Source organism: Antechinus flavipes, chromosome 1 (genome assembly GCF_016432865.1).
Source record: "Antechinus flavipes isolate AdamAnt ecotype Samford, QLD, Australia chromosome 1, AdamAnt_v2, whole genome shotgun sequence".
NCBI lineage: Eukaryota > Metazoa > Chordata > Mammalia > Dasyuromorphia > Dasyuridae > Antechinus > Antechinus flavipes.
This window is the reverse complement of record NC_067398.1, coordinates 354,339,050-354,582,842: the sequence shown is the minus strand read 5'-3', so window position 1 is coordinate 354,582,842 and position 243,793 is coordinate 354,339,050. Positions and strand designations below refer to the sequence as shown.

Genomic DNA, 243,793 nt, shown 5'->3' with positions numbered 1-243,793 from the left:
TAATGAAATTAAACTAATTCTTAACAGTAGTTGGAACAAAGCAGTCTCTGCTTAAATAGTTGAAATTTGTTTCAAAGGACTAGAGGCTGGATATTTTCAATAGATACCTTTTTACTTTTTTCTTCCTTTTTTTTTGCTTTTTTTTTTCCTGAGGCTATGGGAGTTAAATGACTTCCCAGGGTCACATAACTAGAAAGTATTAACTGTCTGAGACTACATTTGAACTCAGATCCTCCTGACTTCAGGGCTCGTGCTCTATCCACTGCACTACCTAGCTATCCCACTATTCTTTTCTCTCCCAAAAATAATCAGCTAATTAACATTTATTAGATAATTAGGCTATTTAAAAATTCCTTTGATTTATAGATAGGGTCTTTCTGAGTTAGAAAAAAAAATTGATCCTTGAATTTGTTACTGTGTTGATTGTTTTTTTCATGGTTAATATTTCATGCCTTGAATAAATTGAGAAATATTTCATTAAATATCTTGTTTTGGAAGTGGAAAACAACAAAATGTAATGAGTAAAAAAAGGCTGCTGTTATGACCTTATTATTCTTTGTAAACAAACAAACAAAAGAAATAGATTTAAGCTAATGCTTTTTACTGCTTAATTAATGTTATTATTGCTTTGACAACTCTATTGGAAAGACTCTTATTTAATGCTCCTTTTTCTTTGGATCTCATGATTTTCACAGGACTGGAAAAAGGAAGTCAATACAGTTTTCAAGTAGCAGCCATGACAGTCAATGGTACTGGTCCTTCTTCAGACTGGTATACAGCCGAGACACCAGAGAACGATCTTGATGGTAATTATATTTTCCTCTTGAAAACATCACCCTCTTCAACATCTTGCCTTAGCTTTCAACCAGTGGAAAAAAAGGAGAAAAAATCCCAAATTAAAGACAAGGACTTATTCCTACATTTTCTAGAGCACAAAGTTATACTGCTTATATTTGCCTATCAAATATCTCCTATGAAAAAGAAAACAGTATATGCATGTTGTTAAAGAGAATTCTAAGATAGACCTGTTTTCTCAGAGAAGAAAATTGGCAATGTCAATGTCTTTAAAACGATCTCTCTCCTTCTAGTCTTTTCCTTATAATAATTGCCAAGATTTGAGATAATAATGAAAAATTTAATTGTTTTGGAATTTAAGTGGTATTATAAGAAGGCGTGCATTTTCTGGACCATTCTTAAGATACTGATACATAATCACTGGCATGTACATTATATAGTCATTAATAATATGTGCTACCATTCCTTTCCTTTGCCTTGGATGAAACAATTTATCAATAGAACCAGCTTATGTTAGCATATTAATGATATTGTCTTGAAGTACTCATGTGTAGAAATGAAGCATTCAGGTTTGTTAAAGGAATCTATATTATAAGAGTAACAGAAGATGGAAATTTCCAAATGACAGCATGAAATACAGCTCTCAAAGTTAATAAAATTACCAAAAATGAAATCAATCTTTTTGAGTAAGATTTGTGAGATAGATGGTTTTGGAGTGTGGTGGCTGAATGGGCCCCTCATAAGTAGATATAGTTGAGTTATTCAGGTTAATGAAGAAACAATATGACTTCATATTTTTTTTCCCCTTTTTGTATGGAAAAAACAAGTTTCTTAATTACAAAGTGAGATGGCCATTAAAGCATTATGTGTAATGTCTTTCATGATACTGATCCATTTTCAGTTATGATTTGGCTAAAATAATAGTAGGAATTAAAATAATGGTGACAAACCTGAGGCAGGTTAGAAAAATTATGTAAGATGATAATGTTATACCTCCCATTAATGAAGCCTAAGATCACATTAGCTACTTTGAGATTCACATTCAATTTATTCCAATCCTGTAATTTACTAAAATCCCCAGATTTTTTATATCAGATATTTTGAAGCCCCTCTTTTTCATCATGCATTTTTGCAGTTTATTTTTAACACAAAATTATGATTTTAATTACTCAACTAATATTTTTCTGACCAGCTTTGATTCATTGTTCTTGCCTTCATTTTTCTCTTTTTAATGTATGTATTTATTTAAAATAGAAAAAGAAAGATAGGAAAAGAAAAAAAATATCATATTCCCAGCAGAACAACCTGGAGGATTTGAGATATGTAATAATGAATTTCCATTTCAAAAAAATCATATGTAATAATAGAAGATGTGGTATTCATAACTGCACATCTTTTCTTTGATTCACTGTAGGTTTTCTTCTGTTCTCTGCTGTGTAGTTTTTACTTTATTCTTTTTTCCCCTTTTCTCCCTGCCCCTACTACCCTCAAGAAGGCTGAACTTAAGCACAGGTATATTTATGTATTCTCACACATATGTTATATAATATAATAAATGCATATACATATACACACTTACACATATATAGAAACACACACATACACATGTGCCTACACACATACATAATATAAACATATATATACATGCATATAAACACATATATGTAGAACAGTATTAATATGATGACATAAATATAGATTTCTCCTTTGATGAATCATTTTTTGAGTTTAGATTTGTCTAAGATCAATTGTTACTACCTCTCCTTTTTTCCTAATAAATTCTACTCATGAACATTATTATTGTGTTTGTGTATATATCTTATTTCTTATTCCTTCTAACTCTTCTACTTTACTTCTACTTTTTTTTACTTTTTATTTTTTACTTTACTTTTTAACTTGCCTTGCTATTACTTAACCTTCCTACTGAGTCTGTCATGAATTTCTCCCTTATATGCTCCTTCAACTTTTTCTTTCCTCTTTATCCCCATTAATCTAAACACCCTTCTTTCTTCCCACTTGATCCTATTTTCTCTTTTCCTTACTTCATCCTTTTTCTTATTATCCATACACCTTACCACACTTGTTGATTTATATAACCTTCTATGCCACACATTAATCTATTCTCTCCCTCCTTATTGTTTATAGATTTTGGAGGGTATTATACCCTTCTTGGTATACATGTGTATATTGTTCCTTCTTCTATTGTGTTCAGATTTATTAGACAAAATCCTGAAAATCTGACAATTTATTAAATGTTCATTTTTTCATTCGATATTATTGTTAATTTTGCTGGATATAATGTTTTTGGCTGCAATCTTAAGTTTGTTTGATTTTCAATATATTGTATTTCAGGACCTGTGGTTTTTTATTGTAATTACTGATAAATCCTGTACAATTCTTATTGTAGCTCCAACATATTTAAATTATGTTTTTATTGCTGCTACTGCTGCTATTATTGTTGCTTATAAAATTTTCTCTTTGATCTGAGTGTTTGGAAATTAAGCAATGACATTTCTATATTTTCTCTGTAGAATCTCTTTCAGGTGATGATTTGTAGATTTTTTTATTTGTACTTTCTTCTCTTTTTCTATCACTTAAGGACAATTTTCTTGAATTATTTCTTGTATTATCGAGTCAAGGTTCTTTTTTGGGTTACAGCTTTAAGTTAGTCCAATTATTCTTATTTCCTCTCCTTGATCTGTTTTCTAGATCTGTTGTTTTTCTTATAAGATATTTGACATTCTCTTATATTTTTCATTTTTTTATATTTTGTTTTATTATTTCTTGGTTTCTTATAACTTCACTGGATTCCTCTTGCCCGATTTTAATTTTCAAAGAGCTATTTTCTTCTTTAAGACCCTGGATCTCTGTTTCTAGTGGTTTGATTTTCTTTTCACAATCTTCTTAATTTTCTTGGATCAGTGTTTTCCTCTCCATTTCTCTTGTTTGGTTTTTAAAGTCTTTTTTGAGTTCTTCTATAAATTATTTTTTCGACAGGAAGTCATTTAACATTGCTCTTTGGGATAGAGGCCTTTTATATTTCAGTATCCATCTCTGAAGATGAACCCCAGTATTCCCTACTTCCATAGTAACCTTTTATGGTTGGATTCTTTCTCCTTTGCATGCTCATTTAAAAAAAAATAATAATGTAATCACCTTTAGTATTGGTATGGGAGGGATGGAGTCTCTGGCTACTTTAGTTATCCCCTCTGTTCTGGAACTCAAAAAAAAAAAATTACCTTCTTGTAAGTACCTACAACAAGCAGCTTCCCTGCCCACTGCTTCTATATTCTCTAGGTATGTTGGTTCCTTCTTTTCCAGAGTGGCATCTCAGCAGTATAGCTGAACCGCATTTCTTGTTAGCAGAAGTTTCCTCAATCTTTCCCAACTTAAAAGCTGAAGTGCCAAGTATTTGGAGAGATGAAAACTCCTGTGTTTGCTGCTGAGACTATATCAAAAACCAGCTACCTCAAACATTTGGTATTTGCTATTTCATTGGAATTAACCTGGAGGTGTTTACACTTCACACTAGTTAATCCTCCATCCTGGGATCTATTTTAATGTTTCTCAGTTATCCCAGGAGGATCCCTGTTCTGTCCCAAATCTTATTTGTTTATCTCTAGTCTTTGTTTGTCCAGAAGCACAATTTTGTTTTGTTGGTTTGTGGGAGAAATTTGTTTGGAGTTTTCTGACCTACTCTGCTGTCTTCTCATAATCCTCCCCTTATTTTTTCCCTTTTTTAATGCCATTTCTAAACTTCAATGTGTTAGCTATCATTCCCAGTTATGTATCACCTGGAATTTTATGCCTCCATTTTCATCATTCATTAGAACAAACAAAAACCAAAAACTTTGAAATTAGGTCTGAGAAGAAATCCCTAGAATATCCCATTATAATCCTTTCTTCAGATTGATAACAAGCCATTAATCACTTCAATAATGTTTCATTATGAGCTGGTTTTTTAAATTATTATTTTTTTGCCTGAGGCATTGGGGTTGAATCACTTGCCTAGGGTCACACAGCTAGGAAGTGTAAGTGTTAAGTAGTCGCATTTGAACTCAGGTCCTCCTAAATTCAGGGCTAGTACTTTATCCACTGCACTAACTAGCTATGCCCACTATGAGCTGTTTTAATTAAATAAAGACTTTGAAGGGTGAATAAAATTTTGACAGAGAGAGTGAGGGTTTGGGAAGGAGTAGGGTTAGGGTTAGGGTTAGGAATATAGGGAAGAATTTAGGTTCTATCACCTATAGAACATCTTTAACAATTGTTTTTTTAACACCTTTAATTCTATCTTCTTCCTTATATGCATTTTCCTCCTTTGCAATTCAACTCTTTTTACGACTTAAGCATTCTTCTGCATCTCAAGTGCTTGTCATTTACACACTTTTTCTTTCACTTTCTTAGTTAAAGTAGTGAATAGATTCACATCCATGGCCAAAATGAGTACTAAAAGCACAGAATGGTACCTACTAACATTATACAACGTTAAAATTATCTTTTTCACTTGGGCAAGCTAGTGAAATTACAAGTAAAGTTGATAGCATAAATAATGATTTGTAACATCAAATTACATAGGCAAAGAAGGTAAGAAAATTTTAAAAGTAAAAGGGAAAACATGACTGCTTACTGTGTCTATCATGTATGGTAATGGCTTGTTTGCCAGACTAAACAGACATGCTCTTTGAGAAATGTGAATAATATTTGAATTTCATTGATGATGTTTATTGCACTGACTACTTAAGTTACTTTTCCCTACTTCCACTAATAACTTTCTGAACTGACTGCATTTCCCCCTTTCTTTTGGCTCCTTATTCTTGAAAGCTTAAAAAATAGTTGCCACCACTGATGCCAAGATTTTGCTATTTGGATATGATTGTTATATGATCATAGTAGTTGGACTAAGACAAATTTAGTAGGCAGATGAGATTTTCCAATAGATGCCAGCCCTTCCCTCAACTTATATTAACATCCTCCAATGAATATCCACCAATGAATATTGTTCCTATTCAACTCCCTCAGGGAATTACAAGTAACATGATGTGGTGAAAAATAATCACAAGACCTCAATTTTAATCCAGGTACCACCATTTGATTTCCTTATTTAGAAAATACTAACAAGCTCTACATCTTTCATTAATGCAAAATATTCCTTCAAGCTAAGCATATTTCCTATTGTTGTTTTTTAATTAATTCTTTAGTTGATCCATTTTCAATCTTTAAGTGTCAAGATGAGAAGTATTTCTTTTTATCCATATTTTTAGAAAAGTAAAAATGACTCTTGTTGGGAGTTCTCCACATAAAATCTTCTAAATCCTTGTGAATTATAAATAAAAGATCTGACCTTGGCAACCAAATGAACTATGTGAACAATGTGAGTTATTCTGCAATGAAAGTGATTTGAAGTATTATAACAGTGGGCATGCACTTTTCTGCTACTAAGTCTCTTTGCAAACCCCAAGGGAGTCATCTACATATTATTCTGGCCACCCAGACTCTTATAACAGCTAAATAAAAGTTTTGCTCTCAAAACTTACACACTTATTAGGTCCATTTTCTCTTCTTTTCCTATGATTTCTCTTATGAACTAGTTCTTTAGCAAAAGCCATGAAAAGATAACCTGCATCATTCTAGAATCCCCACTAATCCCTCTGTTGGAGAGGGTAAGATCTTCTGGGGTTGTTTAACAAAACTGAAACAATTCCTATTAATATTAATTCTAGGACAATCAGGGCCCAAAGACCAAAAGAGCTTGGCTTGGGATCTTTTGTTAGCCAAACAATGAGAGCAAGAGTGTTTTGAGTTTCACAAATGGTCTTTAAGAAAGAATTCTAGCCCAGGAACCCAAATTATCTTGTAATCTTTCAGCAATTAAAATTAAGAACAAAAATAACAACAACCTAATCCCTATATATTGGCCTTTTAATTATAATGTTTTGTTAAAGCAATTATAAACCCAAATATCACATTATATTCTTTGTCCCCTGGAAAATGTGCATGTTCTTACTGACAATTGTGAAGTTTAAAAATATTTATTTTTTGCTCTAAAATTTTCAGCTCTTAAAAAAGTTGAAAGCTTAGTTTCCCCTGAAGAATCTTATTTAAATAGCTTCAAGGAGAATGTTAAATTGTCTGATTGAATTTGGAAGATGTGCTCCAGGAAAATGGGCTTGAAATCACCTACTATTTCTGTCTTTAAGTGAACAAATGGGAACAGTTGTACACACAATCAGTTGTGATGTAGCTTAACTGAAGTTATACATTAGTCTGGAAGAAGATAAGTTAAATTTGACTGGTTAGTGGGTTATGAAATGTAGCAGTGATGGCAAAACTTTGGGAATGAATGGATTTGTCCCTAATCCAGTGCCATTTCACCACCCAGATTAGTAGAAATGGTAATGAGTCTGATGTGAAGTCTCTATATAAATGCATTTCTTCTGAGAACTGAAATGGGTGTGCATCCCTGAGATTAGTATATTCTAATATACAACCTAGTTACTTTCTATGAACATGGATTTGAATAGAAGTCCATTACAGATGAGTTACTGAATGTTAATTAAATATATAATATTAATGAAATACAAGAGGATATGTCTACCCACTATACCCACTGCATAGTGAAACAGGCATACATATTCTCATGTTTTGGACATCAGCAAAATGCTGAGAAAAGAGCATGAGAAAATATAAAATGCCAAGTAAATATGCCATTGGGAAGAATTGAAGAACATATGAAGTAAAGTTTTATAATCAGGTGGAACAGTAAACTCTTTATATTCCTGGAATTACCTAGAGAAAAGTTTCAAATGAATAATTTGCTGGCAAAACTGAAAATGATTTTGAAGTTCTGATTCATTAGAGATATTGATAAAGATGAGAAGATTGAGAATCACTCACTGAAGTTTTCCTTTGCTTTTGTTTTGGTTTGGTTTTGATAGGCTAAAAGACAAGCAGTCAATTTACATGTTCTTCCTAATAGTTTTGTACTATATCCAAAGCCAAATAGATGGTGTAAGACTGGAAACTGAGGGTGAAACATGACTCTAGAGGAAAAAAACTATCAAAGAAATTATAGAATAGGTCTATCCTCTCCCCAGAGATAATTAAAAAAATGGATTTCCACAGAGACCAAACTTGAGACTAAATTTCAATTAAGACTTCACTAGATTGATTAGAATGAGGGGGAGACAAAGGAAAGAGGGAGAAAAAGAGGAGGGGGAAGGAAGGAGGAAGGGAAGGAGAGAGAAAGAGAAAGAAGCAAAGAGAATAAGAGAGAAAGGAAGAGAGAAAGACAAGGAAGAGAGAAGGGAGGAAATAGGAATAGAAGAGAGACACAGAGACAGAGAGACAGAGACAAGCTTAAAGTACTGGCTTTGGTGCCAGGAAACTTTGGATTCAAATTTAACAGACACATTTACTGACTATGGGATCTTTCTGTGGCATAATTTCTTAATCTATTAAATCAGTAGCCTATGAAATCCTTTTCAGTTTTAAAACTGTGTTCTCATGTATTAAATTCAAACGCATGTTGATATTATTATTTTAATAACTGTCTCTCTCATAGAATCTCAGAGTAGAAAGGTATATCAACCTGTACTTGACTAAGAATGGTCTCTACAATATCATCCCAAGTGATTATCCAATATTTTGTTAAATATTTGAGTGATAGGAAATCCTCTACTCTTGAAGATAGTATACTTTACTTTTCAATATCTGATTATCAGAAAGATTATTTTTACATTGCATGAAAATCTATTTTTTTTTTTTGCTATATCCATATGTTCATCCATATTCTTCTACTTAGGCACTGTATTCAATGAATCTCACATGATAGTCCTTTAAATATTTGAAGGCATCTGTAATGTCCCTACTGAGTCTTCTCTGATCTAGGGGAAATATCCCCAGATTCATGAACTAATCACCTTGTAGTATTTCCTTAAGACATTTGGTCATTCTAGTCATCTTGTCTTCTTCCTTTTAATGCCATCCAGTTTATTAATGTGTTTCTTAAAAGTCATGCTCAATACTGAAATAGTATTCCATATGAGATCTTACCTTGACAGCATACTATAGAACTAGTGTCATCATTTTCCTGAACAATATGCCCCTTCTAATGGATCTAATGACCCTTCTTAGATAACATTGAACTCAGGATTTATATTGAAATCCCAGTATATTACAACACTAAAATAGTTTTAATAATGCTGTCTACTTACTTCTCTGATATTTTGTGAAATTGATTTTTGAAGACAAGTTATATATAATTTCAATTATTTTCCTTTTAAATTCTTAATTTTCTTAATCCTTGGCCCAATTATTTGTTTCTAGAGATCTTTTTGAAATTTGACTCTTTGATGCCTTCAAACTTGACATAATTTTCAATTGTAATAAAAATTATTGATGTCTTTGTCCAACTAATTAATAAAGATGTTATTAAATTAATCATACTTTAGTTTAGACTAATGAGTAATGAATGCTTTCTACTCAAATTTTTTTCATAGATTAAAGAAGAAATTATCCATAGGAATAATGGCTGTATGTCAGATTTCACAAGAATAGAGATTTGAAAATAGAAAAGTTCTTTTAAAAGATAGTTATTATTAATCTTAAATTAATTCCGATCAAAAATCTATTGAACTTTTTTCTACATTGTAACAAATTGTTGTTTTTTGGGGCTATGTATATGAGATTTATAAGTAAAATAGAATCTAAAGATAGAGAAATAAACATTAGCTAAAAATAAATATTAAAATGTTAAAATATAATCTAGGACTTTCATGTGGTACTTAGAAAAATTAATATATGTTTTGAGTAAAAAAATGAATTAATCTAAAAATTATCAAGAGCAAATTTGGGGATGAATAATAGTAAGAAAGAAGGTAACATTTAATGTTAATAAAAAGTTAATATGTAAAAATTATCAAGAGTAGATTTAGTGGAGAATATGATGAAATATGGTATAGGCAACTATGAATATAAGAAGCTAAGTGGACTACAGAAATGGTTAAAGGGGTTTTAAAGGTTAGTAATCCAAGAGAAATAATGGCCATTGGTAAGAGAATGGAAAAGAGTAATGATGCAGGTCTTTCTAAAAAAAAAAAATGAAGATATTAGTACATTTCTGAATTGACTGTATAGATAGAGTGTAGGTGGATCAACTGCCTTATACAATTCACAGTAGAGAAATATAGGCTATTAAGACCTGGAACAAAACTCTCACAAAATGGTCCATAAAATGCAGCACACTAAATGGAAAATGGGTGTGTGAGTATCATTTAAAACTGACAGCTCTGCATTTCAGCACTACAGAGAGCAGAAAGTGTTCTAGGAGTGATCATGTGAGTTACAGAGAACTAAGAGAAAATATTCTTTCTGGCTACGTCACTCATACAAATTAAACAAGAAGTAAACTTTGCTTAATGTATTTTTATTCCTTCCAATTTCTATGTAAAAGCCCTTACCAGAAAACAACATGGGGTGAGTTGAATAAAATAAGCCAGCTAATCTAAGTATACAATGCCTGCAGTAGATAATACAGTATATTATCCTTGTAGAAAATTGTACTTCATTAAATATCTGTTCTCTATGTTTTATATATGCTTTCCTTCTGCTAAAGGATCTGATATCATTATTGTTTTTTATTTAGATCTGTAAGGTATATGGTAGAGTTATTTTCATGAGCAGTTTAGAAGGCCAAGGAAATTTGAGTCAATCGATTATCTAGTGTATTTTATATGAACATTTTTTGGAAAGAAAAAAAAGGCTATGGTTATCACATGAACAATAACAAAAAAGCTGTCAACAAGGAAAGTGTTATAACTAAAGCAGGTCAAAACAGAGACGTCAAAAGGCCCACAGAAGTACTATAAAGAAAGATAACAAATATAATCACTTGAATTCTGTCTCTCAGGAGACTTTTTTTTTTTTTTTTTTTAGGAAAAGAAATGCTTTGTTAAGAAACTTTGAACAAAAGTATTCTTTAGTTCCGAATTCCATAATTCAATGGTCCTAATTTTCATGTAGCCTTTATTTTTTTTAAATTACCTTAGAAATAAGAAATGTGCTTAGGACTGTGTTGTTTAACTTTTAAACAGCTGCTTTCAAAGTTTTTCCAAACTTATGAAGCATTTAGATGTGATTTTCTTTTCTCCTAGCCACTTTCTAAATTGCTTCTTTATAGTTCATTTCAGTACCAATTATTTGAATTATCTAATCTTTTTTCAAGAAAACTTAGTAAAGGAAAATTGTTTTTTGTTTTGTTTATCTAAAGATTGAGATGTATGACTGGAAGTAGGCCACCCAAAAGATATCTTGGATTCATCCATTCTTAAAAGAGATCTTTAAAAACAGGTTATATATTCCAGAAGCCTTAGCTTCTATCATTTCTGGAAGCTCAGCATTTCTTCTAGCTTTAGGCTAAGGTTACTCATTGCATTCTGCACCATTGCCAATTTTGACTTTTGTTTTCCCTCTGTGCTCCAATGACTAGAAAAAAGAATGAGACTGATGATTTCATACAACTCTGCGTCACTTAATTCAATATACTTTCAAATCAAGACATTACCCTTGTGATTTCATTGTTCCTTTTTGAGAACTGTGGACCACCAACAATAATTTGGGCTAAAAGGGAAAATGAAAATTAAGGTGAAATAATCCACATTTTGAAGTTAGAATGTAATAAGTACTAAGAAGTGTTTGAAAAGAATGTGTATGCCTTGATATGCAGCAGGTAAGAGAGAGTTCTCTAATACTGGGAATGTTCACACAATGGTTTTATCACTACCTTACAGAAATGCCATCTGGGGGATTTACTTGATTCTATAATATTCTGGTAGTCTGTGATTCCAGGACTATTCACCCAATCAGTCAAAAAACCTTTTATTATTCTACTGTATGTTAGGGACTGTGCTAAGTGTGAGGGATAAATGACAAAACTGAAGTATTATTTGCCTTCCAGAAGCTTTTACTCTATTTGAATAAAATATCCAGAGATAACATTGTGAAATGCAATAAACCTAATGTAATGCGATTACTTTAGGACTTATATAATGTGATTTTGAATATCAGCTCTGTTACTAATTAGCTATATGAACATAAAAATGTAATTATCCTTTCTGTACTTCAATTTCCTCAACCTGAAAATCAAGCTGGTGATATTTTCCATGTTTACTTCACTGGTGTTTGGTTATGAAAATCAAATGAGGATATTTGATATATTGAAATCCTTACTATGTTTTAGCTATACAAAGATATAGTGCATAAACTGACTACTTTTGCTAATTAATACTATTCAAATGTGTTCATTTAAATTGCCAGAGCACTGCTAGGATGATATGGTTGTTCAGGAGGGTAGCAAGGTAGGTTATTGTTTTTTTCTGGAAACAAAGGCTTTTAAACACTTTTCCTCCTGTTCAGAAAGACATTGAATATTGTCATTTAAATGATCGTGCTTTTATATTGTTTAAAAGAAAATTGTGAATGCAAAACATTTAGTTTATTTCCTAAGTATAACACAAGGAAAAATCTGTTGCAGTTTCAATTATTCCTACAAAAGCTAAAAATGTGCTCAACAGAATTCACTGCAGAGCCAATTAAGTACCAAGGATACTGGGGTTCCTTCTGTGATAGTGGGATTGAAAAGTATTAATCCTTCCTTTTCATCTCTTTTATTACTTTTCCCCAAGGTTTATAGTGGGAATACTTCACAAAGAATATGTGTCTTCTGCTGGCATTTACAGCAGTGTTTTGAGTCACTTTTTTTTTTCCTATGATGCCTTTGCATATTACATCAAAAGCTTCTTTAAGACAAGAAGAAAATAACTTAGTTTTTCTATTGTCCAAAAGACATGATACTATTAAGTTTCTTGAGAGAAACAATTGGTATATTGCCTTCATTAACAACTCCGTTGAAAAATATTTCCATCTATCAGTAAAACTATGTCTTTTTTATTAAATATAAATCATGTTGAAGGGGTGAGCATAAAGGAAGGGCAGAAAAGATTAGGGCTAAGTGTGTCTCATCATTTGACATCACATAAATGATCTAAAATCATCTTTGCCCACACATTTCATTTTGCTGTCTGACAGAATACAAGTGTATAATTTTTGCTTTGGTCAGAGTTCATGGAAGAAAGTAAAGTTGGGTAGCTTTAACAATGAAAACATCATTTTCAGACAATTCAGGCTGTTAATCAATTGTGTCACTAATAAAGACTACATACTCATTAAATGAAATGTTTCTGCCAACAAATCCTTTAAAAATAGTCTGTATTTATTCTTCTTTGAAGTTAAACTAAAATAAATGACATGTGGGGTAGGGAAATTTTCAGCCTTTCATTCCCCATTCCAGTATCTGCACTGTGTCCCTTGACATCAACCCAGATACTCCCATTGCTAATGATATCTGGAAAGAAAAAAATGAGCAAAATCAAACAACATTTCATGTTAGGATGGTGGTATATGTTACAATGATTGTGGACATAATTCAGTATTCTTGATGCTAAAAAAATCAAACCATGGCAAAGTCAAACTTGTTAAACAAATTGTAAGAATCTTACCTCATCGAAGTGTGATTCATACAATGACTAGGATAGCCATCTGAATGCCTAGGGTATGAAATACATGGAAAAAAGATAAAAATCAAATACATAGAAGATGAAAAGGCATAGAAATTATACTAATATTTATTTTATTTGAATTATAGAGTCCCAGGTTCCTGATCAACCAAGCTCTCTTCATGTCAGACCCCTGACCACCAGCATTGTAATGAGTTGGACCCCTCCCCTCAACCCAAACATTGTTGTCCGAGGGTATATCATTGGATATGGTGTTGGAAGCCCTTATGCAGAGACAGTACGTGTGGACAGCAAGCAACGGTACTATTCTATTGAAAAGCTAGGTAAGAGTCTATGAACTTTAGTCTTTGTTGAGAAAAATGCTTTGAACTGATTTTACTTCAATAATGGCCTTTTGAAATCAAGATTCATGACATGAATTTGCTGATAATAATGTTTTATAATCATTAGAACCTTTCCCTTCCTGGACATAATATTATTCATATGCTCTTTTTATTTATCATACAGTCTATTTGATATGAGTAGTTATTACTTATTCATTTTTTTCCCAGTATTTAAATAGGTATGTCATCTTCTCAATAGCAGTGTGTTATCTGATTGTATAGATCCCCACTCATCCTGCCTTCTCATCCCATGTGTTTGTAATCTGTATTTTGTAAATCATTCACAACTGGTCTACCCAACCTACTGGTCATTTTCTCAGAGATTCTTGATCTATGGATACCACTATAATGTAAAAGATGTCAATCTCTTTATTCTTTATTCTGCCTAAATCATTAGCTCACCTCCTTTTTCAATCATAACTTTTTGGTGACATTTTAGGCCATTTTTGGCCTGTACTTCATCACTGATGATTCATGGATTTATATAAGTTTAAAGTTGAGAGAGACTTCCTAGCTTTTCTTTTCTAGCTCATAAATAAATCTTGAATGTCACCTGAAGGAAATCTTTGTTGAGTGGTCATCCAGAATTTACTTGACACTCCATTTAAGGATTTCCAACAACAGGAAAGTTACTACTCTCAGGAGAGCCCATTCAGGTTTTTTAACATATCCAAGAGAGGTTTCTTTTTTGTTTCCTTCTGAGCCAAAATCTATCTCTATGGACCCTTATGATCTTATTTTTTACACTAAAGAGCAAAGCCAAATAAATCTAAGGCTTTTTAAATGTAAAGACTATTATATATTTGAAGCTCTCCATCATGTTTCCCCTAAGTCAACTCTTTAGGTTGAATCTTCTAATTTCTTCATCTGATCCTAGAATGTCTTAGTAAATGTGAAATGATCCAGGGCATAAGACCCATTCTGTTTCTGAGATTTATGTTTTTATTACTGGATTATCTCTTTTTGATACCATTAATGCACTTTTTGTTTGTAGTCAGTATGTGACAATCAACAGGCAAAAATTTCCATCAGACTAGTTTCTTGGTATTAGGAATTTTTCTTTCCTAAAATACCTCAAAAAGCATTTTCCTGAACTCAGTTTGACTGCAGAAAAAGTGGATCAAGTAAATTTAAGTTTTTCTCCTGTATTAATTTGCAATCCACTGTGCATAGACTAAGAAAGTATGTATGTGTGTAAATGTGTATATGTGTAGAAATGAATGTCAATCTTTATCTGTTTTTTTTACAATAATGAAATACTGTCATTAAAAGAGTTGAATGAAAGAAATATAAATAATATAACATTGACTTAACAAGGACAATAATCTAATCAGTTTTGGTCCATTTTCTTTTTTTTAATTTCTTTTTTATTATAGTTTTTTTATTGACAAAACATATTCATGGGTAATTTTTCAACATCGACCCTTGCAAAAACTTCCGTTCCAACTTTTCCCCTCCTTTCCTTCACCCCCTCCCCTAGATGGCAAGTAGTCCCATACATATTTAATATGTTAAAGTTTATGTTAAATACAATATATGTATACATATTTATGTAGTTATCTTGCTATACAAGAAAAATTGGATTTAGAAAGAAAGTTAAAATAACCCTCCACCCCTTCCCCCAGATGGCAAGCAGTCCTTTACATGTTGAATGGGTTGCAGTATATCCTAGATACAATATATGTGTGCAGAACCAAACAGTTTTCTTGTTGCACAGGGAGAATTGAATTCAGAAGGTATAAATAACCCGGGAAGAAAAACAAAAATGCAAGCAGTTTATATTCATTTCCCAGTGTTCTTTCTCTGGGTGTAGCTGCTTCTGTCCATCTTTGATCAATTAAGGCTCTCTTTATCTAAAATGTCACCAAAAAGTTATGATTGAAAAAGGAGGTGAGCTAATGATTCAGGCAGAATAAAGAATAAAGAGATTGACATCTTTTACATTATAGTGGTATCCATAGATCAAGAATCTTTGAGAAAATGACCAGTAGGTTGGGTAGACCAGTTGTGAATGATTTACAAAATACAGATTACAACTTCCATCAGAATACATCCTCAAACAGTATCGTTGTTGAGGTATATAATGATCTCCTGGTTCTGCTCATTTCACTCAGCATCAGTTCATATAAGTCTCACCAGTCCTCTCTGTATTCATCCTGCTGGTCATTCCTTACAGAACAATAATATTCCATAACATTCATATACCACAATATACCCAACCATTCTCCAATTGATGAGCATCCATTCATTTTCCAGCTTCTAGCCACTACAAACAGGGCTGCCACAAACATTTTGGCACATACAGGTCCCTTTCCTTTCTTTAGTATCTCTTTGGGGTATAAGCCCAGTAGAAACACTGCTGGATCAAAAGGTATGCACAGTTTGATAATGACAGCTGCTTTATAATATAGTTTTAGATCAGGTACAGCTAGGCCACCTTCATTTGATTTTTTTTTTCATTAGTTCCCTTGAAATTCTTGACTTTTTGTTCTTCCAGATCAATTTTGTTGTTATTTTTCTAGGTCATTAAAATAATTTCTTGGGAGTCTAATTATTATTGCACTAAATAAACAAATTACTTTAAGGAGTATTGTCATCTTTATTATATTTACTTGACCTATCCAAGAGCATTTAATATTTTTCCAATTGTTTAGATCTAACTTTAAAGACAAAAAAAACTACTTTTTTGTAGTTTTGCTCATATAGTTCCTGACTTTCCCTTGGCAGATAGATTCCCAAATATTTTATCCTATTGACAATTATTTTAGATGGAATTTCTCTTTGTATCTCTTGCTGTTGAATTTTGTTAGTGTTGTATAAAAATTTTGATGATTTATGTGGATTTATTTTACATCCTACAACTTTGCTAAACTTGTGGATTATTTCTAATAGCTTCTTAGTAGAATCTCTGGGGTTCTCTAAGTATACTATCATATCATTTGCAAAGAGTGATAATTTGATTTCCTCATTACCTATTCTAATTCCTTTAATCTCTTTTTCATCTTATATTACTGAAGCTAACATTTCTAATACAATATTGAATAGTAGTGATAGTGGCCAACCTTGTTTCACTCCTGATTTTATTGGAAATGCTTCCGATTTAGTACCATTACATATAATGCTTACTGATGGCTTTTAATAGATGCTACTGACTGTTTTAAAGAAAAGTCCATTCATTCCTATACTGTCTAGTGTTTTTAATAGGAATGGATATTGGATTTTATCAAATGCTTTTTTCTGCATCTATTGAGATGATCATATTTTTTTTGTAAATTTGGTTATTGACATAGGCAATTATGCTAATAGTTTTCCTAAAATTGAACCAGCCCTGCATTCCTGGTGTAATCCTACTTGGTTATGGTATATTATCCTGGGGATGATTTTTTTGTAATCTCTTTGCTAATTTTTTATTTAAGATTTTTGCATCAGTATACAAGATTGGCCCATTATCCTACTTGGTTTAGGTATCAGTGCTATGTATATGTCATAAAAAGAATTTGGTAGGACTCCTTCTTTCCCTATTTTTCAAATAGTTTATATAGTATTGGAGTTAATTGTTCTTTAAGTGTTCAGTAGAATTCATATGTAAATCCATTTGTTTCTGGGGATTTTTTCTTAGGGAGTTGATTAATATCTTGTTCTATTTCTTTTTTGTAAAATGAGACTGATTAACTACTTAATCTGGGCAACCTATATTTTTGAAGGTATTCATCCATTTCATTTAAGTTATCAAATGTATTGTCATAAAGTTGGGCAAAGTAACTCCTAATTATTGCTCTGATTTTCTCTTCATTAGTGGAAAATTCTCCCTTTTAATTTTTAAGAGTAAGAATTTGATTTTCCTTCCCTTTTTCTAATCAAATTTATAAAGAGTTTATCTATTTTGTTAGTTTTTTCATAGAGCCAACTCTTAGTTTTATTTATTAATTCAGTAGAGTTTTTTTATTTTCAGTTTTGTTAATCTCTCCTTTTATTTGTAGAATTTCAAGGTTAGTTTTTGATTGGGGGGGGTTAATTTGCTCTTTTTCTAGTGTTTTTAGTTGCAAGCCTAATTCATTGATTTTCTCTTTCTCTATTTTATGCAAATAGTCTCTAGAAATATAAAATTTCCCCTTCTTACTACTTTGGCTGCATCCCACACATTTTGATATGTCATCTCATTATTGTCATTCTCTTAGGTGAAATTATTAATTGTGTCTATAATTTGCTGTTTCATACATTCATTCTTTAGGATGAGATTATTTAGTTTCCAATTACTTTTTAGTCTATTTTCCCCTGGCTTTTTATTGAATGTAATTTTTATTGCACCATGATCTGAAAAGAATGCATTTACTATTTCTGCCTTTTTGCATTTGAATTTGATGTCTTTATGTCCTAATATATGATTAATTTTTGTAGAGATTCTATATACTGCCGAGAAGAAAGTGTGCTTCTTTCAGTCTCCATTTAGTTTTGTCCAAACATCTATCATATCTAACTTTTCTAGTATTCTATTTACCTCTTTAACTTCTTTCTTATTTATTTTGTGGTTTGATTTATCTAGTTCTGAGAGTGCAAGATTAAGATCTCCCACTATTATAGTTTTGATGTCTATTTCTTATTGCAATTCTCTTAACTTCTCCTTTAGGAAGTTAGATGCTATAACACTTGGTGTATATATGTTTAGTATTGATATTGCTTCATTAGCTATACTACCCTTTAGAAGATATAGTGCCCTTCCTTCTCTTAATTAGATCAATTTTTGCTTTTGCTTGATCTGAGATCAGGATGGCTACCCCTGCTTTTTTGACTTCACCTGAAGCATAGTATATTCTGCTCTAACCTTTTATCTTTACTCTGTATGTTTCAAGGGTATTTCCTGTAAACAACATATTGTAGGATTCTGGGTTTTAATCCAGTCTGCAATCTGCCTTTGCTTTATGGGGTAGTTTACCTCATTCACATTTATGGTTAAGTGTAATGAGCTGAGGCTTGAGTTGATGCACTGAGAGGCCCCAAGCATGTGAGGCTAAATAGTAATTGGACCATACTCTATTAATATATATATATATATATTAATATATATATATATATATATGCTTGGAGAAAGAATGGCCCCCACCCACTCTTTGTGTAAGTCCTGATGTGTTGTATAGGAAATGACGATTTTGGGGGTGGAGGCCAGGGAATGGAAGAGGAAGGGGAAAGAGAGAGTGCTGGCTGGCATCTTGACACAGCTGCTCACATTGCTATCACGACCGCCCTTCACCTCTGATCCCCTTTTCACCTGCAATTCCCCTTCACCTCTACTAGCTGGTTTCCTGTCACAGCTGCCCATATTGTTATTGCAATCCTTCTTCACCTCTACTGAGAATAAAGATTGAAGATTTTTCCCTTAACCTGAATTCCTGACTCCAGCTGATTTTAAATACGTGGTCATCACAGTTAAGGTTACTAATTCTGTATTTCCTGCCATCTTGTTAACCCCAGATTATGCTTTTCTCTTTCCTTTTCCCCTTACCTCCTTCCCCAGTATTAAACTTATGAGCACCATTTGCCTCAAGTGGCCCTTCCTCTATAGGATCCCTCCCTCTCCTCTAGAGTCCCTCCCCTTTTCTTAAACTTTTCTCTTTCAATTTCTGTATTTCCTTCTATTTATCATACCCCTTCCTTTTTTGCTTTTTCCCTCCCACTTTTCAATGAGGTGGGAGAAGTTTCTTTGTAAACCCAATATGTCTAATATTTTCTCTTTGAGCCAGTTCTGATGAGAGTAAGATTCACATTATGATCATCCCCCTCTCTTCTTTCCCTCAGATATAATAGGTTTCCTTCGCCTCTTCATGAGATGTAGTTTCTCTCTTTTTACCTCCACTTCTCCCTTTTTCTGGTACAATTTCCTTTCCACTTCTAGATCGTTTTTTTATATTATAACAGTAAATCAAATTATACATGTACTCTTTATGTATACTCATAACAGAAATACAGTTCTCAAGAGTTCTTTTTACCTTTTTATAAAGCTTCTCTTGAATCCTATATCTGGAGGTCAAACTTTTTGTTTAGCTCTGGTTTTTTTGTCAGAAATATATGGATTTCACCCATTTTATTGAATATCCATCTTCTTGACTGGAAGAAAATGCTCAGTTTAGTAGGGTAGTTTATTCTTGGCTGCATACCAAGTTCATTTGCTTTTCGGAATATCAGATTCCAGGCCCTTTGATCCTTTAATGTGGAAGCTGCTGGATCCTGAGTAATCCTTATTGTGGCTCCTTGGTATTTGAAAATTTTTTTGTTTGTTTTCTGGCTGCTTGTAGTATTTTTTCCTTTGTCTGATAGTTCTGGAATTTAGCCACAATATTTTTTTTTGAGTTTTAATTTTGCTATCTCTTTCTGTAGGTGATCAAAGAATTCTTTCAATGTCTATTTTACCTTATGTTTCTATGACATCTGGGCAATTCTTTTTGAAGATTTACTGAAAAATATTGTCTAGGCTGTTTTTTTCATCATGTATTTCAGGGACTCCAATAATCCTTAGATTGTCTCTCCTAGATCTATTTTCCAAGTCAGTTGTTTTCCCCATTAGGTATTTTACATTTTTTTTCTATTTTTTTCATTTTTTTTTGGTTTTCCTTGACTGATTTTTGTTGCCTTTTTGAGTCATTTTTTTCCATTTATTCAATTCTGAATTTTAGTGTTATTTTCTCTCTTTTACTTTTTTTTTTTTTTTTTTTACTTCTTTTTGTATTTGTCAAATTGAATTTTTGAATGAGTTGTTTTGTTCTATGGAACTTTTTCCATTTCATAAATTCTGTTTCTTAGGGATTTATTTTTTTTTCCTTTCACAAATTTTGTTTTTCAAGAAGTTATTTTCTTTTTCTGTTTCACAAATTCTGTTTTTTCTGGGAGTTGCTTTCTTTTTCCAATTTATGAAATCTATCTTTTAATGAATTATATGCTTTTTCCATTTCACTGTCTATTTTGTGTTGCCTTTTCCAAACTCTCTTGCAAGGGTTTCATTTTCTTTCCCTATTTTTCCTCTAGCTCTCTTTTAAGATCCTTTCTAAGTTCTTCTAAGAGAGCTTATGTGATGGGGACCAGGTTATTTCACCCCTTGGAGCTTCATCTAGAGACAATCTGTCTTTAGTCTCCTCAGGATTTGAAATCTGTTCTTCTCTTTTAATAAAAGTTGTCAATTCTTAAAGTCCTCTTTACATTTTTACTCACTTTTTTAAAGGTAAGCTTTGCCTTTAAGGCAGCAGCTGTAGCTGAGTCAGTGTTGATTCACTCTTGGTGCTTGCTCTGCCATGTGGAGTCCTTAGTGATGCCCCGGGGCTGTGAGCTGTCTGCCTTGGTGTTTGTGGTAGGATTCTGCTCAGGCTCCCTGAGACTGCACTATTCCTGGACTCTGAGCAGTCTGCACTGGCATTTGTGGTCAGCTGCCAGCCTTACTATCTCTATCCCACTTCTAATTGAAGCAGACCTTCCTGGTCTGCTTCCTCCCACAAACTCTCTGCCCCGTGGAAGTTGAATGGCCACACTGAGATTGTTTTGTCCTGGGGTCCTGCTCCGTCTGTGCTGGTGTCTGTGGTCAGTTGTTTGTGTTTTGCTGCCTCTCTTTTGCTTCCAATTGAAACAGACCTTCTCTGATCTGTTTACTCACATAAATTCTCTGCCCTGGACTATGAGATATCTGCACTGGCATTTATACTGGTTGCCCTGGCTTCCTCCCTCCTGTTTCCAATTGAAACAGACCTTTTATGGAGATCTTTGAAATCATCTGCTGATAATTTGTTGCACTCTCAATATTTGTGGATTCTGCTGGTCCAGAGCTAATTCAGAGACTGGATTTCCATAGTTATTGTGAGGGTTGTAAAGAAGGTCAGTCAGAGAGAAATATATATTGTCTCCACCATCTTGGCTCTGCTCTACAGTTTTAATCCATTTTCAATAAAGTTGTGGGCTTAATATGATTTTGTTACCTATGACTATATTCCTCCTAAAGGATAGAAGGTTGGGTGAGAGCAGTATCTTTTAGCCAAAGTAGATTGTACTTGGGATCTTAAGAACCCAGGCAAGCAATTGGTATTACTGTTGGTTCACATTTTAGTGGATAAATTATAGGGACATTAAAAACTTGACTTTCAAAGACTAGTGGAAATTTACATGAATATATTCCCTTCATACCTATCATATACATTAACTAATAAGCAAAGTAAAAGACTAACTAGAAATTTCCTACTTAGCAGAATTCTCAGTTCAGAAGTGATATTCTTTCAGCCAGTCCCAGCATTTGAATTTAATGGCAATCACAAAACTCATATTTTGTGCCTGTCAAAACTGTGTCAGGAGACTTTAGTTTATCCATTATTCAGTATACACTGTCTCTGACAGTTCATCTTGATGCTATGCACGATAGAAAGGGAGATAGATTGCTTTGGCAATGACTGACTGGCTTACTAGCAGTGAGAGACACGCTCGAAATCAGAATGAAGTCATGAAGGAAAATTAGTTGTATTGTTTCACTGTATTCTTTGATAATGGTGCTCTTTATCACAAGGAAACTGCCTGGGAATCCAGTCTGAAGTCTATAAATGAGAGAAGTTTATAAGTCTTGAAGATTAACTCTGGCAAGCATATACAAATATTGAGTCTGAAGTATTTTTTTCTGGTCATGCAAGAATTTATCTCAAAAGAACTAGGAAAGGTGTAAAAGATAAAGAAGGTTAGGAGCCTGATTTGATGACTAATCTTGATGCATTTTGAAACCCAAACTTCTAAAATGTAGGGGCAAAAGGGTTGGAGTGTGGAAAGAATCTATGAACTCATAGTATTTAAATCTAAAGGATGTTAGCAAAAGGTAACTTTGATTCTGTAATTAAATATAATATGTGAGATTAAATCAGTGAGGTACTTTTGTGTAACTATCATTGAACTGAAAGTGTTAGAAACTGTTTTGCAAATACCCTCTTTCCAAAGATGACTAAATTCACTCAATTGCCATTTAGGCCCTCACAATTTTTTTTTAGAGGCAATGTCAAGTAGAAGAATGTGCACTGAACGGGAAGATAGCAGGCTGTAGTGAGGCCTTAATCTGCCCTTATTGGAACAGGTCATTTTACCTTTGGCAATCTTGGTTGCCACAAGAATAAAGCAGAGATAAAAGTAGTATTACCATCTACAACTTATTTTTTGGGAGGACCAAATGTTATTGTATATCATGTTTGTAAATTTAAAGTACAATATAAACATCCATTGTTATCACAAAATCACAGAACTATGGACTTGATTCAAGTCAACAGCCTATCTTATATCTGAAGTATGAATTTCTTTCCACTTATGAACAATGAGATATCTTCTGTTCCTCATACCCCGGTAGAGATACTATTATTTTTCAAATTCCTATTTGTGTTTCTTAATTTGGTGTTTCTGTCTTTCTATTTTAATGTTATTGCTCACTTGTCAACCATATCTACTAGACACTGCTTATTATTAGTAGTAGAAACTAATATTACTACTTAATCTATTTGGCTTTAAAACAGAACATCTTGACTTCTAGAATGTTTTCTTTTTAAATATAGTTGTTTACAAATATGAAAGGAGATTTATGTGTATATATATATATACACATAAATGTTTATGAATATATCTATATATGTTTGTACATGTTTGTGTATGTGTTTGTGTCTATATGTTTTCAACTATTTTCAGTCATGTCAAACACTTTGTGACCCCCATTTGCAGTTTTCTTGGCAAAAATACTGGAGTGGATTTCCATCCCCTTTTCCAGCTCATTTTATAGGTGAAGTGGAGGAAATAGGGCAAAGTGATTTGCTCATAGTCATATATAGCTAATAAGTGTTTGAGGCTGAATTTCAACTCAGGAAGATGAGTTTTCCTAATTCCAAGTTCAGTGTACTATACCACCTAGCTGCCTTTATATGTTGGCATGTGGCTATTTAAAAATCAGCACTTCTTGCAACTGACTGCAACTTAGAGCCTAAGGTGCATATCCTTTTTTAAAATTGTATTAAGTTTATTTATTTTTACTACACATTGCTTTGTGAATCATGTTGGGAGAGAAAAACCAGGGCAAAAGAGAAATATCATTGGAGAGATTAAAAAAAACACACAGAAAAAAGAAGTGAACATACCATGTGTGATTTATATTCAGTTTCCTTGGTTCTTTTTCTGGATGCAGATGGCAAAGTCTATTGGGATTGCTATGCACCACTCAAAAAAACCAAGCCTTTCATACTTGAGCATTGCACATTCTTTCTGTTATTGTGTACAATATATTCCTCTGCTTATTTTGCTTATCATCAATTCATGTAAGTCTATGCAGAAGATATCAGGTAGACTAAATTTAGTTCCTGTCCAATGGATTTACCATCTGAATTAGAATGCCACCACCCAAATTATCTGTAATAATATGAAATGGACAGAAAATTACTGTAGACTATAAAATTTAATAGAGGAAAAAGTAGGTAATTTCACTTAGGTTTCTGACCAAAGGTTACCTGACAAACATCTCATGGAAAAATAAAAGCCCTAGTGCAAAATGATGGAAAATTTATCATCAAACATCTTTAGAAAGTAATTAGAGTAGTAGGATAATGGTGATTATGCATGAGTGTCTAGACATAGCCACTGCTGATCCAAGTGAGATCAAATAAATATGATGAGCACTCTTATAAGGGTTTATGTTCTTCCAACTCTAATCAGTCCATTTAAGACTATCACACATCTTAATGAGAATGAATTGGAATCTTTGACTATTACTGATGTGGATTAACATTGATGTGGAGAGAACTAATGTCCTTTGAATTTTGGCAAGAAAGTAATAAACTTACAGTTGAAGTTTTAAGAGTTATAATGAGTATTTATTGCTGCTTTGAAGTATTTTTACCTGGGAAAGAAATCATTACTTTTCTTCATGAATACTCAATTCTTGCTTCCCCCCCCCCTTTCATTACCCTCATCAAATGATTATTGGAGGGTAAAGTTATATAATGGGTAACCAGGTGCATAGTAAAGTGCCAGCTCTGAAATCCAAAGACTCATCTTCCTGAATTAAATCTGGCCTCAGACATTTACTAATTATGTTACCATGGGCAAGTCTCTTAATCCTGTTTGCCTCAGTTTCCTCATCTGTAAAATGAGCTGGAGAAGGAAATTATAAACTATTCCAGGATCTTTGCCAAAAAACAAAACCCCAAATGGGGTCATGAACAGTCAGATTGGAATGAAACAACTAGACAACAACAGGGCCATATAAAAGAAAACATAAGAAGGCTAAACTACAGGATTCAGGAGAAGTAGATTCTAGTCCTACTACTAACTAAGCAAGACTTACCAAGTCATTTAATCTTTCAGGACTGTAGGCAGCTCTCTAAGACTTAAAGTTGCAAAGATGGAAACCTGCACTTAAGTAGGGAATTTACTCATCTGGAAATTGCCTATCTCAATGATAATACTGCTAGTTCATATCACAAATCTTATATATATCCTGCCTTCTAGTCTGCCATTTGGTCAACTGATTTGGTCAGTAAGTTTTGGTCAACAAACTTTAGATAATCAATAGAACAGTAAAACCAATAATTATAAAAGCTCTATAGCTACTTTGCCAATTTTAAGGGAATATTGTATGGGGGAGTACAAGTAATATACTTTAAGATTGTCTGAAAATATTCCATAATTGTTATATATAATACTGTCATGATTTTAAAATTATAATCATCTCAAATTTTTGAAATCATCATTTAATGGAATAGTCTGATAAATTCAGTGCTCTCTTTTTCATCATTTAAAAGGAAAACAATTGTTTCAATTAATTACAATCTTTTTTAAAAAATTGTTCATTTCCTTGCCTTAGGGAGGAAGGAGTAGCCAATATAGTTAAATCTTTCTTTAATGGTTAAGATATGAGAAAAAAAAACCCTCAAGGTCAGAAGACCAAGCTCATAATTCTATCTCTTTCCTTCTCGCATTATGTGATTTGGGGTAGAGTTTTCTTACTTCATCTCAGGGTTCTTATTTACAAAATGGGAGAATAATATCTGTCATATATTTCAGTAATATACTTAACATGTAGCATAATAAAAATATATTTATGAATAGAGAACTGATCTTATAGACAGGAAGAAGAGATGGTTTCAGTCCTGCTGCTGACATCAAAAATAAGGCACTGAAATATTAAATGTCTTGCCTGAAAAAAACATAATAATTATATTTCGAAGGTATTCTGGAATCATAAAATGTAATTAGTGATTTTGTTAGTGTATTTGTGTATGTATATATATATATATATATACACACACACACATATATATATTTGAATACATATGCATCCTGCATACATATACATTTTTATGTATATATATGTATATGTATATACATTTATTTGTGTGACTATGTATGAATGTGTGCAGGTATATGTGTTTACACACCTATTGTATGAAATCTGTGAATAAGAGATATAAAGAGTTGGGATGAAGTCTCACATCAATCATGTAGTATATCTGTGAGTCTAGACAAGTCATTTAAATTCTCAGTTATGTGAACAACTTTCAAATCTCTCTCTCTCTCTCTCTCTCTCTCTCTCTCTCTCTCTCTCTCTCTTCTCTTTCTCTTTCTCTTTCTCTTTATATCATCTATCAATCTATTCATCTGTCTATCTGTCCCAAAGAAGGTGCTGACCTCAGTTGGTAGAAGGATATTTCTCACTTGAGAGTTCCTTAAACCAATTTAATCCCAAATCTAGTCTGTGCCCCCATCTCCATATACTATAGGTGATTACTGTGCCGATCACCTGAGATGATAGATATAAAAATGCATTCTATCATTAAATGTATATAAAATATATCTCTATTATCATGTAAATATCAGTGTTCATTATATACTACTTTATGATAATATATTATTTTATACTACACATAAAATTGTAGTTTACTGAGTTTCAGTTTTAATGACATTAGGAAGTTCAAATTCTCAGTAATATCTTGATTTAAAAATATCATATTCAGATCTAGAAGGGATTTTAAAGTTGATGTGATCTTCCCCTTCTCCTCCATTTTTTACATTAAAAGGAAAGTGATTCCCTAAATTCACATACCTCCATTGTCAGTAATGACAGTCAGGAAGTGTCTGTCCCAAATACCATGTTCTTTCTAAACTTCATGTTTTCCTATTCTTCAAATGAAGAAGAAGAAATGCCAAGGGAGAGAAATAATAGCAGATAAAAATCTGCTTCTAGTTAGGCAGATATTTTTAAATTATTACCTGAACATCATTAGCTATAGTTTTGAAAATTTACATAGATACAAGGATAGGATCTACCATTCCATTGCTATAAGTAACTTTTATATTACTTATTTATTATTACATTATATTATTGTTATTATTTTTACTATGTTACCAATGCAGGTGTTAATTTTATCTCAATTTTTAGATTTAGAGTTACTTGGAGAATTGAGAGATTAAGGGATTTAGCTACACTCAAGTAGATAATTTGTATTAGAGGCAGTTTTCCTGTATTCAAAACCAATTCTCTAACCATCCTACCAAAATTCCAAATGAAATAGGAAAATTCAGTTCACTCCTAAAGATTATTAATTCCTTTTTAAAATTGTAGTAAATTTACTTATTTTTAATACACATTGCTTTATGAATCATGTTGGGAGAGAAAAATCAGATCAAAAGGGAAAAACCATGGAAGAGATTAAAATAAAAATAAAAAAAACAGAAAAAAAGAAGTAAACATAGCATCTGTTGATTTACATCCAATCTCCTTAGTTCTTTTTCTGGATACAGATGGCATTTTCTAGCCAAAGTTTATTGGAGATTGCTTCAGATCACTGAACTGCTGAGATCCTAGTTTATCATTGCACGTTCTTGCTGTTATTGGGTACAGTATATTCCTGGTTGTGCTTGTTGTGCTGAACATCAATTCATGTAAATCTTTCCAGGCCTTTCTATAATCAGCTTGTTCATAATTTTTTATAGAAGAATAATATTCCATTACCTTCATGTAATACAGCTTGTTTAGTCCTTCCCTAACTGATGGGCATCCACTCCTTTTCCACTTTTTTGCTACCACAAAAAGAGCTGCTATAAACATTTTTGTACATGTGAATCCTTCTTCTCCTTTATGATTTCCTTGGGATAAAGACCCAATAATGGCACTGCTGGATCAAAGTATATGCACAGTTTGATAGCCCTTTGGGCATTGTTCCAGTTTGTACTCCAGAAGAGTTGGATCAATTCACAATTCCACCAACAATATATTGGTGTCTCAGTTTTCACCACATACCCTCCAATATTTATCATCATATTTTCCTGTCATATTAGACAATCTGAAAAGTATGAGATGGTACCTCAGAGTTGTTTTAATTTGCATTTCTCTAATCAATGACTTAAAGAATTTTTCATATAACTATAAATAGCTTTAAGTTATCACCTTAAAAATTATCTGTCCATATCCTTTGACCATTTATCAATTGAGGAATATCTGTATTTTTATAGTTTTTACAAAATTATTTATATATCCCTTGAAAACCACATGAAACCAAGCTTCTGAACAGAATCTGATGGAATGAGACCATTCTTCTGCTCAATCTACACTGAAAAGAAAAATTTCAAGAGAGGTGAAAAGGGTGCTCAGCCCAGGTCAGATATACTCACTGGCAAGTCAGTTAGAGAGTCTTAATCACAACAAATCAACAATTAAGCCCCTCAGTCCTGGCTCAGTAGATGAACATATCAGTGGGAAAGATTCCAGTCCCAGCTCAGAAGGCAAACTCTGAGAAACCAGGCTGTTTCCTGAACAGAGCAGGCAAAGATACCCCTACAAACACAAGGGGTCTTGTGCTCAAAACCAAGGCTCAGAGCTACACAGGAAGTGCCCCCTTTACCCCAGAAGCAAAGCTCACACAAAGTAAAAAGAGATAAAACACCAAAAGAAAAGAAAAGAAAATGAGTAAGAATCAGGAAAGAACCTTGGCCATGGAAAGCTATTTTCCATGCAGTCCAGAACACAAACTCAGAGGAGGACAGAATATCCACAGAAGAAATCTCAAAGAGATGAATTGGTCTCAAGGCCAAAGAGCCTCCCATGAAAATGCTCAAAATACTTCAAAAGGCAAATAAGAGAGGTAGAAGAAAAAAATGAGAAAAAGGAGAGGTATGGATGAGAGAGTCAACAGTTTAGAAAAGGAAGGGGAAAAAAATTATCTGGAGAAAACTACTTAGAATAAACCAAATGGAAAAAAAATACAAAAGACAACTGAAGAAAATCACATATAAAAAACTAGAACAGGGCAAATGGAAGCTAATGACTTAGTGAGATAGCAAGAATCAGTCAAACAAACTCAAAAGACTGAAAAAATGGGGAAAAAATGTGAAATACCTCATTGACAAAACAACTGACCTGGAAAATAGATCCAGAAGAAACAATTTTGGACTACTTGAAGGCAATGACCAATAAAAAGAGCCTAGAGCGCATTCTACAAGAGGTCATTAAGGAAAACTGCCCCAATATTCTACAAACAGAGGGGGAAATACAAGTTTTAATGGCATAAATAGCACCTTTTTATCTTCAATAGGCAGAATTTGGTCATAAGAGATAACTAAGTTCACTTAAAAGCTGTGTAGTCAAATCATATCATTTAAATCAGCTTTGATTTTTTTGTTTATAAAATTAGAATCAAAATACAAATAGTACCTGGATCACAGAGTTTTGTGACAATCAAATAAGATAATGGATTTAAACCACTTCATAAACATTATGGCTTATATTAATCTTGTATTAGAAATGACATTGCATAATAGAAAGGGTGCTGTATTTCAATTTTTTATTGTTTTATTCATGTATATTGTTTTATATTCCAGATATTTATAGAATACTGCCATTCTATGAGAGTTATCCCGTATTAAAGTAAAACAATCAAGTGAATCTAATAATGCAGTAACCTCATCTGAAAGAGCATGCAACACTCCACATCTATATCACTCCACCAATTTTTTTTCAATTAATAGAAATCTGACCCATTGGAAACAAACACAAACATTGGGGAAAAAAATTCAGTTACTATATACAAAAATATTAATATCTCATTCAACATCCTAAATATATTACCTCTTTTATGGAGAGCAGATTTTAGCATCAGCCTTACAGAATACTCTTAATCTCAGTAAACATGATTCTTATAGCATTTAAATCTCTGTTTTACTATGTCATTATTATTGCATTTTGGTTCAAACCCTATCTTTAATGCTTCTAGGCTAACTTAGAACACTCAATAGATAAAGTGATTGGACTCAGGATGTCTCATCTTCCTCAGTTCAAATCTGGTTTCAGATACTTACTAGCTGGGAGATACCAAGCAAGTCATTTAACTGTTTGCTTCCATTTCCTCAAGTGTAAACTAATTTGGAGAAGGAAATGATAAACCACTTCAGAGTCTACATTAAGCAAACTCTAAATGAGATCACAAAAAGTCAGACATGACTGAAAAATGATTCAACAACAAAAAGTCATGTAATTTCTCTCTGACTCAATTATCTTATCTATCAAATGAGGATAATAAATGTTATAGAACCTGCCTCATATGGTTGTAAAAGTCAAATGATATTCCTTTTCAGTAAAATGAGAAGTTTTAACTAAATTATTTCTTAGATTTATCACAACTGTAAATCTTTGTGTGTGGTGGTGGTGGGGTGAACATAAATATTTTACAAATGAGCTTAAATATTTTGATCACTTTTTTCTTGAAATCCAATAATATTCCAATTTTCTATCATTTGGTTCAAGCCAACAAAACGTAGTCAAGCATATCAATGGATGTGTATTGTCAACAATGTGGATTTTCCCTTTACTGATGAAAATAACCAATTTTTTTGCATTTTTTTCATGTAAGTGTTGACTTTGTCTTTCCAATTCGATTTTGGGCATTTTGTACATGAAGAAGCATATCTTCTATTTGTTGCATATCTTCCTCAATACATAGCAGAGATCTAACACATAGAAGGTATTCAATAATAATGTTATTGATTTATTGATGTAATGTTACTCATATTATTTCAAATAATTACAAAATACCTAATTAATATTTTTAAGCATTTTCATACATGTATTTGAATTATCATTGTTTAACAATGTGTCCAGAAATTTGTTTTTATCTGTTTTAAATGAGCATCTAGAAACAATTCTCCACAAAAAGAAAAAAAGTTTAGGGTTTAGATTTTTCTTAGAATAAACTTTATTCTTTTCCACGAAATCAATTAATCATTTCACTACATTTTGGTACACTGAGACGCTCATGGTTTCAATAACAGAGAAGGTGTCATGCCAAACTCTATTACATCTGCTTCCTGATTTCTGTCATGAATCTCATTCAGTATGAATCCTAACAATTGTGCAGTCTTCTTGAAGAATAAATCTAACTTGAGATCACTCAGAAATAGGTCTCTTCTCCTATGGAGAGATGAACCTTTATAAGTCCCCTAGTGCATTGTAAACTCAGTACATTAAATATAAATTATACTATTAAGCTAACCACCCTTATTCTAAAATTCTCCATGCATAGAAAAGACATCTTAAATTTATGACACACAAACAGTTTAAATCAGAAAAGTCAATACATGCAAGGAGAATCAAGAGCAATTGACATAAATGAATAAAAAATGCTTGACCACTAGGTAGGCAAAACCATTGCTTTGATAAAAGTTAACAATGACATGCCAAGATCATTTTTAAATCTAAGTCATTTAGTGAAAATATGACTCAACATAACTTTTTTTTACCTGCAAAGTGAACCAAATCATATAAGCCTTTGGAAGAAAAGCCTTAGCAGTTTGGGAAATTTTTTTTTTTTTTAGAATCATGGAATTTTACTGTTAGGATGGGAGTTAGAGATTATCTAGTTCATTCACTTCATTTCACAAATTAGAAAATTTAGGGTCAAAGAGGATAAAGGGATCCCCCCAAAAGCAGCATCTTTAATAAACAATGGGATAAGAGCTAGAATCCAGATCTGCTGACCTATTTATATGTTTATATCAGTGAGAGTTTATTCTCTCTGATCCCTTGGGCAACTACTTCCTGAGCTCTCTCAAATTATCAAAATGGTAATTTTTACTACTGTGATTTATCATTCAACAACTCGTTTTGAACAACTACTATAAAAGCTAGCAAGAAATATAATTTTCCAGAAAGGTGATAGAGACACAGGTAGTCATGAATAAGTATTGCTCATTTTAAGTTAATATAATTAACTAGCTTAATAGATTGTATATAACTCAGCACATTATATTTATGTTAGTTGGTTAGTCAAAATCAATTTGACTTTACTCATGATGAAACAGCGATGAGACTAGCAAAATCTAATCCAGTAAATGAAGAAAGACATCGACTAAATTACAAATTATTATTTTTATACATACCCGTGTGTGTGTGTGTATGTGTGTGTGTGTGTATAAAATACAGGCATATATATATATATATATATATATATATATATATATATATATATATATATATACTCACATACACAGAGATATATGTATATATGCAAATTTATATACATATATACACATCTACATAAATATACAGAAACATACACACTTATACAAAATCTTGTATGTATAGAATAGTTTTCATGTTGTTTTCCCATTAGAATATGAGCCCTTTAAGGATAGGAAATATTTTTATTTTTATCCTCAGCAGTGAATGAATAGTATCTGGAACTTGATAAGCACTGATAAATATTTATTAGTAAAGAATTATATTTTGGTGCCAAAATAATCATAAAGTCATTAACTTTCAACCTTGAAGGGGCATGAGAGATTCAGAAAATTCAATATCCATTCTTGTTAATTTATTAATTTTTTTAATGCATGAGAAAAATCAGGTTCAGTCACAGTGGAATTAGGTGACTTGACCAACATCACAAAATTAGTAATATTTCCAAACTGGGATCAGAAGCCAATTTTGGATTTTTGTACAGTATACATTGTTCTAAGGATATATTTCAGAAGTATATTGCCATGATGTTTGAAAACTCACATATCCACAAATGCACACATACATGAAGCATTAAACCAATTTTAATTTTATTCCTACTTCCTCAATCAAAATTAATCAGACATGAGGTGGAAAGCAAAACTGCAAGAAAAATTTTAACATATTTTTCTTTGTAGTTTCCATGCCTTTCATCAATGCATATTAAACACTCACTTTGGCTGTTTGTCAACAATTGAAGGTTTGCTTTCTTTAATAAGCCAGCATAATTAGTTATTCCTGGGGATACAAGGAACAAATCTGATCTAAATTAAATTAACACAATTATAAATTTCATAATGCAAATGGAAACAACAGCAGCCACAAAATAATTGAAAAATAATGTTGAAAAATTATAAGAAAAAAGCTTGCCCTCAAAGAAAAGATGTGAAAAGATGTATCTCTTCCATTTTGTTGATGTGGGGATACATAATTATAGAACATTAGATTTATGAGGGGATGAATTGCTTAGTTCTCTGATTTTTTATTCCTTCTTCTTTCTCCTCTTTCCAAACATATTGGTTTGTTTATTTGTTTTTTGTTTATTTAATTTTTTTTCAATAAGATGGGCTAACTCTCAAGAATAAAAGTAGATAAAGGAGTACAGGCAAAATTTAAATGATATTAAAAACAAATTGTTATTTATTTAAAATGAATGTTTAAAAGTATGTAAATTTCATCATTTATGATATTATTTTTGATGAGTTCTTTAAAAACTTACTTTGGATCATTATTGTGTCCTGCTTTTACAGCTCTTGCTCATAAGTCTTAGTCATTTTTCTTTGGTCCTTTTATAGTAGTTGTTCAAAAAGAGTTGTTGAATGATAAATCACAGTAGTAAAAATTACCATTTTGATAATTTGAGAGAGCTCAGGAAGTAGTTGCCCAAGGGGTCAGAATTTTTTTAAAAAGATGCAACAGATGGAAAGAGGAAGTGTTGCAATGGAAAGGAATGTGTGAAATTGGTACCCTGGTAATGAAGTTATGTGAGAGACTGATTAAAATTTTTATTGACAATAGAGATATTGCAGAGATCTTTAGAGGAGAAAAAAAAAAGAAATGATACCCTAATATTCAAAATTAATGCTTATTCTTCTGCCCAAGGAATCATAATTTTCTTCATGCAACTGGCCAGAGGGAAAGACAGACCTGAGGCAAAAAGGATATCAGGCACAACTCTTCAAATGTTAAGTGTTTTACCTCCTCCATCTACCTTGACTGTAAAATAGTGAGGCCCTCACTGCTCACTGCAAAGCAGAAAATAGATTTGGACTGATTTCAGTGAATAATGTGTATAGGCACTTTTTGTTGACTGAGAGCTAAGCACATTTACTGCAAAGGAATCAAATTGTGGTCTTTTTTTTTTTTTTAAATGCAGAGCCAGAAATTGTACCCATAGGAGAGAAACTAAATTATTTATCTGTACAGCAATCTAATCCACAAGTCTTATGTTCCAATCAGTCTCTGTTCTACATAATCCAGTGAATGGTGCAAAGTAACTCTTCCAAAATTCTGTGATTAGTGAAACAGGCTGGTAAGAGAGAAAAACTTTTTTTTTCCTCCTTTCATACTTCACCATACTAAGGTCAATAATTGGCTCAGTGGAGACTCAGATGTTTCGTTTCACAAAAGAGCAGATCAGAACTGTAGTTCTCCATTATCAGAAAAGCATCTACTGTTCCTAGTGTTGGCAGTTCATGTCAGTGTTGAAAATAATCCATGGACAAAAAGAAAAGACTACTGTTCCTTCTGTCATAATTAGAAAAATTCTTAATTTTGTGCCTTAAATAGTTCTGAAGCATATAAGCTACTAATTACAACTTTTTAAAAATTCTAATAAGAAATAAAAGATTGCACCATATAGAAGTAACAATTGGGGCAAAAATCAGTGCTTTTCAAGTTGACTCTTTAATCAAATGGGAAGAGAATAGAAGGCAATATAAATACAAATGAGGTTTAGGGAGTTCATTCTTTTAGCCCATTTATTATACCTATAATTTTGTCCTATGTCCTTACTTTGAATGTTCTCTTTTTTTTCATTATAATCTTCATAATCATCAACTATCACAAACATTTCAGTATACAAAAGGTACAAAAATGATTTGTACAAGAAACAATGAACTTCTGTAATATAGTTTGTGAAGATATAAATATAGATACAGAGAGAGAGTATGAGAGGGAGAATGAATATTTATATTTGTCTATTTCTATCTAGCTTTTAATCAGCATATCTGTGATCTATTGATCTATCCATTCTTCTTTCTGTCTATCTGCACATGGCCAGAAGCACCCAGGATGAGCATCATGATTTCATTGGTATGAGAAATTCTAGGTGGGAAATTAAACAATGCCAGTGTGTACCTTTCCTGCAATTGATTGTCTTAAAATCTGCCTAAAGGATAGCTTCTAAAACTTTTCCCACTTGCAACCCCTTTTCACCTGAGCAAATTTTACCTAAATGCATCTCGAATCTGAGCCAAGATATCCCTCATATTATTTGTACATATACAGTGCAACGTGAGCATGCTGTGTGTTTTGTTCTAAGACTGCAGTGAAATCATACAATCCAATGTGGGCAAGCACTACAAGAAACATCTTGAATCCATCATACATTTGATTTTGAATCAATTGTTGGTTGTTGCATTCAGAAACCTTACACTGTAGCAAACATTGTCAAGACTCCTACAATTCAGTTATGTGATCCCCTATGGCATTGTGATCTACAGTTTAAGAAGCTTTGTCCTAGAACACCAAGAGGTTAAATGGCTTGACCATGATTGCACATCTAGTATGGATCAGAGATGAGATTTGTACCAAGATGTGTGTTTCTCATTTGCACACCTCCATATGTAATTTTAAAAGGTTAAAAATTATTCTTGATGCATTTTCTATTTCCAAATTGTTTATGCATCTCAATGATTTAGTGTTCTTTAGCAAAGAATTTTTAATATTGCTCGCCCTTAGATTCTTTAAGTATTTAAATAAGGATGACAACACATGTTCCTGGGCTTCACAAAACAGTTGGGAGGATCAATGAACTAGAGTTTATAAGGTAGAAATAAACTAGTTTCACTTCTTTGGAAAAAAGGTATCATTTACTGTATCTGGAAGAAACAAAATTGCTGCTTCAGAGTTTTAGGGTTTTCTTTTCCTTCTTGTCTGTACCCATGCTGCCATGGCAAACATTTGAAATATCTGTTATGAGCTAGAATATCATTCTAATAAAGTGTGTCATCAGGCCCCTGGCAAAAAGTCAAGTCCCCTGGGGAAAACTACCTTCAATAAAACTGACATTTTAGACAGGGATCAGTACTGACATTGCTAGATATGGCTCTAAATTAATAAACCTTAAGTAGTCAATGACAGGATGAAGTTCAGTTGTTACTGAGAAACCCATCAGATATGACCCTTCTTCTTGTTAATAAAAAGGACATCCTGAAATAAGGGTTCCCAGGAAGTGGCAAGTCTCACCTAGCTTTGCCTAGATTCACTATCGGTTTTTCTCCTGCAATGGAAAAAAATCTGATAAAAAATTAATATAGTTGTTTGTATGTTTTTTGGTTTGGCTGTGTCAGCTATAACAGTTGAGCTGATGTCACATAGATATTCAGTCAAATCTGTCTTAAGATACAAGATATATAAATAGCTTTTTTCCCTTGCTCACTGAATCTGCTTTGACAGGCAAAGTATTTAGTTTTCTTTCTTCAGAGTATTTTTGTTCAGTCATTGTTCAGTTATGCCCAACTCTTCATGATGACATTTGGGAAAGATTACTGGAGTGGTTTGCCCATTTCCTTCTCCAGCTAATTTTATGGTCAAGGAAAATTAGGCAATTGGGGTAAGTGACTTGCCTAGGATTATCCAGCTAGTGAGTATCTGAGGTCATGTTTGAACTCAGGAAGATGAGTCTTCGTGATTCAGGCTTGATATTCTATCCACTGCATCATCTAGCTCAAGAAAACACCAAAGCATTTCCTTTATTGGCACTGTTTTCCCTTCTACTTCCATAGCTGTGCATCTAAAGCATATGGTCAGATTTACTTGATTCTGAAGATTAGAAAAAATAAAAGGGTTGTTTACATGATAGCTAATAAAAAAAATTATTTAACTATGTCCCAGGCACTGTGCCAAGCCCTGGTGATACAAAGAAAAGCAAAACACAGTCCCTGATCTCCAGAAGCTAAAGGAAGAGGGAACCTGCAACCAAGCATATAGAAATATGTGTGCTTAATACTTAGATATCTTTATCATTAGAATTGTATGGGGTAAAGGTATTGTTCAAATCTGTGCTCATATTTCTTATTTCCAGCAAAGACACCTCATTCAAGAACTTAAATTGAGCATATATGTAGACACCTTTTATCACTTTCAAATACTAAAATAAATTGACTGCATGAGACAAAAGGTAATGCTATTTTTAGTATAATAAAGGAATATTAGTTTCTTTGTGTTGGAAGTTATATTGTGGTGTTCTTCTGGATCATGCTAAATATTTTCTTTCTTCTACAACTATATGTCAAGTCATTTGGAAGGAAGAATTATTTCAACAGCAATCTTTGTTCTCTTAGGGAGATTATCATGAAATTGTAAGGAATATATGGCACATTAGAAATATGGGAAGCAAATAACATATGAGGGAATAAGGAGAGATCCATACAAGAAAAGGATAGATTTCTTTTATTTGGGGCAGGAGGAGGAAAGGAAGGAAGGAAGAGTTTATTTTAAACATCTGACTCAAGATCTGAAGGTAGAGAATAATTCTAGAAGGTTCAAATAAGAAGGCATCAGGAATAGTAATAAATATTTAGAAACGGGTGAATGTAAAATAAGATTGAAGACAAGATATTAAATAGTCCAGTTAATTCAGATAAATTTATATATGAGAGAGTTAAATATAGTTACATTTATATAGTTATCTATAATGTTATATATAACAACCTAGTCACACATATACATGTATACTTGTCTGTCTGCATCTGTGTTTATTTAAGCATAAGCTAAGCCTGTACTGTAAGCATATTTTTGGCAGCATTCTATAGGAAGGATAAAATAAAAAGGGTGAAGATAGTTGGTAAGGAAACCAGCTAATAGAACAGTATCATAGACCAAAAGAAAGGTGAGAGTTCTATAATAGGGTGAGAAGAGTCTTTTCACTGATTTTGAAAGATACTCTAGTTTCAGCTGGAAGTTCCATCTTTTAGTAATTGGAAAATGACTAATAGAAAAAGGACATAGTACCTATTCCTTGGTTCCTTTTACAAGCAAAGTGTTATCCCTTTGATATAAATGTAGATATATGTAGATATAAATCTATAAGAAAGGTGATATTATATACATAGAGAGTATGGGCACAGTTCATCAGGGAATGTCTCATGAATGTTGCCATTGCAAGATTATTTGTATTTATAGTGGTACTCGGCATGCTGTAAGGGGTTGTTATAAACAAACAGGTTAAGAGCAAGACCAAAATAATTAATGTGCATATTGACCACATTAAGCACTCCAAGAGCAGAAATCAATTCCTGAAATTTGTGAAGGAACATGATCAGAAGAAGAAAATCCAAAAGTAAGACACTTGAATTCATTTGAAATGTCATTCTGATCCACCTAGAGAAACACACTTTGTAACAACAACGACATTGAATCTGAGCAATTAAAAACAATTTCCTATGAATTCATTCTATAAAAGACTGTAAAATAATATATTTAGGGGTATGAAAAAAGAATGTCAATATGGAATTGAAATGAGCAGTTATTAGATGTGGAAAGTAAAAGAAAGATAAAAGGCAATAATGAATGTCAGGTTTTGAGCCTGGCTGACAGCAGGTATTATTGTAACAACAACAAAAACAGGGAAATTAATATGGGATATTATTTTATACATGGAGGTGATAATAGGACTATGAAATTGAAATTTATCCATGGGTCATCTCTGTGAAAGAGTTAAGCAGGCAATTGGAGGAGTGATGCTGGGTAGAGAACAGAAATTGAGATTCTGGAGATAAATTTGGGCTGAATATATAAACATTTCCCAATTGTTTGGGATGGAATTATTGGATGAAATGTAATTTGAGGAGTCATTTTCATAAAATGATAACTGAAAACATGAGAGTGAAATAGATTGCCAAGTAAAAATGTTTAGAAAAGAAAGTGACTCTGAGGGCAAAGCATAGCATTGATGAACTCCCAAATTTATAGAACTAGAAAAGAATAGAGATCCAATGAAATAGATTGAAAAGATCAGTAAGACAAGAGAAAACTGGAGGAATTCCAATATTTTCTTTTGTTTTGATCAATTATAATTATTTTTACAGGGCTGGATATCTACTAAGAGTAGGGTAGATTAGTAGGTAGGGGGAGATTGTAACAACAACAACAATAATTGACAACAAGTCAATTTTTTTTTTAGAAAAAAACATGGAAGAAAAAAAGAACAGGAGTCATAAATAAAGCAATTTTGTTATTACCTTGTTAAATTATATGCAAATATATTTATTTAAATGCAAACTGTAACAAAACATCATTTTCATAATTTTGCAAGTGATAAATGTTGGAAGGCATGTGAGAAAACTGGGATACTATTGCATTATTGGTGGTGTTGTGAACTTATCTAACCATTCTGGAGAGCAATTTGGAAATATGCTCAAAGAGCTATCAAACTGTGCATACCCTTTGATCCAACAGTATCTCTGCTGGGCCTGTATACCAAAGAAATCATAAAAAGGGAAAAGGACATACATGTGTAAAAATATTTGTAACAGCCCTTTTTTGTAGTGACTAGGAATTAGAAACTGAGTAGATGCCTATCAATAGGAGAAAGGCTAAATAAGTTATGGTATATGAATATAATGAAATATGATTGTTCTCTAAGAAATGAACAGCAGGAGGATTTCAGAAAGGCCTGGAGAGACTGCATGAACAGATGCTGAGTGAAGTGACTAGAACCAAGAGCACATTGTATATGGCAACAACAACATTATGTGATGATCAATTCTGATAGACGTGGCTCTTTTCAAAAATGAGGTGATTCAGACCAATTCCAATAGACTTGTGATGGAGTGAACCATCTGTATTTAGAAAGGGGACTGTGGGGAGTGAATGTGGATCATAACTAGTATTTTCACCTTTTTGTTGTTGTTTGCTTTTTGTTTTCTTTCTCATTTTTTTTCTTTTTAATGTGATTTTTTCTTGTGCAGCATGATAATTGTGGAAATATGGATAGAATAATTACACATGAGTAATATATATTATATTACTTGCTGTTTAGGAGAGGGAGTAGGAGAGAGAAAAAATGTAGCACAAGATTTTGTAAGGGTGAATGTTGAAGATTATCTTTGCATATATTTTGAAAAGAAAAAGCTATTATTTTTAAAAATAAAATAAAATGAAGACAAAAAAGAAAAATAATTTTGCAATCATTTTCATTGTACTTTGTAATCAAAACATTTGTGTTCATTGGCAATTGTTAAATTTACAAGAAAAAATGAAGTTTAATTTAGGAAAAAAGAATATTAAGTCTCAATCTGATCGAGACTTGATCAGGGCTGCAAAATCCTGGTCTCTTCAGATTCCAAATCTAATACTTTTACCTGGCCAAAACAAAACAAAACAAAACAAAAAAAAACTTGAGGATCTTTAAGAGAGTTGTATAGAATCAGCAGATTAATGTGGCCCTTCACAACTACCATGAAATTATATTTCTCTGACCCAGGTTTGCTCTCTATAGGACAATTTTCCACAGTGAGTTTCCAAGGCCTTGTGCTCAAAGTGAAAACCTCTGGAAAATTTGAAAACACTTTTAAAAACTGTGAAAGATCAGTTTATTGATGAAGGAAAATATCTACAAAAGGAAACTTTTTGTTGTTTCTGAAGAATCTTTACTATGAATGAGGTAGATGCCTCCAAAAAAACAGACTCAATTTGCCTGAAGAAGCCTTGGAATAATGAAATCAATTCTGTTATCAAAATGTAACATTCAGGCCTCTGAATTACATCATGGAGTGCAGATAAGGCAGTTAGATAATATTTGAGAAATAAATGATAAACTGATTAATATCTCTACAGTAGTAAAAGTCCCAAATCTAAGCCATTCTATCATACAAGATATTAAAAAAAAAAACAATCCTCATTTCATATTGGTAAGAGCATAAGGCCATTGAGTCTAATGTTGATTCAAAATTTCATTCTAGGTTATATAAATTCAATAACCAAAATATCCCCTAATGCTATTTTTAAAGGGGTAGGGAAGATGAGACAAAGGAAAGAAAAAACTTATTTCATGAATAAGTACCAATACAGAATTTCATGGACAGAAACCCAGTTAGTTCATTATCATTTCTCATGCCTTTTAAGGTGAATCAGACCAGGAATCATCATGTCTTATATGTAAAAGATGATAATGGGAATGTGTGAGTGTCCTTGTATTGAACGTTTATTTAAAATATCTATTAATCATGTTACAATCTCACTATTATCATAAGCAAAAAAGTTGCACATTGAAAATGATCTTCTTTTTAGCATTATTCACTTAAAAATTAATTAACTACTGACTTATTCAAAAAGGCTGATTGAAAACAGAAGACAATTGCTCATGAACTTTATGAGACTGGCATAAGTATTTTCTGTATACACTAAATACAGGGATTTGTTTTGGGGATTTTTTGCTGACAAAGCTGAAGTCATCACAGATTTTATATTCTAATTTACAGAAGAGCTTCTTCAAGGAAAGTAGTTTGCTTTTTTATAGGACCTATTCATATAATATATATCTATGTCCTCAACATAGGTAACATCACTTCAAGATAACATTACCAGTACTCCCAAAGGGGGAGTGGTACTGTAATATTCTCACTGTGGTAGAAGAGTTTGGTTCAGTGGAAAAAGTACTAGGCTAGGGTTTTTAATGACTTGGGAATCTCAGACAACAATTGTAATAGTTATGTGACTTTGAGCAAGTCATTTTTCCTTTAGGGAATCTCAGATTTTTCATCCATACATTAAGGTAATCCATAGAATTTTATGTCAGTGAAAGTTTTTATTTTAAAAAGTACTATTTCTATTATTTTGGGTTATTCTAGTAAAATGAATTATATAATATTAAGAATGCAATGCTATGGGGTAGAAGGAAGGAAGGGAGAAAAGCAGGAAGGGAGGGAGGAAGGGAAGGGAAAGGAAGAGAAAGGAAGGGATGGAGGGAGACTCTTTAAACTGGTCCTTTCTAGGGGAGAATTGTTTTCCATGACTTTAATTTCAAGTGTTCTAAGAAACAGAATTAATGACATTGGATTATGGTAACTAGTAGATTTCACAAAACTGGCTTTTATCTTACTTGCTATTTGTGTCCAAATGTTCACTTCTGTTTCAATATCTCGTTTGCCCTTCCTTATTTATCTCTATTGTTACTTTACTTCAAATCTCAAACCTCACTACAATAATTGCTGACGACAAAATTTCCTTGCAGTAGAAAGATTGCTCATTTCCCAGCTGGTAACCCATTTATTTTGAGCAATAATCAATACAACAGAATTCTAGCAAAACCAAAGAATTGGGACAGTGTTTGGGGGATTCAACCATAGATTACATTTTTGAATTCATTCTCCTTAAATTTTTGTAACTTCTAAGCAATTTTCATATTGAACAAATCCAGAGTTGATAATTATTCCAACTACACATATGCCATTATCTTCCCACTTCCCCCACATACACATTTTTTAAAAAGTATTCTTTCATCCTCAGGGACAATTTCAGAATTCCTTGTTTCTTTAAAATCTTTTAATAATTCAACTCATTGCCATTTAAATTTTGTCAACAAGCATTTTTAAGTTTGTACTATGGGCTAGGAGGCCCATACTGAGGATAACAAAAACAGGAAAAAAAACAGTCCCTGCTTTCAAGAAACTTATAATTGGAATAAAATAATGTAAAAATATAACATTAATGATAAATATGACTGAACCAACAGATGGACCATAATAATAAAAACAGCTGACATGTAGAACTTTAGGTATATAAGATACTTTATATCTCATATTATTACATTTTCAGATATTTAAATCAGTGCTATTATCCCCATTTCACATATGAAGTGGCTTAGCTTTGAGATCCCAGAGTTAGTAAATGTTTCAGGTAGGAATCAAATTCAGTTTTCTTGAAGCTAAGTCTAGTGTTTTTCCTACTAGGTCTTGCTTCTTCTATGGACAGACAGATAAAAACCAGGAATCCATAGCTTGTAAAAGGCCCATTTTTCTCCAATGATTTTTTTTTCATGAATTCCTGGTGTCTTTGGACTATACTCCATGCTTCTGGTGATCCTCAGCATTTGAAGTGTGATTAACTCTAATTATGAGATATGTGGCACTTAAATAAGAAACTTTCAAATAAATTTTATTTTCAATCTTGTGAATAGATTAAGGCTTTGGAGTAAAAACTAACAACCCTATATTAGGCAACAATATATATGGCTGACATAAAGCTCATGCCATATTAGGCTTCATTACAAGTGTCCCTAAGGAGGGAGGTGGCAACTATTCTGTTCAACTCTCTTGAGAGTTCATAAAAGTTCCAAAAGACTTCTATGTAGAATTAGTTTTGTTCTGCTTGGTCTTCAAAGGCAGAACTGGGATCAAAAGAAAAAAAAAGACTACATACAGATTGGCATATTTGGGTTCAATATTCAGAAAGAAATTCCAAATAATGAGAGCTTTCAAAAAATATAATAAGCTGACTCAACAGGCAGTATGTTCTTTTGACATTGGAGCTTTTAAAGCAGATGGTAGATAATGACTTCTTGTGAATAATATAGTAAGTACTTAATAAATACTTGACTGATTTTGAAATTGTACTATATAACCTTGGAAGATCCTTTTGCACCTACATGTTTATGACTAAACTGCTAAGATAAAGAGTGGTAAAAGCTCATTCAAAGAGGTCTTTGAGTAAAAGCTGGGATGATCACTGGATGAGCTTAAAGAGTTTGAGAGTTGGGAAGATGGATTTTTTTGAGATTATGAAGGCTTCATCCTTTCAAGAGAAATTTCAATTGAGAAATAGTCAGAAATCATTCAAAGCAAATTAAGCCATCCAGTTTTTTTTTTTTTTTTAATGATTTCTGGCTCAAATACTAGGACTGTTGTTTTATTTTTAATTAGCATGCCTGAATCACATCATAGGTCTTCAATGCGAATTCAACAATGGGATATGGAAAAGTACCAAAGACAAGAGTCACCTACTTTATAATTTTACAACTTTCTCATAAGATCATTGAGAGGAATCACTATTGCTATAATTATTCATTAATAATAATTTTTGCCAAGGCCCAATTCTCTTGAATGTAACTTCAGTCCACAATTCCTAACAAAGGAAATAAATAATGTTCTTGTCTTGGAGTCAGTAAGACTGGGTTTAAATATTATATTTATGCTTACTAATTATGTGATCATGAGCAAGTCATTTAACCATCATGAGCCTCAGTTTTCACTTATGTAAAATAGGAAACAATGTTCATAGTACCAATCCTGGGTTAGTTGCAAGGATCAAATGAAATATAAAATGTAAAAGTATCAAAGTTTTATGTAACTTTCAGTTATTATTGTTAAGGACAGTAATAATTAATATTGCATTTTTATGTGTGAAAGTATTTGAATGACTATGCAGTTGACAAAGTATTAGCATGTTCAATTATTTATTTAGTATTTTATTCCACCCAATTACATATAAAAACCAATTTTCAACATTTGTTTTTAAAATGATATCTAAATTCTTGTTTTCTCTCCCAAGTTCCCTCATTGATAAAGGCAAAGAAATCGGTATAGATTATACATGTATAATGATACAGAACATTTCCATATTAGTCATATTGTAAAAGAAAACATAAACCAAAACCAAAAAAGTAAGAACAAAAAATATGCTTTAAATTGTCTTCAGATTCTAACAGTTCTTTCTCTGGAGATAGATAATATCTTTTATAAGTCCTTCATAGGTATCTTAGATCATTGTATTGACTGAGAATAGATAAGTCATGCACTATTGATCATCTTACAATATTGCCATTACTATGTACAACTTTCTCCTAGTTCTAGACTCTTTTCTACTTTGTACCAGTTCATCTAAGTCTTTCCATAGAACATGCTGCTCATCATTTCTTATAGCATAGTATTATTCCATCACAATCATATACCAATTGTTTACCCATTTTGGGATACAATCTTAAAGACTCAAAAAGGAGTTATTCCCTCTGGAAAGGCAAAGCAACAAGAATTTATGAAGTGTTTTCTATGTGTAAAGGACGATGTTAAATGCTGAAAGTAGCCCCTGTCCTCAAGGAGCTTACATTCCAATGAGGGTAGGTACACATGCAGGGACTTGAGAGGTAGAAGCAGATCCAAGGAAGAAAATGAAACAGACTAATCTAAACCTATCCTCAAAGTGAGGGCACTAGGAGGAATTCACAAATGACCAGAAGTGGGCAAAGCAGTTTCAGGGAAAGAAGGCTCCAGATAATGAGAGAAGTTCCAGGGTAAGAGAGCAGATGAAACATGGCAGCAAAATCTCAAGATTCAAAAGCAAAGCTGAGAGGAAAAAGCTAGTGGATAGCATTAAGGAAAAGGACAGAGATTTTTTTCCAAAGCAAATTGGGCACAATCAGTATTTCTACTTTAAAAGATGATATGAGAGAAATATCTTTTTCTTGGGGGAATATTAAATTGTGGAATGATTTAGATGTAGTGGTTTTCTTTATAAAGAAGAAAGACAAATGGTCAAAGGATATGAACAGACAATTCTCAGACGAAGAAATTGAAACTATTTATAGACATATGAAAATATGCTCCAAATCATTATTAATCAGAGAAATGCAAATTAAGACAACTCTGAGATACCACTACACACCTGTCAGATTGGCTAGAATGAGAGGTAAAGGTAATGGGGAATGTTGGAGGGGATGTGGGAAAACAGGGACACTGATACATTGTTGGTGGAATTGTGAACACATCCAGCCATTCTGGAGAGCAATTTGGAACTATGCTCAAAAAGTTATCAAGCTGTGCATACCCTTTGATCCAGCAGTGTTTCTACTGGGCTTATACCCCAAAGAGATACTAAAGAAAGGAAAGGGACCTGTATGTGCCAAAATGTTTGTGGCAACCCTGCCTTGTAGTGGCTAGAAGCTGGAAAATGAAAGGATGTCCATCAATTGGAGAATGGTTGAGTAAATTGTGGTATATGAACGTTATGGAATATTATTGTTCTGTAAGGAACGACCAGCAGGATGAATACAGAGAGGACTGGCGAGACTTACATGAACTGATGCTAAGTGAAATGAGCAGAACCAGGCGATCATTATATACCTCAACAACGATACTGTTTGAGGATGTATTCTGATGGAAGTGGACCTCTTTGATAAAGAGAGCCTTAATTGATCAAAGATGGACAGAAGCAGCTACACCCAGAGAAAGAACACTGGAAATGAATATAAACTGCTTGCATTTATGTTTTTCCTCCAGGGTTATTTATACCTTCTGAATCCAATTCTTCCTGTGCAACAAGAAAACTGTTTGGTTCTGCACACATATATTGTATCTAGGATATACTGCAACCCATTCAACACATAAAGGACTCTTGCCATCTCGGGGAAGGGGTGGAGGGAGGGAGGGGTAAAATCGGAACAGAAATTAATGCAAGGGATAATGCTGTAAAAATTACCCTGGCATGCGTTCTATCAATAAAAAATTATTAAAAATAAAAATTAAAAAATTAAAAAATTAAAAAATATATAAAGAAGAAAGACATAATTATGTATAGAGCATGAATCAGATATGCCAGAGGGACATGCCCAGGGATAAATCAAAAGTAATTGATTCTTTCATTTAGTAGTATGCAGCACCTGTAATGGCAAAAAGATTTTCTACTGTCTTTTTATCAACTATAAGTGTACGATGTGCTTTATTAATCTAAAAAATAAATAAATATTTAATGTTATATAAATAAAGAAATAGAAAAATTCTATTACCAATTTTGTATTTATTCTGCATATAAATTTTGGAATTTACTTATAAATATATGCGTCTCCCTCATAGGATATAAGCTTCTTGAGAATGGCAACTATTTAACTTCTATTTCTCTATTCCTAGTTCTTAGTACAGTGTCTGGTAAACATAGTTTTTGTTATTTCTGAATCAAGGCCAACTCATGCACCATGCTATCTATGAACATGATTTTTTTTTTTCATCTTAAAAGTGGATCCTTTTCTATAAAAACTAAACTAAGATTAGGCTGATTGATGTACCTCTAATTCCTACCTGCAGAGTTCACTTCTATTCTTTGTCTATTTTCTTACCTAGATAGCTACTAAATAACACATGGCTCATTCCTGTTTCTCTTTCTTCAATCGATATTTCCATTTACCATTATCCTTTGTTTACATGTTTTGAATGAGTTTTCCAAAGGTGGTTGTATTGCAGTTCAAGGCAATTTAATGCAATCATTTATAAAATATTCTGTAAAAATCCAGATATTTAACATCCCAGACTCTCACATTATCCAGTGATGTTTTAATTTGATATGTTTTTCTATAAACCAAAATTCTTTATTGCTTATATTTTTATTGTCCTCCAGATGTTTACAGATTTTTATACCTACCTATTTTTTCCAAAGGCCTACTAAATGTTGGTATCAATCTTGCCAGATGGATAATTCTTGGGATAGTTGGTTTTTAAGTCCATTCAGTATGGGACCCATTTCCTTTCCCTCCTCATATAAATACAGATTGGCAAAAGCAATAACAACAAAATATCCACTTCCCTTGATAACTTACACTGTAAGCTAGGATGATTAGTTTATTTGTTTATGATCAAGTGGCCCACAATGTAATATCCCTCTTGGCTTTTGTCACTGGTGGTAATTTTTGCATGGCTTTTATTCCTATTTAATTATCTTGATATCATTTCTTCATGTTTTATTAACATTTGGTATTAAAAATGAGTTCAATATTATAGCCACCTTAGAATTACCATTAATTCATTTTCTTTTTTTTCTTTATTAGCAAAATGTTTTCCATATAACAAAATGATTTCCTGAGTTATTTAGATGCATTATTAAAATAAGCAAAAAATTCAAGAAATCTTCAATAAAAAAGTTGGAGACGAGTCAGATCTTTAAAGCTTCATATTTTGAAAATCATGACCAATTCTCCTTTTGAGATTAAGTGAAACTAGAAAAGATTCTGTATAATTTGATTAAAAAATATCTGAATTAGAAGGTCTACTTAAGTGTTATTATATGACATATATATGTTCTGTAATGGAAAAAAAAATAGCTAGTGGTTATCATGAAAGAGAATGTCCTGTAGAAAGAAGGAAAATACCAAGACAAAATTCTTCAAGTAGTATCTGACTCATTTATGACTGATATATTCTACAAAGTTTTATAAACATATATATAACATTCAAAAGAACAATATCTGTAGATTAAGCAATACTCATTGGATCAGATTATAATAGGATTTTGTTTAAGAGTAATGAAGACGAATTTTTTAATCTTCTTAAGGAAATTTTATTGTGGCTTAGGAGATTTTCCTAGGGAGGTCACTATACATGTTTGAGGCAGGATTCTCATCTTAATTATTTCGTATTGAAGCAGTGAGAAAGAGATGGGAAAGAAGGAAGGGAAGGAGGAAAATGGAAGAGGAGGAGAAAAAGAACTATTTTTATGATGACAACACAACTAGATTAAAAGTGAAATTAAATGGCACCTGAACTTGGGAGTAATCCAGTTCTTCTTGTGTTGGCATGAATACCATTCCCTAACTTTGAAGAAATTAGAAGAGACCCTCTAGAATAGTTCTTTCATTCTTCCTGATATTCTATTCATGTCCTTTAGTAATTCTTTCCTCTTCTGATTATCTTCTATATTATCTTCTGATATTATCCTTTAGTCCACTCTTCTTTTTTCTATTCTCTTCTAGTTTGCTCAAATCTCTCCCCTCTCCCTAGAGTCCAAAGTTGAGATAAAACATATAAGAAAAGGAAAGAAATATATGAGTGTATGAACATGTGTAGAAGATAATATGTAAAATGGTCACAATATTTTTAGACAGTTGTCTTTTTTTCCACCTTCCTCAGTCCCATTTTTCTTAGGTAAAAGACGGCAAAAGATAGTAGTTTAACTGAATTGTGAAACTAACTGACAAACTGTTTGCTCTAATGGACTAAATTGGCCAGCTGTTTGCTCTCCTATTGTTAAAATATCAATGATTTTTATGAATAGAGAACTGAAGTGATCTTTCAGTGTTTCTGTCTCTTTTAAATGTACTTAGATAATTTTTAGAGAAGAAAAACAAGGATGATATGTTTGGTTATATATAATAGTATATGTATATATATATACTTGATCTTTAACTTCTTTATCTAATAGCATTGTCCTAAATAAGCTCTAAGAAAATGATCAACTCTAATGTTTCATATTAGAATAAGTTGATACAAGGTCTAACATCCTAAGACTCCTCATTTTCTTTTTAACTCTTCTAACTCCCTTATCTCTCCACATCCAGTTACCAAATCTTTTGGAATCAACCTCTGCAATAATATATCAACTTTTATTTTTAAAAACTGGTCCTCTTTGAGAATGAAAGACAAAAAAAAAGTTTTCTCACAAAGAAAGTGTACCCTCCTTCATCTAAAATCCAAGACTCTCAACAATAAGATACCTCTCTTTCTGTTTTTTTTTTTCATATTATCTCATTCTCTTTATCTCATGCTTTTTGTCAAACTAAATTATTCACTACATCTTGTATATGCTGAATATTTGCTACCCCTTTCATGTCCTTGATCATATTTAAATTTTCTCCTTTTCCCAAAAAATCCAAGTTTTTATATCCTTGAAATCACAACTTAAACACTTTCTGCACCAAGCAGCCTTCACTGGTTGGTCCAAATTAGTCTCTCTCCCTCTGCCCTTTTCCTGCCCCTTATAGAAATTAACAGTCCTTTTATGTTCTTCTTGTATTATATTCCAGAGCTATTGCATAGTATTGCATATTCATTTTTAGGTACTATTTTAATAGATCAGAAGCAGAATTAAATAATCATAGTGGCATAACTATATCTTTATATAGTGGTTTGAAGCTATAAACCAGGAAAGGGAATGAACATGTAATTTCACTGTTATAGTGAATTCTAATGTGCAGAAACTGGCTTTACCAAATAAAGCTGGCATTTTCTTTGCAACTTATAGTCATGAACAATTGTCTAGAGAACTAAGATGTTAAGTAGTTTACCCAGATTTGAACTTAAGTATTCCTGGCTCTGAAACCAGATAACTTCTCTACAATGCTGTAGCTCCCTTCTCACCCTGGAAAATCCTTCCATTTATGTAGACCCCTTCTTCTAACAATGAGTTTCACCTGAAACTTCCATTTTAAGGAAGATAGCAGAACAACCCTCTCTATTTCTTCTCCTGAGTCTGCTTTTAACTCTCCAGACTTTACCAGAATGATCCCATAGGAATACCCAGGTCTTTGTGTTTTTTATCTCCTTTTTATTATGTTGTCTTCTTTCTTAGAATGTAAGCTACTTGAAGGCAAATATTATCTTGCATTTGTCTCCTCAGCACTTATCTGAATGCCTAGTCCATAGAAAATGTTCAATAAAGACATATTAACCTGACTTTCTATATGCCAGTCTGAATAGGTATTTAATAAATGATTAGGGAATCTTTAGGTTGATTTTTTTCATGTGCCCCAAGTATCAATCTAAAATACTTTGGAGATCACTAACACATTCTAAAGATTTTCCCACAACACTGGAGTCTTGCTGGATTTCAACAACAAAGCAAATAATCTATTAGATGAAATAATGAGGCTAGAAGATTATTTTTTAAAAGAAAGTCTAAAATAGATTCTTAATATTATTATTGCCTTTTTCTTCTCCCATTAAATTAATTTATTCAAAACTGAAATCATCACCATCTCTTCCAAATCAGAAATTTCAACTACTTTTGTCTGTGACTCTCTTTCTCTGCTTGTTCTATCAGTAATCATCCCAATTAGAATTAATAATTACTTAAGTCTTTAACTACTCCTACTCCTATGGTCCCCACATTTGTTATCAACAATATTTTTCTTTCCATCATATGTTCACATCTATTCTCTCCTGTCCATTCTTACTGGATCTACCCAGATTTTTATTACTTTTCACCAATAACATAAAAATATTCTCTGGAATAATTTTGTATTCTCAAATTGATCACATTTTTCTTCTTAACACAGAGCTCTGGTTGTATCATTTCTTATGTCCAATGATCACTTAAGTGATGTAGTTTGCAATCCCTTGAGGCTTCCCATATTCCAAGTTAACATCAAACTATTAATGATTACTACTTACATTCATCCTTATAGAAAATTCTGACTAATCTATGGTACTCTACATCTAGTATTTCTTCATTTTTTGCACAAGAAAAGTTCAAGAGTCAGATGCTTTATTAAAATCCAGGTAAATTTCCTTTTCTATGTGGCCAATGACCTGAATTTTGAGAATATCCTCTAAAATTCTGCCAGGAATGGAAGTCACATAAATTGTCTTGTTTATTGTTCTATTATTTTTCTTTTTAAAAAAAATCTAGATTATGTTTTATCTTTTCCAATACTATGATCCCTTTCTCACTTTCCTGAACATCTCAAAGATCTCTCACAGTGGCTCTGCCATTAATTCTGAAAGTGTATTGTCTCACCTAGAGTGTAGTCTAGCTAAGGTTGAGAACTTCAATACATCAAAGGCAGCTAAGTAGCCAAGCTTTTATGTCATAATAAATCAGGGATAATGAAGTTAGGTTTCAGCAGGAAGAATGTTGTATTTACTGTTAGAAGACCTGGATTTCAACCCCAGGTCTGTCACTTACAATTAGTAAGTTACTAATTGTATGATCCTCTTAAAGTAGCCTTTCCTTTCTGGAACTTTATTCATAAAATGAGGGAATCAGACTAGATCATTGATGAAGATCCTTCCAATGCTAAATTTAGGATCCTTCCAGGCTTTTTCACCTTGAAAGAGAAATAGAAAAAAATGAAGATATTAGAAGTCCTGATGTTTTGTTACCAATTATTATTGCTCCATCTTCCTAAAGCAACAGTTTTATCCCTGTTTTCATTCTTCTCTTTCCCTTAATATATCTAACAAAACAAAGAAAAATCCAACCATCCCTAGAAGATGAACTTCATCCTATAATAAAAACACACTTAATTTTTTTTTCTGTACACTTTGAACTTTGATCTGCCTGAATCCAGAGTTTATATCATATTATTCCTAGTTGGTCTCTCCTCCTCTATCCCAACTGTTTCAAGTTTTTTAGGATCAAATGAGATAAGGTGTATAAAGTACTCTATAAACCACAAAATATTACATTAATGTCAGTAATTATTATTGATGTCATTCTTGTCCCATCCCAGTGAGAGCAAACTCAACTTTTAAGTTTTTAAAAAAAAATTTGGCTAAAGTTACTTCCCAGAAATAGGGAGATATTAATAAAATGAATTAAATAATTATATTTTCCTACATTCTTGAACTGAATTTCTTGACATATAGTATTCATCCTGAGTCAACAGACTAAAGATAATCAATCAAGTTGAACATATTCCTTATGCCTGCTGTGATTTGGCATACAGTAAGCACTTAATAATGTCTAGGTGACTATTACAAGCTTTCCATTGTGCTCAGAATTGTGATAGATACTGTAGCTACAAAGGTGAAAACAGTCAAACCCTGACCTCAAGAATTTTTTTTAATATAATAGTGCTAACAAAAAGATAGCTATGTCCCTCCCATCCTGAAGAAAAAAACAAACATCCAAAATCAAAACAAAACAAAAATCTCACTTAATCAAAGCAAATCAAAACAAAAATTTCATTCAATCCTTCCATTCCCACTATCTATTGTCCTGCTTGATTTCTGTTCTTTTAGCAAACATTCAGGAAAAGATTATTTTACAATCTGGTTTCTGACTTTCTCATTGTACTGAAACTGCTCTCTCCAAGTTTAAAAATGATCTCTTTATTGCCACATCCAAAAACATTTTTTTTCAATTTTCCTTCTCCTTGACCTCTGTTGAGTCCTTGACATTGTTGAACATTCTCTCGCCCTTGGTATTTTTTTTCTCTCTAGGTATTTGCCATAGTACTTTCGGTTTTCATCCTATCTTACCACTTCTCTATCTCTTTTGAGGAATCCTCCTCTAGGTCACACCTTCTGCCCAGAGATGTCACTCAGTATTCTGTCTTGGAACCTCTTCTCTTCTCCTTCTATACTGTTTCACTACGATCTCATTAACTCCCAGAGATTTAAGTGCCACCTCTGATTGTCTGTAGAGCTACCTAGCCTGCCCCAACTTCTCTTCTCACCTCCAATCTTGCATCTCCTACTGCCTTTCACACATCTTATGCTGAATGTCCAGCGTGCTGCAAATAGAACTCACTTATCCTTCCCTTCCCTGTTGCTTGAGAAGGCAACATCATCCTCCAGGTCCTCAGGCTCACAACCAAGTAATCATCCTTAACTCCTCCTTATCTCTTGCTCCTGACCCGCATATTCAATCTTTTGCCATGTCTGTTGATTTTGTCTTTAAAACCTTTCAATTTTCATTTCACTTTCAGTACTATTCTTCACAGGCTATATTTCAGCCAAACTGACTACTTGTTATGGAAAAGACCTGAGGAGCTTTAAAATTAAAATTACGGGCCCATTCATTGTACTCTAGTATACATAGAATCTCTCTTAATCCCAAGATGTGGGAAGGATCATGGAAGACCAGAAAATCTGCCCTCTGGGTCTATTTTTCTCCATAATATAAGTAAAAAGAGCACTGACTCTGAAGGCAAAGATCAGGATTTCACAGAAACTAACTACCTATAATGCAAGGCAATTCACTTGATCTCACTGATCCTCAGTTTTCTTATATGTAAAATCACAAGATTGGGCCAGATGGCTTCTGAGATCCTTTCCTGTTCTAAATCTATGATCCTATGATTCCCCCTCTTCAATTCTGAAACTTTCTTTAAAACAAAGCCCAAGTGTAATCTCCTATTGATCTACATCAGTAGTTCTCAAACTTTAGTTCTCAGTATCTTTATGGAATTAAAAATTATTGAGGATCTGTTGAAAGAGTTTTTGTTTATGTGGGTTGTAATTATAGATATTTACCCTATTAGAAATAAAAACTAATCTTGAATTTGTAAACCCTCTGAAAGATTTTCAAAGACCTCCAAGGATTCTCTGGACTACACTTTGAGAACCACTGATCTACATTTTCCCTAACCACCTGCTTGTTATTTTTCTCTTTTCAGATGAACTTATATTTACTTATTTGAGTATATGTCATCCCGTGGAAAATCTTTGCCTCAATGTCTTAAATGTCCTTGTCTCCTCATCACCAAGCACAGTGCCTTATAGGAAGTTAAAAATATTTTTTGTTAAATTTAGTTGATTTTATTTTTTTCAGTTAAAAATAATTTATTCTCACTGGAGAGACAAGGAAAAATACACTTTATAACAAATCTATATAATGAAGTAAAATAAATTCCCATATGAACCATGACCAAAAATATGCATTCTACTATTTTGTATATATAGTTTTATTTTTATCAATTACATGTAAAACATTTTTACCATTCATTTTTTTTAAACTTTGAGTTCTAAATCATTTCTTTTCCTCCCATCCCTTAAGAAGAAAAGGAATACCTGGCATGGGTTCTGTCAATAAAAAGTTATTTAAAAGAAAAAAAAAAGAAGAAGAAAAGGAATTTCATATAGGTCATACCCATAAAGTTACATACATTTCATTCTGCATTACCTCTCTATCAATAAGCATTCTACTTTAGTGGTCTTCTGGAATCATTGTTGGTTATTGCACTGATCAAAATTCCTACATATTTCAAAGTTTTTAAAATCAGCAATAGTGAATAATGACATATTAGATTGAATTTTAAAGATTCAGGTAAATTGGAGGCCAGGAATAACCAGTAGAATAAAACACTTGACTGAATAAAGAATGGCCTAAAGTTGGTATTCTGTCACCTTGTTTTGCTAAAATGAGTAGATATCCATCTCACTTTATTTCTCTCTAATTGACATTTTGTCAGTGTTCATGGAACAAAGCAACATGATCATGGAAAGTGAACCCTGACAAGGTCTTGGCATGGAAAATCCCTGACTTTGTATGAAGTATATAATCTGTAATGAGTAAATGAGTGTACACTTTGTCAATCTGGTGCCTGTTACTGACACTTAATTCACCTTCAGTATTAATTAAAATAATCATGTTTCTTTCAAATATTTTCTCTCATGAATGCTTAGTGTGGAGTAAACATAGAAGAGCACCACCCCCCTTCCCTCACTCCCAAGACTAAATTCATTCATTTATCTCCTGTAGGCAGGTTTGTACAAAATGCTTTTGGAAAAATTGGTGTCTGATCTATAATATCTACAGTGAGGGAGTTTCCTTGGCTTCTGTTATTTGTCTGTTTCAATTTACCACAGCTCCAAAAATCAAAAAGTTTATGTTGATTTTGATTTGTTTTGTTCTGGCAACAGGAAATGAAAAATAGTTGATGGGCTTCTTTATTTGCCAATTACCCAGTCTTCTGAATTCCAAGTCAAATTGAGCAGCCATGGGATTATACTAAGTTTCCACTTAAGCACTATTCTCATGTGCACTCTATTGGATAAATGGACCAATCATCATTATAGCCATTTTGCAGATGAGAAGATTGAGGTTGAAGGAAGTTTTACAATTAGTAAATGATGAAGCTTGAGTCTCAAACCAATATCTTCTCACCCTTTAGACCAGTGTTTATTCCTCATTACTACGCTACCTATCACATCAACAACTTCAAACTACCAAACAATTTGAAATGTGTCTATGTTCTAAATTTCCAAAATTGTTTCAATTCCTTTACAAATATTAATGAGTTACAAATATCTTCAACTCAATGCAATTAGAGAAAATTAACTTAAGATTGCTACAAATTCTTTTTTGAAGTAATGGGTTGTTTTTATATCACTATCTTCTCCTACCCCCAAAAAACGGTTATTTGGGAAGGAGGGAGCTATAATTGATGTTAAATGCATTCAGTAATATGAGGTCTGACTATAATTATTGTGGTTAATGATTTATTCATTTTTGGCATCCATTTATGATAAAATTAAAGGTGCTTAAGTTGTTTAATGCTTCCTTCAAAGGATGAATTCTTGAAGTCCTTTGTGGATTAGTGATCTATAAACTTTAAGGGTTCTGAGCATGTGCAAGAAAATAGGATCATATTGCCCTCTTGTGTTGTTCTCCTGAATTACAGCTTCTTATTGAATAGTGGAAAACAAATTCAATAAACATTTACTAAGCACTAATTATGGACTGACCACTGTACTAAGTGCTCAAGGGGTTATAAAATTCAGATAAAATGTGTCCCCTGCCTTCAAAGAGCTTATAGTCAAGTATGGGGAAGTGACCTATACTTAAATGATTTGAATACAAAATAATATATGGCACATGCTAAAAGAAATATTTATAAAGTACTATGAGAGATTCAAAAAATAAAAATGATTATTGACTGTTGGATGCTGGGATATGAATAGGCCTTCTGGAGAAATCATTATTCTCAATTTAAAAAAAAGTAAGAATGCCCCATGCAGAGAAGGAGACAGAGCTTTCCAAGGATAAAGAGCGACAAGAACAAGTATATAAATGGGAAAATTGCCAGGTGTGTATAGGAGTTAACAAAGAATACAATTTGTGGCATGAGTTCAGTAGTATAAAATTGTGTTGGAAGGTTGTATGGCTTAATATTCTGGACAGCCTTGAATAGCAGAGCAAGTAATATAGGCTTTTTGGTGGGTAATAGAGAAGAATCATTGAACAATTTTAAGGAAAGGAATGATAAGGCTGAATCATTGCTTAACTAACTGTTATTAGAATTTGGGTTTCCTTATCTTATGTTAGTATGTATGAAACCACTGTAGCCTCTTGCCAAGCACATGTAATCAAACTATTTTTAGCTCAAAGAGAATTGAGAATAGAACTCAGGAGAGGTTCAAAATGAAAAGGGAAAGGAGCTTTGCTCCTTTACCAATCTACATTCATCTCAACAGTTGACAATAAAAGCAAGGGTAAGTCACAAAGAGAGAAATGCTCTAGTATTGAGAAAATGTTATTTTTCAGCCATTTCAATTATGTCTGACTCTTCTTGACCCTAATTGGGATTTTCTTGGCAAGGATCCTAGAGTGGTTTGCCATTTTCTTCTCCAGATCATTTTATAGATGAGGAAACTGAGGTTAACAGAATTAAGTGATTTACCCGGGGTCATATTGCTAGTAAATCCCTGAGACCAGATTTGAACTCAGAAACATGACTCAGTCTGAGTCTAGGCCCAGCACTCTATCCACTGTGCCACCTAACTGCTATTTGTGGGACTGAGAAACAGGCACAAATAATAAATCTACAAGTGAGTTAAGAGAGGTAAGAGGGATGATATGGACTTGGACCTCTATTTCTAATATACTTCTGTCACAGACATTTACTTCTATGGTACTGAAATAGAATTGTTTCATAGCTTAATGTTTTGCTCTTAGTCTCACATTTTTAGAATAATCACAATGACACTGGATTTGTAGCTCTTGATGAGTAGTATAATTCATTAGCTCGATAATAAATTACAAATCCTCCATCTCTGTGATAGGGTAATATACACCAGGGCCAGGCCTGAAGTTAAAAAAGCCAGCATTAGTCAGATAATTCAGGATTTGATAGGTGCTCAATACTAGCAAGATTCAAAGGGTTGAAATGACAATTACCTGTATATAGGCTGTCTGGAGAGATTAGGAAAATGATGTATGCTCCTTGGAGCTAGATAACAGCTAAGAAGGAGTTGCATAACTTGTGTTAATTTGTCCTGAGACAGAAACTCAAACATTGTGAAATAAGAATGAACCAGTAAAAGCCTTTAAAAACAAGTAAATAACACTGACTCTACAAGGCTGAAAAGCCAATAATGCATGCTTACAGAGTTGTTTCAGTAATGGTTTTACCAGAAAGATGTAAATTGAGGGGTTGGCCATTGCAATGACCCACTTGATAGCCTGTAGAATATCATCTGTTAGCATTCATGTTCCATTGAAGTGAGAAAGTAGAAGAGCTAAATGTACGAATCAAAAAACCTAGCACTCTGGTGCCGTGGAAAGAAACTTAAATTTGGAGAGTCTGGTGTTCCCATTCCAAATGGGCTTCTTACTCTTCCTATGATCTTCTATGAGAAGCACTTCGTGTCTCTTAACCTCAAAATCTCTGTTAGTAAATTGAGATTCTTGAGCTGAGTAATTATAATCCCTTCCTGCTCAATATCTCTGATAGTCTGGTAGTTCTGGGGTGCATTAAGAGTAAATCACTTTATTTCAGTTACTTTGTATATGTGTATATGTATATATGTGTGATATTTATGTAAATATATATAATGGCTAATTATATTACATATATTAATATTATATTATTATATAATAATAAGGTTAATAATAAATACTTCACTGGCTTAATGTAAGGAAAGCCTATAGAATGGTGGATAATTATGGAAAGAAAATTAGTCAATTTCTAAAAGCAGTTGGGTGTTGCAGTGGACAAAGCCCTAGGTCTGAAGTCAGGAAGATCTGAGTTTAAATCCTGCCTCAAATGCTAGTGGTATAACTCTGAGCAAATCACTTTTCCTCTTCTAGCCTAAGTTTCTTAAAATATACATTAATACTGTCTCTTCTTGGTGGATAATTATAATGAGTTGTGACAGTGTCAAAATGCCTCAGAAAGGGGGGTTGGAAATTTTTGAGACATACATAGTTCCCAGGTCATCTAAAAACATCAGTTTAACTGATGTTATTTGAAATGTGAAACACTTGTCTAGCGAACAATGAGGTGAACTAAAACAGTGAAAAAACTGATTTATAGCTAACATTTTTGCAATAAATGAAGCCACAAGTCACAAAAAAGTTGCAGCTAAATGGGAAAAAGTTCATAAGTTCTTGAAAGGCAAATAAAGGAATTGGCTAAGTTGGCTTCATTATGATCCCAAGGAGAAAGAAACATATTTCATGGAATATTTTGTCATGTTGCATTAAAATGCTCATGAGGAACAAAAGTAGAAGGGGTGCTAGGAGGATTATTGCAGCTTATGCATCAATCATCTGTTTCAGGAGATTAAAAAGTTAAGAAATCCAATGAAGAGCCTAAAAAGATCATTCAGTGCAAATTAATGTATAACCTGTTACTATGTGACTCAACATAAAAATAGTCATCAGATTGGGCAGGACAAAAATCATTGTTAAATATATCATTGTTAAATATGTATATATATACATACATATATATATATATATTAAATTAAAACATTTTAAGTGCCCAGTGAAATGTGGAATACTCACAAGTCTCACATATTTAATCCTGAATACCATCTATATTTTTAATTAATTAACTAATTTTAATACACTTTACTTTATGAATCATGTTAGAAGAGAAAAATAAAAACAAAAGGTAAAAAGCATAGAAGAGAAAAAAACAACAGAGAAAAGAAGTGAACATAGCATGTGTTGATTTACTTTTCAATCTCCATAGTTCTTTTTCTGGACGTATATGGCATTTTCTACCCAAAGTTTTTTGGGATTGCTTTGGATCACTAAACTACTGAGAAGAACTAAGTCTTTCATAGTTGATCACTGCACATTCTTGCTGTTATTGTGTATAATGTATTCCTGGCTCTACTTCTTTTGCTCAGCATCAGTTTATGTAAATCTTTCCAGGTCTTTCTAAAATCAGCTTGTTAATCATTTTTTTGTAATGTACTTGGTTTGGTTTTCTGGAGGACTTGGGAGCAGCCTTCGTTTCAATAGAATAATCATCACAAGATTACTCTTGTTAAAGTCCAAATCCTTTATTATCTTCTTCACAGTCTAGTTTCCTTGGCTGGAGCCTGGGCTAGCTTTCTCAGAAGCCTTCCAGAGTCTTGGTTTCAGTGGGGGGAGCAGGAGGACAGGTCAGCCACCATGAGGCTGATGAAGATGGAATGAATATTTCTGAGTCCAAGGGTTTGTGCTTCAGCCTCCATCCCACGAAGGTGGAAGATGGAATGAATGTGTCTCTGAGTCACTTTGGAGTCTGTGTCTGGCCCTGCTGAGTCTGTCTTTGGCTCTAATCCTGCCTGAGTTTGTGGCAGCTTATATGCTCTACGCTGAGCATAAACCAATAATTATATTACTAGGAAACCATTATTTGTTGTAAGATTAAATCAATCATACTGAACTAGAGAACTATTAATCACCATGCTAAGCTAGATAACTATTGTTTCATCAATTCTGCTGACTTAACACCTTGTAAGAATCCTTGTTTCAGAGTTCTGGCCCATAACAATTTTTTTTATAAAACAATAATATTCCATCACCTTCATATATCACAACTTATTCAGCCATTCCCCAATTGATGGGTACCTACTCATTTTCTAATTCTTTGCTGCTACAAACATTTTTGTACATGTGGGTCCTTTGTGATTTCCTTGGGATACCAATTCAGTAGTGCCACTAATGAGTTGAAGGGTATGTAGAATTTTATAGTTCTTTGGGCATAATTCCCAATTGCTCTCCAGAATGGTTGTATCATTTTACAATTCCACCAACAATGTATTAGTATCCCAGTTTTCCCACAATCACTCTGACATTTATCATTCTCTCTTCTAGTCATCTTAGCCAATATGAGAGATGTGAGATGGTGCATTAGAATTGTTTTAATTTGCATTTCTCTAATCAATAGTGAATTAGAGCATTTTTTCATATGACTATAGATTGCTTTAATTTTGTCTTCTGAAAATAGTTTATATCCTTTGGCCATTTATCAATTGAGGAATGACTAGTATTCTTACAAATTTGTCACATTACTTTATACTCTTTAGAAATGAGACCTTTATGAGAAAAAAATTTCCCCAGCTTTCTACTTTCCTTTTAATCTTGTTTCTGTTGGTTTGTTTGTGCAAAACAAATGCAAAAAAATATATAATGTAATTTATTTTTTAATTTAATGTAATCAAAGTTGTTCATTTTATCTTTCATAATATTCTTTAATTCTTCTAGTTCCTAGAAGTTCCTCCAAATATCTGATAGGTAAATTATTCCTTGCTCTCCTAATTTGCTTATGGTATCACCCTTTATTCCCAAATCATGTACCTATTTTGACCTTATTTTGTATGGAGTGGGAAATGTTGGTCTATGCCAAATTTCTGACATTATTTTCCAGTTTTCCCAGCAGTTTTTTTTTCAAATAGTGAGTTCTTATCCCAGAAGTAGGAATTTAGAGGTTTATCAAATATTAGATTACTATAGGCCTTAATTATTTTGTCATGTATTTCTAATGTATTCCACTATTACACTACTCTATTTCTAAACCAGTGCCAAATAGTTTTGATGACTGCTTGTTTGTAATATGGTTTTAGATCTGGTAGTTTTATGCCACCATCCTATGTAATTTTTTTTCATTAATTCCTTGATATTCTTGACCTTTTATTCTTCCAGATGAATTTTGTTATTATTTTTTCTTTTTCTATAAAATATTTTTTTGCAGTTTTATTGGCATGGCACTGAACAAATAGACCAATTTAGGCAGAATTGTAATTTTTATTATATTAGCTCAATTTAGTCATGAGCAATTTGACATTTTTGCAATTGTTTAGACTGAATACCGTCTTTGAAATATGGTGGGCATACACCATAATAAAAAATAAAGTTTGCTACCACCTAATAGAGAGAAAATTATAATCTATATGGCAGAAATGTCAGAACTATATGTCAACATGTTAGAGCAAAGATCAAAAGTAACACAAGACTGTAAATATGAATAAAAGATTAGAAGAAAACTGCATGGAATTATAAAGGTCTAACCTGACCTATTTGATCATCTTATTGTTACTGAAAAAATGGGAAGTGGAGAAAGAAAAAGATACCAGAGACTATCACTAGTCCCTGCAGCTTTCTAACCCAACTGAAAGAGTCCAAAAACCATCCTAGAAAGCAATCTTTTGATCACTTTTTCAAAAGAAAAACATACTTATGTTCAAGATCTTAAGACATAGGATGATAAAAGATTTCAAACAGACATATAAAAGAAAGAACAGAAGAAGGGAAAAAGAGTCAATGGAAAAGTTGGGGTGAAACTAGTCTAAAGCAGATTAATCCAAGAACATTCCTAGATAATAATATAGGACAACAGCTACAAAAAATGAAAAGGATGCGACATTTTTATAGCAAATTGTCTATAATATTGATCACAATAGAACCATGATATTTGGATACTACTACAACTAAATATTTCATCAAGTAAAATATGAATATGAAAAGCAGCCACAACTTATTAGACACAGGTACCACATAAACCAATGGTAATTGTGATACAATTTAAAAAGCATTGAGGAATCAATTATCAAAATATTTGAAAGGTCAGGACACTGTATAGTTGGGAAAAAAATCTTGAGCCTTTATTACCCTGAGAATTAGGTGACCAAGAGGAGAAAAAAGAATCACTAATTATTAACTCTTATACCTACTTTTTAATGTATATAAATTATTTATTTTAGTGCACTTCTCATGTATCTATAATGTGCTTGGTTACATATAAAATATATTAGGGGCAACAATCTCTTCCTACAGATGATCTTCAATAAAAGAACACATTATAATAATTATTCAATTGACTAAAAATGAGAATTTAAGATCTTTTAGTGACTATCATTTGCTATTTTTTTAAACCACTTTTCACTTAATGATATAAAATGATTCTTTGAAGTTTCTTCATCAGTAAAGTATTTTACTTATTTGTTTGGATAATATGAGTCTTTTTTATATAACCACAGAAGTATCTTGAAATGATCTCTTAATAAGAAATACCCAGCTAGCTATAAAATAAATGCATGATCACCAAAAATGCCCACTACTTTTCTGGAGATCATGATATTGAAGTCCAAAAATAATGGATGGCAAAATCCTCCAGATGTTCCTTTGGAGGATGACATTTTTCTAATTGCAATAAGCCCACAGTTTCATCACTGAGGTCCAAAACTGTTCAAAAGAAATCAGTTAGACAGCACATGTGGAAAAACCTAAATGGATTTTTAATTTTTTTTCTATTTTCTGTGCATACCCTTTGATTCAGCAGTGTTACTACTGGGCTTATATCCCAAAGAGATATTAAAGAAGGGAGGGGACCTGTATGTACAAAACTGTTTGTGGCAGCACTCTTTGTAGTGGCTAGAAACTGGAAATTGAACAGATGCCCATTAATCGGAGAATGGCTGAATAAATTGTGGTATATGAATGTTAGGGAATATTATTGTTTTGTAAGAAATGACCAGCAGGATGAATACAGAGAGATTTGGAGAGACTTACTTGAACTGGTGCTAAGTGAAATGAGCAGAACCAGGAGATCGTTATACACTTCAACAACAATACTATATGAGGATCAATTCTGATGGAAGTGATTATCTTCAACAATGAGAGGATCCAGATCAATTCCAACTGATCAGTAATGAACAGAACCAGCTATACCCAAGGAAAGAATACTGGGAAATGAGTATGGACCACAACCTAGCATTTATACTCTTTCTGTTATTGTTTGCTTGCATTTTTGTTTTTCTTCCCAGGTTATTTTTTACCTTCTTTATAAATCCACTTTTTCTTGTGTAGCAAGACAACTGTATAAATAGGTATACATATATTATATTTAATATATACTTTAACATATTTAACATGTATGGGACTACCTGCCATTTAGGGGAAGAGATGGAGGGAAGGAGGGGAAAAGTTAGAACAGAAGTTTTTGCAAGAGTCAATGTTGAAAAATTACCCATGCATATGTTTTGTCAATAAAAAGCTATAATTTTTTTTCCAGATTATGGCCTATTGAGTTAAACTATAAAGGTCTAACCATCTTAGAATAGGCACTAATGAATGTTTAATGAAAAAAAAAACATAATTAATAGGGAAAGCAGACTGGAATGAATTTAGAAAATTGTAGGCATAGCAAGTTAATCCCTGACATACACACATACATGTACTCACATATAAACACACACACACACAAACATACTGTATATAGTTAGATTATTATTTCCTAAAGGTAACTGACAAGGTAGACATGAACCCAGGTCTTCTAAATCCCATTCTAGTTCTCTTTCCAATATGTTTCATCTGCACTCATATAGTAAAGGAAGAGAAAATCAAAAAGCCTAAAGAAGCAGTGAATGTGAACAAAGACCTCACAGCTTTGACAAAAAAAAAAAAAATTACTTATTCCTTGAAGACATCATTTATTGATTACCTTATTCTGTATTTGTATGGAGAAAATGTTCACCCTGAGTATTTTGGTACCTGACTAATGTGATGGCTATGTTTTGTTGTTATTTCATCTGCAGAGCCAAGTTCCCATTATGTAATCTCCCTAAAAGCCTTTAATAATGCGGGAGAGGGAGTTCCTCTCTATGAAAGTGCCACCACCAGATCTATGACAGGTAAGTTACAAATGCTGATCTCTGTCTGCAGCTTAGTCACTATGTAAATAAAAGGGAGTCACCAAATCTTATAATTTAGTACACAGGTATATATGCAAAATGTTGTCCTAATCCTTTTGATTGTATTTGACTTTACATTCATCTAATTTAAAATTCTTTGTTGTGTACCCTATTTCATTTTAGTTGAAAGTGATTAGTAGAAGAACTGTTTTACTTTAAAAAAATTAGATTGAAAAAGTTTGCTTAAATGAGAAGAAGCATTATTTCATATAGACTATTCTTAAATATTAAAAAACTGTGAGGGCTTCACTATTTGGTTGCTGGTTTGGGGACTTTATTTTGACTCATTTGCCTCTTAGTCAAGCAGTATTCTAGAGCCAATGTTCCTCCACTCACCCTTGAAGGCTGGTTCCTAGAATCTGCCAGGGAAACCATTCAAATGGCCATACCATGGAGTACTAGGTTGCCTCAGAGTTGTTTGAGCAAGAACGGTCCATAGATGTATTGACTCTACAAGAATTCTTCAGTCTTATCTATCCTGATCTAGATTGGACTTTAGTCTTCATAAATGCTATTTCTATTATATGCCTATAGGTAAAACAGAAAAAAGAAGAAGGGTAGTCTTGAGAAGGGAAAAAGGAAGGATAAGGAGGAAGTCACTTTTAATCATATTACTGTGACCCACTAGTTAACAATGCTTTATCTAAACCTTATTCTGGAATATCTACCTTTACAATATAGTTTCAGGATCCTGAATAAAATCCCTTCTCTAGCACCAAATTTCTGATTCTTTGAAATCCTATACTCTCAGCTATCTTTTCTAAAAGGCTTTTGGTTCCTCTTGAAATGCAGATCCCATTGGAATAAGTAACACTTTTTAAAAATCACCACTCATAGATCCTAATGTTAACCAAAGGTGTTAGAGCTATTTCTATACAAAGAGGATCTCTAGAATTTTGAACATCTAAAGGGAAAAGAATTAGGGAAGAAAAGAGCGAAAAATACTCAGAAAATAGGTCTATATCAGGTACTTTCTAGTGTTTTCTTTGTCTTACAGATTAGGTAAGGGCCAATGCTAATTATTACCTAAAATATAAATGTGACACAAATACTTTTGAAAATACCTGGTAGTTAAATACAGTTAAACTGGTAGTTTTGGATCAGTTGTGAGACTGTTGAATCAGATTTTGGATAAATGGCTTGTGTATATTGCAATGCCTCAAATAATGTTCATCTCCAAATAAAATGATGGCAATAAAATTTTTAATAACTTATTTTAATGAGCTGGTTGAAACTCAAGGTTCTCTTTGACTTCCCAGGATTTTCATTTCCCCAGTTTTCTTGCTCTCTTATTAACAGAAATTACTGAAAAACAGATCTATATATTTTTCTTTGTCAAATATTGTCTTTCTAAGTAATAGGCTATATAAATAAATTTGTGAGAAGACATACTGATATTAACATGTTTGGCTTATGTCAAGCTTAATTTTTTTCTCAATAGGTCTATGCACAAGATTAGTTTACCAACATCTGTCGTGGCCCAAATGCAGGACTTAATATCTGTAGCTACTAGCAAGTTAGGAATGTTAAGCAATAAAAATTCATATGATAAGGAAAGACCAGACTCCAATGCCAGGGTTAGTAGTTAATAATACAAAGCTTCCATTAAGCTGAAAGTAGTTTAGTACGAGCCATTCAACCCTTTTTTTTAACATCCTATGCTTTCCTTATCTGTCGCAGGCTTTCTCATTGATTCATTGGTAAGCATATCCCCTTCTCCACATATAGTACCTAAGGTGGCTATGGCTCATAAAATGTATTTTTTTCTTTTGTATTTCTAATCTTAAATGACTTAGGAGGCAAAACCATTTCAGTTTTAAAATGGAATGGATTCAGAAAGCCAATGAAAGAAAAATCAAAAGAAAGCATTAATGGGTTGAAATGAAAATGGATAAAAATAATATTTATTCAGTATTTTTCCCTGGAGGATTATAGTATTACTTGATTCTTTCCTTAAAATTCATGTTAATTGTCAGAAACTATTTAACAGAAGGATATTTGAGTCACTGAGAACAAAAGGACAAATAAAGAAACAGAGGGGGTGAATTTTAGAGAGTAACTTTATCAAATGAATGACCAATGGCTATATATGAAGAAAAGAAAAAAAATGGCTTTTTCCTCATCAGAAGTATTCTTCTGAGGAATCTTGGAATATGACTAACTCAAAAACAAATAAAACAAAAGAAAACAAAAATAAAAACATGTACACATACACAAAGACAAGAAAATACATCTAGGTAAAGTTAAGCACAAGCCTTCTTTCCTAAATTTTTATTTCCCCTAGTGAACAGATGGGTACATGGTGGAAGGGAATTATAACTTCTTACTAAGCACATTACAAAAGAACCATATATCCTTTAAAATATCTACTGGATCAATTGAGCTTTTGAATTTTATCTTTTCCATCAAGTCTCCAATGAAATATAGCCAGGATGTGAGAGAGATTTTGTTTGTTTTGATGTTATTTGAAATGAGGATAATTACTATTATTTTCTTCAAACCTAGTTTATATATTAGAGAGCATGGGAACCTATTGACATTAGCAGTCTGACACTGGATTTATTTCAAATTTTTAGCCAAAAGGATCCTGCCTTAGTACTCTCTAATTTATCTTCTCTGACATTAGCTCGTTCCTGGCTGAGGCCACTAGACAATCAGAAGCATGGAGCACTTGCAGGATAAGCTTTTGGAAAACTGTTCAGCATCCACAGAAGGCCCTTTAATTGTGCTTTCTAGGCAGTCTCTGACCTGACAAGCCTGAGTGGAAAAACAAATTAGCAAGATCTGTATGCAAGTATCTCTCCAGAGGAAGTGTCAAATGAATGACAAGTTCATGTCTGAGGAAAATAAGTACTAGTAAGTCCAGATATATTTTATTCAAGGGAAGAAATTCCAAAATCACATCTGGCTATACAGAAACATCACCAAAGGTAGATATTTTAAAACATAAAGGAATCAATCAGGTATCAATTATCAGAAATTAAAAATTATTGAAACAAAAGATCATTGTAAATAGAGAATTTTGAAATCCGGAAATAATTTATTTCAATATTTTTGCTACTAAAGGATGTCTAATCCTTTATTTTTGGTAGTTCCTAGCATCTTCAATATTTCCTAAACTGGTATATTTCCTAGCACACATAAATTTGAAAAATTGAGTTACTTGTCAACCTAAGAACGGGAGAAAGAAAGAAATTCTGATCCTAAGCCAGGTTTGCTTTATTTGTGCTGCCTTTGGAAAACCAATCTGAAAAAATGAACTGAGAATTAAAAACCATAGAGTGGGACAGTATTTGCTATAGCTTAGAACATATCCTCCCAAAATGACCAAAAAAGCAACAACAGTAAGAAAATAAAAACTTTCATGTACTACACTATCTTGATAGATATCCACCTGATGTCTAAGACCTTACTGAGACAGAACTGTCTTCAGTTTCTCCCAATCATTTCATAAATCCATTTGGGTTTAAAGGATGCCTTAATGAAAGAGGCATCAAAGGAAATTTGAAGAGCCTGGACTCTCTCATTAAATTTTAAACACACATTTTTCTTTCCCTTTCTTTTCTTTTTCATTTTTTTTTCCCTTTTCCAAAGACTGGCGCTCAGTCAACTACTAAATAATTCACTGGAAAACAGTATGATGAAGTAGAGATAGATATATGAAATAGTCTGGACAAACTGAAGCAATCATCAGAAATCAGCAAGACTTTGCTTTAAGCCATATTGTTGTTGTTTTTTTTTTTTAACGTTATGGGAATATATCAATTCATGTGCTAAATTTCAACCAATCTCTTCAAATAACCTGCCCATGGCTAAGACTTATAATGTCATATCTCCCTGATAAATAATAAGAATTAAGATACTATTTAAAGACCTTTTCTTCCTTTCCATTCTCCATCTGATATATGTAGAAATGTAATTATTAATCTCGTCACAAATGAGCAGTTATAAATCTAATTTGCTCACACTAAAATGTAATGAAAGGATTTCAGAATAATTTTAGTGACATTCCATCATTAGGCAAATTCAGTTATCCTACCCATGAGTAAAATGATGCATTTCCCAAATGCCAGTTGTCTATAAGATAATAGATATTAGTTCTGTGCTTGCTTCAGAATTACAGAGTTCTCAAAATTAGATAATAAGGAAAATAGCCTCTTGGGTTTTCTTACATGCCTTAGCCTGTTGCACAAGAATATTGGAAAAATTGTAGTTGAGTTCTCCATACCTATTTTTGTGGGCCTTTGGCTAAGCACAGCTACTGTGGTCACTACCAAAAGACAAGATCATTGATAATTTTATATAACTGAATTATGATGATGTCCCAAGAGAAAATAATTCACTTGGGAGAAACCAAATCATAAATCAGCTTGGAATGTAAATTCCTATATGGAATGTTAATGTATGAAATGGAAGTCACTGTAGTAAAGTCTGGAGTCAACAATCATAGATTACTCATTGTGAAATTCATATCTCTTCATTCTTTATTCTTTTTGCTTTGTGACTTTCAAATATGAATACTGACAGGATGAATAATAATAAAAGCATAATAAGGTTACAATAGGAAAGAGAGAAGTGGAATGGGTGAAAGTAAAAGAAGAAAAAAATGAACTACTAAGATGAAAACTTTCCTCCACATGAGGAAATAGATTACAGATTTCAAATTTTCTTTTGTCCTTTTAATTTTTAGCTTGTAGATATTATCAGAAATCAGTTTTTTAACAAGTCTTTTAAATACCAATTATGCTTTAAAGGATATTGGCTTTTGAATAAAAATTGGAGGTATAAATACAAAATGTACGAAGAAAAGATTGCAGCTGGTTTGGAGAAATAATCACTTATTATGAAGTAGCAGTATTACTTCTAATGTGTTTTCTGATTAAATTAATGACATGTTTTCTGTTCTTCTCATGTTTTCCTTCATCATTATTGCCATGCATTTAACTCATTGTGATGTGTTATCACCAATATTTATTTTTAAACTATTTTGTTTATTTATTTGTTTGTTTCATTTGGTGGGTTTTTAACCCAGATCCCATTGACCCATTGGAAGCTGATTTTTATCCTTTACCTGATGATTTCCCTACCTCAGTCCCAGATATCTCCACCCCCATGCTCCCACCAGTAGGTGTTCAGGCTGTTGCACTTACCCATGATGCCGTGAGGGTCAGCTGGGCAGACAACTCTGTCCCTAAGAATCAAAAAACAACTGAAGTTCGGTTTTACACTGTCCGATGGAGAACCAGCTTTTCTGCAAGTGCAAAATATAAGGTGAATTTCTAACTAATGTTACGTATTATCAACCAAATGTTTTTCTTTCTGCCATTGTTGCATTGTTTTTAATGGTTGTTGGAGAATAAAAGAGAAGTCATATTTATGTTTTCAGAAATATGTGCATTACTTGAATTCTACATCCTACAGTTGGCAGTGGAGATAGCAATACTATTTGCCAGTTTTTCAAAATGACTTAAATATTTTGTTTGTTTGTTTTAAAGGAAAGTATTGATAATATTAAGGTAGTCTTGTTAAAGAATACAATGCTGCATTTGAAGAGAATGTGTTCAAATATGGAAGTCACATAAGACCTCTTGCCTGAAAAACTGTTTATATAATAATATACATATTTTTTTATAATACCGTCTATTCAGACTTACAGTACACCTTTTGAAGTTGAGAAGAGGACCCTATATAGTACTTATTTTGCTTTTTATGATAAATGTGGTGGATTTCCAAAATTTCTTCCTTACTTTACTTCAATAATACTTGATGAAAATATGGCTAGAATGACCAAATGCTCAATCCCCACACAAAGCAGTCCCAGTCTATAGGTCATGCACAAGAAAACTTCAGCACCCTTTAAATATTTTCAATTAGCATAGACTGGAGAAATGACAGCTACCATTTACAGAGAGGGGAAAATCATTATCAACAAATAGTAAATGAGAACCCCACGCTGAATGATACTGGGTATGTTATTTAGAAAGGAAGCACAGTTTAGTGGTTATTGCCTAATTTCTTCTCTGGATATTAAGATGATATTTGCTTCAAACATTAAGGCAAAAATGAGAGATTGCATGAGCTAATGTAGCCTTGCTAATAAGTTTATAAGCTTCAGCAACCCACTAAGAAAAATTAGCAGCTTGACTCAGCCATGGCTTCATTTTCCTTTCCCTTCTGCTCTGATTCCCATTGAACAAAGACAACTTCAAATGCATATTCTGACTATTTTCAAGACTAAAGTATCTTTTGAAAATTTCTCCCTACAGATAAGCTTAGATATTGCAGGGGAGAAATGATAATATATTTATTTTTTCTCAATCTCCTGTCTTTAAACTTGTAGAGAATCTGCATTTCATGATGATTTTAGTCTAAACCATTTAAAAGCAATTTTCTTTCTGTTCTGTTAACTTGCTAGGTCAGGATTAGGGAAAAATTACCAGTTAAGTTCATATGGTGATGCTGATATAAGGATATGGAATAAGTGCCCTATGTCCTCACAGTATTAACCTAAAAAGTTAAGGAAACTATAAATAAAGGGAATATTATTAAACAAGATATCCACAAGAACATTTTGTAACGTTAAAAAAAAACACACAGTCCACAAGCTGCCATCAACTGAGTTTAAATTTATTTTAGAACAAGCTCTTTCTCCCTCCCTTTTTTTTAAATACAACCACTCAATGTCCATCACTTATACCCATTGAGGAGGGCAATGAATTAATAAACCTAGAAGATGACAACTCAATGAATGCTTTCAAATATAACTATAGTACATCATTTATAAAAATTCCTGACAGAGAATGGACATGTCTACCTTGTCAAGTAAAGCACAAGGAAACTGCAGCAGAATAATGATAGTTTGCATCAGGCTAATCCCAGCTCCTAAATTTTCTGAGGACATTTTGATTATCCTTTTGCATAATTAAGCCATTATACAATTTCCTCAGAAAATAAGTCTTTCATTAATTTAAGTAATAGTCCTCAAGTGGCCTACCTAAAAAGTAATGAGTTTCACATCACTGGAAGTATTCAAATTGAGTCTAGATGACTATTTGTCATGACTATTTGTTGAATGTTTGGCTAAAGGTTAAACTAAAGGTCTTTTAAAGTCCATTTCCATCCAGATATTTTAATGTGACAAAACAAAACATTTAGCATCCTATAGCCAACAGTATGCTATGTATTTAATTTGTTCTCAAAAAATATATGTATAATATACTTTTTAGTTTGCATTATTGACATTTCCTCCCATCATTTTCTTAAGTTTAGCCAATCAATAAATGATTAATCAAACCTTGATTTACAATATTTTCCTGTTTCTAAAGAATTAGTTATCACATAAAAAATTTAAAAAATTTATCTTGGGAATCAGAATGAGCTAGATTCAGCATTCCCGCACTAGTCCCCATTTATTGTTTTAATTACTAATGGAGAATCAAGAAGTCTTCTCTTCCTTTCTCTCTTCTTATGGATCGTAGTATATGAGTGCAAAATGTAACAAGATTGGTTCCATTCCTGAGCCCAAATACCAGCCCTTACTACTCTTGGCCCTCTCCTCCATATCACAGAGAGGGAAATAAAAAATAAATTAAGAAAAAGACGGGTGAGTGATGTTAGAAGGTAGCTTACACAGTATATCCCATAGTATTTTATATCCATTTAGAGATATAATTAATGTAAAGTTTTCTCAAGATAAACTATTTCAATACTTTGCCAAGTATCTTCATAATGATCATCTCCTTTCATCTTTCCTTTAAGCCTAAGAAGGACATCAAACATTTGTTATGACTTTTTTTATAAGTAGGGGAAAAGAGTCCTAGGGGAGCCAAATAACCTGTCTAGTTATACGAGTCAAGAGTTCTTGTTTACTTTAAGCTGTATTTTGAATACTCAACTTGTGATTATTAAAAAAAAAAAAACCCAACAATACAACAACAATAAAAAATGCACAGATTCACACAAAAATCAAATAATCACTTTTGAGAGCTAAAAATCCAGGTCAATATGAGCATAAATCTTTTATTTGTCTCTATAAAAATGTTCTAGAGCAAGCCAAATAAATCATTAAGTAATCCAACAATTATTTTTGAGACTTTATGAGAGTTTGTAGTACCTGATATATAAGAACTATCACTTCATGCAAAACAATTATAATCAATTCAAGGAAAAAAGGTACCTAAATATGAGGTAGCTAAAATATGAGTCAGTCTATGACAATGGTCACATAAGTGGTTCTTATTAATACTACATGATCATATCATTTCTCTCACAAAGATATGAATAATAATTTACAAAAATAGACTTTTTTTCTCTATATATAATATTCCGAATCAATGAGTAGGGAGGTACTGCATGGAGACTGGAAAAAAAGGCTGAATGCCACTTCGTTGATCACCTTAATTTAGTCAGGAAAATAACACATGTATCAAATATGAAAGCAAAATAAATATTTAAGCCTGTAAGAAGATCACCCGATATGAATCTATATTTATGTTTCAAAATCTCTTTTTGTAAGTGATACATAATAGCTCAGGAGACAGGGTGATTTCCTTTGAACATCAAAAACAGTAAAGAGTGAAAACAAATTCAACCTTCCACTAATGTTTCCTTAACCCATTGCCAAAAGTCAAGAAATGTCAAGGAATTCATTACATTTAAATAATGGTCGCAATACTCAGCAAACCAATAAAATCCTTTTGTCCTAAATGTCATTTGTTTGTCCTTTCCTATATAGTTCAAGTGATCATTTTTAAGTGTTTATGTTTAGTTCTTCTAATGTCACAAGCATTTTTTAATGTTTACTAGATGCCAGAGTTTTAAGTTCTGACAGTACAAAGAAAAGCAAAAATTATCCCTATTTTTAAAAAAATTTACATTCCCATGGGGAATACAATATGCTAATAACTAAATAGCTACACACATACTTTCATATATACAAATACGTACAAAGTAGATAGAAGGTGATCTGTGAGAGAAAGAAACTAATAGATAGAGGTTATTTGGGACTCAGGTAGAAAGTGATATTTGATGTGAGTGTGAACTAGGCAGAGGTCTAACATTATTTGGTCTATAATTTTCCACACCAAAAAGTGGGGAAAAAAACATATAGGATATAGTGGCAGATACATATGGATGTGTGTGTATATACATATTATATATACATGCATATAATATGTATATACAAATTTTTATGTGTGTATATATATATATATGATGTACAACTGTGTCTGTGTATTTACATGCATATGGTATGTATGTGTATGTGTATATGAACAAACTTGATTTTGGCAAGCTTAGACTTCCTAAAGAAAATTACTTCAAAGATATTTTAAGCATTACAAAGCAGAAGAATAATTATTTCTATTTTTATCTTCATCCAATGTTTATTATGCTCCTAGTCTATGTGGAAGAATATAATAGATCCTCAGGGAGACATACAGATTAACTCAGACAGCCTCTACCCATATAGAGCTAATGATCAATCTGGAAAGAAATATCATACTTCCACAAGCAGCTACTATCCAAAATACCATCTTGAGGCTCAATCTTACCAAATTCAGTGATAACTCTATACAATCAATATTAAAAACCTCTGATGAATATAATTTGAATGTATTATAACAAAATTGAATTCATTGTGATTGTTCTACACAAGTGTTCTCTAAAGTTAAAAAAAATTCTAGAATAAGGTGACCTGTGGCCTGTCATTATAGTTCACTTCTCCTAAAAACATGACAGAGTCTTATACAAGAATAGTTACTATGCTAAATCACTCTTTATTATAAGAGTTTACTTTATTGGACATAGTTTACAGTTTACCAGAATATAAATTAATACTGTATTTTTGTACTTCCCCCCCAAAATTAGCGCCAATATTCTGTGCTAGCAAATACTTTGATGGTCAGGAAGTCTCTGTGTCCTATTATTGGATTATTTGATAATTCTCTTCCATGTCTTGATTTATCATGTCAATGCACCTCACAGTATTTTTTTACTTTCTTTTCCCCCCTGCATGTGTAGTCAGCAGATATAACATCCCTGAGTCACACAGCAACAGGCCTTAAACCCAACACTATGTATGAATTCTCAGTCATGGTAACCAAAGGTCAAAGATCAAGTACATGGAGTATGACTGCCCACGCTACCACATATGAAGCAGGTAAGTCAAAGAGAATATTTAAATGATCTATTCTTGGATTTGACATTTATAGTGTTTTCTAGACTATGGGCATCTACATAGTTTGGAGCTACAGTAAACCAGTCACAACCTGGAATTTTATGGAATTGAACATAACAACTTGGAAATACAGGAACGGATCTATAAAAAACAACAATAGAATGATGATGGTGGCAGTAGTGATAACAACTAGCATTTATATAATATTTTAAGATTCACAAAACTATTTACAAATATTCAATTTAGGTCAACTGTAATGGAGATATTTTTCCTATCCCAGTTGCATCGATGGGGAAATTGAGACAAATACAAATTATGTGACTTGTCCAAGAATACACAGTTAATACTGAGTCATAATTAGACCTCCAATTTTCCTGATTTGGAATTTAGCTTTCTAAACACTGAGTCACATGATTGTTTCAAGGAGATAAAATAAACTCTGTCTTTGCAGTAGTTTGAAAATTTTATATATTCAGATACAGGAAAATCCACATCTTATCTCTTTGAATCTTTTTCTTTATTTATACTTTATACATACAAACTCAAAAGGGCCTAATTTCAGTCTGTCCACAGTTACCTAACTAATGTTTAATAGGTGCTTTACTTTTTCATACGGGTATTTACTTTTACACGGGTGTTATTTAGGAATATAAGAAAAAAGGAAGACTCATTCCTCAAAATTCTAACAGTCTTATAAGAGAATCCAAGTTTTAAAAAAAGACCTTGAATATTGAATGCAACATGTTAGAATGTTGATCTGGGGATGGAAAATGAGCCCAAGAGGAAAATAATGAAATTGACAGTTAATGTTTATAGTTTTTCCTAGTCTTAGCCCCACTGTTGCTGCTAGCTCTATCTCCAGGAGGCTGGCAACTAATATATCAAGAAAAGGTATTGTATAAGAGCTTCCCAGATTATTAGAAAAGTTTCCCACTGAACTATTATCAAGATAACTGTTTATTTCTAATTCTTAAAAAGACCAGGAGCTCCCAGGTAAGTCCTAAAAGTCACTATAAGTAGAGACAGATTGACTAGAAGCCAAAATTAACTTTCTAGGAATGTACCTAAAATAGATATATCAAGTTGAGAGCAATTATTGCAGTGGTTTCCCCCCACTTCCCCAAAAAAGAAAAAGAAAGAAAGAAAAGTTTAGGCTCAAAATTAGTGACTCTTTTGTACTTCACTGTAGTTTTACCCTGAATAACCCCACCAGGATATATATGCCAGAGCTCATGTCTTCACCTCTATTTGGTGGGAACAGGGTAACACTTCAAAGCTTTGTTCACTTCAAAATAGTTCAAATTCATGTTAATGAAATTCACTGAAATTTTATCAGTTTTATTTACCATGGTTGTAAATATAGACTTTATAATCTTAACTCAATTGTGATATACAGTGGTTGGCATTTATAGTTCATAGAAATCTAGCATCCAAAGAGGGCAGCTATTAAAATACTTTGCTATTGGTTTTGTAACTTTACATTATATTTGTGAGAAATGAAACTATGGAATTTACAAAGTTTTCGTTTATTTTTTTTTGCTTGTTTGCTCTATGAAATTGCTCCCTGTAAAGCTTTTCTTTTGAGATGAGGTGAATTTTAAAAGCTATGAATAATCAGCTGTGGTCTTCCATCTTGTTTTCTCATTTCTGATTCTTCTTTTAAACACCACCTTCTTAAGAAGTGATAGAGATTTTTTTTTTTGCTATCTTCTAGTACTTTTCTTCAGTTTCTATGAATTTAAACTTTTTGTTCAATGTTCTACTCAAGTGAGATTCCTGGAAGTAATCCCTTGGATCACTGTTATCCCAAGGGAACATTGCTAAGATGTTGACATGAAGAATAAAATTTATAAAGTCTTCCTATTGTCAAATGGGGTGAAAGAGAAGGGAGTGGAAATCAAGGTACTTTCTTCGTTCTCCTCTCCCCTAGGAATGATTTCTTCACAGAGGCTTGACCCATTAAGGACAGCCAGGTGGCATAATAAACAGAGTACCAAGCCTGAAGTCAGGAAGATTCATCTTCTTGGCTTCAAATCTGCCATCAGACACTTACTTATTATTCATGTGACAGAGAAAATCACTTAACCCTGTTTGCCTCATTTGTAAAATAAACTAGAGGAGGAAATGGCAAACCGTTCTAGTATCTATGCCATAAAACAAAAACAAATAAAAATGAGGTCACAAAAATTCAGATACAACTGAAATGATGAACAACAAAACCATTAAGATACTCTGTTCTCAAATTTCTGATGGGTCTGATATTTTGAAGAGCAATGATAAGGCATTCACATTTCCCGAACCAATAAGATCACACTTCCAGTATACCATTTCAGTTCATCCAAAGGCTTTCAAGGACTTCTAAACTGACAGAGAACCTGTAATTCTTACTCTAAAGCTTTTGGTTTATGATTGTCTGATATCTAAGTCTTGTTCATATATAGTTCATCCTTTTAGGTTGGTTGACTATCCTCATCTTATGTAAGAAAAGGATCAGAGTTAACATCCTATTACTTATATTAAATGAAGTAGAATGATGTCATTGGTTGATTCAAATATACATGATCCTTACACAAGCACCTCACTTATAAACATAAAAAGCCATGTCAGACTTCAAAGTGTGTAAAAAATTCCTTTGATTTCTCATTTATTCCAGACCCTTAAAGTAACAACACTGGCAAAAGTGATAAAATTTAGGAGAAAATGATTAATGATTAGAACAACTACAAAATGAGGCAATGATCTACAAAGATAAGTAAAGAGCATTTGGCTGGGTATCCAGGTGTGATTATGATAGACTAATTCATAAGTATCTAGAGATATAAATGAAGGAAGGAAATATAAAAGTGGGAAAAAAATTACTTACCTACTGGCTTTTACATATTTAATAATTCACAACATATATGTGTGATACGGAAGTCAAATTAATCATTTTATCAGTCTTAAGTAATAATGTACAGTCTATTACTTGGAGAAATCCAAATAGAGTGATCTGTTTCCAGGCTTTCCATGTTTCAATCTATCCTAAATATTGCTATTGTAATATAGTCTCATAAACCTTGTATAGCTTCCCATTGCTCAAGACATTTAATACGATTTTGCCTCAGTTTTCCAGTTTTTTTCATTTTTTTTTCCATTTTAAAATGAGCTGGAAAAGGAAATGATAAAACACTTTGATATCCTTGCTCCCCAGTGGGTCACAAAGAGTTGGACATGACTGAAAATAACAATTGTTTACTGAATTGCTGGTTGAAAGTCCAAAGTTGATGGTCTAGATGAGGACTTTTAAAACTTTTTCCTTTTGTGAAAACTTTTCACCCTCCAAAATTTTTACATGATCCAGGTTCATGAATCCAGGTATATAAATCAAACTTTACTTTTAATAAATCATAATTTCATGACCCCCACATTCACTTAAGCAAGTTCATATGGGGTCACAACCCTCAATTTAAGAAACTCTGGTCTGATGGTCAATATTTCTCGTAGTTTTGTTTGTATCTTTCAAGTTATTTCTCTTGGTAATAACATAGATCGGCTCACATATGATCTCAAACTCAGTCATTCTCTATATGCTGGTCTCCTACTATGTCCATCCTCATTCTTACTCCAAATATTTTTTATATACAAAGACAACTAAAAGTATAAAAATCTGTCAAGTATCTATATCTGCTAAGGTTTTGTTATCAATTTTCCCCAATGCTAGAATCAGTCCATGAGATTCAGCACAAAGACCAAATATGCCTCAGTTTTGTTGGTTGGACACAGACTAGGAGCACATCTTAACTGGTAATTATTCCATACTTTCTAAATGAAAGTAATCTTAATCTACATTCAATGGTCCCAAATATATCTCCAAATTATCCAGCAATCATATGTCCTTATTCACTAATTCAATCACTGAGATACCACTACCTACTGTTTCATATTCCCTCTGCTTCCACACATTCATATGTACTCATCATTTGTTTCCTCTACCATATAGGAACTCAAAATAAATGTTAATTCTCCAGCCTCTGAATCTCCAAACTCTGTGCCATATATTTCATGACATTCAGAAACCAGCTTATTTAGCCATCCCTACTGTACCTATTGCAAAATTGAGAGAACATCTTAATGGTCTCTTACAGTTTGAAAGAGAGGGAAATCCATTGCTATAGGGCTTGTTCTGAAGTCTGTTCACCTCAGCTTACAGGTTTTATCTCTTCAAAGTTTGTCATCTATTCTTCTAAATGAACTCTCTGCTCAGTCATAACTTGCTTCCTTGTTGTCTCTGATAAATACTTGCCCTTTAGTCTTTTTGTATCTTTACTCATGAATATAGAATATTCTCTTACACTTTCCTGTCTACAACTTATCAAAATCCTAGTCATCCTCTTCACCTAAAAACCTGTTTTTCCCCCTTTGCTGCTTTGACTATTTATCTATTCATAAATGACTTAACATGTACTGACTCGTACTATAATTATCTCTGTGTTTGTCTTTTCTGTCCTACATAAGTGAGCAAAGTGAGGCCTTTGACCTATGCCTCATTTATCTTTGTTTCCCTTCACAATGTTTATCAAAATTTATTGTAAATTTAACTACATTTTTATACACACCAGAATTATTTTTAGCTCTACTGAATCCATAATAGCAATTTAGTCTAATTTTAAAAGAATTGAACTTCAAGCATGTCAGATGACTTGGATTTTTGGTCTTGGCTCTGCCAATTACTACAGGAAACCATTTAACCTCTTTGTTTCACTTCTGTAAATCTATTATTTCTCACTTCAATTTCTTGGCACAAAGATAAAGTGATAGATACTAATGATAAGGGGAAAATGAGAAACATGTTGGCTTTTCTTGAAATCAATGGATTGTTATATTTGCAGACATGTATCAGATTGAGATAGACACATAAAATAATCTTAAAGTAGTATATTATTGTTACAAATATTTGGAAATAAGTGAAATGGTTTGGGACCAGTCTTTGGGAAAGAAAAAATAATCCATAATATAGCATCTTGTTTGTGTTCAGAAAGTCATCTATGTCCAACTCTTTGTGACAGCATACCAATTCTGTCCATGGAGCTTTCTTGGTAAAGATAATAGAATGGCTTGCTATTTTCTTCTTTAGTGGGTTAAGAAAAACAGAGATTAAGGAACTTGTCCAAGGTTACACAGCTAGTAAGGGTCAACTCAGATTTGAACACAGTTCTTCCTGATTCCATTAACCATCTAGTTGCCAGCAATATAGCATCCAGATATCTGTTATTTGTAATCACTATGGAACCAAAGCAAGAAGTCTCAGAGGGCATTAAATAGTTTTCTGCCCTTGGAGTAAGAATGATGAGTTTTGACTCTGACATGTGCTGAGCATGTGATCATTATTAAGTCATTTAACCTTGACTCAGGTAAATTCTCCAAGACTACAAATTGTACAAGAGTTATTAGTTTATACTCTATATTGGTGAAATCACATGCCAGACAAAAAACAAATGAATAAGTAAGTAAGGTTATTAAAAAAAGAGATGAAAATGTTTAATCAGCCTTGTTTGTTGGCATCTTATAAAAAGCACACATTAAAGTTTATTATAATAAGCCACTTCTTTAATTGGATGATTCATTTTTACACTCAAAAGGGAAAAAAAAAAAGATGAAGTCGACGGATCATTTTATCTTATTTTATGCCTTCATCTAGCAAAATGAGCTGGCTCATCACCTTTGAGCTCCTTTTTACCCAGTCATCAACTTGGCTTTTAATATAAAGAAGAAAAAGTAGTTCATCCTGACTAGTTTAAAAGGCACAGCCTTTTATCTAATGATTAATATAAACCGAAAAAATTTTGTTATACATTTAATAGTTGACAAAGGCCAGGAAGTTCATGGCTACATCACATCCTCCCATAGGTTAGCTACTATTTAAAATTACTTGTGAATGTTTCTTTCTGAGTTTGTCTAGTAATCCCTTCTTTTAGAGAGAATTGTTTTCTGTTATCTTCTGGTGGCAGAGTTGCTTTCCCATTGGTAACTTCCCCTGTCTGGGGCTTTCATTATGATGCATATAAGCTCTTAGCCTCCTTCCTTAGTAATCTAGGGTTGACCTAATTTATTATTTCTTATATCTCAGAAAGCTACATTATATAACTCCTATAGATATAACTGAATAGAAATACTCTTGGGTAGTACTGGAACCCCAAATGACTTTGAGAATCAGGCATATAGATATGAGATTTGGGGACTAGATTAAGTTTCTAGGTGAAGGATAGATTGATTGGTCTTTATAAGTGCTTTGAAAAATCAAGCTTTATACAATGTCAGTCTCAAAATCATATATGAAAATCAATCAACAAGTATTTATTAAGTACCTACTATATGCCAAGCACTGCCTAGAGTGTTAGAAATACCAAGACCAAATGAAACTACTTGACTTCAGGGAGCTTGCATTCTAATAGAAGAGAAAACATATACATGTGTGGACACATACACCCATATATAATACACTCTAAGTATGTCAAAGTCAAAATAACTACTTTAAAGGGATATTGTTTGTGAATCTAGGTCTAGGATTTGATTTAGCTACTATGTATAGCTGAGAAATATTCAAATGTGTATATTAATATATATGTATATGTATACATGTGAAGGGGGTTGTTTATGAACAGTTTTTGGCAATGCATATTTGTCTGAAAAATGTTAAATTAAGGAGAAGAAAGGGGAGTAAAAGCTATATGAGACAAGAATATGAAGAATTAAAAAGTAAGAAATAAAGGGGAAAAAAACAAGAAGAAAGGATAAGAGAAAGAAAAGAATAGGTAAGGAGAAAGGGAAAAGTAGTAGAAATGGGAAGGATGAGGGATTGAAAAGGAAGAGACAAGACACAGCATGATAGAGGGGAAAGAATGTCAAATTCTGGAGTCAGAAACCCAGGATTTAAATTATTTTCATTGATAGTGAATGATGTTGGGCAAGTCACTTAACTTCACTGAGATTCAGTATCCTCCTATGTAAAATAGGAAGATTGTACTAGATACTCTCTGGAGTCTCTTCTCTGATCTAATAAGAGAGTGAAAACAAGTACATGTAGAAAGTAGCATGAGGATGGATGGATAGATAGATAGACAGATAGATAGATAGATAGATAGATGGATGTAGGTGATAGAGATATGATCACATCCATATGAAATTGCCTCCAAAATAGGAAGATTTGGTCTGTTATCCTGAATCTGTTCTGCTCTCATGAAACCCTTTTCCTTTTATTTAGATTTCAGTAAGTATTTTAGGATCATAGATTTAGCCATTTACTCCATGTTAGGATTCTTACAAAGTGATAAGTCAGTTGTCTAATTTTAGCATCGTGCTTAGCAGTTCTCTAGTTCAGAGTTCACACCTTCCATACCTTTAAGAGTTCACACATTAGTTCACATATTAGCTTTCAAGATTCACAAGTCAGGAACCCACAATCCCACTCTCTTGGAGGAGGAGTCAACCTTTGAGTTCACACCTCTAAAAGAGCATATAAAAGGACAAGCCCTAGAGACTTAGGGAAATTGAGAAAGCAGGAGTCAGTGAAGGAGATTGAGAAGCCAGAGACTGCAGTCAGGCAGAACTGGGGATTCAGAAGAAAAGAGGCTGAAGCTGGAAGAGGCAAAGGATCTAGCAACAAGAACTCTTGGAAGCAAGGAGAGAGATAGGCCTCTAAGAAAGCTAACTGGGATATTTTGAAGGAGACAATAAAGGATTGAACTTTTAACAGCTGGCTGTATTTGCGGTGATTATTGAAATGACCTGAAACTAAGGCTGCCTCCAGAAGCCCCTGAGAAATTTGCTCCCAGAGAAACAATAATATTTTGAGAAGAGAACTTTACAACTCCACATCTTCAAAAAAGCTTAATTTACAGGTTGAATGAATTCCCCAAAGTCACACGGGACTTCACAAAAGTCAAAAGTTTGTAATGGATTCTCTGATTCTAAGCCACTGCTTTGACTAACACTGCAAAGGCTAGGTAGAGCTTGATGGTGTTTCAATTTAACTTGCAAGTCCTAAAATATCAGTAACTTACTCCCAAAGGGAAGAGTTATGGGACTGGAATTGAAATTAGAGGACCTGAGTTTCACTTCCATCTCTGCCACTTACTATTTTTATGACCTTGGTCTTAGTCTTTTTAACTGTAAAATGAAATTTTTTGACTAGATACCTTCTTTGTCTTTTCTAGCTCTAAAATCTGTGATACTATGAGTGGTGGATTACTATAAATAACATTTCTTAAAAGATAGAGCAATGTCCAACTAAACTTTGGACAGAAAATGCCAGCTGCATTCAGAAAAAAACTATGGAGATTGGATGTAAATTAACACATGCTAAATGCACTTGCTTTTTCTGTTTTTTTCCCCCTCCCATAGTTTTCACTTTTGTTCTGATTTTTATTTCCCAACATGGTCCATAAAGCATTGTGTATTAAAATAAATAAATAATTTTAAAAGTATAGAGCAATGAATTAATCCACATGCTAAATTACTTATACATATAGCAAATTACTTATATTTGTTCTCATTTTTTCAATGTAGATATCAGGTAAAGACACTTCATTGCTCTATTCCATAAATATCTTTTGTTTCCATGGAATAACCTGAGTATTTCTCTTTACTTGGTTTAAATTCAGGGATACAGGGGAATGGATGGAGAATGATGGGAGGGAAATAAATAACAAAACAAACCTACTGTACTTGACCAACTAATGACAAACCACGATCATGATTGATAGGTGTGTGTTTTCTTTCATTCTCAGTGATTAAGGCTTTTTTTCTATCTGATTTTGCAGCTCCAACTTCTGCACCCAAGGATCTGACAGTCATTACTCGGGAAGGGAAGCCTCGAGCTGTCATTGTAAGCTGGCAGCCTCCTTTAGAAGCCAATGGAAAAATTACTGGTAAGTGAAACAGTGGCCATTCTCAAGTTTTGCCAATTCTTTTCTTCCAATCTTGATTATTTACTTCAGGGCTGCTTCTACTTTTTCCTTTATGTGTTGTTTTATGTAACAGTTATCAGAGAACTGTTTGATTCACTTGTGTTTCTGCTTCCTCCACCAATAAGTGCCAAGGCCATTTTAACATGGATTTTACTTTTTAGAGTTGCTTAAAGGGGTGGAATGAGAAGAGCACGTACACTTTCTTATGTGTATCTCTATGTGTACTTACATATATGTAATACATGTATATGATATATCATATACCTATATGCATGTATGTAGAAATATTGCTTCTTTTTTTTCAATGTGTTGTTTGATTTGGCTGATTTTTAAAATCATTTTAATCTGTATTATAGAGAATTGAGCTCTCTAAGGAGGGAGGGATATAGGAAGAATTGTAGGGGATATAAAAAAAAGTAAAATATATGTGCATTTTAATACATATGTGTGTAAAACAAATATGTATATATGTATACCTGTAACACATATAATTATATACACATACAATTTACATACATATAAATATATATATATATAAAACAAAAGCTAATTCTATACAAATCTATGTATGTATATGTATATAAATATAAAATTGTTGTTTTTACATGACATGTATTTCTGCATTTCTCACCATCTCCCTTCATCCTTATTTAATATAAAATAAAAAAGAGGGAAAACATTCAGCAAAATCAAGCAACACATTGAAGATATAAAGTTACATACAACATTCCACTCTGTTCTAAGAGGATAAAAGTAGACAGTCAGGGAAGAGATATCTTTGCATATCTTCTTTTGGGGTCAAGTTTGGTCATTATAATTTTGCCACTTTCAATTTTGGTGTTCTTTCCATCTGCATTATTATCATTTGTGTATCGTTTTCCTGGTACTACTTCCTTCCCTTTGAATCAGTTCATCTAAGCTTTCACATGTGTTTCTGAATCCATCGTGTTCATCAGTTCTCATGGCACAGAAATATTCACATACATTGATCAGCACCTACCCAATCAATGAACAAATACCTCATTTCTATCTTTGCTACTACAAAAAGTGCTACTATCCTTTTCCTTTGATTGCAGAAAATGAATATGGTACAATTTTTAGTGCAATGCTTTTGTGCCAAAAGGGTCTTGTGTATATGTCTAAGCAATTAGAAATGTCTAATAATTAAGTTTGTTTTAAAATGATTAAGTATAAAAGATATATAATGAGCACATATTTTAGTATTTTGAGGGAAAACCAGAGTTATTGAGAAAATGATAGTTCCTTGATACCACCTTAAAATCACAAGACTAATAAAAGGCTTACTATTATTGACTGACACAGATTAAGCTTAATGAATGTTTCCCAATGGCAGATTTTATTTGGCCAAATATTGCTGATAACATCAATGTCTAATTAAAGCACCCATTAGAAGCCTGTAATGTTAATTTAGTATGAAAAATATAATAGAGTTCTATCAGGAATTTTGCATTTAAATTATCACTCTAGGCTTTTAATAGATGTCTCCATAGCATATAATTATTATGAAAAAATATTATACAATTTGAAATGTGCACATTATAGTCTAATTAACTTGAACCACTGGGTTAGGCACATGCAAGTTTTACTTTTTGTTGCCATAGCAGAAGTAATCTGTAGATGGTTCCATTACATACTAACAAAGTGATGGAAGCACTGAAGATAGAAATATGATCTAGAAAATGTGGGTCAGCTAATAGACTTATCTTCATGCCATAACCCCCAGAATTTTACAAAATGAAAGAATAATGTGAAACTTCATCTTGTGATTTAAATTAACTTTAATACTTGTTTTCTCTGAGAAATCCCTCTGCCTACAGTCACCAAAAAGAATTCTTATTTGAGCTGTCAGATTTAGCAAAAGAGACATAAAACCTCTTCACATATCATGTGCTCAGTTGTCAATGTGCCAGGCATTTTGAAGATCAAACTAGTTCTTCCTATTTTTTTTCTTTTAATTTCACTTTCCTCATTGCTTCTGTATGTGTTTATGTGTATATACATAAAAATACATATGCATATGGGTGTATGATGTGGGGAATGTAGCAAATGATAGGGGTGCCAGATGATGTGGAGCACCAAATATTGGGTTTTGGTCATGTTTATAATTCACAATGACCATTCTTTTTGGCAAAAGGTAGGTTTATTTAGGAGAAAAGGTTAAAGACAAAATGAAGGGATAGAATAGATACCAGGAATAGGAAATATGAAATAAAGTGGAGAGTATAGAGTTAGCAAGGAGTTTTTAATAATAAATGATGGAAAGACAAATTCCTTAGGGGAATTCACAATTGTACAGGAGAAAGAAAACACCCCATGAGATTCAGACATGCCCTTAGCTGGCGGGCTAAATTCTAAAAGGGTTTTAGCACTCTGAAAGAATCTCTATGTTTACTTCTGACTATGACTGTTTCTGTCTCTGTTTCTCTTTGTCTCTCTCTCTCTGATTATGTCTCTATCTCTCTGTCTCTTTCTCTGTCTCCCTCTCTCTGTGTCTCTCTCCCTTTCTCTCTCTCTGTCTCCCTCTTTCTCTGTCTCTCTTCCTTGTTTTGTCTCCCTCCCTCTCCTCCCTTTCTCTCTCTTTCTCTTCTTTCCTTCTTTTTCTCCCTCTCCCTCTCCTTCCTCATCCCCAACCCCTCCACTAGGTGAAGTGGCCTAGTACCGGAGTCCATTTAAGTCAGAAAACAAAATTGGAATACAGGTTTCCCTGATCAAAAACTATACCTCACAATTTCTTGTACTATCTTACAAATGATTATATAAAATCATATGGAAAATCTTTAGATAGCAAGTTTATTAAGATTTATAACAGAAGTTGACAAGCAATAATATACACCCTTCTTCTGGAGATATTTTAGGTCCTATTACTCCCCAGTGCTCTCCCTTCTGAGATTCCTTCCAATTAATTACCTTAAAAACCTAAAGCACTCTGAATTTCATTGAATGACCAATAATAACCCTGATCCAAGCCTCCCAGTTTTCTTGTTAGGTTTTGATGACTAAAAATGAGTATAAATAAGAAATTGTTTAGTGTCCTAGCCTGAAATTCTGAAGTTGATATCTTTGTGATGGTAAATTCTTTTGTCTAATCGTTAAATGGGCATGGCCTCTGACAAACTGAGACCTGGAAAAGATCTTAATTCAGGAAGACCAATGTCATGCACTGCATCCTGAGCCACAGTCAGTCATCTTGACCATCTTACAATACATTTCAGTGACTCTGGAAAAGCTATTGAGGCTGATGACTTTGGGTGTCTCTGCTTCACTCATTTATGTCAGGAAATGACCCTGGTGATGTCTTTGGTCCCTTACAGAGATGAACAGAAGGATGAACAACAATCTTCTACCTACTGTGCATATAGCTTACACTGGACCTATTTGCATATTGTCTCCTCCTTTAGAATATATACTCCTTGAGGGTAGGGACTTTATTTTCATGGCTTTACTTTGTATCTCCATTATTTGGCCCAGTGTTGGACAGCTAGTAAGTACTTTATAAATCCTTATTAACTGATTTACTGACAATACCTAAAAATATGTTCTGCTTGAAAGGGTCCATGTATTCTATTTAAGAAATAAAGTTACCAACCACTGCATTATCAATGATTATTTAAATTGATTTCCTCGAATTCAAAATAACTGGTGAACATTTAGAGGTTACTCAAACAGTAATTTTGTTGTGACAATTAAAAACTGACATTTTAAATCATAAGCTATAGATCTACACTACTAAATTCTGCCTGGTGAATTTACATTATAGGGTATGAAAAATCTTATCAGTATACACATTGCCCCTGTGTTTTCACATTGTACTCACCACTCAATTATTCACACATAGTGAAGACATTTAAAAGCTACAGTGATGTTTAGGACTAGAAGGTGATACTTTCTATTTTTCAAAGACCATTTTAAATGGCACTCAGTTTTTCAAAGAGAGTGAGTTTATTCATTTGAAGTATTGTGACTGCACAATAGAGGGAGGCCAGGAAGTATGCATGATCAAACCAGCATCCAGGACTTCTATTCTTCAATTCTGAGATAAACTATCTCTAAGAAAAATGTCTAGGAAAATTCTCATGATTCCAAATCAATAGGCAAAGATTTCAAGTTTTATTACTTACTGCTTCCTTCACTTCTTGCTAAAAAGTATAAAAAAGTTCAGATAAGTTATTAAAGTCAAATACCTATATGCCTTCTTAATTAGTTTATCCATGCTTTTGTGACACCCTTGGGGTTTTATGTATTTCATATTGAACAGTTCCAAAATTGGGGGGTTTGTTTCTTTTTCTTTTTGTTGGTTGGCTTCTGTTGGAGTTTTTTTGCTGCAAAAGGAGATCACTCAGTCAGTCAAAAATATTTAATAAATTTCTACAATGTTCCAGAAACCATCCTGAGTGCTGAGAATAGAAATACCAATAAAAAGAGAGATAGGGAATTATAATCTAATGGAAAAAAGACAACAAACAAAAATAAGATAAAAATAGAAGAGGAAAGAAGGTACTCAATCAGGGGATATGATGGAGAAGTCTAAATGCCATATAGGTGGTCAGAAATGGGGAGAAGACTATGCTGGGTCTTCTCCTGGAACGGAGCTCAGAAGATTAAAATCTATCTTTAGAATACCTTATTTTGGAAACATCAAGCGGAACACAGACAATTTTATAATACTGCAGCTAAGTACTGTATATTCAGATGCAAAAAGAATGGTATTTACAATTATATATATTATAATTGAATAATGCCTAAAATATATTTTTATCATGGAAGATGGGTTAGAATTATTCTGTAGTTTCAAGAGCATATAAAACTAGAATAAAAAAAAAAGAGTGGGATGGGGGAAGTACAGGGAATTGCAAAGAGATAGCTCAATGTAAGGGAAAATTGTGTCTCAAGAATTTTTTTTAAAGGGGGATATATAGCCACCTCAGATATGAGTCACCATTTCTGGAAATAATCAGGCAGAGGCTAGTCAACTAACCATCCAGATGTTTTAAAGGGGATTATATCATTTAGTGAGAGGGTAAATTAAATGATGATGATTTAATGAAAAGGTATCTTATAATTCTGGTAAAATCCTGATTTAAAAATAATTTTAGGGAAGAGTTGTCCTTCAGTCATTTTAGTCAATTAACTCTTCACGACTTCATTTGGGGTTTGCTTGGCAAAGACACTAGAATGATTTGTCATTTCCTTCTCCAGTCCATTTTATAGATGAAGCAAATAGGCATAAGTGACTTGCTCAAGATCTCACATCTAGTAAGTGTTTGAGGCCAAATATTAACTCCAGAATATGAGTCTTCCTGATTTCAAGCCAAGGTCCTTTCTACTGTGCCACCAAGTTATCCCTTTTAAGAAAAAGACAATATTCACTTATTGTAGTTGGATGTAACTAGCACTATATTCTTGTCTAAAAACTAGTCTAGAACTATGAAAGTAAAGGTAATCTATGATGATCTAGAGGTTATCATTATCTAAATTCGCTCATCTTAAGTCAGGTACCTTTGGGAATGGTACTAAATATTTCAGATCATTGGATTAATGCTTATTAACTAAACAACTAACAACTGGCGATTTGGCTTCCAAAAAAAAGTGAATATGGTCCTTCTAGAATCAGTGTATATAAAATGAATGTATTGGGAAAATAAAGCCACTTTTTAGCATGTGAACAATTATTGTATACAGATTCTGATGAGTTTTCCTAGAGTAGGATACATATACAGATAGATAGAAGGTATGTTTTCTGATCTCAGGGAGATTATGACTTTAAAATCTGTTATTTAATAAAGAAATAATCATGTCATTATATGTCTTCATAATATCTTTCATCTTGGATGTCATCCTCCTATACTTTTTCTATTTTTTGTATTTATAACACCCCTGTACTCTGAAAGATGCTGAATCTCTTGCCACTTCTCCATTAAAGTTAGTTCTCCTCTTATGACCTTGAATCTCTTGATCAAAAGTAAAAGATACTCTCTCTTCAGTTAACTCCCATTTCCAGTGCCTTCTTTTGATGCCATCACTTACTCATTTTGCTTCTGAAGACCATTCCATCCATCTTTACCTTCCAATCCAAATTCCTGTTACTTTAATTTTTTGGATAATAGGTTATTCTTATACTTTTCTTAAGAAAGATCTATGGTGTTCTTCTTTCTACTTCCATGATCCAAAACTGAATTTTCATAATTCCCTGTCCTTCTATATATCCTTTCCATCTTCCTACACAGGTTTATCTTTCTTTCATGTTTTGTTTCTTTATAATTCCCTGTTCCTGTCTATCACCTCTACTTTGATAACATAGTTTCTTGTTCATAGTCCTGAGCTTAGAGTTGATGTACTCATCCTTTCTTTGAATGTCTTGCCCCTTCATCTTATGATTATCAAACTTCAAATGTGATTATCATGAGATATCCACTTTCTCCAATTCCATAGTGGTAGTATTGTACACAGATGGAAGAAATGGCACAACTGCACCAACTGCATCCATTATAAGTTCACAGTATGATACTTCAACTAATTCCTTATTGCTTGACTTTATGACATATTTCTTGCAATCTGATCCAAATATTTTCCTCCAAATTCAAGTTCTTAATGATTCTCTCTCAGTAGAAGACAGATTCCTTTTTTACTAAGAAATTCAAGGATCATCCAATAAAAGTTCATTTTTTCTCCCTTACTCTATACCTCAAATCCATCTCCATTATTCCTCATTCCCTTCTATGGTCCAGTCTCTGAGGATTATGTGCCTCTTCTCTTTGCCAAGGTCAGATCTTCTGTTTGGATCCCTTGTGTCTTCTGTGTTAACTCCTCTGAAAGATGATTCCATTAATCATTCTCTCTCCTTCTCTCATCTTCCACTTCTCCCTCTTTTCTGACTACTACTACTACTACTACTACTACTTTTTCTTCTTCATTTTCTTCTTCTTCTTTTTCTTCTCTCTGGTCTCTCTCTCTCTCTCTCTCTCTCTCTCTCTCTCTCTCTCTCTCTCTCTATATATATATATATATATATATATATATATATGTGTGTGTGTGTGTGTGTGTGTGTGTGTGTGTGTGTATGTGTGTGTGTATGCATATATGTAATGTGTCTGTGTGTGTATCTCTATTACCAAGATTCCTTTACTTACCCTGATATTTGCTAAAACAATAATTTGAGATCTCTACCCCCATTTCTGCCTCCATACTCTCCCCTCTCGTGTACTTCTCAACCTTTTTGAAACCTGACTTCTAGATCCCAGGTCACTGAGACCAATTTCACAAAAAAATTCTCTCATAATTACGAAATCCAAAGACTTTTTCTCAAGGCTCATAATCTTTGATGTCTTTCCAGCTGTTAATTATCTCTTTCTCCTAGATATTCTCTCTTCCCTTGGATTTTGATATAAATGGCTTTTAAGAAGTAAAAGAGTGTGTGACATTCAAGAACTTATAAGGGTTATCTTTCATATCATTTTCCATCTATCTTATTACTCTGATATTGGACCGGAATGGATTTGGGTGGAGAGGGGGTAAAATAAGCATTTATTAAGCATCTGTTATGTTTTAGGTACTATGCTTAGTGCTTTATAAATATTATTTCATTTGATGCTCATGACAGGAAGTCCTATTGTTACTCCCTTCATATAATGAATGGGCAGGAAAAGATTAAGTGGCTTACCCAGAATTACATAGCTAGTAAGTATATAAGTCCACATTTGAACTCAGTTTTCCAGAGTCCAGATTTCTCTCTTTCTTCATAGTGCTACCTCTTAATGGCATAGCCAGAAATGGGTAGCCAGAACCTACCATTTAATAGAACTACCAAAATTAACATGGAACACTTCTGTCATTAAAGCTATACCTTATTCCAGGAAGGTACAGACAATTATACCAACTATATTCTTTTTACTAAACATTAGCTTTACATTCTACCCTGTCAAGCTAGCAACTTTCTAACATGATAAGTTGACTTTAAAAAAAGGAAAAAAAGAAATAAATATTCCACATTCCCTCTACATATATTTACACTTTCACAAGAACAAAATTATCTATATAAAAAAGCTCCTTCAAACACTGAGCATCACTTGAGTATTTTTGTTCACATCAGAACTATGTATGTATGCTATATCTCATCTTCCTACACATATGAATTCTGGAGTGTGACATTGCTGGTATTCCATGAATGCCAGTGTGGGTGAGGGCAGGAGGGGGTATGGAACAAATGATAATGCATAAAGCATATATTCCATATTCATACTAAAGTAATTCTGATGACCGGACATGCAAGGCAGGTTATCTCCCAATCTCACACCTTGGAATCTAGCCAAATGTTTGAAAGAAGAAGAAGAAAGGGGACAAGAAGGACAAAAAGAGGCAGAGAGAAAAAAAGAAAAATATATAATGTAGAAGTTTTTGTATATTAGGCCCTACGAGCTATGACTAAAAATTATTTTATTTACTCTCCAATAAATAATCCAGAGTTTATATTTGCAAAACATTGAATGTTCTCCCTTCAAATTAATGATTTTAGAAGGTCAATTATTCCTCATTGCTTGATACCTTTCTTGTAACTCTTTACTCTTTTGAAATTATTTTTAGAACAATTTGCCATGTGAACAATTAAGTAACTGTCAATTTTTTTTTGATGGATGGTAAGAAGGAATGTCAAGATCAGTTAATTAGAATATTTCATTCTGTTAAGAAATAGTGGTCAAAAGATGAACTAGAGACCATTACCAATCACAAAATAGAAAATTTTGATTATATCAAATTAAAAAGCCTTTGTACAAACAGAACGAATGCAAACAAGATTAGTAGGGAAGTAACTAACTGGGAAAACATCTTTACAATTAAAGGTTCTGATAAAGGCCTCATTTCCAAAATATATAGAGAACTGACTCAAATTTATAAAAAATCAAGCCATTCTCCAATTGATAAATGGTCAAAGGATATGAACAGACAATTTTCAGATGAAGAAATTGAAACTATTACCACTCACATGAAAGAGTGTTCCAAATCACTATTGATCAGAGAAATGCAAATTAAGACAACTCTGAGATATCACTACACTCCTGTCAGATTGGCTAAGATGACAGGAAAAAACAATGATGAATGTTGGAGGGGATGCGGGAAAACGGGGACATTGATGCATTGTTGGTGGAGTTGTGAACGAATCCAGCCATTCTGGAGAGCGATCTGGAATTATGCCCAAAAAGTTATCAAACTGTGCATACCCTTTGATCCAACAGTGTTTCTATTGGGCTTATACCCCAAAGAGATACTAAAAAAGGGAAGGGGACCTGTATGTGCCAAAATGTTTGTAGCAGCCCTGTTTGTAGTGGCTAGAAACTGGAAAATGAATGGATGCCCATCAATTGGAGAATGGCTGGGTAAATTGTGGTATATGAATGTTATGGAATATTATTGCTCTGTAAGGAATGACCAGCAGGATGAATACAGAGAGGCTTGGAGAGACCTACAAGGACTGATGCTAAGTGAGATGAGCAGAACCAGGAGATCATTATACACTTCGACAACGATATTGTATGAGGATGTATTCTGATGGAAGTGGATTTCTCTGACAAAGAGACTTAACTGAGTTTCATTGGAGAAATGATGGACAGAAACAGCTACACCCAAAGAAGGAATACTGGGAAATGAATGTGAACTATTTGCATTTTTGATTTTCTTCCCGAGTTATTTTTACCTTCTGAATCCAATTCTCCTGTGCAACAAGAGAACTGTTTGGTTCTGCAAATATGTATTGTATCTAGGATATACTGCAACATGTTTAGCATATATAGGACTGCTTGCCATCCTGGGGGGGGGGAGGAGGGAGGGAGGGGAAAAAACGAAACATAAGTGATTGCAAGGGATAATGTCGTGTAGAAATTATCCTGGCATGGATTCTGTCAATGCGAAGTTATTATTAAATAAAATAAAATTTATTATAAAAAAAAAAAAAAAAAAAAAAAAAGAAATAGTGGTCAATGTAGCTAGAGAACTAAGTCAGGATCTAATTGTAGGTTGCCTTAAAGGCCAGTCAAGGATTTTCTTTAAGGAGTATGCATTAGGAATCTATTGTGTTTAAGAACATTTAACAATCCAGTGTAGCAAAGAGGAAGAGAAGAATGGAGGCAAAAAGACTTAGGAGATTATGTAATCATTCAAGTATCATTTGATGTGAGATCACATGATATCTTGATTTTAAACAATTTTTTTTGTTTTTAGCTAATTTTAATATAATACCAAAGGATCATTATTCTTCATTTTTTGTAACATATCAGTAATAAAGTATTATGAATATAGAAAAATTGAAAAAAATCCCCATTTGATAAATGGTCAAAGGATATGAACAGACATTTTTCAGATGATGAAATTAAAGCCATCAATGGTCACATGAAAAAAATGTTCTAATTCACTATTGATTAAAAATGCAAATTAAAACAACTCTGAGATACTACCTTACATCTTCCAGATTGGCTAAGATGACAAGAAAATATAATGATAAATGTTGGAGGAGATGTGGGAAAACTGTGATACTAATATATTGTTGGTGGAGTTGTGAATGGATCCACCCATTCTGGAGAGCAGTTTAGAACTATATCCGAAGGGATATAAAACTATGCATACCCTCTGACCCAGTAGTGCTGCTACAGAGTCTATATCCCAAAGAAATCATAAAGGATCCACAAGTGTGAAAATGTTTGTAGCATTTCTTTTTATGGTGGCAAAAAATTGGAAAATAAGTAGGTGCCCAGCAATTGGGGAATGGCTGAATAACTCATGATATGTGAAAAAATAGAATATTATTTTTCTATAAAAATAATAAACAAGCTGATTTTTAGAAAAGCCTGGAAAGATTTACATGAACTGATGCTGAATGAAACAAACAGAACCAGGAATACATTATACACAATAACAGCAAAATTGTGTAATGATCAACTATGAAAGACTTGATACTTCTCAGTGGATTAGTGATCCAAGGCAATCCCAATAAACTTTGGATACAAAATACCATCTGCCTCCAGAAAGAGAACAATGGAGATTGAATATAAATCAGTACATGCTATAAAACATGCACATGTTCACTTCTTTTTGCTATTTTCTGTTCTGATTTTTGTCTCTCAACATGATTCATAAAGAAATGTATATTTAAAAAGTTTATGTATACACATACCCATATGTATGCATATATATAATAGGAAAAAATAAAATAAAAATGAAGAAAACAAGATTGGAAAAAGAATGTGTACCCAGTTTTCTCATCTATAAAAAGAGTGTGCTTGATAATTCCTCTAGTTCCTTCCTTTATTAAATTTTGTGGGTCTAGGGCTTCAGAATAAATATTATCAACTTAACAAAAATTATTCTCTCAAGTGCTTACTTTACTTAGATATATCAGAAGAAATATTCAATTATTTGTGGAGATAGCAGAATGTAAAGCACTCTTGAGTTCCTGTCCCAAATATGTTACTAAAACTTTGCCACTTTGGTCATCTTTTAACCCCAGTTGTAATTTAGTTTCAACTGTTAAATGGCCATAACAATACCTTCCTGCCTAAAATGTTATGTTTAATAAGTCAATCAGTAAATTAGTCAACAAATATCTATTTATTAAGTACATACTTTGTGCTAGGTACTATGGTAAGCACTGAGGATACAGAGAAAGGTTAAAAAAAATCTATTATCATCATTTCTAACCTGTTTCCTAGAATTCACCATCTCTGAAAATTGAAATTAACTCTGAAACTCTCACCTCCTCAGTATCTCTTCACTCAGGGATCCCCTCTTTCCTTCTGCTTGAAAAGAATAGAGAGTAGAATTTGGAAAGCTTCTTTCTGATACTCCATAATTTAAGGAGGACAAAGATGAAATTCTTATCATTTCATACCTTGCTGCTTTCTGGATTTGATTTTCTCCAGAAACTCATCATTCTGTAAACTGAAATCGCTTCTGAAATTCTGAATTCTCTGGATCATGTCATATGCTTATTGCATAACTTCAAGGCCCTGGGTAATCCACCTCACTAGAATTTTTCATCTTCTTTCTACATACTGTCTTCCTCTTCAGATTGGGAACTTTTTGGGGTCGGGACTATATTATGCCTTTCTCTGTGTCTCCATTGCTTAGCACAATGTGTGTCATATAGTAAATACTAAAGAAAAATGTTTATTGACTCTGATTCGGGTCTAAAGGAGTTTGAGACTGTAAGTCTAATGAGGGAGATACCACAAAAATAGTTATGTACAAATTATATACAGGAAATTTTGGAAGTAATCTACAAAGTGAAAGCATTAAAATTAAGAAGAAATAGAACAATGAGAATTATGTAGAAAGAACTTTTAAAAGTATACAATGCTTTACACATGATGCATCATTTTATATTACCTTATGATAAATGTTTTAAGCTGTGATAAATCTTAGGTTTCATTGATCTAAATGCATGTCATTCTATGCAACTTTTTATCCATGTCTTGACATAAATGGGTCTTGGTTTCAGTGCAGGAGGCAGGTGAGCCACCAGGATGTTCTCTATCTTGAAGTCTTTCTCTGGCTGAGTTTGTCTCTGTTTATACATTCTATTACAATTACATCATTACAGTATACTGAGTATAAACCAATCATTATATCACTAGGGAATCATTATTTGTTGTAAGATTAAATCAATCATACTGAACTAGAGAACTCACATGCTAAACTAGATAACCATTGTCTTATCAATTCCACTGAGTTAACACTTTGTTGTAGGATTAATAGTCATACAGAGTCCTTGCCCTTTACAATAGATTATCCTTTTTTCAATGGCCACAGATAGATATTATATATCAGCTCCACATATAAACAGTGAGCTGGGCTTAGAATTATATGGGAATAGGAGATAGGCTGGTTTATATTTCGATAATTTGCAATGCTTTAAATAACTTCAAGATTCTTTCAAAAAAGAGACCCAACTTTTAACATCAATATTATTTTTAGGGTGATATAAATGAGGGCACAGTTTCATAGCATTTTGTATATTGTTTTCATATACAAGTTTTGCAAAATATTTCATGTAAAGAATTTCATTTTGTAAAGTATTTCATAATATCTCTTGATCTTCACAATAACTCTGGGAAGTATTATTATTTCCCCTATCTTTGAAATGGGAAAACTAAGGCTGAGAGAGGTTAAATGACTTGTCTAGGTTCAAACAACTATTATGGGTATGGGGCTAGATTCAAACTCATGTCTTCTTGACTCCAAGCCTAGTCCCTCTATCTCTGTGGCCACCATACTACCCCAAGGTCTGCTTTCAAATCATGGAACGTCACAATCATCAAAAAATTAAAGTTGGAATCAGAGAAACAGAATTAGAGAGAGAGGTGGATATACCCAGTATACTGGAATAAAGCAAACAACTAATGAATGGAGGATCCATTGAAAAGTATCATTAGAATGATGAAGTCCTAGTGAAGAAAGATAGGTCTATCATTTGTCCAGAATAAGAAATAGCCAATGGGTTACCACACAGGCCCAAGTGATAATCATACAATGATAAGAACACTAAAGTAAGGCCTCTATTCTAGATTTTTAACTTGAAAATACCTTACATCTTCTGGTGCTCAGTGAAACTAACTTTTTTTTTTTTTTAAATGCTATTGTTCTTCATAATCCTTAACATTCAAGGATTGGAGAGTTGCTATATTTGATCTCTACTAACACATTCAGGCCCTCTTCTGCCATCATCATTTAGCAAAAGTCTTTTCCTTGAAATTCATTCTAGGCTCCACAGATCCTTAGTGCTTTCAGCTATGGAACTGCAGGGTACTTTCTCTAAGAACCTCCCAATGTCATTGACAATGACTTGGGAACTGCATTTATCCACAGTCGAATATTTATTAAGTGCCTGCTATGTGCCAGGAACTTTATTAAGTAGTGGGGATATAAATATGAACCAAAGACTGTTCCTACCTCAAAAAATTTACAGTTTAATGATGGAAAACAACACATAAAAAAGCTGAAAAGGAAGGTTGGAAATATAAGCAAAAAAAGATACAAGAAACTCTTCTCCATTATCAATTAATCTTCTTATTCATCCTTAGCAACAGAACTAACCCTACACCATCATCCACCTCTTTTCCCCAGTACAGTTTCAAATTTGTTATTCTTAGTTTTCCTTAATCACTTCAGCTCATTCTGTGATTCATGCCCTCAGGCTGTATTTTTACAAGATCTTGCTGCACTTTTCTATTCATCATCCATTACCTGTCCTTGTATCTATTTTCAATATGTGTCTTTATAAAATCTTATTTAGTTGGTGAATTCTTCATGCATATATATTAATCTTTTTAGACTATCTCTTTTTTTTCTACTTTTCTCTTGATGTAAGGAAATTTTCACTTTTTCTAGATTGAATTATCCTGTTTTGTTGTTGTTAAATTCTTTGTAATCAATTTCCCCCAAATCTGGGGTTCATGTCAGATAATCCCCTCACTTTTCATTCTCCTTTTTCATTTATTCTGCATGAAGTAATTTGTCCTCCAATGTTCTCAGCATTTTCACTATTATATCCAAAATATAGTATTGACCAACAGAGGAGACCTGCTAATAATTACTGATGGTGTCTTCAGTTAGCATTGAGGTAATACAATGTTATTATCCATTTTCCTCTTTTTTTAGCATTCTTCCATCAGTATTCCAAGAACAGAATAGTGCTACTGAAATCTAAGGTCCATTTATATTTTTCTTTATTGCACAAATAATTTATCACTTAGTGATTATCTTACTAAAAAACCTCTCTGTATTTGGCTACACTTCACTGCTCTAGAGAGAAACTTGGTTAAGGCTGTACCTTAACACGACATTTGAGAAGAATTTTTATAGCAAAATAAATTTTATTATCCCTCTACAGTCAAAGCACAAAAAAATTTCATCTATACATTCACCTGTTTTCATCTTCATGATACTTACCAGCATACTTGACAGCCAGAATTCATGAATAACGTATAATTTATTTTGAAATTTATTCAGGTTATTTTGTTTCTAATGATTCGTTCCTCATAGAAATATTGAGCATTGTTGCAGCATTATTTATTTAATTCCAGTGATATATGTGGGTGGGGGTAAAATCATTTCTTATAAGTATAATACTCTGCTATATTTTCAAATGTATCATCAATATTATAAATGGTAACAGGAAAGCAAATATATTTTGAACCAAAATGGCAACATACAGTTCCATTTGTTAACACCTTCAATGTTTATTTATTTATGTGTTTGTTTTTCAGCTTACATCCTCTTTTATACTTTGGACAAAAATACACCAATTGATGACTGGATTATGGAGTCAATTAGTGGTGATCGATTGACTCATCAAATTATGGATCTTAACCTTGACACTGTGTACTACTTTAGAATTCAAGCCCGAAATTCCAAAGGAGTGGGACCTCTCTCCGACCCCATTGTTTTCAGAACATTGAAAGGTTTGAAACTTTTCCTGTTGTTAATATGCTTCTATGAGATTTTTCTCAAGTAGTTTTGGAGAGAGGTTTAGAAATTTTTCTCCATAGTACTTACAGAGGGAACAGAACTATGATGAAAATTCATAGTAAATTAACATCCACCCTTTATGCCAAAAGCAAAACGTGAAAGATCAATCTATTATGTGGTCAAATTTTTGGCAATCTCCAGTAAGACAGACACATTTAACTTCACTTTCCCCATTTAGAGTCCTTTTGAAATTTTTGTATTGATTTCATATGTATTGGCTGCATTCAAAATATAATGAAATCCATCAGCCATTTTATGTAAAGGGATAAAAATGAAAAGCAATGAGTTATGTGAATGTTGTAATGGAACTAAGTCTAAATGTTTTCTTTCAGGGGCTATTGTCCATGTAGGTAAAATAAAGTTTTGAAAATGGCAAGGAAGAAAATTTCATTTGGAAGTGATGTGTTTATTTTAGGCAACTAGGGCAACATAGAACATTTTCTTACTGTATAATTTCCAGAGAAAAGTGCTGCATGCTTCAGAGATTAAAAATAGCTTCCAGAAAAATCATAGCTATCCATGCCCTAAAAGAAACAAAAGGAATTTTTAATCTCCTTGTAGATATCTGAAATAATTTAGAATTTCACTAGATTATATTTAACATGTTTTCAAGATGATGAAAAATGTTCAAAGGAAGGTTTACTTGATCTCTAAATTACTAAACATGGTGACCTGGAAAGAAGAGTAAACATAGGTTTAAATCCTATATTTGAGAGAGAGAGAGACAGAGAGAGAGAGAGAGAGAGAGAGAGAGAGAGAGAGAGAGAGAGAGAGAGAGAGAGAGACAGAGAGAGAAGAGAAGAGAAGAGAAGAGAAGAGAAGAGAAGAGAAGAGAAGAGAAGAGAAGAGAAGAGAAGAGAAGAGAAGGAGGGATGGATATCTATATCTATAATTGCATGGGGCCATTTTAGTATATAGGGTGTGGATTACCAGAAGTGACTCCAGAAACCTCCTTTTTCTCTCTTTATCATGATTCACTCACCCTGAACTCACACTAGGAAGTCTGGGGTGGAGGTGGGGAGGAGGTGTTTACAGAATAGGGCTATCAGTGGCTACAAAAAGGTGATAAAGGGCAGCCCTAATGTGGAAGAAATACACATCTTCATTTACTGTAATTATTCCTGAGTCCTCATTGGTGTGCTTCCCATAATCACAATTTATGATGAGTAATACTATTCATTCTTAAACAGATTTTTATGTTTTGTTTTCTAAAGTCTTTGAATCTTAGAGCAAAGTAGAGAGAAATGGAGGTAGATTGTTGAAAGGTTTCCCTTTGTCAAGCTGAAAATGATTCTAGAGAGCAAGGCAGCCCTTCCCCTGGTAAGCTTTTCAGGCACTAAAGAAGATTCTCCTTTCCCCTATGATTTTTTTTTTCAAAAAATGGAGCATTTCTCAAATCATATCCACTTCTCACACCAAAAGCAAAAAAGTCAGCTGGCATCAGTTTTTTGTCAGTCTCTCAGCTCCAATAGTTTCTGATATCTTAGCTTCTTGAAAAAAAAAGTTTCTCAGCTTCTCTGATCTCTCCCCTACATTTAGCTTCTTTGGTCATTGATTTCTGATCTGCTTTCTGATGTTTATCCTCTAATTTGACTTTGATACCTCAAATCAGAGAATCTTCATGTAAAGTGACTTAATCCACATGGGTTGAAGAACTCAAAATACATATTTTTGTTTGATATGACAACAGGACTTTTTTCAAACTCTTTTTAAATGTATTTCATGTAAAATGCCTTTTTCTGACACTCAGTAATTTTTTAAAATGACTGTATGTTGTGAAACTATCAAGTAATAGGAAAGAAAAGCGGATGATGATGATAATGATGATGACGATTGGATGAAATCATCACCCAATTATTTAGCTTTCCAAAAAGAAGTTCAGATCATTTGTGGGTACTAGGCTTAGCTTCTCCTTATCCCTGCTTCCCATGTCCTAAGGGGAAATAGTTCTGAGGCATATACGAGTAAACTCAACAGGAGTCTGGTTTTTGATATCTATTTATATGAGTGCCCACAGCAAACACACCACCAAATGTTCACCGTGAACCTATAGAATCCCATATGACAGTTCTTAATAAAGTAGGAAAAGTATTTTGTTCTGTTTCATTTTTCTGGATGAGGAAGGGGAGCAAGCTAGGAAGAAGATTGAGAGAAACAAGGAAAAGAAAAATTTATACATTTGTTTTGAGCTTATTATGCTGTAGTAAGGTTTTTAGGACTTATGTGACCAAGTCACTCCAAATGAATTATTTGGAAAATCCTGGTTATTCATTATGCTGCCATGAAATGTGACTAGATAGTATTTTACAAATGCTTCATCTCCATCACCTAGATGGGTGCCAGCTTAATTTCATGCTTTCAATTTGTGCCAACTAAAAGATCTCAGTGAGAGCTTAAAATGAATCAAGGCATCCAAATATAATAAGCAGGCAGGGTAATGAGACATCACAAGTTTCACAAGCAGAAATAGATAACCAGCCCCCAAAGATTATTTAATGAACTGGATATCCTCTCCAAATATGTTTTTCCTAAAGTATTAAATTCATCTGGGAAATGATTCTTAGAGATGAGAATAACAGAATATACCACAAAGATAAATATAGGAAGTTGTTATAACTTGTAGTAGTCCATGAGGAATAAATCCAATTCTCTAATATGAATGTTTAATGTCTGCCCTCCTAAATATGTCATGTTCGATAAGAGTCTGAGAATTTTTACAAATCTGTCTCTAACCCATAAAGTAAAAGGAGAAAAAAAGGTTTCTGAAATCCTGAGTTCATTCTGAATTATGCAAAAATCTTGATGCTTCCCGCACTAAATTATAATTAACAAAGGACATGTAAGTCACTTGCATGTTTCTTATCATAACAAATATTCTGTTGACAGAAAAATTCATCCATCTGAAGAAATATGAAGCCAAAATCATTTAAATCAACCTCAAGTAAATTTTTTCAGTTGTTCTCAGTTGTTCTAAGTTAATTTAACTCACAAAGCTGCTTTAATAATCTTCTATCCATTTTATCAGAATGTAATCTTCTTTGTTTTCTTTGAGTTTCATCTGTAGTCCTGAAATCAGGAAGCTCAAAGGGATCTATTGAAAATATTGCTAACAGGACACTATTTCATTGCTAATTGTGTTTTCCATATAGGTATGTGCCAAGTCCATTTCTTCTATAATTAAGCCTCCTTGAAAATACTCCTTACTTCTCCTGAAACTGTTTCATCTGCTCTGTAATAATATTCAAAAGATTAGATCATCATCTCTTATACAAAGGAAATGCAAAGTTAAGAAAATAGCAGCTTCAAAATGTATAAATTTGAAGTTACTTTATTACATAAAATAGGAACTTTTAGTTGAGGATAATTTCTGGGGGAACATTAATGAGTTCTGTTCTGGACATGTTAACTTTGAGATATCTTTAGGGCATTCAGTTCAAAATGTTTAGTTGGCAATTGGTGATATACAACTGGAATTTGGGGGATTAGGGCTTGGATATATAGATTTGGGAGTCATTTGGATAGATATTATAATTAAATAGCTAATGAGTTTACTGAGAGAGTAAGAAAAGAGAAAAGAGGAGAGCGCAGAGCAGAACAGTTAGGGAATATTATATAGATGGTTAGCCAACAAAAGAAATTGAAAAGGGAAAGGAAAATTCATAGGAAAAGAACATGTAGATAATAATGACAGAGAAAACAAAGGAGGCAAAAGTTTTCTGGACAAAAGGGTGGTCAACATTGTTGAGTACAGCAGAGAGATCAAGAAAGATAAAGATTTTTTAAATGACCAAAAAATTTGACATTTAAATGATCACTGGTAATTTTGGAGAAATGCTTTGCTGAATGATGAAGTCACAAGCTACATTGCAAAAAGATAAAGAATAAGAGGAGAGGAAATGGATAAAAAGTGTTTGTTTGTTATCCCCCCAAAAAAAATTGATTGTGAAAGGAAGGAGAAATAAAGGATTATGTGTTAATGGGATTGAAAGACTTATGAAGAGGGTTTTTTGTTTTATTTTTTTTTAATGGGAAGATTTAGTCATGTTTCCTTGAAGTTGGGAAAGAACAATTAAGCAAAGAAAGATTGAAGAGAAAACAGCAGGGGCGATTGCTTTGAGGAGTATAATCTATTGAGGAACTAAAAAGTGGATGGAATCAAAGACACATGTAGATAATTTATATTGAAAAAGAGAGAAAAATCTCATTGTTCAGAGATGAGAGGAAAGAAAGGGACAATAGGAAATGTCAAGGAGTTTTAGGATTTAGAGAAAGGGAGTTTACAGGCAGTTAAGAGGTTTGATACCCATTTCGGAGGATGTAGAGAAAAGCAACTTTTAGAAGCATAAGTAGAGGAAAAGATGTCTTGGATCAGTTTTTCTGGGAAGTGGCATAGAAATTCAATCAAGGAGGAGTAAAAGGATTGCCTTAGAATAGTGTGGAGTTAAGAGCTAGCTGAAATTGGATAACATAAATTTCTCATAGACACAGTCAGCTTTGTCATGTCTGAATTTCTTTAGGTTTGCTTCGTAAACACATGAGTAAGAGTAAAGGAGATGAACAATAGGAGTAATGCAGGACTGAGGTATTAAGAGGGATGAATGGCAGTAAACAAGGGAGCAATGTATTTGGGAATATAAGGCAGTGTGGAATTGAATTGACTATCAATTGAGAATCAGGGAAGAAAATGTAACCAGAGTATGAGATTGACAGAAAATTGTAAAGATAATGATAAAAAAAATTGTTAATACCAAATGTAATGTGGAATGCCTCTCCCTTAATGATCCTAATAATGTCAGAATTTCATAAATGTCTTTGTATTTTTCAGATATTTATTCTTGACTAGGTTGATCCTCCCCCACCCTCCACCTTAGAAATTTTACTTTGTATAGGAATATAGCATAATCTGGATGTCAGATTCTTGTATTTGCCCCCTTCCTTTTAGATTTATGGCATCAAGGGCAAAATAGCCAAGATGAAGTGGTTTTCCTGGTCTTGGTTGTCAAAAGCCTTTAAGAATCTCTTGATTAAGCTTTGTTACCTCATTATGCATTCTCTCCCTCTCCTCCTAAAGGTATAAGAATCCTTTGCATGGGTCTTGGAGATGGGAAATATAATGCCAACAGAAAGTGGCAGGTATCACAACTAAATACAATTTATTCCTCAATTCGTGGCTTTGACTTATTTCAGGAATTGACAAGACATAGAAAGTATTTATTTGGAAATTTATTAGGAAGTATTAGAGGTGATGATGAGTGCAAAAATGTTTAAAAACAATGAGATATTGAGTGATATAATATGATAGAAATTTTAGTCAGCAAAAGGAATATCTGAACCTTTGATCAAAGAAGTAAAACATGTATGAGTCATTTTAAGATCTGGGATATTAACAGTCCTGAATGTGACTTGATTAGAGTGGAAAACTAGATAATAGGATTTAAGGATATTGAGGAATTGGTATGTCAGAGTGTTTAAGGGAACTTTAAGATAAATGTAGAATAAGAGCAGAAGTGAAGGGAAAGAGAAAGAGTGAGCTAAGTACAACACTTTTTGTAAAAGGAAGGGGAATAACTTGGGATGGAATATGGGATGGTAGGACTAGATAGTATTCAATAGGATCTACATACAGTGAATTTTTTTTTTATTAAATGAAACCTTAAAAGAGAATTTGTTGAATGATAGCCAAAAAGGAAAAATCAAAGAGGTCATGAAGAAGAGAGTTTTTAACTCCCCTCTCTGAACTACTGTGTCTGTGGATATGAGAATGCACAGTAAAAACCAGAAAAATGGCAAGGGATACGTTATCATGTGGGTGAAGTCAGTTTTCTGAGTGCAAGTAGATTAAAAGATTATGAAAGGAAGAAATCCAGAATGAAGACAAGTTTATTTATTATTGATTGGAAATTCCATAGAGTACAGCAAAAAGGTATAGACATAGTAAGATTGGGTCATAGGAGAGAGAAATTTGGAGGATGAGAACAAGAAAATGGGAAGTGAAATTTAGGAGGTGTTACTCACAGGAAGATAGTGAATAACAGTTATAAGAAAATAATAGATGGTAGGACTATTGGTGCTACCAACCCTATCATTTGGTGGAAGATGAAGTCTAATAGTCACAAAGTATCTGAAGTCACAGTCATAAATGATGAAATGAAAGGGATTTTAGAGAACAAGTGGTCCAACCACTCAGTCATAAAAACTGAGATTCAAGAAGAAAAGTGACTTGCAAATTTTTACCCAATTACTGAGAAGAAACTTGGAACTAAAACACTTCTCTAAGCTTCTATTCCAGTGTTCTTTCATACTACATTATCTTAAATCCCTATTCTATATAATAACTAGTAATTTCAGTCTATGATATTGACAAGTCACTTCACCTCTCTGAAAAATTTCATTTCTTCAACTATAAAATGAGGGAATTGGAAGATTTCTGAAAGATGTAGTGAGAAATCAGAGATTTTGCATTGGGTCTCCTTGGATTCCAAATCAGGAAAACCCTGATTCAGATCCCACCTTATGATACATATTGGCTAAAGTATTTAAACTCCTAGGGTCCTGGACAACTCTTTAAGCTTACAATTGTAGAACATGTACTGGTGCACATTGGTAAAAAGAGTTTCCTAAAATGAGAGTTCCTTTCAGTCATGAAAGCTGTTATAGGACAAAAGAAAAACTAAGGTCTCTAAAATCCTATCCTCTTGTGATCCTATAAATTCACTACTTTATCTTCCCTGTGAGGACAGTCAAGTGGTCCTCATAAGTGACAGAAGAATATACAAATCCTTTACCCAAATATTTTTCTCAACTCTGGTAAAATCTAAACCTCAGAATTTGTTTAGCTCTCCTTTGGAACAATAATCACCAGTCTGGTACTTTAACTGAAGAAAATCAAAGTTATATTGAGACAGCCATTAATAACTACAGAAAAGAGCCATAAGGTTACAGTGAATATGGAATTTCCATTAAAATGCACATTAATTCTAGTCACTTTGAAGAGGAAAAAAAAAAAAAACCTTTTTAGTTAAGTCTGTGGATAATGAATGCACTAAGTTGAAGACAAAAGGAAAAACGAATAATGAAAATGAAGAACATGAAGCAGGTTTTCTTTTACCACCTACAAATATTTCCATTAAAATGAGTTTGTGCTGATGAGAGTCTCTAGACAGTAAACCTAGATGGCCATATATCTGTTATTTCTTTTATATTTTTGACAATTTGGGCACTGAGAAATCTAAGAGTTTGTTTCTTATTTTCCTTCTACCTCAAGCAGCTTTTATGGCAGCAAAATAACCTCTAATGTTGTATTTGGGGTACCGTTTTAAAGTCTTAACTCTATCTTTTCATTGATCCTTAAGTGTCTCTGAATCTTTCTAGTGTGGGTTTTGCTTTTACTCTGTCTCATCCTGCTAGACTAATAATTGTCTTGACATAAATCCTCCAAAACAGGTCTGCCCATGTAAAAAAATATACATTTTGTGGAAGAAATGGCATCTCTTTATCCATCCCCCTTTATGTATCAACAGGTCACTTCCTTTTTGTTACTAAAAATGTTAAATGCCACAGGGCCAGTTAGAGATTTCTCAGGCACTGCAATCAAAATTTTCCAAAATGACATTAAATTAGCAATGACCACCCTTTGGATCCAGCCATATAATCAGTTTAAATTTCCTCTGAATGTAGGGGAATATATCCAATAATCTCACCATTTTGTCCACAAAAATATCACGAAAAACTTTGTCAAATATTCCATTTTATATTCATACATGCCCTAGATGAAATCTTTTATGGCACTTACCAAGCACATGATTGGTATTAATGACTTTTTGAATGTATGAAACTGGGATTTGAAAATTGTAGTACAATGAGTTTAACCCTAACTTCTAGTAGATTCTAGAATTATATTAAAGAGATGGCTTGTCTGTTTGAAGTGGCTAAAAGCTGGAAAATGAATGGATGCCCATCAATTGGAGAATGGTTGGGTAAATTGTGGTATATGAATATTATGGAATATTATTGTTCTGTAAGAAATGACCAGCAGGATGAATACAGAGAGGACTGGCGAGACTTACATGAACTGATGCTGAGTGAAACAAGCAGGGCCAGGAGATCATTATATACCTCAACAACGATACTGTATGATGATATATTCTGATGGAAGTGGATATCTTCGATAAAGAGAGCTAATTCAGTTTCAATTGATCAAGGATGGACAGAAGCAGCTACACCCAAAGAAAGGACACTGGGAAATGAATATAAACTGCTTGCATTTTTGTTTTTCTTCCTGGGTTATTTATACCTTCTGAATCCAATTCTCCCTGTGCAACAAGAGAACTGTTCAGTTCTGCACACATATATTGTATCTAGGATATACTTTAACCTATTTAACATGTATAGGACTGCTTGCCATCTGGGGGAGGGGAAAAATCGGAACATAATTGAATGCAAGGGATAATGTTGTAAAAAATTACCCTGGCATGGGTTCTGTCAATAAAAAGTTATTCAAAAAAAAAGAAAGAAAAGAAAAGATCATGAGAAGTATTCAACTCTTAAGGAATTTAAAGAAAAATATTTTAAAGAAAAACTTTTCAGACACTTCTTCCTCTACAGAGGAAGAAAAGTGGGTAAATAGTAGGGGAAAATATTCTATATCATGTTAGACACTGTCATTGTACTCAGTATTATTGTTTAATCTTCTTTCTTTGTAAGCTCTAATCTGTAGTACACAAGAGTAAATTATTATTTCTATAAAAAATAAAATAAAGAGATGGCTTGTGAATATCAAAGAAAAGAAGCAATTAACATATAAAATCAGTGAATAATTGTTGACAATCTCAATTTACTTTTTTCAATGCTATTAATAAGTTGGTAGAACAGAAAAATGCTATAGGCATAATTTACCTAAAGTTTAATAAATATTTGACAAAATATTTTATGCTATTCTTATTGAACACATGGAAAAATATGGGATAGTACAATTAGGTGGATTTAAAATGAGTCGTATGCCTAAATCTAAGGTGTAATCAGTGATCTGATGTCATATTGGAAGGAAATCTCCAGTTCAGTCCCCATGGTCAATCAATTAAAATTTATTATGTATCTAAGTATGTTTGTATTAAACTGACTCATAAACTAAGTAAGTTTGTACTAAATATATAAAGAAAGATTAAAAGAAGTCATCCTTCACCTCAAGGAACTCCCTGTCTAAAGGGGGAAATAAAATACAAACAACTATGTGCAAGCAACATAGATATAGATAAATGCTTGTATCTAAAGCTACATATACACATGCACACATATAAGCATATGTGCAGACATACATATGTGTAATGCACCCAATGTTACAGGTATACAATATGCTTGTTGTATTGCGCATGTGTGTTATAGGTATATATTTATGTGTATGTATGTACATGCATATATATTTATGTTTGTGTATGTATGTATATGTGTATGCTGGTCTGATCAGTGACAGTCGCACACACTGTACCTAGATTGTAATAGTGATATCATTTCTTCAAAAACAAAAGACAACAATAATATGTATATATGTATGTATATGTATGTACTATCCCATATGTACAAAGATAATATACAGAATATACACAAGTGTATATACTGTGTATGTGTGTGTGTATGTATGTGTGTATATATATATACATATATATATAATATATATATATATATATATATATATATATATATATATATAAGAGAATAAAATGTTTTAGGGGAAGGCATTCAGATTAAGGAGGACCTAAAAAATCTTTTTAAATAAGGTGAGATTTGAAGAAAGCCAGTAAAGCTAGATAGCAAAAATCAGGAAGAAAAAGTTCCAGGCATAAGGGACAGCTAGTGAAAATTTTCAGAGGAATGAGATGAGTTTTATGAGCAAGAAATAGCAGCAAGGCTAATAAGACCAAGTCACAGAATATTTGGAGAAGAATAAGGACTAAGAAGACTGGAAAGGTTAAAAAAAAAAGGCCAGGTTATGAAACAAGCCACCAAACTTTATTTAATGGTGGTCAAAAGGTGATATGATCAGACTTGGCCTTTAGAAAGATCACACTGAAAGCTGAGTGGAAGATGGACTGGAATGGGGAAAGATTTGAAGCAAAAATTAGGCTATGGCAATTATCCAGGTTTGAAGTACGCAGCCTGTATCAGGATGGTTGCAGTGTCAAAGGAAAGAATGAGGCTTTTTTTCTCGCAAAATGAGAGTTGTTATGGAGGTAGAAATGATAGGACTTGACTCCTGATTGGCCCTATGCTGTTTTACATTTTTACTAACAGCTGGAAAAAAAAAGCATTAATGGTTTGCTTATCACATTTGAAGATTCCACAGAGTTTAGAAAGATAACTAACAAACTAGATGACAAAGCCAGAATTCAAAAAGATCTGTATGAGGTAAAAATATAAGGCTGAAGCTAATGTGATACAATTTAATGTTTGTGATTGAATATTACAATATGGGTTCAAAAAAACATGATCAGGTCTTTTTCATACAAAAACATCTAAATGTTTTAGTAGATTGCAAACTCACTATTCATCAGTAGTGTAGTGTGGCAGATAAAAAAATGAATGCAATTTTTAAACTTTATTGAGAAACAATCCAATCATGGAGAGGCACTAGACCTGAGATACTCTGCTTCAATCAGATCACATAAAGGGAAATATGTTTAGTTCAGGGTGTCATATTTTTTAAAATATTGATAAGCTAGACAATTAATCATGTGTAGACCATGGGCATATACACACAAAAAAGCTGAGCTGGGTAAGTTGATATTTCCTGAGACAAGCAATTACTACTGGTTCTCCTACTTCTTTTAAATAATGCATTGCAGAATTTATTAAGAATTTAAGTCAAATTCATTGGCCTAGAATTTGTAGTCTCTGAGACTTTTGTTGTTGTTGTTGTTAAACAACAGTATCACCATTGTTGACTTGTAGCTACAGTAAAATTAAATATATCATCATAAACAAATGATTTAAAAGATATTATCAAAGACTTCAGACTCCAGAATCTAGGCTAACAAATCTGTGGAGGAAGGAAGCCAACATAAGGGATGTCGAGACTGAGTTTGTCATATGAGAAATAATCAAAGGATCTGTTGGTATTTAGCTTGGAAAAAAGAAGACTTGCAGAGGGGAGGAGACTGATAGCTTTAAATATTTAAAGAACTATCAGATGAAAAGATAGGCTTTTTTTTTTTTTGCTTGATTCTACAAGAAGTTCTAAATAGTTTCAATATAAAGGAAAACTTCCTCATAATTACACCTCTCCAAAAGTGGGTTAAGATGCTTCAAGAAGTGGTGAAATACCCTTATTAGAAGGTATACCAAACAAAGGCTAGAAGACTACTTTTCATATTTCTTCATGACAAAATTCTTATCCAGGCCTAATGCCATGTTCTTTGGAGTTTTTTTTCCTACAATCAGATCCCAGATCCCTGTTACAATATGGGATATAACTCAGGACTTGCTAAAACTTTTTCCATTCATGACCGTTTTTCACCCAAAAAAATTTTACACAATCCTGAGTATGTAGGTATATAGAATAGGTATACAAAAGAAACATTTACTGACAAATAGTAACTTTGTGAATCCCCCACATTTAGTTACAAGATTCCATATGGGGTTATAACCCACAGTTTAAAAAGCTTTGTTATAGTTTACTTACACCTACTATGTATATTTCCACTGTACTTTGGGTCACCTGCAATTGTAATTCTCCTGAGAATAGTAGTGTACTATGATTTGTGTAACATGATGATTGTATTTCTCAAGGACACAAAATAAGAACTAAATTTTGTAGTCTGCCCTACTAAACTACCAGCCAATAAGATAATACTTTTATATTTCAGGGAACAAAGAGAAGTTGAATTTTATCCCTCTTGAATAATGAGGAAGAAAAATGAAAAAGTGGTAGACGGTCTTATGATTTATCTAACAAAAGTCTATCTAATAAGTAAACTTCAGTTTTAATACAAATCTAATTTATGTATATCTTTAAAACTTTCTTTTAAAAGTAGCTCATTATTCAAAAAATGTTTCTTGTGATTTAATAGAAAGCACATTTTCCTATAAAATCTCCCTCTGCTTTTACTATTTCTACATGTCATTGAAAACTAATATAAAAGTGGATTACCTAATTCTTAAATCTGTTCCCTTGTCATGCAAACACATATATCCTATTAATATGAAAGGAACTTTTGTCCATCCATATTCCCTTGTCTGATCTCCTTGTGACCAAGGGCATACATTGTGAGATAGCTCTCTGGAATAGAATGAAATAGGTGAACCTGAAATCATCTTTTTTTTTTCTGCATAAACATAACTGGCACATAGAACATAGCTTTAAAGCCAGAAGAAATATGAGAAGTCATATAGCCCAATCCTCTCATTTTATTATTGAGGAAATTAAGGTCCCAAAAGGTTCAGTGATTTGAGCCAATGCTGCATTCCCAGATCGATGTAACAAATCCTTGAAGTACCCTAAGGAACTAAGCAAACTCCTGCAGATATACCAGAAGTTTCAAAGACAGCCTTGTGTCACTGAAGTAACTGATAAAGTATAACATTGAAAGGATGAGGTAGGCCCTAACATGCAATGCTAACATTAGCTGACCAAAAAATCTACAACATTCAATCTAATTCAATTAAACAAATATATATAAATATCAATTCTAGGCAAATTCTGCTAGACTCTCAGGAGGCATTATCAATATATTCTTGCCATCAAGAAATATAATCTGATAGAAAAAAAGAAGATTGATAGAGTGGTACATATCAAGTTTCTAGAAATGTAATATTGTAGTTCTGATTTATCTCTTCTGTTAGTCTTAATTTTTTCTAACAAAAAGGTACCTGCTTTTTTTCTTCAAATAATGAAGAAATAGTTTCCTACATGATATTCATAAAGGATCTGAGACTCTGACAGCTCAAAATTTGTTGCTGTCTCTACACATTCTAAAGTGTTATCAAACTTACTTTAGAGTGTACTATATTTTATGACATTATGAGGCATATCATGGAAATAGGATAAACTTTCTTATGAAGATCATTGACAATGCAAAATAACTGTCAGAGTGAACTGTATTTAGGTAATAATTATTTAGTAGTTGAGCTCTTATTTTTTTCCTGCTTTTTTTCCTAATTTTACCTTTAATTAAAATTTCTGTATAATTATTCTCAGATCATATTGAGGAAAGATATGAACACCATTAACTTTTCTGTTGTAGAGGGGTGAATACTGGGGATTTTATAACAATCACAATGATTGCATCTTTTTTTTCAATTTTTTGGGAGACTTTTTCAAATGAAAATGTAACTATTACTTTTAATTCTGGTCACTACATTTTCAGTGCAATGGGGGTACTGGTTTTGATATGAAAACTTGCTAACAAAATTGTTGATTTGATATGTCAATTTCTCTACTGGGAACTGTCAAAGTCTAATAATTCTCTCTCTCTCTCTCTCTCTCTCTCTCTCTCTCTCTCTCTCTCTCTCTCTCTCTCTCTCTCTTTGCTTGCAGTGGAGCACCCTGACAAAATGGCTAACGACCAAGGTACAGTGACCTCAATCTGTCACTTTCTCCTACTTGAATCAATGCTATATGTTTGAAATGATGTCAGATGTCACTTTGCATTCTGCTTTTCACCTGGGCTATACACCTGATGAGGCAGACACTGGAGCGATAATTAATCTTGTTAATGAAGTTCTGCTCAGTTGAGGCTGCTGCTTTGATGGGGAAGATGTAAATTTTCTTGAGAGGAAATTGTTTTGTCTCTTTTCTGAAGGACCAATTAAAATGTCAAGCTTCTTTGTATGAAATAAATTTTTAGTCTCTGTCTGCACTTCTGAATAATTCACATTAAGTATAATTAAGCTCAGCATAATTTTCAAGCTGCTCTTGCACCCTTTCCTGAGCTATAGATTAAAGTTCTGTAGCCATGGCAGAAAACCATAAATCATTTTCCCTTCTCCCCAATCAGTGCCCTTTATTAAAAGAAAGCAAAGTGGAGTCAACCTTTTACCAGCTTTGGCATTGCTAATTCCAACAATAAGTTTTCCCATTGCTTGAATCGAAAGCCTTCTCTACTCTAAACATTTTATCATCTGTATGCTCTTTTTGTCTAAAAAGTTGTGTAGAGTGGCAATGTGATGTCTTTGCAATGATTCTACATAAAGGTAAATGGGAGTTATTTGTCAACCTGGGAGCAGAACAGAGTTTAGTATTACTCTGATTTGTAGGCCATTTGGTAAATTGGTATTGGATCCCTCTTTATATTAACAATGAATAGTACACAGAAAAGGATTGTTTATGCCTTGTGTTTTTCAGGGAGTTTGGGTATTTCAAGGAGGGTAAGTTTTTAAATGCCTGGCAGGACAGATCAACTTAGTTTGTGTTCTTTAATTTAAAGATGCAATGCCAGCAATTTTTTTTCTGCTTTGGATATAGCATATCCAAATTGTTAACAGAACATTCTTGGTAAGCCTAAAATCAAATAGAGTTGGGGAAAAAACATTATTTTCCCCAGTCTTTCCTTTTTTTAGGGGGAACAGAAAAACTCCAACGAGGATATTTGGGACTTTGGGGGCAATTGTTATGAATCTATATACATATTTTTTCTAGGAGAATGTACATTGTTGTTTCCTCACATAATGCTTTTAAAAGGAGATGTAGAAAAAAGATTTAAAGGGAAGAGAAATCAAGCCATTAAAGTATATAAAAGATAAATGAGATAGGGATTATTATCATTCCTCACACATGTTTTATTCTGGCTGTTTCTATTTAAAATTTCTCCACGGTTTCCATATCTATTAAATAGTAATGTTCCTGCAAAATACTAATAATTAGTGGGTATTGTAGTAATACCTATTCACTTGAGTGAATTATACATAGTGCTACCTGAATCTCAGCTTCAAATAATTGATCAGGAAAAAAGAAAAATGATGTTAAAATCCCAATTAAACATTTTCGTTTTTCTTCCATTTCCTTGTTAGTAAGCATCACCTAACACACCTTCCTCCAACTTCCTACCCAAGTTGTGAGGCAGATAGAGTATGTGATTTAGAGTCATGAAAATCAGCATTCAAATTCCACCATAAATTCTTACTAGCTTACTTATTCCCTCCACGCTTTTTATTTTCCTCTTTATCCAATGAGGGAATTATATTTGATAATCTCTGAAGTCCCTTCTAAATCTAAATATAAGAACCTGTGCTCCTATAGAATGACTATGTTCTTGGAAGCTGAAATTACATGCAAACATGCATGTATGGAAGGCCAGGTAAGCATGACACTGAATAGAAAATAATAACACAGAGCATCTTCCTAGCTTTCTAGCACAAAATGTTCAGTGTTCTTATTTACCTGGTATTTCTGATTCATTCTCACCTTCTCTCTAGGGTCAAGATACCCATATGTTATACTATAATTTCTCAATTGATTTTGGATTGAGAAAGGCAGAGAGAACAGCCAGACTTAAGAACCGTTATTGCCAATGTATTCCTATTACTCTATTGAAAAAAATACATCTTATATTTCCTCTGTATGACTTAGAAAGGACCAGTACACATTATCACCCCTGTGGTGCTTTATTTTAACACAGCTGGGAACATAATTTGTCAAGTTTGGGGATTCTAAATTTTAAATCAAACTCAAGTCATTCTGATGTTCCATGGGGATCAATTGACTACAATTTGGTGATTCCAAAATGGATCTTTCAATTCTTACAAAGAAAGCACTTGATATTTTCTAACTATCAAAAATAAATACATATTTTGTTCATAACATCAGTCTTCTCAATAGATGTTAAATCAGAAAAAACACAAATTAAATATCCATTTCTCCTACTCTATACACAGACCCCAAACCAGTTTAAATAGGAAGAGGATATTGATCTGAATATACAAGTCATAATATATTCCAAAACTGAAAGGGTAGATTTTATTTTCCTCATTATTTGACTAATTCTCCCCTCCTTGCCTCAATCTGATAAACTTATAGACTCTCAAAAAAATATTTCCTCTGAGAAAATATGGCATTATGGGTCAGAGTGAAACCCAAATAGATATGCAGCAGGACAATTTTGAGTATCAGAAGAGAAAAACAAATAGTTCTGTGAAATGTCCTTGCAAACAATCAAAAAGTAACAATAAATTAATAAATATTTATTAAGCATCTGCTATATGCTAGGTACCATACTAAGTTCTAGGGATACAGAAAGAGATGAAAGAGAGTCCCTGCTTTCAAATAACTATGATTTAATTATCTATAAAATTAATAATTGTTGTATTGTTCAGTCTTTTCATTTATGTCTGACTTGGTGATCTCATTTAGGATTTTGTTGGCAAAAATACTGAAGTGGTTTGCCATTTCTTTCTCCAGAAAACTGATAATTATGACATCTAATAATCTATAAAAGTCATCTGTATTTTTCATTTAACAATAATTTGGAGGAAGTCTCTAATTCATCAATCTATTAGTGCTACTTTGAAGATATTAGATAGTTTGTGATAAGCCTCTTATCCTGTGTGCAAATGATTTTCTTTAATGGGAACTTCTTTGGAAGTTTTACTTCTTGGCCAAAAATTTTCAGCTTGAATCATTCACATCATTTTCAGACTCTATTTTTCCTTATTATTTATTTTCTCTTTCTCCCTTTTTCCCTTTCAATTCATAACCTCTCTAAATTCTAAAACATAAAAAAAGTATGAGTAGTAGAAAGAGAGTGGAGAAGGAGGGGAAGAGATGTTGAATGCTGTGAAGTACTTTCAAGTCTTAAAATCCTTGAATTTTTAGGGTTATACATGGCAATAGTATGAAATTCAACTAAATATGGATCCAAGCAGGATGCATATTGATTTAGAAAACCACAAATTAACATTACCTATGGTGTATTGTGTTTTTATTGATTTTTGTTGAACATTTCTCAATTACATCTTAATCTGATTCTGAAAGTTCTGGGGAGATGTACAAACTAACCAGCTGAAAAAGAGTGCAAAGTAGGGTAATATAGGAACATAAACCTCAGGTGAAAGGGACCATAAAGAATAAATAGTTAAAGAAAAAACAAAAAAGAAGTTATTTCCTCTCCTCTTTAATTCTTGGAAATAAAGAAAAATATCTGTAAAGTGACCAAAACCAGTGAGATGTGCATGAAATCAATCAACCAATAAATATTTCTTAAGTGCTTATTATTTATTTGCTAAGAACTGTAATTTAAAAAGAAATTAGAATAGAACAGAAAGTTTCCTTAAAATTAATAAACTAAAATAACAGTTTCCATTACCTTGACTATGGAAATATTTCAGGCTCCCCTCAGGCCAGAAGAGAATTTGTTCTATCATTTTGACTAAAGACTAAGTTGCTAAAATTACAGTGTCTAACCCAGTATCTGCAACTAATAATTTAATAAGTCCAGTCTCTAAACATGCATACACACACACATTCTATTTCTCAGGCTTCCCTTTTGTAAAACAATAATTTTCTTGATTTAATCATGAATGTATTACACTTTAAAGCCATCTACCACAGAGGATAGAAATGGTAGAATAATTTAAATACTAAGATCTTGAACTATATATCTCAGGAAGCTTCATGGGCCATATTATCTCAGAAAAAACTTGGAGAAACCAATTACACAGTGAAATGCTAAGTAATCACTTTTTAAAATGAATACGTGGCTCTAAATTTTGTAATCCTAAGGTTCATGACATCTTGATTTCCCCTTCCAACTGTTTTTCCACCATCCTCACAACTACTATACTATCATAGTATTTTGTAACTTCTGTCTCTTTTTCTTCACACTTAGATCAAGTCATGGTTTCTTCAAGGAAAGTTTATTCAACAAAGAGTGAAAGCCAGTCTATATACCACATAGGCTTCTATAAACTTTGTGATACTTTTTTTAATCTAAAATTTTCTGCTCTTTATCTTTATTATTAGGTTTGTGTGTATCTCTTATTTCTTATCCCTCCTGACTCAATTGATTTACTTCTACCTGCTACTTTGCCCTCCTATTATTTAACCTTCTCCTCCTCCCTGGTCCTTCCTTTATCTTCTCCCACATTTTCCATCCTTTTTAAGCATATTTTCATTAATCTACACATCTTACTCCATTCCCATTAATCTATATACCCTTCCATACTCTCACCTTATTCTATTCTTTCACCTCATTTCTTTTTTAATTATTAAGGAAATTTTTATTCTCTTCCAAATGTATATGCTGTTCTCTCTATAATCTAGATGTAATATGAGTAGGGTTTCCTCTAAAAATCTCTTCCTTTTCCTCTTCCCCTCACTATGCCTCTACCTTCTTATTTCTTTATGAATTTAGAAGGCATTTATGGCCCTCTAGATCTATTGTGTATTATTCCTTATTTAACCCATACTTGATGAGAATAGGATTTCAGGACTACCAGATCTCCTCCCCCATCTAATTCTTCTGTCAATTCTTTCTCTCACAATTCATTTGTAGAAGATAATTATTCATTTTAACTTTTCCTATGGTTTTGCTTTTTAAAATTACATCCTACTCAGCTTTAACAATTTTTCTTTTGAACCACGCAATTTTTAATTACTAATCTTTGACATGTTGTTTACATTTCCATGTATAAAACATAAATACTTTATCCTTATTGAGTCCCTTATAATTAGTTTTTGAAGTATGCCTTGTATTTCTCTTGGATGTTATATGTTAAATGTTCTGTTATATTCAGGTCTTTTTTAAACAAAATCCTGAAAGTCTGGCAATTCACTGAATATCCATTTTTTCATTCAGGATTATGCTTAACTTCACTGGAGATATTTTCTGTCACAGCCCTAATTCTTTTGCTTTTAAATATATAATGGTCCAAGAAATGTGGTTTTTTGATGTAGCCACAGCTAGATTTTGTGTTATTCTAATAATGGCTCTATTGTTTTTGATTTTTTTTTCTTGTTATTTGACTTTCTTTTCATAATCTTGTTTTTTTTTTTTGATTTTTCTTATTTTTTGATTTCTCCTCAATCTCATTTGATGTTTAAAGTTTTGAGTTATTTTATAAATTCTTCTTCCACAGGATTCCACTTTGCATTACATATATATATATATATATATATATATATATATATATGTTTGATAATATAATCACCTCTACTTCTGGAGTATGTGGGATGGCCTGGCTCCAGATCCTCCTTTAACTTTCCCCTTTGGCCTGAAACCAGAAACCAAGAACTCTGACTTGTAAGAGCCTATAGTCAAAGGGTCACTTTCACTGCTTCTACACTCACCAAACATGTGCTGGTTCCTTCTTGCCCAGGAATGCATCTCAGTAGCACAACTGTGAGCATTCCTTATCAGCAGATTTCCAATCCTCCCCATCTCTAATGCTGGACTTTCCCCTCTGTGTAGGAAATAAAAATTTCTAAACCTTGGGCCAAGGCTACCTCCCAATCCAGCTAGCCCCAGAACTTGCAGCTAACTATTTCAAAAGAGCTGGCCTGGGGGTACTTACACTTCACAGGGCAAATCACTAACCTGGTACATTTTTCTGGATCTTCTCAGGATGCAGTTGCCTCAGGAGAATCATAGTTCTGCCCCAATTTTGTTTATTTTTAACTGTTCTATTTTTTTTCCTTGAGGCATTATTTTATCTTTTTGGACAATCTCGAGAGTTTGAATTATCTGACCAATTCTTCCATCTTTATCCTCTTCATCTCAAAAGTCTGCAGACAATTTTAAGCTATCAAACCTTAAAATTATGTTAAAACTTTTGGGACACCTTCTATATGTTGTCGTCGTAATACCCAACTGGGATGTTTTCCTAATAAATCTGAATGTTACCCTGACACATTATATAAGCTTCACAGAAAGCACATTTACATTTTTAAAGCAAGTTCCCTTAAATCCAATGGAGTGAATTACAACCTGGGAATTGACAATTTGTCTGCATGAAGTGCCAGACAATTGTTAATAAACTGGAAGAGGTCATTTTTATAATCATAATATCTTACATTTAAACAACACTTCATACTTGATAATTTTTCTAAACAACTGAGTATAACAAAGATGAAAATAAAACCAGACAACAGTGGTTAATAGCATTGTCTTATAAGCACAGTGTCAGGAATCCCAAAGCTCAGAATGTGCTCAGATTGCTGCACTCATGACAACAGAAAGGAGTTGTTTAGTTTATTTATCTTGTTTTGATTTTAAGCAATATCTTTTCTTCTTTCTTTTTTTTCTTTTTCTTTTTTTACCAAAAATAATGATATTTGGGTTGAAAGAGAAAGAATGATACCAACAATAAAAACCCTGATAATAGAAATTTGAAATTTCAGATAAGTTGAGAGAGAATAACATAATGGTTAACTGTCCTATCTAAAGCAAGATTATCTGGACCAACTAAACAAAATCCTATAATACCAAAAAAATTGGAGAAAAATTATGGACAAATAGAGGTACCATAGATTGGGAGAGGTGACTGTTAAAAGGAGGAGATAGAGAAGGAACAGGTAGAAGATTTAAAAGAGAATGAGCAAAGTTGGGGGAGGAAAGAAAAAGAAGAAGGAAAAGGAGAAAAGTCAAGTCAGCAAAATATAGACCAGTGGACTTGATGGTTTTCAGTTAGTTTGTAAGTGGGCCCAGAATTCCATACTGAGCACTTAGGATTGCTTTCTATTTTGAAACCTCATGTATAACCCTGGAAATTACAATTCTCAATATAAGTGTATCCATGAGATCACTTTTAGTACCAAAAAATATATAAAAGGAACAATAAGAACTAAGGATCACCAATTAGAAAGTCAAGGAGAATTAAGAGAATGGCAAAATTATAGTTCGTTTGAAAGAGTAATAGAACATTCAGAACTTAATTTAGCATCACAGTTTGTTTCTCATGTAAGTTTGAGAGAACCAAAGCATTTTCTTAATGCTTAATAAACATACTGAATTAATCAGAGAGAAAATAGGGAAAGTGAAAGAAAGGCAGGAAGGAAGACATAGTGACTTGGAGTGACACTGAAATTTCTGAAAATATCCTCTTGATAATTACATTTCCTATGCATAAGTGAAAAGCTCCTTTTTCCTTGTTTTTCCTTCTATTTGATAACATATCTCTCAGTCTCAGAGATGTATGACAAATATTTTTATTTTTTTAAAGCTTTTTATTTTCAAAACATATGCATGGATAATTTTTCAATATTGACCCTTGCACAGCCTTGTGTTCCAGATTTTTCCCCTCTTTCCCTCCATCCCCACCTCTAGATGACAAGTAATCCAATATATGTTAGACATGTTAAAATATATGTTAAATCCAATATATGTAAATATATTTATACAATTCTCTTATTACACAAGAAAAATCAGCTCAAACAGGAAAGTAAATGAGTAAGAAAACAAAATGCAAGTAGCCTATATATACCTATACAGATGAACTCATTATAAAACAACAAAAGTTGTTTTAGACCATCTCTTTATACATTTTAAATAACAATTCTTCAGTTTGGCATTTCTTGGGTACTAAAAAATTATGGAGTTAATTATATGGATGCAGGAGTCTTCCTTTAGCCCTGTGACCATAGGATCCTGCAACAATTTCATTATCCAATTAAAACTCTTTTTCCATCTCCAAATCTATCACTCTGTAATCTTATTATATTTGTTTTCATTAGATAAATGTTTTCAATGACAAGTGCTCAAACAAAAAGAACTTATTCTTGAGCCTAGTTTTTGCCCCATGATTTTGGGCTGACAATACACACCATGTGTGTTACCTGTCTCATCCCCATTTAGGTTTATGAAGCTGTCTGGATTTAGAAATTTTAACACTATCTTGCCTTTGCCATGTATTCTCTGAAGTTTAGGATGTTCTGATAAACATTAAGAAACCTGACTTGTAAGAAGTGCTTCAAATCATTTTTCTATTACTAATTACTGTTTATGTAATGTAATTTATTTTGAGGATCATTCATGGAATACTTTCAAATTCTATTGGAATGGAAACAAAGGCCTGATTTTATATGCTTTGAAAATATGAGCTTATTACACAAACATCAACAAATATGTTTATTTGCACACAAATATAATCATATTAACACATGTAAGAGACTGATCAGAAGAATTCTCTAATCAATTTGAAAAGGTAAACATTTATTTGGAATTTTGATTACATCTCCTATAAAAGATATGGCCATAGACATTTATGTATTTTCAACTCACTGTCAAACAATTAAAGATAAAATGACTGACTCAAACCTTGTCAAATGGGCAGAATTGGGAGGAGTCATTCTTTTCTACTGTATATAAAGAAGTCTTTTTCACAAAGTCTTTCACACCCTTTTTTATCCACTCAGATATTAAGAGAGGAGCAAAATTCAGAGTAGATTCTATGTAATACAAAATACAAGATTGCTCCCTTTTATGGAACCACTGATAAAAGTATTTTTTGTATACATTTGTATACAGAAGTATACATTTGTATAATACTTTACTATTTGCAATGCACTTTACATGTGTTATCTCATAACAATCCTGTAAACTAGGTGTGATTATTATTCCTTTTTTTCCCCCTGAGGCAATTAGAGTTAAGTGACTTGCCCAGGGTCACACAGCTAGGAAGTGTTAAGTGTCTGAGACCAGATTTGAACTCAGATTCTCCTGACTTCAGGGGTGGTGCTCTATCCACTGCATCACCTACTTGCCCTGTATTATTCCCTTTTTACAGATTATGGAACTGTGGCTAAAAAATATTAAGTGATTTTCCCAGAACCATACCAGTAGTGTCTGAAGCAGGATTCAATCAATCTGGCACTGTCTATTATGTAGCCTAACTTCCACAATATCTGCCTTAGGACATACAGAAATTGCATGTGTTATTGGACACGTAAACTAAGAATAGGATGCCAACTTCTTGTCTGCAGCTACAGAGAGCTAAGAAAAATGGAACCCTAGAGAAGGATGATATCTGGGAGGCAGGAGATTCTGAGGTACAAATTTCTGGAGGAATATCAAGAATTCTTGAACCCAAGCTCCTAGAAGAAAAAGAGTTTTCAGGCAACATAATCTAGAATATAACTTTTTTTTTTTTTTTTAGGAAAGCAGCTTTCTTGCAGAAACATGATAAATTCTGCCTTGCTAGCAACCTAAAGTTTGAGATTTCTGGGACTCAGACAGTCCCAGGTAGAAAGGGGAGTTTCTAAACAATTTCTTCTCTTGGAGAAAGATGAGCCTATCTAGAATTTAGCCTTCTAGTGAGTGACAGAAACTTCCTGGATAGCACTAATCTCATAGGAAGATGAAGATCCATGTATGACTCTGAATGCTAGAAAAGAGGGGGAATCTACATTATGCTATGAAAGAGTGAGGGACTTTTTTTATCTTTGTTTTTAACATGAATTATTCGGACAATGTAGATGTCATCTCTTTCTCCACCCTAGGGAAACACAAGCCATCGATGTATTACCATATTACTAGAAGTATATATGGGTCTCTTCCCTGGAATAGAAAAAGAATTGCATTAATTTTTATATTTTTTATATGTGATTTGTGTTTTCCAAATGCTTGATAGTGTCCTATATGCAAGATATCTTCTACTTGACATGAATTGTTTCTTTGAGTGCTTGTACAGGAAAAGGGGAAATATTTTTTCCTGTAACTATATAAATTCAATACAGTTGGGACATCTAGGTACTGCAGGGGATAGAGTATTTGGCCTATAGTCAAAATTTATCTTCCTGAGTTCAAATCTGGCCTCAGTTATATACTATTTAACTCTGGACAAGTCATTTATCCTTCCTTGCCTCAATTTCCTTATCTGGAAATTAAGCTGGAAAAGGTAAACTACCTTGGTATCTTTGCTGAGAAAATCCTAAATGGGGTCATGAACAGTTGGACATAATTGAAAAAAGATTGAATAGATCTGGACATAAGCTGTATAGAACTCTGGGGAGTGGAAAAACAAGAAAAAAGCTTTGGTTTTGTTTTGTGGGATGGGGTAGATTTGTGATTTAATTGATAGTTTCTTATAGAATCACACTCAAGTCATGCAAACCCAAGTCTTAGAATGCTGAGCCACAGGCTATAGATATATAATATCCCTAAATCATTAAAGAATCTATTCACCAAAATACCATTCTCATAAAATCCCATAATTTGAAGAAAGAAGAGACCTTTTAGGTCATCAAAAGTGTCCTACCGTCACTGCCTGATTATTTTCTTGAATATAAATGCTGGTATTTTCTGAATAGTTGATGTATCTTTAATACTTTTGAGTGTCTTGAAATTAAATCTCAACTCCCTCCTGATGTGTTCCTATTATATTCTGAAATGGAAAATTAATGAAATTTGGTGATGCTTAATTCCCTTCTCTAAAGTCACAGTTAGTTTTGTCCTCAAATTGTTGCATACAAGATGGTCTTCCTGTTTACTTGAACTGGCCATTCCTACATGCCCATTTAAGAAGTTATTTTCGCATTCTAATTCATTTAATTATAAATTCAGAGAAACATATAGTTCCAAGGGACCTGAGGAGGCAACAGAGAATATCTTCTTATCTTCAGTTGTATTGTTAGATTTCTAATTACGATTTTCTGCATGTGTTTGAAAAAACAGGTCTAATTGGGCTGTCACTGGGCAGTAAAGTAAGACCTGGGCTACCCAAGTGAACATAATACATTTCATTAATGCAGCATGCATAAAGAAATTTAGTTTTCTTTATGTTGTGCATATTGCATAAAATCTATAGGTGACTTTAAAAAATTAGAGAAATGCCAATGTTGCTAAAACATTGATATTTTTATCTGTCCTTAGCGTTTGTTTATTCTAACATAATATATGAGAGTACCCTAGAAAAGAGGGATAGCCAACTTAAATTTGCATTGCTGTCCATCTATTTCCATTTTTGTGACCAATTTGCCTTTTGATTGTTACTTTCTTCTGGTTGGTACTTCTCAAGTTCATAGTAACCATCTTTACAATGGTAAAAAACATAATTTCTTTCTTTTTTATTTCTACTACATTTTATTAGAAGAAAAACAGGTTTTTGCCCAACATGGCATTTCTAATTAACATTTTATGAAAATAAAATGACTTTTAATAGTTGACTTTCAAATGATGATCTTTCCATGAATGAAGAAATAAAATAGACTTTAAAGAAAAAAATGATCTTGATATGAAATTTTAAACTTCAATAGACATTTCAGTAAAACTTTGGGAATCACAATTTCAGTGACTAAAATCATTGACTAAAAAAGATGTAGATTTCTATGTCTGTTGTGATAGAGAATGAGCTACAGTTGACAGGGTACTAGACATGGATATAGGAAAACTAAAGGTTCAAATCCCTCTTGTCATTTATTTTATTATGGACAAGTCATTTAGCCTCTCTGGCTTCAATTTACACAACTACAAATACTTTTAAATAGATATGTTGCATAAATGACTTGGCTGTTCACTCTATGTATATAGATTCCAACACATCATTAAATTGTCAAAGATCCATCTCATTAGAAATTATCCTTTGTTGTTGTTGTTCAGTCATTTCAGTTAGGATATGTAGGAATGAACAGTTCAAGTAAATGGGGGACAAACCATCTTGAATAGAACAATATGAGTACTCTTTGTGACCCCATTTGAGGTTTTCTTAGTAAAGATAGTTTTGTAATTTCCTTCTCCAAGTCATTTTACAGATGAGGAAATGATTTGCCCAGGGTTACACAGCTAGTATCTGAGACCAAATGTGAACTCAGGGCTTCCTGAATCTGGGTCCCATCCTTTATGCACTGACACCAAATGTTCTGGAAGCCTTTCATGATATCCCTTTATTTCTTGGGAATAATAATGAAGCATATCCAAGAGTTCTCCACAAATTAAGCATTGCATATTGACATATGTTGACTTTTAAAATCACAAATTAATATTAACTGTATTGTATATGTTTCTATTTCATAAAACATTTTCCACTTACATTCCCATCTTGTTCAAGTGCTCAGGACAGCCCCATGTGCCCTGAGTTTGACATTTCTGGCTTGTAATAGAATCATCAGGAAACCCTGAGTTTGAATCAGGCTTGGTTACCCAGGGCCAGTTAACATCTTGATCTTACTCCCAAAAGATATACTTTATGTAAAGCACTTAGCACATCCATATAAATGTTAGCAATTATTAGTTTGAACAATCTATCTTTTTCATTCATATATTTGATGACATCCTTTACTCTTATTCTTCATTGCTCATCAGTTTAATGATGCAGTCAACTCATACCTATCATCTCTCAATTGTCCTCTGATTGATATTCATTGTTAATTGTCCAATCTAGTATTTTATGACTCACTGTCATGCAACTATATCCATTAATTGGTTATTATTATATTTAATTAAATTTATATAATTAAATACATATTTTATACATATATAAATTCAATAAAATACAATTTAATTATATTAAATAAAAATAATGGGCTATTATTATTATAAAAGTTGAGCTTTTATTTCAGAGAAAAGGTGTAAAATGGAGATCATGATACCCACAGTTCTTGCTTTATAAGCTTGTTTTGAAACTCTCCATGCCTTTTTCCAAATCATTAATAAAAAATATTCCACAGCACAAAGCACAAAAAGCAATCAGAGATCCTTTAAAACACCATGGAAGACCTTCCAAATTTATGTAGAATCATTCATAACTTTTCTCTGAAATAAGCTATTTCAACTGCATCAGACTACATTTACATTGTTCTAAACAATAGTTGTTCAAAGAAAAGTCAAAATCATAACTTCCCTCAATGAGCTTACATTCTACTAAGGGAAGAGAAGTTAAAATAAATAGCCCAAGTGAACAGTTATTTCATAGTATATCCCAGAATTTTTTCTCTTAATGCGGATAACCTTGGTGAGGGGGCTTAATTTATTTGATTGAAAAGATACGTATTAGTAGAAGTATTAATAGAAGATTAGTATTTAAGTTTAAGTGAGTTTAAAAGGACTTTGTCTTTCCTGAATATGATATTTTGGCTGAGTACTTAACAGTGCACCTCCCATTTTACACCTCAATGATTTTAATCTCATGAACAAACAGAATGTTAATTGTTTCTGCTTTCAAGGAAATAGGGCTTGAAACACAGGCTAATCATACTCAGAATTCAGTTTCTTGTAATCCAACCATCATAAATTTTGCTTATATATGATATATTTCGCTTGGTAGTATTGAACAAAACAAAAAAACTTTTGTTTATTTCAATTGTCTGGATTTGGCAGGACACTTCACTTGCCTGAATTCTTATAAGGTCAATTCCTTGAGAAAGAAAGCCATCCAGAATGATGCTTTCTTCTTTGCCAACCCAGTGTTGATTTCTACTATGAAGGGCACTTTGGTATAATGGGAAGAATACTGGGTTTGGAGGTGGAAAAAACAAATTAAAATTTATATTATTATTATTTATTATTTGAGTTTGGGCAAGTCACTGGTCCCATCTGGCTGGCTCTCAATTTGCTACTCAATAAAATTTGCTCTAGGTGGAATAGTGGGTAGAATTCTATATAAAGAGAGTTACTGTCTTGGGGGGCACTGGGCAAATTAACAACTTCTTGCAGCTTCAATATCCTTTAGGTATTAAATGGGGAAGATAATGGCATTTATTTTATAGGTTGTTCTAATGATCAAATCAGATGGTATATGAAAGAGCTTTAAAAAGTTAAAAGTGCTATGCAAAAGCTAAATATTATACTAGACTGGACTATGTGATTTCTAAGGTCTATTCCAATTCTCTCTCTCCCCAAATAATAAACTTTTGATCATTGCAATTCTTTTCTTTTCTTTCTTTCTCTTTTTATATTGCAAGGCAACTGATGTTAAATGACTTACCCAGGATCACACAGCTAGGAAGTATTAGGTGTCTAAGACTGGATTTGTATTCAGGTCCCTCTGACTCCAGGAGTTGGATCCATTCAGCCATCTAGCTCCCCTGATCATTGCAATACTGACTAGAAAAAATAGTCTTTCAAGAGAACCTTTTCATATAAAAGCTACTGAAGGATTAAATATATGATTCATGGGAAAGTTCCATGTGTTGGATGTATTGGTGCAAGGGACTTTTTTAGTACTTAAAAACTTCTTTCAGTGCATGTTATAATAGACCCTCATCTACTAGATTCCTAACATCTTGAGGATGAAATTTATTTTTTTATTTCATTCTTATATCCCCATCTTCCACTTCCATCCCTATCTCCTCTTATCTCCTGAAACACTTGTTAACTATACAGGTTTAAATTTTTACCTAAATTTCTCTCTCAAACTATAAGTTAGAACTATCAGTGTCAACCCACTTTCTGTAGGGAGTTTCCCAACCAGAGATTTGCTTTACCAAGAAAATCCCAGATCCAATCCCTATTCCCAACACTTTGCAGAGTGCCTTGTATTTATAAATAAACCCATTTAAATAGTTATTAACTTGAATTCACAAGGCTGGTCCTGCTGTTAGTTGTGTTTTGTTGTGTGATTTTTTTTCCTTTTGTGTTTCAAAAAATTGGTCCAAAAAGGTTTGCAATGCATATTTTTATGAAGATAGCTATGATGGTATCTAGAGGGAATACTTTTTCCAACACACTAGACAGTGGATTAGAGAAATCAAAGTAGGCATATGCTTACATATATTATCAATATATCATATATAAATATCAAATTTATATATATCAAAATTATATATAAATATATATATATATCAATATAAATATATATATATATAAATATCAAAATTAACGACTAAAATAAGGTTTTTAAATTGTGCATTCCAAATATCTATCTCTACATGTGTGTATGTGTATATAGATTTTGAGAGAGAAATAAAGAGCTAGATCAACAGACAGAGACAGAGAGAAGAGAGAAAGGAAAGAGAAGAACAGAAAGAAACAAAAAGAGACAGAGAAAGGGGGATAGAGACAGAGACAGAGAGGCAGAGGCAGAGAGACAGACAGAAGGAAAGAATAATAAGAGGGGAAAGGATGAAGAAAGAGGGAAAAGGAGAGAGGGAGAGGAAGAGAGAGAGAGGGAAAATTAAAAGAAAGATGAGTAGGAGGAGGAGGAAGAGCATGGTATGCAAGAAGAGAGTTGAGAGTTAAGAAGTCATGATTTTAGTACCAATTATGTTCCTAAATAGTTCTGTAATCTAGAACACTTTATTTAGGTAATCTGTCAAGGCTCAGTTTCCTCTCTTTTGTAAAAATAATAATGATGGGTTAAATGATCTCTGAGATCTCTTCTAATCCCTATAATTTGTATTCCTTGCTACTAAGGAAGATTAAGAATTAATTCTATCTAACTATATTTTATTGCATTTTTTTCTGGACAAGTTAGAAGTCAGGGCTATTACCAGGCTTTATCGTCTCTTTCAGAGAAAATATAATGCCGGAAATTGTTAAAAGCTTAGAGTTCATATTTTATAACTCTCTACAAGCAAGGACTTTTCATTAATTTCAAAACATGTTTCCAAGTAGCTGATTTTGATTTTAGATCAATTAGTTTTCAAGTATCTGTTAAGTGCTTAGCAATGTGCTAGGTATTATGAAGGATAAAGAAGGATTTATTTCAACAAGCACTTAAGTACTTACTAAATGCTAGGGATGTACAAAGGCAAAAGTTTTTAAAAGCTTTTGCCCTCCAGAAGTTTACTTTCTATTGAAGGAAACAACATGTAAACATGTAAACAAATATAACATACCTACAAAGTTATTTTGGCAGGTATGATGCGAGAAACTTTGAGAGTGAAAATGAGCTTTCAATGAAAAGAAATTGAACAATCTAGTTGGACTAAACTATTACATGTGAAACAATATTATACAGTTCATCGATTAACAAGTGTTTACTACTTGCCAGATCCCTGCTCTCAAGAAGTTTCTATTTTAGTAAAAACAATATATACATAAATACGCATATGTAAATATAAAAATATTTAAAATTACTTAAATTATTTTTAATAAAATAAAATAAATTCAATAGAAAAATCACTACCATATAGGGATATCAGGAATATAAATTATGGAGAAAGTGGTATGATGTAAAAATTTTAAAGAATTCTAGAGTAAAGGAGCTAAGTAAATTCTAGGTGTGGAGGATAACTAGTACAAAGATATAAAAATGTGAAATGAAGTATCATATGTAAATAAAAGCAGGAAGGTCAATTTAGCTAGATTGTAGCTTATGGCAAGGAATATAATGCTTAGTAAAGTTGAAATAAGAGAGGAAATATTGGAAAATTCTGAGTTTATCAAAAAGGATCAGAAAGATCATGATTTAGTCTAATACTTTGAAAAAAGACTGGTTAAAATATGGTTGCAATATTTCAGGTGAGAATTGATAAGAGACTATAAACTAGGATTATGTGAATATAAGGCAAAATACTTAGACTTCTGTATTAATTTCAAACCCCATTTACTTAGCAGTTTAAAAACAAACAAAACATAGAAAACACATGTTCCCAGAAATCCTTAGACTTATGAAGCAAGGCTAAATGAATTCTTTATATCAAACTCCTTAGGGAATGAACTACTTTTCCCAACTCACTACTCAGGTTGGCCAACTCAACTTGTCCCCTTAAGCATTTCTCTAAAAGTACTTTAAGGGACTTGGGTTTGTAATATCTTTCCTCACTAGAGACATCCAACTAAGTTAATCAGTAATGAGTAATTATCATCTTAAAGATATTTACTAATACAGATGGTTAAGAATAATTACTATAAAACACCCCCCCAAATAATCCTAGAACACTGTTTTTCATAAATATATGCTAATTCAAGAGAAAAGTAGGCGCAAGCTTAGAAAATATATATTGCAAGGTGGTTATTTTTAATTCCTGATTAAATTGAAAGTTACTGTTTCTTTTCTACTAATACTCATGAAGTTCTCCAGGGATGTTGGATCCTGAGGCTACTCATATTTCTGATTTTGCCCTTCCTTAGCTATACAGTTTGTCCTTTCTCAGCTCCTGGGATGGTACGTGGTCTGTTACAAAGTCAGTCTCTCCATCAAAACAATTAATGTGGAGGGCCTTGAAAGGAAAGGGGAATCTGAAATACTGATTATGGGCTTATTTGTCCTTCCCTGCCCTTGGATTACATGCCAAAGGTGTACTTTCTCAAATCTAACTTCTCAAAGCAGTTACTTGGATATTCCTGCTGAATTTCCTTCTCTAATATACATAGGTCCAAAGGTAGATATGATTTTTTCAATCAGTTCCAATACATTTCATCTAATAATTTGAAGCACTTTATTCTGTGCCAATTTGATTTACTAAGTTGTTTGAACTTAGTTTAAGCCTTTGGTGGAAACTTCATTAGAGGTATTTGGGAATTGTTCAAACCTATTGTATACTTTTGATTGATAGTTATATAACAATCAAACAGGAATTCTCTTACTGTTAAAGATATGGGGGTGGGACAGAGAGTCATGTTAGCTGTATTATTTAAATGGGTATCAAACCCCCCTTTTAGCTTAGCATGAATAAGAGATAATTGAAAGAAAAAACTTTATAGCATTTTGTGAGTAGCAAATATATTTCTTATCAAGACAAGACCAGGAAAAATGGCTTGACTAAAGTAGGAGATATCTAAGTTAGACAAGAGGAATAGTCTCATTATTTATGATCTGAGACATTAGAGCATCTATAGTAAATATTTCTATACTTCTTGGATTTTTTTTTTCTTTTTTTCATTATACTTAAATAATAGGAAGCCAGAGGTCTACTTAAATCATTAAAGTACTGTGCCAACACAGAGGAATAGGTTATATAGTCTATTAAGATCCTGCCTTTCCTAATAATTTCCCTTTTCACCTTTCCTTTACGTTGTCCTAATTTGGGCAGTAGCAGAACCCACAGAGACAGCCAGAGTACTTCAGAAGCAAAGTGCTTTCCTAGAGAGTGAAGTAGGATAATTATTCTAAAGCCTCTCATTGGCTGACATCCATCTGAATGTTCAAGTCAGACTAGAACAATATCCCTCTCTCTGTGAGGCTTGAAAAGAGAGGAATAGTCATATTCTTTTTGTTTGCTCTGGAGGATTTCTCAGAAAAAGTTTTTCTACCAATTAATTAAGGTGTGGTTACAAGAAGACAAAGGTATATTTCAGTGAGTAGGGTCAATATGGTGACAAAGTGGGATCTTGATCAGGATTAGATATCCCATTGCTTGAGTTGCCTATACACGTATAGGAGATGAAAGTTTCAGTTTTAAATGGATTTGAAGTCATCATATGACACAGAAAGTAGATTTGTAAGAGACTCCCAAGATTTCATAGTCCAATCTACACCTGATTATGTATCCTTTCTTTTTCTGTCCTCAATCTTTCCCTGATGACTGGTTTCCTTGCTATCTACAAATATGGCCATGCCTCCCTTTCAAATACTTCTTAACATAGAAATCCTACATAAGCAAAGACTAAGAATCCCATAAAGTTCTCCCCCAACCCCATACCTACTCTGAACTCCAGGATATTTCAGTAAGTACAGCTCAATTTACAGAGATCTTGTGTCCCTTGAAGGATTTCAATGTCTTATTCTTTTTATTATTAAAGCTTTTTTTTTCAAAATATATGGATGAATCATTTGTCAATATTAATCCTTGTAAAATCTTATCTTCCAATTTTCTTCTCTTTTCCCCACACCCTCCCTTAGATGGCAAGTAATCCAATATGTTAAACATGATAAAAATTTATGTTAAATCCAATATATGCATACATATTTCCAGAATTATCTTGCTGCACAAGAAAAATCAAATCAAAGGGGGAAAAATGAGAAAAAATAAAAGGAAAGCAAACAACAACAAAAAGAGTGTGAATGCTATATTGTGCTCCATACTCAGTTCCCACAGTCCTGTTTCTGGGTGTAGATGGCTTTCTTCATCACTAAACAATTAGAACTGGTTTGAATCATCTTACTGTAAAAGAGAGCCACATCCATCAGAATCAATCATTGCATAATCTTGTTGTCATTTACAATGATCTCCTGGTTCTGCTTATTTCACTCAGAATCAGTTCATGTAAGTCTCTCCAGACCTTTCTGAAATCATCCTGCTGATTGTTTCTTGCAGAACAATACATTCCATAACACTCATATACCATAACTTATTCAGTTGTGATATTTATTTTATATATGGTATATAGTTATTCAATTATGGTATGTGAGTGCTATGGAATGTATTGTTCTGCAAGAAACGATCAGCCATTCACCAATTGATGGGCATCCACTCAGTTTCCAGTTTCTAGCCACTACAAACAGTGCTGCCACAAATATTTTTGAACATGTGGATCCTTTTTCCTCCTTTAAAATCTCTTTGGGGTATAAGCCCAGTAGAAACATTTCTAGAACAAAGGGTGTGCACGTTTTGATAGCCCTTTGGGCATAGTTCCAAATTGCTCTCCAGAACGGTTGGATCAGTTCACAATTCCACCAACAGTGTATCAGTGTCCCAGTTTTCCCACATTCCTTCCAACATTTGTCATTATCTTTTCCTGGTTCCTAGCCAATCTGAGAGGTTTGTAGTGGTACCTCAGACTTGTCTTAATGTGCATTTCTCTGATCAATAATGAGTTAGAGAGCACCTTTTCATATGAGTGTTTTGCTTTTTGTAGCTACCATTTTATGATAAATGTTTGTGCCCTGCCTGCAAAGCTGGTACTACATTTGTTTGTAGTCCTTACAAGTTCAAGTAGGAAACTGTCAAGATAGTAGACTTTCATAAAATGATTAAGGGGTAAGATTTTAGATCTATTCCACTTCTTGTGAATAAGATGCTGTGAATAAGAATGCTGAGCCTAGAGTTAGGAAGATCTAAATTCAAATACAACTGCAGATACTAGTTGGGTAACTCTGGTCAACTGTTTGCCTCAGTTTTCTTGTCTTTAAAATGGGGATAATAATAATACCTATCTTCCAGGGTATATGTAGGGATAATGGGATAATAATTGTAAAGTATTTCACATAGTGCCTGGCACATAATGAATGTTTTTCAAATGCTATCATCCATGTCATCATCATCACTGTCTTTTGGGACCAGTGATACTAATGCTCAAGTCATTTGCTCTCCTGAAAAGTATGTTTAAAAAGATTAAGAAGTCTATGGAGTGAGCATAAGTCTCTGCATATAAGTTGATTCTTAGCTTCCATTACTGCTGGTGCAGGCTATTGTAGCATTAAATCCTAAATACATAATTTATCAAAATTAAACTCACACTAATATGGCATCTTTTTGTAATAAAATTATTTAAGTATATTGTTTCATATGGTCCTCACAATTATCCAGTGCCATAACATAGTGCAAAACATTATTATTCCTAGATTTAGAGAGAGATAAAACAAATCTCCCAGGGCCATCCAACTAACAGATGGTTGAACTAAGGAATGGAATCTTTGGATTCCAAGGCCATAGTGACTTACATTCTGATCATTTAGGGTCCAAAATTAAATAGTTACTAGGCTATATAGATGGTTGGTATTTCTGACACTTTCCTTTTCCACCCCCTATAATTCTCCCCCCCATACCTTCTAAATTGTTGTATCACCTGCTACAAATCTATTTCACTTTGATGGGAGTATTTAATAGCAAAGCTGTCTTCAAGTGATATTAATTCTCATTAATAGTGCCAGCTTGACAGTGCTTGAAAAGGAATATGCTCTAACCACAAGTACTCAGTATACATAAAATCATTGTACCAACTCTCATTATTCCTGAAACCTGACAAGGATGCTTTGTAAGACTAAGAAGGTTGAACAGCCTTTAATTCCTCTCAGCAAAATTGGCCTTTAGTGACAATTATATTGGCCATTTAAATTAGGTGATCCAGCTGTTCACTTCTGCTTTATTCCAATTCAACTTTGTTGCAGTTATCCCAAATTCCTTCCTGTAGAAATTAGTAAAAACTGTGATTTGCCAAAGAATCATAAATGTAGATGTAGAAAGGGCTTTATAGACCATCAAATCTAGTTTCCTCATTTTACAGATGAGGAAGGTAAAGAAAAGGAAACAGAGAATTTAAGTGACTTGCCCAGGATCACAAAGCTAGTAAGTTTCAGAGACAAGACTTGGACTCAAATCTCTCTGACTTCAAGCCCTATATTCTATTGTCTACCCCTTTCCTATGTGGAAAAGATGGAAAATAACAAAAGTTGTAATTATTACTTCCTCTGTGAAAATTGAAAGTTCAATTCCTTTATCCCCTTTGTTGAATGTGTGTGTGTGTGTGTGTGTGTGTTGCTAGGATATTGGAAGAGGATTAAACCTGGCATTATCTCTAATTTTTTGCTGGTTCTAAGAAAAGTCATTGCTTTTTTATGGAAAATGTTCTACATTTCCCCTTAGGAACTCAAATTAACATTTGATACAAGCATGACAGCCATTTGTTTGGTTAAAAAAATATAAAAAATAAATGATAACTCATCCATTAATAGAGTAATAATGAGAGCAATAATTTATGTACCTTCTTTTCTGTGAAAGAATATACGTTCATAAGGATCTGTTGAGCAGCCTACTCTTGCTCCTTTCCTATTGTCCCCTCTTCAGTCAGATACCTTACCAATTAGAATTGTTGTGATCTAGTTCAGATGGATCTGAATCGGTCCCTGTTCGGGCGCCAAAATGCGGTGAGCTTTTTCTTCTCAAAATGCAGCCAGGTGATAAAAGTTCAGATCTTTTGTTATCTCCAATATAGCCCGGTTAGCTTAGAGGCCTATCTCTCTGCTTGGTTCCAAGAGCTCTTGCCGCTTTGTCCTTTGCTTCTGCCTCTGCTTTCTTCAGCCTCCAGAGCCAGCAACACTCTTCATATCATTCCGGTGAAATCTCGACTTGTAGCGTCTTCCTCTGAAGAACCTTCTTCGACTGGCCCATTGGCCTATTTATGCTCCTTCCAGAGAGAGGGATTGTGGGTTTTCTCCCATAGTGCTCTCTGGCCCAAAGCTTCAAGGGAGGTGTGAACTCATTGAACTCCAATGAGTAAAGGTGTGAACACAAGCCTTGTATTAATTAGTTCTACTTAGTACCTTGTTTCAGGTTCTGCCCAAAACATCTTCTTGTAAGATTAGATCAACTCTAATTAGTTAGCAGTTAGTAAGGATTCCAACATCTCCCCCTTTCTTTTGTTTTAAAACATAGGGGGTTTCTGAGGGGGTACACATAAATCCATCAATATGGGCCAGAAATTTGTAACAGATATACATAAATCCATCAATATGGGAGGCATTATACATAATTTACATAAGCACATAGCAATATAACACAGGCTAGTAGTAATGTAACAACATAAATCAACCTGAAAATTTACACATGTCCATAAGTCCTAGAAATAGTCCATAAGCAATCCATTGTCCATTAGTTCATGTGCCAGGAATCTAATAATTCCTGTAGGCTCTGAAGTACTGCAAAAAGTCTCATCAACAATTTTTCATCTCAGGGAACCCAATGATTCTTGCTGGTTTTTCAAGAACTAAAACAGTTTCATCTTGTGTTAGGAAATCCAATGATTCCTGAAGCTTTTAAAAGTCTTTTTAACAGTCTCATAGTCAGCCATCTGATTCTTTCTCCATCTGTGGAAATATAAGCAGATCCTCTTCCCCAAGCAGTTAATCTAATTCCCTTCTATTTACCAAATTTGGGGTTTCTCCTCATCATCTGGTAATTACATTGGAGCTGTTTGCACTGGATATTGCCTTGTTGTCTAATATAGGGAAAAATATTTCTAGATCCTGATGTTTTGTCTTGCCCAAAGTTTCATGATCTTTCCACGTACCTCTACTTTATCTTTTTTTTTCCCCAAAATCATCACCATTCTTCCAATTTCTCAGATTCATAACCTAGGAGTCAACTTCTATCCAATCAATTGCCAAATCTTGTAGATTCTATTTCTACGTTCATTGTATTATAATCACTCTAATTTATTCAATTTTTCATCTCATGTTTCTTTGTTGGTTTTCCTGTACCCAACCTGCCATGTTTTTAATCCATCCTTCAGATTGCTGCCTAATTGATATTGGTCTGACCTCGTCACTTTACTATCTAAAAAACCTCAGGGGGATTCTACTGCTCCTAGGATAAATCATCAACTCCTTTTAGAACACTTACAACCTATTTATGGTGTGAATATGAATTCTTCTCATCCTTTTAGGCTAATTACTTATCTCTCCCCTGTATAGTCTCTACTTCTAGCTGAAAGTCATATAATTTTAGTTTTTTATATCTATGCTTTTATTTGGGCTGTCCTTTCATGCTTTAATTACTTGTCTTCTTTAACACCATCCTCAGAATCCAGCTCCCTTCAAGACTCAAGTGCTTCCTCTTTCAAGAAGCCTTTCTGGATTCTTCTAGTTGGGAGTACTCCTCCCAACCTCAAATTAATTTGCATTTATTTTAAATATATTTTGTATATATTTATTTGGCTATATCATGTTTAAAGAATGTGAAATTCTTAATGACAAAAACTATCTTTTTTATCTCCTTATCTCCAGAAACTATTACAGTGTCTGGCACATGATAAGTGCTTAATAAATGTATAATACTATCCCCATGTACGTCATCCCAATACTTGTTGTTAGCAAAGTCCATATACCAGAATACAGGAGGAGTCTCTGGTCCATGAATAATAATTCAGTCCTAGGTTATGATCTAGAACACACAGTGATTGTCTGTTGACCATATACTAATAAATGTCAAAAAAGGGATCTGATAACAGATCTTGGTCTCCAAAACCCATAATCTTTTGACCATATTCTTTGCTTTTTAAAAAAATTCTACATAAAAATGGCATATTGACATGTTCTTTTTCATATATCATTTTGCAATTGTTCTCTAATTCTTTAATATGCCTAGTTTTATCTTTCAAATACCTTGCAAAATCCTTGAGGATTCACAGTTGTACATTATATATTTTCCTGTTTGTTGATCTCCCACAGCATCTGGCAAAAAGGAGCTATGTGGTCCAGACTCTTTACAAAATTTGATTCAATGAATGAATAATTATATTCATGTCAAGTTACTCTAACTTTGTACACAGCTGCAATTCCTACATAGAAAAAAAGCCCAAGGGGTTTTGAATTCTGAATTCCCTTCTCTGATCACAGTATCATATCTTTCTTTTTTCTTTCTACCTTGCCCCTTCTAAACCTACCTGCATTCCCACTTTGACCTCTAAGCCTTATACTTGTTTTTTTGTAATCTCAACCTACCCTCTCATTTAAATATTAACTACCTAATTTCAAAATTCAGTTATTCCTTGCTTTCCACACCTGAATCCCTCGGGCTCCTATCTTGTTACTTGACCTTAATACTTAATGCTGTATCACTTTCACAATGTGTTTTTTTTTTAATTCTCCTGAAAAAAAATATTATAGCAAGGCTGACTAAATAATTTTTATGAATTTTTTCCTGATTTCAAATTGGCCCTCATTATTATATAGAAATTATTTTCCAATCCTTTGGTTCTCTCTCATACTTCTCATAGATCTTCTAAACTTTAACTTCGGAGCTCCTCAAATTAAATAATCTTACTCTATACTTTTTGGAGAAAATAATTGACTCTAATTCATATTTCAAATGTCTTTTCTACCTTCATCCACTTTTTCTGCCTTTAGTTTCTGAGGAAGAAAAGAACTTTGTCCCAGGCTGTGATCCAAATTTCTGGGTTTTGCAATCTGTTTCAAGCCCTGATGTCTACTCTGGGAGATCATTTCATTAATTCTTTAATATCTTCAAACTCCCCTTCTATGCAGACTCCTTCCTTAACAGCCTACAAACATGTTCAAGTCTCACCCACTCTTCATTCCTTCCACTCCCAAATCATTGTTGAAATTGTTTCTGCCTTTCGCTGATAAACTATTAGAAAAGATAATCTTTACTAGAACCATTTCCTCACTACCTACTCACCTCTCAACACTTGTAATCTGGCTTCATATACACACTGTCCTTCAAATGAAATTATTAATTTACCAATAATCTCTTAATTGCTAAACCCAGTGGCATTTCCCCCTCTCTCTTTACTTTCTTTGATATCTCTGTAGCTTTTGATACTGACAAACATCCCCTTCTGAATATTCTCTCTAACTCTGGCTTCCTTGACACTACTCTATCTTAAATGTCTCCCTGCCTATTTTAAAGCTCCTTTTCAATTACCTTTGATCACTTGTCAGGCCTCTTTCATTCTAATATCACGAATGTTTCCCGATTCTCTGTCCCAGATTCTTTTCTTTCTTTAAAATAAATCTCTTGTTCATCTCATTGGTTTTCATAGGTTCAGTTATCATCTTTATGATGATGACTTTCAGATCTATACATTTAATTCTAATAACTCTTCTGAACTTCAGTCATACATCATCAATTGACATTCAGATCATTATCTACTTGAATGCCCCATTTACATGTCATGCTTAAAAAGTGAAAATCATTATCGACCCAAATAAATCCAACAGACATCCTTTTTTTTTTTTTTTTTCTGTTGAGGGCACTATTATTCTTATGATAACCCTGAGAGTGTTCATCATCTAAGAAATAAAATCTCTTCCTATATCCAACAAGTCATGTTGATTTTATATCTCATCTTCTGTTTCTTTTCCCTTCTTTTTATCCAGCAGATCCTAAATCAGGACCTCTTCACTTCTTGCCTAACTTTTTTTAATAGTGTCCTATTTTTTTCTTGAATGGTGGATAATTTCATGTTTTCAAGAGGGAGAGCCCTGGTGAAGATCCTGCAAAATAACTTCCTTGCAGGGAAATCTCCCAGTTTACCTGCTAGATCTAGATGAATTCCATCATGGATTCAAGGAACTAATTAAGATTGTTCCTCTTATTCAGACTATTCCTTTTTTTTTTTCTTCCTCAGCAGCTCAATTATTATTTTGAATGTAATAACAGTCACTCCATGTCTTAAAATTTAATAATTAACTCTTTAAATTTTATAGCAAAAATAGCTTTTGCCTCATTTATCTGGATAGTTGCTTTATGTTGTGGTGTTATTAAAACTATGGAAACTTCCAAATATTTATTCATAAGGAAGATATGAATGATTTTAGGATAATTATTGATGTACTCAGATCCAGTGTTAAGGTACCAGCTCAAAAATTCTGAATTAAGTAAGCTAGAGAGTTGCAGTGGTCTCTAAGAAATTACTAAGAAATTTACCTATGAAGCATCAATTCATTACCTCTATGCATAGTTTTGTCATGTAATCATGAAGCCTGGGCTGAGGCAGCAGTTAGTTATACACCCAGAACCCAAAAAGATCCTTTTTTCACCCAGTATAAAGTCTTTCACAAATTCCCTAAGTGAAACAACAGTTATATTTGAAAAACTTTCTGTTTCAGCACAGCTAGAATTCCCTAAACTCAACTTCCCACTCCCCATCTCTGAGTATTACCCATTTCTGGAATGCACTCTCTTCTCTCTTTCCTTCTCTCTCTTCCTCTTCTTTCTTCCTCTCTCACTTCCTTCCTTCATTTTTCTTCCTCCCTCCCTTCCTTATTCCCTCTATCCCTCCCCATCTGCCTCTCAAAATGCTTATCTTCTTTTAACACTCAGCTCAGGGGCCATCTCTTCAATGAAGCCTTTCTTTATCCTTCTACTCATTAGTGCTTTCACTTTTCTTCAAGTACTTTGCATTGATTTGACTGTAAAAATGCTGCATGTCTCCCAGACTGGTACTATTTTATTTCTGTAATGCATGTATCTAGAATAGTCACAATCATTATACTAACTGCTTATTTAGTGTTTCTTGTGTTCATTTAGTCAAGGTGAGGTGGTGGAATAAAATAATTTATATTTTCCATATTCTTCAGAACATGCTACCTCTTGCCAATCCTCAGAAATGAATGTCTGTTGGTGTGTGGGAAGAGACAGACAGAGACAGGAAGGGAAGGAGGAGGAAGGGAGGGAAAGAGAGACAGAGAGAGAAAAACAGACAGACAGAAAGAAACAGAGTCACAGAGGCAGAGACAAAGACAAAGAGACAGAGACAGACAGAGACAGAGGGAGACAGAGACAGAGAGAGACAGAGACAGAAACAAAGAGAGAAAGAAAGAGAGAGAATGTAAGCAAAAATATCTTGTCTTCAGATAACCACTGTATTCTATGGGAAATGTGGATTCTGTTGAAAGTTAGCTCATTCTCTCCTCTGGTACAGAAAGGAGGAGTCAAGAAAGAAGGAAAAAAAAAAGATACTTGTTCTTTGAATCTGGGAAATGCATTCCCTGACTTTTTGTGGTAGATATTTTTTAAAAGTGGTCTTTTCCCTTGATGGATTCATAAGTTAAAAATAAAAAGAATTTTAGACACTTCTAGGTATATGATATTTCAGTTTTCTTAAAGAAACAAACTGATCTTGATCGATTTCTCATACCCTAAAATAGATACATTTATTCTTTGCTTACCTCATTGTAGTCCTATTCTACTCTACTTTACCAATGGTTTTCATGCCTTTACTCTTCCTGAAGAGGTTAGTTATTGCTTTGGGTCTAATAATAGGCACTCCATGTCTCAAAGCTTACTGGAGAATCAATTCCCTAGATTTTCTAGCAGAAACAGGTTTTGCTTCAATTATCTGGAAAGCCACTTTATGTTGTTTTAGCTAAGAAAGCTATAGGAATTCTCCTACATTTTTGTTCATAAGGAAGCTGTATCTGAAAAGCAATATATATTTTATGATACAATTACATAGTGTTCTCTTATGCTATGTTGAGATACCACAACATTATTGATATAGGAAACCTAGAAAAGAGAGACAAACATAATTTCCATTTAATTCCTTGAGTTATCCTGTTCTCCTCACCACAAGCCACTTAGGTCAGATGCATTTCATAGCATTAGTCACATAAGTCTTATCTTTCAATGACATTGTTATTAATATGATTGCTTTCATGGTTTTCATTAAATGTTTTTATGGGAAATACATAATGTTTGGAAAAGATTGAATGCAAATGAAAAAAATCTACCATTATAATTTTAATTAGGCTATAACAACCAGAGAATTGTGTTTCTATAGTTTCGACAAATTATCTTTTATTTATATATAACAATATGCACATATAGGAATAAGTTCTGTTAGAACAGAAACCCTACTTATTTTTGCATCTCTTAAAATGACCTATTTCTCTACACACAGGGGAAAAGGAATTAAATAAGTAATTTGATGAAATCTTTCTATCAGTACAGGTTAGAACATTCTATACAATTTAAAGTTTTAGAAATTTACCTAAAACTTTTAGAGACTAAATTATTTGTCCAGGGTAATATAGTCAGTGTCTATCATCAGCAGGCCTTGAATTAACATCTTCTTGGCTTTGAAGCTGGTTCTTACTCTACTACCTCAAACTGTCTCTCCTACTTTAGGTGCAGTCTCTATTTAATAAATTTTTGTTAAATCAATGAGTGACTGAATGAACGAAATTCAAAAGCAAACTTGAAAATTGAAACAATGAGTTTAATAGGAAAAGATTTTTTTAGAATGATATATTTCAAAGTTGGAATAAACTGGGTTGTTTAAGCAACTTATTTTTATCTCCATTTCATTGTATAGACTATTTCTTTTAATTAGAAAATCAATGAACAAATATTTCTTAAAAAGCATTTCATTTTTCCAAATACATGTATAGATAGTTTTCAACATTCATTTTAGTAAACTTTGTATTCCAAATTTTTCTCCCTCTCTCTCCTACCTCCCCCATTCCCAAAACAGCAAGCAATCTAATACAAATTAAATATATGCAATTCTTATAAACATATGTCCATATTTGTCATGTTTTATGAGGAAAATCATATCAAAAGGGGGGAAAAACTATGAGAAAGAAAAAAACAAACAAGCAACAACAAAAGGTGAAAATACTATGCTTCAATCCAATTCTTTACTTTCTGGATACAGATGGCATTTTCTATCCCAAAGCTATTGGAATTGCAAAGACTGCATTATTATCCCCACTTTCTTAGTCAATATTTGTTGTTTTTTCTGTTATATTCATCAATCTGAGACTCCCTGTAGTTCTCAAAACGATAAAGAAATCAATGTATACTAATAATATACATCTAAGAAAAATTAACTCACAGTCCTAGACTAGGGATTAGTAATCTAAGACCTAAGGACCAAATCCTATGTCTTCAAAATTTTGGCTAAAAGCTAAGAATAGTTTTTACATTTTTAGACACAAATTTTTATGTAAAACTCATTCTTAGTTTGCAGCCCTTACATAAAGAGACTACAGGCCTAATTTGCTAACTCTTGCTTTAGACCAAAAGATCCTAAGTTCATCAGCACCCTAGGAAGCCATAGCTTATTATTCAGTTTCCCTAGTGCTACAGGAGAACTAAATTATCATAAATTGAATCTTACTGATTGATGACATTGAGTTTATCAAATTTCTCTGGTTAAGTTATTTAATTTTCTCCCTCTTAACAATATAATAACTACTGACCAAAAAAATTAAAGTATTTTAATGTATTTGATTAAGCTACTTTAATGCACTGGTGCATAAAAGCAGGGTAATTAGTTAGCTGCATTCATTTCAAAAACATTTTCAGGATTGGTTTATCTTAGCCAGTGGTGTACTTATGTTACATCTAGTTTTATTTATTGAAACACATTATTCCACAACCTCTCCAGATCCAATGAACATTTTCTTGCCTCATCCAATCTTTTCTATTCAACCAATGTTGTTGAATACCTATGTCCTCCTGCTAGCATTATGGAAGATTACAAAAATGAATGACAGGCAAGATTTGTACCTGAATGAACTAGTTGTGTGGTTTTGAAGTGGTTTTATCTTATTCATATAAGTATAAAGGAAGATTTTAAATCATAATAAAACATTTTGAAATATTTGATTTAAAATATGTTATTCCATTTACCTAAATTTTTAATCAATGTTGCACTTCTCTCAAGTGCTACCTTATAAGTGATGGAATTTACCATGTTTCCTTTGGATGTTTATTTCCAATTTAATCATTTTTGCAACTTACATTTTCACTTCTTTCAAAGCAGATTATATGACAAAGTGAATAAAGTTGTGTTCTCAGATTTAGAAAGATCTCAAATTAAGTCATGTATCTGATAAATACTGTGTGACCCTGACAAGTCACTTCTTAGTGTCCTAGGCATTTAGCTAAGATTCTAATAGATACATTCATAAGGGGAGTTTCACATCTAGGAATTCATTCTATTAATGAAATTGCAAATATAATTCCTATTCCTATTGTTTCTCATTGAATTTCTTACCATTGATCATCAGACAATATCTCATATATTCAGCTGGAGTCTTATTAAATGAATGCCTAAATTCAATCTTGCAAGTAGTGTGAGGAAAAAAAGGAAAAAAAAATAAAGATTTTTCTTCATTTATTCATTATTCCTATTCTCCCAAGCCCACAGGCACCCACTTTTTCACACATACACAAGCTCACACTCATAGGATCACATCTACCTTCACAACAAACCCCTAAAATGTATTTGCAACAAATATGAAATTATGCACTAGAAATAGAAATTGGTCTAGTGGAAAATGGTCAAACAAATATACTTTGTAATATATGTGGTTCTTTTGGTCTTACAATTGGTTGTCTATCTTTTCTTTACATAGAAAAATTACATAGAAAAAATTTACATAGGAAAAATAGCTGAATATATGCAGAGTAGTGAACTGAAAAGAGTTAGAAAAGGTTGGGAACTTTTAAAAGTGATTCTTCCCGTAGCTGTCTTTGTCCTTCTTTTAGAATGATCAAGGCAGATTTTTTATTATTTTAAATTAAATTCTAACCATTGGTCATCCAATAATGTCCCATGGCTTCAGCTTGTTTGGGGGACTTCATTTCATGTAGGAGAAAAATGGACATTTTTATTCAATTCAACATAAAGAACCTTCAGTTAATGTTAATTGTCATGGAAAGGAAACCCTTGGTTTATAATTTAAGATATGTCAATGTTCGTTCATTATTACAAGTCAAGATAGGAAGACCTACCATTTGACAGAAAAGGAGATTCTGTTAAGAGTAAACAGGTCTTTTAATATTTAAGCCATTGCTGACAATTCCTTATAATGCATGCAACACCAAGTTGGGCTACAGTTAAAATTGGTTAACACAAGCCCTTAGAAAAAATCTGTTGTGGTTTAGGTGAGGGAACAAAGACTTTCTAAATTTTTGTTTGTCTTGTAGGCTTTCCACAAGATGGATGCTATTAGTCTTCTGGCTGGCCTAATCTAAAATCTATGGACTCTTTTGAGAAAGGCAAAGCCTAGGTAGAAGTCCTCAAACTACCGTCTCCTGGCCAGATGCGGCAGCTGAAAATGATTATCCCTCTCACCCAGGGCTATGAAGTTTCTTTATTTAAAGGCCCACAAAACAAAATTTTTGTTTTTACTATAGTCCCACCCTCCAACAGTCTAAGGGACAGTGAACTGGCCTCCTATTTTAAAAGTTTGAGGATCCCGGGGGGGGGGGGTTGTGTGTGACCCCTTAAATTTTCCCCAAAGCGGAAGCTTATTGTAAAATGGCAGTAGAGACCATCAAGACAGAAATAGAACAATTAGTGCCATCAAAAACCATACAATATATTAGAGGGCAGGGGGTAAAACATATATACCAATGGGTAAAATACAAAGTTCATATAAAATTATTTCATTGGTGGCATTAACTTTTAGATGAAAAAATTCATTCAACCAATGTAAGTTGGAACTATCTGAAATAATCTTAGAAAGGCAGCTAGTCATTTATAGTTATAGTTAACTATTTATAGTTATACACATAATTTTTCATTTTTACTTAATTTTAATCTTTATTGAAAGTTTATTTATTATTGTTGTGTTTGTTTTTCTCTTGTATGGGATATAGGACATGAAAGATATTAATTAGAACTTAAAAATCAAACTGGAACAAAACAGAAATTTTATAAATGTTAAAATAATAACATTGTTTTATAGCCTCTTGTTACACAGAAGTAGTGTGAATAGAACTTTGTTTTGTAATTGAATAGAATTTGACTTTGTAACTCAGTTCAGTCATTTACAAGCTGTGATAATATGGTCAACTCATTTAAAATCTCTGAACCTCAGTTTTCTCATCTAAAAATGGAAATAATGTCTATAGTAATAATATTAGTAACTGACATTTATTTAGTATTATAGTGTACAAAGCACTTCATATGGAACATCTCATTTTATCCACCCAATAACCCTATGAGCTAGGTACACCAATCCCAATTTTAGAAAATAGGAAATTAAGACTTACTGAGGTTAAATGATGTGCCCATTGTAATATAGACCAGGTTTTCCTTACTCCAAAGACAACACTCTTTCACAGGGTTATTGTAAAGATCAAATGAGATGATAAAGTACCTTACAATCTTTGCAGTTACCATTACTGTCAGCTGAAATATTTGCAAGATATATTCACATTCTGTAGATGACATAATAATAGAGAACCATCAATTTTCTGTGTAGATATATAGTTGTATGGATGTAGGTAAGTGTAAAAATATAGAATAATTTAAATCTCAATCATTTCTCTTATCTTTTGTAAACTGGTGTTACCAGTAAATTATTTGGTAACCAATATCTAATCTTCTGGGATAATAATCAATGGCAGATATGCTCAAAATGTACCAATGGGGGATGTAATTACATAAGCATTACTCATAGCAAAGGTTCATGCATTCTGTGTGGAAGGTGGTTGGACAACAAGTCCGTTTCAACCACTAATGGAAAAGTGCCTATCATGAGACACTGATTAAAGCAGTTCAAATCTTCTTCCAGTCTTGGTACTCTCAGAAAGAATGAGAACACGTCAGTGTAACTTCATTTTTTCCCTTACTCCAAAGACAGTAGAGAATTTTACTCACCCTGTGTGGCACATGAAAAGTAGGTTCCTCCAAACCGTGCTACTAGAAATGTGCTGTCACTTTGTTGAATAATAATGACAATTTACTTGCACTCAAAGAAATGTCAGATGGGAGCCAGCAATGAACTAGAGCTGTTGGTGGTAGGAAGATGATTGCCATTTCACCTGCCCCATGAGGTGTGACCCTGGTATTCAGTAAGTCCTGGCAGGTTCAGAAAAGACATTTTGACTACTATAGCAACCGTACCTTTAGTGACACTTTAACAAGCACAGTTGAAAAAAAATGTCAAACTTCTCATATGATGGTAATTCAGCTTCCTTAGAAATACTCTATTTTATATCAGTTTTATACAAAGAGAGAGAGAAGGGGGGAGGGAGGGAAGGAAGGGAGAGAGGAGAGGGAGAAAGAAAGGAAAGGGGAGGAGGAGAGGTAAAAGGAGGGAGAGATGGAGGAGGTGGTGAGAGAAAATATAACCTTTTCTTGCAACTAATGGTTGAATTTGTCATGTTCTCTCTGAGGTGGCCAGTCTGGTCTTGTTCAAGTTTTTATTTTTTCTTTGCCATGGGTTTTCTGACACTCTTTCTCACTTAACAGGTCGCCATGGAGATGGAGGTTATTGGCCAGTGGACACAAATTTGATAGATAGAAGCACACTTAATGGTAAGTATGCAAATGAGATTCCATTGGATTAGTTTAAATAATTAATTGGCTAATCCTGAAGTCTTTTAAAAATTCATCCTAGACTTTAAATGCCAAGAACTCTGGACTTAAGTGCCTTGTAGGAATTCTGGAAATGTGAAAGAATGAGCCAATTTGGAGGCTATTCTACAAGAATTAACAAAAGCTAGGCTAACAAAAAAAATTTGCACTGAAGGCTAACCAGTTTGGCACGAGAATCTACCCCCCCAATTCCATTGACAGGGACACTTTATAATGGGTGTCAAATGAATAAATGAAACTCAATTGTGATCAATTATTTGATAAAAATTCATAATCATTGAGTAGCAGTTGGACACATTGGAGAAAGGAAATATATGAAGAACTTTTGAAGTTTTTTTCAACATTGGGTTTCATAAATTAAAATAAATATGGATGTTTAGCCAGTAGTTAGAATACCTTGGAAGAATATTTTTATCTCAAAGATAAGTCTTTATAATTAGCAGGTTATATTTAATTTTCCCTCTTGTGTTATACTCTTTTCTTAAAATACCTCAGAAATTTGACATAATCATTTATATAATCCTCAAGCTATTGGACCAAAAATATTGCATTAGGTAACGTGTCTTGTTCTTATCAATCACTCAATCAACAAGCATTTCAGAAGCACCAGTTAGTATATATGTTAGGTACTATGCTAAATATATATACATGTATTTATATGTATATACATATACATGCAAATAAATGTATATACATACAAATATATATGTGCATATAGATATATACATACAAATGTATATATGTGTGTATAAGAAATACTATAGCATTTTTGTGTGCCCTTCATCTCTTACCTTTGTCTTTCTTGACTTTGTCCTAACGAAAGTCTCAGTAGTCCTGAAAGTGACCTTTCCCAGAAGTCTTCTGCTCATGTTAGGATATATGGGAAAGAGCCCACAGAATTTGGAGTCAGGCAAAAATTAGACTTGAATCTCATATCTAATATTCTAATTGTATAATCATAGACAGATCACTAAACATCTTTGAACTACAACTTTCCCATCTTTAAAATGGGACAAAAATACCTATAGTACCTAGCTCACAGAGTTAGTATTTTTTTTTAATAAAAGCATTATATAACTTTTTTTTAATAAAGCATTATATAACTGATTGCCTCTATTGTTTGTGGTCATCATTTCTTTATCCACCAGATGACCATTGAATAATAAAGAATAAGATTCTGCAGGTCAGCTCTCCTTTCCACGGGGTCAGCATTTCAACCCTGGTAATATATAAAACAGTTGTCAAAGAAAATAACAGTAATCATCTGAAAGAATCATTATTTATCTGCTGTCTTCTTTAGACTAATAGATACATCTTATAGTGACTCAGGCTGGAGATAAAGGCTTGATTATTTTCATTTAGAGTGGCAAATTTATATAATTGTTGTTTCTGTGAAAATTTTGACATGAATGACTATTTTCTAAGGAAAAATTTCTGGACTTAATGCCTTAGAGAGTATTAAGTTTCATTAAACTCTAACATTTCCCTTTTTTGCACTTTTACACCCATAGGGAAGAATATAGTTAATTCCCAATATCTTTTGGAAAAGAATCAGCATACAATAGTTCTAGACACATAATCTCAGACACTATGACTTAAGAAGTATATTGGGGAGGAAGTAATTTTAGATCATGGATAGGCTTTCTAACATGGTGGAAAAAATAGACAAACCAAAAGTTAGATTTGAGTTCTTGTTCCACCATAATTGCTCATATAATAATAATAATAATAATAATAATAGCAACTAGTATTTCTATGGTCCTTTAAGGTTTGCAAAGCACTTTATATTATCTAAACCTTAAAACAACCCTGTCAGATAGATGCTATTATTATCTCCATTTTATAAATAAGATGGAAGTTAGTTGGCTTGCCTAGGATCATATAACTAGAAAATATCTGCAGTCTGTTTTAAGCTCATTGTTCCTTCACTTTAGAATCAGCACTTTATCTACTGTAGAATCTCACTGCCAGAAAAATATATGACCAACAATAATTAAAGTCACAATCTCTTTGCATTCCAATTTCTTTATCTATAAAATTGGGAGAATAATACCTATACTACCTAGCTCTCTGTAATAAGGTAAAAATCAAATAAGATCACTCATGTGAAGATGAATTGCCTATGGTCATGCATTGCTCAAACAGAAGCTATTAACATTTGTTAGATGAAATTTTGGTGCACATATTTTTTTAATATTCTTAATTTTCAAAGAGACATGTGTGTGTATCCTCCAAATTTCCATGTATGTAAATCTATATATATACAGTGTATTTAACCTTGTCTGACAGTGTATTTAGTGTTCCAAACTCCTAATCCACCACCCTGGCCAAGAAGGAACCAAGGTAAATTTTAACATCTCTTCTCCTAGGCCAAAGCTTATAAATTTCATCATTTTTTTTCAAATCAAATTTTAATTCCTCCTGATTTAATATAATTGACACTAAGAAACAGACTCATCTTTCTATGTTTTCCAAACATAGAGAAACCCAAACCAGGGGAATGAGGATTAGTAAGCTTGTCTTTGTACTATCCAATTTTATGCTTGATACAGCATGTTTATCTATTAACTGTTTTCCTAAAAAATGGCATTTACCATCCACGTTCATAGAAAGGTAAAAAAAAAAAAAAAGAAAGAGAAGAAAGGAAATGAAATGGAAAGAAAGAAAGAAAAGAGAAAGAAAGAAAGAAAGAAAGGGAGGGAGGGAGGGATGGAAGAAAGAAAGAAAGAAAGAAAGAAAGAGAGGGAGGGATGGAAGAAGCGAGGGAGAGTGAGAGAAAGAGAGGGGGGAGAAGGAAGGAGGGAGGAAAGGAGGGAAGGAGGGAAGGGAAGGGAAGGGAAGGGAAAGAAAAGGAGAAGGGGAAGAGGCAAAGGAAAAAAGGGGAAAGGGGGAAAAGGGAAAAAGAGAAAAAAGGGAAAAGAGAAAAAGGGAAAAGGGGAAAGGAAAGGAAAAAAGAGAAAAGAAGGAAAAAAAGGTAGCTCCTAGGAACATCTTGTTAATGGAATCCAGGGTCCAAATGTATAAAATGTTTGCTCAAGGAGCCTGTGATGATTCATGAAAATATTTGAAGGATGAATCTGTGCTCTCATCAGTGTTGATGTCTCCCGCCATGATGCAGATCCCATCTCATCCATTTCTGCCCATCCTGTGTCTGTCTTTAATTTTTGCCATGGGAAGTTTATTCAATGCATTGCAGACCATCCTTGATTTTTCTTGAAGCCTTGAATAAATATAAATCGTATAAGTGTTGATCAGTCGATAATTTTTGCCATCCCCCACTCTATCCCCAACATCATTAGAAAATTTACCATTGGTTTTACTCTCCCCTTTCCCAAACCTTGACCTCCTTGCTATGCACAAGTTGATGAATTCAAAGCCACTATGAATATTAAGTCCAACATACTTGCAGATGGGTTATTTTTATAAAGTCACTCTGGGTAAAAGAAAGAACTTTAGATCTAGAATCAGAGGCCACAGGTCAAAATTTACTTCTATTAGAAAGTTATTGATTTAAAATCTCTGGGCCTCAGTTTCCTTATCTATAAAATGAAAATATTTAATCAAATTAAGGTTCCTTCCAAATTTGATCCAAAGAATGGATCCTAAAAGGAATGGAAGGATTGTGATTTGGAAGAGTTCAAAAGTCACGACAGAAATATTTTTCATCTCAAGATAGTTCAAAGATTATAGATTCAAAAGATCTTATATTTATTATCTAGAAAGGACTTCAGAAATCCTCTTATCAGACATCCTTCTTTTATTGATGGAAACTCTGAAGTTCTGCTTAACTGACTTGCCTAAGGTCATAGGGGTAGTAAGCACCAAGAAAAAAATTGAACCTAGTCTCAAACTATAAAACAAGACTCTTTTCACCATACTGTGCTGCTTCTCAAAGGGGAGCAAATGGAAGTTTCGAGTACTCTTACACCTTTCAAATGCTTTGGAATCAACTGACATTAACATTACTGCCAAGATATCTATAATGCTTTTAGAATCTGTCACCAAGGATATTGCTGTGAACCTTGGTCTAGAGAAGCACATATTAGGGCGATGGGTGGCAGAAGATTAAAGAGGATACCAGGATAGAAATTGGAAAAAAAACTAATTTCTTACTGGCTCCTAACTGAACAGTTATTACGTGTACTTTAGATTTAACAAATGTAAGCCAAGCAGACAGGAAATTATATTCTATTCAAAAGAAATCCCTAAGGGATGTTCTTTCTTTAAAAAAAAAAAATAAAGTTAAAAAAATCTACATTGACAGATGAAGCTGACCCTGCTAAAATTTTAAAGTGGCCTTTCAAGTTTCTGGTTGAAAAGCAACTGTAGCCCTAATTGACATTAATAGGCAAGCTAATCAAATGTTTTCTCTAGACCTCAGATCATGAGAATGATGGTAATTGAAGGAACTCATATATAATGGATCTTTTTTTAATCTTTCAAAGAGAAAGTTTCCCATGAAACATTTCATCATTTTATTTCAATTTGTTTAATCCTCCTGGTGAGAAATACAATAGTAATTAAGCTTGACCTGATATACAATATCAGCACACAAGAGAAAGCTGTGAAGATGAAGCAGATTGATAGCGTTTGAGGATTGTGAGCTGGATTTTACAAAAAGCTCTTTACTTCCTCCCTCCCATCATCTAATGGAGTTTCAGGGTGTTCTCATTTAGAATGAGTGACTGAACAAAGTACCTGAAGTACAAGGGTAAACCTTTACAAGGAATAGCAAATTATTATATGCTCTTTGGTTGATTAAAGCAGATTGATAGGACAGAAACTGAGAAGGAAGAGGGCAGAAATAACTCTTTTTCTATTGTACTATCCCAGTAGATAAATGATAGGATTTATACAATTTAGCGTTAGCTCAAGCTATTACAAGCAAATCAGTAATGCTGTTTGAAAACCCTTGCCCTTTAATTATAAGTCATCTATATTTTGTGCTTTGGGAAGGGGGCTCATTTTCCAATTAGGTGTAACAGTGAGATCCTAGAAAATGTCCTAATGCATTTGCCCCGTTCTTCAAGTAGGGTCTAGAGAAGAATGAGACATTTAAATATGAGTGAGAATGTGTGTGTGTGTGTGTGTGTGTGTGTGTGTGTGTGTGTGTAACTCAGCATGGAAAGAAATAGTTATCACATTGCCCTTCAGACTTCAAAAAAAAAATTGGAGTTTGTATATTTCTATTTAACCCAAATGGATTCATTTCTAAAAGCTTAGTAGAAAATGGACAAAAAAACCATTGCCTCCTTTAGACTGGGTGTGAAGTTTCTCTTTATGCAGTCTAGCATCACAGAGCTTTTTTTGGCTGCCATATCACATAAGTGACCCATTTTCAGCTTACCCAGGTCTCCTCCAAATGAACTCGTAACTAGTCATCTTTTGCAATATGTTATTTTTCATTCAAATGCAGAATTTTATATTTGTCCTTATTACATATTTCTTATTAAGTTTGACCCATCATTCTACCCTTCCAAACTATTTTTGAATGCTGACTCTATCATTCTAACTTGATGTCATTCACATACTTGATAAGCATGTCACACATGTCTCCAACCAAATCACCTATTAAAAGTTAACCAGAATAGACCCAAGGACAGCTCTCTATGACCCTGACTAGAAATTTCCCTCTGGGTTGACATTAATCTCTTTAAGTCCAGATTTAAAGCCATCTGTGTATTCTGTAATATAATTCACATTCCCCCCCATCTTATCCATGAAGATTGAATGAGACATTTTATAAAATGTTTTACTGAAATCCAAATTTGTTCTGTCTAGGACATGTCCATGATATACCAATCTAGGAATGCTGTCATAGAATCCAAGAAGTAGAAGGGATTTCAGGGGTCTTCCCATTTAGAACTTAATCAGCCTCTACCTGAAGACCCTTAATGATGAGGAACTGTTACCTCCCAAGTCAATCAATTCTCCCTTCTAATCATTCTATAATTTCAAAAGAATTCCTTTACCCTAAGATGAATTCTAACTATGTAACTTCCAATATTTGTTCTTAGTTCTTCCTTATGGATACAGAAAGAACAATCTTCATCCTTCCACTACCACTACTCACCTCCCATGTTACAGCTTTTCAAATATTTGAAGATAATTATCATATCTGCTTTAAGTGCTATCCAGGCTACAGATACCCAGTTCTTTCTGCCATTATATGGAATATTCTTCAGCACTTTCATCATCCCATGAGCCTCTTCTTCCCAGGCTCAACATTTTTTATGTCTTTCCAAAAATATGGTGCCAAGAATTGAACATGCTACTCTATATGTTGATTGAGCAGTGCAAAGTATAGTGGAATTTATTACTTCTCCCTTTCTGAATGTGTAGCCTAGGATAACATTTACTTTTTGTCTCTTATGTCACACCATTGATTCATATTGAGTAAGAATGTCAATTAAAATCTCCCCTATGTCATGTTTGTACATTTGGTTTTTTTGAACCTAAAAGTAGAATTTAACAGATATTTATTTTGAATTTTAGAACAGTTGACTTGACTCAATGTTTTGTCCTATGGAGTTGTTTTTTTTTTTTTTTTTAACTGGATTCTAAAATAATAATAATTGTAATGGGCTGAGGCTTGAGATGATGCACTGAAGTCCCAAGCATGTGAGGCTAAATAGTAATTGGACCATACTCTATTAATATATAAGCTTGGAGAAAGAATGGCCCCCGCCCACTCTTTGTGCAAGTCCTGATGTGTTGTATAGGAAATGACGATTTTGGTGGGTGGAGGCAGGGGAGTGGAAAAGGAAGGGGAGGAGAGACTGCTTGCTTTTGCCATTGCGATGACCTTTCAGCTCAGATCTCTCTGTTAGCTGGCTTCCTGTCGCAGCTGCCCATATTGCTATTGCAATCTTTCTTGCCCATCTTGCTATCGCAATCCTTATTCATCTCTTCACCTCAATAAAGAGTGAAGATTTTTCCCTTAACCTGAATTCCTGACTCTGGCTGATTTTAAATACGCGGTCGTTACAAATAATGAAGATGATAATAATGATAATGACAAATTTAAGTATCCCTTCAAATTCCAAGTAACATAGTATTTTCATAAGCATGCTATCAATGTTTTAGTTCAAGTCATCGATGAAATGTTGAGCTGAATAAAATCAGGAATATATTCTTGACAAGGGATATTCAAGATCAGGGATATATTCTTATTAAGTATTAAGTATCTACGAATTATATACATATATGTCTGAAACATTTCTGCAGATTGACATTGGCTACTTTAGAGAAATGACTTTATTTTGATTACTTTGGAGAAAGCAGTATGGTACAAATGACAATTTTAGACTTGGGGTCAGAAAAACAGTGTTCTAAACTCACTTCTGAAACATTACTTATATAACCCAGAGAAAGTCAGATTATCTAAATCAGTTTCCTAATTTGTTGAATTGGTGTAACATGGGCAAGTCTTGTGAGACTTGAGTGAGATCACATGGATATATAAAGTCTGTTTCAAACTTTAAAGCACATAAACTATTATTATTGTTGTTGTTGTTATTATTATTATTTTTAGGCCCATTTGTTTGACCAGTCTAATCTTCCTAAATATGCTATTATCCAATCCATATTTCCCCATCTTAGCCTCAATTTGATATAATTCAAGGGAAGCAACACTATATACTGATAAATAAATGAAAATATAGACAATAAACCAGGTGGTAAATCAACCCATTATTAATTTATTAATTGTTAAATTAAATTATTAAATATTAATCCATGCTAATCATTCTGCTAAACACTGAGTGTACAAAGCAGCAACAGCACTGCTCTCAAGGAACTTGCATTTTAATGGGAGCAAAACCCTTAAAAAATGAAAGCTGGTGGTTAAAGGCATTATCAAAGACCTCCTGTAGAGTTGGATCATGAATTAAGGATCTCAAAAACCTAGGAAAAACAAAGGCTGGGAATTTCAGATTCTAGCATGATGAATAACAAAGGCACAGAAATGGGAGATAAATGTGTGGGGAGTAGCAAGAGGGCCATTGTGGCTAGATTGTAGACTGCATGGTGAGGAATAAAGGGAAGAAACTTGGAAAATTGAGAAGATAGTAGGTTATGAAGAGTCCTAAATATTGAACAGAGGACTTTATATTTGATTCCAGAGGTGATAGTGAGACTTCTGAACTCATAGAGCAGGAAAATGACAAGGTCAGATGTATGGACTGGGGGAAAAAAATCACTTTGACACAAGTATAAGTTGATTAAAAAAGAAAAAAAGATAAAGTACAGAAACTGAGTACTATAGAAAGATGTTTCAATAGTCCACTTAAGAGGTGATAGACTAGGTAATGGCAGAAGTGGATATATGTGAGAGATGTTGTGAAGGCAGAAAAAACAAGAATGGGCAATAATTTGAATATATCAAATGAAGGATGATACCTGGGTTGCAGGCCTCAGCAACTGGAAAGATAGTGATACTTTGATGAGAAATTATACCTGGAAGGATAATGGTACCCTTGATGGTCATAAGGAAATTGGGAACAAGGAAGGATTTAAAGAAAAAAATAATAATAATTTCTGTTCTGGACACATGGAGTTCAAGGTGCCTACATGACATCTAGTTCAAAATGTGATGTAAGGTCTGGGGAAAAAAAATTAAAGTTGGATTAATAGATCTGGGAATTATCTGTATAAAGATGTTAATTGAAATCATGGGAACTGATGAGATCACTTAATCACAAAAGCATTTATTAATCACCTAGAATGAGACAGGCACAGTGCTAGGTGCTAGGGATATAAAGAAAAAAAGAAACAGACTCTTCCATTATAGGAATTGCATTATATTAAAGAAGGTAAGATTCATAATGCTTTGTACAAGCATACCATGAAACAACTTTACAGAAGTCTAAGTATTATATGTCTATATCATTTCCCAAATGTGCAAGTAAAGTTACCTTGTCAAAATAAAGAAAATTATATTAGTTCTACATGACTCATTCTTGATGAACCATGTTGGATTTTAATGAATACTGCTTTCAGTTGTAAGTATTCATGTGTCATTTGTTTAATGATGGGTTATAGAAATCAAGGTCATGGGTCTATAGTTTATAACATATATCATTTTCCCCTTTTTGAAAATTAAAAAAAAAAACAGTTACCCTTTTCTAACCATAAGATCATGTTAGAAGAAGAAGGGATCTCATGGGTCATTTAGTCCAATTCCTCATCTTACAAATGAGGAAAAAGAGGTTTAGGGAGAATGACTTATCCAAGGACACATATGTAATAAACATCAGTGTTCTTTCTCCCGAACCAAGGTTATTTCTATATCCTATATTCACTGGAACAGGGTATGTTCCAATGGCTCAGCAATCATAGCTGGCATTTTTCTTTTGCTCACTATTTTAGGAAATAGCTCATCTTGACTTGCTGACTCAGCAAGGTCAAGTCTGTACTTCATGTTTATCTCATTGCTTTTTTTGGGTTACCACTTGCTGCTAAACATTTTCATTCTATCACTCTCAGTTCAAAGGCCATTTGCCTTGAAAAATAAAACAGAAGCAAAATAATTTACAAGGTATATCTTGCTTTCTTATTTCTTTCATCTCCCAATAAATCATTATATTTGTACTCAAGGAGTCATGGATTTGTCAAGAAGTTTCCAGGTTTGAGAAGTCAAGAAGACCCAAAACTAAAAATAAAGAGACAAAATTTAAGGAGAGCAGAACTAGGTGTTAGAATTTTAACCCTATAGTAGAAGGTCAGATATTTCTATAGACTTGGCAATATAATTTTCTGGATTCATTTTTTAGGCAACTGGTTTAATAGACATCTCTGTCAGCCTAAAGATAGCATGGTATAGTGATAAGAGAACTGTGAGAAAGCAGGACACCTGACTCCTACCCCTGGTTTTGAGTTGCTAATTGTTAGCAAGGCCATCAGCCTCTTTGTGTATAGGATTTATCAATTTATAAAAATGGGAGGATTACCTCCTTTATTTAATTAGATGTGTTTTGTAAAAATTAAATGTGACAATGTAAATAAAAGTACTTTGAAAGTCTATAAATGACAGTATGGCATCATGAATACAATGTTTTACTGAAATAAGCAAAATTTAATTTCACATCTTGCTTTTGAGTTAAATTCATAGACAACTTTCTGATGATCATATAGAAATGTAACCAATGGCATTAAGAATAACTGAATCTTTTACAATATCACCATTTATGTGTAAATCATTAAAAAGAAAGAAAAAAAGTAACTGAATCTTCATGTCACTTTGAAAAATGGTTTCTTCTTGATTACTTTACCTTTAAAATAATAGTTCAATTATTTTTATGAAATTACAATTCTTTATTAATTTATCAAATTATATAAAAAGGATATATTCAAGAATAAAATATCAAAAGGGATAAATCCTCTAAGTGCTTATGATGTACTTGGCACACTGCTAAAAATTGGGGGTGCCAAAAAGAAATAAAAGAAAGGACAAAAGATAATACTCCTTCCCCTCAACAAATTTCCATTGTATTGGAAAAATATAATACAAAAAAAGTACAACTCTATGTAATCTGAGAAGAGGAAAATTACCAGTAACAAAGAGAGTTCATTTATGGAAGGCTTCAGAAAGGGCGGGCCACCAGAGTCGAGTCTCAAGGAACACAAGGATTCTGAGAATCTGAGATGAAGTGGCCAAAGAGGGAAATGTATTCTGAGTATAGAGAGTAGCCCATATGCATATGTGGGGAAGAGAGTTTAGGTATTGGCCTTAGAAACAGTTTGTAGGTGGTCCAGTTTGGCTGAAGCATATGGTTTGTGAAAAGGGACAGTGTGAAGTAAGAGTAGAAATGAGCCAAATTTTGAAGGGCCTTCCTTAAATGTCAGACAGAGGAGTTTATCCTAGAGGCTATGGAAAGTGACTGAATGGATTTTTTGAGATCAGACATGTGAATTAGGAAGATGGTTTGGCCCATATGTGAAAGATGAATTGGGGGAGGGAGATAGTAGAAGCAGGAAGATCTAATAGGAGATCATTGTTTTGTTTTGTTTTTTTTTTTTTTTTTTTTTCACTATTAGGATAGTAACCCTTGGCAAGAAGTGCTGAGAGCTTGAATTGGAGTGACATATGTAATTGCCACTCCAAGGTAGCATGATTTGTTTTTGTGTTCCTTTGAAAAAAAAGTCATATTGTAGATGCAGGGTGAGATAGGCAGGGCAACTGTTTTTGATGTGGGAGAATGGGAGAAAGAAAAGCCCCATGTATTTCTCCACCTAAGAACCTGGGTGACAAGAAAAATCTACATCCCTTCAAGATAAACAGAGAAGCTTGGAAATATAGAGGTAAAATGTGCTATAGGGATGTGAAAGGGTTTCATGAAGGAGATATCTGTGAAGCTGAGTCATAAAATAGATAAAATTTAGGAAGAAGATAACCAACTCTATTTGGGGAATGTTGGCTTAAGATAATGACAAAATATCCAAAAAATGTCCACGGTTCAATTGAAAAAGGGATGAGGAGCATCTAGAATTCAGGACAGATAATAGGGTCAAATATATAACTGTGGGGATCATCTGACTACAAATGATATTTAAACCCATGGGAAGTGATGAAATCATCAAGGAAAAGAACATTCATTATTGGTCTTGTTTTGATTCATTAACTTCAAATCCAGAATTCATTATCAACCTTGACCCTACTGGAGTCAGACATCTGCCAGGATTTTTAATTATTCTAACCTAATTTTGTGGAATCATAAATTTCTTATTGTTTGAGCAGGAATTTGGCTTACTTAATTGTAGCTGAAGACAGTATCACTTATGACCTTCTCAGTCTTCTGCATAAAGTTCATATTTTCTTGGTTATCTTTTACCCTTTGAAATGGGATATACATTTTTGTAAAGAACCTTTCATACTATCCTTAAAACTGACACTAATTTTTATGTATAACCATAAAAGTCTGGAACTAAAGATATATAACATAAGCCTTGGCATCTTTAAATTTTCTTAGTTAATTTTTTTTTCCAAAAAAATATTTTCATTGATATCTTTGCTTTTATATATCCACCTGAATATATGCTTTCCTCTTTTAATCTCCAATGACTTATCCATTGGAACAAAGGATGAAAAGAAAAGAAAAAATAAAAAAGTAATTCAACAAACAAATTAACATATCAACTCAGTTTGATAATATGTACAGTGTTTCACAACACTATCCACACATCCATAACTTTGCAAAGAAAGAGGGAGGTATATTTTCTCATCTTTTCTCTGGCACTAATATATTATTATTGTACTTATACAAACTTAAAACTCCTTGCATTCTGAAATGAAGCATAATATTTCCCTGTACAATAAGAAAGGTGAAATGAAACTCCTATGATTTGGACTTATCAAACTTACAGGGGGGGAAATATATATATATATGATTTTTTATTTATTTATTTTCTTTTTTTGCAAAAACTTGAAGGACCTACATTGTCAGATTCTACTCTAATCAAATTGTTCACTGTCAGTTTAGAAATAATTGTTAAATATGAATTCATATAAACAGTGGGAGTCACAGTTCTTTTGTTAGTTATCAAAAGTTCAATTTATTAAACAAATCAATGTATTAATCAAAGAGGGCATGATGAAATTACTTCAACATGTAATATTTTAGACAGCAGGTTCAAATTTATAATTAAGAAAGTTATAACTTCTGTAACATGATCATTCCTGACTAATGGTGTTGGAGGAAATGTTTCATTTATAGCTGAGATCCTTTAGAGAAAAATACGACTTAAAAAGTTTTAATGAGCCTTATTTCCTGAGATTCAAGATATACCATAAGATATTTTGTTTTTGTTTTTTTTTCCTTTTTCTTCCCATCTTTTTTCACTGAATAATGGAGCAACCATTTTATCTTTAAAATTAAAAACCATTTTATCTTTCCTAAGGTAGAGCCCTATAAAATATCAACATCATGCCACATTGAGTTTTTCAGTGTGGAGACAAAGGTGAGATTGATAGATATAGTTATAAGAGGAGTTTAACTTTCATTTCTTCTGGTCTTTATTTCTGAACCCTCTGTATATGCAGTAGGATGAGTTCATAACTCAAGTGTAGTGATTTTTAATCAAGGTGGGAGACTTTGAACTAATTTAAGCAATCTCTCGGTTAATGTTTGGGGAATTGGCTGTTTAGAAATGCTTTCTAAAGTAAATGAAAAGCAATATACCTGGCAATAATTACCTAGTATAGAATATTCCTTGGAAATTAATCAACAACTGGGATTAAAAGCAGCTTCAGCAAGGGCCATCAGTCCCCAAGTTATACATTAATCCACTTGAAAAGTCCTACTCTTCATTCATTATTCTTTAAATATTTCCTACAATGTTATCATGATGCAGCACTCAGAAACATCAATATCTTGTACTTTATGACACCATCCTGAACCCAGTGACTGCTTTTTAAGTAGAATTCATACACTCTTGGCAGATTATAAATTATATGTGCTTTAAAGATGGTTTCTTAAGGAGGGGAGGGAAGTAAATTGTGAGTACAGAGTGTCAAATAATTTATCTTTGGAACCATCAAATAAGTAAGATATTCCTCATAAACCATGACCTTTGATTTACATCACAGAATAATTTCTGTGGAACAAAGTAACATTTATTTTTTCCTTCTATCCCACTTAATAGCAACAATTTAGCCATTTCCCTGAGATTATTTTTTTCTCACTCTACTTTAGAAATTTTAGTTATATAATTAGTCATAGTTACCTGATTGAGCCTAGTAGGATTTGACTGCCACGGGTACTAAACATTGTATTTCTGTCTTCTTCCAGAGCCACCGATAGGACAGATGCACCCCCCACACGGCAGCGTCACTCCTCAGAAGAACAGTAATTTGCTTGTGATCATCGTCGTCACTGTTGGGGTCATCACAGTATTGGTGGTGGTGATTGTAGCTGTGATATGCACCAGGCGCTCTTCAGCCCAGCAGAGAAAGTAGGTGAAAGCTGGAAAGCAAGATGCAGAGGGAACCCAATAGATGGGTCCTTCTGTGTAATCATATTAATCACATTTTGTTTTAAACAACATACTTGCAAAACAAATACATCATCATCATTGTAACACTAGCATTCATAGAGCACTTTAATTGTTGCAAAATGCTTCCTATATATTATCTTATTTGATCCTCACACACACACACACACACAAAATCTTACCAGGGAGATTCTATTTTTATTACCATTTTATGAATGGGAAATTGAATCAAATAACTAGTAAGTTAGTGCTTCCGGCAAGACTTGAAATCAGGTCTTCCTAAATGGAAGTAGAGTATTCTATTCCTTGCGTCACCCAGCTACCTACTATGCCATCTATCGTAAACTATTCTCACCCTATGTACCTGACCATGAGGATCATCTTTCATTTTTCTTTCCAAGCAAAGAATCGCCAATGGAATTAAACAAAGCCATGCAAGCATAATGTAAGAATCTTCTTAAACTCTAAATTTCTGTCACTTTCACCCTTTTTGAAATAGTTTCCTAGCATGTGAGAAAGCCTTTATGAGCATGAGTAATCAACCTGAACTGACACTCCTTCACTTTTTCTCTAAAAGTTTTTCCACTCATGACCCCTTTTCACTTGAGAAATTTCTATATGACTCCAGGTTATAGGTATACAAATCGACCATTTACTGATAATAAATAATAATTTTGCAACTGCCACATTTGGATATGAGACTCCCCCATATGAGGTCACAAATTACAGTTTAAGAAAGCTGGTATATAAACTATTTAATCTTTTTAGGTATAACATTTTGTCCAGATTTATGATTTCATTGATGTAAGAAATCTCTAGCAAGAGAATTCCTTTTACCAGAGCAGATTTAGTAATTGTTCTGCAATGTCAAAATATGAAATCTGAAATTGGATAGGACCACAGAAATTATATAGTCCCACTTCTTTTTACTGATGCAGAAATAGGGCAGGAAGGTTTGCCCAAGGTCACAGTGACAATAAGCTTTAGAAGCAATATTTGAATCCAGGTGTACTGACTCCAGAGGCAGTGCTCTTTGGTGTTGTAATGTCCTGTCTTAGAAAGTTTATTGAGGCACTGAGAGGGTTATTATTTTGTCCCAGGTGAAATAGATAGTATGTGTTAGAATTAGGAATAATACTCAGAATGTCCTGATTCTAAAATCATCTTACAGTACACTGTGGAGCACTTCCTCTCCAAAATATAATACAGATATTAAATTATTTTGTAAAGAAGTCCAATTTTTTTTCAAAATTGAAAGGATTCAGTCCTGGTTGATTGGCTTGAGATGAACTTGGGTTGATATCTTAGAACAGGGGAAAGCTCATGCAAAGAAGCTAAAAATTGTTATATCCATATCTTTCTATAGATTTATATGTTATGGACAGTCAATAAATCAGATAAAATATACCTACCTTTGGGATTAGGTGTGGAAAAGAACACAGAATATCGTTTATAATGACTTGACATCTTTGCCAAGAAAACTGACTCACAAACTTCCTTATCTCTCTCCTCCGTTCTGTCTTTTTTCCTGCCCCCTAATATATAATAATAATGAAGTTATTCAATGAAATTAATGCTCTGTATACTAACATTAAAAAATAAGTGGACACTTCTCCCACAATGATATTTTCATCCTAGATTTTGTGCTATATATCTACAGCTTACCTTAAAAGGATCTTTTGTATTTGATGTAAATAGAAGATTTTGAGTCCATATTTGGAATGTATCATCATTTTGGGTCATTTCAATGAGCATAGCATTGGCTGATACTTTAGTACTGTTTCTTAAGAAACATGGCAATTTCTAATTTTATACCAGCTAAGTAACACAGTGAAACATGGAGTAAGGAAGATTCTTCTTCCTGAGTTCAAATCTGGCCTTAGATACATACCAGCTGTATGAGACCACGAGCAAGACACTTTACCCTGTTTGCCTCCGTTTCCTGATCTGCAAAAGGAACTGGAGAAAAAAATAACAAACCAATATCTCTGCCAAAAAAAAAAAATCCCAAATAGAGTTATGGAAGTGGACATGATTAAAAATGACTTAACAACAACCATTTCTTCCATTATTTATCTTGTTACTACCTTCTATGTTATTTCAATTTTCTTCAACAAACATTTATTTATTACCTACTCTGGATAAGGCACTGAACCAAGGAATAAAGAGAATAAAAGTGTGAGTGATAAATAAATCCTCCTCGCATAAATCTTTAAATCTAATAGAAGGGATCAAGTATAATAAAGTTATAAATAAATAAGTTTAAAAATGACATTGAAATGAATAAAACACCCAGTATTGTGTATGGCAAATGCATTGAGTGAAATACATTGATAATAAAACTGACCATATCATTTGAGAAGCAGAGATGGTGGGTTGAACCTGAAAAGAAGAAAATTTAAGCTTTACTTCAGGAATAAGTTCTAAGAATTGGAATTATCTAAAAGTAGGCTGATTGGAGTCCCTAAAGAGATGTAGTCAATCTCAATAGAGGTCTTTAAATACAAGAAGAAATAACCATTTTTAATATAGTATCATAAGAGTTTTTAGTACAGATTAGAATAGATGGCTATTGACATTCTTTCCAATTCTAAAATTCTATGATAAGTATGCTTAAAAACACAGTTAAGATTATGAGAGGAGGGTAGAATTTGATGAGCACTGTTTCTGTTTAGAGATGGTAGAGACTGAGGCATATTCAACTCCAAATAATAGGGGGAAAGCTATGGCGATAGGAAAGATTATGACACAGAGAATGTGGTCCAATTTGCCTCCATGTAGGGTAAATAGAGGATAAAAGTGTTAATAAACCTGAAAATGTACATAAATCAAGCTTTGTTTTTCATCCATTATCTGAGAAATGAATGGTCAGAAGTTAACTATCAACAACAGTAACTAGGCAGGTGGTTGGTTAGCAAGGAAAAGGAAACCATCTAGAAGTAAGAATGGGGATGGCATATTATTAATTTTTGGCAAAGTAAAAAGTAAGGATTATGCTAACTTAGGTCCTTTTGCTCAGATGTGTCTATTCTTGATTTCTTGGTATGACACATACCTTATGTGGTTTCCAGATGGTAATTAAATTCTTCTTCAGTCTCTGTCAGAAGCAACATTTGTAAGGAACCTCTATTTGCATTTCAGCTTTGGCAAGAACCATTAATTGCAAATCAAAGGCAAATAAGCAGTCTAATTTCATCTCCAAAGAATGTCAAAAGTCAATACAAATAAATACGGTTTTATTCAAAAGTCTCTAGTGACTAAACAACAAACAAATTGACAAGGCATAGCAAACAGGCAGTTTGCCATAATAGTCACAAGAGTTATAAATGAGAATGACAAAGAGCTGAAGATTTCCAGCAAATATTAAAGGCAAGAAAAAAAATTGCAATGATTTACTAACTATAATGCATGGTTGTATTTTTTCCAGTATCAAGCAAGTATGTCAGTGTAAGTTTGGTAGGTAAAGCTGATCAATCTATCACTTCATATCCTATAAATTCTGATATCTAATGAAGACTCAACAAACTTCTTATCCTCAAATATGAGAGCTTCATCTGAGATAAATATCAGATCCATGGCATTTGTGAGGACTCACTAGAAATATTCTCCATCCAGGAGTTTTGTTATTGGTTACTCTAGAATTCAGGCTATTTTTCCCTCTTGTTTTAGACTGAAATTATAAAGTAAGTGATTTTTGGTTATGTTTCCTTTAAAGTTATACCACTTTCTTTGTCATCACGTTTCTTTAAATGTTTATTTGCTAATATCTATCTTATGATTGTACAGTACCTATTACAGATACTAAGGCTAAGAGCTGTATGGGGTGTGGATCTCTGATCTACATATACCTAAATTTGCATAGAATATAATGATAGTTCACAAAGATCCATCTTTTATTTTTAATTAGTTTTAGAATGTTTGCATTATTTGCAACAGGAGTACAGAGAGAATGTTTGAATCTTTATTGACAACAGATTCATAGGAAATAGGCCTGGAAAGCATTAGTAATCAACCACAAATGCTTAATCATTTGGGGGAATCACATACCACTTTGAAGTTGTTTCCATTTATATTTTAAAGTTAGCCTGCTTGTCGTGATGTGGGGTGAATTATACACTTTATTTGGATTTCCCTTAAAATGGCATAGTACATTAAAATGACCATCCTTTGTTATAGAGACCCAGAAGAAATTTTCCCATACCTCCAAGAGGATCATATATGAAGCAAAGACACTTGGAAAAATTTTAATTTGCCCTTTATATGAGGGGATATCTAAAAATTTTGTCTAGAGCATAGTTGGACGACTTAATGCACTCGGAATCAAGGAAAGTTTTCATTCATAACAAGTTGATTTGAAGGATGAAAAGATGAATTCAAGTTCACCCCAAGTCCCTTCCTTCCTTTGTAGAAAACTGTATATGCCCTGTAATTGCTCTAAAGGGCTAGGTTTTCCCTCATAGAAACTAGGTTTTTCTTTTTTTCTTGCCTTTATTATTTTAGATTGGGAAAAGTCTTTTTTCCCAGGCCACAAGAGAGATGTTAACCTATGTGAACTTTGTAAAATGTTATCTGTCTATTATAGCAGACATTAGCATACAGCAGCGTATTTGGACAAATGGACAAATGGACAAATGTTAATGATTTTATTAGAATAAAAACAGTGTCAAATAGATATTTCTTGAACTATTTTAGTACAAGGCAGTAGTACAAGCTCTCACAAAAGGTAATGTAGAAACTCCAGCCATTTTAGAGTAGGGTCTTTGCCAGCAAGCAAATAGATTTCTGAAGAACAACAAAAATTATAATCACCTGTCCCAAATAGTAACATATTACTTTGAATTAATGAGGCAGTATGGTCAAAAAAGCACTGACCCTGTTGTTAGAAGTAATAGATTTGCTCTCAAAACTAGCAATCTGTTTTTAAGTGAGCATTTGGCCCCTCTAAACCTCAGTTTCTTAAACTATAAAATGTGTATAGTAATCCTTATATAATCTGGCTCAAAGGGTTGTTTTAAGAAAAGCAATAATATAACTTACAGTGATTTGAAGAAGGATGTTTTGGGGCTATTACTACATTTACTCAGCTGAGACATTATAATTCTTACAGTCCCAAGAAAATTATGAATATGTATCATCAACTTTATTGTGATATTAAAGTTCCTAAGGGAAAGGAGCACAAGTCCACCTAAGGAAACATAGTATGTATTTGGGGAGAGTGGGTGGAGGAAGAAACTGTAGGAAAAGAAGCAGAAAGGAAGTTGACACAAGGTTTGAAGGTTTCAAAAGAACTTTTTAATTACCACACCTCATTAGAGCCTCACAACAGCCTCACAAGAGAAATATAGCAGCAGATATTATGACAATCTCTGGGTTGCAAGTAAGAAAGACACATATGAATATGGAAGAGCACAAGATGTTACTGACAGCCTCCCTTTTAAATGAGTACCTTTTTAAAAATATAAGTACCTAAATGTTCTATCTGCCATTCGTTCCCTATTTTCTCAGAAATCAGAAGTCTTCAATTCAATAAATATATTTATGACCTGTCATCAAGACACCATGTTAAGCATTGGCAAAATAGAGTAATAATAATAATAATAATACCTTAGTAGCTTCAGCATGATTTCAAAAGTCCTTTCATTTCCCTCTTAATAAGCAAGTAAAACACATTCCATTAATTCACATGGAATATGGGAGTTCTTCCCTTTCAAACTTCTCTATTTCAGACTAATCTGAAAAATCTTAGTATCAAAGTTCATGGAGAGGCAGATAGAACAAAGGTTCTTATGCCAAAAATATAGTTGTACTCTTTATGACATATTCAATTTCTTTTTCTTGGATGGGATTAAGTATTCAATTTCTATGCCTTTTAATCTGAACAATTTGAATTTTTGTAAATATCCATACATTTCATTTAAACTGTCAGTTTTATTGACCTATAACTAGGTAAAATGGTTCCTAATAATTGCTTTAACTTCATTTTTATTGGTTGCATATTCAACCTATCCATTGCTAATGCCGGTAATTGGTTTTTCTTCTTTTTAACATCAAATTAACTAATGGTTTATCTTTTTTTTTCATAAAGCCAGCCCCTAATTGTTTTTTTTAATTAGTTCAATATTTTTTTGTATATATATATATATATATTTACTTTCTCCTTTGTAAGGATTTCTATTTTGGTGTTTAATTAAGGATTTTTAATTTATTGTTTTTCTGTTTTATTTTAATCCTACATTCAATCCATTGATTGGCTTTTTTGTTCTTTTAATGATGCATATGTTTAGAGGTGTAAAATGTCCTCTAAATGCAATTTTGGCAGTATCCTACAGATGTTGTTTTACTGTGCTGTCATAAATGTGTTTAGTGAAATTTTTGTTTTAAAAAAATTGTTTGGAGAAATGTAGCCAAGATGGCAGAGATGCACTCAGTCAAACTTTCTCAAATTCCCTCCAAACAACTCTAAAATAATACCTCAAAGTGAATTGTCAAAGAGCAGAACCACAAAATGCTAAGGTAAAAAAAAGTTTTTTCTCCCCAAGACAACTTAATAGGTTGGTAAGAAAGGTTACCAGAATGATGACTGGACCAAAATGCTGCATAGAATGTTGTGTAGCAGCAATTGCAATATAGTCAGCCACAATATTTTTAATAGTTCTCAGCCGATGATGAGGGGTTCAGACAACCAGTAAGAAGGAGATTGCAGAGGATCATTTTCCAGAACTGATTTAAGGATCCTACTGTATTTCCAATACACTGTTCCAGTTCTCAGTGCCAGGGCCAAAAGGAGCAATAGTTATGACTCTATGGGATCATGTTCCAGGGCAAATAAGAGTGTTTATCATTGCTCATAGGGGAGCAGGGATCCTGCTCTCAATTCCAAGGTAGAAAGGCGCATGAGCTTTGACTTCAGGAGAGCAGAGGATGTGGTCACAGCCCAGGACCAAGAAGAGAATGAGCTCTGGTGGTTACAAGAGAATAAGTCCCTTCTTGAATAAAAATCATACCAGAGGTCAAGAGAAGAGTGACCATATTCTCCTTAGATCATTCTACTTTGGAAGCACCCAAAACCAACAGATCACCCTGGGCCATTTCTGAAAACAGCAGCATGAAAAGACTGAAGCTTGGGACAGTAATCCCTCCACTTGGGAAACAGAGCTTAATGTTTACATAAAGTAAAAAGTCAAAAAACAAGTTTGAAAAAGAAGCAAACAAACAACAACAACAACAACAAAAATGTGACCATTTAACAAGTTACTATAGTAAAGGGAGAAATTAAGACACAAACTGAGAAGAAAAATGATGAAAAATCAATTACAAATAAAGCCCCAAAGAAAAAATGTTAATTGGTCAGAAGCCCAACAAGAATTCCTGGAAGTATCAAAAAAGGATTTCAAAATCAAATAAGAGAAAATAGAGGAAAAAAATTGGGGAAAGAAATGAAAGTGTCACAAGAAAACTATGAATAAGCAACTTCTTGCAAAAGAAACACAAGAAGTTACTGAAGAAAATTAGTAAAAATACAAAAACATAGTGAAGAAAATGCCTAAAAAAAGCAGAATTTGCCAAATGGGGAGATACAAAAGCTAACTGAAGAAAATAATCCCTTAAAAAGTTAGAGTGGGGCAAGTAGAAGCCAATGACTCCATGAAAAATGAAATCAAAATAATGAAAAAATAAATAAAATAAAATGTGAAGTATCTAATTGGAAAAAAGAACTACCTGAAAATAGATTCAGGAGAGATAATTTAAGAATGATTGGACTACTTGAATGTCATGATCAAAAAAAGAATGTAGACAATATATTTCAAGAAATTATTGAGGGAAATCATCCTGATATCTTGAACCAGAGTAAAATAGAAATCAAAAGGATCTACTGTTCACCTCCTGGAACAGCTTTCAAAATGAAAACTCAAAGAATATTACAGCCAAATTCCAGAGCTGGAAGATCAAATAGAAAATATCGCAAGCTTTCAGAAAGAAATTCTTCAAATATCATGGAGCCACAGGCAGGATCATATGAAATTTAGTAGCTTCTACATTAAAGAAGTAACAGGCTTAGTATATGATATTGTGGAGGGCAAAGATATTAGGATTACAAATAGAAAAGCTAACTATAATCCTTCCTAGAAGAACAGTAGATTTTTGTTGAAAATAGATGATTTTCAAGAATTCCTGCCAGATAGAAAATTTGTCTTTCAAATATAAAACTCAAGAGTAACATAAAAAGGTAAACACCAAAGATAAGTCATAAGGGAATTAATAAGGCTAATCTGTTTGCTTTCCTGTATGGGAAGATGAAAATTGTAACTCCTAAGAACTTTATTTATTTCAGGGTAGTTACACAGAGGTTATGGCTGTGAGTTGACTATGATAGGATGATTTTTTAAAAATTAAATTAAGTCATGAATGAGAGAGACGTGCTGTGAGAAGAAGAAAGGGAGAAGAAGAAGGAGGAATTATATCACATAAAAGTTTCAAAATGAAGAGTTTTTATGATGGAGGAGAAGGGGGTAGGATGGCAAACCAGACAGTGCTCGAACCTTACAATCATTGCCGTTATCTCAAAGAGAGTAATATGTATACTTAGTTGGATATAGAAATCTATCTTACCCTATGGGGAAACAGGAAGGGAAATGTATAGGAAAAAAGAGGGTAGAGGTTGATAGAAGGAAAGGTGAATTAAAGAAAGTAGCAGTCAAAACAAAAGAGACTTTTGAGGAGAAACAAAGGTGAGAGACAGACAGATAGATGGATAGAGAGACAGAAATAGAGACTAAGAGAAACAGATACAGAGAAAAAAAATAAATGGAAATTGCATGGAGGGAAAACACAATAACTCATAAAAGAGGTATAGCTAGAAGAATGGATTAAAAATAAGAATCCAACAATATGTTGTTTACAAGAAACACACTTGAAGCTGAAAGAGAAATAGAGAATAAAGATAAGGGATTGGAGAAGAATCTATTATCCTTCAACTGAAGTAAAAAAAAGTGGAATAGCAATCATGGTTTTAGACAAAGCAAAAACAAAAATTGGTGGTGTGGTTGTCATCTCACTCACATTCAATTCTCCATTGACCCCACTTGGGGTTTTCTTGGCAAAAATATTGAAATAGTTTAGTCATTTTCTTTTCCAAGTCATTTCACAGATGAGAAAATTAAGGCAAACAGGGTTAATGACTTGTTCAGAGTCACACAGCTAGATCTCATTTAATCTCAGATCCTTCTGATTTGAGAGCCAACATTCTATCATTGCACCAAGTAAACTCCAGCTAGAGAAAACTATTAAAAAAAGAAATGCTTGCATTGCCATAAATATATAGCAAGTATCTTTTCCCTAGCCAACCCCCCTCCCCCATACACAGATTTTAGGCCTTTTACCATCAAACCTCACCTGTCTCTGATCTGCTCTTTAGCTGCACATTCCTGGCTTAAGCCTATTTTCTTGGATTTAACATTACAAAAATAATGTTTTTAGAAGGTATTGGGAGAATGGTTGTTTTGTTGTGACTTGGTTAAAAATTTTTGTTCATTCAATGAAACTTTTTAGAACAATCTGGATAATTCAGGTGAAAACAAAATGCAGTTCTGAAACAGACAGGATGCCTGTGGTCTTATAAAAGCCCCTGTAAACAAGAGCTCTTTATATAAATGGGAACAATTAGAAAACATTTCCCTGGGCTCCTTCAAAGATCTTTCCCACATTATCTCAATGATCATCACAACAATCCTTGGAGTTTGCATGATCTATTTATTTAAAAATGCTCGTGTTTTTGAAATTTTACTTTGCTCAGGGCTTTTGAGATATATAGAAGGGGGGGTGGAGATGGAAATATTTCCCACTACTCTTATTAGTCTCTATGAGCTTTGTGATGTGTGCTACACTTAGAATTATATAATCAGGATGTCAGAACTGGAAAAGACTTTAGACATACATCATTTTAGTCTGGCACTCTCATTTTAGAGATGGGGCAGCTGGGAACTTACAAAGCTGAAGTAATTTGCCAAAGTAACACAATTAGCAAGGGAAAAAATAATTCTGTATCTTTGGCTAAGTTTTTAACTTTCCTTGGCCTCAGTTTTCTCATATAAAAGAAATATAATGTTGGTTAGATTAGATCATTTTGAGCGTTCTAAACTTAAACAATCTATCATGCTAAGACTGGACAGATTCTAAAGTAACTTCACTGAGAAAAATATTAGCTAATTTGTATTTTCTATACTGTATACATTTGAAAAGGTATTATGTGGCTCAATGTATAGTGTGCCAGACCTGGAGTCAGAAAGACCCATATACAGTCTCAGATATATACTATGTGACCTGCCTACCTCAGTTTCTTCATCTATAAAATGAGCCTGGTCAAGGAAAGGCAAACCACTGCAACATCTTTGTGGAGAAAACCCCAAATGAAATCATAAAGAGTAGAACACAACTGAAAAGTGACTGAATGACAAAATACACTTGAAAGTAAATAAAATATATATATATATATTTCCTTAAAAGTATTCTATAATTCTACCACTTTGCTAATTTATATAGATAACCTCCAAATTATTTGAATTAGTGAGATTATGACATTGCAATCACATGAAATCTATTTCTGAAAACTCAAATAGAAATGCTAATTATTTTTTGAGGAAAATTCTTTGTACAAAAAACTGATTATTGCTTCTGATAAAGATCTGTCACTATAGTTAATTGCACAATTAATGACCTAATCTATGTAAGTAGTATGTCAGGCCATAATTTTCTACTGGGCCATAGGGTCAAATTAAATAGGGATGCAACAGGTACAAATATAAAAATATCACAAAGTTAATTGAGGAAGATTTGAACACTTAACATTTGGAAGGAACCAGGAAGGTGTCACAGAGGATCTCCAAAAGGAAATAAGAACTCTTATATTTTTAAAAATACAACATAATTAAATTTTTAAAAAGTTTTTCAATTAACATGCATTTTTTTTCCTTAATATCTTTCCTCTCAATTAAAAAAAAAGAAAAAAAAGAAGTACAAAACCTTTGTAAAACTTATATCTTATCTCTACTAACAAAGTCCAACATTGGTCATTTTCAAAATTTTTCTGCACCTTGACCCAAGTCTATCACTTCATTGTCAGATTTGATAGCCTGTTCCATCATTGGTCCTTTGGAATTATGATTGGTTATTATTACATCAATTAGAATTCTTGAGCCTTTGAATACTCTTCATATTTAAGTGTTATTTTACATTTTTCTTTTGCTTTTATTCATTTTGCATCATTTCATAAAAGTATTCCCAGAATTCTCTAAAACCATTTCCTTACTTCTGGCACAGTAGTCAGTCAACAAGTATTTTTAAAGCATCCATCATATGCTATTGACTGCTAAACTCCAAGCATCCTATTTCATTTACATGTCATAATCAGTTCAGCACTTCCCAAATGATTGAAATAACCTTAATAAAAGATTGTTGGATGCCACAAAAAGAAATGATATAAATAGGTGCATGTACGAGGAGAAAAAAAAGGCTAGCTTTAGGAAAAGCACCCACTAGTCATTGTGGAAATTCCAAATGATATTGGCAAAATGATGTCCTTCAGCCAAGAAATCAAAAGCTATAGATAATCATCAACAAAGGTATTGAAGACAAAACAGAAAATAGTCTCCTTCCATTGTACAAAACGATGGTGTAGGCATATCGATAAACCTGCTCAGTGCTTGCTAAATTTCATAAAAGTGAGTAAAGTAGGAGGAAATGGCAAAGAGAGGTGAAGGAGAGATAATAAATGTTTATATGTATTGGAATCCTATGTTCTGTGCCATTTGTCAGGCACTGTGCTGTTATCAAATGTTATTCAATTTGAACCTCATAACAATTCTGTGAGCTAGGTGCCATAATTATCCCCAGTAATTATCCTCATTTTTCAATTGAGAAAATTGAGACAAACAAAAGTTTAAGTGAACTTGCTCAGTATCATGTGGCATCTGAGATGGAATCTGAATTCAGGTTTTCCTGACTCCAGATCTAACATTCTATCTAATGCCGTGGCTGCTCTCATGCTTGCCTTTATGGAAAACATAAAGATGCTAGATAGGTCCGAAAAAATCACTTGGACAAATATTTATTCAATATATACCATATGTAAAGTGCTATGCTCAGAGATAGACAATATAAATAACTAAATATAAATAACTAGATGGAGGGCAATCTACTTGTGATCTACAATAATAATTGAGACTTTATATTGATTTATATATTTATATATTGATATTTATATATATGATATATATCAATTTACATATTGATATTATATAGACTTTGAGGTTTGCAAATGACTATATATACAATTCCTCACTGGGTTTTCATAAGAGTTCTATGAAGTAAGTATAACAGGTGCTATTACAGAATCAATTTTGTAGTTGTTCAGTTGTTTTTCAATTGTGTCTGATTCTCTATGACCCAATTTAGAATTTTCTTGGCAGAGATATTAAAGTGGTTTGCCATTTCCTTCTCCAGCTTATTTTACAGATAAGGAAACTAAGGCAAAAAGGGTTAATTGACATGCTCAGGATAGCACAGCTAATAAGTGTCTTAAGCCAGATTGAATTCAGGAAGATGTGTCTTCCTGGCTCCAGCATTCACTATGCCATCTAGATGCCCCAGAATCATTTTACAAAGGCTTATAAAAGTTTGTGACTTGAATTAATTGATCATACAATAGGATTTGAACTCAGGACTTTTTTGATTCCAAGTCTAATCCTTTATTCAAGGCATCCCTTAGCCTTAGTAATATGTACAAAGTCATATGATTCTAGCTTGGGGGGAATTGGAAAGGGGTCAAAAAGCAGATATTAGGTAGGAGTAGGGTAATGTTTTACAAACATTATGAGTAGAGAAAGGGAAGGTATGGAATAGTTTATCAAATTCTGAAATATTCAAAATGAGTAGACACTTTTTAAACTTGAAAGATATTTTAGTACAAATAAAATTTTTTAAATAATATTTTGCTTTTCCCAATTATATGTAAAATCAATTTTTGACATTCTTTTTAAAAAAATTTTCAGCTCATGATTATTTATATATTACATAGTGAGTATTACAAATTCACTGCACATAAGAAGAAATGAAAATTGAAAATATGTTTAGGCTCAAGAACATTTTGTTCAAATATATTTATTACTGATACATCTATAATCTTGATATAGGTGACATCCTTAGCTGTTTGATGTTAATATCAAGGACAATCATACCTTTCTCCAAATTTTGTTATTTTACTTTTATTTTATACATAAGGATTTATAACCTTAATTTTAAAGGATGCTGTTTTTATCTAAGAAGATCTTTTTAAAATATAAATAATCATACTCCAAAGTAATGAAAATGAACAATTTCCTTTATAAACTTTCTCCATATAACCCTATACTAGGTTTTTTTTTTGTTTGGCTTGGTTTGTTTTGTTTTCTCCTTCTGAATCCAAGCTTCCAAATAAAACATACAGTTGGGGCACTGGCACGTTAAGATTTTCTCTTGTTTGAGTTCCAGCCTTTGGCACAAATCCTGTCCTTTTCTTTCCATCATTCTTTCAAAGCAGCTATTCCATTTGTCTCCTAAGGAGAACTTGCCAGGGGCTGTTTTGTACTGGAACTCCTAGGATCGGCATATGACTGTCTAACCTATTGTCACTTCATGGGTGAGCCTGAAGGTGATATTGAAGAAGAAATATTTTGCATAAAAGATGAGCCTCTGGAGATTTAATATGGCATCATATATAATATGGTTTGTCTACAGTGGGTGAGAAAAAATATGGCCAAATCCAAGTTTCACTGATTCCTGGATGTCATAAGCCAACCCCAGGGAGTCCTTTTGTTTCTTAGATGGCAGCTAATGGAAAGATTTGAATTAATTGTTCTGTGAGCAGAACAATTAGAGATGGGTTTCAGCTTATCTTTACAACTCCTTTCCTAGGAAACGAGCTACCCATAGTGCTGGCAAAAGGAAGGGAAGTCAGAAAGACCTACGGCCCCCTGATCTTTGGATTCATCACGAAGAAATGGAGATGAAGAATATTGAAAAACCATCTGGCTCAGATCCTGCAGGAAGGGACTCACCCATTCAGGGTTGCCAGGACATCACACCAGTCAGCCACAGCCAATCAGAAACACAGCTGGGAAGCAAAACCACATCCCATTCAGGTAAGTGATCATAAAATTGACTTTATAGTTCTCATTCTCTGTTGATTTTCACTACATATTTAACAACAATCCTCTTTAAATTACATTGGAAATAATTCATATTCATTTCTCCATGTCTCCAAAGTATATTGTTGTTCAACCTAATTGTTAGGTTATTCATATTTTGCCCTTCTCTTTCCTATTGCTGGTATTTTGCCAGTTTTATTATACTTTCAAACATCTACTCAAGTGTTTTGGGTATGGTAGATAGGTATCAAGAAATCATAACTCTTAGCACCTTCTATAAAAATATTTCTGGCAGTATAACTGTTGATTCAAATGAGTTTGGGGATTCTCTGTGAAAAATGAATTGTCTGTGCTATTTTTGTCCCCTGTTATGGGGATAATTGAGATTTGGCTGCAAAACTTTTGTACATTCATTTCAAAGCAAGCAAGGGAAATTGAAGGTATGAAAATGCTGAGTACTATGCAATTTCAGCCCTGATTACTCTGGAGATGATCTTTCCCCCCACCCCATGCAATCTCATTATCAACATGCTTGCTGAATGATTTTATATAGAGAGGGTATCTCATGAATAGCATTGAAGAAGAAAGCAGTAGGGTGTGTGTGTGTGTGTGTGTGTGTGTGTGTGTGTGTGGTGTGTGTGTGTGCTAGAATGCATAGACATGCCCTAACTCCCATAATTAGATACAGGTGTTTGTTCTGATGGTGCTTTGCCTCCCATAGTTGCTAATGTTTGATTAACACAGCAAAAACATAATGTGTCCTGAATTCAAAGATCACCTAACCCTACCATGGATCAGGCAAAGCACATCTGTTTGGCTCAGAGTAAGAGGAAAGGATGAGTGGCTGCTATTGTATTATGTATGTCAAATATTTTAAATAACTTGCATATTTTAATTGTAATAAGCACACCTAGTGCCCTCATGCTTAAAAGAATGCAGAAATACTATTACAGTGAATACCATTATAAACCAATATTCCATGGTCTTTGCTGTGATCATTTCATTCACTCTCATGGGTTCCCCAGATGATATATGCAACTTAATCCATCCTCTAAGCTCCAAATTCTCCTATAATTTACATACCTTTGGAAGTCCATTGACATCTCAAATTCAATATAAGCCTAATCATGCTTACCTTGTGTGCTAAAAGCATCCCCTCTTCTGCTTTCACTGTTTCTTTTAGTGGTACTACCACTCAACCTGTCTTTCATGAAATTTCATAACCTAAGGCTTTTCTTTGACTTCTCTTTTAGTAGCCATCTCCCATCATTTTGAAGAACATTTGATCCAGAAACAGATACTTATTCTTTCACTTCCAAGCTGTCTGATGTTAGGCAAATATTATAGGACCATAGATTTAGAGCTAAAAAGAACCTTAGCAATTATTAAGTCCAAACTCTTCACTACATTTGAAGAAACTGAGAATAGGGAAGTTAAGTGATGCAAAATTTCACACAAATAGTAAATTTGAAAGCCAAGTTTTGAACCTAGGTCATAGGATCACAACACTATGATACCTCCCCAAGCCACTTACTTCCTCTGAAACTCAGATTGTATGATGTTGGAATCCTTACAAAGTGTTTAATCATTAGAATTGATAGAGACAATAATTATCTAATTTAACATGATTCAGTATGATTGATCTGATCCTACCAGGGAGATGTTATGAGCCAGGACTTGAAACAGGGTGATAACTCAATGGAATTAATTGAAGCAATGCTTGTGTGTTTAAGTTAATACCTTTGAGAGTTCACACATTAGCTCACACACATTGGTTCACAAGTTTGGAAGATTCACAAGTGTTCACAGTATGAAAGATACACAAAGTTAGCTTTGTAACTTTGTGAATTCACACCTTCCATACTCCCACTCTCAGAGGAGGAATCAGCCTTTGAGAGAACATAAAAAGGAGTTGAGTCAGTGAATTCAGTCAGTTCAGAAGAAGCCACGAGTTGGAATTGAGCTAGAGCCAGAAGTCACTTCGGAAGATTGCCAGGAGTCGGAGTTGAGCTAGAAGCAGAAGCTGCTAGAGGCAAAAGATTAGCAACGGAGCTCTCAGAACCAAAGAAAGCTAACTGGACTATTTTGGAAGAAACAATAGAGAACTACTTTAACACCTGGCTGCATTTAGAGTGATTATTACTCTGAACCAAACTAAGGCTGCCTCCCTAAAACCTCCCCAAGAAACTGGCTCCCAGAGAGAACCATTATATTATACAAAAGAAGAGAACACCACAGTATGACCCCCAAAATGTGAATTTATTTTAAAGAAACTATCATATCTACCATCTGTGGTATCCCTCCCAATGACTCTGAGATAGGTAGAGCAAGTATAGTCATGTGCTTTCTAGAGTCAAAATAGAGTCTGGTTTCATTCTCTGGAGGATCTCGGGACTAACCTGAGTCCTTGGTCTTAGTGGAGGAGTGAAGAAGGCAGTTGGCCCATGATGATGGTCAAAGATGGAGTTTGTTTATTCCAAATTCTCTCTCTCCCTTATATATCCTAATACCCTAATATAACCCAAGCAACACTGCGCATGTGCTAACTATATGCTGCCTTTGTAGAACCAAATAAACAATGTGCTATTGTATGTAGTTTGCCACCTGCTATCACTCTTTGCCACCATCAATCACAACACAGGTTGACTTCTCAGGAAGGCAGAGAGCCCTTAAGGAGATGGGGATGGAATATTTAGCACTCTTAAAAAAAATGAATATGAGGAATCCAGATAAATATTGCAAGACTTATCCAAAGTGATATATAATGAAATAAATATAACCTACAAAAAACTACATAAAGTAACTACAGCAATATACATGAAAATAATAATAGAACAAAGTCACATCTCCAATAACCAATTTTGATCCTAAGGAAGAGATAATGAAACATATCATCCTCTCTCCCTTTATTAAGGTGAGGGAAAGTGAGTAACACTTGTGTTGCCAGTTAATTAACTGTTTTTCTTGGTTTTAGGAAAAATATATGGTAGGATAGAGATGGAAAATATCATATGATATATCAGAAAATGACTATAGTAAATAAAAGGCTTTAATCATTAAAACATACACATTGTATATTGGTAGAGGAAACCTCTATTTTCTTCTTCACAAAGAATTGAAATTTTCACTTCAATATTTGTCAAAATGTGAAATTTCCAAAATTAAATTTATTTTTAGGGAGAAAAAAGATCAAGAAATATTGAGAGACAGAGGAAAAAAAGCTGGAGAAGAAGAGGAAAAGTGGCTTATAAACTCTTTTAAGGTCACACAAGAAGGAAGTAGCAAAGCCACAATTTTTATTGCCAAGCTCTGGGCTTTTCCCTTCTATCATTCTACTCAGACTATGTTCATCTGAAAAACCACTTAGAAAAAGTTCAGTGTTTTTCAGTTTAAAGATTTAAGTTAAATTGAAACTTACTATTTGGTTTAGCCTTTTTACACTTTTCAGATAGAAAAATTTGAATTCATCAAGACTTTAAAATGTCCCAATTTTGACCTTATATAGATTTGGCTGTAGATTACTTAAAATAGCAAAGTTGAATGGAATATTGATGATTGAAATCAAGCAGTTGATTTGTTAAAAGAGGCACTTGAATGGCATTATTACAAAAAAAAAAGAACGAAAAAAATGAAGAAAGAAACAGATCTCTTCAGGCTTTGGATGTACTTAGATTTCATCAAGTACAGATGATCCCTGGAAAACATTGCTAAATAAAAAATAAACAAATTATGAGTAGCAAGAGAAGCTTGTCTGGGAAAATAATAACTGTTATTTGATTTTAAATAGCTGTTTTAAAATCTGAATTGTCATGCTTCTGTACAAATGATTCCAGAAGGACATAAAAAGAATGACTGAAAATGATAAGGGTATGATCTTTTTTGTTTTGTTAAAAGGACAAACTTACAGAATGATTAGGCTTTAATATGTGAAAGGACTTTTAACCAGTGCAGAAAGAAAATTAAAGTATATTAAATAATAAGATAAGATACTGTGAATTAAAACATTTTGAATCCCCAAATTTTAGAATCAGGAGAATACTTTGAAGCTTGATAAAGATAATAAAATGAGGAGCATGTTAGATAGAAGCTAAGATATAAATGATAACTCATAAATCATATAATCATAAACCATTAATGTAACTTTGAAGTCTAGAGATAGAAATTTGAAAATATTTATATGGAAGGTATAGCTGAAATCATGGTAGTGAATGAGCTTGCCATAGGAGAATGTGGAGAGAAAGAAGAGAGAGCCAATCAGGAATGGAGAATAAGAAGTTCATTCCATATGCCAGTCAATGGCCTTATAAATACATTACACATTATGTGGACAATTGATAGCAACTTGATGGACATATCTAATTCTGGGAGAACTTGGGAAGGGATGAGGCAACAAAATGAATCATATAGCCTGAAAATATGGTTTTATCTACAGATTTGTATTTGCTATTTCAGATAGAAACTCATATTTACTTAAGCAAGGTTGATATTATGATTTTTGAGTCAACAATTGACAATTTTACCGAAAGATTCTAGTCCTTTCATATTGCCTGAGTAAACATTAATTGAATCATACTATCACTAGTAAATAAGAAATTCATATGAAAATTTGAACATTTGAAAGACTCATTCTGTATTTATTCATGAAAAGACATAACTGATTGTTAATTCATTGGGGAAAAAAATCAGTGAACTTTGTTTCTTCACGTTGCCAAGAAAAACATGTATCTATTGCTGGCATTTTTGACTCCTCCACAAGAATAAAAGAGGGAGAAAAGTTGAATTAAATCAAGCCATTAATTACATAATAAAATATAATCATTTTTGAAGTTAATTTATATCTATGGATTCAATATTTAATTAAACTAATTGATTCGGTCAGATGTTTTGATTTAACATAAACACAGGCTAAGTTTTTCACGTGTAGGCAGGCATTGGAAACATCTATTTTAGCTATTTTTAAATGATGTATTAATAGCAGGCAATTAAGTCTGAAAAATATATTAGTGAAACATGGTATAGTGGAAAAATATTGGAATTAGATTAGAATACTTGGGTTCAGGTTATAATTTTACTCTTTACTATCTTTTTTATCTAAAAAAAAAATCACTTAAGTGACTTAATCTCTCCAAGTTCATGCTACCATGTCTATTTTCACAGAATCAGAATTTAGAGTGGGAAGGAACATGATCAGTCATCTACTTTTCATGGCTTAAAAACATTCTCCAAAGGGATTTCTTGACATAAGTGAATACTTGACAAAGAGTCTTTCCACTTCTGCTTTAAAAGCTCTAATGTGGGGGGACCCATCACCTCTTAGATAGTCCTTCACATAGTTCTGATTCTTTGTAAGTTTTTTTTTTCCTATAAATCACCATTTGTCTTTTTACAACTTTATACACATTGTTCCTGGTTCTAAAGCCAAAGGGGTTCTAAACACTCTTATTTATGAGAGATCTTCAAAAACTTGAAGAATGGGAGGAAACAGGAAGAAACAGAGTTTGATAAATATCTTCAAATATTTAAGTTCATTTTGTTTTATCTAGACTTGTAATGTCATCATTGAGGAGAATTCTCACTTTGGAAACATTGGGCAAGTTGCATAAGATCTTCAAGTGTCAACTAATACTCTCCTTATTGGCTAAGGCAGAGATCACAGAGGTCTCAGACAGGGGAAAGAGTTTTTTTGACATTTGGATACAATGAACAGCTGGAGTAAAGACCTGTATGTAGCTCCTGGTGAGATGATTCACATAGATGTATTAATTCTTTTCAGCTCCTGATGCTGAAGAAGCTGGAAGCACTATGTCTACGCTAGAGCGATCACTTGCTGCCCGGAGAGCCACTCGGGCCAAATTGATGATTCCAATGGATTCCCAGCCAAACAATCCCAGTAAGTAAAGGACTAGTCATTGGCCCCATGCCTTTCTTATACCAAATGATGGTGCTTTCCATCACTAGATTTTTCTTCTATCTCTATCCTCCCCTTTCTCCCTTCAAAGAAATTATAAGGAACCTTGATAGCTGTCTTCATAAAGCAGCAGAGTTTTGAATAGAAACTGGGAGCCAAGAGGCAGTTAGACATGTAGAACTTTGGGAGCTGGAGTTATAATGACCTAGGTTAAAGTGCTGCCTCTGGCAAATACTGCTTAATGTGTCCTGAAGCTAATCTGCTCCCTCTCAGTGGCTCTTAGGCACTTTTCTCAGACTATAAATTACAGAACAATTGTGATCTGCTTGGTATAATGAAATTATGATTAAAGGAAAAAAGAAAACAGAAGTAAATTTAAAAAATTAAATACAATTCATATTAAAAGTTGAACATTTAAAAGACTTGGATATATGAAATTGTTTATTAGTAAGAAAATTATTATATTATAATAAGAAAATAATCATTTTTCTCACCAACCTGAGATAACCAAACTCAGTTTTCTGAGTTTAAGAACTTTTGTGCTCCAGGAAGGAAGAAGAGAAAATTTTCTCAAAGGCTACCAAGAGCATCTTTGGCTAGTCAATTATATGATAGTGGAACTAATTATTGAGACTGAGACTAAGAGCATTTCAGTGATAGGAAAGAACTAAAGAAGATGGCTAATGGATTTTAAATGCTAAAAGAACAGTATTTGAGTATACTTTGTATACTTTGAAGGAATGAAATTTCCATCCATGTAACCTTTGGGATCTACTTCCCTTCTCATCCCCCATAGAAGTATATTATTTATTTTAATATATACTATTGTATATTTATATTGTATGTATATATTTATTATAATTTTATATTTTATCATATTATTATATAATATGCATATTAAAATTCTCTTTAACTGCCCAGAAAGGTGTTAAGCTGTTATCACATAAACATATACCATATACTAGGGGAAAAGAATAGAGAAGAAAACACTGAGATCTTTTCCCTTATGAAGACATGAAATTTGGAGACATCAGTAAATTAGCAGAAGTAATCAAGTATTTATTAAATGCTTACAATAAGTTAGACTACTTATTGGAGATAAAGAAAAGCTGGAAATAGCCTCTGCCTCCAAGGGGCTCACAGTATCATGGGGCCCAGTGGAAGGAGACTGGTGCTCACTGGTAGAAAAATTGTGCCATTCCAAGAGTGCTAATGATCCCACAGTCACCCTACTCACAATGGTCACCTACTTACATTTCTAGTCTCTCCTCATCCTAATCCATGTTACATACCATTGCCAGATTAATCTTCTTAAAGGACAACTTTGTGTCAATCGTCTTATTTCTCCTTAATAATCTTTCTTGACTCCTCACCACATAACTAAATATGACATAGTTTGGAATTAGTTTACTAATTTCAGAATCATTTTTCTTAATGCCCCCAGTACCAAATAGTCTATACTCCAACCAAACTGAACTATTTATAATCCCTCAAGTTTGTCTTGTCCTTTGCTGCATCTGTGCTTTTGTTCACCCTATCTTATCTTTCTAGAACACTTACTTGCTCTTTCCCTTTTAAAATCCTATGCATTCTTCTTTCAAATAGAGCTTTCTCCATGTCATCTTTGATCATCTTGGGAAGAAGTAATTTTTCCCTTTTCTGGACTCTGTAGCATTTCAATTTTATCACATTTAAGACCTTTCATCATTAATGCCTGTATCACAGTTTCTTTCATGTAGGTTTTCAGTTTTTCAGAGATTAAAAACTCTTTCATGGAGGAATTTACATATTACTTATCACCTTATTCCTTAGACCACAGTGCCTTGAACATAATGACATAATAAATAAATAAATCATATTACCTTTCATTGTACTATCATACAATTATTAAATAGGTATTCATTGTGTAAAGAGCAGTTTCAAATATATAATAGTAGAGGAAATTTCCTCATTGTGAGTTCCATACCCTAGCAAAATCACAGGAACAGATATAATCAATCTCTGTATTTATTTTGTTATATATTTTCAACTTTTTCATAGCAGTCCCAATTATTGATCTCATTTGAGCCTCATAACCACATATATTTGAGGACATTAAAACTAGAAATAATCTTGCAGATCATCCATCCCAATACCCTCAATTATAAAGTAGAAAAATGGGTACAGAGAAATTAAGGTAATTTACCCCAATCACTTAGTAAGTTTATGAGAGAGCTAAGATTAGAACAAGTTGAATGAAGTGTTCATTTCTTTCTATTGACTCCCTTCAATCATAGTCTGCTCTACTTCTCCTCTTACCTGACTCTGTAGGTCAGAGTGGGGCTTACAAATGACAAAGGATTCATTTTTAAATGGTGATGCCCAATTCTTTTGTTCAATAGGCATTAATGTTAGAGAGAAATAAAAGAATTCATTTCTTTGCTAATGACCTTGTCACATTCCATTCTTTCCATCATCTTCAATTCTGTTGTTTTCTTGTTTTTTAAACATTTATGAATGTAAATCATTTTTAAAGTAATCATCATAGTTTATTTTTTAAAAGAAGGTGCATGCTATATAAACAATAAAACAAGCCCTGCAATTTGACTAAAATAATTAAGGTCTTGAGTTATTGTGTGGGGAAAAAAACTGCACATCTACATTCCAGCACAATTATGATTTCATTCTTTGAAATAGATAGATTTCTACTTCTGATTGTTTAGATGCATCCAGATATGTCAAAAAGCCTTAACTGAACTGAAACTTTCCCATATTTCTGATTTCTAATCATATCTATAAAGACAATGTTTGCTGCAATACTTTTTGATAATTATTTTAGTAAGAGCATATTGTCTTCCATTTCACCCTTTGCATTTCTTATTGAGATCTGTAAAATGATAATTGACAGATATGTATCTGCTAACTGAAGTTGTCTTTAGTTCTTAGAAATGTATTTAATATTGTCATAGAGTAGAATATATTTGTCTGTGCTAACATTCTGTGCTAAGCATCTTAGTGAAAAATAGAATTTGCAGTAACATATGATTAAGACCAGCATATGTATAAATAGAATAAATTATGGTATGACAATTGCTGTCATTTTTTTAATTAAAAAAATGTCTGTACAAGGCATAAATTTTCCTATTGTTATTCTTCCAGACTATTAAATTTCTGAGATATGCTGCATAGAGAGAATGTTCATTTACTTTGGTTTATATATGCCACATATGCCTACTTAGAATTAGGTTACATTAGCAATCATGAAACAATTTTCTTCCTTATGTAGATTTTTAAAAGGATTTTTAAAATATTCCTTTGTGACTAATTTTTAATTCTATCCTCAGTAATAAAAATAATAAGACAATGATGAGGATGAGGATGAAGAGGATGACTAACATTTATAAAGAATTTTAAGGTTTGCAAAAAATGTTTGCAACATTACAAATGTTATTTCATTTTATTCTCACAACAGCTGTGGTAGGTAGATGATGTTATTCTCATTTTACAGATGAAAAACTGAAACAGACAGGTTATTACTTATCTCTGCCACACAGCTACAAAATAGCTGAGGTCTTATTTGAACTCAAGTCCTCCTGACCACCCAACACCCTAGCTGCATCTAGGAAAAAAAATGGTTTTCTGCCAGTTATAGTTCAGAGAAAATTATTTCTCATAACTATAAACTAATGGCACTTGAAAGACAAAATATTGTAATTGATAATTGGCTGTCCCTTGGAGATGGGATGTCCTGAGTTTGAGTCTATCTTTGTTACACAGGAGTAGGCTGGTAAATATTTTAATCACTAGCTTGGGAGGCGAAGGTGAATTTATGTGACCTTTTAAGTTTAATCTGCATTATTAATATTTTCTCCTCCATTTTCTTTAGTCTAGAAAATCAACAAAATAACCAATAAAATCCTGACTTATAATGCATTATTTACTAATTTTGGAGATATAAAATCTAACATTGAAAATTTAATAATAGGATCTTATGAGTCGGCTTGAGCTGATTTTAACACACCTGTTTATTGTGACTAAAGATTACAAAATTCATGGATCTGGATCTGAAAGCAATCATATAGGTTACCAAGTAACTATATGACCATGGGCAAGTTACTTAATCCCAGTGCTCGTAGGATATATCTAAAATAACAAGTTACAGATGAATGCCAATTCTGATGAGTGAAGAGAATTTCCCATACCAAAGAGTTCTCCACATTAATGAAATCATAGGTTCAGACAACAACAATAATAATAATTGAACTGCCTACTTCCCAATGTACTTCATAAAATTGAATTTCTATTAAAGTGTTTCATTTATTTATTTAAAAAATAATTTTATAATGTACTTTTAAAATAAAATAAGCATTTCCATAGCATAATAGAATAGAAAAAGATAATTACACATGAAACTGCAAATTTATTGTGTATAACTTGCAGTTCCTTTTAAATATAATAGTTATCTAACTTTCCTTTTATATTTCTATTTTTCCCTTCTCTCTACTCCTTCCATAGAGATGGCTACCATTAGACACAAAACAGTAAATGTGCATGCATGTGCGTGCACGCACACACACACACACACACACAGACACACACAAAAGCATTCTGCATTTTACTTTTATTTAGCATTTCTTTCTCTAGATATAGATAATGTCTTCCTTCATAGGTCCTTTGTAATTAATTTGGGTTTCTATAATCATCAGAATGACTTAGTGTGAGGTATGTTTATTAGTATTAATGATCATAGTATTATTATACTTATTAGTATTATTAATGATACTTTTAATTCTTTGTTACACTATAAAGCATATTTTCTCTTTTTGTCTGAATCATTTTACATTGTAAGAAGCCAGTATTTCTTAAGTGGATAAGATGCTGAATTTGGATTCAAATGCTGCTCAAACACAAAGATTTTTATAATTATGGACAGGCCATTTATCCTGCCCAAGTCTCAGTTTCCTCCTATGTAAAAGGAGTTTGGATTAGATAATCTCTCAGGTGATCTCAGCTAGGGTTTGATACTACTCCTTTCCTTTGTATTCTAGAAAGGCAAGTTATATCAAAAGTGTCTGAGTTGCAAACATGCCAGTTTGCAATTATCCTTTGCAATCATTGCATCATTTAATATTACCTTCTCTTTCTTATACAACCTCTCAATTTTCTATTCACTTTTGTGGAAACTACTTAAATACTTCGGGGTCAACAGAACCATTGGTGGCCAAAGTATGACCAATTTTAGACTACACTTTTTCACCATTTCCTTTCCCTTTCTTTCTTATATCTCTTCCTACTGATAATTCAGTTAATTTCAGTTTATGCTATTTTACACTTGTGCACACCCCTATGCATATGCATACATTTACATAGGACATAGGTTTAGAGTTAAAAGAGAATTGGGCCTTAGAATACAAGTCAGTTATGACAATAGAATCAATAAAGTTTAATTTAAAAAAAATTGATAAAATATATTAAAATTTTAAAAGATTATTCTACCCTTTTATGCCATCTAGTTTTCAATGCAGACCTGGGAATATTAAAAAAATCATATTTTAAAATATGAAATTAATGTTTATAAATTAATATTAGTTTGCAATTCCTGGAAAACTTTAGATCATTGCAGAAATGATAAAGAGAATGTAAAGATTAGGAAATCATATTAAACAATTTTCTTACTTCAACATTTTCCTTTTTTTTTCCTCTTTTCCTTTTATACCTCCCAAAGGAGAAAAAAGACATATGCTTCTAAAGTATCATGCTTAACTATTTAGGGAACAAGTACAGAGAATTTACTTCTTGGAATCTGGCCTAAATAATCTCTACTTCATATTCCCCATCAGTTATATTTAGTTATAACATTTTAAAAAGTTGTTTTTACTGGTTTGCTGATATCAAAAACTGTTGGTGCTAAAGGAACCACATAATTTGATGGGAGAATTTCTATTTTTAAAATCTTAGTACATTAATGTCAGATACAAATTCAATTGTTAGCAAGCTGTGTCAGAATGGAATTCTTCTCCTCTTTGGTCACTGACCCAAGGTTTATTGGAAATGATTGACACTATCTTTCTATAGCTGGTCCACAAAGGCATAACATCATTATGAATATGGTTATAGTATGATTTCTATACTTTGTTTTTTCCCTCATCCAAGCTTAAATTGAAATGGAAAAATCAAAAGAGACTTCAATACATTGTGCTTTATGAATTTTAACACAGAATTATTGTATTTTCAATAACCATATTTCAAATAGCAGGAGTATGACTTTTTTCCAAAAGTGGGCTGTAAATCTAAATATTAAACAAGTGAAAATGAAGACCTGGAAAACTAAATATTCTCATCTAAGGCAGGTTGCTGGACATCGAGCTTATCAGTGTAAAATCATCAGACAGATTTATTTCTGAAGCTCTGGCACTTAATACCCCCTTGCATCTTGAGCAAGAATCAAAAATGAAGAAAGGTCTGTGAGAGCAAAATTTTTTGCCCATGTATGTCCCCAAAAATATTTCATAGAGGTTCACATGCAAAGTTGGTATTCCACAAATATTTGCTGAATGAGTTCTCTGTTGACTAGGATATTGAAACAGAAATCAAATTTTGGACCTCTGCAGTCCCTATCAAAACTAAAGGCTCATAATTCTGGCTAAGTCATTTGATCTCTTCATTCAAAAGTATTCATATTTTGGAAGGGAGAACATTAGGAAACAATTGTATGGCTAAGAGATCAGTTTGGTGTTTTTGAAGTACAAAAAGAAGAGCTATATAAGTTAATTAGGTAACTTCAGAGAGTGTGAATTGAATATCCTAGACTAAGAAGTAGTTGCTATGCTAACCAAACCTTGAGTGCTAGACCTTTGGTCCACAATATTTACTATCTGCTTATCTTTGCTCACTATGTGGGTTATTAATTCTGATTATATAAAGGCATTATTTTCCTTTATCATCTTCACCATCACTTCCTCTCCTTTCACAGAGAAGAAAAAAGAAACTATAGTGTCAGTAGCTATTAATAATCCCCTCCTTTGAAATTCTGAAGACTAAGGAATACTATAAGAAGGGAATATTTTAATAAAGATCCCAAATCACTTGAACTGACTTATTTTCTTGGTTGTATGGAATTTAAGCTTCTTAGTTTTAACAGTATGATTAGGCACTAATCTGTTGAAATCTAGTTTCCCCAACAGAGTTACAGAAAAGCAATTACAAATCAAGCAAGTTATTTCACCTCTCTAGCTTATCTTTGAGAGGATATCATGGATCTATTATCTTTTTTCTTAGAAAACTAGTTGTTCTGAGGAAATCATATTGTTGGAGACTTCAAAAGCTGTGAATCAACATGAATGATTCTGCCTTGTCCTAGTTTGTTCTGTGAAGTGACCAAAATAAATGAATCAATTGTAGCATTAGGATTTCTTTTAAAAAGAGAGAATACTTTATCATTTATGTACACTAATGTTTATTGCATAAAATTCATAATTTCATTATTGAAATATTTTTAACTTAGAAAATAATACTTTCCAATTAAAAAAAATATATTGAATATTACCCAAGTATAACTCCAAAGAATAAATTCAGTCCCTGCATTAGAGGGGTAGAAGACTTAGTAGACTTACTGTCAGATTCAGTTGCTGTACTGCTTAGTTGAAGCAGCAGGAGGGTCACAGTGTGTAGAGCACTGAACATGGAATCAGGAAGTACATAATTAAAATTTAGTTTGTGTAACTCTGAACAAGTCATTTAACCTATTTATACCTCAGTTTCCTCATCTATAAAAATGTAGATAATAATAGCATCTATTTCTAAAAGTCATTGTGAAGATTGAAAATAGTTTACCAATCTCAAAATACTATTTGATTTATATTTTGAAGAAATTTTGTTCTTTTATATTTATTCAGTCTTATATGGCTTTGTATAAAATAGAAGGAAAGGACATATTTGGAAGTGGAAGTGATATAAAAACAAAAAAATTAAAAGTTTTAGAGGGACATAATCACAGGTAATAATGATGATGATATGTAATAGCTAGCTTTTATATAGCACTTTAAAGTTTGTGAATGCATGTGTGTGTATATGGATGTGTATATATACATATATATGTATGTGTATATACATGTATATACACATACACAATTATTCCTTCCACATTACAACTTTTTTCATTGCAGTTTACATATATCATGTGTTGGTATAAGAAATTAAATGGGAATTTTGCAGAAACCACAGAAAATACACAAAGGCCAGTAGATGATACAGAAAAAATTTAGAAAATCAAAAATGCATAAAATACATATATAGTATTACATAATATCAACATCACATAAAAGAAAAATATATACTTCTTTTCTGATATGAAGGGAGGGTCAAAAAAATTTTTCATGAGATTTTCCAAATTGCAGAGGGACCAGGCCCTTAACCCATCTATCTCCTCCCACCATCTACCACTGCTATAGGAAGGGATAATTGTACTTTTTTTTTCTGTCAAAATTGTCTATGTCCTTTTTGTTCCTTATGAAAATATTTGGGATTTAAAATAAATTTAATTTACATTCTTTGTTTTGCAGCTGTTGTTAGTGCCATTCCAGTGCCGACACTAGAAAGTGCCCAGTATCCAGGAATCTTGCCATCTCCAACATGTGGATATCCCCATCCCCAGTTTACTCTCCGGCCTGTGCCATTTCCAACTCTTGCTGTTGATCGAGGCTTTGGAACAGGAAGAAGTCAGTGTAATGTATTTTCATTTCTTTCTATGTGAGCTCTTTGCTAACTCTGGCAGTGTCAGAGGGGAGTTGGACTGGCTTTCTTAGTCCTTTGCCTCTTAGAAACATAAGAATTTATACCACCAACTCATTCTGTCCTCCAGATCCTGCTTAAATATTTATGGAATACTCCAGTGGGAGTCTTTTAAAAAATTGTCAGGGCAGAGGAAGGAAGGAAATTCTGAAAACCAACAGCTAAAAACAAGTCCTATTGGGAATGTTTGAAGTTAAGACCTTCTGTCATCTTCATAAAGTGGTAAAGAAGGATTATTACTCTATTTTTTTTGTTTATCACAGCTTAGTTATCTGTAACATTGTCTCATTGAATTGATTAATCAGTACTTGACTAAATGCTTCTTGCCTTCTGCTGCCAGACCCATCATTAGATTAACTTAGTTAAATCAATGATGTGCTACCTTTCCATCTGTAAGAATTAATTCCTGGCATGGAGAATTCACTAGCCCATCCTTTTTAGGAGAAAATGATAGATAGATAGATAGATAGATAGATAGATAGATAGATAGATAGATAGATAGATAGATGATAGATAGATAAATAGATAGATGATGGATGATAGATAGATAGATAAGCAAACATTTATTAAGTGCCTACTATGTGCCAGGGACTGTACTAAGCATGGGAGTTATAAGAAAAAACAAATGATTATCCCTATCCTTAAAAAACTTTCATTCTAATAACAGATAGAGTCATGTCTGACTCTTAGTGACCACATTTGAGGTTTTCTTGGTAAAGATACTGAAGTGGCTTTTACAGCTCATTTTACAAACGAGGATACTGAGGCAACCAGGTTTAAGTGACTTGCTTAAGGTTACACAGCTATTAAATGTCAAGCTGGATTTGAACTCAGTTCTTCCTGACTCTGGGCCCTGTTCCTGTCTACTGCATTACGTAACTGCCCAGATGAATATATAGATTGGAAAAAAAATTCACAACTCGAAAGTTAATTTTATGTATATGGGCTTTCCCCCCATCTTCCATGGCATTTCCCCCATTAAAATATATCATTTCCATATTGATTTTTGACTTACATTTCTTAGTGAAGAGCAGATGACTCAGCAGATGACTCTTGTATGATAAGCTGATTTGAATTAGATAAGATGATAACATCAATAAAATATGTTTGTGAGGTAGGTTGTATTTTTTTTCCCAACCCATCAGAGACAGCTTTAAGAAACCATAAATTGTCTTACTACATAGGAAGGTTAGAATTAAAAGGCATCAAAAAAAAAAATCTGTCAGGGAGCAATTGAATTTATTCTCCCTTTTTTCAGTGTGTACTTTTCCCAGAGAATAGAATTATTTGTAAGAACCAGATGGAACATATTCTCCAAAAATAAGTTGGAAGTGCTATTGAAAGATGACAGTAAGCTTCCAGACTCTTAACATACTACTATGACAATTTTTAGAAAATTAATCAGCACAGTCAGAACAGGAGTTGGGGCAGGAGGGAATTGATTTAGAGTTGGAATCCTGGAATTTAAAACATGACTCTGCAAACTCTAAGTTATATGATATTTCCCTCACTGAATTTCCATTTGCCTTTCTGAAAAAAGAGAATAATTTTCTTTCTCCTATTTTGAAACTAGAAATTCTCATTTCATTTGGGGTTGATTACATTAAGAACAAAAAACAAAGAAACTTTAAAAAGAAGATGGTTACTGTTCAATCATTTCAGACTCTTTGTGATCCCCATTTGTGGTTTTCTTGGCAAAAATACTGGAGTTTTTGCCTGCCCCTTCTCCAATTCATTTTTCATATGCAAAACTGAGGCAAATAAGGTTGTGGCTTGCCCTGCATCGAATAGCTAGTGTATGAAGCCAAATCTGAACTCATAAAGATGAGCCTTTCTTATTCCAAGCTCAGTGTTCTAGCCACTGCATCATCCAGTTTCTATTTCTTCCTCCTAAGCCCATAAACTTATGATCTCTTCTATTAAGATCATATAGATGCATATGGATGCCTTGGCCTTTTGAAAGTAAGCATATGTTGACTTTGTAGGTAAACACATTAGTAGTCCTTCCTGGATCCATTAATTCAAGATTCATTCTTAATATGTGTCACAAACACAGTATGATCTTGGCACTATGCTATGCACACAGCAGGTCCTTTGTAAATACTTGTAACAATTGGTATTGATTAAGTGTGACTAATATTTTCCATTTATATTCTTCTTTCTGTATTCTTATGAATATTTCCTATGTTCTTCTTTTTTAGGCATTTAGAAAAATTGTGAGCATAAGACTATATATTTAGAACTAAAAAAGGGCATTAGACATAATTGAGCCTGGGATTTTACAGATGAACAAACTGAGACCCAGAATAGTCACATGCCTTAGGTCGAACACATAATAAAGTATTGCAGAGACTCAACTTCATGTGCTCTGACTACAAATCAAGAGCTCTTCCCATTGCCTCAAGCTATCTGCTTCCTACCTACTCCTTTCCTTTGCTCTTTAAGGAATATAATACATGCTACTGGTAATATCTTCTCAGAAAAAGTTAGCTCATTCATGAAAAATTATTTGAAAATCAAAACAAATAAAAATAAAATACATTTGTATAGGATTTTACTTGTTGTTGCATTCATATTCTAAAACATGTAGTTATCTTCCTCTGATAGTTCCATCAATGAAAAAGGTAGAAATAGAGATAGAAAGACAGAGTTGTACATAGTACATGTACATGTGCAGTAAAATGTTTAATTTCAGAATCTTCCAAAACTTGAGATATCCTTTTAAATTTATTCTGCGTAACCAACAACTTCTCCCTCCCTTTGAAAAGTCTATAAAATCAACAATTAAACAAATTCTCAGTGTAATTGAAATCTGATGTATTTAATAATTGACTCTTCCAGGACTTTACATATTGGCTCCACATACCTCTTTAAGCATATAAACACACATATCTAAATACATACTATTTCAACCACTAATCCGACTTTAATAAATTGATGTTAAATAAATTCATATTTTGTGTATCTGAGCAAAAATTATGATATTGGTAGGGTCATCCAAACAATGATATAATGGTCATTTCAAGCCTTTCTGAAACCTTCAGAATAATTTGTCATGCACTTATTCATTCAAAAATTTATTGAGCACTTATTTTATGTGCAATGTAATAGGACATGCAGAGCATTTCAGTTTGCTTAGATAATGAGTTAAAAATGAATGCCCTGTTTACTGGGAAGTTAAATATATTCCCAATCATATGAACTACCTAAATTAACTTTCGTCCACAGGCAGACTTCTGAGAACAGAGTATTGGTTTCCAGATGCCTTGAAGTATGTTAAAACTCACTGTTTTCACTCAAGCAGAAAGCACTTATGGCTCTTGGTAGAGATGTCTTATCATTGAACTCAATAAACAGAATGAGGAATATTCACCAAAGTAAAAGTTTACCCATCTGACTTAAGTTCCCTAGTTTCCAAAGTTATCTGAAGGACTTTGACATAGACAGATAGATAGATAGATAGATAGATAGATAGATAGATAGATAGATAGATAGATAAACATTTATTTAGTGATTTCTATGTGCCATGTAATATGCTAAGCTCTGGTGATAGAATTATAAGCATCTAGAACAGTCTTTGTGTTCAAAGAATTTACAGTTCTAATGAACAAGCAACATGTATAGAGGCAGTAAAAAGGGGAAAGGTGATGATGAGGGATACTACCAATGAATAAAGAAGGACCTAAGAATGAAAATTCCCCAGAAATGTAATGCAGCAAACTCTGAAAAGAATCAAGAGCAAACTTGATATGTTGTCTTTGAAAAGAATCAAGAGCAAAAACAGAATTAATAAAAACCAGAAAGGAGAAGGTTGGGGACAGTAGTGGGGGAATGCTTGTGCTTATACATTTTTTAAAATAAGGAATTTTATATTTCCACAAATCCATAACTCAAGAAAGATCTGAATATCTACAATGTACAAGTTATATGGTAGATTTTTTAGGGGATATCAAAAAGTACTGCCTTTAGCCATCCAAATCCTCACATTTGCCTCATTCTCCCAGTTTCATTAGTTCCCTCAGCCTCTGGGGTTAAATGAGAGATTCAAATCTATGGAATCAAAATTAGTTATATCCCCTACTTATTTTCTGTACTCTAACCCATTTCTATAAATGACATTTATTTTATTTTTTCATTATTTAAAAAAGAGAGTCATAGAACATTTGAAAAGTTGCTAGTCTACTGATATGAACTTAAGATCTTTTATCAAGAGTTAAAAGAGATTTTGCCATTCATCTAGTTCAGCCATCTTATTTTGCTGATGACAGATGAAAGCTCAGGAAACAACTATAATTTGATCAAGATAATATAGGTTTGGATAACTTAGAGACACTTAGATTATACAGTTAATAGAGTTTTAGATTTAGAGGCAGGGAGACTTAAGTTCAAATCCAACCTCAGATACAGACTAGCCCTATGACCACAGACAAATCAATTAATCTCATTTCTCCTGGCTTTCTTCAACTACAAAACAGAGGTAATAATGACATCTATTTCTCTGGGGTGTTGTGAGAATCAAATGAGATCATATTTTTGAAGTGCTTAATAGAATGCTTGGTACATAGAAGACACTTGATACTATAGTTATTTCTTTCCTCTTCTTCTTTCCTTCTTTTTTCTTTCTTTTTTCCTTCTTTCTTTCTTTTTCTTTTTCTTTCTTCTCTCTTTCCTTCTTCCTTCCTTCCTTCCTTCATTCCTTCCTCTTTTGCTTCCTTTCTTCCGTCCTAGAGAAAACACTTCTTCATAAAAAGATTTTATGCAATTATCACTCAGTGTTTGCATTTCTATATCTTATTTTGATTGTTTATAATTTCATACTTTTCTCTTTTGTTTGATTAGGCTTCTCGACCATCTTCTCTGCCCTTTTGTTGTTTTTTTTTTTTCAGAACCTCCCAGTGAGTTGGCTGGAAATTAACTTACAAAGTGGGATAATTATTTTGAAATTATCCTTGTCATTCAAAATTGAGACATTTCCTTCCCCCACTGCTTTGGGCAGAATTTCTACTTAGAGCAATCATGATAAACTTGAGCAAGAGTTCATTAGAAGTATTCCACTTACTTTGAATAGGCTTGCATTTCCTATGTAGTTATTTTAAGTTTAAAAAATTAGTTATTTTTTTTCTCCTCATAGATTAAAAACAATCAAAATGCCTTTTTCCTGCTTTTGAAACTTTTAGTCTTAGGTAACTCTGTGATCTCTGAGGATAAGCCAGGGTTCCTCTACCACAAACTTTTCCACCCTTCCTTTGGACTGTTAAAAAAGACTATGCAGAACCTTCTCAAGTATAGTAATCTGACTGAAAATTGTAAGGTTTGCTATCAAAGAAAAAAGAATCATAATTCTATATCCAGGGAACTTGTTCAGATAGATTTATGCTGCAAATAACTTTTAGATAGCCGTGTCTTTATTTTGATATAGAAGATAATGATAGTGATTATTATTTGTATCATTTTATTAGAGATGCCTTTCAGCACTAGGTAACTGATTTGTTTGACAGTTGACATGGCATGTTTAAATCAAAGAAAAATTGGCATATTGGCTGTGAGATAATCATGTAGTAGAAGCCAGGTTTGGCACATTGGATTTACTGATACCACTAGTCACATAAATGTCTCTCCCTCCCCATCACTTTTGATTATAGGGCCTAGTCAGTATAGCCGATATAGAGTACCAGTGAAATATATCTTACTGGCCTTCCTGAAATAAAGATCTTAGCACTGAGGTATTTGTAACTTTTTGGAATGAATATCTATTCATATTACATGGGATAAGGGTAGGAAGATCAGTGAAAAAAGAGAAAATGGAGAAATAAATTCTTATTTGGTATAAAAAGAATTCTGCTAAATCTCATGCTGTCATTCTAAGGCTGGTATTACTTAACCTTTTTGTATGTGTCATGGACCCTTTCTCTGAGCAATGTTTTTTAAATGCATAAAATAAATACTATAAATGTATATGATCATAAAGGATGTCAGTTATAATCAAAAATAGTTATCATTTTTTTCTTCTAAAAACAATTCCAAGACCAATGTTAAGTACCCCTGCTACAAAAGGAGGAAAATTGGCTCTATTAGAATATGAACTCTTTGAGGGGAGGGGCCATGTTTTTGCCTTTCTTTGTATCCCCAGCACTTGCCACAGTTCCTGACACATAATAAGAGCTTGATAAATGATTGTTGATTGATTGATGGATTAATGGAGGGGGGGGAGAAATTCCAGAGCTTTGATTAGCTTTTGTTCATTCTTAGGAAAAGCTTCTTAAGATATGATCAGGAAAAAGAGAACAAAAATATTTCAAAAAGAGCTGAAGGAAGGAGACAGAGACTCTGGGACATGGGGAGGGGAGGATAGAGTGTGGCTCAGCCAGACATAAAAGATAAAGAGGAGGAATGTTTTGCTAATTATTACCTTTTTCTTTTAACCAACCTTGTTAATTCAGTACAGATCTTGATTATTTCTCCAGTATTGAAGGAAAGTAATTGTTGTCAGCACCCTGAGATCAAGCCCTGGTTGCCCTTAGTTACAGCTCTAATGTCTCCCTTGAATAATGTTCTTTTTTCTATTTTTCTTACAGCGGTTAGTGAAGGACCCACTCCCCAGCAACAACCCATGTTGCCCCAGACACAGCCTGAGCATCCCAGCAATGAGGAAGCTCCAAGTAGGACTATCCCCACAGCCTGTGTTCGACCCACTCATCCACTCCGCAGCTTTGCCAATCCCTTGCTACCTCCACCAATGAGTGCAATAGAACCAAAAGTCCCTTACACACCACTTTTGTCTCAAACAGGTAAGTGCTGTATTTGGAAATACTGAAACATGCAGAGCATCACAAACTTTCCTACTTAAAGGTCCTGTTATCAATAGATCTGCTATTTATGTAGATAAATACCAGAGAAAAGAAAGTATGCAATGTGTTCTTTCCATCTATATCAACATTCCCTATATCTGAAGCCAGTATTTGTGGAGTTGATTTTAATTATCTATTTGGTAGTTGCAGCTGATTTCTTTCCCTTGTGAAATTGCCCACTGAAATTTTGTTTTTTAGTTAGTATTTTAAACCATCTGTCTATTGGCAGGTGTTCTTAAGATACACCCAGCAGAGACTCCCCAACCCCATAGCATCTAGACAAATATTGGTCTGGAGGGTTGGTAGAAAGAAAGGAATTATAAAGAAAGGATATCAAGCAAGAGTGAGGAGCCTGGAAACTAGGTATAAGATTATAGAGGAGCTAAAGATACATAGTTTCTTAAATCTTTGAAAACTGTCTTCCCAAGTCCCATTGATGTTTTATATTTTGTCATCTCACAGATATTACTATCCAATAGATATGTTACTATTAGGAAGCTTTTCTTTGTTTTCTTTTCCTTTTTTTATCAAAGTTGTCTAAAAGATGCATGGGAAATTAAACTGAGCTAGTCCTCAAGAAATATACTGAATGAAACATGAGTCCATACAATTAACTACAACGTATTTAACATGTCTGAGTGGCAGTATTGGTTTCTCCAATCTTCTACCACAAAATTATGCTATAGCAATTTCCCCTTATTGACACATGTTCCTAAGTCATTGTTGGTCACTCCTACACTTGGAGAAGATATGTAGTATAAATGGTACTGTATTTAACAAATGTTTCTGAAGTAACTGGAGATTCTAGTTGCTAACAGAAAAATGCTGTACTAACTTCATGAAAAAGTAGTGAAAAACTTAGGAAGATATTATATGATGTAACTTTAGTGCCTGAGATTCACACTGTTCCTGTTGCAAAGTAGAAAATCCTAGACCCCTAGCATGCACCTTAACACACACTATGACTGGAAAACCTGCTATAACAATTAAAGAATCTCTTATCAATTATTTTCCTCACTAACTCCATTGTTGATTTTCCTCTCAAGATTATTAGATGTTTCTTTTACTCAGTCCTTACTCCCAATTCCATTTAAATATTAGGAAGTCTTTAATTGATTTTTTCTGGAGTATAGATACTTTTTTTCTATTTCCCTGAGGAAATAAACTAATGTGAGAAGGCTAAAGTTTATGATGAAATTGGGGAATACCTGAAAGGTTTGCCAGGAAATCTTCATGCCTTCTTCCCTGTCTGAAATATCGGTAGACCACTGGTGGAAATTATTATCTCCAAATCATTTGGGTCAATATAAACCAATAAGGAAAGTTAAAAAATTACATTTTTTTTCTATTCAATCTGAAACTATAAACCTTTAATGTCCAGATTCTATTAAAACATGCCTTAATTTTCCAAATTCATATTTTCTTTATTTGATATTACTTCAATACATAACAATTTTCTAGGGAAAATATGCTTATATTCTTCAGCTTAGCTGCAGAGAGATTAACCAGGGGCAATATAAGAAATAGAAAAAAGATATTTGTTTTATGTCAGGAAAAATTTCCAGACATTTAGAGTGATCCAAATATGAAATGTACAATTTAAGAAAAACTGGACTCAGAAATGTATTGTAGAGGGAAGACATGAGTTGGATAAGATAATCTCTGAGGTGCTTTCCAGAATAAATTCTATGATACTTGATTTGGTTAATATTTTGTGCAGAATGGTATTCTAAAAAGTTTTCATTAGGAATTTGATTTTGGTTATTGAACATAATTTTTTTTACAATACATGTAGTCCAACTGCAAGTGTTAACATTGTCACTAGAAAGGTACATGGTTTTGAGAAGGAGCACCTGTTATTCATCACTAAATAATACAATTGGTGACAGGAAATGGAATGGTGAGAATGGTAGCAGCATTTTTTAGGTTTGGGGGTCCTTTCCTTCAATTTTAATATCAAATTTCCTATTGAAAAGTCTTTCACTATGCTTACTAAAAATATTTTCACTTTAGACTTCACATTAAAGAAATATGTAATTAGTAGTACATTTATGATTACCAAATTTTGCTAACTTTGTGGAAACAGTCAAAACTGTTGTTCCCAAGAGTATATTTTACTTAAAGAACTGATATCCCAATCTAAAAATGTAAACAATGCTTGTGGATACTATTCGATCTTTTCCTAATAGACTCTCAAGGGGTTTTCTTTTCTTTTTCACCCCAATTTTCTCCTTTCATTTCAGTCTTGTGTGTTTGATATGTTCTTTGTCACATTTTTGCTTTACTTACCTCACAGGGTTGTTAGAAGGATCAAAAGAGATAATGTATGTAAAGTGCTTTTTAAACCTTAAATTGCTGTACACATGTCAGCCATCATCATTATCATTATCATTAAAATTGCTTTTCTAATTTTTTTTAGTACCTTCTCATTTTAGCTTGAGTTTTCTATTGTATTTTATATGTCTTTTAACTTCTCTCTTCATTTGTTTTCCACTCTATCTAATTCTATCCTTGGTTCTCTTAGGATTGTTAAATATCTCTTGTTCTCTGTCTTTACCCCAAATCCATTGTTTCAATGTGATTCCTATTCATTCTATAATGTCTCATTTCATGATTTCCAAATAGCATCTTTCTGTGTGTGTCTCTGACACATGGTAAATAGTATGCTTTTAAGGGAGGGCTGCTGTTTATTCTCATGGGAAAAGAAAATTAGCAGACTGACAAATGTATTAGCAGTGACATTAACCACAGACTTGCTAGCCTTAAAGATGAAATACTTAAAGCTTTCAGCAAATTTCAGTTCTAAGAAAATCATGACTTTAGTCAAATTGATTGATGAAGTAAAGTCATTATCTAATAGACATTTAAAATACTGTAAATAATTTAGTATAACAATAGAGAAATGCATAATTATTAATATATTTATCATTACTTACCATAAGCCATTATTTTAGAAAATAGCATGAAGCAGTTAATTTATAAAGTGTATGCCAAAAAAATTTTATTGGGATTTTTTCTCTTCATTTTGAAAGCATAAAAATTTGGATCAGTGGTTAAGACATTTAGTTATCTAGCTGCTTGACCATGAACAAGCACCTTAAATTTCAGTTTCCTTTTTGTCTCAATCTCTGATTTCATAAATATGGCAAAAACTTCTCTTTGACGCAAATCTGAGACTTAACTGTAACCTATAACTTATATTCTTAGAAAAATGTTTGATGCACTGAGAAATTAAGTGATTGTCCAGAATTATACATCTAGCATGTACCTAGAATAAGAATTCAGGAACTGGACTAAAATGAAAGCAGTATTGTACAATAGAAAAGAGCATTATCTCTGAGTCAAAGGATCCGGTTCAAATCTTAAATCTGATGCTTACTATCCACGTGTCTAAGGCAAGTTGTTATTTTACCTCTTTGAGCCTAGTTTCTCCACCTAGATAATAAAAAGCTTGAATTAGATGACTTTTGAGGATCCTTCTCACTCTGTGATCTCTGTGACTTCAAGGTTGACACTCTAAATAGTTTATTAAGAATTTAAAATACATAATCTTTAATATTGCTTCTGTCTCTGAAATTCTCAGGCCTCCCCAAACTCCAGACGTGAAACTTTCTGAAACACTTTATTTTTCCTGTCATAAAAGATACATGATGTTCTGTATTGTGTGTTTGTAGCACATGAGGCAATGCTTGTTGAGGGAGTGGAGGAGGATTTATTGTCATCAATGGAAAGCATTGTACAGCTACGTTCTGATCAGCAGTAATTAGGAAATCATCTTGCTGTCATTGTGCCTGGGATTCAGCCTACCTGAAAATCACTCTCATTCTCTCCCCCTCTCCGGCCGGTCTTACTGAGCTGGAGTATTTAGCTTAACTGACTGTTAGATGTTTTATGGTGTTTCTAACAATTTCATCAGCACCCTGTGATAGAGTGCTTCTGTTCCTTAATGCTTAATCTGAAGACGAGAAGAACTGGGCAATCTTTCCTTTATGTGTTCCATTGTGACTGCAGTCACTTCACTTTGCAAATCACAGACACAGACATATAAGTGATTTGGCTTAGTCCCCTTTCAGGTTAAATAGAAAATGTTTGATGGAATGTTGGGCTTATTGCATTATAGATCTGACATAAATTCCACAAAGGGCCAAGAAAAGGGATTTTTTTTTCCCCTTCCCCAGCGAAAATTCCTTTTAGCTGTTGAAATGATCAGCTGCACTTTAAATGAACCTGGATTAGGAGGCCATTTGTCTTCTGAAGCAGTAAGTCTAAGGGGAAAGAAAATGTGACCCTTTTAATAGTGGCTTTTATATTATAGCCCAGGTTTATAACTTGAGCACCTTCAAGCCCTTGCATGTTTGTAAGGATGCTTAAGTGCTATATTTCCCTCCATTTATATATTCCTTTTCTCAGTATGTATTTCTTTGAAAAAATAAAAACCCAGGCTATTCTCATCTTTTCAATCTCCCAAGGATCAATATGTCGTGGACATGACAGGCCCCAGACTCACTTCATTGTACTGCGAAATTGAGTTTGATTTTTCCCCCTACAAATTGTGGCTTGTGGTCCAATTTGTCTGAAGAGTGAGCATGTGAGGAGGGTGGCAGTCACTGACAGTGGACAGCAAAAGCTCCTGATTTATGTTTTATGGCTAGTTGGGAAGTCATGTATTCCTGCTGTAACCTGATCTTTTTGGCAGGCCTCATTTCGGTAAATATGCTTTCATAAAAAACTGCCCATAAATTACTACATTACATTAGTCCAAGTGCCTTTGCACAGCCACTTGTAGGCAACCATTAGCAATTTTCATCAGGGAGTAATACAAAACTACCCAAATCTGTCACGGGTAAGTGTCTCAAGCAGGGTGAGGAAAAGAAAGTGGTGTTCATTGCTTGGGCCAAGTGAATAACAACAGTTGCACACGTTTGATTGTATTAGATCCAACTTCACTAGTCAAACACTACAATCCATTGATATTCATGTTTAAATTCATGTGTTAATTAAAGATCTTTTTAGAACTTTCCTTTTTTCCCTAATAGCAATAATTTGTTTTTAAGATTGGATCTCCTTATCTTGTTCTGGTGATTCTGAAGAACTCACTCCTAATTCGGCAACATTGTGGCTCCCCAGTCTCACCCAGAACCTCATCCCCCAAGACCCCTTATACTCCCATCCATATTACTGCAGAATTTAGTGCACACTGCAACTCAAAACTCCTCTTAGGTAGTTGGGATTGCAGATATACATCAACACACACAGCTTAAATTTTTTTTTTAAATTAAAATTAAATTTCTAGTTTAAAATTTAAGATTTAAAGCTAGAAGAGATCTTGGGGATATTTAGTTCAAACCTTTCACTTTACAGAAGAGCAGTCTGAGGTTCAGTGAGAGACATTTCCAAATTCACAAAGGTAATCCATTGCTAGATCTGAAAATTGAATACCAGTCCTCTCTCTTGTATCAAATACCTTTTTTTTTTTTCCATTGTCATACTAAGCTGACTCCCATCTTAAATTCTTTTAGTAAAATGCAGTAAGTTGCCAAATCAATGTCCTTGAGGAAAAGGTAAAAAATAGTTCAGCAAATGTATGTTGCCAGGTGTATCTTATCATTAGTGCCAATTTTGCAGAGCCCCAAGATAAGGAAAATATTTGCCAAAAGTCCTCAGATGATTATTGCCAATGGTATATGCACTATGAATATACTTATTTTCACTGGACTGTTTTAAATTTATATGCTCTATAAGGAGTCTTTGGAAAGGATATTTATTTTCCTGTATGCTCCAAAAAGAGTTTTTTCCACAGGATGGAAGATCAAACCCATTCCCTTAATAGTTTGAGGAAATGATTGGAGCTTTTGGCATTTTGGAAGACATTCAGTAACAGATAGAATACCTGGCCATTGAACTCTGATCTGATTCCAGCTCTGACCCCAAAGCCTTTATTCTTGTAATGTATCACCTTTACAATCAAGAGAAGAGAATAATACATAACTAGTGAGTCTTTGAATACTGGGCCATTTGTCATGGTTAAAAAATAAAATTTATAAGAAAACATAATGTTCAAACATTGTAGTGATTGGTGAGTTAAATGGAAGGGGAATAAAAGAGAGTGAGTTAGAGAGAGACTATCTCTGAAACTCGGGATAAAAGTAAAGTAAACCTAGAAAATAAATGTGTGTAATTAAGTCAGAATTTTATTGGTTTTGCCAAAGGCTGTGGTTGTAATTAGAAATGTGTGACTGATTGAAAGTAAAAAAAGAAAAAGAAAAGAGAAAAAAAAACTTAAAATACAGTCTTTGTTATTCCATTAATAAAATCAAGGTGAATTAGCAAGTTAATATAATGCAAACTATATAGTTTAAGTGATGTATTTATAGTCTAGGTAAATATAGCTATAGAAAATGATCATGTCTTATATAGGACATTGTATACAATACACTGAATAAATGTTTGGTAAAATAAGAAAGGAATTAACAAATTAAAATAAGGAAGAAAATATATTTACAGAGTCTCATTACTTAGTAGAGTGAAAGAAAGTAAGTATAAGAGAAAAGGAGGGAAAGAGGGAAACAGAAAGAGAGAGAGAGAAAGACGAAGACAAAGACAGACAGAGACACACAGAAAAAGAAACATTTTATTCCATCTTGTCAGAAACAGAATGATTTAAGAACGAGTTTTTACCTAAATGTCAAGAAAAATGGGTACTAGTTCCAATCTTTCATTTACCAGATGTGTGACATTAGATAAAACATTTAACCTCGCAGGTCTTTCATAAAGTATACAAGACTAAAAGTTTTTTAAAACTAATGTTTATGGCAGTTAAGATTAAGAGTGGAAGAAGACCAAATTGGGGAGGATTTGAAAAGTGATAGGCATTAGAGAGGGGACAGAGGAAAGAAAGCAACCTTTCTTAAGTCACTTAAAAAATATGAAAAAAAAAATGGTCCTGAGGTCCATCTTGTAAAGAAATAATTTTAAGTTTTGTGGAGTCAAATAGCTTTTTTGAAGCCTTGTATCTTTGAAAACTACACATAGGAGTTTAGCTTCTTTACTTAATCATCAAGCAAAAACACTTCAATAAAAAAGAAAAACAAAAAGTAATCTCATATTAAATTACAATGAGCTTAGGTTCCGATGTGTTATATGATATAAATATATGATAGTCATGAGATATAAATATTTACTAAAATAAGTGTTTTCTAACATGAATATATGAATATATACATATGTAATAAGATCCATCTATATCCCATTATTCACTTTCTTTTCTGTATTTTAATAAATTATATTAATGTTCTTTTAAAAATATCTATTACTACCTACTAATTCACCAGTCACTTCCATTCTCAAATAGAAGCCCTCTCTTATAACAAATATATGTAATGAAGCAAAACAAATCAACATATTGGTCTTGTCTGAGAATGAATACCTTATTCTGCATCTCTAGTCCATCACCTTTCTGCTATGAAATGGTTTCTTCTCTGTATATTAATGATTAGTTGGTGTTTTGTTCAGAGTTTTAAAGTCTCATCAAAATTGTTTCTCTTATAATTGTGCTCATGACATAATTTTTTTCTCCTGTTTCTCTTCAATTCACTTGTCATATATTCATATAAGTATTTCCAGATTTCTCTAAGATTGTCATATTCCTAATGGAACAATAATTTACCATTATATTTATAAATTAGAATTAGTTCAAGTATTCCCCAGTTGATGAGCATTTTTTTTCTCCCAGATCTATGCTACAACACAAAGGACTGACATGAGTGTTTGTATATGTCCTGAAACTTTTCCTCTATCCTTTATTTTCTTGGAATGTATTCCTAATGATAACATCCTGGGTCAATGGCTTGGTTGGGTGACTGTGGGAGCATATTTTCAAATTACTTATCTCATTGGTTTAAAATCACTATATCTCTTTCAACAATAAGTTTAAATGTAAAAGAAACAAGCCTTTGGGGGGAAATCTCTACAGCAAATTTCCCTGATAAAGGTTTTTTTTAAAAAAAGATATATTTTTTTTAAATTGAAAAAAGATTTCTAGTTGATTGTTCATGTCAAAGTATATGAACAGGCAGTTAGTTCCCAAATGAGATTTGCTGTTGTTATTCAGTCATTTTTCAGTAGCATTTGATCCTCTGTGAACCCATCTGGGGTTTCATTGGCAAAAATACTGGAGTAATTTGCCATTTTTCTCAGCTTACTTTACAGATGAGGAAACTAAAGTAAAGAAAGTTAAGTTACTTCCTCAGGGTGATATAGCTAAATAGATATAATTTAAATACATCAAATTTAAACTCAGGAAAATGAATGCTTCTGATTCTAGGGCCAGCAATCTATTCCCTAAAAAATGCAAACTATTATTAGCTATATACCTTGAATTATATGACAACTCAAACATTAAAATTACTTTAATTTGCACTTATTTTATTATTAATAATTTGTAACATTTTTTAAATAGCTGTTGACAGTTTGTATTTCTTCAGTTGAGAACTGCTTGTTCATAACCTTTGATCACATCTATTTCAGAATCACTTTCATTCATTATATATTTGTACCAATTATTTATCTTGAATATCATATCTTTTTCAGAGAATTTTGCTGTAAATATTTTCCCAATTAATTATTTGCTTTCTAATTCCATTTAATTTCATCATGCAAATGTTTTTCAATTTTAGATAAATACTCCATTTTCTCATTTATGATAACCATAATATTTTGGGTAATAAATCTTGCTCTAATCCTAGTTATTACAGGGAAATTTTTTTTCTCTCTCTCTCTCAACTCAGTCTGTATGTGTCTTGTCTGTCTCTCTAGTCTCTGTTTGTGTCTCTATTTTTCTGTCTCTATCCCTCTGTCTCTCGATGTTTATCTGTCTGTCTGACTGTTTCTCTCTTTTTCTTTCTCTCTCAGGATCGGACTTTTTACATTCAAGTCATATACCTTGAAATTAAGTTTAGCCCAGGATCTCATACTATATGCAATAATAAATTATAATTGAAGTTTATAGCCAGGCTGTTCTTAGAAGGTGGTCTTTTCCTAAAAGTCAGTATTTATACAATGGGATATTTAACTCTTTGACAGAGTATCAAGTTTTGGTTAGAATAAAGGAAAAAGATAATTATGATGTAGTGAAAAAAACAAAAATAAACAAACCATGAGCTAAAAGTTGGGCAACGTGCCTTATTCTGACTATCATTAATTAACTATGAATTAGATAACATCTTTAAGACAGTTTCCTCACTGAAAATGAAGGAGGGTCAGAATCAATTATTTCCAACCTCTCCCTTTAGTTCTGTTATTCAATAAAATCTATGAACCTTAATCTTGTTTCTTTATCATTTTTTTAAAAAAGGGATGAGATGTTTAACATATATTGGATTCCTTGTCATCTTGGGAAGGGGTTGAGGGGAAGGGAGGGAAAAAATTTGGAAAACAAGGTTTTTCAAGGGTGAATGTTGAAAATTATCCTTGCATATGTTTTGAAAATAAAAAGCTTTAATTAAAAAAAGGATGAGAGATGAAATTCCTGGTCTTTGTCAAAGAAAACGTGAAATATCGCACCACTAGTATTCATCTTTTCCTATCTTTGGCAGAAGATAACATCATCAGTTGCCCAGATTTTTAGCATACCATTCTGGGATAACATTTCAAATATCACATTTTAGGTAGTAGATTTTTTTAGTTTATGTTCTCTTTTATCTTAAGTCTTTCAACCCATTCCATCTTGGACCCCTTTGAGATGCCTACATAAGGTTTCCAAATTAATAGAATCCTTAATTGAGAAAAAAAATCATTGGGAAAGTTACTGTTCTGAAGAAAGCAAGAGTTTAATCAACAGCATCTTATTTACAAAGATGTCAATGTCTCTTCCCATGGGAAACAGCTTTCTGAATAAGTGTCTTTCTGAAGTTTTAAAATGTGGTTTTACTCTGAAGGTTTATAGCTTTAATCTTTTTGTCAGGCAACTGAAAGGAAATGCAAGTGACATATTAAACACCTTGTAGATTTCACAGTTTTAACTTGTTTTCTTGTCCCTGGGATTGGATTATATGTTTGTTCTTATTTTCAAGTTCACTTTGTTTACCTCTGCATTGCTTCTCAGAAAGTGAAATGTTATTAGCTTTGCAGTAAAGGGACTCCTACCAAGCTTTATTTCTTTTTTACCCTTTTTTTGGTATAGATGATGAGATGCAAGTCCAATTGGCCTCAAAGGGAGAACCAAAAAAGATAGATTAGAGTACAGCTCCATATTCACACCAAAGGGAACAATATGATTCTCAGTACCTCTATACTTCCTAATATTATTTCCAAAGTACTTTCCAAAGGCTTTATACTTACATAACATGGGCCATTGCCCAGCCAACTGATTTATGAGGATCAGTAAAAACATTTTCTGTTTCTAGGATCATCTAGGCTATGATTCTCTAATTTTAAATCCATAATTTAATTCATTCAGCTTGACAGTTAATCTTAGTTTTAATTTGTGGTCAAACAAAAAGTCTTTGATGCTTTTTAACTTTTTTCTCAGTTATCTCTGCATTTTTAATTGCAATCATTTATTTTTGCTGCCTTTAACTCTTTTGAGATTCTTTTTCTTAGTTAATAGTAATGCCTTACTACTTCACATTTAAATCAGAATCAAGCGTGTTAACCCACTGAAGATAATACAGCTGACTTCTGAGCAGAGTAAGGCAGCAGTTGTAGTCAGTGACTGAAAAGTACACATCTCTATGCTATGATGAGACTCCTAGCAGCCGGAGCATGAAAGGAGGCAGAACATGGTTTTCATTGTTGCTGTTTCTATTTTCCACGTACATTGTGATAAGTGCTAGAGGAAAGAAAGCAGAGAAAATAGGCAGTTCATCAATATCAAGATTGTGAGAAGACTGTGAGAATGGAATGTCATTTAATATTTGTGTCCTATGCTATGAACATTTCCCTCATTGGTGTTGTGAGTCAGAAATTGCTAACAAGCTTCTTGCTATATTGGGCATAGATTACATTTCTGAGATCTAGTAGTGACGAATCAATATCTTAAGGTCAGCAAAAGATGTACCTCTTACTAAACATTGAGATAAAAGAATTTAGCATTAAAAAGGGCATTAGATATATCCTAGTTTGACCCATCAATCCTCTTACTGGGTTTGAATGCAAAGGAAATCTTAAAGGAGGGAAAAGACCCCACATGTGCAAAAATGTTTGTAGCAGCTCCTTTTTGTGGTAGCAAAGAATTGGAAAATGAGTAAATGCCTGTTAATTGAGGAATGGCTGAACAAGTTGTGGTATATGAAGGTAATGGAATATTATTGTTCTATAAAAATGATGAAGAAACTGATTTTAAAAAGGCCTGGAAAGATTTACATGAATTGATATTGAGCAAAACAAGGTGAACCAGGAATATATTGTACACAATAACAACAAAAATGTGTGATGATCAGCTATGAAAGACTTGATTCTTCTCAGTGGTTCAGTAATCCAAAAAAATCCTAATAGACTTTGAACAGAAAATGCCATCTGCATCCTGAAAAAGGAAGCTGAATGTAAATTAACACATCATATATTCACTTTTTAAAAACATCTTTCTCATAGTTTTCCGTTTGTTTTGATTTTTCTCTTTCAACATGATTCATAAAGTAATGTGTATTAAAAATAAATAAATTTAACAGGAAAAACAAAATAAAAAGACATATCCTAGTCAAACCTCTTCGTTTTGCAGATGAAGAAATTAAGGCATAGAAAATTTAAAGAATTTACCCAAGATAATATAAATAGTAAGTAGCATAGCTGAAATTCAAACTCAAATCTCCAGGTGCCAATCCAGTGTCTTCTTCATCCACCTTGCCTCTCTTCTAGGTCTACCCTACCTCTTACTCTCACTCCTAAGGATATGCTTGCTGACAGAAGTCAAAGGATCTTGAAAATACATACAATTCAGGATCTAGGACATACTAGTTATATATTAGCATAGTTTTTTTTAAAGTCATTGGATATGTAAAATATTTCATTATATAACTGTGACTCAAACTAGTTCTTCATTATTTATTCAAGTAATTAGGAACAAAAACATAGATTATCCTGAATTTTAGTATCTTTGACTGAATCTTCATCTATGTAAAAATGACAATAGTTGACATAAATACAAATTTCATCTTTTACAGGAAATATTCCTAAGTCACTCATTTATTTTCCCTCTAAATAAAATCTTATATTCACTCCCAGAGAGACTTTGGACTGATTTAGAATTTCATCTGAGTTTGGGATTAGTTGCAGGGACAAATAGTGAGTAGTTCTGTGTAAAACTTTAGAAGCCTTTCACAAGGAGGCACCATGAAGATTGCCAAGGACTTAAGGTAGCTTGATTTTGGTCCCACCTTTGTCACTTATTTTCTATATATGTTCCCTGTGCCTTCATTTGTACAAATGTTCAATAAAGATAATAATCTATACCACAAGAACATAACAAAATCAAATGAAATGACATACATGAAGATTATTTTTAAAGTATAAAATAGGAAATATTAGAAGTGAAGCCATGAGTCTTTTGGCTCAGTGGAGCTCTCAGCATTTTACCTTCTGTTTTGTTAAGTGTTTCTTATATATTATTTCCTTTAAGCCTTACGACAATCTAAGGAAATAGATTTTTATTATCTATTTTTAATAGAAACTGAGGCACAGAAAAAATAATGACTTGGTACATGGTCACATCACTAGTAAGAAAAAAAGACATCCACTGTGCCATAGTGAAATTGGATGGTTTTTTGTTGTTGTTGGTGGTGGTGGTGGTGGTGGTTTTTATGTTTTGTTTTGTTTTGTTTTTTTAGAAATAAATCTTGGTTTTCCCAGGTAAAGGTTTAAGCAGTTTAAGATTTGTTAATTAAATGAAGATGCTCTCAAGCTGCTATCCCAGCTCTGACTACTGAGCTCCAGTTTAAGGTGGAAATATAAAAATAGTTATGAGGAGGAATAAAGAATTGAATATTAAAATGCCAGAGCAGAGAGGGACAGGAATAGAAGATAATGAAAGGAACCTAAAGAAATCATCCTGGGAATGACATCACTTGTATGTTAACCTCAAGAGTTTAGTTTCATTAAAGTTATTTGGGAAGAAGGCAGCTCTAGGGAAGTTCAAGATTAAGTAGTGAGGAAAAGGAAGTAAATACAGATAGCAATCATTTTATAAGTTCAATAGTTAATAGAAGAAGAGAAACCAGCCAGTAACAATAACTTTGCTTGTTATTGTATGATCTTTCAGTCATGTCTGGCTCTTCTTGATGCCTTTTGGGGTTTTCTTGCCCGGAGTGGTTTGCCATTTCCATTTCCAACTCATTTTACAGACAAAGAACCTGAAGCAAGCAGGGTTAAGTGACTTGCCCAGAGTTCTACAGCTATTAAGTGTCTGAGCCAGTTTTTAACTTGGGGAGGTGTTTTCCTTGACTCCAGGCTGTTCCTTTTTTAAGAGAGGAGCTTTGAAACTGATTTCATTGATATAAGAAGAGATCCAATGAGGAAATTTATCCTACCAATGTAAGTCATCAAAAGTTTCGGAGAATTTTAGGGACATGTTAAATGATTTGTTGAGAATCACATGGTCACAAAACTTGAATGCAGGTTGATTTTATTCTGCAAATAGCCAGTATTCTCCTCTACCAGATACAATGATTGTTATTTCTATTTTTTTCATACATGTAAAACTAAATCTAGAAGAGGTTCAGTGACTTAGCTGGGATTACACAGTCACTCTTAGAGCAATCAATAAGAATAAAAACCTTCTGACTTCAAAATCATTATTCTTTTTACTTCACTACAGTGAGAGAGTAGTCATTGAGAAAATCCAATCATCTTTTTTATTTTTTTAAATTTCATTTCTTGTATTTAGAAACATTTTGAAAAAATGAGTCCATATTCTTTTTTTGGTAAATGTTTTTGGTCATTCAGTAACTCAGTGCCTCAGGGACATCATTAACATTATTATTTGTATAGTTTTACTTGTGTTAATGTTGAGAATGGGGGAGAATAGGATGGTTGAATAAATAAATAAGTGTTGACTAGTCAACAAAATACTCTGCTAATTATCACAGATACAAGGAAAAAAAGAAGACAGTCTGCTTTCAAGAAATTATTAGCTTAATTTGGAGAGATAATAAAGGAGAATTAGGGTTTAGCTGAAAAAAATATTGAAAGGCCTGGAAGTCCTAAAGGTACAAATTTGTTGCATATGACAATGTCTAGAAATATTTAGGGAACATCCTGAGATCTGCCCTAGAGAACAAGAAGTCTACAGGAAAGTAGCTCATCCCAATAAGGAAAAGGGAAATAAGCCTAAAAATAGAGAATATTAGCATTTGGCCAGTGTGAGAAAATGATTAGGGATTGTTGGCAAAAAGTTTGAGAGTAAGATGTCCTAGGGAAGAGGAGGACAATAATGATCTACTTATGTCTGCTCCTGTTACTGATCCAGGAATCTTCTAGAATTTTTTTTAGTCAATGCCTAATATTAGTTGTTTAATTCCAAGTTGTGTCTTTCTTCTTTAAGTTGGCTATAGAATGAGAAAGTCCACTTATTTTTAGGTTCTAACTAATTGGGTTCCAATTTATATGATGTTTTGATATAAAAAATAAAAACCTTTCTTCATCTTGCATATTCAATTGCCCATAACATGAGGGAAATATTATCAGCTTTATTAGGGACTTTGTGTGTCTACCAAAAAAAAAATCTGACTTTGATTAAACCAAGTGAAAATGATGATATTTATGCAAAATATAAAATGGAAACCAACAAAGCAGCCCACTTCATGCTAATAAGATGTTTAGGAAAATATGAGTTATGATGGCATAGTAAGCATTCCATATTGTGCCTGCAACTGTAGGGGGCTAAAATCTGGGTCTTAATAAGATTTTTTCATTATTTCTGGACATTTTCAGAAAATTGCCCAATGCTATTAATTCTTATTTAGTGAAATGTGAATGTGGTTTCTCTGAAGGCTAAGATAGATTGTAGTTCACTGTCACTAATTAATGATGTCAGAAATCAGGCAGAATGAGAAATTAAAGGAGGTTATTTTTTGTTATTTTTAAATGAAAATTTGCATATGAAAGGTGACTCCTTCACTGATTTAAAAGAAGAAACTTTCACTTACTAGAAATAGTTTATATTAACCTGAAATAATAAAAACTGAAATAATAACAACAACTAGTTAACTTATTAACATTCACAAAGTGCTTTAAAAATATTATCTCATGTTATCCTTATAGCAGCCCTGGGAGGTAGGTGCAATTATTATTTTCATTTTATGAATGAGGTAGATAAAGGAAAGTTAACAAGTTCACACAACTAGTTTGTGACTGAAGCCAAATTTGAACTCAGATTTTAGAGGTTCTACTGCTCTATCCACTATGTTATTGTGCCAAAGAGGGAAGAATAAAACAAAACAAGCATGGTTATACTCAGAAACTTTATTTGTTTTTCATGTCTTTTCTACAACAATAACATTGATACCACAAAATTACACAAACTATGAATACCTAAAAGGAGGTCACCAGGACTGGCAATAGAACATCACTATAAGAAAGACCTTGAAACCTCAAATGCCTGCTATTTCCCTGATCTTTCTCAATTCTGTTGCTAGGACAGTGGAACAATTCTAGTTCAGGGTCACATATCCCCAAAATATCCCTCTGTGTTTTCTTCCTTATTCAGGGACATCCACGCTAAATAGGAATACTTTCTCTTTTTCTAATCTCTTCTCCTTTTATAATGAGAGGTTTTGTTTATATTGAAATTGGAAATCGGTCTTTTTACCTTGAGTCCCCATAAGTTTCTAGGTCCCTAAAACACATTAGTATATAAAAGGCCACTTAAAAAAAACAAACTATACAAATCACATATATTTTGTAGAAACCTTCCTATTCACTTCATGATCATATTCTAGATTTAGGGGCAGTTGGGACAAATACTTCATTTCAACAGACAAATGCATGATGTATGTTCAAAATTAAATTCATCCTTACAAACAAAATATCAGAGGAACTTAAGTCATTCTTGAGGATTCCTTTGACTAATTTTCTGCTGATGATCCTTTTGAGTTTTTGTCATTTCCTTAATCATATTTTAGATTTTAATAATTGTTCCAGCAGTTTCAATGTTAAGATGACCATTTGCAGCCATGTAACAAAAATACTATATCCAGAACATAAACTTGATAAAATAGACACTTGTATACACCAATCTAGATTCTTCATTTTGAGAAGATCCAAATTACATTTTTTAGGGAGGTGTTTCAAAGAAAAACCAAGATATCAAATAACATGCATAGCTAATTATAGAGGTTCATAGATGTCAAAAGAACAAAGGAAAGAAAGATGCCTGTTTGAGAATGTTTCTAAAGAGGTATTTCTGCTTGCAATAGGAGGTTGGACTACATGATTTCCAACTCTTTGCTTCCAACTCTAAATTCTTTTATCTCTGTATTTAACTGAATTACAAAAAAGAGGTTGAAGAATACCAAGATTATTGTACAATATCAGTTACTGAAAAGAACTTAAGGAGAATGAGATCTGAGAAGATGTCACAGAAGTAGAACAAGAAAACCAAGAAGGCTTTCATAACCCTCTAGGCTATGGTTCTGAAAGTATAATAGAGCAAAAAGCCATATTGAAATGGGATTAAAGAGGAGATAGAAAGCAAAGAAATGAAATATGAAAAGGTAGGCTAATTTTTTTTAGAAGTGAGATATTGGAAAAGAAAGATGGAATAGTATTTGTCCTTAGGCAATTATGAAGGAGCAATTTAGAGGGACTTTTAATGTGTATATTTCTCTCTTTTCTCAAAGGATTCTAAGTTCCTTGAAGCTAAACCATGGTCATTGCTTTGTTTTTATCTCTCATAGCACCTAATAAAAATACTTGCTGAATTGAATTGATGGGGAAATAGGCACACGAAAGTTTTGTGAATAACTTAAGTGATAAAAATGGAAATGCAGCCCATTTCCTGATATTTCACCAGGACTTTTCATTCCTACTAAAGCATTTCTTACTACCAAATGTGAGATGAGCAAAAAAGGTTACAAATAGAAAAAAAGTAGAAGGAATTTAATTGAACGGTGGCCATATGAGGATGTCTAACAAGCAGCAGCCTGGGTAACTACCTGAAGTATTCTGAATGAGATTGTGCAGTTTATTGTACAACTAAGTTTAATGCTGCTTACAGAGCATGATCCTATATGGGAGGATCTTCTGCAGTGAGGCATTGAAAGGAATCTGCACCTGGCAAGCATATATTATGTACCTAATGAGGAAATGAAATGTTTAATAATCCTACTGTGAAAATAAAACTCAAAACAGTAAATTCACACTGAGACTGCTCGTGCTATACCTGATCCATTGTATTAGCCCATCTTCAAAGTTTCTACTCCCTCAGTGGGACCTGCTGAGGAAAATAACATTAGAGCCAAAGTGCCATCATTCAATTAGCTATATCACTGCATCAGTTCATTCCTTAGTGCATCAGCTGTAAGTGCTCTTCTAAAGGCTCCCCTGAAACCCATGGCCAACATGGTATTCAAACATGGGAGGAAGGATAAAGAGAAGTTTCAGCTTGTATAGTATTTAATATAAGCCACTAACTTAAATACACAGTAGATTCATTCTGCTTTTTTTGAAGTTAAATTGTTGTCTGTTGCTTCTGAGATAAAGAAAAAAGCTCCTTATTTTCTACTTTGCTTCCTAATTAGTAATTTTCAAAGAGAATGACAAATTATTTTCTTGGAAAACTGCTCTTCGGGGCTCAATTCATGTAATTAATGAATGCAGCATTCACTTGCCAGGACTTTCTTTGGGATTTACATGTATAAATGGGAATGCACTGAGATATAAGCATTCTCTCAATGGATTAATATACTCCCATAAAATCCAGAGACCCCAGGAGCCCATATGTGAAGTCAGGGAGATGAACTCAATTCTCTCATTACTGGAGTTTAGTGCTAAAAGGCACATAAAAATCTAATTCAATCCTGTTATTTGGGAATTGTGTAATTAGGTCCCAGATACATTAAATGTGATCATATTCTTACTTATTATCAGAGATGAGACTTGAATCTAGGTCTCCTAAATCTTAGGCTATAGATATTTTATTAACAATGGCTATTGTCACTTTGTTTTTATTTCTTTATTTTGTATATGAGAGCAATTAGGTGATTCAGTGGGTAGAGCACCAGACTTGAAATCAATAATACTCATCTTCATGAATTTAAATATAGCCTCCCAACTTACTATTTGATCCTGGATAAGTCTCTTAGCCCTATTTGCCTCAGTTTCTTCATCTGTAAAATAAGCTGGGGAAAAAACTGGCAAACTACTCTAGGATATCTGCCATGAAAACCCCAAATGGGATCATGAAAAATTGGACACAACTGAAAACACTGAATAAAAATATGAAAGTTACTGAATCACTCAATCATAATGTAAACACTAGTGATTAAAGTAATTGTTGGCCTCTACACTCTGTGAAAAATAGAAATTGTATTCAAATGCTAGATTGGCATTGGAAAAGCAGTAGCCTTTGTTTTCACTTTTAAAAAAATATTTGGGGGCAGCTAGGTGGTGAAATGAATAGAGCACCAGCCCTTGGAAGTCAGGAGGACCTGAGTTCAAATGTGACCTCAGACACTTAACTCTTCCTAGCTGTGTGATCCTAGGCAAGTCATTTAACCCCAATTGACTCAGAAAAAAAAAGAAAATAATAATAATAATAAGTTCTATTCTAAGACAGTTATTATATAAAGCATAAGTATGAAATCATCACAGAAAATGATTTTTATTTAATAAAAAAGATTTATAAAGTACATACTAGGTATTACTCAAGAGAATATCCTATCACAGAATTATGGAATATGGAAAATAGAAGGGAACCTAGTGATCATCTAATCTAACCTATATTTGAAAAAGAATCCCATCTACAATATACCTGATGAGTGAACCTCTGGAAGAAAATTCCAACTGAATTCTAGTTTCTTAATACATATTGCTTTTGTTTTCTAATCAAAACAGATATAAGCATTCATTCATTCAAACACTTATTGAAAATTTACTATAAACACAACATCATGAAATAAACAGATTTCTAAGATACCATTCTTGCTTTCCCAGAGGTTTTTTGCTTATAAGTCATATATATCCAAAAATGTAAATAACAATATTTTGTAGGAATTAAGTAGGAACAAATAAAAATTATGACAAGAGGTACCTTCTATTTAGTTGGCACTCAATAAATGTTGACTAATTGATGTCACAAGTATGCTAAATAAATGGCACAGCCAATAAAACTATACTTTATTTTGACTTGACATGGCATATTTCAAAGAGCTTTCAACTTAATTCAACTCAACTCAATTTAACAAATAAGTACATATCTGGCATTATACACTAAGGACATGATTATTTTAAAAATATATTTAATCTTTCATTTTTCCCTAATTACATGTAAAAATAATTTTTAACATTTTTTTTATTTTGAGTTCCAAATTCCTTCCTTCTCACCCCTCTCATCGAGAAGAAAAGCAATTTGTTATAGGTTTAACAATATAAGTATTTGCAACATATCTAACATATATAGGACTGCTTGCCATCTAGGGGAGGGGGTAGAGGGAGGGAGGGGAAAAATTGGAACAGAAGCGAGTGCAAGGGATAATGTTGTAAAAAAATTACCCTGGCATGGATTCTGTCAATATAAAGTTATTATAAAATAAAATAAAATATATATATATATATAAACAATATAAGTATTAAAACACATATTTTTATTTTTGTGTGTATATACACATATACATATATACTAAAGTGTATGTGTATATGTGTTTTATATATATATATATATATATATATATATATACACATACACATATACAAAGAAAGAGAGAAAAAATTCCTACAACTTATGCTCTATTAGAAAGTATATGCCATGGATGCAAATAAATATAGTGAAAGATAGGATATCATAGAGTAAAGGAAAAATCTAGATAAAGCATTTCAAGAAAATCTGAGATTATTTTTAGCTGCAGGAATCAGGGAATGTTTCATAGATACTTGAGAATTTTGACACACAAATTAAGAATTAGGGAGAAAGAGAAAATCATTGAAGGAATTGTTCCCTTCAAGACTAGATGGGAAAGGAATGAAATCAAAGTTCATAAGCAAAAAGATTCAAATTTTTAATAACTGGAGCAGAAGGAAGGTAGAGACAATATGGAGATGATTTGAATTACTGACTTAGAAAGTATGGGGGACTGGCCTCAATTTTTTAATTCAATAAGCTGAGGCCCTTTGCTACGTGGGGAGGGAAGTGTGTTCACTTAAAAGAAAGAAAAAAAAAGGTTTGGAATAGATTTAAGGAGAATTGGATGATGAATCAATCTAGAAAAGGTAATAAGATATTTGAACAACAGAGAAGGCCCATTGAGATTAAATAATATACATTAATAATGGATAAAGTCATCTTGGATTTGTGACTACTTTCACTGACATTCAGCAGTACTGTAAATAAGACAGGAAAAGATGGATGTAGAAAGTCATCACTAGTTGGATTTTTCAAAAGGAACTTGAGAAATTGGGATAATGGAAAATGGAATAGTTGTCATTATCTTTTGTGGAAGAAAATACATGTCAAAAGTTTCATAAAGAGGGAAGGGGGAGAGACAGATGTGAATGAAAAACATGCTTCTACCATGTACATAGTTAAACAGTGAAGATAATAATTCCTGTGGTCTATCAACAAAAGACTGCTATGGGAAATTGTATGCATGGAAGAGAATAGGATGCGGAAAGTAGAAGAGGTCTCGCCTCAGAAAAAGGAAGGAAACAGTGCTAAAGATATACCTAAGAGAGAAGAGGGATAAGTGTTTTAAGAAGCAGGAAGTGAACCTTATAATAAGGCTCATCTGTAGGGATTTGCACATTAGATCACCTTCTCTTTTTTTCCCTGAAAAACATCTCACCACAGGAGAGTAATGTTTAAGTTCCAAAAGCAGCCACCACCAAGAATGAACAAATGTAGAATCAGAGACAGAAAAATATTCACATTAGAGTTTAGACTTGGACCAGATCTCATTTTCTAGGACATGGAGTAGCTAGCTCCTGCCATCTAATACTACTTCCACCCAACATTGATCCTCTTATGAATTAATACAGTTAAGAAGAAGAGCATGGGGAAAGAAGGAAAGGGGGACAGGACAGAATAATATGTAAAAAAGTGAGTAACAAGTTGCCCAGAAAAGAGTTCTCAAAACTGGTGCTTTAGAACCCAGCTTCTTAAACTGTGTTGCAACTTCAAATTGGGTCTCATATCTGAATGTGGGGTAGTAAAATTATTATTTATCATCAGTAAATATTTGATGAGTATACCTATTTTCTATACCTTTATATACAGGATCATATAAAATTTTCTTGGACACAAATGGGTCTTGAGGAGGAAAAGTTTAAGAAGCCTTGCTTTAGAGGTTTAATAAGGGACACAAAGAAACTAAAGAATGAATATGCAATGGTATAGACAAAATAAACTTCATAATAGGAAAAAAGACCAATAATCATCAAAGCAAAAGAAAGCTTCTTGGAAAAGACATATCTCAAAAAAGCAAGTTACTTAAACTAAGAAATTAGAGGAAATCGTGGAAGAAAGTTTTGGCTTCAAAGAAACATAAAGGGGGAAAGATTTTTTAAAAGAAAAAGAAAGTAATAATTAAGTCAGTTCAAAGAACTTACTTTAGGACACAGTAGGCCAATCACAGGAACAAAATGCAACAAGCTTTTGCATATAACACATGTATTTTAAAAATTAAGATATAAACATAATTATAATTATAGCATGAATATGAGATATTGGAAGAGAATATAATAAGTGAATTTTTTAAAGATGGAATTATGTTATCATTAAACATAATAATAAATATATAATAATAATAAATTGATAATCTAATATACTAATAAATAATAATAATAATGTACAATACAAATACAGAGCAGTTTACAATGATTTGAGTTTTCTAATATTTGATGATTGTTTGTAAAGATCTTCTTTGTTTTTTTAACATGTTAAGAGCACCACTATCGCAGCAGCACTATCTGACTTTATCCCTCCCTATATTGCTGATGAACCTTTTCTGATCATGCATTTCCTTGGTACTATCTTTCATGTCACTTTTCATGTTCTAGTCATCATGGTATTACTTTGCATCCTACATTTAATTTACCACACATTTTTCTATTGTCCTTTGGGTTACTCCTAATTTTTATTCTTTGGAAATCACCTCAATCATTATTTGTAGCTACATGGAATCTCTGGTAGAATATTAGTCTTAAAAAGATGAAGTTTTATCATCAAGAAGTTAAATATTATTTAATATTAAAAATTGAATGCAACCCCCTGTTTTCTACTTATTTGATTCTGAGCCCAGTAGATATTATTAAATCCTGCCAAATAAAGTGTTATGTTCCTAACATAACTAATCCTTTCTAAATGTGAAAAAAAGAAGCTAGATAGGCACAGTAAATACTACATTTGGAGTCAGGAAAATCTGAGTACAAATTCTTGCTTAACTAGTTGTGAAACCTTGGGCAAATCACAAATATAATATTTGTCTCAGTTTCTCCATTTGCAAAATAGAATTAATAACAGCATCTACCTCTCAAGGCTGTGAGGATCAAATGAAATTATAATTGTAAATAGTACAGTGTCTGGTACACGCTATATAATGTTAGCTATTAGTATTCATGTGAAAATGTTTGGAATGTTGTTTAGTTCTGAACTGATTTTGAAAATATAATTTAGAAGCATATGAGCTGAGTCTTGTATATTGTTCTGACCAGAATGTTCCAGTTATCTGTGATGTCAAACAATATCAACACCAGAAATCATTTGATCATTCAAAGGACTTTGAATATGCTGACTGCCATCAGTGCTATTCAGAGAATTTGTATTCATTCAAGAAGCAAAAGAATATTTATAAAAGAAGAAAGAAAAAACCAACTACCCCTGCAGGGCTGCTTTTCCTTTAAAAAATATTGATATATCTACCAATGAATATCAATATATCTGTCTACATATGTATATTCTATACATACTTCTATTTATCAATTCTTTTTCTGGACACAGTATCTTTGCTCATATATGCTTTATAGTTAATTTGGATATTTATAATAGATAAAATAATTTATTCACCCAAAGTTGTTTTTAAGCATACACATGAGGACTGGTTTCACTGGAAAATAAACTATTACATCTGGCTTCCTTAATAAAACTATTTTTTCTAGTCAATCCCTGGTTCAGAAAGTGAATTATTCCTTTCAGAATATTAAGATATATAAAGTAAATATAGCAGATACTTTAAAAAGAGCTGAAATGAACTTTAGAGACCATCTAACCCAATCCTCTAATTTTGAAGATGAGGAAATTAAGGTTCAAATTGGTAAAGAGATGAATACAAATTCATATAAGTCCTCATTGGCAGAATCAGGACTTCAACCCAGGTTTCTCCATTCTATTCTACATACTACCATACCAAAGCACATGCATGTTTGCTTTTGAAAAGTGATGACATTTAGAAATAGCAAGCTAAATCAGTTAAACAATCCATCCTAATAAAAGAAATATTTAATAAGGGTTTGCTCTGAACTAGGCATTGTGCTGAGTGCTGGGCATATCAAGTTAAAAAAAAATCCTCTGACCTCTGATGCCAAAAACTTATCTTTTAATCATAATATTAAATTAAATATTTGTCTTTGAAAAAATGAAAACCCATTCTCACATTTACTATAAATTTATCTATTTAATGACACTTCAAATTGATAAATGCAACCCAAATTAAAAAACTTTCCATATTAGTCATCTTTTATCATACTATGGTGAGAATAGCTTTAAAATTGATAGAAAGTAGGAGCAGCTAGTTGGTATAGTGGATAGAGCACCAGCCCTAAATTCAAGAGGACCTGAGTTCAAATCTGATGTTTGATATTTAATACTTCCAGGCTGTGTGCTCCTGGGCAAGTCATTTAACCCCAATTGCCTCAGGGGAAAAACTGATAGAAAATGTAATAAGCTATTATATAATACCTATTATACAGCTGGCTCTATGTTCAGCACTTTATAAATATGGCATTTGATTCTTGCAACAATCTTATGAGGTAGGTATTATTATCCCCATTTTTCAGTTAGGGAAACTGAAGCAAACTGACATTAAAAGACTTGCCCAAGATCACACAGCTATTTAGTGTTTGAGATAATTTTTGAAGAATTCCTAACTCCAGACTTATTATCACTTTTTTACTAAGTTCCATTTCTCTATTAATGTTTTTGTTTCCTTTTATTCGTGTTTTAAAACCAATTAAAATATAAATACAATTAGCTGAAATACATCTGTTATTCTTTTAGAAGCAGAAGAAGTTGTCTCAGAAGCTTATCTTTTAGTTACACTGAGTAGCAGACATTTCCTTAATTCTTCATATATTCACACATCTTCCAATTAGCCCTATTTTAAAAAACTTTATAGGAAGATCAGATTCTAGTTCCTATGAAGTCTCTTATGCAGATTTCACTTGACTCTCACTTGTGTGGAGCTCCTTTAAATTCATTGGTAGCTCTATAGACAAATTGGAGCAGCTAGGTGACAGTGGATAAAGTCCACTTGATCTTGGAGTCAGGAAGATTCATTTTCATGAGTTCAAATCTGAGCTTGTCACTTAATCCTGATAGCCTCCATTCCTTATCTGTAAAGAAAAAAAAAAATCAAGAAAGAAAAGTGACAAACCACCCCAGTATCTCTGCCAAGAAAACTCCAAATGGGATCATGAAGAATCAGATGTGACTAAAAAAAAAAAAAAAAAAAAAAAAAAAAACTCAACAAAAACAACTCTCATGGACAAAATACCCTACTTCATGCCAAGATCAGTGCTCAGTGCAGAGATTTTCTATACAAATACAAATAGAGCCCTGGCTCTTGAAGAATTCTCATCAAACTTCCTCCTTTTACCAGAAGGAAATAGAATAGGAAAACTTTATCAACTTTACCGAAGACCACACTTGTAGTAAGTATGGTGGCAAAGCAGTACTTGAAGTCAGTTCTTCTGATCCCAATTTCAGATCTTACTATACCATAACTCCCTTTGTTGGAACTAGTCATACCTATAAGTACCAACTTTAAGATTTAAGATTTAAGAACTATTGGACAAAGTTTTGTCATCATGCATCATCCATTATTTAAAAAGATCTGACTTTAGTCCCAACAAGCTGCCATTTGCAAAAAGTTAGCCTGCAAATATATGAAGAAGTGCTGAGAATCTGCTGAAAGAAGATGAACCGAATGCAAAGAAATTGCCAAATATTTGACTAGAGAATAACTGAATAAAAATAGGAATGACATAAGTTGTAAGTACTTCTTGAATTTAAAACATTTTGTATTCTTGTAATAAGAATATTTATATAATTTTAATTGTTTCTATGTCCTTTGGTTATGTTAGCAATATTATGTCTTTAAGCAAGGAGATTCCCTTATCTTGTGATTCTATGTATAAGTCACCTGAATCAAAGTAAAGGTTGCCCATCTGTACTTAACATCACCATCTTGTGGTGATGCCCTCAAATTGCAAATGTGTTTCCTAGAGTTTCAGAAAAACATCTTAAAATCAAATGCCTGACAGATAAATTATAATATGTTGAAAAGTTAGTATTATAGAATTAGGGAAGTTCCTAGAGATCATTCAAATCTTTATTTCAGAGGTATGGAAACTAAGACACAGAACACTTAAGTGATTTGTCCCCAGGAGAATGGTTTATTGGTAGTAGAAGTTCTATGAAGGTCTGTTAACAACAATATCAGTATTATTTACACTAATTTTTTTCCTTGGAGCAGACACCATATCTTTGTGACTCTGCCAGTGTCCATCATAGTACTGGGCATATAACAATCAATATTAATTGACTGATTGAATCTAGAGCCAGTGTCTATCCTGTTTTTTTCAATACCAACCAGAACCATTTTTCTATCTTCTCAGTTCTCTACGAAAAGAAAACTCCCCATTATACTAACATAAACAATAACCTGATCATCGGCAATCAAGGTGAAATGGTTGGAAAGAGTCTTAGATTAGGCAGGAGAAATAAGATCAGGTCATGGTTCCACAACTAATAAGCCTTGAGTTTGGGAATGTGCCATTCAGAGACTTATCAAAGGAGAGTGTTATACTAGTAGATGATCTCTAGGGTCTATTTCAGCTCTAATATTAAAAATAATCCACATTAAGGTTTGCAAAGTGCTTTCTTTGTCATCCTGTGAGGAATGTCACCATTGACATTTGATTTTGTCGATCATGAGATTTTTAAAAGCCATCTAATGCATCCTCTTCATTTTACAGGTGAGCAAAGTGAAGTCCAGAGGAAGAGTGACTTGTCCATCTTGATATAACTAAAAAATATGGGTGCCAGGAATCAAAAATCTATTTCCTGACTCCTAGTTCAGAGTTGTTTCCATTATATATTGTAAAAAGTAAATCAGAAAAAATGCAAAGAAGGGATTTTTTGCATTCTTTCTTTGCTGAGTTACTTCAGGGCTCCTGGGTTGTTTATAATCTTTAATTCTAGTTTGTGTCCAGATAATCTCTCCAATGTATAAGCATCATTCTTGTTTCCCCAATCATATTTTATACGTCTTGAGAACAACCATCCTAGTTAGAATGAAAAGCACAACTTTCTGGGTTCTAATCTCATCTTTGACAGCGCGAATTTGGTCAAGTTATTTTATCTCAATTATCTCAGTTTTAAAAAGAAGTTAAACTCATTGACTTCTAAAATCCTCCTCAGTTCTAGTTGATTGAATTAAAGAATAAGTGAAGACATTCATTAAATGCTTACCACATGCCAAGGGCAGCTAGACGGTAGAGTCAATGGAGTGTAAAAAGTTAGGAATAACTGATTTCAAAGTTAGTCTCAGATATTTTTTAACTGTGTGATTCAGGAAGATCAGAATTCAAATTTGACCTGAGACACAGAACAGGACTGGACAAAAACAATAATCAATACCCAGAGGGGGACCAAGAGCAAAACTGCCATTAAGCCATGATCTTCTGATATAGACAGGTTTGTCAAGAATTTGTGATTCATGGGAAAATGGTCAGAAGAAGAACGCAAAGGCTAGATGACTACAACAGAGGGATTGGAATAGATCCCTTCTGAAAGACCTTTCCAAATCTATATAAAGGATTCTATGACTATCAATTGCAATGGAATTTTATAAGAAATATTCTATATCTTCTGAAATGCCTAGTATAGTGCTGAAAATATGTAGGCACTCTGAAAATATATGCTAATTGTTTTAGTGGTTCTTTCATGTCCTCTGGTTCTTTCCCTCTGTCTTGGGAACACCCAATTTTTCATAGCAGCAGTAATTAAATGGTTTGCACTTTCCTATAAACAGTGATTTGTTTTTATTTTCCACTGCTTCTCTACTTGTGTTTTCTAATTTGTTATAGTTGAAAGAAAATGGTCTAGTGAATAACACTTAAATGGTTAAAATATATGTATGTATGGTCAAATAGAAAGAAATCTTTGCATTATTATTACATCAGTTTCCATAATGCCTTGCACACATTTGGGTATTTAATCGGTGTTCATATATAATGAATGGAATTCAGCAAAAGTAAAAGTTTTATGATTCTGCCACATATTCAAGATCAGTGATCTATTATTATGCCAGGAGAAGAATGACACTTAGGATATACTTAACAATGCCTTTCATGAGCACCATAGATTAGAACCTGTTCCTGAGAGAAGCAGGGCTGGCTTGGACTTCCACTCCTTCAGAAGGAATTAAGGATGCAATCTTTAATGTCTGCTAAGTCGGCCACAAGGGACTGTGTTTCAATGTATCATCCAAAAGCCATTCTTCGACCTAAGCCGACCATGCTTCCCACCCCATCATTCTTGCTCAGAGTCTTACACAATCCAGATCCAAATTTAGGGAGTGGGGCGCGCGGGCTTCCAGCCTACTGCTGCAAGTCAGCAAAATGAGCTCACCTGACTCCCTGGGGGCTGATGAACAGCTTGGAGTTTCCAGGCAGCCCTTGATGTGATTTGAAATCCACTTGAAATTACCTCTGACTGGAAAATTTTCATCTACAAAAGAGAAGCTTAATCAAAGTTAGCCTCCCTTTCCGAAGACATATTTTGTAAAAAGTCTGCTTTTAGACTCTGAATCTGTCTTTACTGAATGACCAATAAGGGAAAAACTAGCCCCATCTAGCCAGCTTTAACCTGTACATTTAAGATTGTTTGCCAGTATGAGATGTGCATAGATTCTACTTCTGTGTGTTTTTTCTCCTAGGTCCTACCCTGACCAAGGCTCATGTGAAAACAGCTTCCCTCGGATTAGCAGGAAAGGCCAGGTCTCCCTTGCTTCCAGTGTCAGTACCCACAGCCCCTGAAGTGTCTGAAGAAGGCCATAAGCAGCCAGAGGATCCAGCCAATGTAAGAATATTTTTTCAGTCTACTCACTAGCACCCATGACTTGAAGTATAACTATGAGGAGAGACAACCCTTACAATTATTTTTTTCTTCTTTGTACTTGATGATTAGAATAATAGTTAAATGACTAGAATATAAACTCATTTCAGGAATTTATTTTTTTTAAATCAGGACATTGAATTAGGTTCTACAACCTCATTTTCTTTACCTTCTACATCTATATAGTAACATTGTCAATGATATTTGTTTACTAAGGCAAGGAAATATATTAATTAAGGTCTTAGAGAAAGATTTTCAACAACAATAAAAAAATGGCCACAGAAAGGATTTATATTTAATAGAAATAATAATAGCTAGCATTTATATGGAATTTTAATTTTTGCAAGGTGTTTCACAAATATTATGGATTTACTGTAAGAACAACCTTGGGAGGTTGGTGATATGAATTATTCTCATATAACAGACAAGAAATTTGATTCAAACAGTTTAAATAACTTGCTCACAAGCTTTGTTTTGATCTTTTGAGAGTTTTTTTGAGTTTTGAGCTCACAAGCTCAATTTGAGAGTTAATTTGAACTCATATTTTCCAAAAATCCAATTTCAAAATTCTATTTACTGTATCATCTTTTGTTGTTCTTTGGTCATTTTTCATTTTAGGTTGTTCTGCCTAACTTTTTGTGACACCATTTGGGCTTTTCTTGACAGAGATAGTAAAATGGTTTGCCATTTCCTCCTCCAGCTCATTTTATAGATGAGGAAAGTGAGGAAAACAGGGTTAAGTGACTTGTCTAGGATCACACAGTTAAATATCTGAGACTAAATTTGAACATACAAAGATGAGTCTTTCTGATTTCTGGCCTGGCCCTCTATCCTCTGTGCCACCTTACTGTCCAAATATAGTTTTATTCCCACTTCACCCCACACACACACACAATGTCTTATTATTATTAGCTGGCATTTGCATAGTCTTTTACATTAGCTATTTTTTAATTAGTTTTTTAAAGGCAGATTAGAAATATTAGCCTAATTTCCATAGTTTCCTTTCAAAATATTTGGCTGTATATCTGGGCTTAGCCATATGTTTTGCTTTTTACTGGCTTGTGTGTAAATGCTTCCTGAATCATCAAAATTACTAGAACTAAGTGACTGGGAGTGAGAAAATCTACAATGGGAAAAAAAAAAAAAGAAAGCTAGAAGAGGAACTTTAGAGACACAAAGAAACACAAAGGAGATATCAAGAAAATAGAAGGGAAATGGAAGTCACTAATAGAGGTGGGAGGAAGGAGTATTATTTCCCCAGGAAAGAAAGAATCAAACAAAAAGTAATTGTTTGAAAATAATAGAAAATAAGAAAGGGAAAACAGATAAAGGAATTAGATAAAAATAAAAAGCTAGAGAAACAAAATGAATTATAAAAAAGATGAAAGAAGCTTGTGCTTATGGAACATATGGAAAATATCTTAGAATAGATTTCAGAGGGAAAAACATAATTTCAAAGGGCTAAAGAAGTAGTACATTAGATCTGCTGGGACAGAAAAAGGGAATTAGAGGAGAAGAAAGAAGACAAGAAAAACTAATTTGAATTATGTTATGCCATTTCATTTGGATCTTATTCCAACATGTATTATAGAATGAAAACAAACAACCAAACTTTGTAACAGCTTCTGCTCACTATATGCATAGATGCTGATTTTGCATAGCATGCAAATAATATCGACATGGATAGCACAACACTGTCAAAGAGTAGTTTCAGATACATAGCAAGTTGTGGGCAATAGTACCAACTTTTATTTTTCTTTTTACAAAATAATTTAATTGAAGCAGAACATGAGGATGCATTGCATTCCCAGGGCTTTTTGCTCAGCCATGATATAGTATATAGAATACTAGAAACAGCAAGACCTGAACTGGAAATCTATGTCTGATCTTCCTAAGCTATGTAATCATGGGCAACCATCCTGAGCTTCAGTCTCATCTGTAAAATGATGATAATAATACCTCCATGCAGGATTATTATAAATCCCAAATGAGAAAGTGTATATAAGACATTTAGCTAATGTAAAAGACTATGCAAATGCCAGCTAATAATAAGACATAGGAATTTTGGAAGGAAATGTGATTTTGTCAATCAGTGTAGGAAACCTTGGTTGAGGGATATTCCTTTTTTGATATGGATATAACTTATATTAGGGAACTTTTAACCATACAGAGAATAAATCTGTTTATGAAGTATCTCATTCCATGATATATCAACCAATAGTCTTGTACCTAAAGTTAGCCATAATGAAAATAATGACTAGCATTTAAATGGTATTTTTAAGGCTGCAAAGCCTGTTGCATGTTATTTTATTTGATCATCACAGCAACTCTATGAATATATGCTATTATTATTCTTCCCAATTATTATGAAGAAATAAGCAGACAGAAGTTAAGTGATTTGTTCAGTCATAGTTAATTGTTTGAGGAAGGGTTTTATCTCAAGTTTTTTGACTCTGAGCCTAATATCTACAGTACCACCTCCTTCAATAAACATAGTACTCAGAGGTGATGTTACCAGTTGCTGCTGTTGTTCAGGGGTTTTAGTCAAATCCAACTGTTCTGAACCTCATCTTGGTTTTCTTGATAAAGATAATGGCAAGGTTTGCCATTTCCTTCTCCAGCTCATTTTACAAATGAGGAAATTGACCTGTACCCACCACGAAGATGGAAAATGAGACAAGTATGTTGAATTTAGAAAACTAAGCATTGGCTAGACCCTGGGCCAGAAATCAGAAAGACTCATTTTCCTGAGTTCTAATATGGCCTCAAACATTTAATAGTTGTGTGGTTTTGGGCTTATTTGCCTCAGTTTCCTCATCTATAAAATGAGCTGGAGAAGGAAATGGTAAACTATTTCAGTATCTCTGCAAAAAAACCCTAAATGGGGTCATGAAAAATTGATCACAGCTGAAAAATGACTGAACAACAACCACAAATACAGATAATTCATGATTTTAAAAATCTAGATATTAAGATGTGACTTTAACCAAATCATTTTATTTCTCAGGACTTCAAGTTTTTATCAGTAAGATGATGATACTTGAATAGATAGATCAATTACTTTTATATATATTTGTGCAGATAATGACCTTAATTTATTCCTTTTTTGCCGTAGAGTGATAGAGTTCATGGTTAATACTTGTGTGACTAGTCACAGGGTACCAATTCCCACAAGTGCTTTGGATTTAAAGATTAGGTTAAGAGGTCAGGAGAAAAAGAGAAGGTGTGCAATTCTCTCAGATTCTAGCTCAGTTCTACTACCTGGTAATAAACTTGGAAAAAAAAATGTTCAAAATAAAACTTAGCTCATGTCTAGAGTATATCCAAAAAAAAGATTAACGGGCTCCCTTCTAGAAATTGTTTTTGCTCTTTGTGACCCCAGTTGAAGTTTTCTTGACAAAGATATAAGAAGCATTACCATTTTCTTCTCTAATTTATATAACTGATGGGAAAATTGAAGTAAACAAGGGTAAAGGGCATATACCTACTGTCTGAGATCCTATTTGAACTCAGAACTCCAAAAAATAGTGCTATTTTGACAAATATGTTTATGTGGTCAGTTGACATCCAATTGAAATTCCTGAATTCTCAAATGTCATAAGGTTGTTACTAGATTTAGAAACATCCATTCATTCTTTAGGATTGCTGATCAATGTCTTGTTTTCAGAGAAGAAACGGAAAGGAGAAGACAGGGATCAGGAACTCAGGTTCACTTAAGCAAATACAGGATCTGATTGTCACATGTTTGTAGCCATCCTTAATACTTAGAAGAAGAAGAACAAAAAGTTGCATCTCACCCTTTTCTGGAAATCTAAGAAAGGGTGTAGATGGGTTCTAAGAAAGGCAAGACACAAAGAGAAAAGCTGGAATTATTTGTACTTCTCTTTAGAATCACCAAGAGAGGAAATTCATCTTGGCTTCATCTTTTTTTCCTTAATTTATTATTTATTTTTAACATTTTTTCTTTCTTTCTTTTTTTTGTTATTCCAAAGTCTCTCCTTCCCTCTAATTCCTATTCCACTCATTGAGAAGGCAAGCAATAAAATATCAATCATTCATGTAAAATTTTGCAAAATCTATTTCCATATTAGTTATGTCACCAAGAAAGCAAGAAAAATGAAATGAAAATTTTATTTTAATTTGAATTCAGAATTTATCAGTTCTCTCTCTGTGGATAACTAGCATTTTTCATCATGAGTCCTTCAGAACTGTCTTGGATCACTATTGCTCAGAATAGTAAGTCTTTCATAGTTGATGATTGTTACAATATTATTATTACTATGTACAATGATTTCCTGTGTCTGGTCATGATGCATCAATTCATATAGATATTCCCAGGTTTTTCTAAAACCTGGTTATCATCTTTTATGATACAACAGTATTCCATCACAATCATATATCCCAATTTATTTGACTATATTCCAATTGATGTGCATTTTCTTAATTTCCAATTCTTTGCCACCAAAAAAAAAAAAAGATCTGCTATGAATATCTTTGTACATACAGATCTTTTTTCCCTTTTTCTTTTACCTTTTTGGGATATAGACTTAGTGATGCTGCTGAGTCAAAGAGTTGCTTAATTTAACAGACCCTTGGGAAGGGTTCCAAATTCTTCTCCAGAATCATTGAACCAGTTCACCATTTCACCAGCAGTTAGTGTCCCAATTTCTTTCACATCCCCTCCAGCATTTGTCATTTTCCTTTCCTATCAGATTATGTGTGAGGTGGGACTTCAAGTTCTTTTAATTTATATTTTTCTAATTAACAGTGATTTAGAGCTTTGTTTCATTTGATTATAGATAGCTTTGACTTCTTTTTCTGAAAACTTCCTGTTCATAGTTTTTGACCATTTAGGAATATGGGAATGGCTCTTATATTTATAAATTTGACTCAGTTCAATACATATTTGAAAAAAGCATTTATATTGCTTCATTGTCTATAATACTATTTAAGAAAATATAGTTTCCCTGATTTGACTCAGTCTTGAATCAACTTAAACTGTGATTCTCTTTCCCTTTAGTCATAGGGAAACACAAAGTACATATCCATCAGTACTGAGATGTAATCAGAATTATACTGATATCACCTCTGACAACTGTTAAATTTTCAGTGTGAGCATTTACACCTCTTGATTTGGTGAACAGTGAATTGATCAAAATAGTGAATTGGGGAGTGATTTATTGCTAGTTGTATAAAATTAAGAAAGTAATGAAGAAAATGTTAATGGTATGTATCAAACTCAAATGTCATCCAATTATTAAACATTTTTCAGGATATGCCTTCAGCAATAATATATGCCCATTTCCATGGGAAATGCCCCATTTCGGATAAATGTCCAAGTTCTGTGGGTGGGAGGACTTAATCAGGAGGTTCCTGAATAGATCCCTTATACACTAAACTATTCAATGGATCTTTGGTTGGTTAGGTCACATGAATAGTTCACACTAGAACAGAAGCCAAGGTTAGCCTTTTTAACCCATATACCATTATTATGAATAGTGATTATGAAAAACAGCTCCAAACCAAGACAGCTTCTGGCAAATATCTACCTTTGGTCTCTGAGTGAACTAAGTGACTATGGCTGATTTTATCTTTTGTCACATACAAATAATTTAAGCACACAGATATTGCTTCAATCATTTGCTAAATAGACCTAAAGGAGTACTGGAGATTATCAAGAAATCTCCTTCCCTTGATTTAGATATGAGGAGTTAAACTTGATAATCTTCTAAACTTCCTTCCAGCTCAAACACTGTTTCTAAAGCCATGAGCACTTGTGTAAGAGCAGAGACATTGCAAGAACAATAAATATGGGCATAAGTTTTCATTCAAGAATATCACTTGATTTTAAAAATAATTCATTACTTCAAAAGGTTTATGACTTAAGTAATATCAGTGTAGCTTCACTGATACAGAGCTCAGCTCATTTACATCTTAGGTAAATGATTTCATGTTTTTCTTTAGCACTAATATCCCCATTTCTCAAATGAGGAAACTGAGGTAAGAGGTTAAATGATTAGCCCATGGCCAAATAGTATGTCGGAGGCAAGTCTTTTTGAAGCTAAATTGAGTCTTTTCTACAGTGCACAGTGTAGCTGCCTCTCAAAGATTGGGTTTTAGCCCTGGATCTTTTCCAGGACTTCCCAGACTAGTATACTACCCAGTAGATTATACTTCATTATATAATTATAGGGCCTTTCAATATAGACATTTCAGTCTCCACTGTCGATTTCAAAGGAAGAAATTATTTTTTAACATCTGCTAGAAGTTTAATGACTCAGTTAAACATTGCTTAGGGAATTTGGGAGATTTCCTGGCAAAGTAGGAAAAAATAAACAACCCAAATTGGAAACCAAGAGACCTGGAGTAGAATTGTATTTTCAATAAATACCAATTGTATGATCATGTTCTCCAAGCCTCAGCTTCTTTTTCTGTAAAATGTCAATCATAATATTGGAATTCTAATATTTGTCCTACTTAGGTCACAAGTTTATAAGTGGAATTATTTTTATATCTTAAATATGATATATTTGTGGGAGTTATTTTTTCCTATAACTTGTCCTTGGGTCAAGTGACAAACTGTGTCTATTGTCAAAGGATTAGTATAGTTAAATGCAAACAAGCTCAATACAAGGTTGAATTTTTCAGCCACAGAAATCCTTGGAACCTCTATGTTAAATCTATAATAGAACAGTTGTGACCTGTATTAGTGCAATGAAAAAAGGATATCCATACTACCAAAAATAACATCCTTCAAGTTATTTTTGAGACATTTCAGTCACATCTGACTTGACCCCATTTGGGGTTTTCTTGGCAAAGGTATGGGAGTGGTCTGCCATTTCCTTCTCTAGATCATTTTACAGATAAGGAAACTGAGGCAAACAGGATTAAGTGACTTACCCAGAGTCACATAGCTAGTGTCTAAGTCTAGATTTAATCTTAGAAAGATGAGACTTCCTGACTCCAGGCCCAGTACTCTATCACTTCCCCATTTAGAAGCCCAATTGAAGGATGACATAGTGCTGAATTCATAGTACATTTATAATAGGCTAGGAGTTGATCAGACAGACCTGTCTATTCAATTGATGCCTCTATGTACTTTCTCAAATTGATGAAATCATAGGAAGGGGAAAGTAAAAAAATGAAAAGATGGGCCTGTGTTAAACAAAGTAGACACACAGAATATGAACAGTCTGTTTGCCCTTTTAGGAAGTTTGAAGTTATTTTTGATATAATTAGAAAACTAGTCTTTGACTGGTCAAGGATGGGCCATGCCATTGCTGGCTAAAATAAATAAATAAATAAAAAGCACATTCTCCAAAGTTAAGGCAAGGATAGCTTTAAAGAATTAATAGAGATACTGTTCCCCCAAAAATTGGGGAAAAAATCCTGTTTTTCAGATATTATGTTTCATTTTTTCCTTTACAGCCTCCCTGATTTGGCTGTAAGAGTTTTTCTATCCTCCCATTTTCATAATCCATGACTTTTTTAGAACTTTTAAAAGAACTATTCACCCATTAAAGGACACTGCCCCTGTCAGGATTCAAAGCAAAATAGAGGCCGTGTATAGAAGTACCTCTGACTAGTGTGAACCTTGGCAGCAGAGAAGAGAGCCAGTTATATATTTTTAAGAACAAATTCAATCTGGCATTTAGGAGTTGAGCTGCAAAGATCAGGTCAAGAGATCTCATAGGAATCATCTGCCCTGAAGATATCTTGAACTGGTGGAAGGAAGGAGACAATATAAGGATACTTCAAGAAAATAAAGTGTATTGGAGTCTTGTAGTACCAGAAGCATAAGTTGTTTTAACAACATATGCTTTTTGTTAGCATCATTAGCAACTTACTCTGTGTGTGACAAATCTTCTAAATAATGTTCTGTGTATTTATAAAACTATATATCCTAGATTTATGGGGGGTGGGAGAAGGGGAATAATTTAGAGGCACAGTTCTATGCCATATAAAAAATGCTTTTTCTTTGAGCTAACTATATCTAAGGGTTGACTATTAAAAGCAGGCTTACTAGTAGGGAATCATAAGATCTACTCTTAGAGTGAAGAATCTCAGACTTTATTTTAATTTAAAATAGGTCACATCCTTCTAAGGGACCAACTTGTGAGTGTGAATTGTGAATTTTTACAGGTTGATATTCAACAGTTCTATCTATAAATATTTCCAGTTTTGGCAGAACCAATTTCGCTTATTGGCAAACTATTTAAAATTAAAACTTCCCATATTGTATATAGAATAGAAGAAATGAAATATAAATCATTACTATGAGTTATGACTAGATGTGAAATCACGAAATCAGAGTTAGAAGGTTAGCAGAGGTGTCAGCACATAGTAACTACATTATAGCCTATGGTAGCCTGAACCAAATTAAGATGCATTTGGTAAATGTTTAACAAAATAAATAAAAAATATAATAGATCATAGATAATGTTAATATATGTTTTTCTAAGTTGATATTCAGCTCACATATTCAGTTCACAGTGATCTTTATGTATGGCTTAGTGGCCCCCAGTTTCTACTTGAATTTCACATCACTGGTCTAATTTTTTTAGACCATTTGATATGTTTCTGCCTTTTACGATATCTACCCAAAGTGACTCTCTAACCTCAACTTGAAGATCCCCTTTCTATAAAGTTCCAATTCATTCCTGAACAAATGTAAATTTAAGGATTTCTTTATCACATTTTATCTTCCTGTGGTAGCTTTAGGTAGTTTTGTGACTAAAATTTTTCTAAGGAAGACAACATTGTGCCAAGGAAAGATTGACCTGAGTTGGAGGACCTGGGGTCAAATCTCCTCTACTTATGTGATCCTGGCTATTTTGCTTAACTTCCAGAGTCTGTTTTCTTATTTGTAATGCCAGGGAGCTGGATTTTTTTACAGCTTCTGAGATCTATGGAACTATGATCCTATAATAGAAGGCTATCAAAGCTTTTGCAGTAACACCGAGTTGAACTGTATGAGACTAGATTATCTCTATCTCATTGGAACTTTATTACTTTATTATTCCTTCAGGGCCTAACATGCACTGATGCCTTGCTTTCTCTCTTTTCACAGGTGTATGAGCAGGATGATTTGAGTGAACAAATGGCAAGTTTGGAAGGGCTAATGAAGCAACTCAATGCCATCACAGGCTCAGCCTTCTAAAACTTGAGAATTCAGGAGGTGGATTATCCAGGACAATGCAGCATATCAGGATTTCATTCACAGAAACGATGTGCCCACAAACACCTGCACACACAAAACACATCACCTGATCCCCAGTACTGTCTAGTTAAAGGAATATCCTCAAGTGGTCTGGAGAGGTACCTGCCACCCATGTAATGCCCATTGTGCATCTCAAAGTTCTCAAAGTCAAAGACAACGCCAAGATCAACAACCAAGGAGTGTCTCTCGCAGCAAGGTCAAAGTTAAAGTCTCTGGAGTACCTCTAGCCCTTGGCTTTGAGTCATGAGCCACGCAGACTGCATTCCCATAAGTAATGCATCTGTTTCCCGTAATCTGGGCCTGCAATTCTGTAGGTTTTTTTTGTTGTTTTGTTTTGTTTTTAATATGTCAGTCTAGTTTTACAACATACAAGTGCATTATTTAAACCTGTTCCATGTCACCGTAAAATCAGCGGAGATCACTTGTCTTTTACTTTCAACCACAAAGCATCCCTGGGAAATTCTCACTACACAGCACCAAAGGATTGGATGTATTCCCCAACAGCACAACAAAAAAATAAACAAAAACAAAAGAGACAGCGAATGCCTATTGTTTTATAACTCAGTCATTCATCTTGCACAAGTGGTGGGTATTAGCAAGTGGCTGTAAAAATTCACCCGTTTTCCTCAAGTATTTGTATATCTACTCTTGGTTAGCATTTATGTCTGGAGAACAGAGAATAGAAACATAAAAAATCTGCAATGGGTGGCATCCTGCCAGCTACAGTACGTTTTTGGAACGAGGATACAATATGCAATCTTCTCAGACACACGGTAATTATGAGCTTAAGCTTGTAACAGAACACTTTTCAACATGGGTGGCGTCGGGGCCATTCCACACTGTGATGACATTTCAAAGCTTCCCCAAGGCCATCCTCCTCCAGGCCCCCAGGCAGGACTGAGGTTCCTCCCTCTTCCCCAGAGACTCCATCCTCCCCAAGAGATGGCTGACTTCACACTTTGCCTGGCAAGCATACCGGAGATCTCTGCACTACTTGCCAGAAACAGCAAACTCCTGAAGTGCAGACCAGAAGGAAGCAAAGGCAGAGTTCTTCCCTCAAGAGGACTGCCTCCTTGGGGCCTTCCTGACTCTCCTGACAGGTCCGGGAAACAACTGGCCCTGGATGCGCAGTAGCCACTGGTGACCGCTGGGGCCTGTGTTGGAGGTGATCTCCACGCCGTCAGGGAGGGAAAGGCCCCATTTGACACTTATGAAACTTCATAAATCCAATGGAAGCTTTTCAAAGTTGTGTCTCATGATTCAGGAAGTGTTTCCAAGTGGCATCTTCATTCTCTGCTAGAATTTTAACTTTATATTACCGTGTTTATCGACAACTCTTAACTGGTTGAATTAAGAACATTTTGTGTGTACACTTTCAGTTGCTGAATTTTCAGCCAGCATTCAGAGTTAATCCCTGTTTATGCAGCTGAATCACCAAAAGGGAGCTAATTTGCATATTTATCAGTTAGGAGACTGCAAAACCCAATAAGAAAGTTTCAGCTGAATTATTCCATTCAGCTCTGCCTTTGATTTCAAGCTTGAGTGGGTCATAATTTTAAAAGAGCATGGAAGGGATAGGATCTTTACAACCTAATAGCTCCTTTTATTAGGTGGGTAATTATATACGAATCCCTGAATGAAATATTTTGAGCAAAATGGCAACGTAACAGAAGTAATAATTCAGATTATTTTTTTACAGTTTTACGTCAGGAAGGAAATCTGATATCAAAAAGAGAGCTCATTCAAATCATTCATTAGAAAATCTAATCCATTTGTGAAATTGTTCCTTCAACAAGAGTGCTGGTTGTTTTTCAATTTGCTAAAATTTTATTTAAGTCCTTCTTAAGAATTATGTACTATTACCTTGTACGAGGGCATTTGATCCTATTTTTGTTGGACATCAAGGGTATTTGGGAATCTGGAATTCTGGCCCTTTGGAATGGGGCCTTCCCTATGCTAGCATTCAACCAATCAATCCCTTTAGAATCAACCAACCCACTTTGATATAAAGATAATAAAAAATAATTTTATTTTGTCCTCAATCAAGTTCCTCATTGCCCAGTGACAGTCTTCCTTACTTTTAAAGTCATAGCATAGCAGCATGGCCTTAAAGGTACCCAATCCCCGCCAATGATGTCCTAAGTTTTCAAGGTTTGTTTAGTTCCTACATCTAAAATCCAAGGCATTTAGCTTTCTACTATGTCAGATGAGCGTAGGCAGTTCTAAAGAACTGGCTAGCATTTTCATAAAAATTCTCACTACTTCCAATCCAGGCTAATCATCTTTGGAATATGAGATGGAAATGTTAGAACAATTCAGATCTTTTTGATTTGGTTTTGGATGAGTTCTGGATATGGGAGACAGTTTGGAGAATTTGTTTCAGAGGCCTTGTGTTTTCTAAATGTTCTTGGTTATTGTTCATTATTTTTAAACGTTAAAATGTTTTTTGTGGTAGTGGTAAAGTCTCACTAAACAGTGGTAAAATAAGTGTCCGTGCCAGGCCTTAGTGTAGAGGACAAGTCAAAGAGTCTAACCATGAGATACAAGTTCTTTAAGCCCCAAATCCATATGGCTGATGTAGCATAAGTAGAACTGTGGTTCCCCAAACCATTCCTGGAAGGCTACAGCTTACCTACTCAGGGTTTTCAGGTAACTCTTTAATTTTCCCAGTCCCCTAATCTCTTGACAAGAAGTAACCTGTGAATGGTGGAAGTGACCTCTGTTTTGCTCCAGCTCCCAGTTGAGTTTAGGCAGTGTCAGATTTTTTAAACTCATAAATCTCTGAGTCCCATAGGGTTCCACTTGACAGCTAAACCAGATACTCCAGCACTGGGATTTAAATACAACTTGGCAATATGCCCTCTGACCCCACATTCACAGAAACCAAACTATCAGGCAAGCACCTATTTCTGAGGAGAGGAGTTATTTTCCTTTTTATTTATTTATTTTTTAACAGATAGGAAAGTTTTTTTCCCAAGAAACTTCTATTTTTTTGGGAAAAGCAAATATAGAGAGCTCAAAATGAGTAAAGTACATTTCAGTGGTATGGTAGCCAAAAGTTAAATAGTTCTTTGTAACATACGTTCAATAACTACCAAGCTGTAGCATTTCTGTTCATGTAATAGAAACATGTTACTGACATTTTTAAAGTACTTCATCTTTAAGCAACAATCAGTTATGTACCATAACTTTAAACCCTAATAAATTTGAGAAAAACAAATCAGCTTAGGATCCTAAGAGGTGAATCATAATGGTATATTGTCTTGTGGTGGGAATGGAATCTGCTAGTCCCTTTAAGTAAATTGTTATTCATATTAATGGGCTATTTGGTGGCTTGCCCAGGTGGAAACAAATGGAATTTTAAACTTCATGACAATAACCACTTAGCTTGGACTCAGAGTTCATAGTCAATATCCAGGACCATAAAAATTGGTTCTTGCTTTGCCAATCAAGGACCCCCACTATAGGGGATCCACTGAGCCTGCCCAGGAGACTACTACAGCTTATTCTTGATATTGGCTCATTAGGTTGGATTCAACTGAATGAGCTTCCAAAAATCTTGCTATAACTTAATAGAGGAGTTTTCAGATGGCAACTGGGTTGCTATTCCCAGAAAACCATTCTGCCTCCTAAGTCCTGCCTGAATAAAAAAGTAGTCCAGACTTAGCATTCCCTGAAGTGTGTCTGCTTGTACTTTATGAACAAGTCAGGAAAACAAAGACAGTGCATAGCCTCTCAGCTGTGTCCATATGTTTTTGTATTTTCTTTTTTTTTGTTTTACAACAAAAATCAACCTTCATGAGCTTCCAAACAGATACAAAGCTGGGCCTAGTCCCCTGCTTTTGTCCTAAATCATATCATGAATTCCCCATTACTGAGATGCCCAAATTAGTATTCTGCCTCTGCCTACTTAGGCCAGTGCTAAAGAGAGCTCACAAAATAGTAGAGACCCAAGGCAGTTTATGAAATCAAATCTGCACAAGAATTCCTTTGTTGTCATTTCTAGAACAATGTGTCTCATAGCTATTTACAGTTGGTATTACTACAGTGACTTTCAGGAGTGACTTTTATATTGCACTGGAAACCTTTCATCCATTGAGTCCAATATTAAAGTCTCAAATGTAATACTTTGGAAAGTCACAGGTAGGGCACCCTGTGCTGTCATATTCCATTGCATCCCAAAGCACTTGTATCCATGGATCAAAATACTTTGTTATCCAAATATTCAATTTCAAAAGGTATTGCTTCTGAAATGGAGTGCCCAGGTATTCTGTGCTGAGTGAAGCTATACAGGAGACAAAGCCTCTGCTCAAAAAAGCAATTCAATATTATTACTTCCATTCTGGGATCTCTTACGTCTCCATCACTGGTGACTAATATTTGCCAGGTCTGACTTCTGCATGTGCTCTCGGAAGGCTTTCTCTCCCCTTGCTCTCAGTAGAAACCATTCATTTAAGCATTGTCATTTCATTTTGTTTCATTTTACTTTTGGCTGGACTGGAGAGCAGCAACCACAGACGGCCTAATGTCATGAGCAAAATGTCATGGGGCTGATGGATCTCACTGTATGCTGTACATGTACTTTCAAATGCAAGCAAGCAATGTTGGGGGGGAGGAGGAGGAGGAGGAGGAGGAAATAGAGGAGGAGGAGGAAGAAGAAAAGGAGAAGGAGCAAGGTTGTTTTTATTATTGTAAGGTAGAGCTGACAATTCTGACCTTTGTGAATTGTCACCTTGTTTGGGGGTGGGAGGGTGGGGAGGGGTGTACTTTTTATAAGTAATATTTAATTTATTATTTAGAGTGATCTTCTTTTTGGATAATTTATGATAAAAAAAATAAAAGGAATATCTGGTTGGACACCTAGATCGGGCTGTTAAAGCTGCAGTGTTCCATATCTCAGCGAGCTCTCCTGGGACCTAGCAGTGTGATTCCCACCTGAGTATGAGGATGCCCCAGGCAAAGCCATCTTATTAAAGTGTCAATCTTTCCCCCAATAGGTCAAATCAAAATGGGGTTAAGACAAACTGAAAGGTTATTACAGCATTTGTTAAATCAATGCTAGGCATTCACTCAAAGGGCTTTGCGATGTGTAGTTCAAACCAATTGTTAGTGTGCTAGTGGTAAGTTTTTTTCTGGTAGAAATGGGTATACTACAGCTTTAACTAGCCTTAGTGGGGGAAAAATTCTCGTTGTTACAAAACACCTTAAAAATAGGGTATTTTGAGCCTATAAACAGTTTCTTTAAATTGTCAAACTCTAGCATTGTTAACCAAATTAGACTAGTGATTGCAATATTGAAGTGTAAATCTTGTTCTACGAGAAAAGAAACTTGCTTACAGTTTAAAAATAAATGACTGTTTCTACACACAATCTTGTATACTACTACATGAAGAAAAGGGGGTTTTGTAATGCACTGTAGAGCAGTCTCATATTCATTTTTTATAGAAATGGTATTCCAATGGTGCATTTTTTTGTTTAATAAAGTTTTGATATAAAATCTCCTGTTGTATTGTGGAATGTTTTATTGTTTACCAAACAAAATCTTCCCTAGACTGAGAGACATGATCTTTTGGCCTGTGGTTTTGTTTCTGTTATCTCCTGGCTAGTGATAAAAGTTGTAACAGCACCCTCCCCCTCAGCTCCTGCTTTAAACAACAAAAACAATCAACAACAATCAATGCTTATAGAAATACAATAGACAAGGCACCCTTTGGGCCCATGCTCTATAACATGCTCTCCATCCTTATTCCATGTCCCCCCATCCTAACCTCTTATTGTCACATTATAATTTGCTTTGGGGATGGCAGTGGGGAAGAGAAGTAACATTTCTTCCATTTTCCTCTCCAATTTTATCTTTATGGGACAATTTAACCAGGTTTTACTTGTATACAAGTGTTAAAGTATGTCAACATTGGAACAGAAGAAGCTGAAAAGACTGGGACGGGGAGGAAGATGCAGTAGAATCTTAAATTTCTTCCTGAGTCTTCTCTCCCTTTCTGGTGATCCTGATAACCAGTCTGCTTGGTTTTTCAGCCATCTGGGCCAAAGTAACCCTGAAAAACATGCAAATATGGTGCTGGTGATTTCAATTTAATTTATTAGATATTTAAGTGTTTATGTTGAGGGTCAAAAGGAGATCTCAAAGGTTGGAGTTGCAGACGGGTGTTATGAGGTGTCTCAAAAGAATTTGCAGGCTTGAACCCATATCCATGTCAAGAGACAAAGTTTATTGTCATTATAAAACCAATTGAAGCAGGCTAAGTTCCAAAAGGATTTAGCAAAAAAAAAAAAAAAAAAAAATATATATATATATATATATATATATATATATATATATATATATATATATAGGACAAAGTTAGAGAAATCAGAGCTTCATATTACTTATTTGCTAATTTTATGGCTTACAGTTGTGCACAGTTCCCTTTTATTATCCTGACTCAGTTTCCCTCATTGTCCTTCTTCAGTTTCCCTGAATTGTTCTGCCTCAGTTTGTTGGATTGTTCTGACTCAATCCTCTTGGTTGCAACCCCCATTCCTGACCATTAGGACTGACATAATTAGGGCTGTAGCTGGACACTCTGACATTCTAAAAGATCAAACTCTAGATGTACTATTTCAGATATCTAACTAGTATTCTTTATCTCTAAATTCCAGACTTCCTGGCTCTAGCTAGATACCTCCTTTACTCCTAGTTTATCAGAATTTATGGTCCTACCTCCCGACCTGTCAGAACCAGATTGGTGGTCCCTTCTTGGAGATTCCTACTCACCAGAGTTTGGACTCAATGCCTCCTGCCTTCGTCTACCCAATCTTGGAGCCACAGATATAAAAACAGAATTTCCTTGCTGATGTTTAAGTGGATGCTAAGGACGAATGCTTTGAGACATCAGCCCTGGGACCAAAATGGGTCCTTTGGTCCCAGAAAATCTCTCCCTCTTAGAAACCCAAATAAAATATTAAAAACTCTCTAATCTCTATCTTGCCTCAGTTTCTCCAGCATTACAACAGGTCGACTTAAGGAGTGGTCTATTCACTATTGTCTCAGGAACTTGGTTATCATTGACCAACAGATTATTTATCTGACAGTCAGCAATGTTTGTGGGACTAACCTAAACCAGAAGATTTAGAATCATTGACAGACATTGCTAGAGCAACAAACAGCACTCTAAGGTCAAAGGACCTCAGGATCACTGCTGTATTTCCCCTAGAAGCTATACCCCATCACTTCTTAAACTCTTTCCACTCATGATAAATACGTACAAACCATTTACTGCTCTTAAATCATAATTTCATGATCCCCACATTCAGTTAGATGGTCACATATGGGTTTGCCATCCACAGTTTAAGAAGCTTTGGAGAGAGCAGTCAGAAAGATTCATATTCTTGAGTTCAAATCTGGCCTCAGATACATATTGGCTGGGTGACCCTTGGTAAGTCACCTAACCCTTTTTACCTCAGTTTTCTCGTCTGTAAAATGATTTGTAGAAGGAAGCAGCAAATCACTCCAGTATCTCTGTCATAAAAACCCCAAATAGTGTTACAAAGAGATATGACTGAAAGTGCTTTTTATGTTCCAGGTCTTAGTTTAGGCACTGGAGACAAAAATACAAAAACAAAAACAGCCTTTGCCCTCAAAGAATTCAGTTTTCACTAGGCAGAAACAACATATAAATATATAATCAGCAATCAGTGACTTTGATTTTATGTTATTTTATTATTTATATAATAATAAAATAACATAAAATCAAAGTCACTGATTGCTTATATGTTACAATAAGGCAGTTAGAAGATCTACCTAGGCATTTTATATATACAAACATTTAGATATTTATAAATGCACATGTTGAAAAAGTATATCCTATTCACTGAGAAAGATTCTTTGAGAGGATAAATTACTTCATAACAGAAAAGATCACTTGACAGAGTAGGGAAAGCCTGGTATAGTAAAAATAAGCATTGGCTAGGGATTTAGATGACTTGAGCTCAAATCCTCCTCTGATTCTGACTGTGCATTTGAGCAATTCACTTAATCTCCATAGACTTCAGTTTCTTCATCTGTAAAATGAGACAATTGGACTAGATGGCCTCTGAGGTTCATTGATGCTTTCTATGATTCAAAAGAACAGAATCTTAGCTTTAATTCTGATACTACCTGACTATATAGAATTGAGCAAGGAATTACAGGAGAATGAGAGTCCCTTGAGAGTGAGTACAGTTTTGCTGGATCCTGGTATCTTCAAAATCCCATACTTAACAGAAGCCTAATAAATGAATATTTAGGGGGAATTGCATAGAAGTCCTCTAGATGATAGATGAGACAGTTAGGTAGATAACTAATTAAATAGATAAATGGATGGATGGATGGATGGATAGATAGATAGATAGATAATTGAACATTTTTAAGCTTTAACTATTTGCCAGATGTTTTGCAAAGCACAGAAATATGAATACAAACAAGCAAGACAGTTCCTGCATTCAGGAAGCTTATATTCAAATGGAGCACAATAATAAAACTTACTATCCCAGAGCAGACTTCAAGGTTCTATAAGAAAAGGGAAGAGGCAAAGATGGTGAGAATAAAACACAATATTGAAAAAAACAAGGAAGTATCAGCAAAAACTCTGCTATCTATGATGTTAGCTTCAATAGCTGTCAAGTAAGAGCAAAATTGTTGAGTTGGAAATGACTTTAGGGATCATCCAATCGTGTAGCTTTAAAACATTTTGTTTATAGTACAGTATTACCCTTTTTGATAAAGAATCACTCACTTAATGCTGTAAAAAATTACTCTGGCATGGGTTCTATCAATAAAAAGTTATTAAAAAAAAAAGAATCACCCACTTGAGGTGATAGATGATCATGTTCATCCTAATATATCTCAGTTCCATATAATTACAAGAAGATTATACGTAATATGAGGAAAACAGCATATTTATTTAAAATAAAATCTGAAACATTAAGATAAATATGTAATGTTTCTGAAATTATAACATCTTGAGTTAGTCCATGTTAAGTTAAATAGTTACTTTAAAATCCTTCAAAAGGAATAATCAGAAAATGATATTTCTAATCTTGAATAATGACTTGAATTTTCATTGTGTGTGATTTCACACAATTTAAGGTACATTTAGCCAAAACTCACTGCACACTAATGTCTGGAGTCCTCATTTATTCAATGAGCCTAGTATAATATCCTCATTTGACTGATGAAGAAGCCAAGGCTCAGGAAGTTTCACTTCAAATCAATTTGAATCAAGAAGACTTTACTAAGAGCTCACGATGTATAAGGCATATATATATCTAAAGGTTAATGAGATATTTTCCATGTATCAGTTTCCATGGTGAGAAAAGTTATAAAGTCTACATATCATCAGATTATAAGCTTCTTGCTGGCAAAGATTATTTTTTGCCTCTTAATGTATTCCCATTGCATAGCAGTATTTGGCACAATAATTGTTTAAAAAACATTGATTAATAAACAGCTGGGTGGAACAGTCCCTCCCTATCCCCTAACTGTGGAACATGTCTATAATCCTGCAAATAATAGAGATCCATCCACAGGTCTTGGTATTGCTTCTCATAGGACCAACACAATAAATCAGCCCAGCTGTGTCTTTGTCACAGCTGAGTATGAGACATGACCACACTGAAGGTTACCCTTTGCCACTAATTGCATGTTTTGATACAGTGGCTATAGGACTCCTGATGCAAAATCAATTTATCATGTCAGTTCATTGCCACAAT

General features: G+C 33.2%; 1 protein-coding gene across 1 annotated transcript; it reads left to right on the top strand.

Moving 5' to 3' along the window:
• The first annotated feature begins 698 nt into the window (after nt 1-698).
• DCC (DCC netrin 1 receptor) lies at nt 699-233,986 on the top strand. Its single transcript, XM_051973301.1, has 16 exons — nt 699-806; nt 13,499-13,693; nt 64,247-64,342; nt 69,435-69,673; nt 74,423-74,561; nt 83,378-83,485; nt 98,794-98,988; nt 112,584-112,616; nt 146,470-146,535; nt 160,383-160,545; nt 174,532-174,758; nt 180,538-180,654; nt 189,213-189,374; nt 196,017-196,229; nt 224,648-224,790; nt 233,897-233,986. The coding sequence occupies exons 1-16, from the start codon at nt 737-739 to the stop codon at nt 233,984-233,986; spliced, it is 2,256 nt and encodes a 751-aa protein (XP_051829261.1). The 5' UTR covers nt 699-736.
• Nucleotides 233,987-243,793: the final 9,807 nt, after the last annotated feature.

Bases quoted from the DNA above. Each gene is read 5' to 3' on its own strand.
- DCC (XM_051973301.1), top strand. From the start codon at position 737: ATGACAGTCAATGGTACTGGTCCTTCTTCAGACTGGTATACAGCCGAG. The intron at 64,343-69,434 runs GTAAGTTACAAA...TTTTTAACCCAG, and splicing joins CACCACCAGATCTATGACAG to ATCCCATTGACCCATTGGAA. The intron at 74,562-83,377 runs GTAAGTCAAAGA...CTGATTTTGCAG, and splicing joins CGCTACCACATATGAAGCAG to CTCCAACTTCTGCACCCAAG.